Raw genomic sequence first — 260953 nt, forward strand, 5'->3', positions numbered from 1 at the left:
TCAACATTTTGGGCACAGTGGTGTAGCTAGCTGCTAGGGTGCCCGGTGTGGTGCGTGCCCCCTGCCTCACCTAGCTACCAGTGGCGTAGGAAGGTGTGTGTGGTGAGTGCAGGTTATTTTTTCAACAAAAGTGTTGTGAGCCCAATTTTTTATTTTATTTTAAAAGCACACATTGTTTTTGCCATTTGATCACCCCCCCTCAGTGTTGACACCCGGGCTGGCCTGCCCCCACCGCAGCCCCCTTCCTACGCCACTGTCTGGGCACAGCTGATGGAAGGAAGTGATCCCAGAACTTCCTGGGGAGAACCTAGTCTTCTGAGGGCAGCGATTGTATGGGTGTGGCTGATTGATCCAGAGGAGGAGGAGGAGGAGGAGGAAGGAGCCAAAGTGTTTAAGTATGCAGAGACTGAGCAGGCAGCCTTCCCTATGGGTAGATCTTTTGGGCTTGCAGGAGCCTATCGTTATTTTTAATGACGCGGCCTTGTTCTTCCTGGAAGCAGTTGAAAGCAGAATTAAAACAGTTGCTCCCCCACTTGGTGGAGTATAACACTATTTCATATTTTATATGTGTTTTCCTAAATAAATAATAATGCCCATCTCTGTAAGATATTATACGTTTACTCAGAACTAAATCTCAGGGTTGTATCCAGTGTAAGCCCTATTCAGCATACTTGCATAGGTGACTTAGTGGGCGGTGCTGTGGGTTAAACCACAGAGCCTCGGACTTGCCGATCAGAAGGTCGGCGGTTTGAATCCCCACGACGGGGTGAACTCCGGTTGCTCGGTCCCTGCTCCTGCCAGCTTAGCAGTTCGAAAGCAAAGCAAAGTGCAAGTAGATAGATAGGTACCGCTCCAGCGGGAAGGTAAACGGCGTTTCTGTGTGCTGCTCTGGTTCGCCAGAAGTGGCTTAGTCATGCTGGCCACGTGACCCGGAAGCTGTATGCTGGCTCCCTCGACCAATAAAGCGAGATGAGCGCCGCAACCCCAGAATCGGCCATGACTGGACCTAATGGTTAGGGGTCCCTTTACCTTTACCTTAGTCATGTTTATTCTTTTTTCTATGGGTCTACTCTGAGTAGGGCCACCCTTAGTCAACAAAAGTCTTGCTTCTTGCAGGTACTGGCCCTTTAAATTTGCAAAAACAAACCCTTCTTCCGTATTTGCTGTGCTTCAAAGTGCCTCTTGCTCATTTCTTCTACTGTCCCTTTGGTTAGTCATTTTCTGGTACCACAATTGGCCCTTCAGTAAACGACTTCCTACTTGCAGCCTGAGAAATTCCTCTTTTAACTTGTTCTCATTGCAACAATAAAACACAAATAAAAGTGTGTGTGCGTGTGCATTATTATCACAATTGCAATAATAGTTTTTAAAAGGTGGAATCACTCAGATCCCAAGCAAGAAACAGTTGTGGTCCTAGGAAATGACTGACCAAAGGGCCAGAAGCAGAGGAAAAAGCTCAAAAGTGCTTTCCAGTTCCTGCAGGGAGGCCATTGCTTTTCAGGAGAGAGAGAGAGAGGAAAATACCACCATTAATGGGGTCTGGGAAAATGCAGAGAACTACAAAGAAAGCTGGATTGCAATAGCTTGGCAGCAATGTTTCTTGGATTCTCCATAAATCTGAATAAACAAATGAAGCCCATTTCAGAGATAACAGATCATGAGAAAGAAACCTTATTTTGGGAAGTTACTGACCTAAGCGGTGACTGTGGTGGTAGGGGAGGGAACTACCATATTTTTTGATCTATAAGACTCACTTTTTCTCTCCTAAAAAGTAAGGGGAAATGTGTGTGCGTCTTATGGAGCGAATGCAGGCTGCGCAGCTATCCCAGAAGCCAGAACAGCAAGAGGGATTGCTGCTTTCACTGCGCAGCGATCCCTCTTGTTGTTCTGGCTTCTGAGATTCAGAATATTTTTTTTCTTGTTTTCTTCCTCCAAAAACTAGGTGCGTCTTATGGTCTGGTGCGTCTTATAGAGCGAAAAATACGGTATATCAATTCACAATTCTGCATCTCCTCTAGCCTCTAGCCTCCAGTGTTACGGCTGCAACATTGTCGCTGGCACCAGATCTGTAGACACGGGATGCGCCCACCCTGAAGTGATGACCTGTTCCCATTCACACCAGGGATTCAAGCACAGGTTTTGCATTAAGATGGAAAGCGGTGAGTGGATGCAAGGAGGATCCGTTCTGTCCAGGTTTCTCAATGGTGGGGGAGGAGGCTTTGCTGCTGCTGCTGCTGCTGCTGCTGCTGGGGTGGCCAGGTGGGCATGGAGGTTCTGCACATGGTCATGGAGGTTCTGCTATCTCTGAATACAGTGGTACCTTGAGTTACATACGCTTCAGGTTACAGACTCCACTAACCCAGAAATAGTACCTCGGGTTAAAAACTTTGCTTCAGGATGAGAACAGAAATCACGCAGCAGCAGTGCGGCAGCAGCGGTAGGCCCCATTAGGTAAAGTGGTGCTTCAGGTTAAGAACAGTTTCAGGTTAAGAACAGACCTCCAGAACGAATTAAGTTCTTAACCCGAGGTACCACTGCACCAGATAGCAATTACAGAGTACCATTGCACTCATGTGCTGCTTGCAGGCTTGCCACTGGGGCATCTGGTTGGCCACTGTAAGAACAGGATATGAGACTAGGTTGGCGTTTGACCTGATCCAGCAGACAGGCTCTCCATCAGGAGGTCCACTGTGAAGGTCAGGACCTCAGTGCCAATGGGTAGTCTACCAGACAGAATACCAAACAGTTGGGGGACACAACAGGGGAGTTGCCTTTTGTGCTCAGGTTGTGAGCTAGGTTGGCCGATGTGAGAGCAAATGATGATGGACTGCTACGAGCTGCATTTGTCTTGATCTGGCATGTTATTCTTATGGGAGGTCTACTGTGATAGCAGAACTTCCATACCCAGGGAAGTCTACATTTGGATAACTCAGTCAGTAGAGCAGGAGACTCTTAATCTCAGGGTTATGGGTTTGAGCCCCACACTGCGCTAAAGACTCTAGCATTGCAGAGAGTTGGGCTAGGTGACTCTTATGGTCCCTTCCAACTCTACAGCTCTATGATTCTATTAACATCAGGCAGTGGTAAACACTAGTGGCGCATTCTGCTGCACTCAGATCTTGCTTACAGGCTCCCCACTGGGGAATCTGGTTGGCCACTGTAAGAACAGGATGCTGGACCAGCTGGGCCCCCTGTAGCTTGATTCAACAGGGCTCTTCTGATTTTCTTGTGCCCTCTTTTATGTGCCCCCTCCTCACTCTCTCACTCCCTGCTTTACAGTGGTCCTGGGAATCCTGTTGACCAGTGGATGTGCTACATCCAGGCATTGCCAGCAACAAGAACTCCCAGGAATCCGAATCCACTGCTGTGACAGAGATCTTTGCAATGGAGCCCTGAGGACCACCCTTGCAGACTACTCCAGCCCATTCTGTTGCCTCCTGGTATACTGGATGCTTCTTCTTGCCTGCTTCCTATGAACGGATACCGGAATCCTTGAGGGAGGGGGTGCAAAGCAAGCACAATTTGGGGTGGGGGAATAAATTCTGTTCAGCCACACTGAAAGGCAAACTTACCGTATTTGCCCTTTCCAAAACAATGCAGGAACAGAAACACAGCTATTTTTTTGACAATTGCCAGCTATTTTTTTTTTAATTTTGCAATGCAGTTTACCAGCCAAGTCAAGAGCAACGGGAAAATGTATAGACTGGGATGAAGAATGTATGTGTGTGTGTGTGCATATGTTAGAGAAAATAATAGAAAAGAATGCATCCTATCAGGGAAACAGCTATTGTTCAAGATTTGCGCTCCTCCAGATACAAAAATGGCATTTAACAGGGTAAAGTGTGCATAATAGAATATGTATATCATAGAAAATAATGCACAAAGATGCATTACGTTAGGCAAAATTGCATTACAAAATGTGTATAGTAGGAGATGCATACTAAAATGCTGATAAATTTAGATGAGTACTTTAAAATCAATATAAAAAAATCACGAACTGATTTGGAAATGTGGAGAAATGAAGATGGAGAAAAAAGAGAAACTTAAGAGATATCAAAATGGGCAGATTCACTCATTCCTGAAAATTCCTCCTGAGGATTATTACTTATTTATTTCTCACATTTCCTCCCACCTTTTTCCTCTAAGGAGCTCAAGGTGTCCTGCGTGGTTCTCCCTCATCATTTATACCCCACAACAACCCTGTGAGGTAGGTTAGGCTCAGTGTGCTTCATAGCCAAGCGGGTCTCCCAGGTCTAAGTCTGATGCTTCAACCTCTACACTACATACTGGCTCATACTGTCTCCTAGCACAAACTCTTACCCACTAGGCCTGATGTTGTCCTAGGTTTGACAATTCCCCCATCCCTCCTCTGCTTTCCACTTTCCACTCTGTCATCAAGACTCTTCGGCATTGCAAAAACTTCCATTTTCCTTGCATTCCCGAGAGGTTCATTGGGATAAGGTGGCAAAGTATCTGCTCTCTGTGTTTATGCAAACACATATATCAATATATAGGTCAGTTTTAAAGGGGAGCTTTAAAGGGGCAGCGGTTCTCATTGCTTTTCCATTTGTTTTCCTCAAAATTGTTGATTCAAAATAAAAATAAAGAAGTTTTCGGAAGCTGGTTCCTGGATTTCATAATCCTTTAGTATTAGCTCCATCAAACATTGTTTCTTTCTCCATCCTAACATACTTCCCTTAGTTCCTGAAGTTCCTATTTATTCAAAACAATGAGATCTAGGATATTACAGTGATACCTTGGGTTACGTACGCTTCAGGTTACATACACTTCAGGTTACAGACTCCGCTAACCCAGAAATAGTACCTCGGGTTAAGAACTTTGCTTCAGGATGAGAACAGAAATCATACGGTGGCAGCGGGAGGCCCCATTAGCTAAAGTGGTGCTTCAGGTTAAGAACAGTTTCAGGTTAAGAACGGACCTCCAGAACGAATTAAGTACTTAACCTGAGATACCACTGTACTTTTCTTTTAAGGTAAGGGCCATAGCTTGGTGCTGGATGATCTGCTTTGCATGCAGAAGATTCTAGGTTCAATCCCCAATGGGTAATTGGTCTCTGAAACCTTGTATAGCTGCTGCCAGTCAGTGTGAACAGCAGCGTGAGCTGGATATGCTTCGGCAGCTTCCTGTTTAATTCAGCCCTCTTCCACCCACAGAGATGCAATTTCCAGAGTGGTTTAACAATGAATCATCCCTCTTCCTAGGGAACTGCTGGAATTCTGGCTCTGTCATAGGAATCTCCCAACAACGCTCAGCAATCCGTTCCCAGGATTCTTTGCGGGGGAGCCATGCCTGTTTAAAATGGCACGAAATTGCTTTAAATGTCTACTGCAAATGAGCCGTGGTCTGGAATCACTCCATAAGAAAGGAAGTGTGTGTGTTACCGGATGCAGAGCCTCTAATCCAGGGGTTCTCAAACTTTTTTGGGGGGCCCTGCCCCCTTTGGTTTCATAAACTCATTTCCAGGGGCCCGTATTGTATATAAAAAGAAACGTTATTCAGAATACAGTGGTGCCCCGCAAGACGAAATTAATTCGTTCTGCGAGTTTTTTCATTCTACGAGTTTTTTCGTCTTGCGAAGCACCAATGCGTATTGACGGTTTCCCATAGGAATGCATTGGCGGTTTTTTAAAAAAAGGCACAAGACGTTTCGTCTTGCGAAGCAAGCCCATAGGGAAATCCGTCTTGCGAAGCAACTCAGAAAATGGAAAACTCTTTCGTCTTGCGAGTTTTTCGTCTTCCGAGGCATTCGTCTTGCGGGGCACCACTGTATTGGTTTGCAGGACCTACTAATGAAGATAATGACACAATATTCAGAACAGTAACAATTAATTGCGCATTTATTCAAAACGCAGTTTAAACTATTTAGTTTTATTGATTCAGCAAAACAGATGGACTTGATCCAGTGACAGCAACTTTCCAAAGTCTGGTAGTCATTTACAACTCCAGTGCCCTTGGCCTCTTAGGGATGCCCTACATAATGGGGCAGTGTCACCCACTTTCGGAACCAGTGCTCTAAGATTCCACTGTCAAAATGCCCTAACAACTCTCCCTAGCCCAGGGGTTGTCAGCCTGGTCCCTACTGCCCACTAGTGGGCGCTTCAGGATTCTAAGTGGGGGAGAGGGGTTTCTACGGCACAAGCTGAATCCTCCTTCCATTGAGCACTGGTGGGCAGTAAGGAAATTTCACCATCAAGAAAGATGCATTAGTGGGCGGTAGGTATAAAAAGGTTGACTACCCCTGCCCTAGCAAAAAGCTGGTCACAATCCAGTTTTCTCTCTCCTTGCAATGCTTCTGGTTTGCCACAGGGTGGCGCTGCTGTTCATGCAATTGCTCAGCCAGTTCTGGATGGCTGTTTCTTGCTCCGGAGACACAAACGGGCCCGCGCGCGCGCGCGCACACACGGCCCTACTAAAAGTAATCCATCTTGCTATGTGTAAGAGGCTCACTGTACACTGAAGTGTGTCTGAACTCTTTAACCTTTGCCCACCATGTTATACTTTGCTAACCCAAGGTAGTGGATGGGCTCCATTGCACTCTGCAAACAGCTCTCTCTCTCCCCACCCCCAACTCCTCCCCACACTCAGACAGCGACACAATCTCTCCCTCTCTCTCCTGCTGGATTCTATTAGCACCCGGAGGTTGAAAATGCAACTTTGGAGTGTTTCAGAGTGAGCTGATTTATACCCGCAAAGCGGGAGCAATTCATTTCATACCTGAATTACACACAAACAGCGGAGGGGAGGAAAGATGACCGTGAAAAGGGTATTTGCCAATGCACTCATGACTGGAACGCAAGAGCCTCTGAGTGCGTGCAGACTGCCCACCTCGCTCTGTCTTCTCATATAAAGTCCACTGAAAAAGAACCCAGCCTCTTCATATGCTCGTGACTGAAATGCAAGGGGCCCTTTGAACATGTGCAGAGTGTCAAAGCTTTTATCTGTTTGCTGTTGATTTCCAGCAGTTTGTATAAAGTAGGCAACCTCCGGGGTGGTGGTGGTGGTAGTGCTGGTGGTGAAACCCCGCCCCCACTGTTTATTTATTTCTCCATATCCTTTGCCAACACGCTCATGACAGCAATGCAAGAGTCCCTCTAAGTGTGGACGATAATAAGGCGGTAAATCGATGGCTACTAGCCATGATGACTGTGCTCTGCCTCCATGGTCAGAGGCAGCAATGCTTCTTGAATACCGGAAAGCCGAGGAGGGGAGAAGGCTCTTGTGCTAGGAGCCTGCTTGTGGGTCCTCCATGGGGGGTATGTGGTCTGCAACTGTGAGAACAAGAGGCTGCGCTAGAGAGGCCATTGGCCACGTCCAGTAAGCTATTCTTATGTTCTTAGATATACAAATCACATCCATGGATCTGCCACACTGGTCCCTACTTGCAGGTTATAATCTTTCCTGTTGCATAATGGCGATGGCAACAATGGCACTTTTGCAGAGGAGGCAGAGAAGCATGGAGGTTTGTGTATGCAGCAGAAATCTTAAAGAATATGCTAGAAGTTTATTTTGCATTCTCAAGTGCAAGCTCCCCACCCCCCTTTTTTAACTTAAACTGTTCGGGCATCAAAAGATTTTGCAGAAAGCTTCAGTAGCTGAAGAGTTGCCTTTGTCTCAGTCTCTTGTGAGTCCAGGGCTTAAAATAATTCCAGTTTAAAGCACGTATTGACGTCTTGCCCAGACAGGCGAGAGCAAGCGAGCGAGCAAGCAGGAGTTTGGGAAACTTCTCTTCAAGATGCCGTTCTTTTCTTAGAGAGTTTTCTGTTTCATCAAGGAAGGTTCTGGATTTAGGTTGTTGTTTTTTTTAAAAGTAAAATCCCACCCTTCCATCAAAAAAGGCTCCCAGAGCAGTTTACAAATCACTGAAATGAAAAAGTAGAAACAAGCGAACAGGAAAAAACAGCCCTCTTTTGTAATCTAAAAAGACAGAAAATGAAAGGTTGGGGGGGGGGGGAGATTATTTAAACCAGTGGTGTCCAAACTTTTTTCAAAGAGGGCCAGATATGATGAAGTGAAGGGCCGTGGGGGCCGACCAAAGGCCTAACCAGAGTTAGTTTTTGAGCTTTTTAAAATGATTTTACCCCAAAGTTGTTGAGCTTCTTTTACGATTGAAGTTGTTGAGGTTTTTGTAGGATTTTACCCCAGGAAATAAACTGCCACAGGGGCCTGATTAAACTGAATGGGGGGCCAGATTAGGCCCCCAAAATGGACTTTGGACATGCCTGACTTAAATAAACTGCAAACGACGTCACTCCTGCCTTCTACTGCCTTCTGTCAATGGTCTATCTAGCTCAGTATTGTCTACATTGACCAGCCACAGCTCTCCAGGGTTTCAGACAGGGGACATTCCCAGTCTTACCTGGAGATTCCAGGGATTGAACCTGGGACCTTCTGCATAGAAAGTAGATGCTCTGTGGTCCTTCCTCTAAACTAAGATACCAGTCCTCATGGTTCTAGATAAATTAGCTCCCTTATATTCAGTCAGACCTGTTAGCTCTCCAGGATTTCGGGCAGGGGACCTTCCCAGCCCTACCATGCTAGGTTGTAGATGGAACCTAGGGCCTTCTGCACGCAGGGCAGATGCTTTTCCACTGAGCTTTGACCCTTCCCCATTTTTGCAAATAATTTTATTTATTTTAAAAAACACACTTTTCCCTACTGTGCGAGTTGGAGAACAGTTGCAAAATTCAGAGAAGGGTGAATTTTTGAAGGATATATGTGTTTCATTTTGCATATTGTTTTGGGAAAGGCAAATCAGGTTCACCTTGAAATGTATGATGAGACACCCTGCTCTTAGGCTGGAGCTCTACTGGCTGCTTGGATCCAACAGAACTTAGCAACTGCACCCTTCCTCATGACCTCCGCATGGCTGTTTCCCAAACTTTGGTAGCTTTGAGGTGCACATTTTTCTCAATTAAAATGATTGCACAATTTTTACACTCTCCCTCCTCAGCCCCCACAACCAACCTGTGAGGTAGCTTAGGCTGACAGGCCAAAGGTGAATTTTAGGGCTGAGTGGGGGAGCTGAACCCTGATGTCCCAGGTCCTAGTCCAACACACTAATCTTTGCATCACACTGGCTTTTACCAACCCAGCAGTTGTGTTATTATACCCCTGGATGTAAGTTGCTTCTCAGGGACAGAGTTGTGCTCTACTCCCTCTTCCTGCTAGTCAATTTACACCCCCCTTCAGGAACGTGCTAATGGCGTCACAAGCATATTTCTTCTTTTGCTTTTTCCTGTCGCCCTATTGCCTCATTTATCCAGCCTAGCATAGCCTGCTCAGAGTGTTTTGCTCTGCTGTTGTTTTAATGTTTTGACCCCCTTGGGCCACAGTTGCTGATTCTGCTGAGGATGGCTGGGCAGATGGGGAGGGAGGGGCGTGTGCACGCTTTTCCTGACAACACGCCTTTCTTCATGTTCTTCAGATGAAGGTCGTTGGATTGTCAGGACACGGGAAGAAGATGGGCAACTGAGTAGGCTTCCTTCCAGCTATGTAAAAATCAGAGGGTTGTATGCAACAAAGTTCCATGTGGGCTAAAAGTTATTCCTGTCCATTATTTTCAACAGGTCTCCTCTAAGTAGGTTTAACATTGGATGCAACCCAGAGATTTCTGCAACACCCACCCACACTGCTCCACATCTCTCCATGTAGGCAAGCACAAGGCGCTATTCAGGGACACATCCTGCTTGAGAAGGATGCAGAGTTAGAGAGTCCCGGGGGGCCAAAAAAAGAAGTTTGGAGGGCCGCTTCTAGTCTGTGGACCAGAGGTTCCCTGCCCCTGTCTTAAGCTCCCTTGTTATTTATTTCAATTGCAAATTACTTCCTTGAGCAATTTCACAATGCAATAAAAACCCAATTAAGACAATTCCATATTTAGAAACCATTAAACCGTGTGTGTGTGTGTGTGTGTGTGTGTTGGGCATCTGTCTGTCTTGGGGCTATCTTTGGGGGTGAAGTCAAACTGCTGGAAGGTTACAGCAGCTGCTGTGGCTGTGGAGACCCATTTGGGAGATACATGCATTCTTGCATCTGGGGCAGATGAAGGCATCCAGTTGTGCTGCTGCAGATGCACTATGGCACTTCTTCTCTCTGTGCTCCTCCTAGCAGTCATTCCTCCTCTGATCACTGCTGTGGATACACGACCTGACTGCCTGTCTCCAGGCACTGTGGTCACCTGCAAGGGATTTCCACACGGTGGGGTTGATGTTGTCAGCCTTCATGTCACATTTGCAGACATCTTTGTAGTGCAGAGTTAGCCTGCCAATGGGCCTGGTGCCTGAAGCCTGAAGCCAGCTATCCCATAGAGCACATCCTTTGTGATCTTCCATTCTGTGGGCATGCCCAAGCCAGCGTAGATGTCGCTGAGACAGTAATGTGAACATGCTGGGAATGTGGGCTTTGGAGAGCACATCTTTGTTTGAGGCTTTGCCCTGCCATGTGGTACCCAAAATCTTCCTGACACTGCACATGGAAGGCATTGAGGCATTGCCCCGGATAGCTGTAAGTTGCCTACGACTCACTTCCATAAAGCAGCATGCTCAACACGCAAGCGTGGTAGACCTTCATCTAGGTATTGGTCATTAGCATCACATTCTCCGATACCCTTTTGGAGAGGCGAGCCATTGCCAGAGCTGCCTTGCCAATACACTTGTCCAGCTCAGCATCAATGCAGAGCTTGCTGGTTATGACATGGATAGGCAACGTGAGGCCTGGGGGCTGGATGCAGCCCATTCGCCTTACCATGGACGGTCCGGGAATCAGTGCGTTTTTACATGAGTAGAATGTGTGCTTTTATTTAAAATGCATCTCTGGGTTATTTGTGGGGCCTGCCTGGTGTTTTTACATGTGTGCTTTTATTTAAAATGCATCTCTGGGTTATTTGTGGGGCATAGGAATTTGTTCATTCCCCCCCCCCACCCAAATATAGTCTGGCCCCCCATAAGGTCTGAGGGACAGTGGGCCGGCCCCCTGCTGAAAAAGTTTGCTATGGTATTCACAGTGAAGGCTTTGCAGTGAGGAACTCCCTTTTGTCTGTGATGGAAGTGCTGACCAAGGGCTCTATACTAACATAGCTAACAAGAAAGCGTGGCCAAACACTAACATCAAAAATCAAAGGGTAAATCAAAGCAGAACAGGATTACTGGAGGCACATACTTCAACAAGTTATTGCAGTGATTTCCCTTTTGGCAGAACATGACTAGGCATTTAGAGGAGATGATGAAACATTTGGTTTCCCAAACAATGGTAATTTTCTTGGATTGCTTGAGTAGGGTTGCCATATGTCCGGTTTTCCCTGCACACATCCTCTTTTCAGAGCGAGAATTTCTGTTCAAGCAGAATTTTTTTTTTGGGGGGGGGCAGATTTTTAACATTTGGCAGATTTTTTTTTAATTTGGTGGTCAATTTACTGTCATTGTTAGATACATTTCTTCTAGTGATGGATTACTAATTTATTTTTTTTCCTGAGTTTTTCTGAACTGAAAGATTACCCTGGTGAAAGTATGGCTGAGCTGATACTGAACCATTTCAGTGAATTTGAAAGAGATTATTCTTATTCCTAATTTATATGCCACCCATCTGACTGGGTTGCCCCAGCCACTCTGGGTGGCTCCAAAGAAAAAATAGTAAAAAGAGAACCATCATATGACGGTGTAGCCAACATGGCTGGAAAGTAGAATGGTGTTCAACAAAAAAAATCTGGAAAGAAACAAGTTTGCAAAATTTATTCCATGCGCTAGACATTCTCTAAATCTAATTGGACGAACTGCAGTTGACTCCTGCATGGATACAGTGATTTTTTTTTTGCCACAATAAATGAGACTGAGATGACATGTAACAATATACATGCCTTTGATGGAAGAAAGGCTGGATATAAACCAAATGGGGTTGGAGTTAAGATATTAAGCTTATGGTTGCCAATTGTTGTGGTGGTGCAGGTTTTGCCTGACATTCAATGAGTAAAGTTTTTTTTTATGGCCTTATCTCTGTGCCAGGAAGAAGAGGCTTCACTCAGGGCTGAAGTTGCTTTAATTCGGGCCTGGCTACAATCTTATGCTCGGTTTGTATATCCAGGCCCGGACCTGAATTGTTCCTTCCGCACACTGACCACCTTGCAAGTAAGGTAAAGGTAAAGGGACCCCTGACCATTAGGTCCAGCCGCGGATGACTCTGGGGTTGCGGCGATCATCTCACTTTATTGGCTAAGGGGGCCGGCGTACAGCTTCTGGGTCATGTGGCCAGCATGACAAAGCCACTTCTGGCGAACCAGAGCAGCGCATGGAAACGCCGTTTACCTTCCCGCCGGAGTGGTACCTATTTATTTACTTGCACTTTGACGTGCTTTCGAACTGCTAGGTTGGCAGGAGCAGGGACCGAGCAATGGGAGCTCACCCCGTCGTGGGGATTCGAACCGCCGACCTTCTGATCAGCAAGCCCTAGGCTCTGTGGTTTAACCCACAGCGCCACCCATGTCCCAACCTTGCAAGTAGGAAAGTGCTAATTAGGAGCCTCTGCTCCATTGTCCACAGTGTGGTTGACCCACAAGGTGGTGGCTGCTAAGTTATAGCCACCTCCTCCCTAAAGCTGATGCTCAATGCATCATTGGAATAAATCTCTCCAAGCCTTGCAGGTCTCTTTGGAGATGGATGATCACAAACATCCAGGCTCAGAAAACACAGCAGTTCTTCAGAGTGAATTGCTACCGTGAGCCTGGCATAAATAAATAAAAAGAGCTGAAGGAAGGTGGGAGATTTGTGGGTGGAAACACAGACGCGGCGATGCTTCTTAATGCTGGTTGTTCAAAGCCAAGGGAGGGTAGAGTGCTCTTACGCTCGAATTCTACTTGTGGGCTTCCCATAAGAAGCATCTGGGTGGCCACCATGAAAACAGGATGCAGCAGTAGATGGACCTTTGGCTCTCCCTGTGTTCTTTCTCCATCATCAGAGGCAAAATGTCTCTGAATGCCAATTTGCCTGGAATCACAATTAGGGAGTGTCATATGCACTCAAGATCTGCTTGTGGGCTTTGCTTTGGGGCACCTGTGAGAAGAGGATGCGGGAGGAGATGGGCCTTTGGCTGGGCTCTTCTTAAATTCTGGATGCTGCCTTTTGTAGCTTCCATTGCTAGGAAGCACAGCAGGGAGGAGTTGCTGTTGCACTCAGATCCTACTCATGGCTTCCAAAGAGGCATCTAGTTGGCCATTGGTGAGATCAGGATGCTGGAATAGACTGGTTATTGGCCTGATCCAGCAGGCCCCTTCTGATGTTCTTAGGCAGTATATAAGTGTGAGTGTGCTTGCACTACACACACACACACACACACACATGCGTGCACACACAGACACACAGGATCTTTGGCCTCGTGGTTTTCCTTGCTTCCTGTGAGTGAAGTCATCTTCAGGAAGTTACTTAGCAACCCTAGAAAAATGTTTTGAAAGTTCTAATTTTTCAGCACAGTCACCCCCAACCCACAAGTGCCCCCTCCTCACAAATGAAAGGGGGGAGCGAGAGAGAGAGGGAAGCTGGAGCAAGTTCCAGTAATCACCTTCTTGGCGAGCCAGAAGCTGGTGATCTCATGCACCAGATCATTATTTTATGTGAATTGGGCTTTTTAGCTGTAAAGAGACAGCAGTTCTCTCTCCTCCCCTCCCCATTCCCCTCTTTTTTTAGCGGCAATTTGCTTATGGCTCCGAAAGGATAATTAAATGCGGTCTCCACACAAATAACTATGGCAACAAACGGGTAATTAGATTGTTTCCAGCACTTTGTAACGGAGATGGCAAAAGGAGATGTTTTGGATCAGCGCAAATTGCAGCGCATAGTTGCCATAGCACCACCTCCAGTTGCACACAGGCATTGAACCAAATGACTGACTGTTGGAGAATTAATCCTTCTGAACCCTAAAGAAGGAGCTTAGCTTTCAGCCACTCAATGCTTGGGTGTGTGCTTCTGAAGTGTGAGTTGCGTGCCCCTTTTTAGATTTTTTTTTTAAAAATTGTTCTTTAAATTTGGGATACCTCCCAAAATTTCTAAATTGAGGGGGGTTGGACTAGATGACCCTCGGGATCCTTTCCAACTTTACAATTCTGTGATGATTCTGCATTATGAAGCCCTGTGTTCCCCTGTACACACCTAACTTACAGCTATATACATCTGCAAAAGACATTCTTATCAAATGAACCACAAATTAGAACAAACCTTTGAAACTGGTTTTTGGTTTTCTAGAGGATTTGCGAAGGTATTAAAGTGGGGCTTTTAAGGGGCATGTGATGTGGGTGGGTACATAATGCACAGGCCTCAGAGTGGACAGGCTTCAACTAGCTGGCTGGCTTATCCTCCTCTGGCTTATCCTTCCAGCCATGGTGTGATGCTGAAGCTACAGAAGGATGGACTTCTGCCTTGTTAGTTTTTCCAAGCTGGTTGGGCTTGGCAAGGACTTCTCTGAGACTGGGTTCCTTTTGGGCTTGGGGTGATGGTATTCCTTTGAGCAGGTGTGTAAACAGGCACCCTTCTAGTCATCTGTATTTTTATTGTCTGCAGCGGAGCCATGTCAGTGGTGAGACCCTGATATACTGTGTATCTGCTCTAATTTGTGGTGTTTATTCTGCAGCTTTCTATTGCCTTTATTGATGTATTATAGTGCTTTATTGCACCTTTGTAGTTGTGCTATTACACCCTTCTTTTGTATTGATATTCTGGTAATGGCTTTGTAGGGCCTTTGGGCCAAATAGTGGTGCATACACTACTTAACCATAGGAATGACTAGCTAAGCAGTTGCATCATTGATGTTTGCAGAAGATATTCTTAGCACTGGTGTTCAGAGGTATGTGTGCATGCATACATGTGTGGATACACACACACACATCCCTGAAAGAACTCTTTGTATGATCAGCATAAGTCTGCCTACCCCTCCATGCTGTGACTTCAGGTAAATCATCCAATCCCTCCATGCATGACAGTGATGTGTGAATGGCAAAATTAGGGGTTGTAAGAAAGCATGGTTTCCCTTTCCACCCTGTATTAATCACATGCAGCACTGTTTCCATTCTGCTGCAGTTTGACTTTAGCAAAAAGATCTATGTTATTCATCTTACTGTCCACTGTGATGAAATTTCTTAATATATGCAATTAAACCAGGTGCCACATAACACTCCCTCTGCATTAATAAAGAATTTATTTATTTTAGCCCACTTTTGGAACTCCCTGCCTATTGACCTCAGCTAGGTGCTTTCGCTATACTTTTTTCGGTGCCTGCTAAGAACATTTCTGATAAGGCAAAGCCTCTCCAGGTATGTAGAATGTGGACATGTGTTTTAAACTGCTTGTAAGCTTATAATTGGTTTTATTTTATTTTTTATTGGTATGTTTTGAATAATTGTATTTAACAGTTGGGTTGTTTTACTGGTACAGTGGTACCTCGGGTTACAGACGCTTCAGGTTACAGACTCCGCTAAGAACTTTGCTTCAGGATGAGAACAGGAATTGCGCAGCGGCAGTGGGAGGCCCCATTAGCTAAAGTGGTGCTTCAAATTAAGAACAGTTTCAGGTTAAGAACAGACCTCCGGAACAAATTAAGTTCTTAACCCGAGGTACCACTGTAATTTGATTATTTGTAACAAAACCTTAAACTGTTTTTACAAAATAGAATCAGTCAAATGGCATCTAAATCGTGTCAAACAAAGAAACAAACAAAGATGTTCTACCCCCTCCCCATTCACTAAAAAGCAAAGGGTGGGGGGATATTTTATTTTTATTTTATTTATTTATTGCATTGGCTCCAAGGAGCTCAAGGTGGCACACCCAGTTCTCTTCTGCTATAATCTCCACAACAACCCAGTGAGGTAGGATAGGCTGAGAGGTAGTAATGGGCCCCCAAAGTCACACCCAGTGAGCTTCACTGCTGAATAGGGGAATCGAATCTTGGTGTTCCAGGTCTCAGCCCAACTTCCAAACGAATACACCATACTGGCTCTCTTTCTAACCAATTATGCCTTGTTTGCAGACCCAAAGCAAAACCAGTTGTGAATCCTGATTGTATTCACTGGATTGATTTCTATTCCAGACATGGGGGCAACTAAGGGAACACCAGCGAGTTCTGGTTCTGTTTTCTATCTTGGTCAGAATTCTCTGACATTCAAACCTGTGATTCTGTGAGAGTTTCGGAAATGGCCATAGCACCCAGCTTCCTAACTTTGCTCACAGATTTCTGTGAATGTCCCTAGCATTCCTGGCTATGCAGACATGCTGGGAAGTTTGCTGAAATCACAGAAGCTGAAGTAGAGCAGCAGCAGTTGGTTCAGGGCCCTGCCGACACAGGGATTACCATGTGGCTACCAAGACCAGCATTCGAGGTTTCCGAAAGTTTTAAAATGGTGTGATGAGCTATGCAAAGTACAGAGGTACATGCAGAACTATTCAGCACACATGACTGAGGAAGCCATGACTGGTTAAAGTTGGCAGAAGAGTGTTCTCAGTGTGTAGTGTGGATGTGACCCAGGTACACACATCTAGCCCAGCAGAGGGGCGCAAGCTTGTCAGAGCAGCCACAGAAATGCCAGCCTTTTCTTTCTGCCGTGTTCCCCCAACTTTTTCACTGCTTTCTTTCCTTCCAAAGTTTTGGAAGTTCTTCAGCTGGTAACGCTTAATGCTGACTGCTTCCAATTCCACCGCCCTCCCCGCACTCCGTTCCTGCTGGCTGGAGGCGGGGGGAACCTTCCCAATGCCATACAATGGCAGACGGGCCTCTGAGCCACGTGGATTGCCCTTAATCAGAACCAGCCTCCGTCTCTCCAGCTCCCAGTGCTTCCTTGACCTCTCCCTGACCTCCCTGCTCTTCAAACTGGGTTCAAAGAGGCAGTATTGAACCCTGACTCTGTTTTGCTCTCTCCAGGACTTCAGCCCTCATTTGCTAAAACTGACAACCTGGGAAAGCGGTGATTAATTTATAGCGTTGGGGGCGGGGCAGTTCCCCACGCTGCAAAAGGACCACATCTTTGGAAGAAGCGCCTGTGTGTCCATACCCTCCAAGCGTCCTGATTTTTCAAGGACAGTCCCGGAGTTATGAAAGCCGTCCTGGCTTCTGATTTGATCTCAGAATGTCCCTATTTTCCCAACCAGTGGTGCTGCCACCAAGCATGGGGAGGAGGATGAGCTGGCGTTTATCCCTAAAGACGGCGGTAGCAGTGCCGGCTGCTGCAAAGGTGCATCCTGTTGGCTCTCCATGGCTGCCACTGCCAGCCTCCTCCCTTGGGCGACGAGGAGGAAAGGCTGTGGCTGCCAAGGTCACATGACTTTGAGGGGCAGGCTGCCCTGGGTGGGAAGAAAGGGGGAGCAGAGCGTAGGGAATTTTTGGTTTTCTCTTTTTTTAAAAAAATAATGCTTTGTGTATCTATGTCTAATCTTGCCCCTTTCTTTTTTTTATATATGCAAAATTTTTAAATTTACTCATTTCATTTAGATTCTTTGATAGATTTTACATACATATGTAATAATATTGCAGATAATTTCCCACTTTCTTAGCAAGCACAAGGCAGCACCAGACATTGTAGATGATTTAGCATGAATTACTTCTTCTTATCAACAGATCACAATGCATCAACACAAACTATAAGATTCCCCATGAGATATAAAGTTAGTTATGAGATAGAGGTTTACGCAGTTTGCTGCCTCTTATCCAAGCATCTCTCAATATCATCAAGAACTTGGACAGCTGCCTTTGGGATTTGGGTTCCAGGGCCAAATATATTGGAAACACCAGAGTCATACAGGAAGTCATAATCTTGGGGAGGGATGACGCCTCCACACATGACGAGAATGTCTGGGCGGCCAAGGGCATGCAACTCTTTGAGGAGTTCAGGAACAAGCGTTTTGTGGCCAGCAGCCAACGTGCTCACACCCACACAATGCACATCCGCATCTACCGACCGCTGGGCCACTTCATGGGGTGTCGACGGCATCTTCCAACTCAGGAATCTGTAAAATCATCCCAGTACAACATATTCTGATAGTTGCCTTTGGTGCGAACAGGAAATTGAAACAATAGGTAAACCCCCCTTTAAATCCATATCAACGAAAAGAAAAGAACTCACTTTGAAACTCACCTACAGGTGGTACCTAACACCAAGAAAACTAGCGCTAATATGCCCAGGAACCTCACCAAAATGCTGGAGAGGATGCACCTCCACAGGCACTTACCTCCACATGTGGTGGGAGTGTCCCAAAATCCAACTATTCTGGACAACAGCCACGCAAGAAATATGTAAAATAACTAAGCAAGTATTAGACATCACCCCAGAATTGGCCCTACTAAACATCTTCCAAGACAACAATGCTCATTTACACCACAAAGAACTCATAACCCACCTACTTTCAGCAGCCAGAAACACCATAACCAGACACTGGAGAGACCTCTCAGGAGTAAGCATGGACCAATGGTACCAAATAGTATGGGAAACAGCCCTACTAGAAAAATTAACCAATAAACTGAAACTGACATGGGGACAAACAGAAGAAGACGCCTTTACCCCGGTATGGCTCCCCTTTATCACATACACAGCCCAACAAGACAATGACAATAATCCACCAACAGTATACAAATCAATATGGCTAACCTGATCCAAAACACCCACCAACCCACTCACACACGAAAACAAAGATCACCACAGCCAATCACAAACAAACAACCACACCCTAGGCCAACCCCAACCTCTCTCACCACCAATGGAACACAAGTGAACAGCACAAGCAACGCTGACACCAAACCCTACATAATTAAACATAACAGAAACATTGCCACCCGACCCCACCCCCACCCATCTTCCCTCCCTCCCCCCCTTTCCCCCCTCCCCCTAATGTTTCAACAAATGAAATGGATTTGTAAAAATGTTACATGGGAAAAATATGAGAGACATTACACTTACTTCTGTAAAACAAGAAAATCTTTAATATATATTTTTTTAATTGGCTTTTAGTAGTGTAGCTCCAGCCCTCTGGAATCCATTCCCAGCTGGAATTAGACAGGTGCCTAGCATCATAATGTTTAGGTGTCTTTCTGAAGATGTTTTATTTAGCAAAACTCTCCCTAATGTGTGACCCAGTAATTCATCTGTAGGAATGGTTTTATTTATTTTTTGAATATATTACTTTTGTATTTTATATTTTTGAACACAGCTTTGAGGACCTCAGGCTTTTAAGCAATTTATAAATCTGTAAAATCAATTTTGAAAAATATTGCCCCTTTCTAAGATTTATTTACTGGTGCATGTTTTTCTTTTTGTACATTTACCACTGTATCACACTGTTGACTCATGTGAAGCTTGTGGTCTACTAAGATGCCCAAATCCTTTCCAGCTCCTGTAAGCAAGCCAGGTGTCCCCCATCTTATCTTTCTGCAACTGGTTCTTCCTCCCTAAGGGTAGAACCTGACATTTCTCCCTACTGAAATTCATTTTGCTAGTTTGGGCCCAGTTCTTCAATCTGTTATGGTAATCCTGAATCCATTTTATGTCTTCAGCGATATTGGCTCCTCCTCCTAGTTGGGTGCCATTTGCAAATCTGATGAATATACTGTACCTTCAATTCTTTCATTCAAGTTGTCCATAAGGATGCTGAGCAGCTACAGGCCCAGGACAGAACCTCGCAGCACTTCAATTCTCACTTCCCCCCAGAATGGTGAGGAACCATTAGTGAGCACTTCTTGGGTTTGGTCAGTCAACCTGCTACAAATTCACCTTACAGTTACCTCAATAAAGCCAACATTTTACCAGTTTCTCCACAAGAGGAGGCAGACTTTGTCAAAACGTTACTGAAATCAAGATACACTACATGCACAGCATTCCTTTGATCCACTGAGCTTGTAACTTTATGGGGGGGGGGGAGAAATGAGATTCACCCAGCTTAACTTGGCTTTGATAAAACCATGCAGAGTTTTAGTCATCATAGCATGCTTTTCTAAGTGCTCACAGACTGACCTTTAAGTGTTCTAGGACCTGTCCTGGTATCAATGTCAAGCTCACAGGTTGGTAGTTACCCAGGTATTCTCCCCTACCCTTTTGAAGATTCATTTAAAGTAGCTAGGTGTTCCCTTAGCACCTCTTTTTCTGTCTTGGGCTGCAGCTCCCTCCTTGCATTGTTTATTTTGTTAGCACCAGGTTGGGCACTACTTTCCTTTTGGTGAAGACAGAGGCAAAGTAGGTGTTCAGCAGTTCTGCCTTCTCTCTGCCACCCAATAGCATTTCTGCATCTTCTCCACAGAGGACTTACCACTTGCTTGTTCTTCCTCTTGCTTCTAACTTAGCCATTATTTTTAATCTCTCTTGCAAGCCTCAGCTTCTTCTGAGCTTTGGCCCTCCTGACCTTCTCCCTGCAACTGTTGGCTACTCTTGTATACTCCTCCTCTGTGATTCCCACTTTCTTCCATTTCTTGCACATGTCCTTCTTAAATCACATCTCATCTGTAAGCTCTTTATGCAACCACACCAGTTTCTTTAGAAGCTTCCCACTTGTTTTTCTGTTGGGATTGTCTGTCTTTGTTTATTCAGTATTTCACATTTAAGAAACTCCCACCCATCTTGGACTTCCTTCTCTTTGAGTATTTCTGACCATGGGTATTTCTGAGCCAGGGGCGTCTTACCCATAGAGGCTAGTGGCACGGGGTGCCAGGGCGCCAAGTTCTGGAGGGCGCCAAGGAAGAGGCAGAGGGTGGATGCAGCGCCTCCTGGCATCAGCTCGCCACCCTTGCCCGCCTCCGCCATGCCGCGCCGAAGCAGCGCTGCGCCTGGAGCCTGCGTCTGCCATGGTCACTGCGGCATGAAGTGTCCAGCTGAGCTGGGAAGCACTGCGTCCAGCCTCTGCCTCTTCCCTGCTGGAGGAGCTGCCCTCCAGCGGCTGCCCTGCCGGCAGTGCCGTCCTCCCTAAAAAACTCTGGGAAAGGGGGGGCGGCGCCGGAGGGAGCTTTGCACCACGGAGCCGTATATGCTTAAGACGGCCCTGATCACACTCAGTAGCTCCTTAAGCTTTTTGAAATTGGCACTCTTAAAGTCCAGAGTGCATGTCTCGCTACACTCAGCTTTCCCTTGACTCTGGCAGGGGAAAAACATTTCTCTATGGGCTTCCTCCATGCCATGCAGAATTTTATAAAGTGTTATCATGTCACCTCTTACAGTATGCACCTTTTCTCTACAACTTTTCCTCATAGGGGATTTGCTGCTAGATCATTTTGGGGTATTGTTTTTTGGGTTTTGTGTTGTGGAGGTATTTTGTCACTATTGGGAAAGTGGCAGTTTTCTGAGCATCATCAATTGTTTTCCTTCTGTGAAATAGGTACTTCGTAGTGTTTGTGGCGTGGGACATGGGTGGTGCTGTGGGTTAAACCACAGAGCCTAGGACTTGCTGATCGGAAGGTCAGTGGTTTGAATCCCTGCGACAGGGTGGGCTCCCGTTGCTCGGTCCCTGCTCCTGCCAACCAAGCAGTTCAAAAGCACGTCAAGTGCAAGTAGATAAATAGGTACTGCTCTGGTGGGAAGGTAAATGGCGTTTCCGTGCGCTGCTCTGGTTCGCCAGAAGCAGCTTAGTCATGCTGGCCACATGACCTGGAAGCTGTACGCCGACTCCCTCGGCCAAAAAAGCAAGATGAGTGCCGCAACCCCAGAGTCGGTCGCGACTGGACCTAATGGTCAGGGGTCCCTTTACCTTCTAGTGCTTGTGGCAGCTTCTGCAATTCCCAAATGTGTGCTCTTTCAGGCCCACATAAGCCCAAGATCCCTTCTATAAATCAGTTGCCCCTGCTCAACTTGGAACAGGCCAATGTGCCATAGCTGGAAGTATCTGAGGCCAGCAACAATAACCCTATTTCTTCTTCTGATTAATCAGTGGGTGGTGGGCCATGGGCGGCAGAACAAATATCCAAGGTTTGTGCAGCAAAGCTGTCACTGCTGATTGCATTGGGTTTATCTGAAGAAGAAGAAAGGAATGGTAGCTAGTTCCTTTGTGATTTCCTGGCTTTTCAATTCCATCTCAAGGCTAGCTTTCATTCCAAGAGCTACCAGGCTGCCTTTCTGCCAAGTGGGTCATGTGATTTTGTTTCATTGTGTTCCCCCCTGAAGCGATCAGGAATTTGGAAGGTGTGTTTTGCTGGAGGCTTCAGAAGGAGACCTCTTGCGAGGTCAGGGACAGCTCTCCACAAGATTTGAAAGAAAACCTTGTCCCTCCATCCTCCCACACACCTGCTCTAGCATCTCTCTTTCTCTTTTCTGATTAACTTGCTTTTTCCTAGAAACTGGTAGTGCTGATTTACCTCTCTCTGACCTCTTCCACACTCACCTTTGTTGTGCACTTTCTGGGAACAGGTCCGAGCTTTCCAATTTAGAGAGGTTTTTGTTCGTCCCGGTGCTCTCCCCGGAAAACCTGTGTTTTGCCTCTGAATCAAAGCAAGCAGTAATCTGTGGAAAACCTGGTTGCCAGTGGCTGCAATTCAGTGGTGAAACACAGGAGTGCCAGGACAAAAAAACACAAAACCCTGCTCAGGCATAGACCAGTGCCTAGAAGTGCAACACAAAATGAAGTGTGGATAAGCCCTTGCTCACTCCCTCAATCCATAAGAATATAAGGAGAACTTGATGGATCAGACCAACGGCCCATCTCCTAATATTCAGCTTCGTGGGGTGTCCACAGGTTCTAGGATGATGAGGGATGGAGAAAAATGTTTCTCTGTCTGCTTTCTCCATGCCATGCATAAATTTTATAATCTTCTGTTGTGTTGCCTCTTATTCACCTTTCCTCTAAACATTATTATTATTATTTATTAAATTTATATACTACTGATTATCATGAGGACCTAAGGGCAGTTGGCAACATAGAACACAAGAGCTGTAATACAATAATAGTAAAGACAACAAAGCAATAAATGAGAAAATAAATAAAGACAACCAAAGCAATAAATGAGAAAATAAATAAACAAACTGAGCCTCAATAGTTGACGCTGCAACCTTCCCTCATAGGGGAGTCTGAAGATTTATACGATCTGAAGAGAAACCATAGGGGAGTCCCTTCACCCCTAATCATCATTTGGGTTGTCCCTTTCTGACCTCTCACCCCCCCCAGGCACCCCACTCACGCCCTCTCCTTTCCCGTTTCCTCACCCTCCCGAGCTCCAGCTCTGGGGGTCGCTAGGCGCTGTGGGTCTCGTAATGACGAACCCCCCCCCCCAAATGTTTGTGACTGAAGAGATCCCCTGGTGCAGCCTGCCACCTCTTCTCTCATCACCCTCTCCTGTGCTGGATCTGTGTGAGACTGAAATCTGTTTTTTAATAGAAAAAAGAAATACCCACGATGGCAGCCATTTGCTTTAGGCCTTCATTTTTCACTCCCTGCAAGGTCACGGGCCTGTATTGTCTCTGTCTAATGGGATGCTATTAAGGCCTGGCCCGTAATGTGCAAGCCACATCACATTCTGCCATGTGAGATCAAACCCCGGGCAAGTTTCCAATTTCCTCCTGTCCGCCTGCAGTGATCTTATCAAAACCTGAGTGATCTCTCTATAAAGAAATCAAACTGGAAGGCGTTCTGTGGCCGGCTTTCCTTCGGGGCAGATGGATGGAGGAGCACTGGGTGGCTGCTAACGGCCTCCTCTGTCCTCCCCCACCCAGATTTCACTTTCCCACTGGGAAAGGTCAAAATGGTGATTGCCACAGGGGGTGCTGGAGAGGCCACTGCTCACTCAGAAACATATGCTGCTTTCCACCCCTGGCTCCTCCATCACACCTTTCCAAAGTTCCATCTCCTTTCAAGCGCCGGCAGAGCTTTCGCCGTTCAGCATCTCATTTCCTGGGGGAAAGCCCATGGTGGCCATTTTTACCATGGAAATGGGTCAACCTCACATCTGTTCATTGTGTGGTGAAGCCTGACCCTCCCTTAAAAGAAACAGCAACCCCAAAGAGGTTGTAAAAGATGCAGCCTCAGGACAGGAGTGTGGTATTAGTGGTTAGAGAGCGGGACCAGGATCTGAGAGATCAGGGTCCAAACTGACACCCATGGGGTGACCTTGGCCCAGTTACAATCTCTCAGCATAACCAGCCTCGCAGGGCTGGTGTAAGGACAACAGGGAGAGAGAACCACGTGTACCACCTTGGAAGAAAACGTATACTGTAAGAGTGTGTGTGTGTGTTGTAGCCAATGTTGTAGCTCTACTCAGTAGAGCCCACAGAAGCCAATAGTTACAGCTAACCTCTGTTCATTTTGCACTGAGCAGAACTTGGAAACAACCTTATATAGTGGTACCTTGGGTTACAGATGCTTCAGGTTACAGACTCCGCTAACCCAGAAATAGTACCTTGGTTTAAGAACTTTGCTTCAGGATGAGAATAGAAATCGTGCGGCGGCGGCAGCGGGAGGCCCCATTTTCTAAAGTGGTACCTCAGGCTAACAGTTTCAGGTTAAAAACAGACCTCCAGAACTAATTACATTCTTAACCTGAGGTACCACTGTAGCTCCATATGTGTGTGTCTGTGTAAGGCTGTCATCACACTCGGCATTTCGCGTGGCTGATAACAGACAGGCCCAGACAAGTTGCTTAACAGAGCAAGGGGAGTGTGCTGTGAAGTTCCACCACCCGCTCTAAAAGGGAGTGTGATTTGGTGTAGGAGGGGCTTAGGGTAAGCCGGAAGGGGAGGGATTTGGGCAAGCTGTAGTGGGTGAGGTGTAAAGGAAGTGGGGTTGATCAAGTGTTGGGGAAAGGATGGTTGGGAAAAGGGTAGGAGGGGTTTGGGCATGGAATGAGCTGGGGTGGCTGCTTCCAGTATTTGTTTTAGAACTGCACAGGAAAAGTTGCTGCAAAAGAGACGCTTCTGTAAAGGCATAGGGAAGTGTGGTGTAGTGGTTAGAGTGCCAGGCTTGGGTTATTTTGAGGGGAAGGTTGTGCATCTAGAGGCAGACATCTGTGTAGAAAGGCTGTAGTTCAAAGGGTAGAACAGATGCTTTGGATGTAGAAGGTGCCAGGTTCATTCCCCAGTGGTATCTCCCACAGGGCTGGGAGAGACCCTCTGTCTGAGACCCTGGGGAGCCACTGCCAGTCAGCGTGGACATTACTGAGCTAAATGGACCAGTGATTGATTCAGTAGAAGGCAAGTTCCCATGTCCCTATTTAATATCTGTCCTTTGTTCCAAACCATGAGGACTGGAGTCCTTCTTTATTTTGAGGGGAAGGGCTGTAGTTCAATAGTAGGGCACCTCCAGCACATGCAGAATGTGCCAGGTTCAAACCCTGGCAACATCTCCTGGCAGTGCTGGGAATGTCCCCTGCCTGAAACCCTGGAAATACACTGCCAATCAGTGTTGAAAATACTGAGCTAGATGGACCAATCGCCTGACTCGGTATATGTGTAGTCAGACCAATCGCCTGACTCAGTATAAGGCAGCTTTTTATGTGTAGAAAAATAGTACAGGAGACATTAAGCAAAGGTTGTCTTTGCTTTCTGGAGTTCGTACACTTCTTTCAACAGGATTTCTAAAGTATTAGAAACTACTGAATCGTCCTAAATCTCCTTCATTAACTGGGGGGGGGGGGGGGAGCTAGATGAGAGTTTCTTTTAGCTATCACTGGCTATTTTGCTGCTCTCATATCTACCGGGCAACATTTTTAACGTGGAAACAAAGCCTGATGTGAATTAAGTGTATCCGGTTTCTTTCATGTTGCCCTCTGGACAGTTGCAAATCTGGTTCTGATTTGGAGACTGCTTTGGTTGGAATAGAAGTTGTTTCGGGGGTCAATCCTGCCAGATCATTCACACAGATGATGTAATTTTCTGCACATTTTAACAAGTGCCGGCTGAAAATATCTCACACATTCCCCCCTCCCCCTGCCAATCATTCTCTATAAATTAATGAGAAAAGAAATTGTACTGAAAAATGATGGGTGTAAATCTTCTTGGACTATGGCATTGTTGCTGTAAGGACTAGTAAAATCACATGCAAACCCTATCCCTAACCCTCATCCACTTCAGTCTGTAGTACTGGCATTCTTACAGGTTCCATATAATCCTTTTCCTACTCTTCTAAGAAAGTAATTATTCAGTGTGACAGCATCTACACTTTGGAACTCTCTGCCTATTGATACGGGGCAGGCGCCTTCGCTGTACCATTTTCCATGCCTTCGAAAAACTTTTTGATTAGCAAAGCTGAACCACCCATGTCATTTTATTATGTACAGTTGATTTTCAGATCTCTTGGTTTTATTTATATTTTGATATAAATTTGAATAATTTTATTTAAAAAATCAAAATACAGATAACACCCACACAGAGTACTTGGTAAGACTCCCCTGCTCAGCGCCTCAGCGTCCTGCCACGCACCACCTGGCCCAGGGGGCCTGATGGGCTCTATAAAGGACTGCTGCTGCCGCCGCTGCTGCTGGGCAGAGAGGGCTCCGTTTTGTTTTGTTTTGTCTTTGTTTTTTTGTTTAAATTGCTGTTATTTTTTTTATAATATTTTTTATTAAGATTATTACATAAAAATAAAAAATAACAGAAAAATACAAAAGTGCAAAAATACAAAAATACGAAACAACAGAAAGAGCAACACAAAAAGAAAAAAAATAGAAAAACAGGTAAAAACAATTCAATTTCATAATATTCCTTGCATTTACTTATTTCCCAGACTTCCCCACGCCTCCCTTCACTGTATTCCAGTTCATATATTTGATCAGCAAATCCCTTCCCTCTGTCTTACCTAATTTTTAACTTGATCTTAATATCTTAGTGTATCTTAATCTCCTTAATATCTTAACAAATTAAAGCCTTTTAATTTTACACCTTTTAACCTTTAGATTTTCTGTATTCCTTCACCACTTTATTACTAATAACCTTTTACGTTCAATCCGATGACATTCTAACATTCATTAATCTTATAATATTTCTGTAGATAGTCTTTAAATTTCTTCCAATCTTCTTCCACTGTCTCTTCTCCCTGGTCTCTGATTCTGCCGGTCATTTCTGCCAGTTAAATTGCTGTTATTTTTTACCTATGTCATTTTAAACTGTGATATTAATGCTGTATTCTTAGTTTTTGATTTTGATTTATGTGGAAATTGTGTGTATTTTTTTTGATGTGGTTTATTTATTGTTTATGACTTTTGTAATTATGTAAATCTTGTTATGCTGTAAGCCACCTTGAGCATTGTTTTTTTAACTGTGGAAAGGCGGCATACAAATAAAAAATGATGATGATGATAATACGGTTGTGTCAAGTGCTGGTCTTACTCAGAGTAAAGTACAGTCATACCTCGAGTTGACTCTGCTTCGGGTTGAGCGTGTTCGAGTTGCGCTCCGTGGCTACCTGGAAGTAACGGAGCACGTTACTTCCGGGTTTCACCACTCGTGCATGTGCAGACACTCAAAATGACGTCATGCGCATGTGCGGAAGTGGCGAAACACGACCCGCACATGCACCGACGCGCCGTCGCATCTTGCGTTCTGTTTGGGATGCGAACGGGGCTCCGGAATGGATCCCCATTCGCATCCCGAGGTACCACTATAGATTTACTCTGAGTAAAAGTTAGTTGAATGCAACCTATTACTATTTTTAATAAATGTTTTATACTAATTTTCGTAAACCACTTAGAGATTTGTTTGATCAAGCAGTGTATACATCTTGCTAAATAATAATAATATACCATTTGCAGTGAATATTTTAGATCATTTTATGCAGAACACTTACATATTTATCTGTTGAATCAAGTGGCTTTATGTGTCTTGCTGAATAATAATAATAACAATAAAGCCAGAATGCATTGAGACAAGTGAGCTCTATGCGAATGGAAGAATCACTGGCGCAATGTCTGTGATGTATCATCGCCTGTGCTCTCTTGAGCACCAGGATCTCCCCTTGACAGTTCTCAGCAGCTCCCAGGCATATGCCTCCGTGTGAAATTTCAACATTTGGATTTGCATTTGGCTGCTCCTGCCAAAGTCTCCCAGTGGTTTGAGAATGGCTTGAAACTAAGCCACATATCACTCCATCCTTTTGCTCCCTCCCTCCCTTCCTCTCTGTATATGTATATATAATATAGTTGCTGCCTCCTACCGTCGACAGGAGCTGCAGGATGGATTCATTTTGACGTGTGGCTTTGAATCCTGCTAGCTCCCATCTTAGCCAGCTGTTCCAGGATCCCCACCACCACCACTCTGTACTCTGTTACTGAACCAAACTGGAGTGGAGACTGGGTGGGGGAGGAGGAAGAGGAGGTTAGGATGGCAACAGCCTCATTCGCTGGCTCTTGTGCTGTGCTCTTCTGAATGGTCCAGAGTCTCATATTTCAAAAAGCTGATGGAGAAAGACTCCAGCCAAAACTACTTCTCAAGGGCGGGCTGGAATGGGCCTCACTCGTCTCCAGGGATCATTATTCATGTTTTTATTGGAAGTACAGAAGGAAAAGGTTTCTCTCTTCTTCTTTTTTTGGATGGGGAAGGGGTGTTGGTGGAGAGCGATCAGGCGATTGGGATGGAGAGGGGAGTAGTTGGGCAGTGGAGGGCAAAGATGTCTGGGTAAGAAGGATGGGGAGAATTTGTTCCAAAGGGGGTGTTGGATAGGGATGGGCAAATCTGTACATTTCAGTTTCTCAGTTTCTCATTTTTCCAATCTTAAGTTTTGTTCTCCACTTTCCCACATCAGTTTTCCATTTTTGAAAAAAATTAAAAAGCCTCCTGAACATTCGCTGGTGTTTTAGTGCAAATTTCCCCTCATCTGCACATTTTTTGGTACTATATTGCTTAATATACAGATTTTGTTGCTGTTGCTGCAAAGCATGATCTTTATATTTTCCTAATAATACATTGTTGGGTGTCATTGCAGGACTAAGATGACCCTTAGGGTCCTTTCCAAGTATACAATTAAACGTCCAAGATTTTCACTAACATAGGCATTTGTTATGCATGCTTTGCCTTGGCATATGCATTTTTGTACACGTAGTTTTGGCATTGCAAAATTCAGGGAAGTGCAAATTCTGAAGGATGGCTGTTTTCAGTTTGTGTTGTGTTTTGGAAGGTGTAGATTTGGTAGACTCGTTTTTAAACACCAACTGAATAGAATGCATCACTCACCCCCAGCTTCAGGTGTGGCCTCAGAGTTGATTAGGGTTGCCATATTTCAAAAAGTGAAAATCCAGACACAAAAGTATTCAGAAGCATCACTATCTCTAACCGTGGAGGCAAAGCATAGCCGTCATGGCTCCCTCCTCCTCCATGAATTTGTTGAAGTTTCTTTTAAAGCCAACCAAATTAGTGGCCATCATTATCTCCTGTGGGAGCAAGTTCCATAGTTCAACTCTGCAGTGCATCAAATACTTGCCCTGAGTTTTTGAACATTCTGTTTCATTGGATGCCCACCAGTTCATGAGCTGCAAGACCCTTTTAAAACCATCTAAGTTGGTGGTCATTGCTGCCTCCTCCATAGTTTGTCATACATATAGGACAATATCTTCCACAATCTCTTCTTTCTGTTGTTCAGCTGCTGTTCCTTTTAAGGGAGAGTTGGGCTCCACATTCCCACTGCAGAGGAACTCCAGGCCATTTCCTCCATGAGCAGGGCTTGGATGGCACATTGGATCATGCAGACGCCAAGCAAAGGGGTAAGAGAGTCTTCTTGGAAACATAAGGGATTTCAGCAGATTTCCCCCCACCCCACCCACATTCTGTTTTCCCTGCCTGAAGCCGTTTTAGCTCACGCACGATGCTCTGTCACAACAATGCTACCATCTTGCACGGATGGGTGCCTAATTGCAGCTCAGGAATAAAAGAGAGAGAAAGATTGTGCAGAAGGACTCCCATTTGGGAGTTGGGATTTCAGGAGTAGGGATTCCTGAAGTGTTTTGGGGTTCACATCTGCCTGCAAAGTTACACTGGATCCCCAACAGTCCCTGGGCAGAACCTCAACTCTGTGAGGTCTTGGGAACCCACTGCCCCTCAGCCTAGCAGACCTCATAGGGTTGTTGTGAGGACAAAATAATTGAAACCATCCCATGCATTGCTGATAAGGCATGGTAAAAGACCATAGTAAAGAAGGATTTTGCGGCTGAAACTGGCCTGTCCTTCTGGCCTCAATACCCCTCACCCCTGACCCAATATATTTTTATTGGTATTTCTGCAAAGGATTGGGCAAATTCATGGAGGAGAAGGCTACCAATGGGTGCTGGCCACAATGGCTATGCTCTGCCTTCCAGCAGGTGAATGCCAACTGCTGGAAGCTGAAGGAGGGGAGAGCTGCTGCGGTGCTCAGGTCCTGCATGCTGGCTTCCCATTGGAGCATCTAGCTGGATGTTGGGAGGACAAGGCGCTGGACCAGAAGAGCTCTAGGATGCAGGCTGTTCTGATGTTCTGATGTCCAATATCAGCAAACTGGTACAGAAGCAGTGAAAAGGTAGAAGTAAACCGTGTAGAATGAATTCTTATACACATTTTGTTACAATCCAATCCAATTGACAACTGCATTGCTGAAAGACATAAAGGCATCAGTTTTATCTCCTTTGCTCGATATGTAATCCTTCAATAGATGAGCGTGAGTATCACTTAATTTATTTACGTAATGGACAAAGGGAAGCCAGGTGCTACCAAGTCAATCACATTTAATATGCCCTTATCTGTATTGTGTTAAATACTCAGGGAGAGCTGTATTCCAAACCTTTTCCATCCTTTGGATGGACACATAGGGAGCTACAGTTCCCAGAGTTCTCTTTGAAGAGGGATTTATCGTTGAATTAGTCTGGAAACTGTAGCTCTGGGAGGGGAATAGAGGGGGTCTCCTGACAATTCTCAGCAACTCTACACCAGCGGGTGCAGTGGTTAAGAGCGGTAGACTCGTAATCTGGTGAACTGGGTTCGCTTCCCTGCTCCTCCACATGCAGCTACTGGGTGACCTTGGGCTAGTAACACTTCTCTGAAGTCCCTCAGCCTCACTCACCTCACAGAGTGTTTGTTGTGGGGGAGGAAGGGAAAGAAGATTGTTAGCTGCTTTGAGACTCGTTAAGGGGAGTGAAAGGTGGGATATCAAGTCTAAAACTTCTCCTCCTTCTCCTCCAACTCCAACTCCCTCCTCCAACTCTCCTCCCAACTCTCTTTTAAATCAGAACCAGTGAAGCCGGTGAAGGTCCTGTGTGAGTGCCTGGAGGTGGTTGAAGGATGGATGGTGGCTAACAGATTGAGGTTGAATCCTGACAAGACAGAAGTACTGTTTTTGGGGGACAGGAGGCGGGCAGGTGTGGAGGATTCCCTGGTCCTGAATGGGGTAACTGTGCCCCTGAAGGAATCCAGGTGCGCAGCCTGGGAGTCATTTTGGACTCACAGCTGTCCATGGAGGCACAGGTCAAATCTGTATCCAGGGCAGCTGTTTACCAGCTCCGTCTGGTACGTAGGCTGAGACCCTATCTGCCTGCAGACTGCCTCGCAAGAGTAGTGCATGCTCTGGTTATCTCCCGCTTGGACTACTGCAATGCGCTCTACGTGGGGCTACCTTTGAAGGTGACCCGGAAACTACAACTAATCCAGATTGCGGCAGCTAAACTGGTGACTGGGAGCGGCCACTGAGACCATATAACACCGGTCTTGAAAGACCTACATTGGCTCCCAGTATGTTTCCGAGCACAATTCAAAGTGTTGGTGCTGACCTTTAAAGCCCTAAACGGCCTCGGTCCCGTACACCTCAAGGAGCGTCTCCACCCCCATCGTTCTGCCCGGACACTGAGGTCCAGCTCCGAGGGCCTTCTGGCGGTTCCCTCACTGCGAGAGGCCAAGTTACAGGGAACCAGGCAGAGGGCCTTCTTGGTAGTGGCGCCCACCCTGTGGAACACCCTCCCATCAGATGTCAAAGCGATAAACAACTACCTGACATTCAGAAGACATCTGAAGGCAGCCCTGTTCAGGGAAGTTTTTAATATGTGACATTTTAGTGTATTTTTCATCTTTGTTGGAAGCCGCCCAGAGTGGCTGGGGAAACCCAGCCAGATGGTCGGGGTACAAATAATAAATAATTATTATTATTATTATTATTATTATTATTATTATTATTATTATTAACAAATGACAGTCCAGAATCCATTGGGGGGAAACCAGGACTGTTTAAAGTGGTATAATATGGTATGACTATGGCAAGTAATAGGCACCTCTTCTTGATGCAGTGGAGGTGAGACTCTTGTCAGCCTGATGGCTGCATTCCTTTACGGGCAGCCGTCCATGGGCCGCATGCTAGTGGTGGGCGGGACCAGAGGAAAATCTGGGCGGAGCAACAAGTGTAAATGCTACTTTTGTATAGTAAGCTAGTTTCTGCACAATTTGACACACACCTCTCTCCATCCTCCATTCAGGCAAGCCAGAGGCTTGATCAGAGTTCAAGGAGACACAACCCAGACAGGCAGAAATGCTCAAGCTGAGTATGGAGCAGGGTATGGGAGGTTTGTGGCATGGAAAGGGGTTGTGGCCTGGGGAGAATCCCGAGTGTCAGGCAGCAAAGCTCAGCAGGGCTGCATTTGGCCCTCAGCCCTGATAATCTGCAGCCTTACATTTTTCCAAGGGGCAAAGTTGGTGGCTTTTAGCGCACCCTAAAGTGGGCAACTTCACCCTCCCTCCCTTCTTCCGCCCACCTCAGCTGACAGCTTCTGCCTGAGCTGTGTTCCACCTGCTTCCAGCTCATTGCATAGGAAGCCGCTATTGATCACCAGTGTGGTTGATGGTTAATTAAATTGGACAGCTCTGCCATTCGGTGGTGAAGAGGAGGAGGGAAGGACCCGCTCCTTTTGCGTACATGTGTGCACAGCCAGGTCCTGCTGAGTTGGGCGTAATCCTTGCCAAGAGGAACCACTGTGAACAAGGCTGGTTCCCTGCTGGAAACGGAGAGTTAGAATCAATCCCATCCTTCCCTCCCTTCGGTGGGGCAGGATGTTGTAAGCTCTGGCGGCGAGGAAGGCAGCCTCTGGCCTCCTGCCTGGACACATTACACGCTGAGATCCAAAGTCAAACTCAGAGTGCAATGCTCTTTCTCATCTGCTCCTCTCTTTCTTGCACATCCAGCTCTCCTCCCTCCCTCCCACCTCTCTTTCTACCCCACAAACTTATTGATTGATAAAAATATTTTATATGTACTGTTAATTCATAATAAATGAATGAATGAATGCCAGGTCTGGCATCTTCCAAGACAACAATGCCCATTTAGACCACAAAGAACTCATAACCCACCTACTTTCAGCAGCCAGAAACACCATAACCAGACGCTGGAGAGACCTGTCAGGAATAAGCATGGACCAATGGTACCAAATAGTATGGGAAACAGCCCTACTAGAAAAATTAACCAATAAACTGAAACTGACACGGGGACAAACAGAAGAAGACGCCTTTACCCCGGTATGGCTCCCCTTTATCCCATACACAGCCCAACAAGACAATGACAATAATCCACCAACAGCATACAAATCAATATGGCTAACCTGATCCAAAACACCCACCAGCCCACTCACACACGAAAACAAAGATCACCACAGCCAATCGCAAACAAACAACCACACCCTGGGCCAACCCCAACCTCTCTTACCACCAATGGAACACAAGTGAACAGCACAAGCAACGCTGACACCAAACCCTACATACATTAAGCATAACAGAAACATCGCCACCCGGCCCCCCACCCCCACCCATCTTCCCTCCCTCCACCCCCCTTTTTTCTCTCCCTCCCCCTAATGTCTCAACAAATGAAACGGATTTGTAAAAATGTTACATGGAAAAAATATGAGAGACATTACACTTATTTCTGTAAAACAAGAAAATCTTTAATAATAATAATAATAAACAACGGAAAACGGAAAACAAGTAAGAACTGTGCAAAGAGATTGAAATGGCAGAGCGTGCTGGCAGCGGGAGGTGGAGGTCAACCCCCACAGAGTCCCCTAGGGTTGGCACCCCTGCTATGCATTCATGGTGTAATGCTTCAAAGTGAGGAATTCCCTTCTGTCTGCGATAGAACCGCTGACTGAGGACTCAGAATGCTTGCTTGCTTTCCGCCTATCAGCCACCTTCAGCTTGGTTAACATCTTGAGTGTCTATGCTCTCAGTTTGTGCTCTGACATACAAACTAAGGGCCAGTTATATGAAGAACTAGGCCAGGCTGCCAGGAGAGTCACAGACTGTGAAGACCTATTTTTCTTGCTGAGAGATTTCAATGCCAGAGTTGGGAACGAACATCAACCATGGGACAATGTGCTCTCCCAAGTCCCAGGCTTTGTGCATTGCAGAGATGTCTGCAAACACGACATGAAGGCTGGCAGCAACAACCCCGCTGTGTGGGAATCCCTTGGAGACGACCGCAGTGCCTGGAGACACACAGTCAGGTTGTGTATCCATAGCGGCGACCAGAGAAGCAATGACAGCTGGGAGGAGCACAGAGAGAAGAAACACCATGGTGCACCTGTAACTTCATCAACCCCAGATGCAACAAAACATGTCTCTCCTGTATTGGTCTCTACAACCACATCAGGTGCTATAACCTGCCAGCAGTTTGACTTCACCTCCAAAGCCACACTCCTCCATTGTCTCCCAAGACAAATGGATGCCAACAACAAGTGGCAATCCAGGTGTCCCCCCCCCCCCGAAAAATAACTCCCTTCTCTACCCACTTTCTCCATGCTTTGCTTTTTTAAAAATAAACCTCTGTCATCACAGCATAGGACCAGCAGCAATTAGCCTTAAGAACCTGGGACCAATTTACTTATGGGATTACTTTACCCCATATTCACCCACTTTGATTAGTGGTGTGGCACTGTTATGGGTGCCACATAATGCCCATTATGGAAGAAATCAACCGTATAGTGTGGCAGCATGTACACTTTGATGCCAATTGACATCAAGCTGGTGCTTTCACTGTACACTATTTGGCACCTGCTAAAACACATTTTGGTTTATGCAAAGCTACCCAGATGTTTAGAAACTTGTTGCAAGTTCTGATTGGTTTTTGGTTTATTGTTATTTTAACTTTTTGAAAGTTTTAAATTATTGTTGTTAATTCTTCTTAGTGATAATTTTATGGTTTTATCGTTTTTGTGAACCCTTTTGAGAACCCTCATTGTTATTATTTTTTTTACAATCAAGCAGTGTATGAATTTTATGCAAGAAAGAAATTACGGTGTAGACTTCTGGTGGAAGCCAGATGGGCTTCTGTAACGTGAGGGACACACCTAACACTTAACCAAGGAGTGGGCTCATGACAAGACCATCTCCTTGAGCCATTCCTGTTCAGTGTGTCTGCACATTTGGTAAAGGTAAAGGTACCCCTGCCCGTACGGGCCTGTCTTGACAGACTCTAGGGTTGTGCACCCATCTCACTCAAGAGGCCGGGGGCCAGCGCTGTCCGCAGACACTTCCGGGTCACGTGGCCAGTGTGACAAGGCTGCATCTGGCGAGCCAGAGCCGCACACGGAAACGCTGTTTACCTTCCTGCCAGTAAGCGGTCCCTATTTATCTACTTGCACCCGGGGGTGCTTTCAAACTGCTAGGTTGGCAGGCGCTGGGACCGAGCAACGGGAGCGCACCCCGCTGCGGGGATTCGAACTGCCGACCTTTCGATCGGCAGCCCTCGGCGCTGAGGCTTTTACCCACAGCGCCACCATTTCCCAAAAGCCAGTTAGAGTGTGTTGTCTGCCAGTCTTTATCCCTCTCTGGATTATGAAATATAACCTGCCTTCATCTCCCCCACCACCACCCACACGCTGTGGCTGCCACTACAGCATACCTGTACTGGACTTCCTGTACTTTGCATCTGAGCACCAACTCACTTCGAAGCCAGACTGCTCTTTGCCCGCTGACAGTGCAATGCTGGACTTTCTCCTCCCAGTCACCCTCTCCCAGGGGAACCCTGGATGCTAATGCAATGCAAGACAGAGAAGAGCAGCTTTGCTATGGCTTGTTGAAACAGTTGTTTTTTTGGAGAGTGGGACACATAAAACCCATAAGGTCTCCAGTCCAGCTGGACTTTTACCTGGGACCAGGTACCCAGCTGGGACTAGGAAGAATGTAAGAAGAGCTCTGCTGGATCGGATCAAAGGCCCATCTTGTCCAATAACATCTGGAAGGTTGACACATAGAAATGCTCTGATACCTTATGCTTGGGGATTTAGGCTTGGAAAGGGGGTTCATTCCCTTAAAAGGAGGACTGAACAAATTAATGGAAGATAAGGCTTTTCTAACAACAACAACAACAACGATTTATTGATGTCCAAAATAGAACAATTAGAAAAAAAGAAAAAAAATTTAAAAAACAGTATCTCAGCTCGTCCCCTCTAGGGAAGCTATTGATGGCTATTAGCCATGAGGTTCTGCCTCCATGTTTGGAGGCAGCAGTGCTTCTGAAACCCCATTGCTGGAAACCAAACAGGAGGAGAGAGTATTCTTGTGCTTGAATACTGCTTGCACCCCGTTGGGGTGTTGGCTGGCCAGTGGGAAAAAAGGATGCTGCACTAGATGGGCCACTGGCCTGCTCCAGCTGGCTTTTATTATGTTCAGCTATCGGCAGTGGAGCCCCCAATGGTAGTTCTGCCACCCTCAGAAGTTTGTAGGGTGGTGATGGCCCAGGAGAGACATTCTTGTTAAGTATAATTGTTTAATTACCCTGAAATGGGGAATGCCTGTATGTATATTGCTGAAGGTTTCACACTGGAAAATTTCATTGGAATTGTACACTAAAAAAATAGCTCTCGGTCTGCTGGCAGAATTATAGCAAAGAGGCAGCCAGACTGACCACTCTTGGCAGGGAATTTCCTCAATCTGAGAGCAGCCATTGAAAAAGTCCTCTCTCCTGTCACCACCAACCATGCTTCTGATGTTGATGGGACCTCCACCACCTCTTCTTCTCCTTCTCCTCCTTCTCCTTCTCCTTCTCCTTCTCTTCATATAAGCCCTTTGAGCAGGACTACACTCTGCCATTGGCTTCGGTCCCAGACGCATTGTTTTGCGTCGGGGAGAAAACAACTGCCTTGCTCTTTTTATTTGTCTTCTTATATGTGGACAGCATTTTGTAGGGGTATTGTTTTAAATTATTTTGAAGAGCTGAGAAATAATATTGTTAGTGGTAGGAAAAGGCATTTCAGCAGCAGCAGCAGCACAGAAATCCCCATAAGAGCAAGCAGATTGTATTTAGTGAAACAAAGCAACAAAGATGTTGGAATTCATTTATATCTGCTTTTGTAGCTCTCCAAAAACTGAATTCTGGCAGGATCCCCAAAGCGACAGGGAGTTGTGTTTGTCTAACAGCCATGAACAGCACAGAGTGTATCCAAAACTTCCCTTTCACAAACTGGGTATTTAATAGGCCTGTTGAACTGATTCAATATTTGTGTTGATCCACTACCTGCCTTTTAACCAATTAATCTGGTAAACTTTGCATATCACCAGATTTATGATACAGGCCAGGGGGCCTTTTTGAGTTACCAAGAGCAAGAAATCACTTTGCAAATTAAATAAGCAGAACCTAATGCTAATTGTTGGATGAAAAGGTAATTTTAATGGTTTCTTTTTGTTGTTGTTGTTTCCAATCACAGTTAGCATACCAGATGAGAGAAAGATTGAGTAACAGAAAGAGGAAGGAGGTGTCAAAGAGCAAAAAAGAGTGGGAGGATGTGTGTGTGAGAGAGATTGCACCATGCAATCTATGTAAATAGGGTTGCCATATTTCAAAAAGTGAAAATCAAGTCAGAAAATGTGTCGAGCTTTTTTAAGTTTCTGCCCAGATCTCAGGGGGTGGGGGTGGGGGGTGGGAATGAAGCTACAGTGGTACCTCGGGTTAAGTACTTAATTCATTCCGGAGGTCTGTTCTTAACCTGAAGCACCACTTTAGCTAATGGGGCCTCCTGCTGCTGCCGCGCCACTGGAGCACGATTTCTGTTCTCATCCTGAAGCAAAGTTCTTAACATGAAGCACTATTTCTGGGTTAGCGGAGTCTGTAACCTGAAGCGTATGTAACCTGAAGCGTATGTAACCTGAGGTACCACTGTATTTTAAAGGGAAATTGCCAGTATTGTAGAGTTGTAAACGTCATCTAGGTTCAGGAATCACAGCTAGCACTTTTTATTCGTGGAAAAGCCTCATTGCACACCTGTCCTGCTAACACATGTTGTCTGTGCTCCCTCAGCAGCGAGTGGAAGAGACACTTAAAAAAATTAATTGTCCTTTAAATGTAATATAGATCATTCCTCCTAGTCTCTGTTGTCTGGTGCATAATTACTTTATGGTGCTATAAAATATATATTGCATTCCCTGGCAACACTTATAGCACAAAGCAAGGTTGCCAGTGTTTCTTGGGAGTCCGATGTGGAAGGATCATAGCTCAGTGGTAGAGCATCTGTTTTGCACACAAGAAGTCCCAGGTCCAGTCCCCAGCAGCATCTCCAAGCAGGGCTGGGAATGTCTCTTGCCTGCAACTGTCTAGAGCAGCTGCCAGCCAGACTAGACAATGCTGAGATAGATGGAACCCAATGGTCTGATTCAGTAGGTTGCAGCTTCCTTCTTAAATCAGAACCACAAGGATGGGAATCTTTCTTTCTTAGAGGAAGGGTGAAGCATCTGTTTTGCATAATAAAGCCCCAGGTTCAATACCCAAAGGCATCTGTGAGAGACTCCCCACCTTAAACCTTGGAGAGCCTCTGAAAGTCAGTGGGTAGACAACACAGAGATAGGTGGGCCAGTGGTCTGCTTCAATACAATGCCTCTTCCTATGTTCCTGTTTAAATCAAAACCACAACCTATTTATTTTTAGAGGGAGGTACATAGTTGGACAAATGGTCTGTATAAGACAGCTTGCACGATGAGCCCATGTAGCATTTCAAAACGAGGTGGTGGTGGTGGGGTAGAATAAAATAATACCTTGATGCAATGCAATTATTCAGCTAAATCTGTATTGAAATGTGCAAAGGGCTTTGGCTGTACAAGTGATGGTGAAGTCTCTGGCCGTGATTGACCGAGCTGCCCTCATGTGACAGAAATATTGTGAGCTGACATTAACAACAAGTGCAATCTTCCTAATTTAAACATATATATCAATATAAGCAATCCTTGTGTCCAAACAAATATCCTAACGGAATTGACAATTGTAAGATACATTTCATTTTACTATGGGTTTGAATGCCTGGGCAGCTCATATTAATATAGATATTTAATCATGATTGATGGATTGTCCTTATCCTTAATGTCAGCTGATAATATTTCTGCATTCAGATCATGGAGTAATGGAGGGCGGGTGTTTATCCTTCCAACCATAAGGAATTTTGAGTTCATCGCCCATTGGTTCAATGTCCCCACATCTCAGGAACATAAATTAAAAGTGCGCAAAGATATGCAGATATTGAGGATTTTCCCCAAACACAGAGAATCTGTATATGATTTCTGACCAGAAAGAGCCACAGGATGTGCCCACATCATATGACACCCCCCCCCGGAGGAATTATCAGCATTACGTCGCTGGCGTCTAACTGGCCAATTCTTTCCTATACAAAAAACCCTCTGCTCTTGGTGGTGATCTGGGATACTTTTTTCCTGTCATCTTATTGACCCTGGTTCTAATTGGAGCTCCAAAGACACTCAGCAGCGCCAGGCCCCCCAAGATGCATCTTCAGCAAAGAGAGTCATAAAGGCAGCCCTGGGATGGGAAAATCAATCCTTTAAAGTGGAAATCAATAGCTATAACTAATATTAATAGTGATTATCCTGTCTCTATTGCACTTTGCAGCTGGGAATGAATTGTTTTCAAGGATTTAGTGGTTGCTGAACTTTGCAATGCAACACAGAGCTGGAGATTTAGCACAGAGAGAAATCTCCTTCTGTCTGAAGCAGCATGGGGCACCAATTATAAGAATGTAAGAATAGTCTTCTGGATCAGGCCAAAGGGGACCCATCTAACTCAACATTCTGTTTTCACAGTGGCCAAACCAATTGCCCACTGAGAAGCCCACATGCAGGACCTGAGCGCAACAGCAGCTCTTCCTACATGTGATTCTCAGCAACTTCCCCAGGCATGGAGGTTCTGCTATTATGGTAGACCTTCATATGGGGAGCCCCGCTAGATTGGACTAAAGACCTATCTAGTCCAACCTCCTGTTCTCACAGTAGTGCCCTTATGTCCTCATGCCAAGGCCTTGCTCCCAAGCCCAACTGCAGTCTTGAAGAGCTGCCACCAAACTCTTCAGTACAGCCTGGCTTCCAGCAGCAATAATTCCAAACAAGGCTGAAGAAACAATCCTGACTTGCCCACCTTGCTTTGTATTTTGTCTGCTGCCAATCAGACTTTAAGGGACTGTGTTGATGAAAGGGAAGAGTGTGAGAGAAAGGGGAGGTATGAGATATCTTTATACGCCCCCTTGCCCAGATTGTCCGGAGCTTTGGGCTGGGTTGTCATCAATATGCTGATGAAACCCAGCTTTATCTGTTGATGGACGGCCGCCCTGACTTGGCCCCGGACACACTGACCAGATGCTTGGAAGCTGTGGCTGGATTGCTGCGTGGGAGCAGACAGAGGTCCTCTGGCTGGGTCGGGATGACATGGGGTTGGGGGGCCAACTCCCATCTCTTGCGGGGCCTCAATTAGTGCCAGCGCCTTCTGTCAAGAGCTTGGATGTAACCTTCGATGCCTCCCTTTCCATGGAGGTGCATGTTGCAGCCACAGCAAAGGTGGTATTTTTCCATCTCAGCTGTATTAAGCAGTTGGTCCTTACCTTTCTCGCCCTGATCTGGCCACAGTGATCCATGCGACGGTCATCTCCAGGCTTGACTACTGTAATTCACTCTACGTGGGGCTGCCCTTGAAGCTGACCCAGTAACTCCAGAGGGTGCAGAATGCCGCGGCGAGGCTCATTACAGGGTCCTCGCCCAGTTTTTCATCCAGTTTTTTGCCAGCTGCACTGGCTCCCGGTGGAGTACAGGGTCAGGTTTAAGGTGCTGGTTTTGACCTTTAAAGCCCTATGCAGCCTAGGACCCACATACCTACGGGACTGCCTATCTTGGTATGCCCTGCGGAGGACCTTAAGGTCCATAAATAACAACACTCTAGAGGTCCCGGCCCCAAGGAAGTCAGATTAGCCTAAACCAAGGCCAGGGCCTTTTCAACACTGGCTCCAGCACTCTGCTTCATGAGACCAGGGCCCTGTGGGATCTGATTTCTTTCCACAGGGCCTGCAAGACAGAGCTGTTCGCCTGGCCTTTGGTTTGGACTTAGTCTGACCCTTATGTTTCCCTTCCTTTGTGTGATCTATGGGCTACTTTTAAAATGAGGCTGCATTTTAAATTGCATTTTAACCTGTATTTTAAATTGTTTTGGTTTTTTGTCATCCCCCCATTATGTTTTTACTGTAATTTTTACTGGTGTTAGCTGCCCTGAGCCTGGCTCTGGCCGGGGAGGGCGGGGTATAAATACAATTTATTATTATTATTATTATTATTATTATTATTATTACTACTACTACAGGTAGCTGCCCCAGACTGTGTCAGACCATTGCATCTATCTAGCTTAATATTGTCTACACTGACGGGCAGTAGCTCTCCAAGGCTTTGGAGAAACAAGTTCGTAGATGCTACTGGGAACTGAACCTTCCACCTGCAAAATATGTGCTCTGCCACTGAGCTACATCCCTTCCTCTAAAAATAAAGTAAGTCTTCATGTTTTGGTTTAAATAGGAGCATAGGGAGCTGCCTTGATAAAAAAATCCCCAGACCACACAGCTCAGTATTGTCTGCACCAGGCTTCCTCAGCCTTGGCCCTCCAGATGAGACTACAGTTCCCATCACCCCTGACCACTGGTCCTGCTAGCTAGGGATCATGGGAGTTGTAGGCCAAAAAAATCTGGAGGGCCGAGGTTGAGGAAGCCTAGTCTACACTGAATGTAGGCTTTCCATTGTTTCAGACAGGGAGTCTCTCTCATGCCCAGCTGGAGATGCCATTGGGGATTGAACCTGGAACCTTCTGCATGCAAAACAGATGCTCCAGTGCTGAGCCAGGACCATTTCCCCTTGATCAAACAAGTAGATTGATCAGGCCAAAGGTTAAGAAAATGAAGGTATTTAATTTCCCTTTGCTTGTTTATTGTTTGAGAGTGAGTGACTGGCCCAAGGTCACCCAGTGAGTTTCATGGCTGTGGAGGGGATTCAAACTATGGTCTCTCCCAGATCCTAGTCTAACCACTACACAACACTGTCTTGTAACATGCATTCTTGTTGTATGATTGCATTTGAAAGCAAGCATACTGAATATTTTAAAAGAAGAGGCATGTAGGCATTAGCCAGTGAAATCTGAGTGAGACGGGGTCCAGATCTTGTAGCATGGCCACCTCACCACAGCAGTGCAGCACTGGACTTCAAGGCATCTCTCCCAGCCTGCCTTCAGCCAGCCAGCCAAGATGGTTCTTGCCTTTCCCTCCAGGTACTCCAAGCCTCATGCTAAAGACCCTGATTCTTCCTCTGAAAGCATGCCCAGTTACCCTGGCAGCCTTCCCCTCTGTGCCCTGTGGCCAGAGCCACCCTATTTGTTTCTTTAAATAGCTCTTCCTGTGTTTTGCCAGGTTAATGACTCAGGGTGGCTCCTCTGCCAGGGGTTTCCCCGATCACAGGAAAAAAACCTGGCTTGACCTGTATTGTAGCACTTTGCCAAATCTAGCATCTGCTCCCGTCAAACTTTATGAGGAATATAGGAAGCTGCCTTATACTGAATCAGATCCTTGATCTAGCCAGATCAGCTTTGTCCACACTGACTGGCAGCAGCTCTCCAGGGTTTCAAGCAGGGGTCACTCCAAGCCCTACCTGGACATGCCATTGAAGACTGAGCCCGGAGCTTTCTTTGCAGAATACAGGCACCCTTCCACTGAGCCACAGCTGTTCTGCACCTGAAGGAACCCAAGTTTAATGCCAGACAAATACAAATTTTATTGGGAAATTCTGGACTAGCAGATTGTAGAAGAGAGAATCAGAAACTTCTTCATGGGTCTGCCAGAGCTGGATATATATTTTTTCCCCTTCACCGGGACTCTGTGTCCAATAGAAAACGGTGCCCAAATGATGGTCTCTGGTGGCAACCAGTTGCTGCAATGTAAATGGCACGCTGCCTTCCAGTACCAGACAGATTGCTCTCAGGCTTTCTTCTGAAATGGAATATAGTTGCAATCGTCCATGGTGAGGGATTTTTTTCCATAGTGAGGGATTCAGAAGGAGAGAGAGCTGTTGGCCACAAGCCTCCCAGCAGAATACAAAGGGACCTTCTTTTAAGCCGTCTGGGCTGGAACTGAAATTGCACACACAGAAAGAAAGAGAGAACACTTTGCTAATCTGCTCACACCCCACCCCACCCCAGACTGGCCAGGTTTGCAGTGTTTATGGGGCTGAGTTCCAGGCTATTGTGGGCAGCCCTATGTCAAAACTAAGTTATGGGCAACCCTATGTCCCCCATGGTATTCTTGCGGAGAAGCTGGTAAAATGTGGACTGTTAGGCGGATTTGTAGCTGGTTGACTGACCAGACTCAAAGAGTGCTCACTAATGGTTCCTTGTCATTCTGAGAAAAAGTTGCAAGTGGGGTGCCACAGGGTTCTGTTGTGGGCCCGTAGTTGTTCAACATCTTTATGGACAGCTTTGATGAAGTAAATGAGGGGATGCTCATTAAATTTGCAGTTGACACCAAACTGGGACGGGTAGCCAATACCTCTGAAGACACAACTTCCAAGATTACCACAACAGGTAGGAAAACTGGGCCCAAACTAACAAAATGAATTTCAATAGGGGCAAATTTCAGGTTCTTCATTTAGGCAGGAATAACCAGTTGCACAAATATAAGATGGGGGACACCCAGCTTGACAGCAGGAACATGTGAAAAGGATCTGGAGGTCTTAGTGGACCACAAGCTTCACTTGAGTCAACAGTGTGATGCAGCAGCAAAAAAAAAGAGCTACAGTGGTACCTCAGGTTAAGTACTTAATTCGTTCCGGAGGTCCGTTCTTAACCTGAAACTGTTCTTAACCTGAAGCACCACTTTAGCTAATGGGGCCTCCTGCTGCTTCTACGCCGCCAGAGCACGATTTCGGTTCTCATCCTGAAGCAAAGTTCTTAACCTGAAGCGCTATTTCTGGGTTAGCAGAGAGTGTAACTTGAAGCATATGTAACCTGAAGCATATGTAACCCGAGGTACCACTGTAATGCTATTCTGGGCTGCATCAACAGAAGTATTGTGTCCAGATCAAGGGAAGTCATAGTACCACTCTATTGTGCCTTGGTCAGGCCACACCTGGAGCCTTGTGTCCAGATCTGGGTGCCACAATTCAAGAAGGATATTGACAAGCTGGAATATGTGCCCAGGAAGGTGACCAAGATGATCAAGGGTCTGGAAACCAAGCCTTATGAGGAACGGTTGAGGGAGCTGAGTGTATTTAGCCTGGAATGGAGGAGAGTGAGAGGAGTTATGATAGCAATTTCCAAATATCTAAAGTGCTGTCCCACGAAAGATGGAACAAGTTTGTTTTCTCCTGCTCTGGAGGGTAGGACCCAACCCAATGGTTTCGAGCTATAAGAAAGTAGATTCTGACTAAATATCAGGAAGAACTTTCTGATGGTAAGAGCTGTTTGACAGTGGAACAGACTCGCTCGGAAGGTGGTGGGTTCTCCATTCTTGGAGGTTTTTAAGCAGAGGCTGGATGGCCATCTGTCACGGATGCTTTAGTTGAGATTCCTGCGTTGCAGGGGGTTGGACTAGATGACCCACAGGGTCCCTTCCAACTCTAAAATTCTATGCGTCTATGAAAACTGTTCCTCAAATTTCTCAAAAGTGTGTTCTCTGCCTGTGAATAAAGCTCCAGGGTAAAAAAAAAGAGTGTCGTTCAGAATCTTTTAATGGTGGAAAAATTGTCCAGGCTGAGGGAATTGGAATAATAGAATCATAGGACTGTAGAGCTGGAAAGGGATCCTAGGGTCATCTAGGCCAACCCCCTGCAGTGCAGGAATTACAGCTAATTGTCCTAGATCTGCCACCTTTTTAGCAGAATTGTGGCACCCTTATTGGTTATTCAGGTGGTACCTGACTCTCCAAGTGCCGGAGGATTCTGGGCCTGTCTTGAATGTCGGATGTGGAACCCCCTGACCTTTTCCTCCTGGTCTAGGGAGTCCAGTGTGAGTCTCGCAGTGCTTGACTCCTCTTGACAGAAAGAGGCATAATTGGCTCACCGAGCCTTCCCTGAATGTATTACAAAACACAGTGTATTAAGAATTTCACAGAGGTAAACAAGTGCATCTAATTTTCTCTGTCAATGGTTGGCAGCAATGCATTTTCCCCAATGATTGCTAAAAGTCAAGGCTCTCCACACCCCTCCCTGACCTATGATCAGCGTGGGCGCTGTGGATTTTTTTTCCAGCCAGAGGCCAGCTTAATGGTTAACTTTGTTGCCCTCACTTTCTGATGTCTTGATATCTTTTGATTTTTACACAAACTTAGCCAAAGAAGCATGAATGCAGATGTTGATGTGTGTGTGAGAGAGAGGGGGAGGGACACACTGAGCAACTGGCCAGTAGGAAGGGCCAGGGAATAGGAATTAACTCTGGTCAATGCAAGGGACAGTTGGGGAATATTCTCAATGAGGACTTGAGACTTGATTGCCATTTTCCCAGGTCCAAAAGATAAGACTATGGTGCTGCTGCAAAGCCAGAGCCTATAAATACCTCTAATTAGACTGATAACACAAGCCCCACCCCCCTCCGACTTTACGCTGTAAATCTCCCTTGCCAATTAGGCTGAGAGGGCCATAAACGAGAATTTACGACCCAGCCACAAAGTAATCCCTGTCAGAAGCTTGGCTTGGTTGCCTTCCATGATAGAGTCACTTTTAAAAATTATTATCCTCATCACCATCTACACACCTTGTCCATCAGGAGGAGATTTAGGAAACGCTGCCAAAAGGAACTTGGCACACTTGGATTGGCTTGCAGCAGGATGTTGGAGGCAGTGGGGGAGATAAATCTGTGCATTAAGAACATTGACAACCCCTGCTGGATCAGACCAAAGGCCCGTCTAGTCATACGAAACATCAGAAATAACCACTGATCTTAGAATGGACAAGCATGAAGGAAGCAATTTCAGAGTGAGGTGGCAGAGTGAAACGGCTTACAAGTATTGAAGGCATTCAGTGCAATTTATTTGGATGTGAATAGAGGCAATAGTTTGCAGATGTAAAGTCACTCCAAGTTGGTTTATTTCATAGCCTACCACTGCTGTTCTAGAGGGTCCCTGTGCTTATTCTGCCTACATTATAACTCTAATTTGAATGGTCCCTATCTGCGTGTCTGGAATTTCACTTCCCTCTGACTCCACTGCACACAACTCCCCTTCCATTGCCATGCATGTGTATACACACTCTCACTCACACCATGTATATGGTAAAGTAAGACTCTAGATCAGCACAACTTGGGCTGAAATAACAAGTGTGTGATCATCTTAGGAGCCACAAGACTCTCTTGGTATTGTTGTCCTTGTTTTACTGTAAACAACAAGCAAGCAGAATTCTCCTCGGGACAGCCAATTCCAGTGGTGTAGCCAAGCATGCGCTGGGTGGTGGTAGCAGCGGCGAGGTGCAGACATCTTACTCATATGTAAGGATGTTGGAGAATTCTGATGAAAATGGAAACAGAAATGGAAATTATTGATGCTAACTTATTTGTCCCATGTTTGAAAAATCAATCCAGCAAATATGATTGGTAATTGACTTTATTTTCTCTCTCAGTTTGCAATGTGTTTCCTTTGCATTGAAATGAAAGGGGCAGAATACGGTAATGACAATGTAATTGATGCAACTTACTGGTACATATGGTGCGTTAATTGTATAACTGAAAGACAGAATTCCCTCATATGAACCTGCTCAGGTTTTTAGATCTTCGAGGGAGGCCCTTACAGGCACGCTTCGTGGGGTCATGAGAGAGGGTCTTTTCAGTGGTTGCTCCCGGACAACTTTAGGACTCCCTCCCTGGAGCAACCAGACTGGCTTGCTCCTTTTCATCCTTCTGCAGGCAGGTGAAGACTGTTTTATTGCTACCGACTTTTGGGAACTGATGAGGACGCGGGTGGCGCTGTGGGTAAAAGCCTCAGCGCCTAGGGCTTGCTGATCGAAAGGTCGGCGGTTCGAATCCCCGCGGCGGGGTGCACTCCCGTCGTTCGGTCCCAGCGCCTGCCAACCTAGCAGTTCGAAAGCACTCCCGGGTGCAAGTAGATAGATAGGGACCGCTTACTAGCGGGAAGGTAAACGGCGTTTCCGTGTGCGGCTCTGGCTCGCCAGAGCAGCTTCGTCACACTGGCCACATGACCTGGAAGTGTCTGCGGACAGCGCTGGCCCCCGGCCTCTAGAGTGAGATGAGCGCACAACCCTAGAGTCTGTCAAGACTGGCCCGTACGGGCAGGGGTACCTTTACCTTTACCTTTTGGGAACTGATAATTTTTGAAGGAAAGGGCTTTTAATGGTGCTGTGCTGTTTTACGACCCACATTTTAATAGATTTGCTTTTTATATTGTTTTAATTCTATGAGAGTTTAATTACTTTTAATGATTGCCTTTTATATGCTTTTAGCTTTTTGTATTGATTTGTGTAAGCTGCCTTGAGTCCCATTCTGGGGAGAAAGGTGGGGAATAAACCAACCAACCAACTTAATGTAATGGCAATGTAAATTATATAACTTACATAAGTTTTGTGATTTTGCCATAGCAGACAGCGAGGCCAACGATGCAGCTTTTGGTGGAAGATGAATTGTGGCAGAATGGAAACAGTGCTGCTTGTGTCACAAATGTGGTGGAATAGAAAACAACACCATCTTACATCGTAAGTAATAAAATCTCGCCAGAAATCCAAAGAGGAAAGTTTTAGGAATTCAATGATAAATGCAGATCTTGCTCTTAGTTTTGCCATTATCCTGCCTTTCCTTCTTCCAATGCCACACATGAATGAGAAGCATTTGGGAGATATGTGGAAGTACCACAACACTGAGGACCTTTACAAAGCACTGTTGTCAGCCCAGCCCGTCATCTGGAAGACACTGACTTCACCTTTTGACTTCCTCACCTCCTAAACTCCGCCCCCTGACCTGGCTGCCTTGGTAATATGATTTGTATAGATTGCTTGATTTCATCCTTGTATTCCCAGACAATTCATAATCTCCTGGGGAAGATGGGCAGATAATGGGCTTTCCCTGAGCAGACGTAGTCCCAAAGTGCAAGGGGAACTGGGATAAATTTACCCCTGAGAAAAATGTCACATTTCAAGTTGTTCTCTGTGAAGGACAACAGTAAATATTCTCCCAGCGTTCCCTAGATTTGGGAAATCTGGGAAATACTTGATATTCAGGAAATTGCCTTTGGCTTCCAAAGAATTTGTGGAGGGAGTAAAATATTGATAAGAGCTAACAGCAGGCATGCTGCAATTTATTAGTTTTGTAAGACAACTTTTTTCTCCTGAACTGAATTAACAACAATTAACAAGACACATGGGATCCACTTTCAGCTTGCCATTCTGCAGGTGCTACCCCCCCTTTTAAAAATGTGCATTCCTAGGTCTAATGACCACAAACCAGAAGGGAAATTCGGTGCTTTGTAACACAGCTCTCCCTGTTTGTTTACATGGGGAAATAACCAGCAAATTAACCACCCTCTTTCAACCTTCTCCAATAAGATTGTGTTTGTTTTTGCTGTCCTCTACTTCATCAAAGAAAAGGCTTCAAAAAAGCATTGTCATTTCTTCTCCAGTGTTTTCATGATTAGCTATTAGGACAAGCAGGCCTGCTTTGCAAGCTCTGAGCTGGCTCAATCAAATCTTAAGCACCCTTGCAAGCACTCCTCACCTCCAAGAAAGCATAAATAGGACAGGCTCAATGTTTTGCAAACATTTGGTGGGAAAGTAAGATAAATGTCATGTGTGTGTGTGTGTGTGTATTTGTAGGTCATGGGAAGAAGCCCATACCTATTTGCCATGTTCAGGTGCTGTTGGGTACAAATGTCCTCTTTGGAGGCACGGCACCCTCTGGAACAACTGGCACACCTGGAATATGTCAAGTGCCTCAACAGGCTCCTGACACTACAGGTGGAATAAGCCTGCAAAGTGCCTTCTTCTTGGTCATGGTTCACCTCCTAGCAGGAGAGGCAGGGGTGGAAGAGGGCACCATTCCTCCCTTGCAGTGAAACTTGACCCCACAGTAGCTCACAAGGCTTGAAAAGGTCTGGTGGAGTTGGGGAGGGGGAGCTTTCGAATGAGTGGCTTTTTATCTGCCATCCCTTAGGGAGCTTGAGCTCAGCAACCAATGAAATTATATCTGTTGTTTTAAGCAGCGGAGAAAACTTCCCCTGATCTTTATTGAGATTTATGGCTTCCCTCGAGCTTAATTGTCTCTGGGAGCTTTGGATGTTCTTAACGGGCAACATAAGTGGTGCTAAGAAGGATGGTGAAGGCTCAAAAGGACTGGCCCTCCCCCATCTCCTTCTTGCTTAATCTAAGAGCCTGGCTTTAAACTTGGTGCTTGAAAAACTCAGTCTGGCAACCAAGCCCTATGAGGAACATTTGAGGGACATGGAAGGTGAAGCAAGCTTGTTTTTTTGCTTCCCCAGAGGAGAGGACCCCAATGAACGGGTCCAAATGACAAGAAAGAAGATTTAAACTTAACATTAGAAACTTAACATTTCTGACAGTAAGAGCTACTGCAGGATAGTGGACTCTCTATGGAGGTTTTTAAGCAGAGATTGGATGGAGATCTGCCAGAGATCCTTTGACTGTAATTCCTGCATTGCGGGGGGGGGGGGGGGTTTGCACTAGATGACACTTGGGAATCCCACCCTACTCTACAATTCTAATTTTTTCCCCAATGAAAGTTGTTTGGAGACCCTTTGGACAATTAAAAGGTAATTACAGCTATACCTCGGGTTGAAGTTGCTTCAGGTTGAGTGCTTTCGGGTTGCACTCCGTGGCGACCTGGAAATAACAGAACATGTTACTTCCAGGTTTTGCCACTCACGCATGCGCAGACGGTCAAAATGACGTCACGCCCATGCGCGGAAGCGGCAAATCACGACCCGCGCACGTGCAGACGCGGGTTGCGTTCACTTCAGGATGCGAACGGGGCTCCGGAACGGATCCGGTTCGTATCCAGAGGTACCACTATAATATGTTTGATCAGCCCGTCCAACAACCAACCAACCAACCAATTATTCTGCAATGGTTTCCCAATGTTATGGCACCATTGACACCTGAAGGGGCACATTCATTCATTCAGTCAGTCAGTCAGTCAGTCAGTCTGTCAGTCAGCATTCATTCATTCATTCATTCACTCACTCACTCACTGTATTTATATTGCACCTTTGTTCTCCAAATTACTTAAGGTGACACAAGGTTCTCTGCCTACCCACAACCACCCTGTGAGGTAGGTTAGGCCAAGAGGCAGTGATTGGCTCAAGGTCATCCAGTGAGCTTCATGATCAGGTGGGGATTTGAACCCTGGTCTCCCAGTTCTTAGTACAACACTCAAACCACTACACAACACTGGCTATTCAACTATAGAGCAGCAAATGTGGGGTGACACTGCCTCCCACCTGGCCTCAAGCATTTGCAGTATAAGAAGTTCTCAGATTTCAGCAGGAAGGTATGGGGCATACCCCAGTTGCAAACAAAGCAGTCTGTCTGCTCTGAAACTTTTCCAGGCGCAATTAGTCTTTGGAAGAGGCATCACGTGTAACTGCCCTGATCCCATCACAAGCACAAATCATCATCATAAATGCGCAATAAAAAGGATGCCTGGAGGAGGTGCTATGGTCAATATCTCTCATTTCAGTTTCCCCATTGTTTAAAAAATGCTTTGGCTCTCACTGTGCCCGAGGTGCTAGAGAGGCAGAAGGTTTCCATCTGCCTCGGCCCTGAACTGCAATGACTCAGGCTCTGCTGGACGAAACAGCCTGGAGAAATATCTTCTCATCACCGTCGTTAAAGCAAATTGAATTTGTGCAGGAAAAAGCTACTAAATGCATTTTGCGGCAACCAGAGAAACAGACTCTTGTCTGCCCGGTTTTCCTTTGGGCTTGGAGGTGCGAAAGAAGGTTAGGGTCATGCTGGTCATTGCCTTACATTTCATTTGCATTCCCCCCCCTTTAATGCAAAATAAAAACCCCAAATATATATTAAGAACACAAACCTAGGAAGCCTATGAAAAATTCTCAGAGGCAGAAACACATCTTCTCATGTTGCAGAGGGCTGGACTAGATGACACTTGGGGTCCCATCCAGCTCTATTGTTGTATGATTCTATGACCTCAGAAGGTGGTGGACTCTCCTTCCTTGGAGGTTTTTAAATAGATATTGGATGACCATCTGCCAGAGACTCTTTAGCTGTGATTCCTGCATTGCAGGGAGTTGGACTGCACACTAGATGATCCTTGGGAGTCCCTTTTAACTCCATGATTCTATGATTCTCTCACCTTTAGCTCTGCCAACATTTCCCCCACTGGAGCATGTGGGAACATTCCTTCGCTGCCAAGTGCCAAAATAGCTCTTGAGCTCCTGCAGCGTCTTTGCGGAGGACCCAGCGTGAGGCAACATGTTGCCGCAATTAACAAGCAGCTGGCGTTGGCAGTGGTCCTTGGTTTGCAGCTGCACCTCTGAGCCTGTTTTCCAATGTTGTTTTGACAAGACAGGTTTTTTGGGGGTGGGGGGTGGGGGATGGCATCGGGGAATTTCGCTGCCCCTGGGATTGCCCCAACTTGCACAAAACAATTCGCTCTAGCATTCAGGAGGCCAGGTGCAATGAGGGTTTCATAATTAAATCAAGCACCTTGTATGCAGGCCTCTGGAATTTGCAGGTTTGCCTTGTGAGGAAAGACAGTTAGGACCCAAAAAAGCTTTACCATGAGGGGCTAGGCTGGGCCTGCATAGCTTATGGCCCACTGGGCCAAACCTGATTGCTCTGTCAAGTATTCTCTATCTCTATCCCTTTCCCTTCCTCCCCCACAACAAACACTCTGTGAGGTGAGTGAGGCTGAGAGACTTCAGAGAAGTGTGACTAGCCCAAGGTCACCCAGCAGCTGCATGTGGAGGAGCGGGGAAGCGAACCCGGTTCCCCAGATTAGGAGACTACCGCTCTTAACCACTACACCACACTGGCTCTCACACTGACCCAAATGGAACAACAGCCCTCCCCACTTGTGATTCCCAACAAAAGGAATTCAGAGACAGGCTGCTTCCAGTGATGGAGGGAGTGTATTTATTTATTTTATAACAGTTAAAGGTAAAGAAAAAGGATCCCTGGATGGTTAAGTCCAGTCAAAGGTGACTATGGGGTTGCGGCGCTCATCTCACTTTCAGGCTGAGGGAACCTGTGTTCATCCACAGACAGCTTTCTTGGTCGTGTGGCCAGCATGACTAAACTGCTTCTGGCAGAACATGACACCGTGACGGGTGCCAGAGCGCATGGAAACACTGTTTACCTTCCCACCACAGTGGCACCTATATATCTGCTAGCACAGGTGTGCTTTCGAATTGCTAGGTGGGCAGGAGCTGGGACAGAGCAACGGGAGCTCACCCCGTCGTGGGAATTTGAACTGCCGACCTTCTGATCGGTAAACTCAAGAGGCTCAGTGGTTTAGACCACAGCGCCACCCGTGTCACTAAATAACATTTATACACTGCTTGGTTGTAAAATAACAAGAAGAATCTCGAAATGGTTTACAAGGAGAATAAAACAATAACATTACCAGTAAAAATTGTTAAAAACAATGTTTTAAAACTTTTTTAAAAAAACCAACATCAATAAAGTAAAAACAGATTAAAACACACAGCACCATTCTACACATCTGGGTAGGTTTGCCTAAACAAAAATGTTTTTACAGGTGCTTGTAGGCACTGCCACGCTAAAATATTGTTTCTTTTTCAAATATGGAATGAGTATTATATGGCACCTGGAACAGTGCCAGTTCCACAGATCAATATCCTTCTGGAGTTGTGGTGCCCAGAACTGGACACAGGACTCCAGGTGGGATCTGACCAAGGCAGAATAGAGTTTTAATTTAGAAATTATAATGAGAGAGAGTGGTGGGGGGGGGAGAGAAGGAGGGGGATATAAAATATTTGGAAAACAGCAGCTTTGTATACTCTTGCTGAGATTGAATTTGTGGTTAAAATCTCCCCAATGCTTAGATATCCCAGTCAGTGGTGAATGAAAAGAATCTCCCACTCCCACAATCTCCCACTCCCACAGTTTCGTTTATTACAGATGTACCCAAATCAACATTGTGTGTGTGTGTGTGTGTGTGGCACAACCCCAAATGTACCCAAATCAACGTTGTGTGTGTGTGTGTGTCGCAACCCCAAATGTACCCAAATCAACATTGTGTGTGTGTGTGTGTGTGTGTGTGTGTGGCGCAACCCCAAATGTACCCAAATCAACGTGGGGGGGGGGGCGCAACCCCAAATGTACCCAAATCAACGTTGTGTGTGTGCGTGTGTGTCGCAACCCCAAATGTACCCAAATCAACGTTGTGTGTGTGTGTGTGTCAACGTTGTGTGTGTGTGTGTGTATGTCGCAACCCCAAATGTACCCAAATCAACGTTGTGTGTGTGTGTGTGTGTGTGTGTGTGTGGCGCAACCCCAAATGTACCCAAATCAACGTGTGGGGGGGGCAACCCCAAATGTACCCAAATCAACGTGTTTTGTGTGTGTGTGTGTGTGTGTGTGTGAACCCCAAATGTACCCAAATCAACGTTGTGTGTGTGTGTGTGTGTGTGTGTGTCGCAACCCCAAATGTACCCAAATCAACGTGTGGGGGGGGGGGCGCAACCCCAAATGTACCCAAATCAACGTTTTGTGTGTGTGTGTGTGTGTGTCGCAACCCCAGATGTACCGAAATAACGTTTTTTTTGTGTGTGTGTGTGTGTGTGTGTGTGTCGCAACCCCAAATGTACCCAAATCAACGTGTGGGGGGGGGCGCAACCCCAAATGTACCCAAATCAACGTTTTGTGTGTGTGTGTGTGTGTGTCGCAACCCCAGATGTACCGAAATAACGTTTTTTTTTTTTTGTGTGTGTGTGTGTGTCGCAACCCCAAATGTACCCAAATCAACGTTGTGTGTGTGTGTGTGTGTGTGTGTGTGTGTGTGGCGCAACCCCAAGCCAAGAAAATATGTTAGAAAATGGACTTCAAAAGTTCCCTCTCAGCTTCTTGTAACCCCCCGTAGCCTTTTCTCTTTCTTTCATAAAGAAAAGTGAGCACCATCTGGCAATCCAGGAGGTATTTAACCTTAACTCTGGTCTAATGTCACATTGGGATAACTTGATTCTCTTTTGCCTGAGATCACCTGCCTTTAAGGAAGGCTTTGTTACCGAGAGTCAACCAGCCGATGCGACATTAGACCTTTAAAGGGGCAGGGGAAAAGATGGAAGGAAAATGACTTTGCTCAAGTCTGCACACCCCCCCCCCCCCCGGTGCCCGTGCAGCATAGTGAGCCCTCCATTCCCAGCAACCAGAACCTTTATCTTGCATATTTACTCTGTAGGCGTTCTGATCTGCCGAGTGGGCTTGTGTCTTCTCTCTGCAAAGACCGACCACATCTTGTTGAGGACAGATTAAAAAGAAGGACTTATTTACACAGCACAAAGTTAAACTACGGAACTCCCTGCCACAGGAGGCGGTGATGGCCACCAACTTGGATGGCTCTGCAAGAGGACTGGACAAATTCATGGAGGAGGCGAGGGTTATGGGTAGCTACTAGCCATGATGGTGATGTCCTGCTTTCACAGTGGGAGGCAGCAACGCTTCTGAATGCTAATTGATAGAAGCCTCAATAAGGGAGAGGGTTCTTTTGCTCGAGTCTTGCTTGTGAGTTTGTCACATGCATCTAATTGGCCCTTGCGAGAACAGGATACAGTGGTACCTCGGGGTACAGACACTTCAGGTTACAGACGCTTCAGGTTACAGACGTTTCAGGTTACAGACTCAGCTAACCCAGAAATAGTACCTCAGGTTAAGAACTTTGCTTCAGGATGAGAGCAGAAATTGCACAGCAGTGGCGTGGTGACAGCGGGAGGCCACATTGGCTAAAGTGGTTCTTCAGGTTAAGAACAGTTTCAGGTTAAGAACGGACCTCCAGAACGAATTAAGTTCTTAACCCGAGGTACCACTGTTGAAATATACTCAGAGTCGCAAAGTGATTTCATGCTCTTTATTCAGCTCATAGTGGTGAGGAGGAATGAAAGTCCCCTCAAAGTATCTGCTTTATATACATTATTTACACAATAGGCTGCACATGATTGGCTAATTCTGGAATTCTACTGTAAGCCAATCAGGTTGTGGATTCACTTATATCTGGAGCATGATTGGTTGGTTCCTGCCAACCAATCATACTGCTGCATCGTCCTAGGACCAATCCGACTGCTGCATTCTGAATCCTATTGTTCTAGGACCAATCAGACTGCTGCGATTTGGATCCTATTGTTCTAGGACCAATCAGACTGCTGCAGTTTGGATCCTATTCAACTCAGTACATAACACCCCTCCCCTCTAAGTTCCAGTCCTGCCCGGGAGGTCGCATTCATAGTCCTCGAGGTACGCCGGCGGCCTACGTGTGCGTTGCGGCCTGTGGTGTTCCCTGGTCCGTGGTTCAGGTTCTGGCTCGTGTTCCAAGGATGCTGGCTGTGATGGGCCTGTTTGGTCTGGCGCAACCGGCTCGCTCAGTCGTGGTTCTGGTTCCGGTGTCCTTTCGGCCTCGCGGGTTCTCTCTGTATTTACTGATTCTGCCTCTCCTGCTGGCCCCTCCTGCTCTATGGGCCTCCCTGCCCCTCTGCTCCCTTGGGACTCCTCTGACCTTTCCTCCTCCTGGTTTTCTCCCGGGAATCGTCGGCGTATCTGGTCGCAGTGGCGGCGCCAGCATTGACCCCCATCCGTTAGCACCTCGTATGACACGGGGCCAGTGACCCTGGTGACTGTGGCGGGAACCCATGCTGGGCCTGCCCCAAAATTCTTTGCGTACACTGGGTCCTGGGCCTTGAAGGTCCGGGGGTTCCTGCCTTCCCCCACCACTACCTCATCCTGAGCTCTATCGGGGTGAAGGCGGTCCAATCTGATTGCAAGGCGCCGACCCATTAGTAGTTCAGCGGGGCTCCGGCCAGTCGTTGAGCTGGGGGTGCTGTGCTGTGCTAGGAGGAATGTGGCAAGGCGGTACTCCCAGTCCCCTTGCGTCATGCGGCGAAGGGTGTCCTTGGTGGTCCGCACCATGCGTTCTGCTTGGCCATTGGTGGCAGGGTGGAATGGCGCCGAACGGATGTGGCGGATGGCGTTCTGCGCTGTGAAGGTTTGGAATTCTTCTGACGTAAATGCAGTCCCGTTGTCTGAGACGAGAGTGTCAGGGAGCCCATGGGTTGCAAACAGCTTGCGTAGTACACGGATGGCTGCGGATGTAGAAGTGGACGGTACCAGTGCGACTTCCAGCCATTTGGTGTAGGAGTCCACCACTATGAAGAATGTTTTCCCCTGAAAGGGGCCGGCGAAGTCCACATGCAGGCGTGACCATGGTGCTCGGGCGGACTCCCAGGACTGTACTGGGGCCCTTGGGGGATCTGGGCGGGATTCTTGGCAGGCCTGGCAGTGTTTGACCCAGGCCTCTACCTCTCCGTCGATCCCCGGCCACCACACATAACTCCTGGCCAGGGCCTTCATTCTTACTACCCCTGGGTGTGTCTCGTGTAGGGCTGTGAGGACCCTTTTGCGGAGGGGCTGGGGAACCACGACCCTGCTTCCCCATAACAGGCACCCCTTGTGGGCTGACAGTTCATGTTTGCGGGTTGTGTAGCCAGCGAATTCTGGCCCGGGGCTGCTGCTGGGCCATCCCCTCCACACCCAGTCCAGGACCCGGGAGATGACCCTGTCTTTCTTGGAATGGTGTGCAACTTCTTGTGCCTGAATGGGGCGGTCGGGAAGCAGCTCCAGGCTCATAACCTCTTGTGCGGGTGCTGGGTCGGGGCCTGTTTCCGGTAGTGGTAGCCTGCTGAGGGCGTCTGCATGGCCCATTGCCTTCCCAGGTCGGTGAATCAGTGCATACTGGTAGCTGGCAAGGAAAATTGACCACCTGAGGACGCGAGGAGACAGCACTTGGGGGGTCTGCTTTTCGGGGGCGAACAAGCCAAGCAACGGTTTGTGGTCAGTCACCACGGTGAAGGGCCGCCCGTACAAGAAATCATGGAATTTTTTTACTCCCTTCACAATTGCCAGCCCCTCCTTGTCTATTTGTGAGTAGTTCCGCTCGGTTGCATTGAGTGTCTGGGAAAAGTATGCTACCGGTACCTCTCTTCCATCCGGGAGTTGGTGTCCCAGGACAGCGCCAATGCCATAGGGTGAGGCGTCGCATGCTAGCACCACCGGCAGCCTCTCGTCGAAGTGTGCCAAGACTGAGTTTGAGACAAGCAAGTCCTTGACTGCCTGGAATGCAGCCTCCTGGCGCTGGCCCCACATCCAAGGGGCCCGCTTGTCCAAAAGTCTGTGTAGGGGCTCCGCTACCGCCGCCTTGTGGGGAAGGAAGGAATGGTAAGAGTTCAATAGTCCCAAGAAGGCCTGAAGTTCAGTCTTGCTCTTGGGCGCTGGGGCATCACAAATGGCCCGTACCTTGTCCCCAGTCGGGTGGACCCCTTCTGCGTCCACCATAAATCCTAGAAAGTCCACCTGAGGCACTCCTAGTAGGCATTTTTCCCGCTTCACCTTGAGACCCGCCGTCTGGAAACGGTGCAGAACGGTGCGGAGGCGGTCCTCAAACTCCTCTGGTGTGGGCCCGGCAATCAACACATCATCGAAGAAGGGGGTGACGCCAGGAATCCCTTTAAGGAGCGAGTCCATTAGATTCTGGAATATGCCTGGTGCCACACTGACACCGAATTGCAGCCGCTTTACCCTGAAGGCTCCTCTGTGCGTCACAATCGTCTGTGCCTCTGCTGTGGCCTCATCTACTGGCAGCTGTTGATATGCTTGGGCTAAGTCCAGCTTGCCAAAAATTTTCGACCCAGCCAGGGTGGCAAGGACATGGCTGACCACTGGCACTGGGTATGCATGGGCCGTGAGGGCCTTGTTTATGGTACATTTGTAGTCTGCGCAGATGCGGACCGAACCATTGGGCTTGACGGGTGTGACGATTGGGGTTTCCCAGGGGGCATTAGGCACCGGCTCCAGCACTCCTTGCTCCACGAGCCGGTCCAATTCCTCGTCTATACGGGGTTTCAGGGCGAACGGGACCCGGCGGGCCTTGAGCCTGACCGGTCGTACTGCGGGGTCAAGCTGTAGCGCAATGGGGGGGCCCGTATACTGTCCCAATTTCCCATCGAAAACTCCTGGAAATTCCTTGCATATGGCGTCCACGTCCGCTTGTAAGGTAGTGTGGTTCACCCCGGTGATGGCTAGCCCCAGTGGTCCAAACCATGCCAATCCCAGTAAGCTAATGTAGGGGCCCTTGACCACCAGCAAGTCCAGTTGCCGCGTCCGCCCTCGGTATTGCACCCTGAAGGTCCCCACCCCCATTGTGGGGACCTTACGTTTCTGGAAGTCCCGGAGGGTGAATGGGGCCGGCCTGAGTTTGGGACCCCCAGTAGGACACAGTTTCCTTAAGGTCTTTGCCGAGATTATGGATAGAGTTGAACCCGTGTCAAGCTCCATGCGGCATGGGGCGCCCTCTATCTGTACCTCTACATAAATTTTCTCTACGTTGGGGTGGGGCAACTGGTATACCTGGAAGCCCGTGAGCTCCGTCGAGTTGCCTTGGTGCGTTGGGCCCCGGGACCTGGGGCTCTTGGATTGGTCATCTGATGCCTGGCGTCGGGTGGAGCGAGCTCGACACACCCGGGCGATGTGTCCCAATTTTCTGCACTGCCTGCACTCTGCGTTGCGGAAACGGCAGGTCTTCCTCTCGTGACTTTCCCCGCAGCTTGCGCAGTTCCCTCCTTCTCGTCGAGGCAGCTGTGGTATGTGGGCTGCTTGAGTGCGCTGCTGTACTCGGTGCACCTCCTCCCTGTCAGATCCTGAGTCGTCGGTGAGGTCTTCGTGGTGGACCCTCGGTTGGGGTGGCAGTCTCGGCCGTGCCTCTTGCGTCGACCTCTTGGCAGCTTCCGTTGCCAGGGCCTCCTCCAGAGCGACCTGGAACGTTAGGTCCTTCTTAGCGTAGAGGCGTCGTTGCAGCTTCTCATCCTCCAGGCCACCGACGAGGCGGTCCCGAAGCATGTTCTCCAGCTCTGAGAAGTTGCAGAACCGGGCGGCTTGGCGGAGAGAGGTCACAAACCCAGTTATGGTTTCCCCTGGGGCTTGCCGCTTTGCGTAGAAGGCATTTCGACGAGCCACCACTGAGGGCTGTGGCGAAAAGTGCCCCTTCAGCTGTTCCATTATTGTTTTGTATGGAACAGTAGCGACGTCTTCAGGCGCAAGGAGAGCCCGGGCGATTTCAAACGTCTCCTCTCCGCAGACGCTGAAGAATATCGCCCTCTTCTTGGCGTCTTCTTCATCAGTGACCCCTTTGGCTTCTAGGAGGAAGGTGAAACGGGAGGCGTACGCTTCCCAGTCTCCAGATGCTGGGTTGAACGGCGAGAAGCTGCTGTCGGTTGCCATTCTGAGTTCCTTGTGTCCCGGAGCTGAAGCCTGGATACACGGTGCGAGGCAGCGGTGCGGCAGGTGGCGGTGCTGCGGTGCTGTGTGTGGCAGTCAGCTCAGCGGGATCCCACCTTCGTCGCCAGTGAAATATACTCAGAGTCGCAAAGTGATTTCATGCTCTTTATTCAGCTCATAGTGGTGAGGAGGAATGAAAGTCCCCTCAAAGTATCTGCTTTATATACATTATTTACACAATAGGCTGCACATGATTGGCTAATTCTGGAATTCTACTGTAAGCCAATCAGGTTGTGGATTCACTTATATCTGGAGCATGATTGGTTGGTTCCTGCCAACCAATCATACTGCTGCATCGTCCTAGGACCAATCCGACTGCTGCATTCTGAATCCTATTGTTCTAGGACCAATCAGACTGCTGCGATTTGGATCCTATTGTTCTAGGACCAATCAGACTGCTGCAGTTTGGATCCTATTCAACTCAGTACATAACACCTGTACTGGGCTAGATGGGCCATTGGCCTGAGCCAGCAGAGCTCTTCTTATGGTCTGATGGTTGGCGTAAATAGAAAATAGGTATAAAAGGAGAATTCCCAGGATGCCAAGATCTAGGTTTGGGGCAAATACTCTTTGGTGAGAGAACCCCAACAGAGGTTTAAAATCACAAAGTGTGGAAACATATTCTGTTAGACCTTTGAAATATGCCCTTTGGAGTGAATTCCAAGAGTTCTCCTTTTCCCTTACCATAGAAAAAGACCACACATTTGCTGAGTTAAAAATGCTTTACTTAAAAACTCTTCCAAGGCCAGGTTCATGTGTTTTTTCCCCATACAACATTCAGAAAAATTGCATAGGCAGTTAAACTTGGTTTTGTTCCAAAGTGGTAAAAGTTCTGAAATTATTGGTAAAGGAATTCAAAAGTGGCTTGTGAGAGCCATGTAGTCTTAGCTGGAGCAACCAGCTTAGCCCTCCTAACATGCTGAGGTTCTCAGGTAGACTAAAAGTAGAAAAGAAAGGCTACCTATTTCCTCCCGAGGTAAGGAAAAATGGGCATAGTTAAGCCTGGCAGATCAGCTTATTCTGTGGTATTAACTCGCTCATGTATTACTTAGACCAGGCATAGGCAAACTCGGCCCTCCATATGTTTTGGACTGCAACTCCCATCATCCTTAGCTAACAGGACCAGTGGTCAGGGATGATGGGAACTGTGGTCCCAATACATCTGGGAGGCCGAGTTTGCCTATGCCTGACTTAGACTTAAGCAAGTTGGTTATATGAGGCTGGTTAACCCACACTTATGATTAGATGGGCTATGCGCATGTTCCAGGAAGCTCATCTTAATTTCTTAACGAGCCAACATTTATACTAAGGAGAGATGAGTTCTGATTTGAATCTGTGATTTCTATTCATTTATCACCCACCTTTTGGGATGTCTGGGAAGCAGCAGGGGTTATTCGGCAGAGGAGAATACTTTGCATATGCTCAGAGGCGTGTTTGCCTCATATGAAGATGGGAGAAAAAGCTCTTAGAGAAAGACATGCTTTGGGAGTTAAATGCCCAAGTATTAAACAGGTTTTTATTTTAAGCTGAGCTTTGGGATTTCTCTTCACCCATTGTTTCTCCAATTGTTCTACAACAAGGTGGCAAATGTCAGAGAGCCATCTAACGGTTTCTCTCTTTTCCTTCCTCCTTCTTGTTTCCACAGGTCTCCCTTAAGCCACCAGCTCAGTGTAAGAGAACATCAGTATGTGTGTGGGAGGGTGGGGGGGTAGTTTTCTGCAGAAGGAAAAGGTCAAGAAAGCCACTAAGGTGAGCTGTGCTCTCCAAACTGAAGCCAGATGTCTGCAGCAGCTCAGGGTCTCTACGCCACTTCAGAAAGCACAAGGACCACCTGGCAATAAAGAGCTACAGAAGAGAGGGATAGTAACTTACATTATATAATGCATAAATTTTAACCCACTCTTTTAAAAAACAGCTGCACTGGCTCCATAATAATCTGCCTGCTGATTCCAGCATCCTCTCCTCACAGTGGCCACCCAGTTGCCCCAAATGGGGAGCCCACAAGCAGGACCTGAGTGCAACAGTATTGTCCAATTGTTGTTCCCCATTGTCTGCTATTTAGAGGTAAACTGCCCCTGGGCATGGAGGTTCTGCTTTCACAATAGACCTCTGCAAAAAGAGCCCTACTGGATCAGACTAAAGGGGATCCATTTGGTCCAGCATCCTGTTCACACAGTGGCCAACCAGATCCCCCAACGGGAAGCCTGCAAGCAGGACCTGAGCACAAGGAGAGCACCTCACCTCTCCTGTAGCACCCAGCAACTGTTATTCAGAGGCATTGCTGCCTCCAGCCATGAAGGCAGAGCACAGCCATTGCGGCTAGCAGCCCTTGATAGTCCTCAACGTGAATTGGTTTAATCTGCTTTCTAAGCAGTCCAGGTTGGTGGCCACCATTGCCCTCTTCGGGAGTGAGTTCCACAGTTTGACTGTGCGCTGCTTGAAGAAGGACTTTCTTTTATCTGTCCTGAATCTTCCAACCTTCAGCTTCATTGGACGTCCATGAGTTCTAGTGTAATTATGACAGTGGAAGGAAAACTTATCCTCCGTCCTCTTTCCTTAGGTGGACAAGATGTGAGTTCTAGTGCCAGTGGATTCACACAAGGAACAAGATCCATCTCCTCCTTATAACTGGACTCTACAGCTGAAGATTCCTGCTCTGGGGGTGATGGGCTGGAGGCTTCTTCTCAGGAGTCTTGGCCTGCCCTTCTGGTCCACGTGCCCTCTATCACACAATCTGAACATCGCTGGCACAGGACCTCCTCCTCTGTTTTCATGTGCAAAGGAGAGCATCACTGATGGGAGTTGCAACTCAGTTTGACAGCAGTTGCTCAGAACAGCAGGTGGTGGTTTAATTTCAAGGTGCAAGAAGACTTAAGGGAGAAGCATTGGGTGGTAGCTGTGCCTTGCTTTTCAAGGAACTGTTTGCATGAGAGAGAGAGGGAGAGTAGAGACCCAAATGGCTTCATCTTTCAGCGCATCAGTGAAAAGAATCAGATTTGGGGAGGGGTGGGGAGCAGAGATATCAGCATCCATAGGAGAGAGGATACATTTTCCTGTAAGCCACGGGTGGTGTTACCTTTTTGTGGCTCAAGGGCTGCATTCCGTTCTAGGCAGCTTTCCAAGGGCTGCATGCCAGTGGTGGGCGGGGCTAGTGGCAAAAGTGGGCGGAGCAACAAATGTGAATTTTTCACTTTGGTGTAGTAGGCTGGTTTCTAACACATGTGCCCTGCTCTGTTCTCCATCCAAGTAACTAAGAGTCATACTCAGAGCTCAAGAACACACCTCGGCCAAGAAAAAAAAAAGCCCAGGAGGGGTAAGAACATAAGAACAGCTTGCTAGATCAGGCCAGTGGCTCATTTAGTGCAGGCAACATTGCGTTAGATACAGTGGTACCTCAGGTTACAGACACTTCAGGTTACATACGCTCCAGGTTACAGACTCTGCTAACCCAGAAATATTACCTCGGGTTAAGAACTTTCTTCAGGATGAGAACAGAAATCGCATGACGGCGGCACGGCAGCAGCGGGAGGCCCCATTAGCTAAAGTGGTGCTTCAGGTTAAGAACAGTTTCAGGTTAAGAACGGACCTCCGGAACAAATTAAGTACGTAACCAGAGGCACCACTGTACACCAGAAAGTGACTTCTTCTGTCCCTTTTTCATTCAGCTCTATGAGGACTAGAATCTTACTTTAATTTTAGGGGAAGGGCAGCAGCCATCATTGCATGGGTCCCAGGTTCAAAACCTAGCCCCATCAGATAGAGCTGTCCAATAATGTTAAGAGCTGCTGCCCGTTCGTGTTGGCAATGCTAGGCTAGATGGACACTTGGTACAAAGCAGCACCTCACATTCTTCTGTCGACATGCAGCCACCTAGAGGGGTGGGATCCTGCATTGTGGAGAGGGGAGGGTTGAACTTTATGACCTTTGGGGTTCCTTTTAACTCTACAGTCCTATGATTCCAAGTACAGCATGAATAAATTAAATATTCTTTGGGCTGGGATTCCGGCAGTTTTCCAGGAACGAGTTGCATCAGACTTCTGCTGCTGGCAAACAGCAACTCCCTTCTCCTGACGGCATGGCTGGCTGATGCCCTCTGGCTGGGTTGGCCTCCAACCCGAGTTCCTCCTGTCGCAACATCCGCTTAAAGAAAGCCCTCTTCAAGAAGCTTCTCCCAAGATCAGGTTGGCACATTGTACAAGGTTTCTGTAGCCAAGCTCAGGGGCATAGGAAGGGGGGGGGGTCTGCCCCAGGTGCCGTCATGGAGGGGGGTGGGGTGAAAAATTACCAAGGAACAATTACTGCCCTACTAGGGCGGTTCATAAAAAGCTTTTTCGAAAATGCCTGCTCCAAAGGTCTTATCTTACTACACTAGGGATTATATAGCTATATATGAAATTTCATGCATATTAGTTAATATCTTGACCCTCCTCCACGAAAATAGCTGTTTACTTGGCCATTTTCCTACGTGGTGAAGGCTGAAATTTCAATTCAGTGGAGCAGGGTCAAGATATTAACTGGCATGTTTTTTGTTTTGGTAAACTACTTTGAGGGTTTTTTTTTAAATAAATAAATATAAATAAAACAACACAAGCCAAAACACAATCCATCCTGCAGATTTAAGTATCCGTCCACAGTCACCTACTTGTTATCGGAGGCCCAGAATCTATATTCCTTTGTAAGAAAATATGAAATAAAGTAAAACCATATTTGCAGGCAAAAAATAAAATAAAAAATCAATGGGGGAGGGGAGTTGTTGACAAGAAATTTTCCATACCAGGTACCACCTGACCTTCCTAGGCCTCTGACCATGCTGTTGTCTAACAGCCCCACCTGTGTTTAGCAGGACGGGAAGAAATAGCTTATGAAGGAATCGGTTCTATCACCATGGATAAACCTCTCCAAGTAGCTCTCCTGGGTAACAGCTTGTTGAGGAAGGGGAGTTGAGTGATCTGAAGTGTTTACTTTCCAGAGCATTAGCGGCAGGCTTGGGAGAGCTGGATTGTGGGAGATCATTGTTCTTTTATCATCAAAATTAAGTGTAGGGGAGAAATTAAGAACATAAAAGCCTGCTGCGCCAGGTCAATGGCCCATCACCTGCTCTCATAGTGCTTTTTATAGCATGCCTGTGCAAGCAGGACCTGAGCACAACAACAACAGCCTCCCTTCCTCCTGTTGAGAGGCATACTGCTTCCAACAGTGGAAGTGGAACATAGGCATTGTGGATAATGACCACCAGTCTTCCAGCATTCAGTTTCATTCAGTTCCACCAGCATATTCAAACAGTTGAACGATGCCTCTGTATTGAGACCTCCACATCCAACCCCCATTTAATAACCTTCAGCAAAGGAGAGTTGAAACACAGCGAACGCTCCTTGGAGGTCTTCAAGCAGAGGTTGGCTGGTCATATGCCAGGGATTCTTTAGCTATGATTCTTGCATTGTGGGGGGTTGGACCAGATGATCCTTAGCATCCCTTTTCAGCCTATGTTTGGGGCTATATGAATACCTGTCACTCAGAGGCAATGGTGGTAGGGTGGTCACTTTCCTGTCCCCCTTGTGAATTTCCTGGAAGTGTCTGACTAGGAGAAGCAGAAGGCTGGACAAGAGTTAGACGCTTGGTCTGATCTAACATGTTCTCATGTTTTTGTTTTAAATCTGAATGCCATTTTATATTTATCCTACTTTTATATATAAAAAGGCACCCAACAGTCCAATAAGGACATTCATCCAAGCATTTAAAACCTCAATAAGAAAGCAATGCAAGCAAATGCTCCTTTAGGAAAGGTGGAACCATCCCGCTTAGTGGAGATCCAGCTGGCAGAGATCAAGACCCCCCCCCAAAAAAAAGATCTCTTCCAAGAGCAGCAACAGGGCTGGCTATAGTGTTTGCCTCTCATCCCAGCCTAGGGATTCAATTTCAGGGCATGGGCTTTGCAAACCCCCCTGTTAAATTTTAACTCCTTTCACATGGGCTGCCGTGAACTTTGCCTGACATCCAGAGGCATGCGACCCTGCCGTGTTTCATCAAGTTGCACTCCTGATCTCTGCAAACAGAGGATGGTGCCCATGGCCTCAGTGCAGTTCTCTTGTGAGTGGCTGGATATTGTGGTGTTCCATGGGTTTCCATAGTTAATATATGCTTCCTCCTCCGCCACCAATTTAAGTTGGAAGTAACTGCACAATTAGAGTAACCGAATTGTAGAGTTGGAAGGGACCCCAAGGGTCATGTAGCGCAGTGTTCCCCAACCTTGGGCCTCCAGCTGTTTTTGGACTACAACTCCCATCATCCCTCACTAGCAAGACCAGTGGTCAAGGATGATGGGAATTGTAGTCCAAAAACAGCTGGAGGCCCAAGGTTGGGGAACACTGATAGCGCAATACCTTGCAATGCAGGAATCTCAGCTAAAGAATTCCTGATAGATGGCCATCCAACCTCTGCTAAAAAACCTCCATGGAAGGACAGTCCACTACAAGGATGTCCATTCACTGTTGAACAGCTCTTATCCTCAGAAAGTAGTTCCTAACATTGAGTTGGATATTTGAAGATGGCTGCCATAATATCTTCTTTTCCAACATACCCAGTTCCCTCCACTGTTCCTCATAATGCTTGGTTTTCAGATTCTTGGTCATCTTGGTCATCCTCCTCTGCCCATGATCCAGCTTGTCAATAATCCTTCTTAACTGTGGTGCCCAGAATCGGACCAGGACTCCAGGTGTGGTCTGACCAAGGCAGAATAGAACTGTACTTTGACTTCCCTTTATCTGGACACTATATTTCTGTTGATGCACCCTAGAATGGCATAAGCTTTTTTTATGCTACATGACACAGCAATTAGGACAGAAAGGTTTGTGCTCCTAGGATAGCTCAGTCAGTAGAGCAGAAGACTCTTAATCTCAGGGTTGTGAGTTTGAGCCCCACATTGAGCAAAAAGATTCCTGCATTGCAAGGGGTTCGACTAGATGACCATCGTGGTTACTTCCAACTCTACAATTCTATGAAGAGTGGAAAGAGCAAGAAGTAACCACCCTCAGAAAGGGATAATGATATATAATGAAATGAAAAAGGTATTTAAATATACCTTTCTGAAGAAACCAGAGGCCTTTCTCTTGGGCATGGTCGGCCAATTGGTGTTAAAGAAAGATAGAACCTTTTTTTATGTATGCTACAACAGCAGCAAGAATACTCATCGCAAAGTATTGGAAGACACAAGAATTACCCACCCGGGAAGAATGGCAGATGAAACTGATGGACTACATGGAAATGGCGGAAATGACTGGCAGAATCCGAGACCAGGGAGAAGAGTCGATGGAAGAAAATTGGAAAAAAATTAAAGTATATTTACAGAAATATTGCAAAATTAATGAATGTTAGAAGAATATTGGAATGAAGCTACATGGTTTTAGCAGAAGTGTTATTAAGAACTATATGAATATTAAGTGTTAATGTGATAAAGTGGAAAATTTAAAGTTAAATTGTGTTAGGATAAATTATAGAACAAAAATTGAAGAAGAGGGAAAGGATTTGTTGAACCAGTTAAATTGGAACCAGAATACAAAAAAGGGAGGTGCGAGGAAGTCGAGGAAATAAGCTAATGAAAGATATAGATATAAAATTTGGATGTGTTTTTTTTATGTTGTATTGTTTTTGTTGTTGTTGATGTATTGTTTGTTGAATTCATGTATTGTTTTTCTTGACTGTTTTTTCTTTTTATAATTATAAAATATCTAATAAATATTATTTTAAACAGAAAGGGATAACTCTGCACAATGTGCCTCTGTATGAGTCAGTGTTCAGGGCATGCCTCCTGAGATGCTACATGACACAGCAATTAGAACCTCCTCTGAGGTAAAGGAATTCTGTAAAATCCCTTAATCAGGGTGATCTGAGTGGTGCCATCAATGGGGTGGAGATGTATGGCAAAATCCCACCCCCACGCAGGTCTTGACTGGCAGGGAGGCCTGGGCAGCAACTAATGCAGAGAAACTACATGCAACCACCTTCAATGGCAAGGAATTCTCTTGTCCCCTGCACAGCATTCAAGTGGAACAGAATTACCCAGCTGAAACTGTTTGGAACAAGGCAAGCCCAGAGCATAGGCAGCTTCCCTATACCAAGTCAGAGCCTTGGTCAGTCTGGTTTGGGATTAACTACACTGAATGGCAGCAGCTCTCCAGTGCTTCATACAGGGAATCTTTCCTAGCTCTACCTGGAGATGCTATTGAGGGTGGAACTTAGGAGTTTCTGAGCTGCAGACCTTCCCCATGCAGCTAAAACGGTTCCCTGTAAAGCCATGTATGATCAGTTTCAGACATCGGTTGATTCCTCCCCTCAACCCCCCACCCCCACCCCCAGGTGTAAAGAAAATATATCTTTTCCTGGTCAATTTCTATTTAAGGGTAAGAATAAGTTTATAAGGGCCCCTCATCCCTTCCCCACTCAAAAACCTCGTTGTCTTAAACCTTTTCTTTTTATTAAAAATATAAGTGTTAATGACATTGAAAATAAATTGTTTTGTTCAGAATTCTGAGAACCACAGACCTAATTAAGGCATTCTGAATAACATCTTCATATCTGAAGAAGTGTGCATACACACGAAAGATTATACCCAGAACAAACTTGGTTGGTCTCTAAGGTGCTACTGGACAATTTATTTATTTATTTCGACTGCATTCAGACCAACACGGCTACCTACCTGAATCTTGAATAACATTTGTGAGCCTTTAGTGCATTCATCCTGTCAGATAGTACTTAACATACTGTGCACTCCATGATAATCATTCAAAGTAATTATCCTTTGGGCTTGCAAAAGCAATTTTTTGCCAACCCAGAACTGCATGATTGAAAAGGACACTATGAGGCATAGTCCTATGAGAAGCATATTGTGGACATGATGGAATTGTTAGAAAGGCATTGCCATCCCACCTCAGAGGTTGTGAATGGGGGACAGTGGGGGGGGGGTCTTCTTGTTGTCTTGGGCCCAAGATGTGGTATAGTTGTTGAGTGTCAGGCTAAGACCTGGGACACCATGATTCAATTCCCCCAGTCAGCCATGAAGCTTTCACTGGGTCACCTTAGGCCAGTTGCTATATCCCTTGGCCTAACCTACTGTTGTGTGGAAAGCCATGGATAGCTTTGTTGTTGTTGTTTAGTCGTTTAGTTGTGTCCGACTCTTCATGACCCCCTGGACCAGAGCACGCCAGGCACTCCTGTCTTCCACTGCCTCCCGCAGTTTGGTCAAACTCATGCTGGTAGCTTCGAGAACACTATCCAACCATCTCGTCCCCTGTCGTCCCCTTTTCCTTGTGCCCTCCATCTTTCCCAACATCAGGGTCTTTTCCAGGGAGTCTTCTCTTCTCATGGATAGCTTTACTCTCCTCCAATCCTCTTTTCAAGACATCAATAGGCTTATCCACTCTTATCTTTTGCCCAGCTCTTTCCAGGAGTTGGTCCATGCCTTAAAGCTCTATGTCTGAGTGCTGCTTTTGTTTATGCTCCTTTGCCTGCTTTCCCTGCGAAAACCTGCTCTTTAAAACTGAAGCACAACAAATGGCAATTTAGGTTTTGTGTGGATTGCCCTTTGCTCCGATACAGCATTAAAGAGCAGGTTTTCGCTGTGTGAAGAAGCACTTCACGAATCTTCCAGCATTTAGCTTCATTAGATGTCTAGTGTTATGAAACTGAGAGAGACTTTTTTCTGTCCAATTTCTCCATTACATGCCTAATTTAATAAACTTCTATCATGTCACTTCTTAGACATAAGAACATGAGAAGAGTCCTGCTGGATCAAGCCAATGGGAACGAGTTGCAAAAATTAACTATGCTTTGCTTTTCAGGGACAAAAAGAAAAGAAAAAGAAAAAAGGAAAAGAAGAAATGGGTCTGGATCACATGCTGACAACGTAGGAAAAACAAATAGTCTCCACTGATTCTGGAATAAATGTTGTGTATACATAGCCTCCAATCAGGTGAAAAGGCCAACTCTGAAGCAATATTGGGGGGGGGGGATTTCCTAATAGCTGTTCGACCATGGAATGGACTCCCTCGGAAAGTGGTGGACCTTCCTTCTCTGGAGGTTTTTCACGTTTGGGATTCTTTAATTGTGATTCCTGCATTGCAGTTGGTCGGACTAGATTCTATTATCTGTGCCTCGGAATTTTCATAATAGTAATTTGCTCATAAGCAGGGGAAATGGCCGCAAAGGACAAGGAGGAATTTTGCAGGCCCACCAAGCAGCGCTGAGAGCAGCGAACAGATGCAACTCATCACACTAATCAGCTTTTCCTTCCCAGAGAGGTTGCTCTATTGAGAAAGAGATGTGGGGAGGGATCACTCTGGTCTCTCATGGCAACCCTGAGATGGGGATGAGAGAGTGGTGATGGGGGTTGGGGTTGGGAGAGAAACTGGGCTTTGATTTAATTTTTCCCCATGTGCCTTTCACAGGACTCGAATGAGCAAACAAAAGCCCCCTGGGAAAAGGGGTTGCTCATTTTTCTATTCCCCCTACCAACTCCTTTTCTTTCTCATTTTTTAAAAGAAGAGGGGAAAAATAGGGTTAGAGCAAGATGGATGGTCCTCCTGGCCAATAGGAGGAAGAGCTCAGCCATCCCGGCTGTTAGCCCATTAGAGGACATTGATGATGGATGGCCCTAAACGGGGATGATCACCAGCCTCGGAAAGATGCATTCTTTTGTCAGACTTAAATCTGCAGCCTGGATTTGTCCCCAAACTAAAGCTGGTTCTCCTCAGAGTAGGACAAATTCAAGGGCTGACTTAAATCCATTGATTTCAATGGGGCAGCTTTAAGTAGGGCTGGCATCAGGTTGCATTCAAGCAAGTTTTACTCAAAGTAGACCCATCGGGATTAACAGGCTGAAATTACTCCTGTTTGTGGATGTTTCAGTGTGTCCCTTCTGAACAGGACCAGCACTGAAAGCGACTCACTGGATGCAATGAATACTACTATATTTTTTATTTATATGCACTATTTGTATCATGCTTTTTATATTATTGTTTCTATTTTAAAGAAATAAGGCTTGCTTCCAACACATTTGTTGTTTAAACTGTTTTTTTATTATCTTATTATTATCTTATGTGTAAATTGCCTTGAGACAGTGGTTTGAAAGAGAATTAATAAATTAATTGTAGCAACAACAACAACAGCAACAACAACCCCTTGCATTCTAATTTTTTGTTTCTGGGGTAAGCTAGCTTCCCTTCCCCCACTCAACTATTCTAGATATTATTTATTTTGCTTCCTTTCATTTAATTTACATCCCACTGTCTTTTCCAAGGGGATCAAGAGGGCGTACGTTGTTTCCCCGCTCCTCTCATTTAATCCCCACAACAACCCTGTGATGTAGGTTAGGCTGAGAGGCAGGGACTGGCCCCCAAGGTCACAACCAGTGAGCTTCATGTGGCCCAGCTGCAGGGATTTGAACCCTGGTCTCTCTCAGGTCCTACGAGTCTGACACTCTACCCACTACACCACCCTGGATTTCCCAGTGCGTAGATGATGACCTCAACTGTCCTTGTAATAGGGAAGGACCTCATGACTGCCGTGTCAAGTGCTTGAGACGCCGCTGAAATTTGTGCAACGAAACAGCATACAGGCATGCACACTGTTGTTCAAGGCTGGATTTCCTCTTTCCTTTTATTGCATGTCACATTTTAAAAACTTACTAGTACTGCAATGTGTGTGTGTGCCTTTTGGGGGTCAATCCCACAGCACCTGCAGCACCTCTGAACAGATTCACCCATATGGCTCTGAAACAGTGTGCAGAGCCAAAGGGTTGGCCACTCCATTCCCCACTGAAAAGCTCCCCTTTGGATGAGGCTCCCTGATGAGCTGGGCACGCCTGGGTTTTTTTGGTGATGGGGGTGGGGTGGGGTCTCTATTCTCCTTCTCCCCCATCAACCCGCTGACCTGCCTTTGACCTGTGAGTGCTTCTGTAATGGCATTGACTTCTATCCATAATGTAGCAGGGGCAAGAAGGAAGAAAAATGGTGGTGTGTGTGTGTGGAAATTAAAGAGGGAGGGCGCTGCTGTGTCCCCTGCCAAAGGGGGATTTGAACAGGCCCACCATCCTTAACAACTTGGGACCCACAATATTGCTTTACCCCATACATGCCTGCTTGACCTCTTCAACTGGCAGAACTGGCACTACTGTTGCCACATAAAACCTGTTCCACATTTGTAAGAAATAAGTCTGCACTCTTTTCACTTCCCACAAGGCACCGCAAAGTGATTTGCAATCTAATTGCATACAGTATTTGTTTGGGGTTTTTTTTTGGGGGGGGCAGTTTTGGTACTACTTAACTATAACCACCTCTAGAGACGGTATGCAAGAAAATCAATATAAGATGAAAATAAAAAATGGGTTAAAATAATAAAGATTTGAATTAAGTTAAAATGCCTGCAGGGTGACCACACTGGGTCTAGTGGGGCTTCCTCCCAGGTAAGCACGCGTGGCATTGCAGCCTTAATTGTTAAAGCAGATTGGACCTACTCGTCTCCTACCTTATTATCTGGCATGTACTCATGATATCCTGCAGTGCCAGCTTATCACCATTCTATTTCCTCTCAGACAACAAGAGACTTTAAGTCTAGGGCCTACCCTACTTCTCACAAAATTGGGATTCCCAATCTACTGAGAGCCAGTGTGGTGCAGTGGTTAAGAGCGGTAGACTCGTATTCTGGTGAACTGGGTTCGCGTCTCCGCTCCACCACATGCAGCTGCTGGGTGACCTTGGGCTAGTCACACTTCTCTGAAGTCACTCAGCCCCACTCACCTCACAGAGTGTTGTTGTGGGGGAGGAAGGGAAAGGAGAATGTTAGCCGCTTTGAGACTCCTTCGGGTAGTGATAAAGCGGAATATCAAATCCAAACTCTTCTTCTACTGTGGCGATCACACAGGGTTCCCGGACGTTTCACCGTCTATTGATCCCTGTGCCACCACTTTATTTCTCGCTGCCACCACCCAGGCCCTACCTGGTACAATACTGAGTTCAGTCAGGGTTAAGTTAGAACATAACTTCTGATTATTTATTGCAGTTTAACAAGTGTGTGGTTTCATAAACCGTATCGGTCAATTACAATTACAATTGTGGGGTGCCTATCCAGACCTATAACTTCCACTACCTGCTCTCACTCACTAAACCACCTCTCAGATATTTACTTGTCTTCCTAGCTCCTAACTGTTCCTGACTCAGCTTATTTCGCTACACTAACTCAACCTACCCACAGACTCTAACCCAATTCACTCCCACTCCAACCAACCACCCAGCTCCCAATGAACTCCTCCTTCGTCCCTCCCAGAGCTGGTTTTATAGTCCCTCTGACTCCACCCCCCTGGGTCCTGACTGGGTAACCTGTTTAACTATTTCACCCCCAGCACTCTCATATGTTCACGTCACATCCACGAGCTCCATTTTCAAGTCCCCCCCCCCTCCCCAAAGTCATTAAGACTTTGGCCTTGATCAGTCCCTCCATCGTAAAAGACCCAATCTAAATTGAAAATCAAAACCATTTGGGACTGAGTAGAGGCTTGGAGCCACATCTAAACTTTTAAAATTCATCATTTCACCAGCTGAGACTTTGATAGCACAACCACCCTCCCCACTCCAAGAGAATCTCCAAAGCCAAATGATATTTTACATACAGTGTGAATGTGGTAAAAGATGTGGAGCGCACTCAGCTCACAGGAACAGGCAGATGGAGGTGGTGGAAGAGAAAATTCACTGCTCTCTTTAAATAGATGCAGGCTTTCGCAGCACCCAGACATGTTTTCCTGAAAACTGGGTGCGTTGTGATGAGACTTTGCCAGATTGCATCAAATCTGGTCATTAGAAAATCAGGAAACTCTCTTCTTTTGTTTTCCTTTGGTGTCCTCTGCTCTGGTGCACTATTGGGCCGGCAAGGATCTATCTCTTTCTCTCTTTCTCTCTCTTTCAGGAAGGTGATGGATGGTTGGCGAAGGACCCTGAGTGAGAGGCAGGGAAGGGAAGACCTCCCAGCCAGAGAAACCTGGAAAAGAAAGGGAGGTGCCAGGTGAGAGAGGACTCTGTGCTTTGATTTGTCTTTGTCTCTCAGTTTTCATTTTTGTTCAGATTAGTTTCTTTTATTTTCTTGTATCATGAAAAAGCTTTAATAAAACCTTATTTTTTAAAAAGAATGGAAATAAGCAAACAAGGAAAAGAGGCGTAGTGACGGTTTATTTGTTGGTTGCTTATTGCATTTATATCCTACTTTTTCCTCCTAGGAGGTTAAGGTGGCACACACGATTCTCCCCTTCCTCATTCAATCCCCACAAGAAAAAGTCTCAAAGTGGCTCCACAATATGAAATTAATTTATTTCATAAAATCTATGCACCGCTTGATCGTAAAAACAAAAAACCTCAAAGCAATATATAAACAAGATAATAAAATTGTCAGTAAGAAGAACCAACAACAATACTTTTCATTGCTATTCTTAGCAGTCTCCTCCTACTGATGGTTTTATTGTATACCTTTTGTATACCTTTATAATACTTCTGTTGTTTTTTTTAAAATTTGCTATACTGTTCAGAGATGCTTTATATTTTAAGTGGTATAAAAACGATCTTAAATGAGTAAATAAAACTTTTCTCTCTCCTCTCTGCTGGAAAGGATATGATTTCAGACACAGGTGTGTGTGCATATGTGTGTGCTTGGGGTTCCTGTTTAGGGGGAGGGGAAAATTAATATCCCATTTTTATTATTATTAATGGCAAGCGTATCTTGAGAGACTGTCTATTAAGCCTCAGAAAGTAGGTATCTCAGAAAACCTCCACCTGCACTGATGCTGAAATTCAATCCAAGTGCTGGACATTTGAATGGATGTAGAATTTCTCTTCCTGAGATTTGTGGCTTTTGCTGTTTCTTTTTAATGCAAGTTTCTCTCTCTTAAGATGGAGAAGGTGTGCATGAAAGTGTGTCCATGCATTAGGGGAGGGGGCAAGGTGTGGTGAAACTTCTGCAGCTCCTTGTCCGCCTCCCATTAGCAGCTTAGCTCACAGGTAGCCCAGGTGGTACCTACCCTGGGTTGCTCTTTTCTGAACGGATACAACCCTGATTTCCCATTTCCATTCTCTTTTGTGCTGGCCCTCGTCTCCTCTGCCTACTGTCTCTTGTCAGAGAAAGCAAGAGACCTGTTTCCAGGTAACCTTCCAGGGAGAGTCAATCAACATTTGTAAAATGAAAAAAGACAAGTAAGCGGCGACATGATAGAGGTTAATAAAGTTATCCCCAGCATAGAGAGAGTGGATAGAGAAAAGTTTTCCTCCCTTTCTCAAAACACCTAGAACTTGGAATATTCATGATGGATGAAAGAAAGCCTTCCATCATAGTTAAAACTATGGAACTCGCTCCCACAGGAGGCAGTGATGGCCACCAACCTGAATGGCTTTAAAAGAGGATTGGACCAACTCATGGAGAAGGAAAGGGCTACTGATGGCTGCTAGCTATGCTCTGTCTCCACTGCAAGTAGTACAGTGACAGTAATGTGAATGCCATTTGCTGGAAACTGCTGGAGGGGACAGTGCTCTTGTGCTCTGGTTTTGCTTGAGGGTTTCCCAGAGGCATCTGCACAGCCACTGTGAGAACAGGATACTGGACTAGATGGGCCTGATCCAACACAGCTCTTGTTATGTTCTTATGCAAGAGCTGCTCTGGTAATGGGGTGTGCGTGTGCGTGAGTGAGTGCATGAGTATGCATCACTGCCAACTTTTGAAAATGCAGCAGAGGACTTACTCCCTGCTCCCCCATCCTCTTCTGGAAATTCCTGCTCCTTGACCACAATGTTTGACCCAGCCAAGTAAAGGAAGTACATGACAGGATCTTGAGCATAACCAGACAGGATATTTTCAGATTCATTTTATGTTCTTGAACATATGCTAAAACAAACAAACAAAAAAATAATTAATCTGGCAACATTTTCAGGCTAAAGCAGGCTAAAGCTGCCATGACTATCTCCATGCATCCAGCATCTGCTTAGCTCACTGGTAAATGGTACTACAGCTCTCACAAGGCCTCTTCGTCCTGAACTATGTTTTGCAAGGCTCATCTTAATTTGATTGCAAAGGAGGTGACTTCCCCAGAGCTGGGCTTATTCTAGGTTTGGGGTTGTTGTTGTTTTTTTGCAGCTTATCCGAATGGCTGAGGAGGCTCGCAGTTAATCAAGATTTCAACATGGAACACTGGGAAGAAATTGTCATGACTCCCTGCAAAGAATTATGGGAAATCAGAAAGCTGGTGTAAACTATTTATCTCATTTATTTCAACCATTTGTATACTGTACTGCTTAGTTAAAGCAGACCAATTCCGCATTGCAAAGATGTCTGCAGACAAGAGGTCTGGCAACATCAACCTGTGGGGAATCCCTTGCAGACAAACGAAAGGGTCTGGAGCAGGGGTCAGCAACCTTTTTCAGCTGTGGGCCGATCCACAATCCCTCAGACCATGTGGGCCGGACTATATTTTTTTTGGGGGGTAGAACGAATTCCTATGCCCCACAAATAACCCAGAGATGCATTTTAAATAAAACCACACCTTCTACTCATGTAAAAACACACTGATTCCTAGACCGTTAACGAGCTGGAATGAGAAGGTGATTGGGCCGCATCCGGCCCCTGGGCCTTAGATTGCCTACCCCTGGTCTGGAGCATGGGTTGGCAAACTAAGGCCTGCAGGCTGAATCAGGCCCAATTGCCTTCTAGATCCGGCCCATGGATGGTCCGGGAATCACCGTGTGGATCACCAGTGGGTGGATCACCAGTGCGCACGTTCTTTCCCTCTCCCTCACACAGCGGTGCTTTTCTCCTCAGCAACGGAACAATCTTGTCCTATACCTGGCGCCGTTGACAGTGGGAGTCAGCTCACCCACCTGCCTGCCTCAGCCGGGTGGCACTGTGAAGGGGGTGTGTGACTCTGGCTGGTGGGTGCTGCTGCCTTTTCCTCCTGCTCCTCTTCCCTCTCCCTCAGTCTGCCCTTCCTTCTCCGCGCCCCTTTTCCACACCGCTTCCTCATGCGGCCTGCCTGCCTCCCTCCCTCCTTCATTCCTCCCATGGCATTCAGGTGGGTTGTTGAGGTGGCCGTGGCCGCCGCTTGCGGGTTGGCGGATGGCTCTGTCTTCTCCTCCACGTTGCCTCTCCATCCGTGGCTCCTCTGCCAGGGCTGCTGCTTCTGTCTCTGCCGGCCAACACAGCCTCCTACCCCACCATGGCGCCTGGCTGGCTGAAGAAGCCCATCTGCAACTATTGGTACGACAACTGGGACAGGTAAAGCGAAGCATCTTCAGGCCTCTTTGCGGGCGGGTGAAGATCATTAATTCCCCCCCCATATAGTTCAGCCCCCCACAAGGTCTGAAGGACAGTGGACCGGCCCCCTGCTGAAAATGTTTGCTGACCCCTGGTGCTCTGGCACTGGGGGGCAGAGAGTAGGTGGGGGCATGGCTGGTGCGCATCCTGAGGGCATGGCGCACTGCCTGCAGGGGCGGGGCACCCAGCATGGGCAGGGGGACAGCCGCTATAGCACCCCACCGGGATCGTGCTGCAGGGGGCGGTGCGTTCCCCCCGCACTCCTCTTCCTCCGCCAGTGCCCCTGGTCTGGAGGCAGACAGTCAGGTCATGCATCCACAGCAATGACCGGAGGAAAAATGACCACTGGGAGGAGCGCAAAGAGAAGAAGTGCCCTGGTGCATGTACAGCTGCACAACTGGATGCCTTCATCTGCCCCAGCTGTAACAGCTCTCCCACATCAGTCACTGCAGCCACAGCCGGTGCTGCAACCTTTCAACAACTTGACCTCACCCCCAAAGGCACACGCCTCCTTCGTCTCCCAAGACGGATGCCAGCGAAGTCAAAGCAGACTCTTAAGTGGTGTGCAAGTGACAGTAAGGCTAAAAATGGCTTAAAACTATAAAGTAAGAGTTCACTTAAAAAGTCTGCTGGAATAAGGTTTTCAGTGAGTTCTGCAGGGAGGGAGGGCTACCATCCTAAGCACATGGCTCCTGGTGGGTATACATGGTGTAGCTGAGCCGTGGAGAAGGGAACTAACTCCTCTCAAGATCTCCATGAAAAGGCAGGGTATCCTGGACCCAAAGGGCCTTGTAAATTAATACAGTAACCTTGAACCTGGCCCAGTAGCATTTTGGGTAGGACCTTTTTGAGAGCGGGAATGATGTGCTGGTCTGTCCTCATCAACAGTCCAGCTACAGAGTTTTGCACCAGCTGGATGAAAATATAATAAATAATGGCAAATTTAATCAAGTGAGAGGAAGGGAGCCTAGGGTATCTGCAGTAGTGTATTGGAAAAATTCAGAACCACGAGGTTCCTCCATGAGAGTTGCAGCCATGCCCCCTCGCAGCCACAGCCCCTTCTACAATTCTATAACTTCCTAAGGTTATACAATAAACTTATAACTATTCAATAAAATAATCCATTTATCCATTGGACTTGTTCTTGTTGCAAATGTATTTTGTAAATAAAGTTTATTAAACAGCTGCTGCTAAAAAAAGATAACGAGCAGTGAATGGGGAACTGGGATCTCTCTAGATATCGTTCAAGATGGTAATAACTTTATTTTTTAATGTTTTTAAATGGTGATGAAGGACATTGGCAAGTTTCTTTACACTGTTTCTGTAAACTGCAGGTAGAAGTACTAACCACAGAGAAATTCAAGCAAAATGCTTTTAATGGGGATACTCTATAGACTACTGATATGGTGCCCTCCAAAGGATTTGGACTACAATTCCCATCAGTTGGAACTGATGGGACTTGTAGTCCAGAGCATCTGGACGGCACCATATTAGTGAAGAGGGATCTATAGAAAAAACAATGCTAGATAACTTGTTTAGGGAAGTTTTTAACGACTGATGTTTTAATGTATTTTTAATCTTATGTTGGAAGCCACCCAGAGTGGCTGGGGAAACCCAGCCAGATAGGTGGGGTAGATTAATAATAATAATAATAATAATAATAATAATAATAATAATAGGATGCATTGCAAGCATCCATGCAAATCTCCATGGGTTGCCTTTCAGCTGGATCTACTATCTTCTGTGCCTGTACATGGACAAATAATTTGGCATGGTCCAATATCCCCTTAAAGTTATGTTTCTCTTGAAGTTCCATTGTACATAACTGGACTTGCACCCCATTCTCTTGAAGCAGAAGCACCTTGCATTTTCAGTGTGCCTGAATGCTTGGCCTTGGAATAGAAAAAACAACTCCTTGTAGGGGTTCTTCCTATGCATCTTCTCCAGAGGGACCCTGGGGCCAGGAGATGGCCTGGGCCAAAAGGCAGAAAGGTGCAGCAGATCCCCCCAGTGTGCCAGTGAGGGAGAAGATGTGATCCTGAAATTGTGCCTGGAAGTGGCTGCAGAGGCTTTTTGGGGGGACTGGGGTGTGGGCTTGAAGTTTCTGACCCACAACCAGAGAGGCTGAACCTGTGAGTTTAGCACGGAAATGGGCTGTTAAATTTGCTTGAACTGAGGACTGTGTGAAGATCCCATGAGCAAGGAAATCTGTGTAGCTGTGTGATTTACTTAAGAAGAAGAACTATTTTCTATTACTGGGGAATGATCAGGAGCACACCAAGTTAGTGGCTAAATATCTCTATTTGGTTTTTTGTGGTCGAAATACACTGCAGACGCCTGATCTCCCTGGAGACCTAGAGATGTGACGATAGACTGCTCTGCCTCCTTTCTTTTAGCAAATGTTTTGTGCCACTGGGGAAGTGGTAATTCTGCATTGAGTTGTTTTGGATGTATGTATGCGATGCCAATAAAAGGTCTGATATATATAGAAGATGAAGAACTGGGTGGAAAGCCCACACAGGCTATTGCAGAGGGCTCGTTTCTGTTCTTGGGACTGTGAACTGATTTGCAAAGAGATTCTTTTCTGCAAATTAGCAATGATCCTGGAATGTTGTTAATTCCTGTCCCCCCCCCCCCTTCGTGTTTTTGATGGTGGGAACTGGGAAATGCATTTCATTAGAATCACTCGGTAATCTTTGCTCATTGGAAAGCTGTCTTTGAAATATAGACAATTTTGGGGGGGGGCGGGAATATATTTTTATTGATACTTACCCAAAGATTTACAAAAGTTCATACTCAATACAAAGTATATTTTTATAATACACCAAGATAAAAGAAATAATTTTAAAATCTAATCTAAAAAAGAACAGGAGCAAAACAAAAAGGAAAAAAGGAAAAAGAAAATATAAGAAAAAAGAGAAAATAAAATGGAATAAGATAAAAACATGTTCCTCCATCCTTCACCTAAATATAGTATTAATCACTCATTAACATCTAACTAATCACTAATCACTCATTAACATCTAACATCTAAAGCACTGCAAATAACAAGGCCAGTGGAAGTGATGGTATTCCAGCTGAACTATTTAAAATTTTAAAAGATGCTGCTGTTAAGGTGCTACACTCAATATGCCAGCAAGTTTGGAAAACTCAGCAGTGGCCAGAAGATTGGAGAAGATCAGTCTACATCCCAATCCCAAAGAAGGGCAGTGCCAAAGAATGCTCCAACTACCGCACAATTGCATTCATTTCACACGCTAGCAAGGTTATGCTTAAAATTCTACAAGGAAGGCTCAAGCAGTATGTGGACCGAGAACTCCCAGAAGTGCAAGCTGGATTTAGAAGAGGCAGAGGAACCAGAGACCAAATTGCAAACATGCGCTGGATTATGGAGAAAGCTAGAGAGTTCCAGAAAGACATCTACTTCTGCTTCATTGACTATGCAAAAGCCTTTGACTGTGTCAACCACGGCAAACTATGGCAAGTTCTTAAAGAAATGGGAGTGCCTGATCACCTCATCTGTCTCCTGAGAAATCTCTATGTGGGACAAGAAGCTACAGTTAGAACTGGATATGGAACAACTGATTGGTTCAAAATTGGGAAAGGAGTACGACAAGGCTGTATTTTGTCTCCCTGCTTATTTAACTTATATGCAGAATTCATCATGCGAAAGGCTGGGCTGGATGAATCCCTAGCCGGAATTAAGATTGCCGGAAGAAATATCAACAACCTCAGATATGCAGATGGCACAACCTTGATGGCAGAAAGTGAGGAGGAATTAAAGAACCTTTTAATGAGGGTGAAAGAGGAGAGCGCAAAATATGGTCTGAAGCTCAACATCAAAAAAACGAAGATCATGGCCACTGGTCCCATCACCTCCTGGCAAATAGAAGGGGAAGAAATGGAGTCAGTGAGCGATTTTACTTTCTTGGGCTCCATGATCACTGCAGATGGTGACAGCAGCCACGAAATTAAAAGACGCCTGCTTCTTGGGAGAAGGGCAATGACAGGCCTAGACAGCATCTTGAGAAGTAGAGACATCACCTTGCCAACAAAGGTTCGTATAGTTAAAGCTATGGTTTTCCCGGTAGTGATGTATGGAAGTGAGAGCTGGACCATAAAGAAGGCTGATCGCCGAAGAATTGAGGCTTTTGAATTATGGTGCTGGAGGATCTCTTGAGAGTCCCATGGACTGCAAGTAGATCAAACCTCTCCATTCTGAAGGAAATCAGCCCTGAGTGCTCACTGGAAGGACCGATCATGAAGCTGAGGCTCCTCATGAGAAGAGAAGACTCCCTGGAGAAGACCCTGATGTTGGGAAAGATGGAGGGCACAAGGAGAAGGGGACGACAGAGGACGAGATGGTTGGATAGTGTTTTCGAGGTTACCAGCATGAGTTTGACCAAACTGCGGGAGGCAGTGGAGGACAGAGGTGCCTGGCGTTCTCTGGTCCATGGGGTCACGAAGAGTCGGACACGACTAAACGACTAAACAGCAACAACAATAACATCTAACTGTTCTATTTTCTATAAGCCAATCTTTTTCCATCTTTAAATCCAGATATTACACATTCATTTCATTTTCTCTTTCATGCAAAAAGTCCATAAATGTTTTTGAAATGTAGAATTGACTGCAGTGCATACCCAGAAGGAGAGAGGAGACCGGGAGGATTCCTGAGAAATGAGAAATTGCTTGGTTGGGTTAAACAGTGTCACTGTTTTTGATTATGTGTTTTAATGCCTTTTCTAACTCTTGTTGTTGTTTTATTGAGAGGTTTATCACACATCTGAGGTCAGATGTGATTTTCTAGGGTGGATATTGTTACGGGTTTGCAGGGGCCAACGATCCCCTAAAATTCCTGGGTGCCATCTTCCCCCCTTAATTTCTGAAATTACCAAATGTGCAGTTTGAAGTCAAGTCAGCCTGTTCAGGAGCTGAGCTTGAAGAGGTGCCATCCAAGAATAAAGATATCAGAATCATTACCCTGACAAAAGGTGATACATTCAGCATCAGACAAGAAAGGGGGAAGCTGCTAGGATTACAGGGGGGACATGATGTCACCACAGGAAAATGTGCCTTTTGCAGAAGGCATTTGAAATGGAGGTTGCCAGGGCGATGGGGGAGATGCTGAAAGGGGAGGAGTTATTTTTTGCAAAGACTGCTGGGAAGAAAATGGAGGAATAAGGCAATTCTCCATGTGGAAGAGGCAGCAAGCAAGACAGGCTGCTGGTTTGGACCTAAGCTAGCTGAAGCTATGAGAAGAGCCATGAGGGACAACCTTGGAGCCAGTGGCGTAGCGTGGGTTGTCAGCACCTGGGGCAAGGCAAGTAATTTGCGCCCCCTAACCCGTGGATTTGCGCCACCTAACCCTAACCCCCAGATGTTGCGCCCGGTGCGCCCGGCCCCCCCTGCACCCCCCACGCTACGCCACTGCTTGGAGCATAATGTTCTGCACCCCCTCCATTGAAGGCTAAATGTTGTTGTTGTTTCAATTTATATACTGCCCTTTACCAAAAGATCCCAGCGTGGTGCACAACATTAAAACATATAAATGATAAAAACGTAATAAAAAGCATACTGACAGACTAAACTAGTCATCATAGGTAGCACTTTGTCCTGGATCATAGGCAAGTCAATTGGAAAATGGTGGGTTTTTGTAAAGCTCAACAATTTTGGGGCTGTCCAGGTTTTTACTTTTTGAAAAATATCAAAACCCTATCATAATAACAGTCATCTCCTCTGCACTTTTACAGACTGTCAGGGAACTGCCATCAGTGTCCGAGGGAGAGAGCAAGCTCCAGAGGGAACCCAGAGAGTATCCCGGGAGTGGGAGAGGCAGCCCGTCTTCTGGGGAAGAGAATCAGCATAGCTCCAGTGGAGAAGGGGGGCAGATGGGGGAATTGGCGAGGCAGTCCCATGATTCCTTGCCGGGGACCAGCGGGGAGAGTAAGGGTCCTCCGCTGCCTACGCCCTCCTTGTGCAGAAGGCTTCCGTGCAAGGAGAGTAGGAAAAGACTAGGCGTCAAAGAGCTTCTTTGCTGGAAGAAGTTTAAGAAACGCCCACTGACGGATTCTGCCAGCGATTGAGACAGCCACAGGTGAGTGGCTGTCCGGACAGAAAAGGTTCACTTAGGCAACCCAGCCAGAGGTTGGGACAAGCTTACGCACGAGCAACCCCTAGAACCATTACACAGACCATAGATTATTTAATAGTCGCAAGCCTGTTAAAGAGGAATGTTTTTGTCTGGTGCCTGGCCCTAAAGACATGTAATGATGGCGCCAGGCGAGCCCTTCTGGGGAAAGCATTCCACAATTGGGGAGCCACTACAGAAAAGGCCTGTTATCTTGTTGCCACGCTCCAAACCTTTCTGGGATGGGGGACATAGAGAAGGGCCTCAGATGGTTTATATGTTTAAAATAAACCATATTTCTTAAGGGCGCTAGTCTCCACTGTGTCTTGATTTCCCAATGGAAACACAATCCCACATGGGCACCTAGAATCCTCTGGCTTCTATTGCTCAGCAGAGATTGGGTGTGGTGTGTAGACTCTCCTCCATTCACTCTGATTGGCTCTAGCCAGCACAAAGGGTGAGAAAAGTCTGTGGCTAAATATCTCCCCCTTCATGCTAAGTGGGTGGCTATATTGGAAACAGGGACCATGTTGCAGAAATAGTAGTGTGTCTTGGAACCCCAGCCCCTGACATCTATACCTCTATGTCCTCCTCACCAGCCCAAGTTCTCAGGAGGCTCAGTCTGTAGCATTGATGCTCCCATTGAAGAAAAGGTGATCTCAGTTCATTTCTCTCTCTCTCTCTCTGTGTGTGTGTGTGGTGACAGGCAGAACTTGTTTGTTTTTTTAATATAGTGATGAAGCGCAAGGAAGGTTATCTGAGGAATCGTGACTCACAAACCTTTCTGCCGTGTGACTCCAATATGTTGACAAGCAATTGCAGGAGAGAATGAATTTACTTTGGTTACTAGGAAGGCTGCAGGAGGCAGAACATAGATGCAGTGAGCTTTGGGAAGGAAGCCTTGGCAACCACATAGGGTTGTATACAATGCCAGCCATTCTCAGAGTAGACCCGATGAAGTCAATAGGCATGATTACCTCAGTGTCATTCCTTTCTGAGGAAGAACTGAGTGAAACTTAGTTGGATTCAAGCCCACTTTTCTACATAATGCTCAAATTTTGGAGGCAAAATGGTAGAATCATAGAAGCACATAATTGCAGGGGGGGGGAGTACTCCCAAGGCTCATCTAGTCCACCCCTTTGCAATGCAGGAATCATGGCTGAAGAATCTCCTACAGATAGCAATCCAACCTCTGTTTATAAACCCCGAAGAAAGGAGAGACCTCCATCTCCCAAGCTTGTAGAATCATAGAAAATAGAGTTGCAGAGTTGGAAGGCCCCCTGCAATGTTAAAGAATCCCTGACCAACAGCCACCCAACCACTGTTTCAAAACCTCCAAAGAATGAGAGCCCCTCACCTTCCATGGTAGTCCAACCCATTGTCAAATGGCTCTTGGTTTCAGAAAGTTATTCCTAATGTTTAGTTGGAAACTTTTTTCTTTTCATTTGAGTCCATTGTTTTGGGTCCTATCTTTTGAAGCAGCAGAAAACAAGATGGCTCCATCTTCCATGCTATAGCTTTTCAGATATTTGAAGACATCTATAATGCCACTTCTCAGTCTTTTCTTCACCAAGCTAAATATCCCCAACTCCCTCAACCACTCCCATTTACAGACCCTCCACCATCTCAGTCTGCACATGTTCCAGCTTGTCAACTTCCTTCTTAAATCGTGGCATCCAGAACTGGAAACATGACTCCAGGTGTGGTCTGACCAAGGCAGAATAGAGTGGTACTATGACTTCCCTTGATCTGGACACTAGACTTCTTGTTGATGCAGCCTAGAACAGCATCAGCTCTTTTTTTGCTGCTGCATCACACTGTTGACTCAAGTGAAGCTTGTGGTCCATTAAGACCAGATCCTTTTCATATGTTCCTGCTGTCAAGCTAGGTGTCCCCCATCTTATATTTGTGCAACTGGTTATTCCTGCCTAAGTGAAGAACCTGATATTTGTACTTATTGAATAGAGAGTCTGAAGGTCCTCCAGGTTGCCATTCCCAGGCCCAAATGGAGAGAATCATTTCCATGTGACTTGATTGGTAGATTTACTGTTAGAAGTGCTAGCAAAGTAATTAATTACACTCCAGGTACAAGATCTACTTACCGTCAAGTTAGAATGCTATTAATTATTATTAACTAGGATTTGTACAACACACACCTGGCATGCAAAGTGCTTCATGTGCTTTATTTCAATGATGTGATGCTCAACACCTGTGAGCCACAATAGTACCAGTGTTCAGAGTCAGGGAACAAAATATGGGAGTAGAGCAAGGGTAAACACAGACATGGCCCCCCTGTAGGCATTCAGGATCATATGGCTGTCTACCAAGACTGGAGTGACTTTCTGGATGTTGGTGGGCTCCCAGTTCCTGTCAGCCCCAGCAGCCATCATGACCAGTGATCAAGCATGTTAAGGAACAGGCGTTGTAAGTCCAGCAACATTCAGAAGACACCAGGCTGTAAAAGGCTAGAATGGACAGATCCTTGGTCAGATTTCCTTGCCTGTGGAAAGGGTTTAGGCTAGAGCTCTCCTGGACAGGCAGGGTTGCATTTAGGCAAATTTTAGACACAGAGCTTTATTATTGCTAATTTATCATTACTAAAAGGATTACTGTTATTTCATTTTAGAAGTGATCTTTATACTATAATTTTTAAATTGTCCTGACTGTTGAAGTTTTTACTATGAAATTGATTCGGTATCTTAAAGGAAGTGATTCATATTGTTGTTAGTTGGCTTCCATTTTTCTTGGGAGACAATGGAGGAGTGTGCCTTCAGAGGTAAAGTCAAGCTGTTAGAGAGTTACAGCGCCTGCTGTGGCTGTAGAGACCGATAAGGGAGAGACATGTTTAATTGCAGCTGGGGCAGATGAAGGTGTTTGGTTTCACTGCTTCAGGTGCACTATGGCGTTTCTTATCTCTGCACTCCTCCCAGCAGCCATTCCTCCACTGGTCACTGCTGTGGATACACAACCTGACTGTCTTTCTCCAGGTCCTGTGGCCATTCCCACATGGCAAGATTCATGTTGCCAGCCTTCATGTCTCATTTGCAGACATCTTTATAATGCAGAGTTGGTCTGCCAACAAGCCTAGTGCCTGAGGCCAGCTCCTTGTAAAGCTCCCTAATAAAAATAAAACAAAATTATTTCACAATTAAAGACAGTTTAAAACAGCCGTCAACCCATTAAAGCATTAAAACTGGTGCACTTTTCCCCACACCTCCAGATACACAACCAGCTTGTCTCATAATTCTTTGTGCAAGGGTTCCTCAGGCAGCACCTAGTTCAGGGCGATGTCTGGTCGGCTGGGGAGGCTGAACTGGGCCATAGCTGTTAACTTTTCCCCTTTTTTAAGGGAAAATCCTATTCGGAATAAGGGCATTTCCCTTAAAAAAAGGGAAACGTTGATAGCTATGAACTGGGTCCTTCAGTAGAAAGTGGGCAGGCCCTTGTCCTCCTCCTCTTTGAGCTTGAAGAGGCCCTTCAGGCCCCAAGTGTTGAGCATGGGACCTAGACTGTCAGCAAAGATGGACTTGTCCATCTCCCTTTTCCGAGTCCCAGCCTCCACACCTGCAACAAAAGCCAAGACTGTTCTCTGCGTTGTGACTAATCTTCCTGGTGGGAACCTGCATTCAGATGGTACCTCTCTTGCTATACTTAGTTCCAATTTTGTTTTAATGAGCTCTTTTAATGCCTCACATTGTTCAGCAAATTGTTGTTGTTGTACAGCAAATTCCTTCCTCAAACTCCCTTCTCCCTCTCACAGGGGAGGCGCCGTGTTATCTCCAGCCTGTTCAAATCTCAGTTCAGCTGTGTCTTTGTCTCCTGCTTTTTTTAATGGCTTGTAAGATCTCCGTTTTTGCTTTGTGAAGGGCCCATGGACATCTCCTTATCTCCTCTACTAATGTGAGAGCTAGTAGCAGGTCGGAAATTTCTCTCGCAGCCAGATTTTACAGACTGCTAGCCAGCTGTCCAGGATTAAGCAGCTACCTTCAGTAGCAAAACAATGTTAGCCAGCCTAGATGTCACTGGGTGTAAGTTGTCCACAACTTACTTCCATAAAGCAGCATGCTCAAAACACAAGCCTGGTAGGCCTCATCATGGTATGGACATTAGCATCACATTCTCCAATACCCTTTTAGAGAGGTGAGCCATTGCCGTAGCTGCCTTGCCAATACAATTGTCCAGCTCAGCATCAGTGAAAAGCTTGGTGGTTATGGTATAGCCCAGGTAGACAAAACCATCTATTACTTCAAGCAGGTGGTCACCAGTGTTGATGCATGGAGTGCTGGCAACATCCTGATCCAAGATGTTGGTCTTTGCCAGGCTGATCGTGAGGCCAAACTCCATACAGACTTGGGCAAAATGGCTAATGACTGTAGAGCTTCCTTGGAGTGCATTGTCAAGTCTGTGTCATCTGCAAACAACGTCTCTCAGATAAGGACCCATCACACTTTTGGCTTGGCATGGAGACATGCCAGGTTGAACAGACCTCTATTGCTCCTTGGATGGAAGCACATACCATTTTCAGTCAAAGTGAAGGCATAGGGTGAGCAACAGGAGAGAAGAATATGCCAAAGAGAGTTGGGGCAAGAACAAAGCCCTATTTCCCACCTCTTTTTATAGGGAAGGCATCTGAGGATGAGACTTCATACTGGATGGTGTAGCACTTGTTTTTGTGAAAGGACACAATCATATTGTGGAGCTAAGGCGGGCATCCTATCTTACTAAACAGTGTGAAGAGTCTTTTTTGGCTGATGAGGTCAAAAGCCTTGCCAGGTTTAAGAAGATGATGAACAACAGGCATCTCTGCTATCAGCATTTCTTCTGTAGGTGGTGCAGGGACAAAATCATGTTGACTGTTGACCTCTGAGCTCTAAAGCTGCATTGACAGCATAGACCCTATCAGTGAGTGACTGTAATCTGTTGAGAACTACATGAGCAAAGGCTTTCCCCACAGTATGCAGCAGGGAGATTCCACAGTAGTTGTTACAGCCATGGCTGTCACTTGTGGCCCCTTCCAACTCTTGTGGAGATGCGTCATGAGGGAGGAATTGAGGCCGGCTTTCAGCACTTCAGTTAGGATTCCATCCTGTCCTGGGGTTTTACCACATGCCTGAGAGTTGATGGCGTTCTTCAGCTCATCAAGGGAGGGAGGGACTTCTAGCTCTTCAAAGAGAGGCAGAGTCTGGATGCTGTCAACCGCTGTGTCAACGACCATGTTTTCCCATCAGTACAGTTCTTGATAGTGCTCTGTCCATCACTTCATCTGCTTGCTGTGGTCTGTGGTGATCTTTCCAGACCAGATTTTCAGAGGTGGTGTTTTTCTGAGTGTTGGTCCAAAAGCTTTCGTTATGCCTGTACAGTGGTACCTCGGGTTACAGACGCTTCAGGTTACAGACGCTTCAGGTTACAGACTCCGCTAACCCAGAAATAGTACTTCAGGTTAAGAACTTTGCTTAAGGATGAGAACAGAAATTGCATGGCGGAGGCGCGGTGGCAGTGGGAGGCCCCATTAGCTAAAGTGGTGCTTCAGGTTAAGAACAGTTTCAGGTTAAGAACGGACCTCCAGAACGAATTAAGTTCTTAACCCGAGGTACCACTGTATACATTTTGTGAGCAACGCAGGTGAGCAGTGAGTTGGATGCTCTGACACAGCTTTAGCAGGGCACCAGCTCCTGGGGGCCTACCATTTTGGGTCTTCTCAATATTTTTGGGGTTGGGGCCAGCTCTCTCCCAATGTCCCAAAAGCATGGAGGTGAAGAGCTCCAGCGGCCACTTCCTTCTCCTCCCCATGCTGCTGCACAGGGGAAGAACGGTTGAAGTAGCTTCCCACCAGTGGCAGCACCAGGAGAAGGCAATGAGCCGCTGGTCATTGAAGCTGCGCAGCCACCATGTTTGGCTCCACCCCCGGCTCCTTCTTATGTCCTGCCATCACACATGCAATGTCCCCCCCCCATTGCCCTTGTAAGCCAGCACCTCTGGCCAGTAGTCATTGACACATTGCCTGGCAATCTGCTGGGCACTAAATCCTTTACTTTCTCAGTGCAGCAAGTGTCTTTTCACAGGGTGTTTGCTTGTAGTTCACAAGAGTCTCATGCTTTGCAATGATAACAGGCTCCATGTCCTTCATGTCGGCCTCCAACCAGTCAAGGATCTGTTGTTCTCTTTTGCCAAAGAAGGACATAGCTGTGTTGAAGGCTGGCTCTTTGATGTGGTTCCCCCTTGTTTTGAGAATATCTCTGGAGCAGTTCAGTAGAGCTTGTTCAATGGAATCAGAGAAGTACTCACAAATTTCAGGTATGACTGTTCTGGCAGTGTTGATTTGAGGCCGCACTTTCTGCTTTGTGCTATGGGTCCCCTGTGGCTGGATAAGGATTTTGTTCATCACCAGAGTGTGATCTGTGTAGCAATCAACACTGTGGTAGCTCCATGCAACATGAACTAAGTTCAGTGCGAATTCCCTGGTTACAATCAAGTCTAGCTGATGCCAGTGACCTTGGATGTCTCCAGGAAATTCAGTGTTTTGTCTTGGTAGAGAAGATAATGTTCGTGCCGCAGAGGCTGTGATACAAGCACTGCTCAAGCAGCCTTTGTTCTTTCTCATGTTGCCAATACCAAAGTGACCAATGCAGTTGCACCATATTTGATGATCGCCCCCAACTCTGGCATTGAAACCTCCCAGCAGGAAGCCTGGGACCCTCCTGACAGCCTGGTCTAGTTCCTTGTAGAACTGGTCCTTGGTTTGTATGTTAGAGCACACAGTGGGAACATAGACACTCAAGATGTTAACCAGATTGGAGGTGGTTGAGAGGCAAAGGGAAAGCAAACATTGTCAGTTAGCAGTTCTATCAAATACAGCAGGAGGTTCCTCACTGAGAAGCTATGGATACATAGGTCTTCTGGATGCCCTCCTTGCCAGAAGAGGATGTGGTCCTTTCTCCAAGGCAGCCATTCAAAGTGAGTCTGGTCTCCTGTAAAGTGACAATGTCAATGTTGAGCGCTTTCAGCTCATGGTCAATGATGGCCATCTTCCATGAGTTGCTGACCTGCAGCATGGACAAGCTAGGGCACATGGTCCTGACACTCTAGCTTTCTAGGCACAAGAGGGTTTGTTTCTTTTCTTCTTTTACCTGGTGCAGTGGTTTGGTCCATACTGTAAGCTCTAAGCATTCATTGTAGCAGGTGGACGGTGGCGGATCAGCACCTTATTGACTGGGGGCTGCCTGGCTTAAGGTGGACGATAGCTGACCAGTGAGACATGATGATCTCTTCCACCAACGAAGGCAACCCGTAGTGCTCATACCTTATGCCATTCAGGTTGAGATTATAACTCGTAATTGCTGCCTCCCCCACCACAGATACTGCCCCTCCCCTAACACCCCATACACCCCCAAAAGTGGATCAGATACATATTAGTAGCAGCAGCAGCAGTAATAATAATAGTATTAATCTATTGATTAGATTTTGTAACCACACGGCAGGTTAAAAGAATCTAGAGTATCAAAAACAGAGTACAATGTATAGTGTTGAGTAGGTCCCCAAATACATCTCTTAGGTGTCATAGGCTTTTGAGTTGGCAATGTCTATCACTTTCCTCCTTTCAAAATGGGGCAAGCTAACCCTGCTGCATTCTGTTCTCTTTCTGCTGAGCAGAGCCATGGATGGTGTTTGAGTCCCAAAGTCATGCCCTGAGTGTACCAATGCTGACAGGCTCATTTTCTCCATGTCAGGAGTGGTTGCTGTTCTTTAAACTGTGGGGAGCTTTCTAGGTCATGTGTAATTCAGCCACAACCTGGGGTGTATGGGGGCAGGGGGAACACATCATGCTCCTTCTGGGGTAGTTTGTCCACCTGTGGACCCCACCCTGCACTCAGCTCTCACCTGTGGCTCCTAGAAGCTGTCAGCATGCCACAGCAGCCACACCCTGGGAAATGAATTCAACTGGCCAGCTAAGCCAGGTGAGGGGAGCCGATGGGTCTCAGAATCTGAGCTAGGGACCTGTTTACCCCCTGCATGCAAATACAGGGTCCAGTGGATCATGGAGCTGAGACTGATACTGTGTCTAATGATCAAGAAGATGGCTTCTGCATGTGCTGGAGAGGGAAGTGAGGGCAGAAGGAGCTCCTCAATCTGGGAAGGTTGGAGGTTTAACCTAGAAGGAAAATTCTGGCCTTAAACCTCTGCTTCCTTGTGGCTATATTCATTAGGGGCAAAGGCTTTGGGAGTAAACCCTGAAGAATAATCTCTATCCACTGCATTGTGGGACATTTTTGGGAGAGGAAAAGGCAAATGACTAAAACCTACACAAATCTGGAGCAGAGTCCCTAAAGTGGATGGCTGGCACCTTGTATGCCTCTGTCCGGCAACTCCTGCAGCCAAGTTGGTGCCAAATGTATTGCTCCACTTTACTTTGGATTGAGAGGGGAGTCTTGTCATCTGAGCAGCCCAGGACCTCCATGCGCACTGTGCAGGCTTACACCCCAGGGAGGTCACTTTGATGCTGAAAATGCAGCAACAATAATGCGAGAAGCAGCAGTTACAGCCACAGCAGGCACTGTAAGCTTCCAGCAGTTTGCCTTCACCCGGAAAGGCGCACTCCTTCATTGTCTCATGGGACGGGCAGATGCCAAACCAACCCTAATTCAGAACCATGAGGATTAGAACCTTACTTCATTTTTATTTTTTTAAAAATAATATTTATTAGAAGTTTTATAATTACAGAAAAAAAGTTTGAGAAAAAAGCAATAAAAAATTAACAAACAATACATGGAGAATAGAAAGAAAAAACAATACATCAAAACAACAATAAAAAACAAAAACATTTTAAAACACATCCAATTTCCATATCTTTATCTTTCATTTACTTATTTCCTCGACTTCCTCACACCTCCCTTTTTGTATTCTAGTTCAAATTAGCTAATTCAGCAAATCCTTTCCCTCTTTCTCAATTTTTTGTTCTATAATTTATCTTAACACAGTCTAACTTTAAATTTTCCACTTTAGCCCATTAACAATCAGTTTTTGCTTAATTCTTTAGAACATTTCTGCTAAAACCATATAATTTCATTCCAGTATTCTTCTAACATTCCTTAATTTTGCAGTATTTCTGTAAATATACTTTAAATTTTTTCCAATCTTCTTCCATCGACTCTTCTCCTTGGTCTCGGAAGAACCTTACTTCATTTTTAAGGCTTATCACTTGATGGTGGAGCCTGTGGACAACACAGAAAAGGTCCCAGGTCGAATTCCTGATGACATCTGCTGGTGGGGCTGAGGGAAGAGACAGTGGTGGAGCACTCCCCTCAGCACCTGGGCCAGGTGCACATGTGCCAGGGCATGCGCAGCACACCATGGACACCGGGCATGCCGCTGGAGTGACCCTGGTTCTCTGGCTGGCTGGCTTTGAGGGGCGCATTCATAGCACCCTGCAAACTTAGAGTTGCTTTGTGAGACTCGCAGGGTGGCACTGGGCTTGCAGGGAGCTGGGGTGTACATCTCGGGCACCCTCCAGCTGGAGGGCAGCTGGGAGGGAAATGGCGGTTCAGGCACCCTGCAAGCCCAGCCCCAAGCTGCTTTTGCAAGCAGCGCTGGGCTCTTCGGGCACCTGGGCTGCTGCAGCCTTCTCAGGCACCCTCTCAGCTGGAGGGTGGCTGAGAAGTAAGATGCCCCGTGACCCTCAAAACAACAACAACAACAACAAAAACCTGTGCCCGGGGCAGCCCCCAGCCCCCCCACTACACCTCTGGGAAAGACTCTCACCTTGAACCCTGGAGAGCCATTGTTACTAGTCAGTGAAGACAGTACTGAGGTGGTTGATCAATGATCTGTAGAAGGCAGCTTCCACTGTTTCTATCTATGGCAGCCGTTCATCCAGAACGATGAGGACTAGAATCTTAGGATAAGGGCCATATAGCTCTCAGTTGGTGGGCTTAAGCTTTGCATGCAGGGTGAGGCAGCATCCTATGTCCCTAGCAGGGGTGACAACTTGAATAAAATATTGAGGTGGGTGTGTGGCAGGTAAGCCCCGCCACGCATAATCGATCACAGGACATGGCAGGCAACACACCATTTGACTCGCAATGCCCACCAACTTTGGGGTCCCTTAAGCCCCCTCAAGTATTTTATGTGGGGGACGAAGGCAGCCTGGCTGTAGGAGTTGGTTCCTAAGGTCCCTAGGAAATCTCCCCCTCCGAAACTCCCCCTCCCTAAAATCCCAGCTGCGCGCGCCCTGAGACCCGGACAATGCCCCGTCGCTGCTAGACCTGTCGGCCGTCAGGTTACCCCTTGGCGGGGTCCCTTTTGCAATTTCAGCTGCGGGCGGTGGAAGGGGAGAAGCAGCAAAGCGAGTGAGCGAGTGAGAGAGACAGAAACAGAGCGGGGCACGCGCGGGCGCGCACACACACCCGAGTACTTTAGTTATATTGTTGGGTGAGTTTGCAACAACTCCCTCCGTCTCGGCTTCGCGCGGACCCCGTGGGAGCGGAATTTTGACTCGCCTCTCGCTGGGACTTTCTTGGCGGCGTTTTCCTATCCAGACCTAGAGACAGTCACATTCATCTTTTTTATTTTTCTTCCAAGTGTGGGGTGGAGTAGAGGAGGAGCAGGAAAGAGAGGGGCGAAAGGGGGGAGACCCCCCCCAATCAACAAATCAATCTCCAAACAGCCAACCTTTGCACAAGTAATTCTTGCGGAGAGGGGGCAAAAAAAAATCACTTAAATCTGCCTCCTAAAAAAAAACCCCAAACCCTTCTTCCGGCTTTGATTTTTTTTTTTGGTCCTGTGAGGTTTCTTCTTCTTTCTTTGCTCCCCTTCCTTTTTTAATTAAAAAGAAAAAAGAAATTCCTCCACCGATCGCTCTACCACAAATCGCGTTTGGCATGAGTTAAACCAGAAACGATGGACACCAAGCATTTTCTTCCATTGGGTGAGTTTTATTGGCTGATTTTCCTCGGCTTCTAATTTTTTTTTAAAAAAAAAGAGAAAGCGGGGCGGAGTGGTGGTGGTGGTGGGGAGCTGGAGAGGGGCCGCTTCGGGAAAAAAATGCAAAGCTATATTGTAATATCTCTATGTTGCCAGTGTTACACACACACACACACACACACACAGACGCAATATTGAGTGTCGTGGAAAGGGATCTGGGAAATGGGGTGTGTTGTGGGGGAGGTAAAATGTCTTTATTACGCAGCCGATCTTTTGATCACAGAGAAGGTCCGAGCTCTCCGCTCTCTCTCTAGGGGGGAGGGGAAAGGGGGTGGCCAGGAGCGAAAACCCCTTTGATAACATTTCAAAGAAGCGGCCTTGTCAATTTCACAAGGCTCCCTCGTCGTTTTCACTCTCCCGGTGCAAATCATGGGCAAATCAGGGCAGGCCACGGCGATCTGTTGTGTTGCTTTTGTGTTGCATTTGATTTTTCTTTTAAATGCTTTTTTTAAAAAGTGATCTCTGCAAATTTGCATGGAGCGCCTTGGGACAGTCCAAGGAAGAGCCCATGCATCCCCCCCCCAAAAAAAACCCCTACTATTAATTGCTGGGGGGAGGGAATGGGTTTGTTGTTGTTGTTTGAGGGGAAGACACCGTTTCTGGGATCGGGTCTGGCTGCGTTTCCTTTTTCGCCTTTGGAAGTTGGCAGTGGGTTGAGCGATTGAACGTGGGGCGGAGTGGAGGGGGAGGGAGAGAGATCCGAAAGAGGCTTTCAAAATCGAGAGGAAAAAGGCCTGATCTTGCAACTGTTGCAAAACTCCGGCGGTGATCCCACCACGGTGTGGGAAAGTTTCTCTTCAAAAGAAAAATAGCAGAAAAGTGATCCAGTTAACTTCCCAGTCCAGCTCAGCGTTTTGACTTTTGAGTTCTGAATAGAATAAGCAACTCCTTGTGATTTTAGGGGGCGGGCTTTTTAAGCAGGAAAAACTGTATTGGTTAACAGTTTCCACTTCTGGATTTTAGGGGGATTTGTAATTTTTTTTATCCCGCCCCCCCTTGGGGGGGGGGAGGCAGATCCTGAAACCTAGCATCTTTCTGGAACTGTAGCTTTAAAGAACACGCCTATTGCTCTTCCCTCACCCCCACAATACTTCTTCCCTCCTTTAATTTTTATTTCTCTTTAAATCTATTTTCAATGCATCTTCTCCCAAAAATCTCCCAAAAAGCGCAAAGCATTTGGCAGAACTATTTACAAAGTCTGTGAGGGTTACAGCCAGCCTGGATCTAGGAGCCTGGTCTTGACAGAAATATTGGATGATGAGGGGATTCCCCGACACCACTCCCACCCCCAGTCTTACACCTCCTCCTTCTCCTCCTTTCCTTTTCTTTCAAATTAATTTCCACCTGTGATTTTTTCTTCTTCCTTATTTATGACAAGAGTTTCAAGCACTTATCAGCCCTGTTCTGACTTGCTAGTCTTTGCCACTGTCTGGATTTCTCCCTCTCCCCCCCCCCTCCGGGTTGATGCTCACGGCTGAACATGATAAAAGTTCTGAGAAGCAGGTTCAGTGTGGCCTCTTTCTGTGGTTTGCCTCATGATGTGCTGCACTTGGAGATAGCTGGGGTGGGGGGCTGCATTTGCACCCATCTCTTAATAATCTCTTAACCACCAGGGTGGGTGCCACTGGAAAGGGCAAATTGATGGCCACTAGCCACAGTGCTATGCTCTGACTGACAGCAACACTTCTGAATACCAGTTGCTGTAAACTGCAGGAGGGGAGAGGGCTCCTGCTTTTGGGCTTTCCCTTCAGGTATCTGGTTGGCCATGGTAAGAACAGGATGCTGGACTAGATGGACCACTGACCTGAACCAGCATGGGTTTTTTTTTTAGTGTTGCCTTGGGTTTGATTCCTTCCATTCACAATAGTAAACTTTGTAGTGAACTAGTCCCAAAGTTTTGCATCCGTGACAAAGGTTGTCTTCATCATATCCCCCCATGATATGATCTTATTTTCATTCACTCTGCCCTGTTTCTTTGGTCCTTTGCATCTTTAATCGATTTGCAGTGTGCCCTGAGATGGTAAGAGTAAGAGATGATAATGCCTAATAAAGAACGAATAAAATGTGTGAACTGTGTGGATAAAACCCTCCTTCTACAGCCTCCAATGAAATTGCTTTCCTCTTGCATACAGAATGTCCCAGGTTCAGTCGCCAATTGCATCTCCAGGTAGGTTCTGAGAAGGTCCCCTGACTGAAAAGGCAGAGACCCATTTCTGCCGCTCAGTGCAGACAGCATTGAGCTCAGCGGACCAATGGGCGAACTCAATATGAGACAGCTTATTTATTTAGAAGCATGAGGACTGGGCTATTAGTTTGGAGGAAGGAGCATAACTCAGTGGCTGAGCACCTGCTTTGCATGCAGAATGTCCCAGGTTCAATCCTCACCTGCATTTCCAGGTGGGGCTGCAAATATCCCCTGCCTGAAACCCTGGAGTGCCGCTGTCAGTGTAGATTGTTTTGAGCTAGAAAATCCAGTAGTCTGATTCAGGATAAGGCAGCTCCCTACATTCCTGTTCAATTGAACCCTTTATCCAGAATGATGAGGACTAGAATAATTACTTTATTATTTTGGGAATTGTTGCTTTGCATGCAGAAGGGTCCCAGGTTCATTCTCTGACATCTCCAGGACAGGGTAGGCAGAGACCCTCTGCATGAACTCCTGGCGAGCTGCTACCATTCAGCTACCAGGGGTCTGACTCAGTAGAAAGTGGCTATGCTCACTGACAGTAGGGTTCACACACACATACGAGCCCCCAAATGATTCAGTTGGTTGGAGCTTTGTGCTGATCATGCGAAGGCAGTGGCGTAGCGTGGGGGGTGCAGGGGGGGCCGGCTGCACCGGGCGCAACATCTGCCGGTTAGGGTAAGGGGGCGCAAATCCACAGGTTAGGGGGCGCAAATCCACGGGTTAGGGGGCGCAAATTACTTGCCTTGCCCCGGGTGCTGACAACCCACGCTACGCCACTGTGCGAAGGTTGCAGGTTTGATTCCCGTATGGGACAGCTGCATGTTCCTGCATTCCAGGGGGGTGGACTGGATGACCCTCAGGTTCCATTCCCACTCTTCTATAATTCTGTGTTGAGATTTCTGCATTGCAAGGGGTTGACCTAGATGATACTCAGGGTCTCTTCCAACTTTGAGATTCTTTGATTCTATGAAACAGCAAGCACAATATTCTCCTTTAGGTACCTGCAAATTTTTAGAATCTGATGCAGAGGGCTTGAGTCTATGAAAACTTATGTCATAATAAATGCATTGGTCTTGAAGGCAGGGAGTGAGGAACAGGAGTCCTGGGAGGTGGAAGTGGCCCTCCAGCATGCTCTGCTTGGCCCTCAGGGCACCCCCTAAGCCACATTCTCTTCCTAGACCACACCCCTCTCTGGCCCTGCTCCTTAACAACTGCTTTTGTTTGGCTGCGATGTGTCCTTGATCTGTGATGATGCCTTTTGCTTTGCCTGGACAGAGGATGGAGGAGGCGTGTGAGTGTTGAAACGAGTCTACTGCACAAAGATAAAATTCACATCTGCTCCTCTGCTCACCTTTTCCTCTAGCCTTTCCCACAACCAGATCATGGCCTCTGGAAGGTTGCTCAGAAAGTTGTGGACACAAACTTAAAAACCTTACCATCCAAAGGCTGAAGACTGTGATCATTTCTCTGTCTGTATGGCCCCCTCAGACTGATTTCCCAACCACGCCCAATTACAGTGCTATCTTATGGCTTTTTTCTTTTCTTTTTTACTCCCAAGACTCCCAACTCCCAAGTTTTTGGAAGGCAACTGAGTCATGTGTTGTGGGTATGATAGAATAATTCTCTCTTTTGTGCTGCTACTGCGGTGTGTGTGTGTGTGTGTGTGTGTGTAGAAGAGGTGCCTCAAGATAACCCATGAAGAGCTCGAAAGGATGGCATCCGCTCTTCCTGGATTCTCGGTACTCCTCCACCCTGAAAGCGAGAGAGTGGTTAAGGCACAATGCAAAACCCCATCTAGACTTCATTCTTTTGACTTGCTGTGAGTCAGGGTTTGCCTTCAGCCAAGCCATTGGGCATGGATGTGCCTCAGGTTTGTGGCTTTGCCTCCACAGTCTGCTTCTGAATACCAGTTGCTGGAAGCAGCAGGACAGGAGAGTGTTCTTGTTCTCAGGTTCTGCTTGAAGGCTTTGCATTGGAGCATCTGGTTGGCCAACCTCAGAACAGGATGCTGGACTATGATGAGCCCTCTTTAGCCTGATCCAGCAGCCAGTCTCTTAAGGAGACCGGTTGTGATAGCAGAACCATGCCTAAGGGTTTCCTGTCCAGCTACTGGAAAGGATATGTTGTTGCACTCAGATCCTGATTGAGGGTTTCCCATTAGGGCATCCAGTTGGGTACTGTGAGAATAAGATGCTGGACTAGATGGACTTGATCCTGCAAGCTCTTCTTATCATCTTATGACTAGATGGGCCAATGGTTTGATCCTGAAGTTGATCACCTCTGCTTTACCAAGTGGCCTGAAAGTTGTCTATGGAGGGATGTGGACCTTGGGCTTTGCAAAATGAGAGGACTGTCCTTGTCCTCCTGAAAGCTGGTTTTGAACTAGGATGACTGGTGTGCGGTCATGCTTGCAAACGGGACAAAGGTCTGGTTTCTGCACCATCACCGCCCCGCTCCCCATTTCTGCGTAGGCAACCTTGCAATTTCATAATGAAATGTTAAAATATTGTTTTCACAGGGGAGAATTGCCCTTGGGACTATTTTGTTCAAAACTTAGCAATTGCTAAGAAGAACCAGAAGAAAAAGGAAAAAAAAAAAAAAAGATTAAATCCCCCTTTATATGTCAACAGCATAGGTTCAACATGTTTCTTCATGTTTGCTTTGCTCTTCAAAACCAGATAGTGCTGCCTAGCCCTGCAGTGCTGGGGCCTCCAGTATCTCAGAAGCCACCTTTTGTGCCTTTGCATGTGTGACTGCAAGTTAGCAGCCCCTCTCCACAGACACACACCTCCAAGCATTCTGAAAGGAACCGGGTTATATTGCCCCCCTCCCCCTAAAATGTTTACTGTGAGAACATCTCTGGCCAAACGTGTGGTCCAGGCCTTTCATAGATAAAAGTTTTCCTCTCTTTGTTGTAGTGCAAGATCTCATGGACACCCAGCAAAGCTGGATGTTGGAATATCCAAGGAGGGATAAAAAATATTTTATTTGTTTGTTAAAATTTATACACCACCACTCGAAAAATTGCACACCACTTTAAAAAAAAAGCAAAGCAAAACCTCAAAGCAGTTTTACAAAAAAAGTTAAAACAGTAAAATTATCAATATGAAAAGTTAACATCAATAATTTAAAACATTCCAAAAGTTAAAACAACTGATTAAAACTCATATCAACTTTGTAAACATCTGGGCAGACTTGTCTAAAGAAGAATGCTTTTATTAGGCACTGAAGAGAGCACAGTGGTACCTCGGGTTACATACGCTTCAGGTTACATACGCTTCAGGTTACAGACTCCGCTAACTTGGAAGTAGTACCTCTGGTTAAGAGCTTTGCTTCAGGATGAGAACAGAAATCGTGCGGCGGCAGCGGGAGGCCCCATTAGCTAAAGTGGTGCTTCAGGTTAAGAAGGGAACTCTGGAATGATGTACGTAACCAGAGGTCCCACTGTACAGTGAAGGAACTTGCTTGATCTCAATAGGCAGGGAGTCCTTTCGGGGGGGGGGGGGAGAGAATTGTCACCATCAGTCCTAAAGGAAATTCAGTCCAAAAGAAAGTCCTTCTTCATGCAGTGCAAACTATGAAATTTATTCCCACAGGAGGCAGAGATGACCACCAACTTTGATGGCTTTAAAAGAGGATTTAGAGTCAAATTCACAGAGGAGAGGGCTATCAGTGGCTACTGGCCACAATGGCTGTGCTCTGCCAGCAATTATTCTGAATGCCGGTTGCTGGAAACCACAGGAGGGGAAAGGGCTGCTCTTGTGCTCAGGTCCTGCTTGTGGGCTTCCTATAATGGGCATCTGGTTGGCCAATGCGAGAACAGGATGCTGGAGGAGGTGGGCCACTGGCCTGATCCAGCAGAGTGCTTCTTTACCATTTCAGACACCATGTGCAATTCCTAACATTCAGGGATGTTGGAGTGAATGGGTCCCAGAGTTTTGCATTGCTGGCTGGAAGCCCGGGGTAACCTTTCATACTTTTTATTCTTTAGCAAACTGCCTTTTATCAAGAGCTAAGAGGCAGTCCAGGATTTTAGGTATCCATTACTGTTGTTGTTCTTGGCAATGGGCAATGCCATTTCCATGCCAGGTCTTGGAGAGAGAAAATCCCAAATCAAAGCAGAATCAGCACATTGACATGGAGATGGGGATCTCTGCTCCATTGTGGTCAAACATCAAATTTCTGGGCTGCTACAGGATTCTGCTTTTTGTGTGTATATGTGTGAGGGACAGGGTGTTTTCTCTAATTATAACAACTACAGTGGTACCTCTGGATGCGAACGGGATCTGTTCTGGAGCCCCGTTCACATCCAGAAGCGAACACAACCCGGCGACTCGCCGCTTCTGCACATGCGCGTGACGTCATTTTGACCATCTGCACATGCGCGAGCAGCGAAACCCGGAAGTAACACGCCCCATTACTTCTGGGTTGCCGCAGCGCGCAACCCGAAAATACTGTATTTTTCGCTCTATAGGACACACCGGACCATAGGACACACCTTGTTTTAGAGGGGGAGAACAAGGGGGAAAAATTCTCCCCCTCTCTGCTCAGCGCCCCTTCAGCAAAGCGGCAGGAGAAATGGAACCCCTTCATTTCTCCTCCCGCTTAGTTGAAGGGGTGCTGCGCAGCTCTCCCTCTCTGCTCAAGCCAGGAGAGCAAGACTCTCCTGGCTTCAGCGAAAGGAACCTGAAGCCTGCGGAGCCCAGCGGGAACTCCCCTGAAGCCTCCAGCGGGCGGCTATCCCTGAAGCCTCCAGAGCAAGAGGGGTCGGTGCGTACTGACTCCTCTTGCTCTCCAGGCTTCAGTGAAAGCAACGTGAAGCCTCCAGAGCGCGGAGGGAGCGCTTTCTCTGCGCTTCGGAGGCTTCACGTTGCTATCGCTGAAGCCAAGGAGCCTGCATTCGCTCCATAGGACACACACACATTTCCCCTTAATTTTTGGAGGGGGAAAAGTGCGTCCTGTAGAGCGAAAAATACGGTACGTATCCCAAAGCTACTTCAACCCGAGGTATGATTGTACTACTACTATTACTACTACAATGCTTTCAAGTAAGGATGACATCAAGTATCTTTTGGGACTGATATGGGATCACTATCTCGAAGACGATGGCAAACGCCTTAGGGCAGTACCCAACTAGCGCATTCCACAGGTGCAAGCATTTCCTCTCTTTTTTTCTTTTAGCGCATGTATATCTCACCATTTCCTCCAAGGAGCTCAAGGTGGGCTACTTTATTTTCTTCCTCCTCACTTAATCCCCACACCAACCCTGTGAGGTAGGTCGGGCTGAGAGGCAGGGACTTGGACACACCTGGGGTGCTTCATGGCCAGATTGGAATGTTGGATCTTGTTGTCTCAGGTTCTCATTTAATCCCCACAACAACTGCATGTGGCAGGTCACCCTGAGAGGCAGGAACTGACTCCAAAGTTTCATGGCTGAGTCCTGGATTTGAACCCATGTCTCTTAGGTCCAGCAGTCTAACCACTACAGCATGCTGGCACTTTATGCAATATTACAGATACATTTTTTAAACATTGCTCAGCATATCAATAATATTTTTCTATTTTTAAAAGATACCCTTTTGTAAAAACTCTTCCGCCTTCCTCAGGAGAAGCTTGTGTTCTTTCTTTCCCTTCGTGTTCAAGGGACAGAAGGGGCTTGTGTGGGAACAGGGGTTGGGGGCCATAGAAGAAATGGTACCTTAAACATGATCAGAAATACTGAGTTGTACTCAAAAATAAATAGACAATTCCAAGATAAAATCATATGTAACAAAACCATAAGTCTCATGTTTTCATTTACACTGATCTCCTCTCCAATACCTTTACTTGATATTTCTTGCTGCTTTCTGCTTTCCTTATAGAATCTTTATAAAAAATTTAATCTCTTAAATCCTATACCAATCTTTAACAATTTCAATTGATCCCCTCACCTCCCTCCCCCGCAGCCCAGTACTTCCCTCCACCTGCGTGTGATCTTCTTTACCTACTATTATTTTTGTTACTGTTATTCACTTTATTTGTTATTCCATCCTTAATATATTATTATCCTTTCTCCTTGTGCCTTTTAAACTTTTGCATATTAATTTTTAAGCTCCAGCACAGTTGATTTTCATTCATGAGGAGGGGTGATGTGGAGCATCTGTGACCGTCTGGATGTTGCCCATCATCCATCATCACTGTTTGTTTGTTTTTTGTTTTTTTAAAAAAATAATATTTATTCAATTTTCCACAAATACAAAAGATAGAGTAAAAAAAAAAGACCAAATACAATAACGTAGAAAAAAGAAAAAGGGGAAAAAGTAAAAATTTAAAAATATATAGAAATACATAAAAATACATAAAAACACCCCCCTCCACCCCACCAACACAAAAAAGAACAAAAAACAAAAACATTTAAAAAGAAAACATTTCCATTTTTCAAATTCCATCTTTCAATAACTTATTTCCTCGGCCTCCTCCCACCTCCCTTTTTCTATTCCAGTTGTTAATCAAATCAGCAAATTCTTTCCATCTTTCACTGCTTACTCGCTTATTTGTCTTAGTCCATTTAAACCTTATTCTCCCATCGGCATCTTTTTTTCTTCGTTTAGCAGATTGGAGTTTTGGACAATTTTTTAGATGCCATCATCACTGTTTGGGGTTGCTGATGGTAGTTGGCCCACCAGCAACAGGAGAGTCACAGGTTCCCCTTCTTTTATTTATTTCATAAAATTTATACACCACTTGATTGTAACTCCCCCCCCCAAATGAACCAATAAGAAAAAATAAACAGCAATAATGTAAGGCGTTGAAAAATTCACATAAGAATAGACTATAAACCGATTAAAACTCACACCGACATTCTAAACATCTGGGGCAGCTTGTTTAAACGAAAATGTTTTTAGCAGGTGCTGAAAAAAGTACAGTGAAGGCGCCTGCCAAGTAGCAATGGGCAGGGAGCGCCAAAATGTTGGGGCTGCTAAACTAAAGGATTGAGTTCCTACAAATGTAGAACCAACAAAATTTGGGTGTCCTTTTAGGAACTGAAATGGATCAAATGCTGCTTCCTTCAAAGGAGAAACTTGGCTTGGTTTTTTGAGGGGGTGTGTCTTCAAGCCCAGCCCACTTAACTACTTTTATGTCAGCTGAGGAAAGTTTTCTTTTGTCCATCTTCCCTGTTCTGTTTAGAGGTCAGGTTTTATTTCTGGGGAGTCTTGAATTTGGACCTCCTGTGAACTATGGTGACCCACCCCCCCTGGCCTTCTTGGGGCTGCAGACGGTCACCCCGCCCCCCAAATGAAAGGGGCAGCCCTGATCTTGGGGGCCCATAAAGTGGGTAATAGCTTTCCCAGCTGTTTCTCTGGCTGTAAAAAAAAAAGTTTATGCTGTTTCCCTCCCCACAATGGTGCTGCTTTCTCAGAAGCTTTTATGGATGTGGGCGGGGGAGCGAGCAGGTTGATGGGGTGCAGGATGTGAAGAGAGGGAAAGAGCAAAATAACGGCCCCCTCCTACAGACTTCAAGGCATCTGCAGGGGTGTTTATCCAAGAGCCAGACTTGGGTTTGGGTGTGAAAGTCGGGTGACACATCATTGAGAAGAGGACCAGAATGGAGCCACATTCAAAGCAGGGCTAGATTGAAGCCGGCTTTGCAGGTCAAGTCCAAAGATGTAGATGCTAGTCCACATTATTTTTTCTTTTTTAAAAATTGAGTCTTCCGCCATGTACATGTTCTGTTCCTGCAGGAAATTCCAGGCTGGTTTCCTGACTTAGGGATGCTGAACAAATTTGGCTTTCTTGGCATTTCTTCCTCAAACAATAGGTGGAGTCAAATGTTGCTATCCTGCAAAATTTATACTCCTCCAGAGTTGTGATGCAGTTCTTTGGTTAGAAATAATGGAGAAAACTGTGCAGGTAGATATGTGTGTGTTAGGGAAAGTAGTCAAAAGAATGTATTATATTAGGGGAAATGGCCTGCATATTTATTTGTACTTATTTATTGAATTCATGTATCACCTTTCTCTCTCTCTCTGAGAAGCTCAACATGGTTCTCTGCACTCTTTGTTTAATCCCCACAACAACCTTGTGAGGTAGGCTAAGTTGGGAACTGGATAAATAAAGTAGATAGATAGTTTAAGAAGGAGATTGACAAACTGGAATGTGTGCAGAGGAAGGTGACCAAGATGATTAATGGTCTGGAACGGTTGAGGGAGCTGTGTATGTTTAGCCTGGAAAAGAGGAGACTGAGAGGAGATAGGATAGCCATATTCAAATATCTAAAAGGCTGTCACATGGAAGATGGAGCAAACTTCTTTTTTCTCCTGCTCCGGATGGTAGGACTCACCCAAACCAATGGATTCAAATGACAAGAATGGAGATTCCTTCTAAACCTTAGGAAGAACTTTATGACAGTAAGAACTCTTTTTATTAATATTTTTTAAATTAAACTTTCAATTTTACTTCCAAAAAAGCATTTTACAAATTTTAAAATATCCAATGACTTCCCCCTCTTTTATTTCAATGGGTCATTTTATATATCATACATCCCTGCATATTTTATGATAACCATTCAAATAAATTTTCCATTTTTACATCCATCAAAAATTATCTGTTGCATTTATCTTAATTCTGCCAGCTTTTTCAGCTGTATACAGTTATTTTCCATATATTCAATACATGTTTTCCAGTCTTCTTTAAATGTACGTTCTTCTTGCTCTCTTATTCTATGTGTTAAATCTGCAGGTTGTGCATATTCCTGACAGTAAGAACTCTTTGGCAGGGGAAGGCGGTGGACTTCCCTTCGCTGGAGGTTTTTAAATAGGGATTTGAAAGCCATCAGGTCAGAGCTTTTGTGGCTTTGATTCCTGCATTTCGAGGGGTTAGACTAAATGACTCTTCCAATTCTACAGTTATAAGATTCTGTAGACAGGCACATAAAACACTTTTGCTTTGCTGAAAAGGAAGATGAAATTATTTCAAAACATTAAGCCCCTTCCCGTTCTGCCTGGATTATCAAATTAAGGATATATATGTGTGTGTTATATGTATATGTGCTAAATATGTACATATACACACAAATTTTAGCTTTGGCAAAAAGGAAGAGACAATTATTTAAAAACAAAAGCCGTTCCCCAACTCTTCCAATGGGTGCTAAGCTTGGCCTCTCCCGCATTTGCTGTGAGCCTGCTTCCAGTCTGGCTCGCAGACGGTCAAACTGTCCCCCAGAGTTATAAAGCAATTGTCTGGCTTCGTAGCAGAATAAGCATGAAATGGTGCAGAAAGGAAGGAATGGAGCAAAAATTGGGGGAAGGCCAATTAGAGTGCAAGGAATGACATCTCTCTTTCTCTTCTGTTCTGCTGGAGAAAACTTTGGAGCTGGGCCAGGGTTTTGCATTCTTTCTGCCTTCTCTCTCCTCCGCCACCCCAAAAAGCACCACTGGATAAGGTGAATGTGTTGACACTTGCCATGTGGGCGAGGAGCTGAGAGCTGTTGACGCCTTTGCTTCCACCTTCCACGCAGAGCTACATTTCCTTAGTTCTCTTTTATCACCAGGGTTCGTTGTCTGTCTCTCTCTTTCAGTCAATCATTTGCGTTGCTTACCCTTTGCAACTTTATTTCCTCCTCCACAGGGCTGGACACTGGGATCTGGGGGATCGGCTTTGTGCAAGGGGTTGGGGGCAGAAAAGCAAGGCTGAAGTGGGGGCCCCCTTTGAGTGTTCTCTCTCTCTCTCTCTCTCTCTCTCTCTCTCTCTCTCTCTCATTGGTCATGTCAGTGCTGCATCCCAGCAGACTTTAGACTCTACCAGTTGCTGGAAACTGAAGGAGGGAAGAGTTGCTCTTGTGCTCGGATCCTGCTTGCAGGGTATTTGAGTGGCTACTGTGAGGACAAGATGCTGAGTAGATGGGCCCTCTTAGGCCTGATCCAGCAAACAGATGTGAAATGTGGAGACTGTAAAAATGAGAAAGCAAAGTGGACAGATTTTTGCATCCCTAATCCAGAACAGGTATCATCAACCTTTTCAGACCAAGGACCCACAATTTAATCAATTTCTTATTTTATTTTTTTACCATATATTTGCATGCTGCTGCTCTGGCCTACCTTGGACCAGGCCATGGCCCACTGGTGGGTCCTCCATCCCACTGTTTGAAGACCAGTGACTTAAGGGATGATTTGGCTTGGCCGATTTGATTGTAAGCAGGGTTCAAAATTAGCTGGGCACCAGGTTCATTTTGCGTCTGAAGATTCTCTATTTGAGAGCACCTCAAAAAGTCTGGGCACTTTTTTTGGTGACTGACTGAGAATCAAGGTTCTGCTCCCCCAAGGCCTGATGAACCCTCCAGAGGTGCCTATTGCAACTGCTGCCGCCAGAGCTGCTTCTCCTCCCTCTGGTTGCTCAGGCTGCACAGTGGAGTATATTCCACTGTGGGACATGGGGCAGCTGCCATGGCTCCAAATTGGCGTCCTCTGCTGGTGACATGGGCAGCACCCTGAAGAAGTCCCAAACTGGTGGCAGGCGGCATGTGGAGAGGCTGCCCTGAGCAGGGGGGTTAGTGCCTGGCTCTTTTTATAAGGATTTGAAAAAATGAAGAAGCATACTGACGTGGAAACATGTGGAACTGAATTTAAGACTGGAAGATTGAGAAGCAGAAATGGATTTTTGCATCCCTTGGCAAGAGTAACTTGGTGGGTTTGTATGTTGTGGTCAGGTGAAAAGTGATAATGTCTCTTATTTATCTCCATGATTTCCTAACCAATGATTTTCCCTGTGCTGTCAAAACTCTTCATTGTATGCTCCTCATGGGCAGAGAGCTCTTCCTCTTCTTCTTTTGCTCTGACGCAACCTGTACACAGATTGGAATTTGCAAAAAAAATATTATGCAGCTTTCCATGGGCAAAGCCTGTTCTTGCAAACTCTCATGTTTTTGCCATGCGCCGAACTTGCAAAATATACTGCCCACTTTCACAGGTGAGGGACTGAAGCCTGGAGATAGCAATGGGCAGTGGAGGGGCTTGACCTGAATCTATGGTGATAAAGTTCAACAGCTTCTTCTTCTTTCGGCTAGGGCATACCTTTCAACTTTTCCCTTTTTGTAAGGGAAATTCCCTTATTCCGAATAGGATTCCTCGCAAGAAAAGGGAAGAGTTGACAGCTATGGGCCAGGTGTGTGTGTGTGTGTGTGTGCGTGTGCATGTGTCAGCATTGCCAGATTAATTCTCAGAAAGGAAAAAGATTCTCTTTCAGGGTTCTGGATCCAGGGGATTTAGAATAAGTTTGGGCTTTTTAAAGGAGCTTGGTTACAAGCCTTTAGATTTTTCCAACTTCTTCCAGCAAGCACAAGGACTATCACCTTAACTTTTTCAAAATAAAACCCAAGGAGCTGATGGGGTGAGGGCATGGGAGGCACATTTCTCCTGGCCTTTCCACAGAACCAAAGTTGATGTCCTTCAACTTCCAAAAGCAGTATGAGCTCACCCTGTGGGCCCTCCCTATTGTTTGCAGATAAATGCCAGCTGTCTCCAAATACCAATTCTGAGGAAGGGGCCTGTTTTGAGAATGAGCCTGTGTCTTGTTAGGCCCAGCTATTATACGAGGTTTTCTCTCATTGAACTGCTGGAAGCCTATTCGAGGCGAGAAATTTAGAGCCGGCCTTTGGACAGTAAGTGCCAACCTAATGGGCCAATATATTAACATAACTATCTCCTTTCCAATGGAGCAAGAGCTATAAGATCCTCCAGCTGTTTCTATTTGCTATTTATTGGTATGCACTGAGAGATAGCTGGAGAGGGTTTATTGACTCACTATGTTTCACCTGCTTTTGGAGGAAAGTGACGTCCTGAATCCTAGCTCTCTGCTCATATACACAACAGGACTGAAGCTGCAAGCTTCAGTTGGTAGGCATAGGAACCAACTCCTAGGGGCTGTGGCAGCTTTGGCCCCCACAATAAAATATTTGAGGGGCCCTGGCCCCCACAAAGTTGATGGGCATTCCCATTCAAATGGTGTGTGTGCACTGCATCATGTGATCACATGCAGGGTGGAGCTTAGCTGGGCCCCCACAATATTTTATTCAAGTTGGCACCCCTGTTGGTAGGTGTCTGTTGACCTTATACTAGGGGAGGTTTAACCCCCATCTAGTGATGGAGGAGTCATTCCATTTTTCTTTTACATTTTTCATGATACGCTAACTACCGTATTTTTCGCTCTATAGGACACACGTTTTCCCCTCCAAAAATTAAGGGGAAATGTGTGTGTGTCCTATGGAGCAAATGCAGGCTCCTTGGCTTCAGCGATAGCAACGCGAAGCCTCTGAAGCGCAGAGGGAGCGCTCCCTCCATGCTCCGGAGGCTTTGCGTTGCTTTTGCTGAAGCCTGGAGAGCAAGAGGGGTTGGTGCGCACTAACCCCTCTCGCTCTCCAGGCTTCAGGGATATCCACCTGAAGCCTTCGGAGTGCAGCGCGAGTTCCCACTGGGCTCCGCAGGCTCCAGGTTCCTTTCGCTGAAGCCGAAAGGAAACCCGAAACCTGAGGAACGCAGCGGGAACTTGCACTACGCTCTGAAGGCTTGAGGGATAGCCGCTGCGCTCTGCAGGCTTTGGGTTCCTTTTGCTGAAGACTCTCCTGGCTTCAGCAGAGAGGGAGACCTGCACAGCGCCCCTTCAGCCAAGCGGGAGGAGAAATGGAAGGGGCTCTGTTTCTCCTGCCGCTTCGCTGAAGGGGTGCTGAGCAGAGAGCGGTAGATTTTTTTTTTCTTGTTCTCCCCCTCTAAAACAAGGTGTGTCCTATGGTCTGGTGCGTCCTATAGAGTGAAAAATACGGTAATTTGCTTATGGCAAACCAAAATGCAGCTATGCTTTCGAAAAATCACACTTCTCTGAATTTTGCTGTGGGGTTCTCAAAACCAACTGATACGTAGAAAATGCATATATTAGGAGGAATTTAAATAGATAAATAAATATTTCTCAGAAACCAGTTCCTGAGAAACCCACATCTATTTAAATAATGCATTTAAATAAGCTTATGTGTCATAGAATCATAGAATTGTAGAGTTGGTTGGAAGGTACCCCAGGGGTCATCTAGTCCAACCCCTTGCAATGCAGGAATCTCAGCAGGAGAATCTCTGACAGGTGGCCATTCAAACCCTGCTTAAAAACTTCCAGTGAAGGAGAGTCAAGCACTCTGTTGAACAATTCTTAGTGTCAGAAAGCTCTTCCTAATACTATTCCTAATACTATTAAATACTATTTACTATTTACCTAATACTATTTAATACTATTAGAATAAGGCTGCATTTTAAATTATATTATAACGTGTATTTTAAATTGGTTTATTATTTTATTTTATTTTTTAATTGTAATTTTACTGGTGTTAGCCGCCCTGAGTCCGGCTCTGGCCAGGGTGGGCGGGGTATAAATAAAAAATTATTATATTTATTTATTTATTTATTTGGAATCTCCTTTCAATGAATCATAGAACTATTCAGTAGAAAGGGACCCCAAGGGCCCCCTAGTCCAAGAATCCCTGACAGGTGGCCATCTGACCCCTGTTTAAAAGCCTCCAATGTAGGAGGAAGTAACGTCCCACTGTCAAACAGCTCTTGCTGTCAAAAAGTTCTTCCTAAGACCTAGTCAGGGTCCACTTGAACTTATGCTCCTCTGTTAAGTTCCATATTCAGCATCTTGGGATTGCAAAACAATATTTTATGATTTTATATGTGTTGGAAGCCACCCATGTGGGCTGGTTATGAATAATAAAATTTTTATTATTATTAACCCCATAAGATTTGCAATGATATTCAGATAAGGCATCTCTTTTGCTGTCCTCCCATCCACTGCCAAAAATCCTGCTGTCAGTGTATACAGTATGGTGAAGAATTCTAATATGGGAAGCTTATTATGGAGCCAATTGTTTAATTAAGATTGTTTTTGATTCTCTGGTTTGATTTGTCTGCTTTGGACAGATGCCTAATTCTGCTTTTGAATTACTGTGTTATCAACAGATTTATCTGTATAACTCAGCTTATGTGTGTGTTGTAAAAGGCTTTGCTTCTTCCAGCTTGGAAGTTGAAAAAATATCTTCTTCCCCATTTCACTTTACATGTTGACTGGTGTGCAAAGGGATTTTGGGGCCCTCAAGGTGCCAGGTTGCTCCCAAGATTGAGAGGCCCCAGCATGCGTCAGAGGTGCCAGGTTGCTCCCAAGATTGAGAGGCCCCAGCATGCGTCGCTAATGTGTGACGTCACACATGTCTCCTGACACGGCATAGGCCAGTGCAGACTTCCGTGATGTTGTAGTCTCTGGAGGAGAAAGAGCGCTGTGATGAAGCTGGGCACTGAAGCTGTGACATGCAATTACATGCACCCAACATGCACAGAGGGATGCAGGTGGCGTTGTGGGTTAAAGCACAGAGCCTAGGACTTGCCAATCAGAAGGTCGGCGGTTCGAATCACTGCGATGGGGTGAGCTCCCATTGCTCGGTCCCTGCTCCTGCCAACCTAGCAGTTCAAAAGCACGTTAAAGTGCAAGTAGATAAATAGGTACCGCTCTGGCGGGAAGGGAAACGGTGTTTCCGTGCCCTGCTCTGGTTTGCCAGAAGCGGCTTAGTCATGCTGGCCACATGACCCGGAAGCTGTACACCGGCTCCCTCGGCCAATAAAGCGAGATGAGCGCCGCAACCCCAGAGTCGGCTACGACTGGACCTAAGTGTCAGGGGTCCCCTTTACCTTTAACATACACAGAGCGCCCTCAACATTAAAGGGTTCTGGCCCCCTTCAAACAAATATTGAGGAGGCCAAAAGCACCTCGGTTCCCTAGATTTGGCACGCCTGCCATGTACTACTTATGCACACTGATGTGCCCTCATCACACGTGGCTCAGAGTTGGTGAGCCACAGGGCTTGTCTGGGGACTTCTAGGCAAACTCACTTTCAGGAAAAGGTTGCCTGCTTGCTGTTGCTTTCAAGGAGGAAACCAGTTCCTGAGAAACCCACATCTCTTGCCCATTTCTTTGCAGATTACTCATACTGCTCCCTTGCCAGCCATGCAGCAGAAAGTTTCTATTGCACTGGTGGTGAAATTAATCTTCACTTCTGAGATACTGTAGGTTGTGTAGACCGCAGTCTCTGGCAGGATGGTGTTTGCTCTTTTTGCATATAAGATTCATATGTGCTGCCGGCTGGGTGCTACCTACAGAGAAGGACTGTAGATCAGTGGTAGAGCACCTGCTTTGCATGCAGAAGGTTCCAAGTTCTTATTTGTTCAGAACCATGAAGACTAGGATCTTACAGCTTAGTAGCAGAGCGTCTGATTTGTATGCAGGAGGTCCCAGATTCAATCATCTAGCAGAGCTGGAAAGGTCCTCTGCCTGAAACCTTGGGGAGCTGCTGCCAGTCAGTACAGACCCAACTTTGTGTAAAACACCTTTCTTTATTCTGCCATCGAACCTCTCTTGGAGGCAGTACACTTCTGGACAGTGGGTGTGGAAATTGCTGGCGGGAAGAGTCACTGTTACATTTGGGTCCTGCTTGTGGGCTCCCCATTGCGGCATTTGGTTGGCCACTATGAAAGGAGGATGCTGGACTAGATAGGTCTTTGCAGTGGCGTAGCATGGGGGGTGCAGGGGGGCCGGCCACACCGGGCGCAACATCGGGGGAGGGGTGCTCGCGCGCACTTGCAGCTCTCTGCCCCCTGGTAAAATCCACGGGTTAAGGGGCGCAAATTACTTGCCTTGCCCCGGGTGCTGACAATCCACGTTACGCCACTGGGTCTTTGGTCTGATCCAGCAGCCAGACTCTCCATCTGGAGGTCTACTGTGAAAGCAGAGCTTTCATGCCCAGGGGTAGTCTGGCTTTGAATTTCAGTTGCTGGAAGTTGCAAGGTGGGAGTGTTGCTATTGCATCAGGTCCTGCTCAGGGGGTTCTCTTGGGGCATCTGGACAGCTACCCGGAAGCTTGGGGTGCCTTTTTTTTATCCCATCTGCATAATTTGATGGTTCAACCCGGTTGAGCTGCCCAGTCCTTGCGCAATGCAAACGCTTCTGATATCAGCATGGCTTTGATGGGCAGGATAAGTTTCTTCCCTCCAGCCTGTCTGTGTGCAGAGGCTTCCCCCTCCCTGATCCTTTGGCTGTGTGGAGTTCCTGGGAATGTCGCCTTCCCTTGCTCAATCCGCTTCTTAGCTGGAGCTGTGGGTTGGCTGACTTCTGGAGCACAGCTGTTCAGTTTTTGCTGGCATTATGCAGGGAGGGCTCTCCGTCCTATCCCCGCTGACTGTTTTCTTTTCTAAAAATCGTTCATGTTTTATTTTATTTACTTATTTATTTATTACAATTTATACACCACTTATTTAAGAAAAACCATTCAAAGCAGTTTACAAAGAATATAAAACAATAAAACTATCAGTAACAACAGACATTAACAAAGATGCATTATATCAGGCAAAAATGCTTTACAAAGAATGTGCATATTGGGAGAAATTGCTTTGCAAAAGTGTGTTTATTACACAAAATCATATTGAAAAACAGTGTCCTGAAAAGCATTGCCTGAATTTATTTATTTAATAAATGCAGGGCAGTCAGACCAGGATCGGTGTAATATGTTCAGAGTGTCTTGCCCCAGTGAACAACCTGGCAACTGAATTTTGCTTGAACTTCCTGAACCATCTTCAGAGGCAGCCCCACATATAGTGTGTTATAGCAAACTAACCTAGAGGTTACCAGAGCATTGACAACAGAAGTTAGGCTATCCCTGTCCAGATAGGGGCACAGCTGGGCCACCAGCCAAAGCTGATGGAAGGCACTCTGTGCCGCTGAGGCCACCTGAGCCTCAAATGTCAGCAATGGATCCTGGAGTACCCCCAAGCTGCATACCAGCTCCTTCAGAGGGAATGTAACCCCATCAAGAGCAGGCAGCCTCCCAACCATTTGGTCTAGGGAACTGCCCACTAAGAGTGCCTCCGTCTTACCTGGATTGAGCTCCAGTTTGTTGGCTCTCATCCAGTCCATTACCAAGTCAAGACGACTGTCCAGCACATCCACTGCCTCACCTGCAGGTGTAAAGGAAAGGCAGAGTTGTGTGTCATCAGCATATTGCTGACAACGTTCTCCAAACCTCTGGAAAACTGCACTCAGTGGTTTCATGTAGATGCTAAAGAGCATCTAAGGGATAAAATTAAACCCTGGGAAACAGTGTTCAAAATTCCCCATGTGCCAGGCACGTTCTGCAACTGGCATGGGTCCAACTGTGACCACATGGAGATCTCTGGATGCCAGGCTGGCAACTGACATCCCCATCTGCCTTGCTCCTCTAGCTTTCTTAAACAGGTGAGCAGAAGAGTTTACTATAACCACTATACCACACTGGCTTCCTAGATTACTTCTGCTATGGGGCAGCTAAATAAATTAAGTAGGTAAATAAATATGGGGAAAGCAAAATGGCACTTAGAAAAGGATCTGAAATATTTTCCTTGAAGCTTGAATTTGTTTTATTTTGGATTGTTTTATTTGACGTTTTAACATGTTGTAAACCACTTTGAGATTTTTTCTTTCAATTATACAGAAATTTAAATAATAATAAAAATAAAAATATCCATTGCCTAAATAATGGCACCTAGAAATTCTGTTGCGACAACAGAAACATAGGTTTAAAAGTGTCATTTCGTGACCAGCCTATATATCTGGGAAACCCTACACTAAGAGCCCTATGGAGCCAAAGCTCTCTAGAAACAACAACCCAAGTAGGACCAGAACCACTGCAAAGTAGTGCCACCCACTCCTAACTCTAACAGCCACTCCAGAAGGATCACTTGAACAATGATATTGAAAGCCTCTAAGAGGTCAAGGAGAATTAAGAGTGACACATCCCTCCTGTCTCTGTTTTGACAGAGGGCAACTTTTGCTCTGAAAAAAGGGTACAGTGAAGGCACCTGCCTGCTATCAATAGTCAGGGAGTTCCACTGAAGGTGCTGCCCCACTAAAATATCAAGTTCTCACAAAAGCAGATTGGATATTATGTGCCACATGTCACAGTGCCAGTTCAGGGGTTGGCTGGCCACTTGAAACAGGTTGGTGGCTCTTATCCAAGCTACAGCTGTGGGTTCAACACCTCTGATTTAAACCCCTCACAAAAGAATGGGTCAAGTCTTTCTACCCTTCTCTGGTAGAGACCATAACTTCCTGCTAATTTGTTCCTCTACTTTTTTCTCCTTCCTGCTTCCGATGAACTCCTTGATCCTTCCCATACATTGCAGGGACTTATCTGCTCATTAACAATTATCCTCCCTCTCTGAAAGGGATAATGACCATCTGTAAGTGCAGGGACCTCATTATAGCAGAGCTAATGAAGTCTTTAAGAGCACGGCCTCCGTGGGAGGGAGGGAGAGTGGGAAAAGGCGTCCTCTTGGACCACGTCCCATGGCTGCAGAGTTCCATGATCTAAACAGCAGAGCACAGGCAGATTCCAGTCCCTGTTTTGGGAGAGCAGAGGATGCCTTAAGCAGGATGTTCAGCTGGTCCTCCCCACCCCACCCAGTGAGTACCACTAGCTGCCATGATTTCAGAGAGTGAAATAGCTTTATTTAGGCAAGTAAAAGGCAACATGGTAGAAGTTTCGAAAAATATTCATGGCATGGAGAAAGCAGAGGGAGAAAAGTTTTCTCTCTCTTTCTTGTAACACTAGAACTCGTAGATGTCCAATATTGGTAGATTCCAGACAGATAAAAGGAAGTGCTTCTTCATGCAGAACTCCATCCCACAGGAGGCAGTGGGGACCACTAACCTAGATTGCTTTGAAAGAGGATTGGACAAATTCATGGTGGAGGAGAGGACTACTTGCCCTGATGGCTGTGCTCTTGTCTCCACAGCCATAAGCAGCGATGCCTCTGAATACCAGTTGCTGGAAAACTGCAGGAGGGGAAAGGACTCTTGTGGTCAAATCCTGCTTGCAGTTTTCCAGTAAGGGCATCTCTATGGGCACCTTGAGAACCGGACGCTAGACCAGAAGTGTCACTGTCCTGATCTAGCTGCCTCTTCTTATGTTCTTATGCTCTTAGGTTAGTGTGTGTAGTCAACAGGTGAGGTGGTGTGTAATATTCTGTGCTTGAAATAATAAAAAAGCAAAAATCTTCTGGGCCATGAAAAGCTAATTTCACAATGTATAGATGTTTTTCAGCCTGAGTACTGTGTTTCCTTCTGGGTAACCCACCAGGGGCCACATGGCAGTGGTGGGCAGGGACAGAGGCAACAGTAGGCAGAGCAATGGGTACCAGTTATTCAAATGTACTGTGGACCAGCATCATCAGAGCTCAAGAACACACTGCAGTCAAAACACTCAAGGAAGGTGTAAAGCTGTGAGGGGTGTGGTATAAAAACAGGGGTGTGGCCTGGTTATGCCTGGGGAGCTACATTCAGCTCTGGGCCTGAGATTGCCTACCCCAGGTGTACGTTACTGATACGTGAAAAGACATACTTTCCTATTTGCTATATTTGCCAACTGCTGTACCAACTGTAATCGGTTTGACAACTGCAGCCATTCTTGGACTGGGATACCTGGTCATGCATTGGTTACATAAAGACTGGATTACTGCAGTGTGCTGATTGTGGGGCTTCACTTGACCTGGAAGCTGCAAGTTAGGGCAGAATGCTGCAATAGGATTGCTGACAGGCCTTGGCAACATGCAACACTTGTGTTGAGAGATGGTTGCTGATTTCCTACTGAGTTCAATATGTATATAAAACCCTTAACAACTTGGGCCCAGTTTACCTGTGAGATTGCCTTACCCTGTATATGATCACATGACTGCTCCTATTGATGGAACTGGCACTGTTACAGGTGTCACATAATACCTGTTGCACGTTTATAAAGAATAAGTATTTTAGTGTGGCGGCACCTGCACTTTGGAACTCCCTGCCTATTGACACCAGACAGGCACAACGACTATGTTCTTTCCAATGTACCCTTCAACGTACGCTTTTCAGCACCTGCCTACTCAGATGTTTAGAAAGTTGATGTGAGTTTTGATCTGTTTTTAACCTATTGCCATTTTAGCTTTTCAAAAATACTGTTGTAATTTTTTATGTTTCATCTTTTTTGTAAACCGCTTTGAAGGTTTACAAAATTCTACAACCAAGTACAGTCACACCCATAGCTGTCAACCTTTCCTTTTTTTGCGGGAAATCCCCTTATTCCAGTGCTGCTTCCCGCTGCTATCTCGGATTGTTAGGTATCCCGTAGACTGTCCATGGGACTGCTGAAGCTGCTGATCCCTTATTTTCGAGGCTGCTGATCCCTTATTTTCAAATCTGAAAGTTGACAGCTATGGTCATACCTCGGACTGAAGTTGCTTCAGGTTGAGCGTTTTCAGGTTGCGCTCCACGGCGACCCAGAAGTAACAGAATGTGTTACTTCCAGGTTTTGCTGCTTGCACATGCGCAGACGGTCAAAATTACTTCACGCACATGCGCAGAAGCGACAAATCGCAACCTGTGCACATGCAGACGTGGGTTGCATTCGCTTCAGGATGCGAATTGGACTCCGGAACGGATCCCATTCGTATCCAGCGGTACCACTGTAAATAAATCAGGAAATAAACAAAGATTCATCAGTTGCAATTTTCGCACTACGGTGTCTCAATACTAGGAAGTCGCCTTCCACAGAATTAGGCCATCGGGCCATCTAGAGTGAATCATATTTTCAGCTCTTACCTGTGCCCACCCAGGCTCTTCCTTGTCACCCAGAGTTCTTGAAATCGTAGAATTGTAGAGCTGGAAGGCACCCCAAGGGTCGTCTCGTCCAACCTCACATAAACAGGAATCACAGCGATAGCGCTCTGAAAATGGATTGAACCATGGAGGGAAAGAGATTGGGAGGTGGAAACTGCTCTGCTCCAAAAGAAGGCTACATTGGCATTAAGCAGCCTGTAAGCAAATAATGAATGAAAAGGGGCTCACCAAACCCTACTTTTTGTGGTACTGTCTTTTCTTGGCGCTCCTTAGGCTGAAAGCATCATATGTTGTTTTTCCTTTGCAAAATCAATTGAGAGCTTTTCTGAAGTTCCGTCTCCCCATCCCTTGCTGCCACCGCCCCCTCCAGGGACCAGGAAATTAGGTCACAGCTCTTGCAGAAGAAAGGCAAAGATGGTGATAGGATACCTGTAATTAGTAAGGCACAACAGAGATTCCTGAAGGTGCCTGTTGCCTAAGCAGAGAGCAGGAACCTTGTTGATGACTCCATCTCTGGGAAGCCATAAATTCTTTGCCGCTGAGTACATTAGTGGAAAATGATTTGATGGTGTAGCGGCATATGAGTTCCTCTGCAGCAGGAGAAAATTAGCACACCTGCCAGTATTGCTCCTTTTGAAATTATACTATACTATACTATACTATACTATACTATACTATACTATACTATACTATACTGGCAGCCTCAGGATACTTGAGAGTTGGGAAAGATTCAGAAAAGTACAACCAAAATGATCAAGGGGTAGAGTGATCATGGTCTGGGGTGAACAAATACTGATGGGAGAATGTGTTCTGTTGTTGTATTTAAAGAAGCAAGTTTCCAGACCCTAAGGTTGTGAATATGGGTTTGAAAGCAGATAGGAAGCACTTGCTGCAGTATCAGATAAGTGACTTGCCCATTTGGAAATGTTTGGGATTTTTTAGTTTAGAGAACAGGCGAGGAAGAGGTGACATAACATTAAGTTTATAAAGTTCTGCATGGCAAGGAGAAAGTGGACAGAGAATAGCTTGTCTCCCTCTCATAACACTGGATCTGGTGGTCATCCAGTGAAGCTGAATGGTGGCAGATTCAGGACAGATAAAATAAAGTTCTCCTTCATGCGGCACAAACTGTGGAACTCACTCCTGCAAGAGGCAGTGAGGTCCACCAGTTTGGAAGGCTTGAGGACTGGAGAAATTCGTGGAGGACAAGACCATAGGTGGCTACCAGGCATGGCAGCTCTGCCCTGCCTCCATGGTCAGAGAAAGTAATGCTTCTGAATGCCATTTGCTGGAAACTGAGGGAGCAGAGAGGGCTCTTGTGCTCAGGTCCTGTTCCCTGGTTTCCCTCAAGCATCTGATTGACTGTGAGAACAGGAGGCAGGACTAGATGTGCCATTGGCCAGATCCAGCTGCCAGGTCCTTAAGTTTTTATATACTCTTCTGGAAACTGAAGCCGCATCTGAACTTTTGAGGCTCTCTTTCAGTGAGTCTCTTGCCTTCGGAGTTTCCCTACAGGTTTTCAAGAAGAAGAGCGCTGGTGGATCAGACCAATGGCCTCTCCAGTCCAGCATCTGGTTCTCACTGTGGCCACCCAGATGCTTATGAACATAAGAAAGAAAGAAAGAAAGAAAGAAAGAAAGAAAGAAAGACAGTTGAGATTCTCATTCAGTAGCCAAGTTCTTTGCATAATACCACATTAGGCATTCCTGCAGAACCGCAACATACACATTGTGCTGAATCGCTGCTGCTCTTACCAAGGTAGCACTGAGTCTCTTTCACCATTCCTGTCCAGGGTGAAGGGTCCTGGATGTGTGGCTGCATGTGAAAGAGATTTGCAGGTTTTGCTCCAGGTTAGGATCTCCCTGGGTGCCAGGCCAGAAAAAGGTGAGCTAAAGACATACAATGGTACCTCTGGTTGCGAAAAGGATCCGTTCAGGAGCCCTGTTCGCAAACCGAAAGGAACGCAACACACCTCAGCGCACGCGTGGGCCACGATTTGCTGCTTCTGCGCATGCACATGACATCATTTTGCACGTCTGCGCATGCGCAAGTGGCGAAACCCAGAAGTAACCCTTTCTGGTACTTTTGGGTCACCGCGGGACGCAACCTGAAAAGACGTAACCTGAAGCTAACATAACAAGAGGTATGACTGTACTGACATATCTGCCAGGGATTATTTAGCTGTGATATTTGCATTGCTGTGGGTTGGACTAGATTGCTTTTGGGTCCATTCCAACTCTTCAATTCTATGATTCTGTGATGAACCTCTAAGGAAACAGCAACTTTATCATCATCATCATCATCTTAAAAAATCAATTGTCGTGGAAAGGGGCAGGCAGAGTGGAAAGTATTTTAAATGACCTATAAATAGCCTGCAGTAGCAACTCTAGCCTTGCCACAACACATCAGAAATAGACAGCTTGTTGCTAAAGTCAGAGACATGCAATCTTAGTGGCATGGTTTGGGTGTGGACATAGGACTAAGAACTGGAGGGTGGTTGGGAATGGGAATCCCCAGGACAACCGGAATGATCACAAAGCTCTCTTGTCTGTTTATCAGGGCCTGAAAATATCTTTGCAGGCCTTAATTTTTTTTGTGGTGATGGAGAGGTGTCTTTCTGACTCCCACCCTGCTTTGTCAAAGCCATTCCTCAGATGAGCAAAGCAGTGTTTGTTACCATCATCAAAACAGTGGCTGACATAGCGGCAGACCTGAGGTTTATTTATTTGATTTGATTCTTACATTTATACCCCATCTTTTCCTTCAAGGTGCTCAAGGTGGCAGGTATGGTTCGTTCTCTGCTCCCCATTTAGTCCTCACAAGAACCCTGTAAGTGGGGTCAGGCTGGAATGCTGCCGGATCGTCGCAAAACCTGTGTATGGTTTGCAAATTTGCAAACATGACAAATAAGTGAACAGAATTCTCTCATGTTAACTATAATAATAACAACCCATAAATCCTGATTAAAATATACTTTACTAATTTTATCTTCCATGTTAATATTTTTTCTAGTTGTTTACTGCACTTATTACTGCAACGTGTTATACATAGGGCTGCCTCTGAAGGGTTTTGGAAACTTCAGCTAGTACAAAATTCGGTGGCCAGGTTGCTCACTGGGACAAGATGGTTTGAACATATTACACTGATCCTGGCCCAACTGCTCTGGCCACCAATTAGTTTTTTTGCCCGGTTCAAAGTGCTGGTTTGACCTATAAAGCCTTAAATGGCTCAGGACAGCAATACCTCAAGGACTGCCTTTCTCCAAATGAACCTACCCACACCCTGAAATCACCATCTGAGGCCCTTCTTTGTGTGCCTCCTTCACAAGAGGTCCAGAGGGTGGCAACATGAGAAAGGGCCTTTTCTGCAGTGGCTCCCTTTTGGTGGAGTCCTCTCCCCAAGGTGTTTTGCCTGGCACCTTCATTATACACCTTTAGGTGCCAGGCAAAAAAGTTCCCCTTTAACCAGGCCTTGGCTGATTGACACCCAATGCCCTTTTAAAATGTCTTGGGGGCTCTTTTTCTTTTGATTGTGTATTTCATGCTTTGTATGCTGTGTTTTTATGTTGTGAACTGCCCTGAGATCTACAGGTGTAGGTTGGTATACAAATTTAATAATAATAATAATAATAATAATAATAATAATAATAATAATGCTGCACCTTTTTCTCCAAAGAGCTCAAGGTGGTATACATGGTTCTGCCTATACTCATTTAATACCCACAAGAACCCTGTGAGGCAGGTTGCACTGAGAGGCAGCAACTGGCTGAAGATCACCCAGCGAGCTTCGTAGCTGAGTGGAGATTCAAACCCTGGTCTTTCCTAGGCCCAAATCCAACACTATTAACCTTCACACCACACTGCCCAGTGAGGTTTATGGATTTTAACCTGGGTCCCCCAGGCCTTAGACGGACTACAACGCCCGGCTTTAATTCATGGTTGGCTACAGGGCTCTCTCTACTGAAGTGGCGCTGTACGTCCTTGCCAGAGGTTATGGCCTTGCCATTGTCCACCCACCCAACCAGACACGTTCTGGGCTCCATTGACAAACAAGCTGTCACAGTTCACAAGGGAGTCACTTGTCTGGGAAGTTGCGCCGTTGCATTCCAAGGTGCTGAAGTGCTGAGGAACAAGCTGTCCAAAAACAGATAAATCTTTGAGCCCTGCTGATGTGTGTCACTGGGAGCAGAACTAGAGAGATGATGCTGGGGCGGAGAATATCTCAAAGGAGAGGAGGGCCCAGAGAGCCAGGATCCCAAGGGAAGAGGGCGGAGGAAAGGTCTTCCTAAATTTCCCCTTTGCAATGACTTTCTTTATGTCCTACCTTGAAAAATGGGTGCTTTTATTTGACCTTCAGACAAAGAATCCCTTTGTAAACATACACGCCAGGTTTTATTTTGAGTCCTCAAGTCTAAAAGGTGATGTAATGCTCATTTAAGTTTCCCCATTTATTTACTTATTTTTTTAAATAATACCAAGATAGAGATGTTGTTTGAATTTGGGGACATATAATTGTGGCACACGCGTATACACCAACTTTCGTTCTACTAGCACGGTGCCAAACTGGAAGTTTTGCTTTGCAGCGAATATTGACAGAGTCAGTGAAGTTAACATTTTTGTGTGTGAACAGGGCGGGTTCCTCCTCAGGCAAAACTTCTCAGGGATTTCCAAGGAAGCACCAGTTATTTATAATGCTGTTGTTGTCACTTTTATTTATATCCTGCCTGGACTCAAGACCTGGACTCAAGTCGGACTGCACAAAACAACACAGATAAAATACAAAAAAAAGCTAAAAATATAGAAAATATAATTTTTAAAAAGTAAGTTCTTACAGAATTAAAACAACATAAAAAACAAATCTATTAAAATGCAGATAATGAAAACAGTGCAGCACTGTTAAAAAGCTCTTTCCTTAAAAAGCAGTCAGTACACAAAGGACTGTCAGGACACAACAGCCCTGCCAAATGGCATGAAGCACTGGAGCGCGATTTTGGCAGGATTGGGACAAGTGGGGCAGGGAATAGGGAAGAAATTAGATTCAGTTTGAGTTTGATGGCGAATATATTGGAATTGCACTTTCTAAAAGAAAATGTGAACCAAACAGCTCGAGAACCAGAAAGCAGCTATCCTTCAAAATTTGGATGTTTCTGAATTTTGCAATGCTTGTTCTCCAGCGAATGTCTTTAAAATACATATCTATAGAAAAGTGTGCATAAAAGTGTATATATTCATGAGGTTTATGATCTCGCAAACAAATCTGGACGATCTCCTGTTCGTGGGAACGCAGAGTGTTTCATCCATCCTATGTCTCTTGCAAAATCCAGGCTGGTGTGTGGATTATGTTTTTCATAAAATTTATACACTGCTCAGTTAAAAAAAAGAACCCCCTCAAAGCACTTTATGAACTGAGTAAAAAAACCAAAACTCCAGAAAAGTATGCATTTGAAAACAACTACAGTAGTACCTCAGGTTACACTTCAGGTTACACACTCTGCTAACCCTGAAATAGTACCTCGGGTTAAGAACTTTGGTCAGGATGAGAACAGAAAGTGTGCTCCGGCAGCACGGCAGCAGTGGGAGGTCCCATTAGCTAAAGTGGTGCTTCAGGTTAAGAACAGTTTCAGGTTAAGAACGGACCTCCGGAACGAATTAAGTTCTTAACCCAAGGTACCACTGTATTTTAAATGTTACAAAAATATTTAACATCAGCATTAAACTAAAAACAAATAAAAACACATGTCAGCATTCTAACTGCGTATACGTATAAACAAAAATGGTTTTAGCAGTTATTGGAAAGAACACAGTCATAGTGCCTGTCTGATTTCAGTAGGCAGGGAGTTTTCACGTTAAAAGATTGTTTTCCCACATTATGTGACACCTATATTATGTGACACCTATAACTGCCAGTTCTGCAAATCAAAGTAGTTGAGCGGGCACATATGGGAGTAAGGCAATCTCACTGGTAAACTAGTCCCAAGTCATTAAGGGCTTTATTTACTAATGGCAACAATTTGAACTTGGCCCGGTAGCAAATTAGCAACCAGTGCAGATCTCTGAGCACAGCTGTTATATGCTGCCAGCGTCTTATTCCTATAAGCAATCGTGCTGCAGCATTCTGCACTAACTGCCGCTTCTGCACCAAGCACAAGGGAAGCCCCACAGAGAGCGCATTGCAGTAATCCAGCCTTGAAGTAACTAATATATGAACTACCAATGATGGAGAGAAGCCAGGGTTGGGTTTTTTTGCACCCAACTCTGTCCCCTCCCCTCCTTCTATTGAACATGTTTGGGCAGGAATACTAACTCTGGTTTCTCGGTTATGCATCTGCCAGTTTCCCAATTTCCTGCAACTCAACAAGGAAGTGTTTCTTGTGTGTGTGTGTGTGTGTGTGTGTGTGTGTGTGTTAGAGAGGACCACCCAGCATCAGGCTACTTCTTTTGTTCCAGTCTTTTCCGACCGTCTAAATAAAGAATATGTGCTGTAGGATTACTTCGTATTTTGGAGACGCTGCATCATTTTGGGAGGATGTTTTCTTTATTGCATTCCCCCGCCTGCAACTCCCTCCCCCCCCCAGAAAACCTTGCAATAAAAACAGACCAGCTTTTCGAAAAAGGAGTTAAAATCTGCTGAGTGGAGGCAAGAACGGAAAAGATCTCTTCTTCCTCCTCTCTCTCTCTCTTTCTTCATTTGTTGTGTGGATTAGCCAAGAATCCTTCTTGAATTCCTAAGTAGGGAGGATCCTGTGAGGGCAGACAGAGCACTCTTCCCAGTCTTCAGGAGTGTGTTCATTTGCAGCAGCTCAAGCCAAACAGTTGCTTAAGACATCTCGGGAGCAGCCTCTGCTATGAAGTGGGAAGGGCTGTAGCTCAGTGTCAGAGTACCTGCTTGGCATGCAGAAGGCCTCAGGTTCCATCCCTAGGTAGGGCTGGGAAAGAGTCCCCAGTAAAAAATTCTGGAGAGCCACTGCCAGTGAGTGCACTGAGCTAAATAGAGTTATGGCCTGACTTCCAACTAACGTGGCTTTCAAATTTAAGTCAGCCCTTTCTTCAAAACAATGAGGCCTAGAATCTTATTTTCTAGAAGTAGTTAAGCAGCAGAGCATCTGCTTTGCATGCAAATCTCAGGTTCGATCCCCAATGCAATGGTGATTGAACTAGGCTTTGTTTCACCCGGGTCAAAGACCCAGTTTGGCACACACCCCACGTACATTTGCTTATGCACACACACAGGCTGAAACCCTGTAGCTTTGGCTCTGCCCATGGCATCTCCTGCTAGGGCTGGAAAAGAGACCTGGAGAGCCACTACCAGTCAGTGTGGGCAGTATTGAGCTAGATAGACCAAAGGTTCGACTCTGGATAAGGCAGCTTCTGATGTGGACCATGGGATCACTTGAAATGCCCCACAGAATGCGGGGACTCCTGGGCTGTGTGCAGGAGCCTCTTGGGTTTACCACTGACTTGGCCCTCTTAAGTCATTTTCTCTCTTTTGGGACAAGCTCAGTGGAAAGTTTGTTTTGGCTGACTTTGGACCAGTATTTACATGGCCCAGCCAGCATTTACAAGGAAGATGGGAAATGGGCACAGTTCACACAGGGAATCATTTAGGGTGCAATGGGAAGCATCCACTTTGCCCTGTAGGCAAAGTTTTTCACCTTTTGAATAAAAAAATAAATAAGAAAAGCCTGCTAGATCACATTGGCCAACCAGATGCTAGTTGTAGGAAACCTGCAAGCAGGATTCAAGCACAAGAGCCTTCTTGCATTTTCCAGCAACTGGGATTCAGAAGCATTGCTGCCTCCAGCTGTGGAGGCAGAGCCTATCCATTGTGGATAGTAGCAGTGGAGGAGCATGACTCCATGCCGCCCAGGGTAGAGTGTGTGTGTGCGCCCGTGCATGTACCCACACAGGGGACGGGGCAAGCAGGCAGAGGACAAATGGAGCCCACACACCTGCCCAAGAGGCATGGTTGTTGTGCCTTTCTCAAACCACCGTCCTCAGATCTGAGCCTTGCAAGGCTGCTCGGGGCAGGCAGTGTGGGGACATGGCAACTATGGGTCTGAGCCACTCCCGGGCACTGGCAGGGCAGTCTTGGCAATGCAGGAGGCAGGTGGGATGTGTGGGCATCCTCCTGGCAACATCCGAGGGGCCCCGTGTCAATGGAGGCCAAGCAAACAGATGGGTCTCTTCTCAGAGCGCATTCTGCAGCAAGGCTGGTGGCGTGGACTCTAGATAAAGCTCTGATCTGGCTGCTGCCCTGCCCTGTCGCTTTTGGCAGAGGCCGGCTGGCCAGGGCAGAAGCAGCTGCCACTCAGAAGAGAACTAGGCAAGGCTAGCAAGGCTAGCTTCTGGCTAGTAGCCCTCTCATACACAAATTTGTCTAACCAGTGGTGCCTGATAGGAAATGGGCACAGCCAGTGCAGAGAATCATTCAGAGATGCAACAGGCAGCCTCTCCTTTGCCTCACGGGTTTGGGCTCATGGAAGATTTTAAGATTGGAATGCATGCCACAACATACTAGGAGTCCTCTTCTCCTGGTTTGGGGATGGCTGCTCTACCAGTTGGACTGCAGCCTGGGCAACTGTCCCCACCCACTCTCCATTGTGGTGCTGACACCTGCCCTGTGGCTTTTAAGCTGGGGGGGCATTGCTCTGCTTCCCTGCTCTCAAAGCAGAGCCAGTGAGAGCTCAGCTTACTTAACCTTGCAAGGGACTAATTAATTCATTGGCAAAGTGCTCCCAGGGCAAAAGCACTAATTAATTGGCATTATTTATTAATGCACCAGTTAGGCCTTTGACCTTCAGGGCTTCTGTTTCTGTTTCCCTATATGGCTGGCAAAAGCACTTTCACAACAGCCCCAGTTTCATGATGGCTGACTTTGCTGTGGCCACGGTCCATGGCGTGTTCAGCTTCAGCCTCACAACAGCCCTGTGAGGTAGGAAGTTGCCTTATCCCGAGTCAGACCCATTGGCCCTTCCTGTAAAATTCTAGTCCTCATTGTTCTGGATAAAGAGCTGGATTAAATAGGAACACTGTCAGCTGTCTTCTACTGAGTCAAATCATTGATCTGCTAGCTCAATGTTACCCACTCTAGCTGGCAGCAGCTCTCCTGAATTTCAGACAGGAGTGTTTTCCTCCAGCCTTACCTGGAGGTGCCACTGGGGACTAAACCTAGGACCTTCTGCATGCAAAACAGGTGCTTCACCACTGAGTCCCAGCCCCTGATCCTAAACATAAAGCAAGATTCTAGTCCTCATGCTTCTCAATAAAGAACTGCATTGAACTGGAACATAGGAAGCTGCCTTACATGAATCTGCCCATTGGTCCGTCCAGCTCAGTTCTGTCTACACTGACCGGCAGCAGTGGCTCCCCAGGGTCCCTTTGGTATCAAGGTGCTAAGGGTGGTTTCCCCATCTCTCCCTTGAAAAGCACATAGAGCTGAAGAAGGAGGCATTTGTGTGTTCCAAAGTTCAGATTAATTCAGTTCCAGGGTAAAAAAAGAGAAACCAGTATGGAAGTTTACGGAGCCTTTTTCACTTTTCACTGGGTCTCAGCCACGCTGGTTATCGACTGCAAAAGAAACTCTGGCGCTCCACTACACAGACTCTCCAAACATTGCCACAGCAAGGCATCTGGCTGCACAACTCTCATTTGAGGGTGCAGAGAAGTCGGGGGCTTGGATGAGACTGATGGTGCGCAGTGCTCCTCGGTATCCTTCAAGCTAACATCATGGAGTGTTTGCTTTTTTGTGCAGGAGGTCACAAGTTCATTACCCCCAGGTCGGACTGGGATATCTGGTACCCTGAAGAATTGTAGTAGAATCATAGAATTGTAGAGATGGAAGGGACCCTGAGGATCATCTAGTCCAGGCAGGGCCGTCTTACGCATAGGCGCTAGGAGTGAGTGGCACCTGGGTGCCAGGCTCTCAGGGGCACCAGCCCGAGAATCCAGGGCTCAAGAGTTGAGTCCGAGGAAGAGCCCGCCCATCGGTCGGAGCGCCACGGCGGGCTCTTCTGCGGGCAGCTCCTCGCCGCGAGATCAGGGGCGACTGAGCCAATGAGACACTGAGGTGCCCAGCCAGCTCTGCTCTCTGCGTGCCTGGGACTGGGCAACTGGGCATATGCTTAAGACAGCCCTGAGTCCATGCCTGCGAGTCTAGTCCAACCCTCTGTAATGCAGGAACATGCAGCTATGCCATGCAGGGATTGAACCTGCAACCTTGGCATTCTCAGCACTGCACTCTAACCAACTGAGCTATCCTAAGTTGCTACAGCCAGTCAGTGTAGACAGACAAATAGTCTAGGATTTGGTATGAGGAAGTTTCCTAATATAAGTAAATAGCTCAGATAAATTGTGATCCTTGCATTTCAGGGGATTGGACTAGATGAACTTTCAGGTGCCTTCCAACACTATGATTCTGTGATTTCATTGAATAATGTTTCACCATCTCTCCGAATCGCTGAGGGTGTGAGATATTGTAGATGTCGCACACCCAAGCCTGGGGTTTTCCTGAGCTTCTCTGGCAGATGGTTAGAAGCAATTGAGATTTGTTAATCTCCCCGCCCCCCCAATCATCTCTCCCACCCCCCACAAATCTGATCATGTAGTGGATTTGGCTCCAGTTGGTAGATGTCTCCCTTGTGGATGTCTGGTTGCCTCTTTCCTGAACCTCAGATGCTGATGAAGCTGCATTGACTTTCTATTTGCAAACAGCAAATCGCAAAGAAGTGGAGGGAGGGGTGCCCTTTTGAGCCTAGTGACCCAGGCTGAAAAAGGCTCATCCCAACTTCCTTCCTGCAGTGGATTCCTTCCTTCTGTTTTCACCACAAAGCTCTGGCTGCTTCCTTATGCTGAATCATGTGGGGGTGGGGGGAGTTGAGTCAAGAGGAGGGTGGGGTGGGGAGGAAGCTGGATGCTTCACATGGCCCCCTCCTTGTCACATGACCGCAATGTGGTGACTGGAATCCCTGGGAAATGCTGATTCGACATTGACATTTCAGGCTCAGCCTCAGCCTCTTTTCATCTCTCCAGTGACATAACAACATAAGAAGAGCCTTCTGGATCAGGCCACTGGCCCACCTAGTCCAGCATCCTCTTCTCGCAGTGGCCAACTGAATGACCCTGTGGGAAACCCACAAGCAGGATCCAAGCATAAGAGCCCTCTCCCCTCCTGGGTTTTCCTGCAACTGGTATTTAGAAGCGTTTGTGCCTTCAGCTGTGGCAGCAGAGCATCCAGGCTAGAAGCCTTCAGTAGCCCTCTCCTCTACAGTGGTACCTCGGGTTAAGTACTTAATTCGTTCTGGAGGTACGTTCTTAACCTGAAACTGTTCTTAACTTGAAGCACCACTTTAGCTTATGGGGCCTCCCGCTGCTGCCACGCTGCTGCTGCATGATTTCTATTCTCATCCTGAAGCAAAGTTCTTAACCCGAGGTACTACTTCTGGGTTAGTGGAGTCTGTAACCTGAAGCATATGTAACCTGAGGTACCACTGTATTTGTCTAATCCTCAATTAAAGCCATCCAAGTTGGTGGCCATCACTGCCTCCTGCAAAAGCAAGACCCATAATTTAACTCCGTGCTGTGCGATGACAGACTTCCTTTTATTCGTCCCGAGTCTTCCAAAATTCACCTTCACAGGATGTCCACCAGTTCTAGTGTTACGTGTGTGTGTGTGTGAGAGAGAGAGAGAGAGAAAGAGAGAGAGAGAGAGAAAGCTTTTCCCTATCTGCTTTCTCCATGTCTTGCATGATTTTATGAACTTCTATCGTGTTGTCTCTTGTTCGCCTTTTGTGTATGGAAGTAGGTGTTGAGCAGTTCTGCCATCTCTCTCACCCAATAGCATTTCTCCATCTTCTCCACACATACTACTTGCTTGCTCTTCCTTCGTACATAGCCAAAGAAAGCTTTTTTATATTTGACCTCTCTTGCAAGCCTGAGATCATTCTCCTTGCAACTGTTGGCTACTCCTGTATACTCTTCTTTTGTGATTTTCCATTTCTTATACAGTGGTACCTCAGGTTACAAACGCTTCAGGTAATGAGCTCTGCTAACCCGGAAGTAGTACCTCGGGTTACGAACTTTGCCCCAGGATGAGAACATAAATCGTGGCGTGCGGCGGCAGTGGGAGGCCCCATTAGCAAAAGCCCGCCTCAGGATAAGAACAGTTTCAGTTTAAGAACGGACCTCCGGAGCGAATTACGTTCAGAGTCAGAAGTACCATTGTACATGCCCTTAACTGCTTCTTATGAAGCCACTTCAGTGTTTCTTTAGATGCCTCCCACTTTTCTTTCTTGTTGCAGTTGTCTGCATTTGTCCTTTCAATATTTCTACTTTAAGAAACTCTCATCCACCTTGGCCTCCCTTCTCTTTGTGTTTTCTGACCGTGGGAGTTTGCCTAGTAGCTCCTTAAGCTTTTTGAAATTGGCCCTCTTAAAACCCAGATGCGGAAAGCCTGTTTTCATGACACTCCATTTCTTTTGTGTTGATCTAATGAGGCAGCTATTACAGTGCTTTAATTTTTCAACTGGCTTGAGCTTCTGGTGTTTCTCTGCCCCCCCTCTTCCAGAGCCCCCCTTCACCCTTCTTTTTCCAGCCAGTGCTACATTACAGTGGTACCTCGGGTTACAGACGCTTCAGGTTACAGACTCTGCTAACCCAGAAATAGTACCTCTGGTTAAGAACTTTACTTCAGGATGGGAACAGAAATTATGCAGCAGCGGCGCAGTGGTGGTGGGAGGCCCCATCAGCTAAAGTGGTGTCTCAGGTTAAGAACAGTTTCAGGTTAAGAACGAACCTCCAGAACGAATTAAGTTCTTAACCTGAGGTACCACTGTATTGCACCTCAGGGAGAAGAGGAGCTGTTTGCCTGACTATGCTTTGAGCACAGTGCTAACAGGCGAATGACCAGCAAGCAACGTCCAGAAAGATGACAGAGGAGGAATTTCTCTTCTCCTCTCTGTGAGTTTCAGTTTCCTCCTAACTAATCTTTGTGGTTAAGAGGAAGCAGCCCAGGTGGGCAATCCTGTGCCAATAAAGACCTGGAGATTTGGACATGGTGCCGGTATTTATTGCCCTGGTTGCTGAGTTGACATAGTGTCGATAGGGAGTAATCTTGGGGAGCAGCATTTTTGGAGAGAATTTGGCACCTCGAACATGTTGCTGAGGATTGCTAAGATCATAGAACTGCAGGGTTGGGAGGGACCCCAAGGGTCATCTAGTCCAACCTCTTGAAGTGCAGGAATCACAGATAAAGAATCCCTGACATATGGCCAGCCAACCTCTGCTTAAAAGCTTCTGACAAAGGAGATATAATTGTGTTTATATTACCTGTTTATGATTATAGGAAGCTACATTATACAGAGTCACATGATTGGTCTATCTAGCTCATATTGTCAGCACTGACTGGCAGCATCACTCCAGGGGATATTCTCAGTCATACCCAGAGATTCCAGGGATTGAACTTGGAACCTTCTGTGTGCAAAGCAGATGCGTCACTAATGAGCTAGGGCCCCTCCCAGAAGCAGAGGGAGAGGCTTTGTGCCATGACACTATTGGTCCATCTAGCTCAGTATTGTCAACACTGAGTGGAAACAGCTCTCCAGGGTTTCTGGCATGGGATCACTGGAGATGCCAGGTAGAAGCTGGGGCCTTCTGCCTGGGATGTGAATTCACCCAAAGAACTGAAAAAACCTGCCCTGTACTAAGTCAGGTCATTGCTTGTCTAACTCATTGTTGTCTACACTGACTGGCAGCAGCTCTCCTGGGTTTCACCTCACAGGGCTACTTGGAGACGTTGCCAGCAATTGAATCTGGGACCTTCCACATGCGAAGCAAATGCCCTGTTCTGTTTTGCTTCAAAATATTCTTCCTTTGCTCAGACCCCACCTGGAATAATGAGTCCAGTTCTGGGCACCACAATTTAAGAAGGATATTGACAAGTTGGAAGGTGTGCAGAGGAGGGCGACCGAGATGATTAAGGGTCTGGAAACCAAGCCTTATGAGGAACGGTTGAAGGAGTTGGATATGTTCACCTGCATAAGAAGAAACTGAGAGGGGATATGATAGTCATCTGAAGGGATTGCTGCTCCAGAAGTTAGGAACTAATCCAGCGAATTCAAACGACATGGAAGGAGATTCTTACTAAACCCTAGGAACAGTGTTCTGACAAAAGAGCTGTTTGAAAGTGGAACAGAGACTCCTTTGGAAGGTGGTGTGCACTGCATTTCATTGGAGGCTTTTAAGCAGATGTTGGATGGCCATATGCCTAGGATTTTTAGCTGCAATTCCTGCCTTGCAGGGGGTTGGAGAAGGGGGTCCCTTCCAACTCTACAGCTATATGATTCTATGAAAATGAAGGGGTGGGATCTTTCATATTTATATGTGCTGGGATTCCCATGCCCTCTCCCCATTCCATAACTGATCTGGTTATCAAGCAAGCTGCTCCCCATGCAGACCCACTTCAATGAATGTCCACAAGCAAGTCATGACAGTTGATTTCAATGGGTCTGCTCTGAGTAGGACTGAACATTGGCAATGATCCCATGTGCTGAACCATGTGTGTGGCACTCCCCCCCATCTCTTATTGATGCATAGTGTATGAGGAGGGGGAGCAATAGCATGGGGGTGGATAATTAAGGTTGGAACAGCTTGTACCAGGTGGTTCTCATTCATTACTAGATCTGGGTCAGCCACCAGAGAAGAGGAGAAGAGGAAATGGGGGACGGGGGGACAGGGAGGGGGTGTGGCACCCACAACACAAATAGAAAAACTAATAAAATAGGGGAGCTTGAGAAACATTTCGGGCTCGTGAAAGAGAAGCAGGCAGAAGGTTGCCAATCAGAACTGAGTTCATAATGTGTGTTTCCCCCCTCTGCTTTCTCTATTTGCACCCCTGGCTAGAAGTGGAACAATTTCATTGGCATTACAAGGCCCTTGTCACTTGGCGTTTCCTTCAAAGGGAGCTGTCTGCAAATTTCTAACCATATCTGGGCATGTTGTAGAGTTGGAAGGTACCTTCAGGGGTCATCTAGCCTAACCCACTGCAATGTAGCAATCTGTTTTCTGATTCTGGGCTAGAGGAGCAAGGGCAGCAGTTGCAGACCTCAGAAAACTCTGAGGTGGTTGTGAAAAGTACAGTGTACAGAACAATTCCTGCCACTCGCTAGAGGAGGAAGAGGAGGAAGTCTAAATAAGAGACTTCTTATTGAGAGGGATAGAGGCAACAATGGGCAGAGGTAACAGGACGTTGTGGGAGATGTGCTGTCTTCAGGGGCAAAAATTCACGATGTGAACAGAGAGGTTGCAAAAACTTACAAAGCCCGCTGACCTCAACCCCTTCAGAATTCATGGGGGGTACAAAAGATACTGTTAGACACAGCCTTTGTCATACAGCAAAGGACTATGAGACTCTGGGCAGGAAGCTGAAGGGCCTTGGGGCACTGTTGGTTTTTTATATCCCTCCTTCCTGCTGAAGGTCATGGCCCAGGAAGGAGGAAAATACTGGAAGTAAACCACTGGGTGTGCAGATGCTGTTTTCAGGAAAGGTTTGGCTTCCTGGGCCATAGTCTCTGCTTCCTTAAGGAAGGAATTCTGGTAAGAGATGGGCTGCATCTCACAGCGGTTAGCAAGAATGTGTTTGCTAAGAGTCTCATGAAGCTGATCAGGAGAGCTTTAAACTAGATCCTGAGGAGGAGGGAGACAACACTCCAGATGACAGCGGAACTCAGATTGCAGGGTTTTGGGGGGGGTAATAACTTCATTGATGCACAGGAAACTGAGGCACCAGAATGTGCTACATGGCTGGGAACTACAAGAAGGAAGCAGATGGAGGGCTTCAATAGTCTCTATACTAATGTATAGAGTATGAGAAACAAGCAAGAGGAATTGGAGCTCGTAATACAGGGTGGCAAATGCGACCTCATAGGCATTACTGAAACATGGTTGGGTGAGATTCATTATTGGAATGTAGGAATTGAGGAGCATAACCTGTTCAAAATGAATAGACCAAATAGGAAGAGAGGGTGAATAGCATTATATGTAAAGGATGTGTACACTTGTGAACTTGTGTGGTGTAATGGTTAGAGTATTGTACTAGGACCTGGGAGAGCAGTGTTTGAATCCTCATTCAGCAATGAAGCTCACTGGGTGACTTTGCGCCTAACCTACCTCACAGGGTGAAATGGGGAAGAGGAGAATCAGGTTCACCACCTTAAACTCATTGGAGGGAAAAAGTGGTATATAAATTTAATATATAACTATAAGAGAGCCATGACCTGGAGCATGGAAGGCAGATTGAAAGTATATGGGTAAAAATTGTTGGAGAGAGAAACAATAGCGACCTTACTCTCTGTGTCTTCTATAGACCACCAAGTGGATAATGCATTCCTAGAGCAGATTACAAAACATTCAAAAAGGAGAGATATTGAAAAGAGGTGTGGGAACTCCTAGCTACTTCAAATGAATTCAAATCTCCAGGGCCAGATGAGCTGCACCCAGGGGTACCAAAGGAGCTTGTGGATGTAATCTCAGTCTATAACCTTTGAGAATCCTTAGAGACCTCTTGGTAAGGTCATTGTGGACTGGAGGCAGGCAAGTTTTGTTCCTATCTTCAAAAGGGGGGGAGGAGGAAACAAGAAAGGAGATTCCGATGAAACATCAGGAAGGACTTTCAGATGGCAAGAGCTGTTCAACAGTGGAACAGACCTCCCACAAGAGGTGGTGGAACCTCCTTCATTGGAGGTTTTTAAGCAGAGGTTGGATAGCCATCTGTCATGGATGCTTTAGTTGAGATTCCTGCATTTCAGGGGGTTGGACTAGATGATCTGGATGTACAATGTGAAATCAGGATATGGATTTCCTTGAGCTCTGATCATGCCTCTTGCTTGCCTGGATGGGGGATGGAGAAAGCTATGTGAGCAAAAAGCACCCACATTTGCCTTTGGTCCCTGGCATGCGACCCCTGGTGAGCTGCCCAGGAGTGAATGCAGCCCTAGGACCAAGAAAATCCCCCCCCCAACCCTAAGATACATAGGTTTATAATACAAATTTCCATGTGCTTGGAAGAGTTTGCTTTCAAGCAGAATTTCCAAAGACCGTCTTTCCAAACCCAGCGTCGACTCTTCCTCATCAGATCTGTTTCCACCCAAGCTGCGTGGCATCAGCCGGCATTCTCCTTAGACCGTGAATAAATTGATGTTGGATTTTGTAGCGTACGCAGCAAGGAAAGGATAATCTCATGTGTGATGGAGATGATGGGAGCCAAGTCTTTCAAGGCTGCAAACCAACCGTGCTTTTGTGAACTGTGTCAGCCCTGTCTTCGCATCTAAACAAAACCCTGGATTGACTATGCTTTTAAGGCTCAAGGACGGATCTAATGGGGAACATGGGGAGCTTGATAGGAACCAGCCTGGAAATCTATAAATGGGAGGGTGGAAGTTAACTCATTAACCTAATTAGGAACATAGGAAGTTGCCTTGTATGACATCAGACCATTTGTCCATCTAGCTCAGTCTTGTCTGCATGGATTGGCAGGGTTTCAGAGGCAGAGCTGTGCCCTTAAAAATAAAGGTTCTAGTCCTCATCGTTGTAAATAAAAACATGATTTAAATAAGGAGCTGTCATGCTGAGTCAGGGCATTGGTCCATCTAGCTCCGTGTTATCTGGCAGCAGCTCTCCAAAGGTTCAGGCAGGGTTTTCTCTTAGGTCTATTGATGCAGTTTTTCATATGATATATCATTTTTTAAAAAGCTCTGCCTGATTACTGGAGAGCACTTTCGGGGGGGGGGTACAGTGGTTCTGCATACAGCTCCCAAAGGAATCTGAATGGCTGGGGGCAAAGCATGACATTTATGGACACCCCCTCCAAAGTAATTTACTGGGTGACAACTCTACTTCTCTGTTGATGCTCCTTTCCATGAGCATTAGCTTGATGCCAATTGAGCCCCCGACTTCTCTGCACCCTCAAATGAGAGTTGTGCAGCCAGATGCCTTGCTGTGGCGATGTTTGGAGAGTCTGTGTAGTGGAGCGCCGGAGTTTCTTTTGCAGTCGATAACCAGCGTGGCTGAGACCCAGTTCTGTCGTGAGCAATGAAGAAGACAGCCTTTCCTCCTCAGTTATTTTTAATGTGTTCAGCATTCATGGGCTCTTCTAAATAATGACAATAGGAGAGGAAGAGGCTGCTGTAAGAGAATAAGACAAGCCTGCTGGACCAAGCCAGTGGCCCATCTAGCCCAGTACACTGTTCTTACAGTGACTGTCCAGTTGGCCATTATAGGAAGCCCACAAGCCAGGATCAAAGCACAAGACCAGTCCCCAAACCTGTGGTTTTCAGTACCTGGAATTCAGAAGCCTTATTGCTCCTCCTACTCACCTTTTCTCTAAACTAAGCTGCTCTTAACTTTCTCCGGTGTTTGAAAAACAGCCCTGCCTGGAACCTGCCCCAGAGGAGCCTCCTTCTGCAAGAGCCCACCGCCATCTCAGGTCAAGGCAGGCGGCAACCTGGGAAAGAGACATCTTTAGTTGTGGTGCCTCAGTTACTGATTTGCTTTCCCAAGAAAGGCCTGCTTAGCTCCTTCCTTCTGGGATGTCTGTCACTGATAGCAGAGCCACTTAAGTAACATAGGCGGAATCCAGAGTAAAAAGCAACAGATAATGAATGACTGAGGGAAACAGAACAAAAACAGCATATAAAGTGAGGCAACAGGAACAGATAGGTTTTCTCTTTCTTAGGATAGGCCTCATCCACAGTAGAAACCGCAGGAGCCCACCACCATCTCAGGTAAGGCTGAATACTATCAGGGAAACAGTTTCTTCACTGGTGGTGTGTCAGTAAGATATTGCTCTCCCAAGAGAGGCCTGCTTGGCTGCTTCTTCACTTAAGACTTCTGGGGCTTATATCGGGATGGCCAATCCAGAGTCCTCTGGTTGCGTGCCAGCCTCTGGGACTGCTGCTGCATGTTGCGTGTGTGTTTGTGCATCTCTTCACAGCGTGAAGAAAGCACTAGATATGAATGGACAAATCTGTCAGGTTCACATCCTTATACTTCCAGTCTTTAAGTACTACTCTCAATATTTCTGCTGCAGTTTGCCATTTACCTCTCAAAAATTTGGCAATGTTTTGCCCACAGTGTTAGCAGAGCACCCTTTTCTCTAAACTCAAAGGTGCCGGACTCTGCATCCTTTTCCTCAAAGTGGCCTTGCTCCTTTCTGTTGCCCTTTTCAGATCTTTTCTCTAAGGTAAAGGTAAAGGGACCCCTGACCATCAGGTCCAGTCGTGACCGACTTTGGGGTTGCAGCGCACATCTCGCTTTATTGGCTGAGGGAGCCGGCGTACAGCTTCCGGGTCATGTAGCCAGCATGACTAAGCTGCTTCTGGCGAACCAGAGCAGTGCACGGAAACGCCGTTTACCTTCCCACCGGAGCGGTACCTATCTATCTACTTGCACTTTGATGTGCTTTCAAACTGCTAGATTGGCAGGAGCAGGGACTGAGGAACGGGAGCTCACCCCGTCGCGGGGATTCGAACCGCCAACCTTCTGATCGGCATGCCCTAGGCTCTGTGGTTTAACCCACAGCGCCACCTGTGCCCCTTTCCCTACTTCCTTGTTATTCCTTTTAGAGGTGTGGTGACTTTTCACAGCATGTAGTTATCCCGTATATTTGTAGAAAGGTGTTCTAGAATCCTAGAATTGTAGTTCTGTGTAGTCCATTCTCCTTCAGTTTTATTCTCAGTTCCTTTTCCTGAGCTTCCTCCTGGTTAGGACATCTCCTATACGTCCTATTAAATTTTTTCTCCATTAATGTCTCAACTTCAGCTGTGCATTGCTCTGTCATTTTTATGAGAGCTTTGCAGTATTTATGCAAGGGGGGGGGGATAAACTCTGTGGGCTGCTCTCGTGCGTTCAGGAGCCCCCCCTCCCCCACTTCCCATCCGTTTCCTCTTCTATCTCCTGTTTAATTTTTTATCTTCTTTTCCTCTCCTCCCCCACCCTAGATCGGGAAGGAAACTAGAAGCTTGGTTCTCTTGCCAGATGGCCTGAATGAAGTCTTTGCCTCTGTAATATTTCACCGGGAAGAAATTGCAGCCCATTAACTTGGATGGGTTTTGAAAGAGAATTGGAGAAGTTCGTGGGGTAAAAGGCTGTGTCGGTGGCTACTAGCCACAATGGCTGTGCTGTGTGTCCGTGGTCAGAGGCAGCGATTCTTCTGAATACCAGTTGCTGGAAACTGCAGGAAGGGGGAAGAAAGTGTTCTTGCATTCGAATCCTGCTATAGCAGGCTTCCCATAAACATCTGGCTGGCCACTGTGAGAATAGGATGCTGGATTAAATGGGCCTCTGGCCTGATCCAGGAGGGTCCTTCTTACGACTCCCATTGTAGTAAGCAGGTTTGAAGCCTAATTCTGTGGGTACAGGAGTGTATCCCATTGAGCTGAATTAGTTGCATTCCTACCAATGATTAGCACGATTCTATGAATGAGTTTTGTTCCTAACAATGTGTTGTTCCTTTATGCCTGTGACAGCAACGTCATACCAATTGGTCCTAGAAGTAGCCCACCCTGATTCCTGGAATTGCAAGTGGGAAGAATGTTATTGGTGCCCCAGATGTATCTGGTTGGCCGCTGGGAGGACAGGATTTTGGACTAGATGGGCCATTGGCCTGATCAAGCAGCGCTCTTATGTCCTTATTCCTCTTGGAAAGGGCTTTCCAGGTTTCAGCTTTCCCCACCTCTGTATTACTGTGACGTGAAATGGCACGTGCCAAAACTCCCTTTCTAACACTATTTTTAAAGGGAATATGTGGGTCAATTACCCTTTGTAGAATTAGGCGAGTAGGGTAAAAGACTGTGACTCTGTGGTTTGCAGGCAGAAAGTCTGGTGTCCAATCCATGGTATCTCCAGGTAAAACTGGGAATGTACTCCATCTGAAAACCCGAAGAGCTGCTGCCAGTCAGTGCCAGTAATACTGAGCTAAATAGTCCAATGATCTTGATGTGGCAGAGGGCAGCTACCAATGTTTCTAGTTAATTCTTTCCTCTGTTCAGAACTATGAGGACTGGAATCTTATTTGATTTCAAGGGGAAGGTCACTAGCTCAGTTATGGAGCACCTGCTTTGCATGCAGAAGGTTCCAGCTTTAATCCCCAGCAGCACCTCCAGGTAAATCTGGGAATGATTATCTGCCTGAAACCCTGGAGAGCCACTGCTGCTAGTCAGTATAGGCAATACTGAACTAAATAGACCCATGATCTGATTAAGCAGAAGGCTGCCTCCTAGATTCTATCCTTTTCCCAGATCAGTAGTTTCCAAAGTGGGAGGTACTCCCCACTTGAGGACAGTGGGATTACATAGGGGTAATCTAAGAGGCAAGGGGTAGGCAGGGGGTCTTGGGAAGTCCTGCTAAATGACTTCCAACCAGATATTGGGAAGGTGTTATACCTTCACCAGGCAGACCCATCATTTTACTGAACAGTGAAGGCATCAATAAATGTGGCATCTAAGACTCTTGCTAAATGACTATCAGACTTTGAAAAGCTGGTACCACTGGATCAAGTCCATCAGTTTTGTTGAATTCATTCAGCTAAATAGTTTAATTGGATTTTGAACACCTGTCCTATTTATTGATACTGTTTTGAATTTTGTTGTGTTACGATCTTAGTAGGTAGGTCCTGCAAATCTCTTTTCTGAATAATGTTTTTTGTAAGGTAAAGAGGGGCTGGGAATGAGTTTTTGGAGTCAAGGGAGGGGGGCACGGTCCAAACAAGTTTTTTTGGGGGGGGGCCTGCTCTAGATGGAGACATGGTCTTGCAGTTCTTTCTCCACCAAGAAACTGTTCCTGATAACATCGTGCATCCATACAATGTTCTTCCCAGTGCAAGCCCAAACCCTTTCCAGATCTTTCAAGTTTCACATTTACCTCTATGTTCCCCCCGAAGGCACAGGGCAGAAAACAACCTTTCAGAAACAAGTCACAACTAGTGAAATGGCAAGTTTAGAAGATATCACATTACACTGTATTTTGCTTCTTCCTTTTCTGTTGTTCATCTAAGGAGAAGGGGAGATTAATCACCTATTCAGCAAACCTCAGTTGAGATTGACTGGCTCCTCTATGTAAGAGCAATTATCGGGGGGGGGGGGGAGAGAAAGCAGGAAAAAGCTTCTCAAAAATATATGTAGAACACCAGAACTGCGTTGGTGCAAGGATTTTAAAAGGAAATTAAATCTTATTTGGGGGGCAAGCGGTGATCACTTTCTGGGAGACAATATGGGTGAGGGGAAGAAGTTGTTATAATCGATCCTTGCAGAGTATTTATGCAAAGCAGGTCCTGAGTTACAGGCCTTCCAAGGAACATAAAGTAAGATTCTAATCCTCTGAAGAAGGGGCTGAATTAAATAGGACCGTAGGAAGCTGCCTTCTCTGGGGTCCATCTAGCTCAGCAGGGCCGGCCCTCCCCTGAGGCAGACTGAGGCAGCCACCTTGGGCGGCGGAATCCCGCGGGGCAACTGCTTCCAGAGAGATCTTGCGGAACTCTCATGTGACCCTGGGAAGCGAGGCTTGTGGAGTGGAGAGGCACCTTTTCATTTTGCCTCAGGGATGAGGCGCTCCTGTAGCTCAGCACTGTCTACACTGGCTGGCAGCAGCAGCTCTCCACAGTTTTAAGTAGGGGGCTGTTGCCAGCAACTGAGCCTGGACTCTTCTGCGTGCAAGGCAGATGCTCTGCTGCTGAGTTGCAGGCCTTTCTTGGTGTGAATGTGCTCCTGAATGCACTAGCCCTCACAAGTGTGTTGCCTGTGTGCCTGTAGCTTCAGGTAAGCACAGTGGAGCCATCCACCTCAAGAAACATTATCTCGTTCTTTTTGTCCTCGCCTATCAATATCCCATGAGCGTATTAAACATTTAAACCCAAATGAACTCTGCTGTTGTTGAGGTATGGGTGCCTGCACGTAGAGGGGGGGTGGGTGACGAGCTCAGTTTCAGTTTAAGTATATGCCCCCCTTTATAATGCAGCTGTGTCAATTGGAAAAATGACACTGGTATTTAAAATGCTGTTCCGTAGTCCTCTTTAATTAAGGAAACGGCATAATACCAATCTGCTCTCATTAATGAATTTTTAACAGTCAAAAGGAGCCATGAGTGACATCCAGTAAGTTGTGGACTTGTTGGTGTGTTTTGGGCGGCATTTGAACGATTTAGACTCCGTTAGATGTCAGAATGAAAAAAAACCTGTCTTTAGGGGCACTTTCTTTTATTTTTTATCTATCTTTTACTTTGTTTTGCAAGATTCATATGCAACTCTGTTGCACTGAAACCTCTAAGCTATTTACAAGTCTAAAAATATGAAAGAAAAAAAATGATGTCAACTCATGTCAATGATAAGAGCAATCCCCTATTGAGAACAGCATGCTGGACTGGATGGGTCCCCTTTGGTCTGATCCAGCAGCCAAGCTCCCTTATGTTCATTGGAGGACCTGGTCTTATATCAAGTCAGGCTATTGGGTCCATCTACTTAGAACCTCTCCATTAGCAGGACGTCTACCCAAGATTTCTAGCATGTGCATATAAAATTGTAAGAAGAGCCTGCTGGATCAGACCAGTTCACCATCTAGCCCAGCATCCTGTTCTCACGGGTGCCTGTTGAGGAGAACCTGAACACAACAGTAGCGCTCTCCCTGATTAAATATTCAATTCACAAAAACATCAATTTGCAGTTAGAGCATTAAGAATGTGAGAAGAGCATGCTGGATCAGGCCAAGGGCCCATCTAGTCCCAACAGCCTGTTCCCCCAGTGGCCAACCAGATGCCCCCAATGGAAAGTGCCTAGGCAGGATCCAAGCACAAGAGCCCTTTCCTCTCCTGTGCCTTCCAGCGACTGGCATTCAGAAGCATTGCCACCTCCAACCGTGCAGCCAGAGCATAGCCATCAAGGCTAGCAGCCATCAACAGCCTTCCCCTCCTCTCCATGAATTTGTCTAAACCTCTTTTGAAGGATCCTGCAGGAGTGAGTTCCATAGTTTAACTCTGCAGTGCATGAAGAAGGACTTCCTTTTATCTGTCCTGAATCTTCTGACATTCAAGTTTCTCCAGATGTTCATAGGTTATAGTGCTATCAGAAAGGGAGAAGAACTTTTCTCTGTTAAGATCTTGGACCACATGTTTGGCCAGAGAGGTTCTCAGAGTAAACGTGTTAGCTGGGGTGGCCACAAAACCTGGACCCACTGCTCACCTTAGACCTCCACGTGACCTTAGACCCCTAACCCTCTTTTAAAGCTGTTCCCATTGCTATGCCCCATGGCAGCCAGTTCTGCTGTTTAACAATATGCTGTGTGAAGAAGGACTTCCTTTTCTCCACCCTGAATCTCCCTGCTGTCCAGCTTCGTTTGAAATCCTTTGTGAAGCTGGTGGAGCTCAAGGAGAGAAAAGGGGGCCTAAACTGAGCTCTGTGCAAGGCAGTGAGTGGTAGGAAGCTGCTAACTTGGCAACTAAGCCGGAGATACAATTACTCGAGCTGAAGTAATTATGTCGACGTATCCTGCGGTAACCCTATCTCCCAACTAGGGCTTAGTGGCAGACGGGGCCAGCAGGAACGGCGCGTCGGAGAGCCTTAACGAAATGGCACATGGAGCACTCGCAGACCGTGGGATTCGGAGCTGCTCCTAGAATCGTAGAATTGTAAAGTTGGAAGGACCCCCAAGGGCCAGCTAGTCCAGCCCCCTGCAATGCAGCAATCACAGCTAAGGAATCCCTGGCAGGTGGCCATCCAACCTCTGTTTAAGAACCCCCAACAAAGGATTTCCTACCACCTTCCCAGGGAGTCTGTTCCACGGTCACTTCCTTACTGTCAGAAAGTTCTGGCTGTGTTCTACTGCTGGAGGCAGTGTGCATCTGAGCACCAGTTGCTAGGAATCCCAGGTGGCGAGAATGCTGCTGAGCTCAGGTCCTGCTTGGAGACTTCCCATTGGGGCATCTGGTTGGCCACTGTGAGGGCAGGATCCTAGCCTTGATGGACCACTGGGCAACTACTGGTGCTTTCAGGCAAGTGGGCATGCTCTTAACTATGGCCATGGCAAGATCTCATCTCATTGTTAATAATAATTTATTTATTGCATTTACATCATGCCTTTCCTGCAAGGAGCTCCAACATTTACACCACCCTGTCTTGGACGGATGCTGTTTGCCTTGGCTGCTCAGCTGTTCCATGTTAGAGGCTGTGCCAATCAATGGGCGCTTTTCTACCCCCACTCCCCACCTGCTTTTTCTCAGAGCAAATAAATGTGATTAACTGGCTAATTAGGATATCTTTTCTGCTTGGGCCCCACCTCCCTTTCCTCCTTCCTTAGAGAGGAGGGTGGCTGTCTGCAAATAGCTAGCTCAGAACCATCTCTCCTAATAGGGCTGTCACAACAGACCCTAGATGCATCCAACACAGCTGTGTTGCAATTTCCTAGCAGGCATGCTCTGTGGGGAATGAAGATAAGTAGCAATGCCCAGTTGTAGGAATCCCCTGTTCTTTTTCTTTCAAATGATGTACGGGATAAATAATTTTGTCAGGTCAAACTTAGGAGTGTAGGAACCTGCAAGATCGCATTATGTGCCCATTCAGCCACATCAATCAGCTGAACTGTCACTGTTCAAGGTACCATCACATCAGACCCATTCCGCATTTTTTAGAACTCGAATATTTTAGCACAACTGTACCTATACACTGTGGAACTCCCCTCCTAGTGACATCAGTAGTATTTGAAATTCCCTGGGTGCCAGGCACGTGTTGGGACTGCGAATGGTCCACTTGTGACCAGATGGAGATGCCCTGTTGTTGGCTTGGCGGCTGACATCTCCACCACCTGTCTGTTGTGGAGAATGTCAAGAGTCTTCACATGCGCCATGCTCCTTGCTGTTTCTCACCTCCCTCCTTGGGGAAGGGATGCGCAAGCACTCATTCTCCCCCTTCCACTCCCTCTTAACTCCATAGCAGCACAAGGGCATATCTCTCTGCACTTGAATCCTTGCTTGTGAGTCACACATGCAGCCCCCTCTCCAGGGTGCACAGGAAGGAAGCTGCCCATGCTTCAACAACAAAGCTCACCTCCCCAGGTAGCCATGTGGAGGGTCACGCAGCAGGACTCCTTTCCCAGCCAGAGCGAATATGTGCCTGGTGTGAGAGGAGAGACAGTGGCCTTGCCCCCCACCCCCCATTGCCAGAGCTGCCACCAGTTTCCCAGGGGCAGCTGTGGGTGAGCCCGGTTCCTGCACATGTGGCCAGGGCACGGTTGGTTGTGGCTGCACACAGCAAGCAGCAGGAGGGGACAATGTGCAAGTGTTTAAAGGCTGGTGGAGGTGATGCCTCCAGAACTGGGAAGGCGAGTCAGCTGAAGATTGAGGCAAGCGCAGGCAGCAGCAGGAGGAGGTGGTGGCACACAGTTCAGAGTTGTTTCCAGGTGCATTGGAGGAACGACGCCAGGAGGGGAGCTTCCTGGCTTCTGCTGCAGGTTTGGCTCAGTTTCCCCTCCCTCTGGCTTATTTAATTCTAGGCAGTGCTGGATTAAACCCTGTGGAGGCCCTTAGACAGTCGAAACCGTGGGGGCTTCCCTCATGCGCATGCTCTAGTGGGAAAACATTGAACTAAGAAAGTTTGATAGCAATTTTCTTTCAATATCAAATCAATATTATATTGATCTTTTGCCTTGGAGCCCCAAAAGGCATGGCCTATTCTACCTATTTGGTAATTTGACACTGATTTTTTTTCATGTGGGTGCCACCCCACACACCCTTTCCCTTCCTCCTGGAGGAAGAGCTGCCTCTTCCCAATTCTCTGAGGCCTTCTCTCCCTCCTTCCTCTTGCCCAGCCACTCCCAGCTGGCCTGAAAACTTGGCTGCGGCTGCAGGGAGTGACGGGGTGGGTGGGCATGGCATCCCCAAGGAAGGAGAGTGGGAGCCATGCGGGCACATGGGGGGACACATCCCAGACCTGGGACCTCGCCAGTGAGGGGGCAGTTGGGGTGGGCAAGGCCAGGGAAGTGGCTGTGCAGTGGTGACAGCAAGGCAGGTGCACAGCAGTGGCTCCTCTCCCTCTCCCAGAGCAAGAAAGGCAATGAAGTAAGTTTCTCGCAGACACTTCTCTCCTTCTCAGTCCCATGAGCAGAGAAGTCCTTGCAGCTTTCCCTGTAGCTAAAGAACTGGGCAGCCTGCTTCGGACCCATTGACTCTGAAGGAAACTCTGCCGAGTTTCAGCTGGATTGGCTCAGTGTGCACAGGATGGCTTGTCAGCAGCATGCTTCCTTCCAGCTTTGTGTGTGTGGCCCCGTTCCCCCAGACCACACTTGGCTGCAAGAGGGGGACCTGGGTGCAGATGACGCGGGTGGGAAGCATTTCACAAAGCAGCTCGGAGGCTTTTGTGAGCAAGTCAGGTGTCATCTTTGTCTGTTTTAGCCTTGGGTTAGGCTCAGTAGTCGTCGTCTCATTTTCATATTTGGATTTGTGGGTGGCAAGTGATGAAAATTCCATCTTGTATGGGTATGTGAAAAATAAAACATATTTTCCCCCTCATCACCATCATCATCCATAGTTAATACTATGTGTGTGTTTTTCCTTCTTGCATACTGGGACAAGTGAATTGTTGCAATAGTAAGCTACAGTCAAGCAATGTAGCTGAGATAATAGAATCGTAGAATTGTAGCGTTGGAAGGGACCCTGAGGGTCATCTGGTGAATGATTCACCTACTATTGTAGATATTCTGCTGTGGCTACCGTAACCCAGGTTTAAGGTGCCATTTGGCTCCTAGCTTATATAGCTTGAGTTTCTAACATCTAACTGGACAACAGGGAGACGACTTTTTTTTAATGGCCTGCCAAAAACATTCTAAAAACATCAATGCAAGTTTAAATCTGTTTTTAGTCTTCTGTTATTTGGAAATCGTAATTCTTTTTGGTAACTTTTATTGTTTTATCTGTTTTGCAAACTGCTTTGAGGTTGTTGTTTTTACAACTGGCATGCAGCGATAGACTGCCTCTGGGCATAGGGGTACCATTCTCAGCTATCACAATTGAATCAGACCAAAAGCCCATGGTGCACACAAGAAAGCTTTGGTTATTAAGCCCAGTGTGCTGCTGAGCCTAGGTCAGGGGGAAAGCCAGGATCACACCTATTAACTAGCACCACATGGGGGGCTGTGAAATGCATCTCTTAATCCTCTCCTGTTCTTTTCCTAGCCTCCCCAGCGCCCTCAGATCCATCAGCCCTTCTGCAACGCCGCTGGCAAGCCTTGGCTCAGCAAACAGTCCGTCAGGAGAGTGAGTTATCCTCACCCTGTGCCCTCCTTGCCATTATGTCTGGAAATATTAACACCACAAATCATGCCACCACGTGGCTTTTTTTGTACTTAGTGTATAAGCCGTTTCTGACGTTCCCAAGAGAGAGAAAGGCAATCTTCTTCCTTCACAAGAGATCCTGCCCTGTGGCTTAGGGGTGGAGTCAGGCCCAGAGTTAGTCCAAATCAGAGCAGATTGATTGAAAACAAAGGACATGACCAACTTCAATCTGCTGATTCCAGTGGGTCTACTTTGAGCATTTCTTACCTGGTTGTCAACCTTTAGGCTGCTTGGCTAGCTCTGAGATGCAGAGAGTTCCCCATACAGAAGACAGAGGTGTTTGTTTGGGGTGGGGGATTAAGGGGGGGGGGAGACTCTGACAATTTTGACTTTTCTTCATTTTGCATTTTTCTGTTTTCCATATTTCCTTATCATTTTTTTTTAAAAAATCCTCATGAAAATCCACAGCGATTTAGTGCAAATGTTTCTTAATAGATCCATGTTTATGTGCCATTTTGCCTTAAATACACCTCATTGCAAACCAGTTTCCCCCTAACATAATGTGATTTTTGCATGCTATTTTCCAATAAATATATACATTTTAATGCACCACAGTATGTGGATATTGCATGTTTCTTGACTGGAGAAATGCATTGCAAAATTCAGAGGCGAGTGTAGTTCTGAAGGAAGGCTGGGCTTGGTTTTGCAAATTCTTTCCAAAAGCACCTTTAAAGACTTCTGGAAAGAGAATTGCAGATGAATGAAGCACCAGCAAAAGCCAGTGTGGCAAAAGAACCTGTAGGTCCCTGAGTTTTCATCCTTCTGAGCTTGAACTTTTTTTGAAAGCAGGATACCACTGAGCTTTGGTTCCATTTGCTGGGCCTGAAATGAGACAATGGTTTCCGATTTTCACATAGGGATTAATTAATTCAGCCACCCGGAGATGATTCTTTTCATCTCCAAATTGGTGGTGTGGTAAATGGGTGCTGGGCTTAGTTTTCATGATTTTAAGCTCTAATTGAATTGTCGCAGAGGGTACACTTTTTGCATTTTGTTGCCCTCTAACCACACCTTCCACAAACCCTATGTACCAATCAACTTGGGCTAACCCTCCTGCATCCAGCAAACTGGTTGATGAAAACTATTGCTGTCATAAAGTCAGTCATAAGCTCCTGCAATAACTATTTTGTAGTCCAAACAATAATGCAAATTTCTGTTTCTATAGTTGCTAGCTAGCAGCCTGGACACCAGATATATTTATTTATTATTCTGACACACATACACTCTCTCTCCCTCTTTTTCTCCCTCTCCCCCCCTTTTGTGTGTGTATGTGTTTTAAGCAAGGAGCAATAGAAACTGGAAGGGGGTGGGCGTGCTGAGATTCCTGCACTTAAGGGGGTTGGACTAGATGACCCTTGGGGTCCCTTCCAAATCTCATAGAGTCTATGATTCTATGAAATCATGGAGAGCTGATGCCAGTCAGTGTAGACAATACTGAGGAGGTGAAATTGAGTTAGAGGAGTATTGAACCAGAAAATATTTGGAGAATGGAGAATATTTAAGGATTATATAAGATCATAGTGTACCAATCACACCATATCAGCAGAACTTGAGTGATACTTGTAAACACAACAAATACCGTTTGTGGAGTAGACGGGAACAATATTAAAGAATATAAAACGGTGCAGAAAAAACAATGACAGTATAAACAGTACAATGAGAATAATTGGAAGACTTGTTTTGTTAGAACTCTTTTTTATTTAAGTGTTTAATTAATTATTAATTAGGAAGAGGTTGTTTTATGTACATAAATTTGCTTTTTCTTCTTTCTTTTTTCTGTATTTTCTTGTTTTTTTATTAATTTTCTTTTTGTAGTATAAGATTGTAAATTCTTTGTGTTGTTGTTGTTTAGTCGTTCAGTCGTGTCCGACTCTTCGTGACCCCATGGACCAGAGCACGCCAGGCACTTCTGTCTTCCACTGCCACCCGCAGTTTGGTCAGATTCATGTTTGTAGCTTCGAGAACACTGTCTAACCATCTCGTCCTCTGTTGTCCCCTTCTCCTTGTGCCCTCCATCTTTCCCAACATCAGGGTCTTTTCCAGTGAGTCTTCTCTTCTCATGAGGTGGCCAAAGTATTGGAGCCTCAGCTTCAGGATCTGTCCTTCCAGTGAGCACTCAGGGCTGATTTCCTTAAGAATGGATGCGTTTGATCTTCTTGCAGTCCATGGGACTCTCAAGAGTCTCCTCCAGCACCATAATTCAAAAGCGTCAATTCTTCGGCGATCAGCTTTCTTTATGGTCCAGCTCTCACTTCCATACATCACTACTGGGAAAACCATGGCTTTTACTATACGGACCTTTGTTGGCAAAAATTCTTTGTAAAAGTATGTAATTTAAATTAGTAAAGATTATTTAAAAAAAGAAAGAAAAGAAATTGGGAGTGGTGGTGGTCGACCTTGTCGTTCACCTCAGGCAACAAAAAGTTTTGGACCAGCTTTGCATCTGAGTTCTGAGAAGCCAACAGTACTGGTGATCAGGGACATGAAGAAAAGGGGTAACCATGGGAACAAACGATGCACAGGCTGATGTTCTGAGGTAAAACACAATTTCTTCATTTTTTGAAAAGCTATTGCACAGAAGAATGCCTCTTGAATCCTCCTCAGGAAAGGTTGTTGTTGTGTGTGTTTTGTATACTTGCAGAGCAAAGTATGCGTACATACTCCTCTCTAGGGTTCCTGAGGTAATTTAGAAATATTTCAAATAAGTGAAAAATAAAAACCAGCAAATGTGGATAAATAGATAGTTAAAGAAAAAATTAAGTAGGCCACAGCCTATTCAACAAAAAGGAGCATGGGAACAAGGTAAATGACCTTATATCCTGAAATGTGAAAACTTCTTACTGAAGAAAAGTCCATCTAGCATCTAGCACAGTAATGTTGACAGTGACAGGGGTATATTGCCCTTCCTTAACTGGAGATGTAGCTGGGGATTGAAGCCCCATCCTCCGCATTAAAGACAGTGGTTCTGCCACTAAGCCACTGCCCTTCCCCTAAAAATAAAGTGAGATTCTAGTCCTCATTGCTTTAGCAAGGGGCTGGATTGAACCTGGAAACTTCCGTACACCAAACAGATGCTCAAATGCTGAGCTAATTTCTCTCTCCTGCCCCAGATCTCTCTGATCTGATATTCCTTCTCCTTTGTCTGTTAGGAAGAGCTTTGCTGCGTTCAGCCATAAACACATTAGAATGAGGCTAATGGATCAGGCCAATGGACTATCTAGGCCAGTCTCCTGTGCTCACAGTGGCCACCCAGAAGCCCATTATGGGAAACCCACAAGCAGGATTTAAACTCAATGGCAACTCCCCCCCCCCCCCCCGACATGGTTTCCAGCAACTGGTATTGAAAAGCAACCACGGAGGCAATGCATAGTCGTTGTGGCTAGTAGCCATTGATACCCCCTCCCCTATGAATTTGTCCAATCCTCTTTTAAAGCTGTCCAAGATGGTGGCCATGACTGTCTCCTGTGGAAAGGAGTTCCATAGTTTACAATGCAGGAAGAAGGAACTTTTTATCTTGTCTCAAATCATCCGACATTCAGCTTCATATGATGTCCACAAATTCCAGTCTTATGAGGCTGGGGCATTTTCCTCCATCCATTTTCCCCATGCCATGCATCATTTTATAACCTTTAGCCCTTGCTTTGCAGTACGAAGGTTATAGCCTAAGCAGTTCCTGCCCTCCACCGTCCCATCAGGCTTTTGCCATCTCTTTCTAGAGGACACAAAAGCCTTGGGACACGCAGGCCTCAGTTGGTTAGGCTCCAGCCCTGCCACAGCCTTGTTGCTGTGGGAACTGCAATGAGGTCGTTTAGCTGAATAATGCACACAGAACTTGTGATTATGGGTGGTGATGAGGTGACCGTAGCAGATCATAACGGCGAAAAAGAGAATGGAGACTTCCAGGGTTGGTTGGTTTGTTTGTTTTTCTCAGGTAGTTTCACTATTGTTTTTAAAAGGCAGAACTTGCAGCTTTGCTAGACTTCTGGCAGAATTTTAGAGCTGGAAGGCACCCTGAGGAATCACAGCTAATCACTGTTGCTCAACATTTGCCAGGTTTTCACTTATGGACAATGTTTAATTAAATATTCTTTATAAATTCCCCATTCTTTTTTATACCTTTGGCTGTCTCCTAATTGTCTCTTGTCAGTTTTGCTAATTCGAGATATTCAAACAATTTCTCCTGCCATTCCTCTTTTGATGGTATCATTTCGCCTTCCCATTTTTTGGCGACTGGTATTCTCGCTGCTTTTGCAGCATATAAGAATATTATTCTTTTTTCCTTAGGCAGGAAAAAATGGCGGAGAAGGAGATTTTAAGTAAACTCTAGGAAGAACTTTCTGATGGCAAGAGCTGTTCAACAGCAGAATGAACAACCTAGGAAGGTGGTGGACTCTCCTTCACTGGAGATTTTTAAGCAGAGGTTGGATGGCCACCTGTCAGGGATGCTTTAGCTGGGATTTCTGCATTGTAAGTGGTTGAGCTAGATGATCCTTGGGTTCCTTTGTTTCTTTCTGGTTGGCCACAGTGATAACAGGGTGCTGGACTAGATGACTAGATAAGCCCCCCTTTGGCCTATTCTACAAGGCCTCTTCTTATATTCTTAAGTGATTGCATGTCTATACACTCACGACAAATTTACCTTTGAATCGGTACTTGATCTACCCACTTGGGGAAGACGGCTGCCTCTGGTACAAAGGACATTCAGTATCCTTCTGCCTTCCATGTGTTCTACTGGTCTTCCCTGGTTGAACTGGCCTCTGGCTCTCATTTTGCCTGATTTCCAAGCCATTCCCAGCTTCCTCAGCAGCGAACAGAGCTCCACTCCTGTCTTCCCATGGCACTACATCTGGAAGATGCTACTTCCCTGGGCAAAGATGGAGGGCATGTCTCCCTCTTGGTGCCACCTCCACCCTCTGGGAGCGATTAGCACGGTAGCGAAAGGAAGACCCCCCCTTCCCCTATATGATTTTGTGTAAGGTTGGCCCTTCAGTCAGAACTCTGATGATGATAGACTTTGACTTTAATTTTAGGGGAAGGGTGTAAACATAGGATCATAGGAAGAGCCTGCTGGATCAGGCCAGTGGCCCATCTAGTCCAACATCTTGCTCTCACAGTTGCCACTCAGATGCCCATGATGGGAAGCCCACCAGCAGGACTTGAGCACAAAAGAACTCTCACCTCCTGCAGTTTCCAGCAACTAGGATTTCTCAGAAGTGTGACTGCCTTTGGCTGTGGATTTTAATGGAACACCTAGCATTTTGTTGATTAAATCTACCATTGCCACCTGGAGGCTTCAGGATGAGACAGTGGCTCTGTGTTCAAGCAAATGAACCTAGGAGTTAAATTGTTTTCCTTGATGCGTGAGAGCAGTACACCCTGTCCTGCCAAGGGGAGCAGAGTCCAGCCGTTCTTGTGAGTTTGCTTCCTTCCCTTGACGATCCCAGGAAGTCCAAAGTTCACACACACAGTGGACACCCTTGCAGGATTTCCAACAATCTGTCATTCTCTTCCTTGCCTGGAAGGTGAGAAGGGTGTTGCCACTGTTGCAAAGTTTTCAGGTGCTTCCTTCTGAATGTCCTGTGCAGGATTGGGGACTGCCTCTGCTCCAGATAAACAGGATCTTTCCTATAAATGTTTGGCTTCTTTTTTCTTTTTTCCACTAAAGTGCAAATTCCTATTCCTTGTGAAGGAAAATCAAGAATCTTATGAAGTCACTGGGCACCAAACATTAAAAGTACACGTTTCTCTCCAAAGAATCATGGGAACTATAGTCTAAGGATGCTGGGAACTGTAGCCATGTGAGGGCTGAACTATAATTCTCAGGATTCTTTAGGGGAAGCCATGTGCTTTCAAGGTACAGCCGATGTTCTTTGGAGCTGCTCATAGCTGATCTGTGATATGTTAACTCTTCTCAAGAAGAGGTTGGCCCACAGTCATTTTGGTGCACGATGGAGAAAAACCCACATTGCACCTCCTACTCGGAAACAATTCTTTCAGTCAGAGTTGCTCCCACATAAGTGTCCTTGGTAGGGATGGAGAGGGTGTTTTGGCCCGAGGGCCGCATTCTCTTTGTGGAAACTTTCTGGGGGCCAAACTGCGGAACTCACTCCCCAAGGAGGCAGTGATGGGCCACCAACTTTAAAAGAGGATTGAACAAATTGGTGGAGGAGAAGGCTAACAATAAGTACTAGGTCAGAGTCAGTAACGCTTCTGAATGCTAGTTGCTGGAAACCACGAGGGGAGATGGCCTTGTGCTTGTGGGCTTCCCATGTGGTTGGCCACTGAGAACAGGATGCTGGACAAGATGGGGCCACTTTGTCCTAGTCATCCAGGGCTCGTCCTTTGTTCTTATGTACAACACTTGCAGTATTGAGGCCTAAGTGCCCTTCCTGGACCAGCAACTTCGTGTTGTGCTGCTTGGCTCTTGGGATGCCATGAACAAAATCAGGCTATGCATATGTGTGTGTGTGTGTGTGTGAGAGAGAGAGAGAGAGAGAGAGAGAGGAGGAGGAGGAAGAAGAGGGAGAACACGTTTGACGTGAACCCGATACCAAGGGTTGATGCAGGAGGAAGCGATCATGGTATCAGGGAAATAAAACCCATCGAGGGATAATAGGATCCAGCTGGGGAAGGAGTGTCTTTTACCAGTTGTGACAGGTGATGTCTTTTCCCTAACTGGATGTTTGGTTTCATGTGGCTCAACTGAAGACTCCAGCGCTAGTTGGTGGAGGTCCACCATGGTGCTCTGTGGTCTCTTTCCACAGCTGATGACGTTGCCTCTGGGATGTCTTTCAAAGCCATTTTAAGTGGAAGATGAAAAGTCCCATTTTAATAGCTATGTAGGGATCTTGACTGGTAAAGCTACTGGGAATCAAGGAGGGGAAAGAGGTTAGTATCCCACTATCCACCAGAGAGATCTCCTAGGGCAGAGGTTCCACAAAACTTGTTACAGGTCTTTGAATGCCAAGATTCAAGATAACCACTGAGGAAATCAGATATGTGGTCCTGGAAGTCATCTTCCTAAGAATTTTGTTTCCAGAACTCCTTTTGCTGAGAATCCTCTTTCCAGAATTCCCCTAGAACCTGAAATTTTGTACACATTTCTTGGCTTCAGAACTGCATCCTAAAACTTGGAAAGGTGTGAATTTCTCTCCCTGCCCCCCACCTTTGCCCAGGTAGATTCACAGGAGAATGAAGGAGTGTATTAGGATGAATAGATTTGCAGACAGGTGTGCATAAGTTACTACACCGTTAAATACTTCTGAAACCTGCAGGCATATGTACCATTTGTCATTCAGAGTTCAGCTGTGGAGAAGAGGGCATTTTTGTTGGGGAAAAACAGGAAAAAATTGCTGCACTCTGGAAACATGTGATTGAGGTTTGGCATCAGATGCTAAATTTGGATTAAGTGCTGGCCATTGACAACGATGGCTGAGGGGCTGATGATTCCAGTGTTGTAGTGCATTGTTAAACTTTGGAACTCTCTCCCACAGGAGGCGGTGGTAGCCGCGAAACAATACGGGTTTAAAATAGGATAAGAAAGTGAGGCAGGTGGCGGCAGGGGCTATTGATGATACTAGATGATCTGACTCAATATAACACAGCTTCTGATATTAATAATAACATGTTCCTATTTCATAGAATCATAGAATTGTCGAGTTGGAGGGGACCCCAAGGATCATCTAGTCTAACCCCCTGCAATGCAGAAATATGGAGATCGAACCTACCACCTTAGCATTATCAGCACTACACTCTAACCAACTGAGCTGTTCATGTTCTCCCTTTATTCAGAACCACAAGGACTAGAATCTTGACCTATGCTTAGGTGAAGCTTCACAGCTCAATGGTAGAGCACCTGCTTTGGATGCAGAAGGTCCTGGGTTCAATCCCCAGCATTTGCAGGTAGGGCTGGGAATGCCCCCTGCTTGAAAACCCAGAGAGCTTCTGCCAGTGCTGGCAATACTGAGGTAGATGGATCTGATTCATCAGAAGGGCAGCTTCCTACAAGCCTATTCAATTTGTCCTATTCTTCAGAACCACAAGGACTAGAATCTTTATGCTTAGGGGAAGGGTTGTAATTTGAGTATGTCTCTCCCACGCTTGCTGCCCGTCCAGGGATCACTGTGGCTTAATATCCAAAGTGTCCATTTGCTCAGAGGGTAGGAAAAGAAAGTTATTGAGACATAGGAGAAGAGAAAATAAAATTACAGTCTAATCCTGTAGATGACTCAAGGGTTTTTTGTTTTCTTTTTTAATGTGGATGACTCAGTGTCTCCTCAGCTAAAAGAGCTTGGTGTACTATGAAAAATAGACATTCTCTTTGTTTTTCTTTCTCATTAGCTGCACATATCTCTGTATACCAGGGAGCAAGTTGCAAACAATGGATGTTCTTTTAGCCGTCTTGTCACTGTTGCTTGTACAGAACCACTGAAGAACTTCTTCTTCTTCTTCTTCTTCTTCTTCTTCTTGGGTGATCACTCGTTGCTGAGTAAGATTGTCTTCCATAAACACAGTTTTCACAATGAGGCCGGAAGTGACTGTGGAGGCCAATTCTGGATCCACACATCCTTCCACAGTGGGGACATTGGTTTTCAGGTAGGAGTTGATCACAGTGTGGATTTGCCAAGTGTGCCTTCCTCTTAGCACGTCCTCCTAATTGCATCCTGAATTCGAGTGTCTTCAAAGCCCATGACACCTTTGGTAAAGGCTGTTCTCCAATTGCAGCGCCCGCAGGCAAGTGTTTCCTAATTGTTGGTGTTTATACTATACCACAGAGTCTAAACCACAGGTCTAAACCACAGAGCCTAGGCCTTGCCAATCGGAAGGTTGGCAGTTCGAATCCCCGCAACGGGGTGAGCTCCTGTTGCTCGGTCCCTGCTCCTGCCCACCTAGCAGTTCAGAAGCACGTCAAGTGCAAGTAGATAAATAGGTACCACTCTGGCGGGAAGGTAAACATTGTTTCCGTGCGCTGCTCTGGTTCACCAGAAGCGGCTTAGTCATCCTGGCCACATGACCTGGAAGCTGTCTGCGGACAAACACCAGCTCCCTCGGCCTATAGAGCGAGATGAGCGTGCAATCCCAGAGTCATCTGCAACTGGACCTAACAGCCAGGGGTACATTTATCTTTACCTTTATACTACATTTTTAAAAATTTGCCTTGAGAGAGTCTTTAAACCTCTTTTGTTGACCACATCACATTTGATGATGGTCAGCTTCCATGGACTTGGCACCCTCTGGAAAGGAATCTTTCCTTCCAGGTCTTCTCCAGGAGTCCTTAACAAGAGAACTTTATTGTTTCATGTGTTAAAAACCTTTTATAAAATTGATTAAAACAAACAAACAAACAAACCACACCCACATAAGACGAGTCTGTTGGGTCAGACCAGCAGCCCATCTAGTGCAGCAGCATCCTCTCACAGTGGAGAACCAGATGCCTCAAGCAAACCACAAGCAGGACTTGAGCACAAGAGCAGTGCTTGCCCCACTCCGTGCTTTCCAGCAACTACTATTCAGAAGCATTTCTGCCTCGGAACTGGGAAGGCAGAGCATAGCCATTGGGGCTAGTAGTCACCTTAGCTCTCTCCTCCATGAACTTGTCCAAATCCTTTCTCAAAGCCATCCAGGTTGGTAGCCATCCTTGCCTCGAGTGAGTTCCATAGTTTAGCTCTGCGTTGCAGAGCAGGGCTCTCCTTTACTTTTAAAGGTAAAGGGACCCCTGACCATTAGGTCCAGTCGTGACCGACTCTGGGGTTGCGGCGCTCATCTCGCTTTATTGGCCGAGGGAACCAGCGTACAGCTTCCGGGTCATGTGGCCAGCATGACTGAGCCGCTTCTGGCGAAACAGAGCAGCACACGGAAACGCCGTTTACCTTCCCTCCGGAGCGGTACCTATTTATCTACTTGCACTTTGACGTGCTTTTGAACTGCTAGGTTGACAGGAGCAGGGACCGAGCAACGGGAGCTCACCCCGTCGCGGGGATTTGAACCGCCGACCTTCTGATTGGCAAGTCCTAGGCTCTGTGGTTTAACCCACAGCGCCACCCGCATCCCCTCCTTTACTTTTACCATGCTTTTATTGGGGATGAATTGTGCCCCATCCCTTGAAACACAGGCATGTGGGGTCGGAAGGGGGGATACTGACATTTAAACCTGCACAGTCAAGTCCCACCCCCCTGCCACTCTTATGCAGCACTGCAGCTCTGACCCAAATTGGGCTTTTGGTGATAGAATGCCCATTGTCTATTTGGTCCATTAGCGACTGTTGGAAGGGGGGGGGGCACACACACAGGAGGACAAAGGACTTCTGTGTTTTTTTTCCTGCACACCAAGATCCTCCGCCGAGGAGACACTGAGTCATTGGCATTAAAAGCCAGACTTCTTATGTACGCTGTTGGGGTCTGAACTGGCAGTGGCTGAACAGGGATAAATGGATGGAGATGTCAACCTGGTGTGTGGCAAGAGAGAACATTTATATCCTAGGGATTGTTAGGAAAGGAATTGGAAATGAAACTCCTGCTATCCTTATGCCATTACACACATCTACGGTGTGACCACACTTAGATTACTGTGCACAGTTACGGTCGGCTTGCCTCAAAAAGGATATTGTAGAGTTGGAACAGCTTCAGAGAAGGGCCACCCATATGTACCAATCTTGGTGTGTATTTTATGGTTGGTGTAAACTGAATAGCAGGTAAATTGCTTTTAAGCCTACATAGAAGTAAAACACATAAAACAGATACGCTCCTTGGAATACTGTGTCCAATTCTGGGCACCACAATTTAAGAAGGATATTGACAAGCTGGAACTTGTGCAGAGGAGGAGGGTGGCCAAGATGATGAAGGGTCTGGAAACCAAGCCTTATGAGGAATGGTTGAAGGAGCTGGGTATGCTTAGCCTAGAAAAGAGGAGACTGAGCGGAGATATGATAGCCATCTTCAAATATCTAAAGGGTTGTTGTATGGAAGATGGCGCGAGATTGTTTTCCCCTGATCCGGAGAGAAGGACTCAAATTAATGGCTTCAAGTTATAAGAAAGGAGATTCTTTCTGACAGTAAGAGCTGTTTGACAGTGGAATTGGACTCCCATCGGGAGGTTGTGGGCTCTCCTTCATTGGAAGTTTTTAAGCAGAGGTTGGATGGCCACCTGTCAGGGATGTTTTAATTGAGATTCCTTCTCAGGGGGTTGGACTGGATGACCCACAGGGTCCCTTCCAGCTGTACGATTCTGTGATTCTATGATTGTTTATGTAGCAAATAACATTAACTGCCAAGCCAACTGATTTTAAAGCTATTCAAAATAAAAACTCATTAAAACTAGAACAGACTGTGGAGCACAAGGATGAACAGCCTTGTTATCATCTTCATCCCGGGAATTGCAAGTGGGGAGAGTTGTGGTTGCCCTCAGGTCCTGCTTCTGGGCTTTCCATTGAAGCATCTGGTTGGCCACTGTGAAAACTGGGTGCTGGACCAGGTGATCCAGCAACCAGGCTTTTCTCATGTTCTTGGAAGTACAAGGTGGCTGGAGATTTTGGGTCCCTTTCACCCCTTATTGAACCATGCCCTGGCAATTCACCTGCCATCACTGCTCAGCTGGATTTGGCACAGTGGGTCACAAGAGGTGCCAGCCCGTCCTCCCTCCCTCATGGAATAAGAACAAAAGAACATAATAAGAGCCAAATAGATTAGGCTAACAGCACACCTAGTGCAGCATACTAGCCCCACAGTGGCCAACCAGATGCAAGCAGGACCTGAGCACAACAGCAGCTGTACCCTCTAAGTTTGCTTGCACAAGTGAGAAAAGTGTGGGGGGGGGGGAGTACTGGAGGGGACAGGTGAGGGAGAAAAGGTGGCGCCCATTGCATTAATAATGGAATCCCTGACATCCAGATTAGATTAGTAAAAGCGAGAGAGCATGGACTATTCTCATCTTTTACCCAGCATGCAACTTTAATGGCAAGATAATGAGGCAGAGTATTTATTTGTAAAAGATCTGGAGATATCACAGCTCAGTGGAGTCTCTGAAGAGTGATAAAGTTGCAGGGCGCTCGCCTGCCACCATGACACCAGTCAGCTGAAACCTAAGATCTCCCTTTCACTGTTTCTGGGTGGCTTTCTCTGCTCCCCCAAAATGTGTAGCCAGAGTTTCACCGCAGCAAACTTTTTGTTCAGCCAAAGACATTCCACGTGAATGGCAGCCTCTTTCATTCTGCATTCTTTCAATGCCAGCGCAGCAAAAACTTGATTCGAGTAGAACGTGAATGGAATACAACATACTCATCACAAATAGTGGTAAATAAATGGAGAGTGTTAGCTTTCTAGCTTGGGGGGGGTACTTAAAAAAAGAAATAAAAAGTCACAATGCACAAGAGAACTACAAATTGATTTAGCACTGCCTCTTATGAAAGTTCTCCTGCATTGCAGGGTTTTTTTTTTTTTACTAAATGACCCTTAGGGTCCCTTGCAACTTTACAATTCTATTATTATTATGATTTTGGAAGGTGATGGCCTTTCTTTGGAGATTTTTAAAAGAGAGGTTGGATGTCCATCTGTCAGGGATTCTTTTTCTGTGCTTCTTGCATTGCAGGGGGCTGGACTAGATGACTCTTGGGGTCCCAACCCTACAATTCTTTAATTCTATGGCTCATTGAATTCCTGTTGAACAGATAAGGGTTAGCAAATGCTTCAGCTGCCAAAAAGATCCCTACCTGCTGGGTGCTGCCATTAATACCCACCCCACCCCCCGTTATTAATTGCAAGCTCTTTCTTTGGAGTGTTGGAGTGTTTTATCCCAGCAATAAGGCTATCCCAAGCAAGTGTCCTCCTCACGTGACATGATTCAGCTTGCCTTGCGGTCTCGCTGGCAGATGAATCTCTATTGGGTGATATTTTTTTCTCTCCAAGCTGCTGATGACGGTGTGACGACCTTGATGAGATAATGCGTTGTTATTTTTGAACCATCAAAAGATTAGCGCTATTGGGCTCTAGCAAGCAGGCTTATCGGGTGGGGTTTATCCCAGCTCAGAGCCTTGGCTCAAAAGGTGTGTTTATGCTCTGGGCACAGGACATTCTAGGAAAATAACGCGAAGGATGAGGTTGTGCCTGATACGTTTTGAGGCAAATGTGATTAGACAGCAGATAAGATGAGCCACTCCAGAGATGGGCCCTTGTCATAGCCTTTTCCTTGACACGGTGGCATTGATGAGGGCTTCCTCAGCACAAAGTCACTCTCCTCTCCTGTGGTTCCCAGCAGCTGGTAAACAGAAGCATTACTGCCTCCAACCACGGAGGCAGAGCATAGCCATCAGGGCTAATAGCCATTAATTACAGTCATACCTCTGGTTAAATTCGCTTCGAGTTGAGCGCGTTCGAGTTGTGCTCCTCGGCAACCCGGAAGTAACAGAGTGCGTTACTTCCTGGTTTTGCCACTTGCGCATGCGCAGGCGCTCAAAATGACATCACGCGCATGCGCAGAAGTGGCGAAAAGCGACACGCGCATGCGCGCAGACGTGCCATCGCTAGTTACGTTTACCTCTAGATGCGAACGGGTCTCCGGAATGGATCCTGTTCATATCTGGAGGTACCACTATAGTTCCATCTTTTTAATGCCATTCAGGTTGGTGGCCATCAGTGCCTCTGGTGGGAGTGAGTTCCATGGTTAACTTTGGGACTTTCTTTCATCCTTCCTGAATCTTCCAATATTCGGCTGCATCCTCTTTTAAAGCAACCCAAGTTAGTGGCCAAATTCCGTTCAAGGAACAGAACTTCTCTGCCCCCTCCCTTCTTCATGCCCCCGCCCCCCAAATCTGCTCTGGGAGTTTGGAGGAACCCATGTATCTGGTTGGCTTTGGTGAGAAGAGGATGCTGGAGCAGACGAGCCATTGGCTTGATCCAGCAGGGCTCCTCTTATGTTCCTTGGGGTGCAACGAATGCATGGGATGGTTATCTTAGGTCCAATCAACCTTTTCTCCAATTCCCTCCAATTCCCTTGGATGTGAGTAGCTAGCGAGGGAAGAGACGAGGGGAGGGAGTGTGCTTTGCCCATATTGGCCTCCCATTTCCCCTTTTCATGCCCTGTCATCTCCTCCCGCCTGGCTGGCAGCTGTTGTCTGGGAACGGTGGCTGGCATCTGACCCAGGAAATGCAGCCTTGGACAGCAGCCAAGTCGTCCACTTGATTCAAATACAGCTGGAACTGATCTGATTGAGAGAACGAATTGAGGCGGAGAGCGCCTGTTATCTAAGGCAGGATGGGGGTTCCTCTGCCTACTCCCTTCCTCCACTAGGCTTGTAGCCACTCTCCGAACTTCATTTATTTTGATTTATTAGGGAAAGCCTCTTCCCTGGGGGCTGTTAATTACAGTCTGCTGCATATGGGGTCTGGATTGTGCAAGATGGAGCGATAGTTCTGCTCCACCATTGGCTGCCAGGATCCATGCCCAGGGTGCCCAAGGCTAGACCAGGGTGCCCAGCGCTGATTATCAACATACAGTAAGTGTGCTAACCCTAACAGCTTGCTGGATACCTGAATTCAAAAGGCACTGAGACATGTTCTTATGTCTTAAAAGAAGAGCTGTAGTTCAGTGGTTTGAGCATGGGTTTGTAAGAAGAATGTCCCAGCTTCAGTCTCCATTTGTAGGGCTGGGGAAAGACCTGTGCTGGAATCTCTGGACAAATCATTCCTTTGTTAAGAATCATGAGGTCTGGAATCTTACTTGATATTTTAGGGGAAGGACTGCAACTCAGTCGTAGAAGAAGGCTGCTCACCGGGTCAAGATGTTTTGAGCAAGTGCTGGTTTTGACCTGCAAATCCTTAAATGGTTCAGGACCGCAATCCCTCAAGGATCACCTCTCTCCATCTGAACCAACCCAGACATTGTGACCATTTTCTGAGGCCCTTCTTCACGGGCCTCCTCCGAGAGGTCCGGTGGGTGGCAACACAAGAAAGGGCCTTTTCTGCAGTAGCTCCCTGTTTGTGGAATGCACTCCCCAGGGAGGCTCGCCGGGCCCCTTTGCTACGTGTCCTTAGGTGCCAGGCAAAAAGGTTCCTCTTCAATAGGCTGATTAACATCCTATATGCTTTTTAATGTGCTTGTGGGCGGAGGGATTATTGTTTTGCTTTTTGCTTTTCTTGTTTTATCATGTATGTTGTGTTTTTATCTTGTATATATGGGATCATCAGACAAAGGGCAGCCTACAAATTTAATAAAAAATAATAATAGTTATAACACCTGCCTTGCATGTAGAAGGTCTCAGGTTCGGTTCCCAGTGGCATATCCAGGTAGGAGAAAGCTCTGCCTGAGACATTTGAGAGCTGTTGCCTGTCGAAGTAGACAGTGCTGAGCTAGATGGACCCCATTGTCTGACCATGTATAATGCTGCTTCCTTTGTAAGCATTAGGTCTCAAGTGGGTGGGCTGTAACTCAGTGGTGGAGCTTCAGCCCATTCTTCAGAATGATGAGGATTAGAAACATACTCTTATGTTAAGGGATATTGCTCAGCAGTAGAGCACATGCTTTGCATTCAGAGGATCCTAGGTTCAGTCTTTGGCAATATCCAAGAAGGAAGCCTTATGAGGAACAGTTAAGAGTTGAGGATGTTCAGCCTGGAGCAGAGGAGACTGAAAGGTGATATAATAGCCGTATTCAATTATCCGAAGGGCTGTCATGTAGAAGATGGAACAAGGTTGTTTTCTGCTGCTCCAGAAGAGAGGACCCAAAGCAAAGGATTCGAATTCCAAGAAAGGAGATTCCAACTAACATCAGGAAGAACTTTCTGTTCAACAGTGGAGCAGACTTTTTGGAAGGCCATCTGTCAGGGACGCTTTGTTATGTTGGCAGCTCTTATCTTCATGCACTTCCTTCTTATCGTAATATTGAGTGCCTTTTCCTCCCATGCTTTGCCTGTGCCAAAAAAAACCAAACTCTGTCACATACACACACAAAAGAGGCATGTTTTATTATATAGACATCAGCTGCCAAAACCGTTTCCCCTTTTCCATCACTCAGATGACAGCTTGCTTCTCACTGCCTCAGCTTCAAACTTCCCACCGCTTTCCAGGTCCTGTGTTGCTTTGCTCATTCACTGTTTTGTGCAAGCCATTGTTTACTGTGAAATCCAACGCAGCGAACTGTGGCTTGCGCTTGGCCTCCGAGCAAGAATTAGAAACTATGGTTTGACCCAACCAAATCTGATTTGACTCTTTGCACCTGCATGCCAGGTACAGGCCTGGCCACTGGGGCTGCACTGTGCCCCTGGCTGCCTATACAGGGAGGAGCCCAGCCAGCTGATGCAGATTTTGGTGGGCAAATCTCTCTATCTCTCTACCCGCCCCCGACACTAGCCCCAATCAGCAAGGGTCTAGTGATGTGGCGGTGAGCCCAGGCCGGGCTCCAGAGCTCAGAGACCCCCAGTGGTAGGCTGGGTGGGACAAGGATCCCTGGGGGGGCACCTAACTTGAGACCCTTAAAATTGTGCACTTGGTGCTCTGGCCTCTTCATGCTACTTCCCTGCACAGATATGCAGCACCCCCTGTCCTCAGTTAACCCACACCGGCTCTGACCAAGGCAGAATAGAGTAGTACTATTATTTTTCTTGATCAGGACATGATAGTTTTGTTGATTTAGCCTAGAATAGTACTAGGATTTTGTTTGCTGCTGCTGCTTCATCACCATGTTGACTCATGTTCAGCTTGTGGTCTACTAAGACCCCAAGACCCTTTTCATATGTGCTATTGGCAAGTCAGGGGTCCCCCTGTATTACAAATGCATTACATTTGTCCATCTCATTCTTCCTGCCTAGCATTCCTAGCATTTGTTCCTATGCAATTTCATTTTGTTAGTTTGGGCCCAGTTCTCCAGTCTGTTAAAGTCATATTGAGTCCCAATTAATTTAAAGTAGCTAGGTTGGGCACTGCTTTCCTTTTGGGTGAAAACAGAGACAAAGTAGGTGTTGAGTAGTTCCATCTTCTCTCTGTCACCCAATAGCATTTCTCTGTCTTCTCCATGCAGAGGACCCACTACTTGCTTGTTCTTCCTCCTGCTTCAAACATAGCCAAAGAAACCTTTTTTATTCTTTTTAATCTCTCTTGCAAGTCTGAATTGGCCCTCCTGACCTTCTCCCTGCAACTACTGTTGGCTACTCGTGTATGTTGTTGTTGTTTAGTTGTTTAGTCGTGTCCGACTCTTTGTAAGCCCCTGGACCAGAGCACTCCAGGCACTCCTGTCTTCCACTGCCTCCCGCAGTTTGGTCAGACTCATGTTTGTAGCTTCAAGAACACTGTCCAACCATCCTGTCCTCTGTCGTCCCCTTCTCCTTGTGCCCTCCATCTTTCCCAACATCAGGGTCTTTTCCAGGGAGTCTTCTCTTCTCATGAGGTGGCCAAAGTATTGGAGCCTCAGCTTCAGGATCTGCCCTTCCATTGAGCACTCAGGGCTGATTTTCTTCAGAATGGAGAGGTTTGATCTTCTTGCAGTCCATGGGACTCTCAAGAGTCTCCTCCAACAGCATAATTCAAAAGCACCAATTCCTCGGTAATCAGCCTTCTTTATGGTCCAGCTCTCACTTCCATACATCACTATACTTGTGTATACTCTTCCTTATTTATTGCATTCGCATCCCACTCTCCCCCACAAAGTTGCTGAAAGTGGCGTACATGGTTTTATCCCCCCTCATTCAATCTCTGCAACAGGCCTTTGAGGTAGATCAAGCTAAGAGGCAATGACTGTCCTCAAAGTCACCCAGTGAGCTTCATTGCTGAGTGGGAATTTCATCCCTGGCCTCCCAGGTCCTAGTCTGACCACTTACACCATACTGGCTCTCTATAAAACTTAAAATAAAATATTACTTACTTCTCCTTGCAGAAAATAGTGTGGCTTACAACATATACTTGTAAACAGGACATAATTTATTCACACACACACACACACACAAACACACACACTGCATCCATCAATAAAAAAATGGCTTCAAGCTGCATATTTCCTGGGGCTGCAACAAAAATGTTGGGCAATTCTAACACCTAGTAGGTAGAGAAGGATTTGCAATGAAAGGGGGAGGGGGGTGTCTCAGAGCAACCCCTGCATTTATTACCTGACTTGCGATGGGAGAGATGGTGGCATAAAAGGCTTGTGCTTCTGACTCTTGGACAACTAGTGTAGCTGTTGAGACTTGCCCTCCCAACTGGGATGGAGCTGTGTGTGAGAGAATCGAGACACTTGGAGAAACAGGTTCAGCAACACTCAGATCTTAGGGCTAGAATGAATTTTGCAGTGTGTGTGTATGTGGATGGGAAGCCTGGCCAGACCTGAAGAGAAGTGACGCAACCTCCTTGAGGCCCCGGATTCCTCCAGCTGGTGCCAAGACCTGAGATTCCGGTTCCAGGGCCTTGCTGCACTGCTCTTCCTGGGGGAGAGGGTGTGGGTGGAGAAGAGTTCTTCTCCATCATGACACTAGAAGTAGGGGGCCTACCATGAAGCTGAATGTTGGAAGATTCGGGACAGCAAAAAGGAAGGGCTTCTTCATGCAGTTCGTAGTTAAACTATGGAACTCCCCTCCTGCAGGAGCTGGCAGTGGTCACCAATCTAGATGGCTTTGAATGAATTAGACAAATTCAAGGAGGAGAGGGCTGTTGGTGGCTGCTAGCCATGTTGGCTATGCTCTGCCTAAACAGTGAGAGGAAGCAATGCTTCTGCATAATACCTGTTGCTGGAAGCCATGGAAGGAGACAGTGTCCTTCTATTGTTTTGGGGCGCTCTGCTTCTGCTTGCAGGGTTCCCATAGGCAATCTGGTTATGAGAACAGCATGCTGTTCTACATGTCCCCCTTTGGCCTGATCCTGCAGACTCTTACGTTTTTTATGACCAGCCAGTAGAACCACCCATCTTATTATTTTGGGGTGCAAGCATAGCAAAGTGCATGCTTTAGCCTGCTTGGCATGGAAGGAAGAGAGGCAGTGCTGCACAGTGGTTAGAGAGCCGTGGAGTTCTTGTGGTTTTGCTGCTCTCTAAACCCCTTTGCACCCACAGGGTGTCCCAGGCTTCCACTTCCCTTTGTCCGCTATCCTGCTTAGGCGGAAATATTTCAGCTATGTCTGTGGCATGCCAGGAATGGCTTAGAATCACAATGGGGCTGAGTCTCTCCATGTGGTCTGCTTGGGGATCTGGCATTCTTTGGGAAATTTGAAGCAGATTCAGTGGCATGAAAAGAGAGAGAGGTGCAGGATCCTTTTCATTGCTGCAATGGAAGTGGGGCTGAAGTTCTAGCCCTAGTCAGACATTTCTCTTCATGCAACTGAGAACATAGGAAGGGCTTGCCGGATCAGGCCAATGGCTCATCTGCCCCAGCATCCTGTTCTCTCAGCGCCCAACCAAATGCCCTAATGGGAAAACCTACTGATCTGATAACATAAAAAGAGCACTGCAGAACCAGGTCAATTCCCCATGAAGCCCAGCCAGATGCACTGAGATTTCTAGGCCTCATGCTTATTTTGTCACTTTGGTCAGAACCATGAGGACTAGACCCTTACTTGACTTTTAAGGACTATTGTTTAGCCTTCTTCACCCCAGGGGCAATTCTCCCTGCCTGAAATCCTCAAAGGGCCTCTGCCAGTCAGTGTAGACCAGTGATGGCCAAACTTGGCCCTCCAGCTGTTTTGGGACTACAGTTCCCATCATCCCTGACACTGATCCTGTTAGCTAGGGATGATGGGATTTGTAGTTCCAAAACAGCTGGAGGGCCAAGTTTGGCCATCACTGCTGTAGACAATACACGGTATAAGGCTGCTTCCTACACTCATGTGCATATTAGAAGAAATTAACAGAGTCCCATAGCATTTAAGCTCTTGTCTCACCCACGTTTATAGACAATGAGTTACATTATGCCTGCATTGCAAGGGGTTGGACTAGATGACCCTTGGGATCCCTTCCAACTCTACAAATATATAATTTGATTGCTGATTTTACATTTTTACCAGTGGTTATCTGATTGTAGCATTCTCTTACTGCTTTGTGAGCATTCTGTATAACTGTTAGAAACATCATAATGGTGTTTTTTGGCTCCCCTGATCTGGGACCTGGTTTTCGGAACGTCCCTTCTGATTAGCACACGAACCAGCCCTCTTTCAGCCTCAATGTGTTGTTCCAGGACAGCTTTGAAATGGTAAAAGTCACTTTTCACTGGCAAACACCATGAAAGGGCACCTCTGTTATGGCTTTATTAAGAACAGCTTTTCTGAGTTAAGCAAGAGAAGTTGCACACAGTGCTTCAAAGGAGCTGGCTGAACCTTGAGTCTGCGCTTTTTTAATGCATGGAAGGAAGAAGACAATGCAGAAGCTTTGGTTGGGCTTTTCCCAAAGCTGTGGCTGTTTACGGGCTTTGGTGGAAGCCAGTTGCCAAGAGGGAAATGATTTGGGCAGCTCTGCAAGGAGAAGAGAGACAGTGGATTGCTTCTGAGGAAATGTCTCTGCAAAGTTCTAATCGGGGCGCTCGGCTCTGTCCAGAGCACTGTAGATTTGCTTATTGTTGTTATACTTTGTGCACATTTATCTCTAGGCCTTGCGAAGGGCTGCAGCCCAGCAGTAAAACATCTCCTTTGCATGCAGAAGACCCCCAGGTTCCTATTTATTCAGAACCATGAGGTCTAGGATCTTGTCTTATTTTCAGTGGAAGAGCCATAGCTCTGTGGTTAAGAGCATCTGCTCAGCAGGCAGAAGCTCCCAGGTTTTATCCTCTGTCTCTCTAGGTTAGGGTGGGGAAAGGCTCCCTGCCCAGAGCTCTGGTGAACTGCTGCCAGTCTGTGTAGACAATATGGAGCTAGATAAATGATCGATTTAGTATAAGAAAGCTTCCTGTGCTTCTGTTTAACTCTGCCTGTTCCTCAGAATGATGAGGACTAGAATATTGCATTATGTTTAGGAGAAGGGATGCAGGTCAGTGGGAGAGCACATTTTGCATTCAGGAGGTCCCATGTTCAATTGTTGGCAGCATCCCAGTAAGCCCCTTTCACATGTGGACCAATGGCCTGTATAGGTGTGATGCAACGAGATGATTGCAGCCCTTTATCAAAGGTTCTTGCATCTTGGATCAGGGATTCCAGTAAGTAGTTTTGTTTTGTTTTGTTTTTGCAGACATGTGTGTGCGTGCGTGTGTATCCAATGGCAGCTTTGGCGTTTTGGGTGAGTGAAATAAATCATGTGCATGATGTATGAACAACGCCTTTGCTCACTTTCCAAGGTGGTTCTACTCTGGGAAAGAGAAAAGGACCCAGGGAATGAAAGGAAGCAAGTCAGCAAAGGAGTTTCCTGCACATAAGAACCCTATAAATCACCCACCAGTCCTGCGAGAGCAGCAGCTGTGGATCACATAGTGCCCCCAGCAAATTAATATTATCCCAGTCATTTCCTTCCCCACCCCAGTCTCTGCCACCATGTCTTTTAAAAGCACAGGCATCTCTTGTAAGTGTGAAGATGAGCTTGACTCTGGTACAAGAAACAAGCTTCTAATGTCACCATCAATTTGCTATGTTGAGACTTTAGGGCAGATATCCAGGGGCCCCTTGGCAGAAGGAGCAGCAGGGCTGATTGCTACTGCCTTTTGGAGCAAGTGTAATGATATATCTTACCATTTGAAGAAAGGGACATAGGGAAGATGTAAGACTACAGTTGTAAGACGAGAGTTGGGGACGGTTCAGAGAAGGGCAACCAGCATGCTAAAGGGGAAGGGGTGACTCTTTTATGAGGAAAGTGTGCAGCATTCGAGGCTTTCTAGAAAAGGCAAGTAGGAGGGGATATAGATGCTTATAAAGTTATGCATGGCATGGAGAAAGAGGAGAAAGAAAAGTGTCCCCTCCCCCCATAACACTAGAACTCGAGGGTCTTCCATGAAGTTGAGCGTTCGAAGATTCAGGGCAATGAATAAGGAGGACACAGCACATAGTTAAACCATGGAACTCTCTCCCACTGGAGGCAGTGATGGCCACCAACATGTATTGCCTTACAAAAGGACTGGACAAATTCGTGAAAGAGAGGGCTAACCATGACTACTAGCTGTGATGGTTGTGCTCTGCCTCTACAGCCAGAGGCATTGATGCTTCTGAATACCAGTTGCTGGAAACTGCAGAAGGGAAGATGGTCCAGTTTCTCAAAACCCCAAGTGGAGGAGAGTTGCTGTTTCACCCAGGTCTTGCTTGTGGACTTCCCTTGGGGGCAGGGATCAGGTCAGCCACTGTGAGAACAGGAAGCTGGACTAGACAGGCCTGTTCTTATCCTCAGAACTCCGTTCTCTCTCTCTCTCTCTCTCTCTCTCTCTCTCTCTCCCACACACACTCTCAGTTGCTGCAGCAAAAAATAAAATAAAATAAAAATGTTGCATCACCCAGGTTGTATTTTTTAACCAAAATGGACAGTAAATTGCATGTCTGGTTGAGATCTCTGAACCCAGTGACTCTGTGCAACAGACGGAGATGGCTGGATAGGCTGCCATTGCACAACCACGGACCGAAGGTTGTTATTGTTTGTTTTTAATTATACCTGCCACCCAAATAGTGTGAAATCACCTGTTCAGCCTCATGGGCAGATGGCAGATTGCCTGCACACTTTGGCAGACTGCCACTTTTGGTCACCGGATGTCTATACACATGCAGCTTGGGGAATTGTGAAAAGGCAATGGGCATGAGCGGGAGGATGGATGCATTTGGAAACTGAGGCTTCTTCTGGGTGGCTTCAGGGAGATTACCAGCCCCAATGAAAGTCTCTGATGGCCACACCACATTGGCTCTTGGAGGTTTCAGCTGTTAGTGTAGTGGCAAATTCGGAAGTGCAGAGTCTGTCTCTTCATGATAGTTGTAGCCATGCACCCTTCTAAGATTTTAAGACCTTTTAAGATTATACAAATAATCTTACACTCTATTATTATTATTATTAATAATAATAATGATAAGAAGAAGGGATGCATCCCAACGATCCGTGCAAATCTCCACGTGTTGCCTTTTAAGTAGATCTACTACTGATTTTAGAATGAAATGGCTTTAGAATGCTGTATTATTTTACTGTTGTTAGCAGCTCTGAGCTTCGGCTGGGAAGGGCTGGATATAAATAAAAATTATTATTATTATTATTATTATTATTATTATTATTTTCTGCACACACAAACATGGACAAATTATTTGGAGTGCTTCAATATTTTTTACAGATTTCCTTGAAGTTCCATTGTATATTTATATCTCTGATGCAGCCTTTATCAGCCTTGGGTCCACAGATGCTCTTGAACGGCAACTTCCATCATCCCTGACCGTTGGCCATGCTGGCTAGGAATGATGGGAATGGTAGTCCAATATCTAGGTATCACAGGTTGAGAAAGGCTGAGAAAGAGACCTCTACACCATGCTGTGCCCACCTAACATCAGCTGCAAAACCTCTTTTTGGCTAGGAGTGCCCAGTCCTTCCAGTTTGCCACTGTGCTGCCCTGAACAAAGCAGGGGTGTGGAATGGGTGCGTTTTGTGGGGAGGGGGCAATCAGAATCTCTGCACAATGGAAAGAGTTAACTTGGGGCTGTGTTGGGCTGGGAGTTGAAGGAAGTTGGGGTCAGGGAATGTGACCCTGGAAAATGTGTGTGAGTATGTGTGCGTGTGTGCACGTGTTGCCTCAGGACCACCAAGCGCGACTCATTGATGGAAGAACTTTTTGCTTGTTCCCAATTAGGCTCTGAGCCAGTTAAGGAATGTAGACCCAAAAAAGATGGGTGTTGAAACAAACCATCTTTCGTTTCCATGGGGGGGGGGGGAGTTCACAATCTAACTAGGCCTCGAAACATTTCCAAAACCACTTCCCTTCTGCAAAATTGTTTCAGATGCAAGCTGGGGGCTGGGGAAAGGGAGGGAAGAAGAGGCAAAATAGACAATTCAATTGGAGGAGTGGAAAAAAACCATAAAGTTTGTTGCATTGCATTGTATAAATCCCAAGATAGGTTGTTGCATGCATGTAATCCTAAAGATCTGTGTACCTCCCATAAGACAAGTCTTAATATGATGATGCTATATGATGACGCTAGGTTCCCAGCAGAAACATGGAACCTCCAGCTGTTTATGGACTACAGTTCTCATAATTTCCCATCACACTTGAAACTATGGACGTCCAATGAAAGTTTAAAAGAAGAAGAAGGAGTGTGGTGGAGTCTCCTTCTTTGGAGGTCTTTAAGCAGAGGCTTGACAACCATATGTCAGGAGTGCTCTGATGGTGTTTCCTGCTTGGCAGGGGGTTGGACTCGATGGCCCTTGTGGTCTCTTCCAACTCTATGATTCTATGATTCTAAGTCCTTCTTCATGCAAAACATGGTTAAACTATGGAACTCGCTTCCACAGGAGGCAGTGGCAGCCACTGACTTGGATGGCTTTAAAAGAGGATTGAGAATATTCATGTAGAAAGCTATTGGTGGCCACTAGCAATGATGGTCATGCTCTGCCTCCATGGTCAGAGGCAGTAACACTTAATTCTAGTTGCTGGAAACTGCAGGAGGGGAGAGAGCTCTTGTGCTTGGGTCCTGCTTGTAGGCTTCCCATAATGGGCAACTTTTTGGCCACTGTGTGAAGAGAAGGCTGGATGAGATGCGCCCCCCTTTGGCCTGATCCGGCAGGTTCTACGCTCTTGTTAGGGAGGCTGAGCTCTCTTGTGTGAGCAGGAGGAGTGAAATCCAGCCATGTATCTTTAAAAGGAACTCCCCTGTCCTGTACACAGAGGGAGCCAAGCTCTGCTCCCAGCCATTTGGCAGACACATATCTTCTTTCCCTTATCAGGCTGGGCCTCTTCCTGTGGCACTTAGACAGGCAGTTCTCAGGCTGTTTCCCCCTCACCCCACCCCAGCTACTGCCATGCCCCCCTCCCCCAAGATACCCATCTGTAACATGTCAATATCAGCTAGGCAAAGCCTGCTTGCCCACTGGTGGGCGGAATGCACGCCCCTCTGCTCTAGCTGAACAACTTCTGTTGAGAAGATAGCATTAGCTCTGTGACAGAGCAATGGTATGCCCAGTCTCTGGGCAAATAACTTTTACGGATCTCCCTCCCACAGGAGGCAGTGATGGTCACCAACCCAAAGGAGAATAAGGCTATCAATGGCTACTCATATTTGGAAGCAGTAATGCTTCTGAATTCCAGTTGCTGGGAACTGAACGATGGGAGAGTGCTCCTGTGCTCAGGTCCTGCTTTGGGTTTCCCATTGAGGTATCTGGTCTGCCACTGTGAGAACAGGAGGCTGGACTAGATGGGCACTGACCTGATCTAGCAGGCTCTTCTTATATTTCTTAACTTCTGTGCTCGCATCAGATGTGGTGCCCACTTTCATGTTGGTTCCAGGTTAGGAATGGGGGGTGGGGAAGAAGGTTTGATTTGGTTTTCATTTAAAGATTGGCCTTCCCAGTTTGTGCTTTCCAAAACAGTATGTGAGCTGAAAAACCCAGCGATTCACACTTCTCTGAATTTTGCAATGCCGTTTTGCAGCCAACATGCATTACAAAGAGGGAGAGAAAGAGGGAAGGAGGACAGCATAGGCCTAGAGGACAGAGTGTGTCTATCCACTTCCATTTTGCAGTTGCATATTTTTGCCTGTCTCTTGGGTGTTTTTAATTTGTTTATGTGGGGTTTTTGTTTTGCTAAGGCTGTCAGTATCTGCCTGAATAGGGCGAGTGATAAATTTAACATCACAAATGTCAGGAAAGAGAACCAATTCTCTTTGTTCTTCTCCTTATATTTTCTTACTGCTCTTAAGAAACACACATCAACAGCCCAAAACACCTCCAACTCACTTCTCTGCTTTTCAGCCAAAGCTCCCCTCCCTACACGTACTCCATTACATCATTTCCAACTTGCCTAGAGCCCATTAAACTGCAGTTGAATGTAATTAAAAGGCCGTAACGATCCCGGACAACCTGTCGGCCCGCCTGTCGTGACAGGTTTTCCTTGTTCATTTGTATCAGCCCCCAAGGATGAAGTGTGATACTGGCTTCTCATGGTTGCAGAGCCCTCCTGGAAGAAAAACCAATACGGGTCGGGCTTGAGCCATCCCAATGCATGCTGGGAGTCAGGTAGAAATACAGTCACCACTGAAAACCTGATAGGCTGCTTGTTGCAACTACGGAAACCCCAGATTCTCCACTGCAGGCTAGACATCCAACGAAGCTGAATGTTGGAAAATTCATGCAGCGTATAGTTTAACTGTGGAACTCTCTCCCACAGGAGGCATTGATGGGCACCAACCTAAATGGTGTTGAAAGGTTGGAGTAATAAATGAAGGAAAAGGCTACCGATGGCTTCTAGCCCTAATGGCTGTGTCCTGCAGGGTCAGAGGCGGCCATGCTTCTGAATACCAGTTGCTGGCAACCACAGGAGGGGAGAGGGCTCTTGGGCTCAGGTCCTGCTTTTGGGCTTCCCATTGGGACATCTGGTTGACCACTGTGAGAACAGGATGATGGACTAGATCAGCCATTGGCCTGATCTTAGTCTTTAGACACTAAGCCCTCAATTATGGATTGAAAAAATTCATGGAGGATCTGGCCACATTCACACCATATGTGAAAGAGGTGTGTGGCATAGGACTGCATTCTCCTGCCTGGGCTCTGAGACCATTGGGAGACACCCTTCTCTCAGTCCTGTCACCCTCACAAGCACACTTGCTGGGGACATAGAAGTTGGGAGAGGGCCTTCTCAGTGGCAGCTCCAAGACTCTGGAAACTTCCTTGCAGGGGAGGAACCTGGACTTCCTCCTCCCTCGTTGTTCTTCTGCCAGCAGGTGAATACTGTTTTATTCTGACAGGCCTTGGGGAAGTAGGGTTTGTACCTTTCCATTTGTGTTTTCCAGTGGTAATGTTGCCACTGCTTTGCACAACACAGTCATGTTTGGGCGACTTTGGAACAGGATCCGAAGTCTGGAGTATGTTGATTTTTAAAACCCTTAAATATCTGTAGAGGTGAGAATGCAGTGGCAATGAGACCCATTTTTTGAGGTTTGTATGTGAAAGTGTTTTGAGCTCCTGGGAAATGCCTTAATACCTGAGGAAGTCTGCTAATTTCTCCTTACATCAAAAGAGATGGGGAGGACAGAAGAAACTGTGTGTAAATATATGTCTGATAATCTGAGCCAAATGCTCTTTAGCCCCTCTAATGTTTTCTTTGCTCATGTTATCCTAAGTCCGTCATGTTGGATTGCATGTGTGTCATTCCCAAATTTTTAGTAGCTGAAGTATATTCCACACACCCCCCACCAATGAAAAGTCGCAATGAAAAGTATTTCTCCCGTGTTTTTGTCCTAACCATTCTCCATCAGTTAGTGGGGAAAGAACTTTTGTTTAAAAATGATCAAGGGGAAGAGAAAATTTCAGTGCAGGGTTTTTGATGTGCTTTATTTTTGAGGGCTATTTCAGAGTATTTGCTCTTTCATTCAACACATCACCATCTCACCAAATACCTGCACTCTGCAGCCTCCCTGACTTTCTACACTTCCAACAAAGCCCAGGGGGAAGACACCACAAGGCTACCTCCTCCCATAGGTGTCCCCCCCAAAAAAAACACACCAGGAAGGGCAGGCACCTGGGGATGCCGTGGAGTGTGCCGGAGTTATGTTTAAGGGAAGGAAAAAGCCATCTCACTCATGGTCTGCATTCTCCAGTGGTGGGGGGATGCATGTTCCACCCATGGCCATCTCATAGTGGTGACATGCCCTGGGAATGTGGCAGAAAAAACGAAGTCTCTTTTCCAAGGGAAACATAGTTTTGAGAAATTTAAAGAACAGATTTCAGCACAGCACTCATTAGAACTGCAGGCTTCGCTCCAACAGCTGAGGAAAGATTTACCTTTTCAGATGACGAAAGGACACCTTTCTGAAAGGACTGACCTATCTCAAAACAGTGTCTGCATGAATTACTGTACTTAGTATGACTTAGAGGAGGCAGGCACAGTGTAGTGACTCATGCAGAGACTTGGCCAACAACTTCCTCTAAGCAGGTGGCTGCTCATCAGTGTCTTTCCATAAAGAGCATGCAAATGATCCAATTATATCCCATTTGGCCACAGGTTGGAAGAAGGCAGAAACAGACCAGGGAATCATGCAGAGATGTGGCAGGGAACCACCTTTGAGGTGGGTGGATGAATTTAGCTTCCAAGATCTTATTTAATTTCTTTCTGCCTCCTGGCACATAGAAGTTACTGAGTTAGAAGAATGAGGGTATTGTCTGGACCTTGCCAGGTGAGGAGGATGGATCCCTTCTGAAGTGTAGGTGGGTTCAGGCATGACCCAAGATGGAGATTCAGCTCAAAAAGGATTTATTGGAACATCAGGAACAAGAACAAGAATGACAAACTGGGGCACTTGGTCCAGTATATATACCACAAGCTGGCCCAGGCAAAACACACACACCGCCTGTGATAGGTCACCTTAATGCTATAATAAACAAATCAGAACACTGGCCCTATCTCAGCAGGGATTGGCTGCCTGCCAGCTACTAACAATGTCATTGGAGGGTTTTAGAATTCCCTCCCTCTTTTATTATTCAGATGAAACTCCTGAGCTCTAGGCGGCCTGTAGGCCTAGGCCTGAATTGCATGCATACAGTCTGGTTTTGCCTTCCACCCACTGCAATCACTCAGCAAATTTTGAATAGATTTAGCTCAGATTTTTAAGCATAATGGAAATATACCAAAGTTTAGAAATGCATAAAGATCACTTAACGTGGAAGGAAATAGATGCAATTTACAGGGAGAATGATATGCTCTGCTAATGTGTTTCTCTGGTGTCAAAACCAGTAAACTCATAGTTGCTTTTAAAAGCATTTTGGAGAGTTGCAGAGGTTTCACTGACAGGTTTGATCGTAGAATTTTATAAAATTGTGTATGGAATAGAGAAAGTGGATAGTTTCCCACCCCGCCTCTCGTGAGGCTATAAATCCTGGGCATCCGATGAAGCTGAATGTTGGTAAATTCAGGACAGAAAGTCCTTTATTCATGCGGTGCATAAACTATGGAACTTTCTCCTGCAGTAGGCAGTGATTATCACCACCCTAGACGGCTTTGAAAGAGGACTGGACAAATTCATGGAGGGCTAAGGCTATCAATGGCTATTAGCCACAATTGCTATGCTCTTCCTCCAGAGTCAGAAGCAAAAATGCTTCTAAATACCAGTTTCTGGAAACTTCAGGAAGGGAGAGTGTTCTTGTGCTCAGGTCCAAATGGCAGGTTTCCCAGAATGGGCACCTGGTTGGCCGATGTGAGAACAGGATGCTGGACTAAATGGGCAATGGGTCTGATCTAGCAGGCCCTCCTTACGATCATGTGTAGCTTCAATTCAAGGTGGTTTAGCCAATGGTCTGTGTTGGTCTGAGGCAGCATCCTTGGTTCCTAACCTGTGATCATTCCGAGGGCTAAGGGATTCGCTTCCCAAACTCTGGTGCCCCAGAGCGTCTTTTTACAGAGGAGGTGCATGCTGGTGGTTCTTTTTAATTCTTTTCAAGCTTCACAAAGTGGCAGCATCTACATCTTTTAAATAAATGATTTCCCATGTCATGTCCTGTCAAGCCTGGATTGGCAGCATAATGTACCCTTGGGGAAGACTGACAACCTCTCTTGCCCAGCCCCCCCACCCCACCCCCTGGAATAAAACCCTGCATGTGCTTCTGTTTTTATTTTTGGTAAGCTGCCCTTGAAATTTACTCGCTTGAAGGGCGGGTTCAACATTTCAATAAATCAACAAATAAATAATGTATGCATATGCTTGTCACATTCATTTAAAAAACAACAACTTTGGGTGTACATTGGTGGGTACATGGAAAGCATGGGTGTGGAGTCTTTTTCAGCCCAAGGGAGTGTTCCCTAAACAGCCGCTGCCTGTCAGTGTAGAGAATGCTAAGGTAGATGGACCAGTGGTCTGGCTTGGGCTATAGCAGCTTCCTGTGTTCCTGTTCAATTTGGCCTCCTATTCAGAACCACAAGGACTAGAATCTGACTTGATTTACAGGGGGCTGCAGAGCATCAGCTTTGCATGCCGAAGGTCCCAGGTTCAGTCCTCAGTGGCATCTCCAGGTAGGTAGGGCTGGGAACCGCTGCCAGCCTGGATAGCTCAGTTGGTTAGAGAGTGGTGCTGAGAATGCCAAGGCTGCAGGTTCAATCCCCTTAAGGGACAGCTGCATATCCCTGCATCACAGGAGGGTAGGACTAGATATTGTCTCTTCCAATTCTATGATTCTGTCTGAAACCCCGTAGAGCTGCTGGTGCAAGTCAGCATAGACAATACTGAGCAAGATGTTCTGGTGGTCTGACTCAGTGTAAGGTAGCTTCCTTTGTTCCTGTTTAATTCAAGCCTTTGTTCAGGATTATGAGGACTAGAATCTTACTTTGTTTTTAGGAGAAGGGCCATAGCAAACTGGGTAGAGCACTTGCTATGCTTCTTGTAACTCATTGGGTTAAATGAAATAAATAAATTTAGGTGGAAGTGTGTGTGTATTTTTTTATTTTGTAAACTGCTTTGAGGTGGTACGTAGTTTTTTTGAAGTAAATAAATACACAAATAAATCTAATCACTTAATTTCTTGCTTGTCTGTTAGTGCTTTCAGTATTTTCCCCAGAAAGGGGTGTGTGGTGTGTTTGTGAATGAATGAAACACAGTAGTGTAGAGTTTGACAGGACCCTGCGAGTCATCTATTGCAACTCCCTGCAGTGAAATAATAGCTGTATACTTTCTTCTTTTGTAGAGAGAGAGATTTGGCCTATTTAGTACGGATATGCAATACATCCCCTGGTCTCTTTTTCAACTGACAGTGTATATTTTTTCCTTTTTCTCTTCACAGATTTCTCCAGCCCAGTCAATTCCACCTCCTTAAGCTCTCCGAACAGCAGAGGAGGGCCTATGACTGCACCTTCTCTCCATCCGTCGATGAGCACTGGCATTGGTGGGGCTTTGGGGTCCCCTGGCCAGCTCCACTCACCCATCAGCACCCTCAACTCACCCATCAACGGCATGGGGCCACCGTTCTCAGTCATCAGCTCCCCAATGGGGGCTCACCCCATGTCTGGACCCTCCACCCCTGGCCTTGCGTATGGAACCAGCAGCCCTCAGGTGAGTCACCTGGTGGTGGGGACTCTGGGAAGCAGGTGGCAGCCAATGTGATGGTGGGGATAGGTAGATTCAGGACAACAGAAGGGAAGCAAGGGCTCTGCCTGAGTGGCAGAGCACCATCCTATGTTCCACTTAGTTCAGTCCTTTATTCAGAGCCATGAGGACCAGAATCTTACTTGTATTTTTATTCAGAGCCACGAGGATCATAATCTTACTTGTATTTTTAAGGAAAGTTCCACAGCTTAGTGGCAGAGTACCTGCTTTGTATTCTGAAGACTCCAGGTTCAATCCCTGCTGTCTCCTGGTAGAACTGAGGAATGCCCACTTCCAGAAACCCTGGAGAGCCGCTGCCTGTCAGTGTCAACCATACTGAGATAGCTAGCTGTATTCCTAAGCAAACATAACATGTAGGAATTTGCCACGGTGGTGGCTGGTAACAAGACGTCTCTCCCGTGTTGGTCTCTGCAGCCACATCAGGTGTGTAACCTTCCAGCAATTTAACTTCACTCAAAGGGCGCACTTCTCCATTGTCTCCCGAGACAGTTGGGTACCAACCAGACAGATTCATGAAGGTCAAGTCTTGTCAGTGGCTAAAAGTCATGCTGGCTGTATACTCGCTTCAATATCAGAGGTGCTAATGCTTCTGAATACAAGAAGAGTCCTGCTGGATCAGGCCAGTGGCCCATCTAGTCCACCCTCCTGCTCTCACAGTGGCCAACCAGATGCCTGCATGGGAAGTCTGCAAGCATAGGCACCAACTATAAGGGGCCCAGGTCCCTTCTCCCCATCCTTTAAAATATTATGGAGAATGTTGGGAACAATCATTTGCAGAGGAGGCCGAATGTGGAGCTGAGTGTGGTGCAGCTTCCGTGGCTGGTGGCTCCTCCTCTCCATGCCACATCTGCTGCTGCCACGTTCAGCCCCCTGGCTCACCACTGCGTCATGCACATGTCATGTGTGTGTCATCGCCGCCACTGCCCCCTCCAATCTTCTGCTCAAGTTGGTGCCTCAATCTGCAAGCAATGCCTGAGCCCTACAGCAACTCTCCTGCGGTTTGCAGCAAGTGGTGTCCAGAAGCATTGCTGCCTCCAACTGTGGAGGCAGATCACAGCCATCATGGCTGCTAGCTATCAGTAGTCCCCCCCCCTCCTCCATGTATTTGTCCATCCTCTGTTAAAGCCGTCCAAGTGGTTGGTCATTGCTGCCTCCTGCGGCAGCAAGTTTTTCAGTTTAGCTCCAGTTTTCTCTGGCTGGATGTCAGAGTGTCTTTCAAGCCCAGGCTCTTATTTCCTCCTGTGCAGCAGCAGCAGCAGCAGCAGCAGCAGCAGCAGCAGCAGTTTGTTTTCCTTCTTGAGAGAGAGAGACTGGGTGGCCGGGTGTGTGTGTGTCTGTGTGTGTGTGTGTGTGTGTGTGAGAGAGAGAGAGAGAGAGAGAGAGAGGATGGAAGATTACATCAAAAAAAGCCTTCCCACGACAAGGAGATAAGCCCTGTGGATAAAAATAGTACAAGCTTGACGAAGACTGACACCTGTTGCTGGCTTGGCTTGGCTTGGCTTGGCTTGGCTGGCTCTGCATTGCACATGCATGCAGTGGGGATGGGGGACAGGGGCAGAGGGGGGCAAGGAAAGAAGGGCTGATCAGGAAATTTGCCACCACCTGCTGGTCACTGTTGTTGTGTTATTTATTCCAGCTCCCCTCCAGGAGATTATCTATCTACCTACCTACCTATCTATCTATCTATCTATCTATCTATCATCTATCATCTATCTAACTGGGGTTCAGAAAGAGTTGGAAAACTCCTCCAAGAGACAGCCTGCTCATCTCTGGTTGGATCTTGTGATGCTCAGCCACCTGGATGTGCTCAGACCTCCTTTGAAGGGCTGTAGCTCAGTAGTGGAGCATCTGCTCCTCGTCCAGAAGGTCCCAGATTCAATCCCTGGCAGCATCTCCAGGAAGGCCCCTTGCCTGAAACCCTGGACAGCTGCTGCCAGTCAGTGTAGACAATACTGAGCTAGATGGACCAGTAATATTGACTCCATTTATGGCAGCTTCTTACCTTCCTATTTAAACCAGCTCCTTATTTAGAAGCATGAGGACTTGAATCTTGATGTGTTTTTAGAGGGGAGTGCCAAAAGAATCTGCTTTGCATTCAGAAGGTCCCAGCTTTGATCCCCAACAGCATTTCCAGGTAAGGCTAGGAGAGAAAAATCCCTGCAAGAAACCCTGGAGAGCCGCTGCTGCCAACCAGTGTGAGTAACACTGAGCTAGGTGGATGGACTGAAGGGTCTGATTTGGTAGAAGGCAGCTCCTTCTCTGCCCCCCTTTCCACCCGTCTTCCTGACTTTCACTCCACATCTCCCGGAGGAGAGCTGCCTTGCGCTTCTGTCTATTTTTAGAGGTGGTCATGCGATGCAGAAGACCGGAAATAAACAGAAGGGGGGGGGGAGAGAGATAGAGGGGGAGGAAAAAGAGCTTGTCAGAGGATGCTCTCATGGAGAGCCCCTCCAGTTCCTGCTGGCTCAGAAGGAGGAGCTCTCATTTACTCATGGCCCGTCTTAAGTGGTTTTCCTGGAGGAGATGCTTAAGATGCTCACGCCCTAATGACTCCTGCAATCTGTCTCTCTCCTTCCAGCATCTTTCCTTTCCTTTGTAATGCTGTTAAGAGGTTTTGTTTATGGGGGAAAGGGAGGCATTTCAGGCCCAGAGGATCTGCTTTGTGTGCAAAATGTCCCAGGTCTCGTGCACCTATCTCACTTCAACACAGGCTTAGGAGCACATGGATTTAATTTTTTTGTAGGAAGGACTTAGCGAACCTACAAATGTCTTGGGTTCTGTGTTCCAGTTAACTCAGCCCAGTCTTTTGAGGACTAGAATCTTCATTTAATTTTATGGGAATAAGGACTTAGCTTAGTGGCTGAGCAGCTGGTTTGCATGCAGGGGGCTCCAGGTTCTATTCCTGGCATCCTCAGGTAACACTGGGGAAGGAAGACTCCCCTATCTGAGAGCTGCTGCCAGCCAGTGTAGACAGTGCTGAGCCAGATGGACCATTGCAATGGTCTGACTAGATAGAAGGCAGCTTCCTAGGTTCCTATTTATTGCAGCCCAGTCTTCAGAATTATGAGGACTAGAATCTTTTATTGTTACAGAAAGGACGTAGCTTAGTGATATCTGTGTCACAGACACACAAAAAGGAAGATAGAAGAGGAAAGGAAGAAGATACGATGCCATCTGTGCGAAGAAGAAACTTGCATCCTTTGCTTCCCCTCTGCACCTCCCCTCCAGAATCCTGCTCAGCACTGCCCCCCCCTGCCCCATGAAGCTAGGGAGTTAATGAAGTGTGTGCCCCCACCTTCAAGCAGAGGTGGCACTGATGGAAGGTGTTGAGCATCAGATGGCAGGTGCCACTTACAATCAGGTTATGCTCTGTCAGCGCTGAAGACCTAGCAGAGCAGAAGGACAGTTGGAGGATGTCTGGTTGTGGGCTGAGTCAAAGCCATCAGGGTTTGCTTCCTTCCTCCCTGTCTCCTCCCTCTCTCCACAAGGCTGTCTTTTGCAATGCCCACAGTGGCATCTTTCAGGGACCCTGCTTTGTTTGGCATAAGGGGCTTGTGAAAATGGCCAGTGCTGCAAGCCTCTCTCCCTCTCTTCCTCCCTCTTTAAGAAAAGAGGGGCTGACCAGATGCCTCAATGGCAGGACCCAAGTACAAGAGCCTTCTCCCCTCCTAGGTTTCCAGCAACAGGGATTCAGAAGCATGTGTGCCTCTGACTATGGAGGAAGAGCATAGCCATCAGGGCTAATAGCCATTGATATCCTTCTCCTCCATGAATCTCCACCACTGCCTGCACCGTTGTGCGGCGGAGTTCCATAGTTTAACTCTGCACAATGTGAAGAGGTTTCTTTGATCTATCGTGTATCTCCCAACTTTCAGCTACATTACACGAGCTGAAAAAGCAAGAAATCCCATCTACTTTCTCCATGTCACACATAATTTTATAAAATTCTATCATGCCACCTCTTACTTGCCTTTTCTGTAAACTGAAAAGTCCCAGCTGCTTCAGCCTTTCCTCATAGGAGAGCCATTTTGCTTGCCATTCCCTGAACCTTTCCCAATTCTACTACAATATCTCTGGCCCTGCCTGCCGCTGTCATGCGACCCCTAGGAAGTTTCCCACAAGGGATCACGGACACCCCCTTTACAAGCAGCTTCAGGCTGGTGAGTGAGCGCGTTGCCTTAACTTCAGCTTGGATTTGGACTCCTGGTTCCTTCTGAGGCTGTGATGTGCAGAGCAGGTGGCGGCTGCTGCTCCTCTCTTTTAATATTTAGCCCCCTCCCATTTCTGTTGCTGTTGCTCCTGGACTGCCAGGCTGTTCTGGGCTCAGCCTGTGGAGATTGCCTGTCATCCCTTAGGCCATTCTGACAAGGACTTGGCGGGGGCCCGGGCCAAGGGAGGTGGCTGATGCTTGGATGCATTTAACTTTGTGGATATCTTTCCTCTTAAAGGCAACAGTAGGGAATTTCTTAGACAAGTGTTTGTCCTTTGGTGTGTGTGTATAAAAAATATGTTGAAAGCTTCCTTAAACTGCATCAGACTATGGGTCCATCTAGGTTCTGTATTGTCTGCTCTGACATGTGGTGGCTATCCAGGAATTCAGAGGGCCTTCCCACTGACTGTCTTGGCTTCCTCTTTACCCACGCACAACCTCTCCAGCCGGGAGAGGCTGCGCGCGGCTTTGGCAGAAGCCAAGACCCCTCTCACTCTCCAGGCTTCAGCGACAGCCTGCATTTGCTCCATAGAATGCACACACATTTCCCCTTCATTTTTGGAGGGGAAATAGTGCATCCTATAGAGCCAAAAATACGGTAAATAAGGAGTGTTCTTATGCTGAGTCAGGCCACTGGTCCATCTAGTACAGGGGTCGGCAACTTAAGGCTCATGGGCCACAAGCGGCCCACGGGGGTTGTTTAACTGGCCCACGAGCCGCCACCGAACTGAGCCACCCACTTGGCGAGTCCCCACGCGCTGCGTTAAACCAGCCCGGTGAAGGGATTCGCTTCCGCAGCGCCAGAAAATGTGTCTGTGCATGCGCAGATGCCGAAAATCACATCTGCACAGACGTTGGAAATCACACACGTGCACGATCCGGCCCACAGAGGGATCTCTGCTGGAGTAAACCTTGCCAGCCACGATCTAGTAGCTTAGTATTTCCTGCATGGACTGGCAGCAATGGCTCTCCAGGGGTGCAGGCAAGGGACCTTCCCAGCCCAAACTGGGCATGCCAGGGATTGAACCAGGAGCTATCTGCAAACATCTACTTAAGAAATTAAGTAGAGCCTGGCTGCTGGATCAGGCCAGTGGTCTATCTGGTCCAGCATCCTGCTCTCACAGTGGCCCACCAGGTGCCCCAGCTGGGGGAAGCCTGCAAGCAGGACTGGCTCCCTCCTTGTCGTCCTCCACCAGCAGGTGAATGTTGTTGTTTTTTGGGAGGTTTTTGGAACTGACTTTTTTTTAAAAAAAGGAAAGGGCTTTTAATAGTTCTGTGCTGTTTCTATTAGTTGTATTTAATAGATCCTTTTAAATATGGTTTTAACTCTGTTACGGCTTAATTATTTTCTAATTATTAACTTTTAGCTTTTTGTATTTCATTTTTGTTGTTTTAATTTGTGAAAGCCACCTGGTCTGGAGAAAAGACAGGATATTGATACTATTGATAACAACAACAGTTGTATTCTGATCCACAACCAATGATAAATCCCCCTCATAACTTTTAAAATCAAAATCACCCAGCGCAGGGACAAAAGTTAAGATCTACCTGTGAAGAGAGGAGTTTGCATTCTTTTTTTCTGTTTTTATTTTTGTTTAGATTAGTTAGGTTATTGTATTGTCATGTATTAGATTATATGAAAAGCCTTAATAAAAATCTTACTAAAAATAATAATAATTTTAAAAAATCACCCAGCACACACACAAAAAATAGGGGGTGATGTTCAGGTAAATTTACTCCAAACATTACTAACTTTTATTAGGACATAGAAAAGAAAGTACTTCTTTGCACAGCGCATGTTTAAACTATGGAACTTGCTCGCATAGGAGGCACCAGCTTGGATGGCTTTAAAAGATGCTTTAAAAGATTAGACAAACTCACAGAGGAGAGGGCTAATCAGGGCTACTAGCCAGGATGCTATGCTCTGCTGCTGCAGTTGGAGACAGCAATGCTTCTGAATATCATTTTCTGGGAGCCACAGGAGGGTTGAGGGTTTTTGGGCTTGGGTTCTGCTTGCTATAGTTTCTCTGGTTGACCACTGTGAGAACAGGATGCTGAAGTACATGGGCCATTGGTCTGATCTAGCAGGGCATCTTCTTATGTTCTTAGTCATGCTCAGAGGCTCTATTCTCAGTCAAAACCTCCCACACACTTTTTTGGGAAGGAAGGTTGGATCTGGCTTGATCGCTTGCAAAAAGCAGAGTGAAGAAATCCATCCGCTGTCCCTCATCAGATGCTCTTTGGAGCGCTTGAGCACAGAAGAGGAAGGACTTCTTGGCGCCAGGGTGGGAGAGGGGAAGACCCCAGGACGTGTTGTGGTTTTGGGGCCAGCCACTGAAAGAGGAACCTTGGGAGGTTCCCGTTCCTGGGAGCTGAGTTGCCCGTGGCTTGAGGTTTCTTGCTGACACATGCGGAGCATCGCCTTTGCTGTGTACAGCCTGGGTGGACAGGTGATGGGAAAAAAGTGGTTGGGCACTCAGACTCTGAAGCCATGATGCACAAAGTCCCCAAGTGAAAGCTTCTGAACAGTTTCGGTTTTTCATTCACTGCCAGGCAGTGTTGCCCAGTGGTCAGGGAACTGTGGTCCAACCACACTTGGAGGCCACCAACCTTTCTATCCCTGCTGCTCCAGAAGGGAGGACCCAAACCAATGGATTCAAATTGTGAGGAAGGAATTTCCAACTAAAACCTTAGAAAGAACTTTCTGCAAGTAAGAGCTGCTTGATAATGGTATGGACTCCCTTGGAAGGTGGTGGACTCACCTTCGTTGGAGGATTTTAAACAAAGATTGGGTGGCTTTTTTTTTTTCAAGGATCCGTTAGCTGTGATTCCTGCATTGCAAAGGGTTGGATTTGATGACCCTTACAACTCTGGAATTATATGATCCTATACTGGTTGTTGTCAGGATAAAATGGAGAGGGGCAACTCCATGCTTTGAGCTCCTTTGAGGAATGGTGAAATAGAAATGAAGTAAAATAATAATAACAATTAAACAGAAAAGGTCCACGTGAATACTAGCTGAATCTTTTTCTTCCACGCTGAGATAAATAACATACTTGTGACTTTAGCAAGGCTAACCCCTACTCCTTGCTCTTCCTCTGAGCTGGTGATCACCAGCCAGTTTGCAAAGAAGCAACTGGGTTTCCCTTCCCCCATGGAAAGGGAAAAAAAACACGCCCACATATTCCTTGCCAAAATAAAGAGAGGAAACAAGGCAGCCAACTTGCAACAGGAAATTTTTTTTGCACCAGGCGGGTTCAGTCCTCAGGCGGAGACAGGACTGGGTGGAGAGAGAAACAGAAAGTGCTGATCTCAGAAGTTTAGAAAGGGGGGAAGCCCAGTTTGGCTGGGATGGCTTCCAGAAAAGCCACACATCTTCTTTTGGGGCACCACTGCAGGATCTCAATGTGTGACTCCGCAGTGGGGGCAGATAGATATTTGATATACGTGTATGCCAAATTCGGCAGAGATTTTATTGGCTTTGTGATAAAGGCGAACCTATGCAATCCACACTTTCCTAAACAAAACCTAAGAATGTAAGAAGAGTCCTGCTGGATGAGCCCAAAGGGAGCTCATCTAGTCCAGCATCCTGTTCTCACAGTGGCCAACCAGATGCCTCATATGGGAAACCCACAAGCAGGACCTGAGAACAAAGAACCCTTCCCCCCTTCTGGGGTTTCCAGCAACTGGAGACTCTCCTGCTGCTGCTGCAGCTGTTGAAGGGGGCTGTCATCTTCCCCCATCCAGAGACTCCTCCTGTTGCTGCTGTGGTTGTTGGGGGGCTGCTGTCTTCCCCACTTGGAGGATTGCTGCTGCTGTGGCTGCTACAGAAGCAAAGAGGACTGCAGAGAGTACTGCAGGGGCCAGGACCCTGGGCAGGCAGGAGAAATGGGAACAGCTGCTGCCCCAGCTGGGCGTGGTCCAACTGCTGGGGCAGCATTATAAAGTCTGCCGGCCCTGAATTCCATCTACCTGGCCCTGCAATGCCAGGTCAATGGTTCACAAGACGACTGCCATCCATGACTTGATCGTGGATGGAGGACTTGACCTGGCATGTGTAACAGAGACTTGGTTGGATGAAGCAGATGGGCCTTGCCGCTGCTTGTCTACCAGGTTTCTCTTATGCACAGCAACCTAGGTCATGTGGGCGGAGAGGAGGGGTTGCAGCGATTTTTAGGAAGTCATTAGCTTGCACCAGGCATCCTATTGGGAAGACCCAGATTTATAAGTGCATGTTCTGGACGTTGGGCAGTACAGGATTCCTTTTGGTGTACCGACCTCCCAGCTGCACCAAGGATTCCCTGCCCAAGCTGCTTCAGGTCGTGGTGGATGTTCTCCTAGAGACACCTAGTTTGGTTGTCCTAGGGGATTTTAATATCCACGCCGACACGACCTTACAAGGGGCCACTTGGGACTTCATGGAAAGCATGGCCTCCATGGGGCTGTCCCTGAATAAGTTTGGCCCAACACATAGTCGCGGATATGCTTTAGACTTGGTGTTCACCTCTATGGATGTTGGTGATCCAACACTAAGCAAAAGCGAAACAAAAGAAGTCCCATGGTCCGATCACTTCCTGGTGCAACTGGACTTCTCCACAACCCTTCCCCTCTGCAGGGAGGTGGGACCAATTCTGATGCTCTACCAACTGAGCTATCCCCAGAGGTCGAGAATTAGCAGGCAGTGTAAGCTGCAGTGAGCTAGATCAACTCTCAGTTTGACTCAGGATAATGCAGCTTCTTGCATTCCTGTTTGAATCAGCCCTTTATTCAGAACTAGTTTGGAGTATTGTACGTATTAGAACATTTGGATAGATGTGGTTTCAGATCTGTCTTCAGCATAGAGTACATTCTGAGAGTGACCTAGGGGCTCCAGGTTTCTTAGTCTTTTTAAATGTCAAGGTTGTGCTCTCACAGCTGTTATCCTGGGATTGCAGTTCAAAAGCACGTCAAAGTGCAAGTAGATAAATAGGTACCGCTCCAGCGGGAAGGTAAACGGCGTTTCTGTGCACTGCTCTGGTTTGCCAGAAGCAGCTTAGTCATGCTGGCCACATGACCCGGAAGCTGTACGCTGGCTCCCTCGGCCAATAAAGTGAGATGAGCAATGCAACCACAGTCGGTCATGACTGGACCTAATGGTCAGGGGTCTCTTTACATTTACCTTACACATATGGTATGCCTTTGTGCTACACAGTTACTTGAAGAGCACTCCGCTGTTCTGAAGCCTACATGTCCCTATGCATAGTTCTCTCGCTTGATGCCTCCTGTTTCCTTCTTTTCTCTTCCAGCTCAATTCTCCAATGAACCCTGTCAGCAGCACAGAAGATATCAAGCCTCCGTTGGGAATCAACGGGGTCCTCAAAGTTCCAGTGCACCCATCATCTGCCATGGCCTCCTTCACCAAGCACATATGTGCCATTTGTGGAGACAGATCTTCAGGTAGCGCCAATGTTTTCAAACACCCTCCAGGGGGAGGCAGGATATGTGGGGCAGCAATGAGTGTTAGCTTGGGAGTTGCTCTATGCTAAGAAAGATCAGAAATAATTTACACCAAATTAGGGATTAATTTGTACTTACTTGTTTCACAAAATTTATACACTGCTTGATTGCAGTATGCAAAAAGATGAAACGATAAAATTGTCCCTAAGTACAGTGGTGCCCCGCAAGACGAATGCCTCGCAAGACGGAAAATCCGCTAGACGAAAGGGTTTTCCGTTTTTCAATTCGCTTCGCAGGACGAATTTCCCTATGGGCTTGCTTCGCAAGACGAAAATGTCTTGCGAGTTTTGAGATTTTTTTCACTCCCCACCCCCTTTTTCTAAGCCGCTAAACCGCTAATAGCCTTTTAGCAGCTAATCCGCTAATCCCTTAAGCCTTTAATAGCCGCTAAACCGCTAATAGCGCTAATCCGCTAATCCGCTAATAGGGTTGCTTTGCAAGACGAAAAAACCGCTAGACGAAGAGACTCGCGGAACGAATTAATTTCGTCTTGCGGGGCACCACTGTAGAATTGATAATCATTTAAGAAATTTGAAAGGTTGAAATAACAATTATAAATAAATAATTATAAATAAATAATATATAAATTATAAATAACAAACTAAAATGGGATTTTAGCAAGCCCCGAAAAGAGTACTGTGAAGGCCCCTGCCTTCACTCAAGAGGCAAAGGGTTAAAAGTTTAGGTGCTGTCACACACACAAAAATCCATTTCTTACAACGTGGAATACGTGATCTTGTAGGTAAACTGGCCCAAAATTCTTAAGGGCTTTTTAAACACTAATTATATCACCTTAGCTTATCTTTCTTCCCCGCCTCTGGATAAATTTGAAACAAGCCAAGCTTCTAGTCTTGCCTTGGTAATGGACTGGGTGAGAGCCAACAAACGGAAGCTCAATCCTGATAAGACAGAGGCACTGCTAGGGGGCGGTTTCCTGGACCGGATGGCTGGGTGGTTGCCTGCTCTTAATGGGGTTACTCCCTTTGAAGGAGCGGGCATGTAGCTTGTGGGTACTGCTGGATCTTTTGCTGTCGCTTGAGGCTCAAGTAGCCTAAGTGGTACAGAATGCCTTCCATCAGCTTCAGCTGGTGGCCCAGCTGTGGCCATATGCTATGTTAACCTCCAGGTTAGACTAATGCAATGTGTTATACACGGGGCTGCCTCTGAAAATGGTTTGGAAACTTCAGCTAGTGCAGAATTCAGTCGCCAGGTTGCTCACCGGGGCAAGATGGCTTGAACATATAATGCCAATCCTGGCTGACTGCAATGGCGGCCAATTAGTTTCTGGGCCCAATTCAAAGTACTGGGTTTGACCTATAAATCCTTAAATGGCTCAACACTTCAAGGACTGCCTCTCCCCATATGAACCAACCCAGACTCTGTAATCACTACTACTTTGTGTGTCTCCTCCATGAGAGGTCTGGGGGGTCGCAGCCTGAGAACCGGCCTTTTCTGTGGTGTCTCCCCATTTGTAGGATGCTCCCCCAGGGAGGCTCGCCTTCGTTGCCTATATTTAGGCACCAGGCAAAAACATTCTCCCAGGCCTTTGGATAATTAAACAATCTATGGCCTTTTAACCTGTGGGGGGCTATTGTTTTTGCTTGTTGCTATGTTATGTATTTCTGTGTTTTTATACTGTAAAGCATCCTGTGATCCTCGGTTGAAGGGTGGTATATAAATTTAGTAGATAAAAATATTCTCTAACCTTCCTGCAATCAATGACCTGAATCCTATACCCCTCCTGAGCCTGGAAAAGCCCATAGAGCTAAAAGAGAAAATGGGATAGAGCGGCACTCTTCCAACTTCCTGCTTCAGCTCTATGAGTTTTTTAACTATGCGCACAACCTCATGACCAAGTTAGCCTCATTATCACCGTATTGTTGCTCTTTCTCTGTCCCCGCATCCAGGTAAACATTACGGGGTGTACAGTTGTGAGGGCTGCAAAGGCTTCTTCAAGAGGACAGTGAGGAAGGACCTGACGTACACCTGCCGGGACAATAAGGACTGCTTAATCGACAAGCGGCAGCGGAACCGGTGTCAGTACTGCCGGTACCAAAAGTGTCTTGCGATGGGCATGAAGCGGGAAGGTAAGGCGAGAAGGCGGCTCAGGACTTTGTGAGATCCAAAATTAGGTGGCAGGGTTCTGGGCTGAACCGCTTACGGCAATGCTAGAACCCAGAGGAACCCAAATATCCAGAGATGCGTGACATGCGAAAGGAATCACTTCTTCATGCAGTGTGTAGTTAAAACTATGGTGTTTGCTCCTACAATATGCAGTGAGGACTAGCGACATTTGGATGGCTTTAAAAGAGGATTTGATGAATTCATGTTGGATAAGGTGACCAGTGGCCACTAGCCATGGTGGCAATGCTTTACCTCCACAGTTGAAAGCACTAATACTTCTGAATACCAATGGCTGGAAAACACACTGCAGGGAGAGGGTTGTTGTAATACAAGACACTTGGCTTGGTGGGCATTTGATATGGAAGGGGTCTTAGGTTCTCATGTGTTTGTAAGTTGGAGTGTGGTTGTCATTTAAAAAAAATAAATGGTATCCCATATATTAATCTTGGATGGCTTTAAATGTGGATCTAATTATCCTGGAGGGCTTTAAAAGAGGATTGGACAAATTCATGCAGGGGAATACTATAGCAGGCTACTAGCCGTGATTGTCCATGGTTTGAGGCAGCAATACTTCTGAATCCCAGTTGCTGGAAGCCACAGGGTGGCAGAAAGCTCTTGTATTTGCGTCCTGCTTGCGGGTGGGTTGCCCATCAGGGCATCTGGTTGGTGACTGTGAGGTCTTATGTTCTTAATCCCCCTGCTATGAAATACTATATTAGGGAGAAAGGTTAGAAAAATCTCCGCGGCAGAATGGGGTTGCAACTTGGGAGTTTTTCTGTAACTTACCAGTGTCTCATTTTCCATTGGCTTAAGCTACCCTGCAAGGTAGTTTCAGTGGTCAAGTGAGCCAGGACCAGTGTTAGGAGAAACTCAGATATATAAGCTAATCACCGCGTGGAATCTTAAACCTAGGATATGATCGCCATGGAATGTATAGATGCCATTTTTCTTGAATAGGGCTTCTCTTCTTTTTCTTCCTACTCCTACCACTACTACTACCATTACCAATATTCCTAATACAGTGGTGCCTCGCAAGACGAAATTAATCCGTTCCTCTAGTCTCTTCGTCTAGCGGTTTTTTCGTCTTGCGAAGCAACCCTATTAGCGGATTAGCGCTATTAGCGGTTTAGCGGCTATTAGCGGCTATTAGCGGCTTAAGGGATTAGCGGATTAGCTGCTAAAAGGCTATTAGCGGTTTAGCAGCTTAGAAAAAGGGGGTGGGGAGCGAAAAAAAATCTCAATACTTGCAAGACATTTTCGTCTTGCGAGGGAGGAGGGAAATTCTTCCTGCGAAGCGCATTGAAAAACGGAAAACCCTTTCGTCTAGCGGGTTTTCCGTCTTGCGAGGCATTCGTCTTGCGGGGCACCACTGTATTACTTTCATTTCTATTGTTACTTCCATTTCTATACTGCTTTACATTTTAAAGGAAAAAATTCTCAAAGCGGTTTAAAACACGGATAAAACAATCCAGAATAAAACTAACCCAAGCTTCAATGAAAATATTTCAGATCCTTCTCTAAGTGACATTTTTGCTTTCCCCGTATTTAGGTCTGCTTAATTTATATAGCTGCCCCATAGCAGAAGTACTCTAGGAAGCCTGTGTGGTGTATTGGTTAGAGTGTTGGACCAAGACCTGGCAGATCAGGGTTCAAATCCCCACTCAGTTATGAAACTCACTGGGTGATCTGAGGCCAATTGCAACCTCTTAACCTACCTAACATGGTTGTTGTAGGGATTAACTGAGGAGTGAGTGAGCCTTGTACTTTTTAGAGAAAAAAGTGAGATGTAAATGCAATAAATAAGCTCTTGCGCTTACCCACTTAAGAAAGCTGGAGGGGTCAGCCAGATGGAGACATCAGTCACCAACCCGGCATCCAGAGATCTGCCCATGGCCATGATTGGATCCATGCCAGTTGCAAATGTGCCTGGCACCTGGGGAATTTCTAACACTGGCCAGAACCATGTCCATCTTAGGCTTGGGATGTGAAGGACAGAGCAGGTTAGGGTACCAGTGCAGAGCTTTGGGTGTGTGTGTGTGTGATGCTCTCAGCATCGCTTCACTCCTCCGCCCCCCGGCCTTAGCTAAATACAGGCACTCAAAGAACTCTTTCCCCACCTTCCTGCACATCCTGTGTTTCTGCCCTGCCTGCAAGAGGCAAGCTCTCCCGAGCATCCTTCTCTGCATTGCCCTAAGCACCAAGCGAAGCTGTCGTGCTTGATCTGTGGAGTTATTCAAGGACTTGCACGTGCAGCTGCTCGAAATGTCAAACTCTTCTCTCAGGAAGGTGATGGACAGAAGGGTGTTTGGAAGGAAGTGTGGAGGGCCCCAGAAAACAAAACAATAATATATATGATGGGAGGGTGATGTCAGGTCTTAGGTGGCAAGTCAAATGTGGAACAAGGTTGGCTGTAAGCAGAGCCTTGCCTGGGCCAGACTTAAGAGCCTGCCTAACACAGCATCCTTTTCCCTTCAATTGCCAATCAGAATGCAAGAAGCTGCTTTGTATCGAACCCGATCATTGGTTCATCTAGAACAGTGCTGCCTACACTGACTGGCAGTGGCTCTCCTGGATTTCAGGCAGGGAGTCTCTTTCCCATGCCTACCTGGAGATGCTGCTGGGAATTGATTCTGGGACCATCTGCATGCAAAGCAGATGTTCTTAACCACTGAGCCATGATGCTTCCATTCTATGTCTGCAAAGGCTTTATGATTGGTTTTCAGAGGTTCCATCGGGTGGAGAACATCAGGCCTGAGGACCAGACATGGCCTTGTGGCCCTCTCTTTTCTGGCCCTTGGGACTCTCCAAGCCACACACCCTCAATGGCCTTCTGCTGCCCCCTTCTGGTGTGCCTTTGGTGGCTGAAATGTGTCCTTGTGCCAGGAGTATGCCCATTGTTTGCCTGGAAGGAGAAAGATGTACCGTATTTGTCGCTCTATAAGACGCACCCGACCATAAGACGCGCCTAGTTTTTAGAGGAGGGAAACAAGAAAAAATATTCTCAATCTGCGCGGCGCCTCTCCAGCAAAGTGGGAGGAGAAACAGAAGGGGCTCTGTTTCTCCTCCTGCTTCGCTGAAGGGGCGCTGCGCAGCTTTCCCTCTCTGCGCAGCGCCTTTCCAGCGAAGTGAAGTCAGAACAGCAAGAGGGATCACTGCGCAGCGAAAGCAGCGATCCAACTTTCTGTTCTGGTTTCGCCGCGCGAAGCCTCTTCAGGGCAGGGGGAGTGTTCCTCCTGTTGCCCTGAAGAGGCTTCGCACGGCTATCCCAGAAGTCAGAACAGCAAGAGGGATCACTACTTTCGCTGCGCAGAGATCCCTCTTGCTGTTCTGGCTTCTGGGATAGCTGTGCAGCCTGCATTCGCTCCATAAGATGCACACACATTTCCCCTTACTTTTTAGGAGGGAAAAAGTGCATCTTATAGAGCAAAAAATACGGTATGTAAAGTGTTGGGGTGGCGAGGGATAGAAACATTTGGCTTTTGCATTGCCATAATGTAGAGTTAACGTCAGAGCTGCAGGTGAAAAAGTGAGGAAAAGATGCTGATGTTTATAAAATTATGCATAGCATGGAGCAAGCTTTTTCCCCCTCTCTCGTAACATTGGAATTTGTGGGTGTCCAAAGAAAGTGAGTGTTTGAAGATTCCAGGGAAATAAATGAACGTACTTGGTTAAACTCCGGAACTGCCGCAGGAGGCATTGATGGCTACCAACTTGGATGGCTTTAAAAGAGGCTTAGATTAGATGGGGCATTGGCCTGATCCAGTAGGCCCTTCTTGTGTTTTCATGTGCCACTGCTAGCAGGGGTTGTCATGTGGAGCAAAAACAGGATTTATGTTTTGGCTTGTTCTTAAGCCTGTGGGGTAAATGCTTAATTTTTCCCTCCCCCCACCCCAATAGTGATGCTTCAGTCTGTGTGGGAGACATGCGGTTGCTCAGTAAGTATGTTCAGAGTGGGGAAGCGGGTGTTTGTGAGTGAAGTGCAGTCTGCTTATGCTCAGAAGCACTGTCTTTATTCAGCTGTTGCTGTTGTTTTTGTCTAAGGAAGTTGTGTTCTGGAATTCGCTGACAGATAAATGAGTGCAGGCATTCAAGCTTCAAAGATGTTGGTAAACAAGCCTAGGATCATTTGATGAAGGGCAGTACTGTATGTGGATTTCTTAAATAAACAAGTAAATGAAAATGCCACTGCATCCTGAAAATTGTATACCTGCAATTGCAAAATACATGTACACTTCTGATATTCTTAATGCTGCAGTCATGTATTTACTTAAGAGCAAATCCTATCACATGAAGCAGTTGCTTACTTTGCAGAAAGCACACACAGGGTTATGGCATGAACATTTCGCAGAGAAATGTAGAAATGCATGCAGTCTGGAGCAAAAGAAGCAGAGTGAGCTGGTGGGCAGATTCATCCCGATGTGAGAAACTCGGATGGCTTTGCCCCACAGTCCTGAAATCGTCCCGTTTCCCTGGGTTTTTTTTTACAGATTGGTTGCACAGAACTAGAATTACGGTAGCCACTTTCCCCCGTTTATCCTGGAATGACTCTCTCTTGGATTTGTGCTCTTGGAAGGAGGCGGTTGCACAATGACCCATCCCTGAGTCGTCTTGCCATTGTTGCTCACTGGCCTTTAGCAAATGAGTTGGATGCAGGCACAGGGCTGTCCGTGGCAGGCAGGCTGGTCTCAGAGGCAGCTGGTCTGGCATCTTGGGTGGAGAGAGGGAGGGAAGAGAAAGGAGCTAAGTGAGCTGACAGCAACCCATGCCAATCTGGTGCCTTCCAGGCACTCTGGACTGTAACTCCCATCAGCTTCAGCCATCTCAACAGTACAACATGAGGGCCATGGTGAACAATTGTGCGTCCATTGTCCACAGCATTATATGACGCCGCTCGCTCTGGCTAGTGGGTTGTGTAGTCCATAATATCCAGTAGGGTGCCGTGTTGGGGAGAGACCCATTGCTGGGCCAGAAAAATATGGTTTTCTGTTACACACACACACATGTATATGGGGCACTGCTGTGTGAAGTGCTTTCCCTCCTCTGTTCAGTCTAGGTGCTTCCTTGCACGCCTGCCTGCCCACTGCTTATCATGCTGCTACCTTTTGGTGACAATGTGAACTGCAGAGCATGACGACATCCTTCCATTTTTATGTATATAGGGAGATAGATCAATATAGATTTAATGTCTGCATTGTTTCATTCCTTCTACTCCTCCACTCATGACACACTCTTGTGCATTTTTCATATATAACACATCCTCTTATATGTTTGCGATGCATGCCGTCTGACTCAGAAGGAAAGCCTTGTGGAGTGGGGATTTTCTCCCTGAAATAAAATATACACAGAATTTCTAGTTTTAAGGAGGAGGGTCCGGGGCTCAGAGCTCATTACAGGCACGTGCTTGGCATATTGCAGGATCTGCCTGAGATTCCTCATATGGTGGGGGATGGGGATAGTACAATTTTTTTATTATTGTATTTATTTTATTTATTTATAACATGCAACCCCCACTGTTTAACCAAAAAAGGCTCCCGGGGTGACTTGCCAAGCTCAGTTTTAAGCATCCAATTTAAAAAGACACAGCATGCAAAGAAAAATGGAATGGGAGGGAAGAGGAAAATGCAAGCTGAAGTTCAAACTCTTAAAGTTGCAGTTCTTTAAAGTCACATCTGAAGTCTATGGTGATTCTGGCTGTCTTTTCACGCGCACACACACACACACACACACACACACACACACAGAGACCAGATCCCTAGAAGCAAAGCAGGTGACAACATGTAGGATAGGAGGACAACTTGCCACACATTTTGTTTATTTATTGCACCTACATCCCAGTTTTTCCTTCAGTGAGCTTAAGGTGACCTACATGGTTCTGCCCTTCCTCATATAATCCCCACAACAGCCCTGCGAAGTAGGTCAGGCTGAGAGACAGGGACTAGACCAAGGCCACTCAATGAGCTGATGAGATTAGCAGTGGGGTCTCCCAGGCCCCAGTCAGATGCTCTAACCAGTACACCACACTTGTAGAAGAAGAAGAAGAAGAGTTTGGATTTGATATCCCGCCTTTCACTCCCTTTAAGGAGTCTCAAAGCGGCTAACATTCTCCTTTCCCTTCCTCCCCCACAACAAACACTCTGTGAGGTGAGTGGGGCTGAGAGACTTCAAAGAAGTGTGACTAGCCCAAGGTCACCCAGCAGCTGCATGTGGAGGAGCGGAGACGCGAACCCGGTTCCCCAGATTACGAGGCTACCGTTCTTAACCACTACACCACACTTGTACCTTTAATAATGATGACTACCACTCAGTTTTTAAGCATTTCTGTTGGTAAAACATACTGAGGCAAAGATTGTCATTAGTGCATATGTTTGATCTTTTGCAACTGGTTGATCTCAGGACCCCCCAAACCCCACGGAGGGAGTTCCTGTCAACTCCTTGAGCTTTTGTAGAAAGGGCGTGTGTCCTGATTCTGCCCAGCAAAGATTCTGGAAGAGGGAATGATACCATAGCAAAGAGGCCTCTGGACCTCAAGCACCATGACCAGGCAGTGTCTACCTACCTTCTCTGAGCTCAATAAGATTATTTGCAGTACATAGCAGCCTTCTCTTTGACACCATTGGAAAGTGGCTTGTCTGTTCTAGAAAGCTGTCCATAGGGACAGAGAATTCAGAGGGAAAATAACAGAGGCTTCTAAACAGCCACACTCCTGGGCTGAGTAAAAACTCATTCTAGGCATTGTATTTTTATGTTGTGAACCGCCCTGTGAATTTTGAATGAAGGGCGGCACACAAATTAAACAAACAAATAAAATAAACCCTTTGCAAGCTGGATAAACATTGTCAGACCCTGACCCCTGTTTTTCTTTTCTTTTCTGTTTTTAATGGATCATTTTTGACAGGTGAAGTGCCATGCTTTGTGGATGGCGCTTTCGGAAAATAATAATAATCCAGAATAATACTTTGGATAGTTATAATGTCAAACAGCAGCAGCAAGAGCAGGATCATTTACTACCGCGATGTTTCATTTCAAAATTTTTACTCTATTACAGGGATGGAGCACCATCCATCCCGGCCCACAAGACTCCCTGGAAGGCAGGAAGAACAAGGTATTATTCCCATTTCAATATTTCTAGACCAGCTGTTAAGCAGCAAAAGAGAATGTTTATATATCTGGAGGTGTAAAAATGAAACAAGCCCAGAACTAAACCAGTTCTTTCTTCCTGGTTCCGCCAGGCCAGATTCTCCCCCCCACCCCATGGAACTTTTCCCCTTTCCAGTTTTGGAAGCCTGATTAGCTTCAGATGCATAGAATTGTAGTGTTGGAAGGGACCTCCAGGGTCATCTAGTCCAACCCCCTGCAATGCAGGAATCTCAACTAAAGCATACACAACAGTTGGCCACCCAGCCTCTGCTTAAAAACTGCTACCACCTCCTGCAGGAGACCATTCCACTGTCAAACAGCTCTTACTGCTTAGTCAGAATCTTCTTTCTTGCAACTTGAATCCATTGGTTGGGTTCTCCCTTCTGGAGCATTAGAAAACAATCTCCATCCTCCATGTGACAGCCCTTTTAGATATTTGAAGATGGCTATTGTATAACCTCTCGGATACAATTTTTGTTTTGTTTTGTTTGTTTAAAGTAAATGAATTCAGATTAAATGCCTCCCAATTGGACCAAGGAATCCTGACCTCCCAGAGGTGGCCCAGAGGGAATCTGGAATTGTAGAGTTTAACTGATAAGTACAGAGTATTAGGGTGAGAGGCAGGGTACATGGGAATCCCTTCAAAGAGGAGATGTGCCCTCTGATTTTGGAGGAAGGGTTATTAAAAAAGGTAAAGGGACCCCTGACCATTAGGTCCAGTCGTGGCCGACTCTGGGGTTGCGGTGCTCATCTCACTTTATTGGCCGAGGGAGCCGGTGTACAGCTTCCGGGTCATATGGCCAGCATGACTAAGCCGCTTCTGGCGAACCAGAGCAGCGCACGGAAATGCCGTTTACCTTCCCGCCGGAGCAGTACCTATTTATCTATTTGCACTTTGACGTGCTTTCAAACTGCTAGGTTGGCAGGAGCAGGGACCGAGCAATAGGAGCTCACCCCGTCACATGGATTTGAACCACCGACCTTCTGATCGGCAAGTCAAGGGTTATTTACTTGTTCATAATTTAAAAAAAAAATCCGTAACACTCTTAAGCCAAAAAAAATTTAACAGTGGCTTACAAATCACTATAGACGAACAAAGCAGACCCCCAGCACCAGGACTGCGATCTGAAAAGATATGGCACAAAAGGAAAACATATGGAGTGGGTGGAGGAAATAAGCAAGCTCTGTCACAAGTCCTTTACCCCTCTTTTCCTGCATTATTTCACTGTGCATTTGCGGCGTTGAAAAGAAATTGCAAAGCAACGCGTGCATATTTTTGTCCCATCATGCAAGCATACCCAAAATAACTTTGTAGGGTAACCTTACCGCTTGGTGGTACATCCCTGTCATTTTATTTTATTTTTATATTTTTGCTGCTTATGAGTGCCGCCTTACTTAAAGGGCTATGTACAGATCATACGCATTGCCTGGAGGGTGCTGATGTAGTGCCATCAAGGTGCCTTCGTGAAGCTTCGAACTACTGTTGTCCCCAACTATTGGTGGCAATGATAAGTAGCCGCTGATTGCTGTATCCTCCATGAATTTGCCTTTCAGCGCCATCCGGATTGGATGGCCATCCTTTATGCTATATGGTAGCAGACACCATAGTTTATAATTCTGTGCTGCATGAAGAAAGACCTTCCTTTTCTCTGTCTTGAGTCTTCCAGCATTCAGCCTCACTGGATGCCTAGGAGTTATGGGAGAGGGAGAATAAAAAAAAATTCTCTCTGGCCACTTTCTTGACACCAAGGATTCTTTGGACTGCTGTCACCCCTGACTTTGGAGGTAACGATGGGTGGATATAATGGGTGGTGGTAGTTATATGATGGAAAGGTGCCTCTGAAAGAAAGCCCTCTGGTGGAAGGGCTCTGGCAATCGGAAATTCTGGAAGCATTTTTCTATACGTAGAAGCCAAGCTTTGGTTGGGAAGGAGTGACAGACAGGAGTCAGGAACATCTGGGGGCAGTGCCATTGCAGAGAGAACATTGAGGGGTGAAAGGCAAGTTTCTTTTGTAACTCTGAAGGGTCAATGCTGTTCTTCCATACCTCCCCACTTTCCAGGTTTTGCACGCAGCATTTGAAGAAAAAAGAAGCGGATTGCTTACTTATTTCCTAAAATTTATACTTCTTTGATTGCAGCAGCAGCAACAACAACAATCCTCAACATGGTTCACAAGAAGAATAAAACAATCAAATGATTAGTGGGGGAGAGAATTGAATAGTTCAAAAAAATAAAACTAGCAATAGACTAAAACACAGCCAGATATCTGGACGCACCTGTCTAAATCAGAATGTTTTTAGCAGGTGCTGGAAAGAATACAGTGAAGGCACCTGCCTGAGGTCAAGAATCAGGGAGATTCAAAGTGTATTGGTTCTGCCACACTAAAATATCAAGTTCTTAAAGATGCAGAATGTGTATTCTGCGGTGCCTGTTAGTGCAAGTTCCACCAGTTGCATTGTTCCAGTCTGGTGTCCTAAGACCTATCTAAAATTTTATTTATTTACTGAATTTATAACCCACCTTTTCCTCCAAGGAGCTCCGGGGTGGTGCACCTGGTTCTTCCCCTTTCCTCAATTAATCCTCACAACAACCCTGTGAGGTAGGAGAGGCGGAGAGGCAGTAAATGGCCCAACGTCACTCAGTGAGTATTTTGGCCAAGCGGGGATTTGAACCCTGGTCTCTCTCAGGTCCTAGCCTGACACTGTAACCACTGTACCACCCTGGTTCTCCAATTTGCATATGGTAGAAAGGAAGAATCAAATATTGATAAAATGCATATGGTGTTAAGCAAGTGGGCAAATATTGGCATAATTTCCTTTGAAGGTCTGGGGGCGTGGAAGGGACTACCTAGAGTGGGTTTCCCCAGTGTGGTGCCTTCAATATACTGTTGGGACCTCAACCCCCATCACCCTTCACATGTTGAGCATGAGGGGAGTGCAACAACATATGAAAGGCATCATGTTGGAGAACATTTTCCTAGAGCTTAGGCCTCATGGTCTTAACAAGCTGGAGGACTTCCCGAACACATCTCACTTCTGTCAGCGATTGTGCTGCAATTGGTGCAGAATGCTCCAGTGCAATTGCTAGTAGCAATTGCTGACAGGAGTGAGACCCTGTCAGCATATAACACCTGTTTTCAGAGATCTGCACTGGTTGTCGATTTGCTACTGGGCCAACTTCAAGGTGTTACTTTTAGTAGATGAAGTCCGTGGCAACTTGGGATCAGTATAACTGCAAGATCGCAGAACTGGCACTGTTACAGGTGTCAAATGAGACCCATTCCACATTTGTAATAACTCCATATTTTAGTGTGGCGGCAGTTATACTCTGGAACTCCCTGCCTCTTGACTCCACCAGCCAGGCAACCTTTGTTGTATTCAGGGCCTGCTAAAAACATTTTCTTTTAGGCAAGCCTACCTAGATAATTGAAAAATTGATGCCAGTTTTAATCTATTCTTAGTTTATTGTTGTTTTAATTCTTCAAAAGTCTTAAAATGCTATAGTGGTTGACCGTTTTATTGTTTTGTAAACCGCTTTGAGGGATTTTTGATTTTTGATAAATTTTATGACATAAATAAATAATAAAGGAACAAACAAATGCTTTTCTTGCTGGACTCCACCCACTGATCCATTTTCCTCCATATTTTTTCCTTCTTTTCTGCCTTTGTTGGCTCCACCCCCCTCCCCGCAGCTGTCCAAGAGGAGAGGCAGCGTGGGAAGGACCGCAATGAGAATGAGGTTGAATCCACGAGCAGCGCTAATGAGGACATGCCTGTGGAGAAGATTCTAGAAGCCGAACTTGCCGTTGAGCCAAAGACAGAGACATACATTGAGGCGAACATGGGCTTGAACCCCAATTCGGTAAGGAGAAGCACACCCCCCATTGCTCTTTCCTTCTAGGCAAACTTTTTAAAAATGCAGTTAAGTCACCTTAAATCTGGTGTGGGGAATCTTTGGCCCTCCAGATGCTCATAGAATTGTAGAGTTGGTAGGGACCCAAAGGGTCATGTGTTCCAACCCTCCTGCAATGGACCAATCACTGTTGATCTACAGCTCCCATCAGGCCCCAGCAAGCATGGCTGATGGCTAGGGATGATGGGAGTTGTGCTTCTGGAATATCTGGAGGGCCACAAATGCTCCGACAGATACCAAGACTAGAAGATGGCTCCACCAGCATCCGTTGTTCATGATATATACAAAGCCAGACTAAGAACATAAGCAGAGACTGCTGGATCAGGCAAAAGGGGGCCCATCTAGTCCAGCATCTTGTTCGCGCAGTGGCCAGCCAGATGCCTGTGAGAAACCAGCAAGCAGGATTTGAGTGCAAGAACAGCTCTTGCTACTGTGGAGGCAGAGCACAGCCAACAGGGCCAGAAGCCATTGAGAGCCCTACCAGCCTCCATGGTCACCAGATACCTCAAACATCCCATTTGCAGCCCTTGTGAACCTTGATGAGTTGGGGTTCCTAATCCCCTGGAAAGTCTCTGAATGAAAAGAGAGCCCACACAGCTCATGTTTCCTTGAAAGGAGATGAGGAAAGCCGGTCTTTGGTTACCCCCAGCACCTGGGAGGCAGCAGTTATCAAGATTAAAAATACTTAGGGGAGGGGATGTAATGAGCATCACTGCAAGCTTGTGGAGAGGGGTCTGGGGAGGCAAAATAAATAGCTGCTTCTGGTCCCAGCCTGCTTTTAGCAAATTGAATATGGCTTCCTGCATAATTCAGCATGCGTGGTCACAGTCTACGAAGATGCAGGCAGCATCTGTAAGTGGAGGTAGGAGACTCCTTGAAAAGGTACCTAGAAGCGCCTCCTGTTGCAGATCAGTGCTTGTGCACGAGGAAGATCAAATGCCTGGGAGGGGGAGAAATATCTCTTCCTTCCACCACCACCACCAGGATTACCACAACTGGTGGGGGGGAATGGGGAGGGTTTTGAGGAGCAAAGAATGGAACACATGAATATAGTTATATGACATATGTTACCTAACAACCCCCACCAGCTCCCAAAACAGGTATCAGGTTGTCCATTGATATGAATGATTCTTCCAGCTTACCAATGCCAGGATGCTGCTGTTTTTTGAACGGCCGCTGACAAATATTTAATTATCACTTTGCTTTTATTGCTTTTATTGTCTTTATTTTATTTATTGCACTTACATCCCAACTTTCCCCACAAGGAGCTCAAGGTGAGATGTACACATTTCTCCCCATTTAATCCCCGCAACAGCCCTGTGAGGTGGGTTAGGCTGAGAGGCAGCAGCTGCCACCGAGGTCACACAGTGTGAGCTTCACAGCCAAAGGGGGGTTTGAACTTCACCAAGCTATCAAATGTCCAGCATATAATGTCCCCGGGGGCAGTACAAAACAAACTGTTTTGTACTGTTTGTTTTTAATCCACCACAGATGGTCATTTCCAGGAAAGAAATAGATATAGTCCAAGCCACAATGTTTAGGACAGCCATTTCCATTTTGCATTGGAAAGTTTAAGAGGGAGAAAACTGATTTATTTATTTTTTATGTAAGGTGGCAAAGTGGGCATATGGAGTGTCCTTGAACTTCTTGAAGGTCTTTGCCCACCTTCGCATCTGACCACAGTGCAGGTCATGCAAACCTCTCCATTCAGTTTGTGCCGCCTGTTGCTTGTGGGCCTTCCTGGACACCCTGCCCGTCCTCACCAGGAGATCCCGAGCCTTGGATTCCTTCGGTTTATACATAGCCCCAGATGGGATCCTGGCTACTGAAAGATGATTCTTGTAACAGAAACCACCCCCCCCCCCTTTGGCAGGCATTTGCAAAGGAGAGTTTTGGGTCACTGCATTCCTTCTGGGTGTGGCCCCAGAGTTCCTTTTCCAGAGGGATCATTAGCCAGGGGTGTCCTTTCACCTTGTCTGCATCATTCCCGCTTCATGGAAGGGGGTGGGGAGGAGAAAGGCTGTAGCCAAGTGGCAGAGCACTTGCTTGGCATGCAGAAGGCCCCTATTTCAATCTCTGGCATCTCCAGGTAGGGCTGGAAGGAAAAACCCTGTACTTTAAACCCTGGAGAGCTTCTGCCAGTTAACAATACTGAGCTAGACGGTTTGGGGTTTCAGGCAGGCCCAGCTCTGATTGAAGATGCCAGGGACTGAACCTAGGAACATAAGAAGCTTCCTTGTACCAAATCAGAAAATGGTCCATCTAGCAGAGTGTTGCCAACACTGACCGGCAGCAGCTGTCAACCAAGGGAGCTCTTGAGAGTTTCTGATAGGGAAATATTCCTTGCCCTAATCAGAGATGCCAGCAGGTATCAAGCTTGACACTTTCTGCACGCAAGGCAGATGCTCTAACCACTGAGCTGCAGCCCTTACCACAGTCTGCCCTTCTTTTCCATTCCTTTGTCCCACTCTTGACGCCTCACAGTTTCTCTGTTCTTTGCAGCCCAATGACCCGGTCACCAACATCTGCCAAGCGGCAGACAAGCAACTTTTTACATTGGTGGAATGGGCCAAAAGGATCCCACACTTCTCAGAACTGCCGCTAGATGACCAAGTGATCTTGCTCAGGGCTGGTGAGTACAAGGCACCCTCGATGGGGGGGGGGGGTGGTCAGAAGAAGCAGGGCAACCTATTGCTTTAAATAAATGGTTCTGAAAGTGGGCAATAGAGCCCCCTCGCGGGATGCTAAGAGGCAAGTGGGTGGCAGGGGTGGGGGGTGTTGTGATGATTTAAGACCCCCGCTAATTGACTTTCAACCATGTGGAAGAATTGAAGCCTGTTTCAGATTATGTAAAGAAATACTACAGGTGTTATGAATTCGTGAGCAGGATTTGAATTATGAGCAATAGAAGGAATTAGAGATTATTGTATTGTTGGTATAAGAGAGAGAATATAGGGTGCAGCAAGGGGGAGAAATTTTAAAAAGCACCATGGAAAACGGGGTGGGAATTCAACAAAAAGAAAGAAAAAAATATTATGCATCGGAGTGCATGTGTGATTTTTTTTCGAAATTTAATAAAATGTAACTGTTTTAAAAATGACTTTCAACCAGATATTGGGGAGGTGGTATCCCATTATCAGTATCAGGCTCACCTTTCACATTAAGACTTTACCACCAATGGTGAAGGAGTTACTAAATGTGGCATCTAAGACTTTTGCTAAATGACTGTCAGACTTTGAAAAGCTGGTACCACTGGATCAAGTCAGTCAGTTTTGTTGCATTCATTCAGCTAAATAGTTTTAATTGGGTTTTGAACAAATTTGCAACTGGTTAATACTGTTTTGAATTTTTTTGTGTTATAATCCTGCCAACTGCTCTTCTGAATAATGCTTTTTGCAGGGTAAAGTTTTTGCAGGGAAATGAGTTTCTGGATCCAAGGTACAAGTGGCCTGAAAAAGTTTGGGAACCACTGCTCTAAAGCCACCAGTGTTGTGTCTTGCAGGTCATTTGTAAGATTCATGGTGCATTTTCTGCCTTTGTTTTCTAAGAAAATTCCATCCTGCCTGCAGCTCAAGTACCTCAAGGTGGCTAATGCATCAACATGTTTGCTTCCTTATTGCCCCATCCTTCAGCAAAAGGTGCCAGGGTGGATTACAGCATTTAAAACAATATTTTTTAAAAAATACAGAGAAAATTATTTATAAAAGTTAAAGACAGGCTCCAGCAGATTGAGCAGATGAGACCAATAGTGAGTCCAACAGTCAAGAAGGTGGTTTCTGCATGTGCTCTAGAGGGAAGTGAGTGGCAGATGGGGCTTCCCAACCTGGGAAGGGAGCCCATGTAGGAGAGAAGGAAAACTCTGATCCTAAACCTCCACTGCCTTGTGGAGCACTTTCAGGAAATGTAAACCCCTACACAAATCTGGAGTGGAGTCCCTAAGGCAGTTGTATTGCACCTTGTATGCCTCCTTTGGGCAACTCCTGCAGCCAAGTTGGTGCCAAATGTATTGCTCTGCTTTCCTTTGAACCACATCAGTGAGAGTGCGGTCATGTCATGTGGGCAGCCCAGGACCTCCATACACACTGCCCAGGCTTGTGCCCCGGAGAGGCCACTTTGGTGCTGCTAATGCAGCAGTTTGGCTTCACCCCTGGAGGCACAACTCCCTTGTCTCTTGACCCAACACTACCATGCTGACATCTCATAAAATATCAGCAGTATGTATGCAATGAAACACTATTTAAAAACATTACTAATAAAATATTATTAGGTCTGGCTAATCAGGCTCCTGGCCAAGAATCCCGGGAACTGTAGTTTGTGAAGGTTGCTGAGTTGTTAAAAGACCCCCTTCACTTCCCAGAGCTACAGTTCCCAGAGTTCCCTGCAAAGAGGGATGGGTTGTTAAGCCGCTCTGGGAATTGTAGCTCCAGGAGGAAGAACAGGGACAAACTGCATCTCCCAGAATTATTTCGGGGGGAAGCCATGACTGTTTGAAGCAGTATCATAATGCTTTAAAAGATATCAATATTTAAAATATATTTAAAAGAATCAGTTGTAGAGGGCCAACTACATTGCATTGCAGGATTTACAGCTAAAGAATTTCTGAGAGATTGCCAGCATGTGCTTTGAAAGCGTCCCAAGTTATCCTTGGAGCACCATTCCATCTGTTTGGGTCTACTCTCAGTAGGGCTAACATTGCATACGATCCAGTGTTGTGTAACATGCATCTCTATACAGCGGACGCTTAGGTTGCAAATGTGATCCATGCGGGATAAACGTTTGCAACCCGCAGCGGCGCATCTGTGCACTTGCAGGTTGCGATTCGGCGCTTCTGCACATGTGCAAAGCACGATTTAGCGCTTCTGCACATGCACAACCGCCGAAACCTGGAAGGAACCCGTTCTGGTACTTCCGGGTTTCGTCAGTCCGTAACCTGAAAAAACGCAACCTGAAGTGTCTGTAACCCGAGGTATGACTGTATACACAGAGCAGCAGGACAAACACAGTTCAGGGAGTTCGGTCTATTTAGCATGGGGAAGAGGAGAATGAGAGGAGATATGATAGCCGTCTTCAAATATCTAAAGGGCTGTCACATGGAAGACGGAGCAAGCTTGTTTTCAGCTTCTCCAAAGGGCAGAACTCGAACCAATGGATTCAAATTGCAAGAAAGGAGATTCCGACTAAACACCAGGAAGATCTTTCTGACAGTAAGAGCTGTTAGACTCTGGAACGAACTCCCTCGGAAGATGGTGGGCTCTCCTTCATTGGTGGTTTTTAAGCAGAGTCTGGGTGGTCATCTGCCCTGAATGCTTTAGTTGAAATTCTTGCATTGCAGGGAAATGGACTACATGACCCTTGGGATCATTTCCAACCCTATGAGTCTGATTTTTTTTGGTCCAGAATCCCTTGCAACACAGAGACCCCCTAACCTTCAGTGGCCACCCAGCTTGTCGAGAAGGGAAGCATTTCATTACGGACTTGCTTGATCACCAGAGTGGGAGTGGGGGTGGTATACCACTGGAGGCAAAATGCTGACTTGGCGAGCTGGCGTGAGCTCATCGGTTGCACCCAAGTGGAACCTGCCAGTGTCTTTATCAGGAAAGGCCTCAGCTGGGCTTCCGGAGGCGGCGCGACCGGTAATGGCTGCCTTCTCCGAGTAAGGAGAAGGGAGCTCCGCTGTAAACGGGTCGTCCGCTACGGCGAAGCGGAGACCCATTCAGGAAAACCACAGGTGGCAGAAGCCTGTGGTCTCGGGACCCGGCGGGCGCCAGAAGCAGCCCCCAAAACGTTGAAGGGACCCCGTAAGGGGCTCCGGATCGCGGAGGGGGTAGCGGCGCTGTGGGTCGTTGCGCAAACAGCGAAGTGAAGCCGCGTTGCTGTTGCCGGTCAGCGCTGTCCTTTCTTCCTGCAACTTTTCTGAATTTTGGAAACTACAACCCGTGAGTAAATTTGGACATTGAAAACTTTTTGAAACTTTTGTCAACTTTCTGAAACTTTTTGAGAACTTTCTGAAACTTTTAAAACTTTTTTAAAAAAGTTGAAATTTGGCTGAAAACGGAGTGAGGATAAGCAGGAAGCCCATCTCCCGCTATACTGAACTTTAAGCAAAGAGCAGGAGGAGTGGAGACAAAAAGTTATGCGTTAATTAAATGCTGGCACCCTGTTAAAGCAGTTTTCTGAGTGAAAGACTTTGAGCTATTGACTTTTGCTGGTCATATTGGGAGTGCATTGATACTCTTCTTCTGTGGAACCAGTGGATTACAAAATAAATAAGAATCTCTGGTGCTGGAGCTGCCTGGAAGAGCACCAGTTTGCAACTTTGGATACATTGAATTCAGGTTTTGAAACATTCTGAGTTGGAACTGGATACTTTGAAACTGTTGCAGTCAAGGCACTGTAAGAAACATTGTTTTGCTTTAAGTTTTACTCTGCTAAAAATAATACATTGTGGAGGCGATGGACATGGATTTAAATTTACAAGTTTAACTTGGATTTGATCTTTTCCCTGAAGACGTACTAAGCTCCCTCTAGAGGATTTTGGATTTACAGCAGTGACTTTGTCCTACTTTCCCTTTCCCGGCCTCTGTTTGACTATTGTATCTGGGACTCTGCTTTCTCATGGGAACAACTTGGATTGACCTTGGATTACAGATAACTTTGGAATGAGTGGCGCAAGGAGAAGAGGAAGGACTAAACAAACAACTCTAACTTTATCTGCAGCCTCACAGCGTAGATCTTCTGTGCCGGCCTTGCCTTCCACTTTGCCTCCAGACATAGAGGCGGCCTCCCTAATACAGGCAGGGGAGGGAGAGACAGAGGAGCTGCACCTGGGAGATATGGCTTCAGGGACAAGTAGCTCTGTCTTGGAGAAAATTTTGGAGAAACTGGAGGCTTTGGACAAGAAGGCTGATTTGCATACAGCTAAAATTGAACAGAACACAGAAAGCTTGAATAAGCTGACTGGACAAGTTGCACGGAATGCCCAATCTATTGGAGAATTAAAGGAGGCTGTAGGTGAAAATCGTAAACTGGCTGAAGATACTAGTCAAAGACTGGAAGAACTTGAGAAAGAAGTAAGACCACTCAGCAAACAAGTTGGAGAACATCAGATTTACTTTTCGATGACAGAACTGCGAAACAGGGAGACCAACTTGAGGATACGGTCAATACCAGAGGTGGAAGAAGATAATTTTATTGAATTTCTAACTAAGGAATTTACCAAGTTTTGGAAGTTAGAGGAAAAAGACTTCAAAATCGTATCTGCTTTCAGGCTTGGCAGAGTCAGAAGGACAGAGAAGCCCAGAGATTGTTTGATAACACTGAGATCAAAGGAGGAAAGGGACAAGATTTTGGGCCTGCACTACGAAAAGTCACTAGACATTTTGGGCAAGAGAATTGAAATCTACAAGGACATTCCTAAGCAGTTGCTGGACCTTAGATCTAACTACACGGAATTGGCAAGACTGTTGAGAAGCAACGCAATTATCTTCAGGTGGGAGTTTCCACAAGGATTATCCTTTACCTACAGAGGGAGAAAGATCAAAATCAAAACAGTGGAAGATAGAGACAAGTTTTTGGGAGCACACGGAGAAGACCTCCACAAAGGACTTGGATTGCCAGCGCCAGAACTTCCAGGGGAGCCCGCCCCCTCGGATCCTCAAGGACCGGAGAACAAGGTACCACCCCAGAAAGAATAACCAGACCTATCCAGGATGTCTCTGCAGCTTTTGAGCTGGAACATAAATGGCTGTAACAGTCCCGAAAAAAGGTCTAAAATTTTTCATATTTTAAAAAAGGAACAATTGGACATTATATGCTTACAAGAAACACATGTGATTAGGCTCCATAGAAAGGTGTTAATAAATAAAAGGCTTGGTCAAGAATTTATATCATCGGATACAGTTAAAAAGAGAGGTGTGGTGATCTATGCAAAAGAGAGCCTTTCACCAAAATTTCTCTTTAAAGATGAAAGTGGAAGAATCCTCGCAATAGAAGTACAGTATCAAGGAGAAAAAATTTTGATATTAGGAATTTATGCTCCAAATGAAGGAAAATCGGATTTTTATAAGAAGTTGCACGAGACCATGCTGGATTATCTGGATTACAACAACGTCATCATGATGGGGGACATGAACGGGGTAGTATCAACAAATATGGATAAGTCACAGAACCAGAACATTACTAAAGAGGGAAGACTACCTAAGACCTTTTTTGAAATGACTGACAATATGGACTGGGTTGACATCTGGAGAGTTAGAAACCCCTTGGGAAGAGAAGGAACATTCTTTTCTGAAGCTCAACTGACTTGGACACGAATCGACCAAATATGGATAACTAGAAGTCTGGCACCTAAGGTGAGGAAGGTGAAAATCTGCCCTAAAACATGCTCCGACCATAATGCCTTGAGAATGGATATGACATTGATCCCAACCGGCTCCTTTAGATGGAAGATGAATGATGGCCTGTTTAGAGACCAAAGAATTGTAAAGAAGGCCCAAAAAACTTTAAAGGACTATTTTGAGATTAACTTGAACACTACGGTGGAAAAAAGAACTATCTGGGATGCAAGTAAAGCTGTGATGAGAGGGTTCTTGATTCAACAGAATTCTTTAAAGAAAAGACTGCAAAATGAAAAGAAAGATAAAATTCTGGAAAGTATCAAAGAGTTGGAGAAGAAGTTAAGATCTAACCCGAAGTCCCAACCGATTCTGAGAGAAATTAAACTTTATCAGGCACAATATTCCAAACTGATAAATCAGGAAATAGAATGGAAGATTAAAACAATGAAACAAAAAACTTTTGAATCGGCAAATAAATGTGGGAAACTGCTAGCCTGGCAGCTGAAAAGGAGACAAAGATTAAATACAGTAACAAACTTAGAGGTTGAAGGAAGGAACATTCAGAACCCGGGAGAGATTAGAAAGTGCTTCCAGAGGTATTTTAAAAAGCTATACACTCAAGGGCCACAAGATGAAACAGAGATTACACAATTTTTGGAGAGAAATGGATTAGCAAAGCTGTCAGAAGAAAATAGAACAATTTTGAATGGCAAAATAACACGACAAGAGATTGAACAGGCCATCCAGAGTCTGAAACAGGGCAAATCACCAGGGCCAGATGGACTGACCTCTAACTACTATAAGACATTGAAGGATTATTTGATACAACCTTTGTTGGAGGTCAGTAATGAAATAATGGAGGGGAAGAAGGCGCCTGAATCGTGGAAAGAAGCATTTATCACATTGATTCCAAAGTCAGAAACTGAAAAGACACAACTCAAGAACTACCGTCCCATCTCCCTTTTAAATGTGGATTACAAAATATTTGCAGATGTTTTGGCACGAAGATTTAAGAAAGTTTTAAGTGAGATAATCCATAAAGACCAGGCAGGCTTTCTCCCGGGCAGACATATGTTTACTAACACAAGGAACATCATAGACATATTGGAACTTTTACAAACAAACATAAACACTAAAGCAGTTTTAATTTTTATAGACGCGGAGAAAGCCTTCGACAACATATCTTGGAAATTTATGAAGGGGAATTTAAAAGAAATGGGAGTGGGACGGGGGTTTGAGAACGGGATTGAGGCAATATATTCAGAACAAAAGGCTAAACTGATAGTTAACAATGTGGTTACAGAAGAGTTTAAAATTGAAAAAGGTACACGACAAGGCTGCCCGATTTCCCCATTACTGTTTATTTCGGTTCTGGAAGTGCTCCTGAACATGATTAGGGGGGACAGGTTGGTGGAAGGGATTCAGGTCGGAGCGAAACAATATAAACTTAAAGCTTTTGCAGATGACCTAGTTCTGACATTACAGGAGCCGGAGTCTAGTTTGAAAAGAGTACTACAACTGATTCAAAACTTTGGTCGAGTGGCAGGATTTAAGTTAAACAAGCAAAAAACTAAAGTTTTGGGGAAAAACTTGACAGATACTGAGTTGGAACAGCTTCAGAAAGAGACAGAACTAAATGTGGTTAAAAAAGTTAAATACCTAGGGGTAAACATAACAGCAAAAAATCTGAGTTTATTTAAAGATAATTATGAAAAATGTTGGTCAGAGATTAAGAGAGACTTGGATAGTTGGTCAAGACTAAAACTTTCTTTGTTGGGCCGAATAGCTGCCATCAAGATGAATGTATTGCCAAAAATGTTATTTTTGTTTCAGACACTGCAGATTGTAGACAAGACAGAGTGCTTCCGGAAGTGGCAGAAAGATATTTCTAAATTTGTCTGGCAGGGCAAAAAGCCCAGAATCAAATTTAAAATATTAACAGATGCGAAAGAAAGAGGGGGCTTTGCCCTGCCAGATTTAAAGTTGTATTATGAAGCTGCAGCTTTCTGCTGGTTAAAAGATTGGTTACTTCTTGAAGATACGGATGTCTTGGATTTGGAAGGTTTTAATAACGCGTTTGGATGGCATGCATATTTATGGTATGATAAAGCTAAGATAAATAAGGCCTTCAAGAACCATATTGTCAGAAAATCAGTTTTTAATGTCTGGACAAAATATAAAGACTTACTGGAGAATAAAACTCCGAGGTGGCTGTCACCCCTGGAGGCTAAGGCTCGGAAAAGAGCCAATATGGAGGCCAACTGGCCAAAATATTGGGAGATAATAGAAAAGGATGGTGACAACTGGAAATTGCAGAGTTTAGAAAAGATGAGAGACAAAGTGCGAGACTGGTTACAATATGCTCAGATTAAAGAAGTGTTTAAAAATGACAAAAAGCTAGGATTCCAAGTGGAAAAGTCAAAGTTAGAAACTGAACTGTTAGAACCTAAGACTAAGGTACTTTCAAGAATGTATAACTTGCTGCTGAAATGGAACACACATGACGAAATGGTAAAATCAACAATGATAAAATGGGCGCAGGACATTGGGTATAATATTATGTTTGAAGATTGGGAAAGGTTGTGGACCTCTGGGCTGAACTTCACTGCATGTAATGCGTTGAAGGAAAATGTGATGAAAATGATGTATAGATGGTACATGACCCCTGTTAAACTGGCTAAAATATACCATTCGTCTGATAGCAAATGTTGGAAATGTAAGGAAAATGAAGGAACATTTTTTCACCTCTGGTGGACCTGCCCTAGAGTGAAGGCCTTTTGGGAGAAGATATATAATGAATTAAAAAAGGTGTTTAAATACACCTTTACTAAGAAACCAGAGGCCTTTCTCCTGGGTATTGTAGGCCAGAGTGTGTTAAAAAAGGACAGAACATTCTTTATGTACGCAACAACAGCAGCAAGAATATTAATTGCCAAGAATTGGAAAACTCAGGAGCTACCCACTGTGGAAGAATGGCAGATGCAACTGATGGACTATATGCAATTAGCCGAGATGACCGGCAGAATTCGAGACCAGGGAGAAGAAAGGATGGAAGAAGACTGGAGGGAATTTAAGATTTATTTACAAAAATATTGTAATTTGGCTGAGTGTTGAATTGGATGCCAGTGCAGATAATTGTCTACCATTAAATTAGATTTAAGGCTGAATTATATGTCAAACCAAATTAAGATTATTAATTAAGATGAGTTAAATGATAATTTGTTTGAAATAAATTTAATAATGATGTAAGTGTATGCGGGAGGTGTGGGGGAGTCCCATGTAATAATTGAGAGATGTTAAATGGACAATGATAAGTTGTGCTTATCTAATATATGCTTTATTTGAAAACTTCAATAAATATATATTAAAAAAAAAAAAAAAGGAAAGGCCTCAGCTGACCCCCTCAAAGTCTTTCAAACAAATGGCTTTATGTATTATTGAGTGGCCTGCAGAGAGCACCTGCCCATGAAATATTGAAGTGTTAAAACCTAGCTAAAAGAGGTGGCTGGTGTCACGTGAGCCTCTAGCACGAACGGATTTCAGTATGGCTCATGGCTTCAGGGGGCACCCCCTGTGCTAGCTGCACGGAGGGCAAAGCCCTGATCTAGGCCACATTCACGCCATATGTTTGAAGCACTAAGATACATGTAATTTGCAACTTACGCTGATTTAACTTGTGTGCATTCAGCTTTACTCACCTGGCAAAAAAGAAAAAAATATTAATAGAAAGGGGGCACCCGATGTGTTTTGATTATACAGTGGAACCTCGGGTTGCAGACATAATCCGTGACGGAGGCACGTCCACAACCCACAGCGTTCGCATCCTGAAGCGCTGCATCTGCGCAGGCGCGATTTGGCGCTTCTACACATGCACGAAGCATGATTTAGCACTTCTGTGCATGTGCGAGCGGCGAAACCCGGAAGTAACCTGTTCCAGTACTTCTGGGTTTCCCATGGTCCGCAACCTGAAAACACATAACCTGAAGCGTCCGTAACATGAGGTACGACTGTATGTGATTTTGGTGTTACATGCCTGTCCCACTTTCAGCAGGTGGATAGGGCTCTGTTAATAACTCTCAGTACTCTTAAGAAACTGCAGCTTCCAGAACTTTTTTGGGGAAGCCATTTAAAGTAGTATCAAAGTTCTTTAAATGTATGGTGATGATGTGGCCTTAAATGGGACAATGGGACAATAACTAGTGAGGTTTTGAGAGATGATTATTCTTCCTGGTCAGCATCTATTTGTTTTCTAGAAATCAGTAGGATAGCATTAACTCATCCATAAGAATCAAGAGAAGTTTTGCTAAAATTTTAATTGTTTAAAATTCTCCTGTAAAACCATCCCATCCTGGAGCTATATTGCAGGTGTTGGGAATATTTTACCCTCCATATATCTCAATGCCCATCATCATTCCTGGTCACACTTGCTGGGCCTAATGGGATTTGTAGTTCAGCAAAAGTTCCACACACCTGTCGTAATGGGTTGCATTTAATGTTTGTCATAGTCAGAGCAGATCCACTGAAATTCATAGACAAGGCTACCTTGGGTCCATGGATTTCAGCGGTCTGCTCTGATTAGGACTAACGCTTGGATACAGCCTCATAGTTTTTAAGTTGTCTGGTGGACTCTCCTTCTTCTTTTTAAGCAGAGGTTGGATGGCCACCTGTTAGGAATTCTTTATTTGGGATTCCTGCACTACAGCAGGTTGGACCCTTCGGGATCCCTTCCAACTCTGCAATTCTTTTATTCCAAGCATCACCACTTTAGTCAGATTGTTTCTCTAAAAAGGGGCCGAAAGGTTTTTGGACAAAGTTTTATCTCGTGATCTGTTCTAGTAGACTTCACAGCCTCCTCTCCATTTATTTCACTGCAGGTTGGAATGAGTTGCTCATTGCCTCCTTCTCACACCGGTCCATAGCTGTGAAAGATGGGATCCTCCTTGCCACAGGTCTCCACGTCCATCGGAACAGTGCTCACAGTGCAGGCGTTGGTGCCATCTTTGACAGGTGAGAGAAAACTGTTTGGAGATCAGGAAGGGTGAGGATTCGGGGCCATGGGGGGTGGGGAAGGTGAATAAGGGATCACAGCTTCAGTTTTGATTACTTCACTCTTCTTCTTTTCTCTACCCACCCCCAAATTGAACCAATTGCTCTTCAAACCAAAACCAAGCTAGGGTTGCTGGCTTGTATCCAGATTAGTGTTAAGTCCTGTGTTCTGTTAGAGCAAGGATTTCTGCTAGTGCAATGGAAATTCTAAGTCTGTTCTGGGGTTCTCCCAACCTCCCAGAGCAGAACTGGGTGGGGGGTGTGCATGCAGGCAGAGGAGAGGGAATTGGGTGGAGGGTGCATGCAGGGAGAAGAGTGGGAGGGAAAGTTCTGTTGTGCAAGTGCCAGTCTTAACTGAACAAGGTTGTTGGATGCTGTGCTGTGTTTAAGATGAATATTCTTTTAAGAGAAATTGTATGCCACTTCCTCAACAGGAAGCCTCTAAGCGGTTTGCAAAAGGACAGAATTTGAAGGATTTGTAAACCACCACCATTTGAAAATGTTATACAAAGAAAGGAAACATTGGGTCCGTCTTTAAAACTAGCATGAACAATAGCCAACAATGTAACCCTGAAGATGCCTGGCTGACTGGGGAAAATAAACTCGCAAGGAGGCACCTGAAAGAACATATTGTTGGCCCCATCCTAATTTCCAAGGGGAACATTTTCCAAAGTGATGCCACACTGAAAGCTCTGCCCTGAGTGCTCTCTGAATTCAGGGTGTGTGGCACCCATAAGAGGGTCTCCTGCTTGATGGCCTAACTGTTTGAGCAGGATGATCTGAGTAAACAGCAGGCTTGAAAATACAAGCGTTTCAAGTCATGCCATTGACCGCTGAAAGGGAGAATCTGAAGAGACTAGTCAAAGGAAGTCTGAGCTAGACTTGGCTTAAAATGCCAAAATTTCAAGGGGGTTGCTGAAAGCAAATAGATGAACACATGCTCAGAAGTCTTTAAAGTGACTGTATTATTATTATTATTATTATTTATTATTTGCAGAGTATTGACAGAACTCGTATCAAAAATGAGAGATATGCAGATGGATAAAACAGAACTGGGGTGTCTCCGAGCCATTGTCCTCTTCAACCCTGGTAGGTTCGGTTGTCCTTGCAGGATAGGGGACCCCTTTTCAATTGAGGTTTCCACTCTGAGTTAGAGGGAGGCTTCGTTTTCATGGGCCACAGGCCGCCCGACTTATCTCAGGGTTGAGGGGTGGGGGAACCCAGAGCAGGGCCTCTGAGGCCAGATCTAAGTGAACAGACTAGTTCCTAGGAGAGAGCAAGAAGGAATACCCTGGGAGCATGTGCCACAAACCACTGGGGATGCTGACCCCCAAGGAGGAGTGATGGCCCAAGCAAGGAGAGTCAGCGCAGTGTAGTGGTTAGAGTATTGGACTAGATCCTGGGAGACCAGGGTTTGAATCCCCACTCAGCCATGAAGCTTCCTGGGTGACCTTGGGCCAGTCATGCACTCTCAGCCTACCCTAAATCATAGGGTTGTTGTGTGTTTAACATGAGGAGGAGGAGATCTATGTATGCCACCTTGGGCTTCTTAGAGGAAAGATGGGATATAAATGTAATAACATTACAAAAATAATAATAAAAAGGAGTAGCTAGCTATTCCTGGTTCCGCAGGCAGAGGCCACAGTCATGGTCATCACCTCGGAAGGAGATGAAAGGGTGAGTTCAGGGCTACGGATTGTGTTCCTGGAGCTGGGCCAAATATCCAGGTTGCCATAGCAAGGTTCCAGAGCAAGCAGCTGAGTTTTACAGCAGGGTGAGGTGGTTGTTGATTGGCGGGGGGAATCCGCCTGCTGAGTGCTGCCCTGACCAGCGAAAGGGCTGGTGCCTTCTGCTGCAGACTGTGGCTCCTTTGCAATCATGGGGGTTTCCAGCTGTGCAGATTGCTCCTCTGGGCTCTCCTGAGCCCCCAAGGAATCTGTGGACCAGCCATGAGAGTTCTGGTATCAGAAGTCTCCCCTCAGGGCTCCAGGAACAGGGAGGCTGCTCTGGAGGGGAACCAAATCTGAGTTTAAGAATGCTGATATGGTTCCTCTCTTGACTGCAGTCTGGGCACACTGCTTGCTCACTCCTCAGCAAAGGCAGTTGAATAAAGGAGAGACAAGATATATTGGTGACACTTTATTGAGGGGGAAACCAGGGTTTCTTTCCAGCACCTCTCAGGTGGGCACCATTGCCATTATAAGAGAACAAAGGAGGCGTTCATGGTGAGTTCCGTCACCTCTTTTTCTGGAAAAACAGCTCTGCGGAAAAATAACAAAAAGTACTGTATCATTTCAGGAGAAAGGAACAGAGAGGTTTTGTCTTTCTTAGTTCAGTCCTTGTACCTGACAAGGAGACATTCAACCAAACATACAGAGGAAAAACTCCCTCAGAACTACGCAGCCAATCAGGGTACACTGTGCCCAGCCTGGTTGCTAAGCAACACCGCCTTGCATCCCCATTAGCTATGATAATTATGATTATAATTTTTATAATTTGAATACTGCCTGTCATCTAAAGACCATAGGGCGGTTCACAACATAGCTGATTTTAACATGAGCAAAGTTAAGGCTTCAGTTGCAAACTGAATGATCCCTGCTGTTGCACTTCCACCAGTGTTGAGCAGGCCAAGTCAAGAAATGTTGACTTGCTGAGGGGAAAATGTTGGTGTTACAACCATCTTTGGAATGTCACTAACATGTTGCTCCTCAGACCCTCTTAAGCCTCCTGTGGCACAATAGGTCCGTATGATGGGCTGTTAATCAGAAGGTTGGTGGTTCAAGCCCACCCAGGGGTGGCTGTGAGCAGTATTCCTGCAGGGGGTTGGTTGGATTAGATGATCCTTAGGGGTCCCTCCTGACTCCACGATTCTTTGATTCCTGTGGGGCACTTCCTTTCAAGACCAGAACACTCACTGGGTTAATCAGACTCCCAAACCTGTATGTATTCATAGTAATTGGATTTGCAAAGTTATGAAATCCACTGAGTGGAGTGGTACTGCAGGAAATATGCTTTAGGAATAACTTAATCCTCTCAAGCCTGTTTCTGCTTTCCTCCTCCCACTCCCCCTACACAACCTCGAGTTTCAGATTACGACTCTATCCCTGAAATGGATGGTATATGTACTTTCCAAAGCCTGTTAAGAACCGAATTGGTCTTCAGAGCTGAATTCACCTGCTGATTACAAAAAGAAAGTGTCTCCCTTGAAACATGTGTGCCTCTAGTCCTCAGGAAAGCCTTTCCCCAGCTTTAAAATATCCCCTCACTCCTTAAGATGTGCATGCCTCCAGTCCTCAAGATATGCCTTTCCTCAGCTTTAAAATGTGTGTGCTTCTAGCCCTCTGCCTTTGCCCAGATTTCAAGGCCTTTCATCTGTCCCACTGCAGACTCAAAAGGGCTTTCCAATCCTGCTGAAGTCGAGGCCCTGCGCGAGAAAGTGTATGCGTCACTTGAGGCCTACTGTAAACAGAAATACCCTGACCAGCCCGGGAGGTGAGTCTTTGAATCTGTGCCTGTCTGAAATCCTGAAGAGCAAATACCACTCAGTGTGGACAATAGATGGACCGGTGATATGATTCCGTATAAGGCAGATCCCTAGGTTCCTATTTAATTCAGCCTGTTCTTCACAATCATTAGGGCTAGTACCTTAGTTTATGTTCAGGGGAAGGGTGATAGCTCAATGGGAAAATGCTTTGCATTTGGATAGTTTCAGGTTCAGTCATTGGTAGTATTTCCAGGTAGGGTTGCGAAAGACTCCCTGCCTGAAACCCTGGAGATCCACTGCTGCCAGTCAGTGTGGACAATATTGAGCTAGATAGGTCAGCATAAGACACATTCCTCTGGCACAGCAGTAGACATGTGGTCCTAGGAAGCTTTCCTCTTCCAAACTGAAATCCGCCTCCCATCCTTGGGCTTCCTTTATCCCTGCTGTCCTCCGAGTCAGCTCTTTCATGGTTAAAATGCTCCTTGAACATCCATCATCTGGTTTAGTTTAAAAGCGAAACTTTCTAGGTTTTCCTCTGGGGGAGGAAGAGAGTGGCAGGGTTTGATTTGTATTTTCCTGGCTTCCATCTCGGAGGTGTACTTTGCCAACTCAGCATTTGGAGGGGAGGTGGGCGGGGGGGGGGGGGCGGAATGCAAGCACAAATTCAGGCCTCCCCTCCACTGTTTTCTCTCCCCCCCCCCCCAATTAGTGACTTTGGTTATGACACACATTGGAAGCCCCAGATTTTGCAAGCGGGGGCTACCAATGGAAAAGAAGTGGGGGGGGGGGCTCCCATAAATATTTGTTATGTGGAGCTGGTGGTCACAAGTTCAATCCCTTAAGTCAGAATGACATCCCCTCCAACATTTCTCCGATGAAAATAGGGAAGTCCTATTCCATAAAAATAATAATATTTTTTATACCCCACCCATCTGACTGGATTGCCCCAGCCACTTTGGGTGGCTTCCAACACATATAAAAACATAATAAAACATTAAGCATTAAAATAAACCTCCAGGTGTCTTCTAAAGGTTGCATAGTTACTTACCTCCTTGACATGCGGGCCCCCCATGCCCTCCAACATTTCTCCAATGAAAATAGGAGTGCCCTAAGGAAAAAGAGGACATTCCGGAATCAAACCGGGATGTCTTCTGTAAATCCAGGACTGTCCCTGGGAAACAGGGGCACTTGGAGTGTCTGGAACCATAAGAACTAGAATTTTACTTTATTTTCAGGGGAAGGGGCTGTAGCTCAGGGGTAGAGAATCTGCTTCGCATGCAGAAGATCCCAGCTGGGAAGACCCTGGGCCAGAAGCCCTTGACAGCCACTGCCAGGCAGTGTCAACATTCACATGGCTGTGTTGCTGTGGTTGCCTCTTCCCATGCCCTTAATTGCCATCTGTCTTTCTATTACGTTTCTAGGTTCGCCAAGCTTTTGCTCCGCCTCCCTGCCCTCCGGTCCATTGGCCTCAAATGCCTGGAGCACCTCTTCTTCTTCAAGCTAATAGGGGACACTCCCATCGACACCTTCCTGATGGAGATGCTGGAGGCTCCCCACCAAATGACTTAAAGAAAGCAGACGGGGTTGGTCCCATTTCTTCTCCTGCCCGGCGGGCTCGCCGATGCCACCACCACCACGCCTCCCCTTCTACTGCCAACGTGTGCCCCCGTTTCTTCCTGGCATGTGCGAGAGGCAGCCTACCATCTTCCTTCTGTGACACCGTTGACTCAGCCCTTCAGCCGTTTCTCACGCTCTCTCTGTGCATCTCGGGGATCTGACAATAGCCGTTTGCTGTCCCTCTCACAGGTGCAGAGGCAAAAATGGCTGTTGTTGATTTTTTTGAATGTGCGAAAATGCACCCCGCCACCACCGCTGTTCACTTTCCTCCTCGTCCACCACCACTGTTTCCACAGGCCTAGGTGGATTTCATAGCAAGCTGTAAATCTGAGCCCACCCCCTGCCTCGCACAAACTTATCTGCCTCACGTGTGTGGTTTTGGTTGTCAGCTCCCCCAACACACAAACACACACACACTTGTTGCCGTGTGTGGGAATTTAATTTGCTTCGTTGCAGACGGACATTTTGGAGAATGGAAGCCTTTGCAGGGGTTGGGGTCCCTTCCAACCCCACAAATCCTATTATTTGTTGTTTTACCTGCCTCCAAGCTGCAACGAAAGAAAGCAAAAAATTGCTCTCTTAGCATCTCAAAAGGGAAATGGGGTCCAGGTTTTCTAGCACTGGGCTGGGTGGGCTTTGCACCAGTGACTCAGGTGGGAAGACATGTTCTAAGAATTAAGGAACAGGGTGCCCACCTTGTGCAAGTGCTCAGCCCAGCGGTTTGTAAGCAGCACCAGAACCAAGGTCACAAGAACTTTCTCATAAAACCCCACTTCTCATCACCACACCTTTCCGGTGTCCTAATTCAGAAGGGGTGATACTTTCAGTTCTTAAGACCTCCAGGTGTCAAAAACTCTTGTCAGGTTGCTGCAAATTTGGTGGATATTTTTTTTTTAAGAGAGCAAGTTTCTAGTCCTTACAGTTTCAAATCCAATTGCCTGTCTGCGGATCCTGAGCTACCTTTTGCCCGACCTTGTTCTGAAGCCATCTGTAAATTGTGTGGGAAGGGTTATGGATTTGGGCTGTAAAGCACAGGTCATTCTTGTTCTGCGCATGGCGTGTGTGTGTGTGTGGCCATTTTCTTTGCTTTTCGTCCAAAGATGACTTTCTCTTGGTAACTGAGTGAGCCGCTCAAACTGCAAAACCAGCCGAAATGCACAAAGGCTGCTTTAAAGCTGTGGCAGTCAATGCTGCAAGTCCTCTAAGCACTTTCCCCTTGTCTGTTTTCAGTGGGATTCCCCCACCCAACTCCCTTAAAAAGCAACACACACCTCTGTTAATATCAGCACTCTCTGTTGCCACTTTTTAAAACTGGCCTTGATAACCCAGCAGTGTTCAAGTGCATCAAGCTGTCCCTGGCTGGCAGTCAGGCAGACACTGAACCCTAGGTGGGCAATTTTAATAACAACACCAAGTCCTTAGGGTTTCAAACACCTGCTTGGAATCGCGTCTCAGGGAATGGGATGCTGGACTAGATTTCCAGCAATTTTGTAGGGGGAAGTGGCAATTATTAGCAAGTTTGGTCCAGGCCAAGAGTGAAGTGTGTAGATGGCTCAGACCCAGGAGGTTCCCTGAGATGCTTATTTGCATATATATACGCCTTGCATGTTCTATAAATATTCTGCAACACTCAGCAGGCCCTGTTGCCAGTTTAAGCTGGCCCTTAAATAGATGCCTTCTGATATCACTGCATCCTGATTATTCTTTTCCTCTTCTTCACCAAATCCTTTCTCTCCCTGCTTTCCTTTACGCCCTTGGCACCCTTTCTCCCATCCATCCTTCCATGCTCCCAGGAGTCTGCCCTAGGATTTCAGAAGACCTATTTGCAAAACCACCACTCCCCCCCCACCAGCCGAAAAATGTGGCTGATTGCAGCAGGCAAGATGGGAGGGGAGAGGATCATTGGAAATGCCACCTCAACCAATTTCCCCTCTGGAAACCCTTTGCCAACAAAACACTCATTCCAGAGGGTATCAAATAGAAAAGAAATGTGTTCCTTGGACAACATCATTCAGTTCCCTTGAGGTCTTGGTAGCTGACTGCCTTCCTTTCCTGCTCTGTCTTGAGAGCTCAGTCATTGAGCCAGAGCAACATCCTTTATCACCTGCCCTCTGATTTGCTTTGCGGCAGCTGAATTTCAGGGTCTGAAGAATCCAATGTCCAAACTCTTTGAGAGCAAAATAAGAAAAAGAGGCACACTTTATTTGGAGTTCTAAGCCTCCAACATACATTTGAGAGTTTTATTTTGGCTCAGGGTATTTGCGAGAAATCTTTCCACTGCATCCGGTTTGGTCTTTGCTATTCACTGGAGTGTATTAGGGTCTGCCTTCCCTGATCCAGCTCTGTTTGTGAGTACCAACGATGAATATTGTGCCAGAATGATGTGGCTTTGTGCATACCCTTCCAGTTTTAAAAGCACTGGGAGCCATAGGGCAGTTTCTGAGTCTTCAAGCAATCTGCACCAGAAGGCCACTTGCATCTTACAGTTTGGGGCCAGCACCTGCATTTTCAATCATGGCAGGGGTCAAGCCCAAAGCCCTGCAGAGGTTGACCCCTGCAGCCTTGAATCAATGGACTTTAGTGTGCTTGTTCACACATTACCTGCATTCAGCATACAAGCTGTATGGGTGTCCCTGTGTGAAAGAGTGCGTAGTTTGTTGGTCTGTTCAGCTCAACTGCTGCATAAACATACTGTACACTCACTGAACTCTGCATGTGAATAATGTTACCAGTATATTGCTCTGTATGCAGAGCTGTATCCAACCAGTGAGTTCTGTCAGCACCAGGGTTTCTGCTCAGGCAACAAGACTTCACCCCCACTCTCCCCAGAGGCGCTTCAGGAGGTAGGGGGGACCCCCTAAAACAGATTGAGTGGTACAAAGGGGGGGGGGAAGAGTGGGGAAAGCGCCATTACACAGGTGAAAATTCTTGCACCAATGGGACAGGTTACTCAGCGCAACTTTGGAAACAGCCCAGAGATTGTGCACTTGTAGAACATTATGTGCAGACATCCCTGATGACTCCTTTGTTTGCATTTGCCTTCACTGTTTGGGGCTTTTATGAGGTTCTCCTAGCATAATAACGGGACCCTACAGGTGGCCCACCTTTCTCACCTGTGTCATTTCGTATTAGCTAGGGATTTTGCCACATGTCAAAGTCATCTGTAAGGAGTCAGAAATCATTGCCAGTGAGGTAATGCTTGGTTTCTAAAGGAAAATGTTATAATGGAAGACCATAATAAAGAGCCTTTGGAGACATTAATCAGATGGCATCCACTGATGCCCAGGTCAACACTGTACTTTTCACTCCCAGCTGAATGGGGAAGGGTGAGGTTCACTTATCCAGAAGCATCCATCTTTAAAGTAGACCGTGCCTTCCTTGAAGTGATAGGCTATTGGTGTGAAATGGACGGTTCCAAGCAACAGAGGGAACGGTTTCATTAAGCATCACTGTGTCCCATAGACTTCTGGAGTATTGGACTTGCAGGAGACAGCCAGGGGTTGTCTTCTCTAGCTAAGTTCTACCCAGCATAGGCCCATTATTTTCAGTGGGTCAGCCCTGCGTTGGCCTGTGATTGCATACAGCCCTGCCCTCCTAGAGCAGTGGTTCCTAAACTGGGGGGGGGGGGGGGGCGGTGTCTGCCTCCTGGGTTCCATTAACTCATCCCCAGTGAGTAAAGCATTATTCAGAATAGCGGTTTGCACAACTCACTAAGTAAGGTAATAAAAGACTAAAATTCAAAACAATAGCAATTAGTTGCAGATTTATTAAATATATATGCAAAAGTGAATATATGCTCTGATCTAATCTGGCATCTCAATTACACACACACACACAGCAAAGAATATTGCATGAGAAATATTTTCTACACATTCTTACTAATGAAAACTTTCAGGGTGAAGGAGATTTATACCATAAAATATTTATATATAAGGACTTACCAAACATGCGCAAACCTTCACCTGCTACAGGTAAACTGATTTATAAGAAAAGAAATAGCTATTGCCAATAACTGTGACAACTCAAAATCATAAATACAAACAAAACACGACCAAAGGAAATAGCTTTGAAAGCTATAAGAGCAGAAAGTTTTAAATGCGAAGTGAAGAAGGGGTTTCATGCCCTTGGCTCTTGGCATCCTAGGGAATCTCACAGCAAACGAGGGCGGGGGCAGCACCAGCCACGTTTGGAACTGCTGATCCAGAGCATGTGAAAAAAAGCAAAGCCTTCTACACGTTTCTTCTGACAAAAAGCTCCATGCTGTGAAAGGTAGTGGATCTCCCCTTCATTGGAGATTTTTAAACAAGAGGTTGGATGGCCACTTGTCTGGGGTTATTTAAGATGGGGTTCCTGCATAATGGGGGGTTGAAGGAGTTGACTCTTGGGCAGGCTTCCTCAGCCTTGGCCCGCCAGATGTATTTGGCCGACAACTCCCTAGCTAGCAGGACCAGTGGTCAGGGATGCTGGGAATTGTAGTCTCAAAACATCTGTAGGGCCGAGGTTGAGGAAGCCTGCTTTGCAAATTCTGTGTGACCTGTTACGGGACATGCTCCTGCTTAATAAAGCCCCTTTCCTCATTCCGTCTGCTGGGATCCTTCACTTTGCAGTTCCGGGGGGGAGCCCAAAGTTGCCCTGAACTTATTCTGGTATAGCCACAAACGGAGGGGCTAATATTTCCCTCTGGCTGTGTTCGGTCAGGGCACCTGAGGACACCCCATTTCCCCAGGACAGGTGGACAGGCTGGTGACGTCCCCATGTCTAGAACAAGATTGCATGAATCCTTTTTTTTTTTTGTTAAGTTGATACATGTGTGTGTTTATGCACGTGTGTTGTGTAGATATATACACTGTATAAATACCCCCCCCCCATTCAAATATACATATGTTATACCCACTTCTTAGTGTTACCAATGTGTCCTCAGATCTCTCTCTTTTTTTTTTTATGAAACTTTCTTGTATTTTCTTCAAGTTTTTAAAGAAAATTTGCTTTGTGGGAGCAAGTGGGATTTTATGTGGGAACCCCCCCTCCTCCCATCCTTCCCTGCCCCGTTCCTGCTGCCACACAACTTGGTGGTCACTAATACTGGATCTTTGAAAAGGGAAGAAAAACATTGCATCTATTTTAAGATGCTTTCTTTTTTTTTAAAGAGGGGGGAGGTCACTAGGGGAGGTCAGCAGCAGCAGCAGCGGCAGGTGTGTTGAACAATAGCTCAATAAGTTCCCATCAGTTAGGGACAATGATGCCTTCGCTAAGGAGTGCATAACTTTTTTTTTAAAGAAAGAAAAGTTTAGAAAGGATTACAGGGAAAAACACAAAAAACATGAAAATGTTGAAAAAGAGTGAGAGAAGGTGAGCGGAATATCTAAAGCGTCAATAAAGCTAAATATCTATTTTTGTACAGATGTAACTTTATCCCTTGCATATTCCTAGATTATTTGGGGGATTTGTTTTCTTTTTCTGGGGAGCGGGGTGGGGGTGGGGGGAGGAGGCGGTGTGTGTTTCTCTCTCTCTCTGCTTTTATAGAATTTGTTCTACGCCTCTTGATTGAACCAGCCACCAACACAGCCCTGTATGGAGGAAAGAGAAAGGGCCTCGTTGAAACGGGCTCCGTCCAAAATCTCTTATCCCTCCCACGCCCAATTTGGAACAAGTGAATTTTGATATAAGAAAAATTCTCTAACCCTCCCTGCACCTTGCTACTCTGGGGGGGCGGGGGGAAGCAAAATACAAAACATGGCCTTTCGTTGCAACCCCTCCAACCCTCTCCCCATCCTCTCCCCCACTCCAACAGCATTATCCTGCAGGTCTGCTCTACTGTGAAATCACTACCGTGTATTATTGTTCACTAAAAAAAATAAAATGAATTTTTAAAAAAATCTGCTGGAAATGCCAGTATTTTGAACAAATGTATTAGAAATGTTTAAGAAAAAGTAAAAGAAAATATATGACCATTTAAAAATATAATACTGTTCGCTTTCTCTTTATTCTGCAGTGAGTATTTGTGTGGTCTCTTTGCTGCCTCACTTTCCACTGTAGTTTGCCTTTTGGCTCCTGGGCTTCTCTGAGTGCATTTCAGTTCCATTTCAGAATGACATTCCATTGAAGAATAGCTCTGGTTCCTGCATTGGACTAGATGATCCTTGGGGCATAGCTGCCAACTTTTCCTTTTTCTTGCGAGGAATCCTATTCGGAATAAGGGAATTTCCCTTTAAAAAAAAGGCAAATATTGACAGCTATGCCTTGGGGGCTTTGCCAGCTCTACAATTCTATGTATTCAAGCCTAAGAGCATTGGAGTTTCCTGTGCAAAATGCCACCTTGTTTTGCTGTTTTGCTCCTGGGCTGCTCAGATCACATTTCAGTTACATTTTATTGCCTTTATAGCTCACGTTTTTCTCCAAGGAGCTCCACCTCCCAATTTAATCCCCACAACAACCCTGTGAGGTAGGTTAAGCAGAGAGAAACATTGGTAATCTCCCAAGGTCACGCAGTGAGCTTCAGGGCCATGTGTGTGGGGTGGGATTTGAACCCTGGTCTCTCCCAGGTCCTAATCTGGCACTCTAACCACTGTGCCACACTATTTCCTGGCAAGGCACAACAGAGGCCCAGTGACATTCTTTGTGGCTGGGGCAGAAAATGCAGCAGGGTGAAAGTTCAGAAGTCCTGTGAAGGAGCTGAGTGCCCCTTCTCTGTCTGTGGCACAGTGACCATCCTGGAACTGTCTCCTAGTTATTTTGGCATGCTGAGGATAGGACAGAATGTTATTTTAATTTCATCTGCTCTTCTGGTGTCAGGTTTTTGTGTTCCCCAAGCAAGAACATTGCGACACCATGGGCGGGATGGCGGTAAGAAATGCTGTTGCCAAGAGTGATGCCATGTATTGCAAACTGGAGCAGGGAAAACTTCTCTGCACATTTTTTCATGAACAACACGTTTAAAATGAACGAACAAACAAAAAAACACCCCCTGCTACTAGTTATAAGCAGCAGACAAATGAAACAGATAATAACGTGTAGCATTTATAGAGGAAGTCTTCGTCCCTGTCTCTTAACACTACAGCTCGTGAGCGTACAATGAAATTGACAGATAAACGAAAGCCATTCACACAGCAAATAGTTTATAATAGCCCAGAGGAGACAGAGATGAAATATGATAGCCATCTTCAAATATCTAAAGTGCTGTCACATGGAAGATGGAGCAAGCTTGTTTTCTTCTGCTCCAGAGGCTAGGAACCAAACCAATGGCATATAATAATAATAATAATAATAATAATAATAATAATAATAATAATAATTTGTTTAAACTCTGCCCATCTGGCTGGGTTGCCCCAGCTACTCTGGGCGGCTTCCAACACGCATAAAAATAAAATATCAAACATTAAGTTACAAGAAAGGAGATTCCAACTAAACATCAGGAAGAACTTTCTGACACTAAGAGCTGACAGTGGAAAGATAAATAAAATAAAATAATAAAATAAAATAAATCCTTCCAGTAGAGACCAACTAAGTTAGTTATTGTTATGAGCTTTCGTGTGCATGCACACTTCTTCACTGAAACAGAAGTCACCAGACGCTTATATATGCAGTGGTACGTCAGGTTAAGAACTTAATTCGTTCCAGAGGTCTGTTCTTAACCTGAAACTGTTCTTAACCTGAGGTACCACTTTAGCTAATGGGGCCTCCCGCTGCCGCCGCACGATTTCTGTTCTCATCCTGAAGCAAAGTTCTTAACCTGAGGTACTATTTCTGGGTTAGCAGAGTCTGTAACCTGAAGCGTTTGTAACCCGAGGTACCACTGTAGTGAGAGGGTGGCGGGGGTACTACTCAGGGTGGTGGGAATGGGTGATTGGCTGATAGGTGTGGTAAACCTGTTGACGACTGTTAACAACTGCAATTGGTCTTACCAATTGGTCGTCGACAGGTTTACCACACCTATCAGCCAATCACCCATTCCCACCACCCTTCTGAGTAATACCCCTCCCCAGCCTCTCACTATATATAAGGTCTGGTGACTTCTGTTTCAGTGTATCTGAAGAAGTGTGCATGCACACAAAAGCTCATAGCAATAACAAACTTAGTTGGTTTCTAAGGTGCTACTGGAAGGATTTATTTTATTGTTTTATTTTATTTTATTTTGTTTCGACTACGGCGGACCAACATGGCTACCTACCTGTAACTAGAACAGTGGAAAGATGATAGACTCTCCTTCCTTGGAGGTTTTAAAGCAGAGGTTGGATGACCAATTTTAATACAGGCATGATATAGTTGAGATTCCTGTGTTGCAGGGGGTTGGACTAGATGACCCTCAGAGGTCCTTTCCAATGTTATGATTCTATGACCCATCTAGTCCAGCATTCTCTTCTCATAGTAGCTAACTGGATACTCGTTATGGGAGACCCACAAGCAGGATTAGGGCACAAGAAGAGGGCATGCTGAATTTTTCATTTCGAATTCCCAAAGCGATGGGTGTTAAAAGGTTGAAGCTTAACTCGGAAAATCAAAATATATTTTGATTAAATTAATATAATTTATTTTTCCTTGGTAAATAGGTACATAAAAGATATTGACTTCTTAACATTTTTTGTGGAAATTCCAATAATTTTAGTCTTATTAATATTTTTTGTGTAGAAAAAAATGCATGGAAAAGTGCATAAAAAATTAAACCACAAAACTTAACAAGCTTTTTAACACCCTCAGTTGCAAGTGTAAACAATTTTTGTCTGCTTTGAATTTGGCTGCCCTGCCATAGCTGTCAACTTACAGATTTGAAAATAAGGGACCAGCAGCCTTGAAAATAAGGGATCAGGAACCAAAATAAAGGATTTTAGTCAACCAGCTGAAATACAAAGTTAAAAGGGATCAGATAATTTGAGAGAGCAGCGCCGGTTTTTAGCCCTTCGTTTCCAGAGGTTGCTGCTCAAGACACCAGCTGATGAAACACTGCAATTAAATAACTACAACCAGCAACCACTTTTCGCGCAAAACGAAGTCCAAGCTACGAAGATGCTGCTGCAGTTCTGTATCTTTTCTCTCGTGCTCCATCTGCAGCTCTCAGTTCCATCAGGCGGGATGGGAGGAAGGGGGGGGGGGAATAGCGCCTGAAGTAAACCCGCAGATCAGACCATCTATGCTAGTCTACCACTATAAATCTATGGGAGAAGCGCTTGTGGTCTTTCCCTTGTAGCCATTGGAATACCTGCCTGTGCCTCTGCCTCCTCCTCCTCTCTATGAACTGCTTTCTCTATGGTTGCCCTCTCCTCTCAAGGCTCCTCAGCAATTCATAGGCCGCGCCAGGCTGCTCATCTCATCCGAGTCCTTTGGCGGCGCAGCCACAGTACAGCCTAGCGGGAGTGGCGGCGGCGGCCACGGGCAAAGGGGAGGCCCCAGGCAGAGACGCTCAGTTCGGCGGCCGTGAGGAGGAAGGGCCTGAGGCTCCTGCCAGTCCCGGTGGGGAAGGGCTCCTGGGGGCCAAGGCTGGTGAGAGGAGGCCAGAGGGGGCGGGCCAGGCAGCCAAGCAACACAATTGGAGCCTCCCTCCTCCCGGGCCGGCAGGGAGGGAGGGAGAGGAGCTGCTTCCTTTGAAACCCAGGAAATTTAAGGGACATCATCAATAAGGGACAGCAGCGGGATATGGCGCTGGGATAAGGGAGTTTCCCGGCAAATAAGGGACAGTTGACAGCTATGTGCCTTGAAGATTTTTTGGTTGCAAAAAAGGAAACTCACATTAACTCCAGGTGCCCTAAGGATATGAAGAAGAAATTTTCTTTCATTAAAAGTCAGAGAGACAAGACCTGGTTCTGTTGAACCATCAGATTGGCTTGAGCATAGCAGGCAAGTCAAAAAGCAAAAGTGGCAAGAAGATAAGAGAAGGCTTGCTGAATATAAGCAGAGAAGAAAGCAGGATGCTTCAATACCACCGTTTGAAATAGTTTTCTCTGCTGATGAAAATGAAGAACAAATAGCTGATGCCCAAGATGGAAATGATGGAAGTTATGAAGCGACATTAAGAAAACCAAGTATGTCTTCCACTTCTAATAAAAACACGTGCAACACATTAGAAATACATAACGTCGCTATGCACAGCACCAGATATAATATTGGATGGGTGAGAAATATGAGGGCTACATCAGAGACCAAGAAGCAAGTCTCTAAACTTAATTTCAGTAGGGTTCTGCAATTAGGCAGGAAGAACCAGCGACACAAATATAAGATGGGGAACACCTGACTTGCTAGTATTACATGTGAAAGGGATCAAGGGGTCTTAGACCACAAGCTTCACGTGAGTCAACAGTGTGATGCAGCAAAAAAAGAGTTAGTGCTATTCTAAGCTGCATCAACAGAAGTTTAGTGCCCCCCCGAGTTCACCCCCCCCCAAAGAGAAGTCATAGTACCACTCTATTCTGCCTCTAGACGGTGGAGTTACACAAAACAAATGAAACGAGAAGTAATTGACTAGAAATATTATCTTATAGAAATAAACCAAATAATAAAAATCAAAAAGTTTAAGGACAAAATTAGAAAAACCTAGAATTGAACAAAGCCTTAACGGGATGCCAGCTACAAACCTCGTTTCACTGAACCATTCAGTTTCCTCAGAAGGAAATAGAGAAATCATAAGCCTTAAATGACCAAATTCAAAGAAAGGGGGTAAAACTCCCAAAATTTCTGAAGTATTATAATCCTAGCTCAACCTAGGTGAAACAAAGCGCAGTAATAAAGGATTGAGGACTCAAAGGTACAGTTTCTAAAACTGAGTTTACAAAAAAGGTTTGAAAACCTAAATGGCAAGTTTCAGACACAGCCCAGCTTGAAGAAAGCCAAGCACAGTAATAAAGAGTTGAGGACCCAGCTGTGAAAATTTTAGTATTGCCTTTACAAGAAGGTTTAAAAAACCTAAATGACACAAATTCAAAGAAAGGAATACAAGGTACCGTATTTTTCGCTCTATAGGACACACTTTTCCCCCTCCAAAAATTAAGGGGAAATGTGTGTGCGTCCTATGGAGCAAATGCAGGCTCCTTGGCTTCAGCGATAGCAACGCGAAGCCTCCAAAGTGCAGAGGGAGTGCTCCCTCCGCGCTCCGGAGGCTTCGCGTTGCTTTCGCTGAAGCCTTCGGAGTGCAGCGCGAGTTCCCACTGCACTCCGCAGGCTTCGGGTTCAGCACAAGGAGAATTGGAACAGAGGGGGAGAATTCCCCCCCCTTGTTCTCCCCTTCTAAAACAAGGTGCATCCTATGGTCAGGTGCGTCCTATAGAGCGAAAAATACGGTAAGCTGTTTTAGATTTTAAACAAACTCAAAAACAGGGCTGAAACGCTCCCCTGAGTTTGCAAAAAAGGTTTGAAAACCTAAATGGCAAGTTTTAGACACGCCCTTCTGATAGGAAATGCTCTGTGGTGGAGCGGGTTAGGGTTAGCGCGGGCAGGAGACACCCAAAAAATGGGGGGTTGAGGAGGGTCAGTTGTGGGAGGAGTGAGAAATTTCCCTGTTTTTGTCCAAGGAATGTTGGAGGGTCTGGGTCTGGAAACCAAGCCTTATGAGGAACAGTTGAGGGAATTGGGTATATTTATCCTAGAGAATCAGAGACTGAGGGAGATCTGATAGCTATCTTCAAATTTCTCAAGGCCTGTTGCATGGAAGATGGAGGAAGACTGTATTCTCCTGCTCTGGAGGACTCAAACCAATGGATCCAAGTTACAAGGGAGATTCCAAGTAAACTGCAGGAAGACGATGGTAAGAGCAGTCCGACAGTGGAATAGACACCCATGAGAGGTGGCAGACTCTCCTTCCTTGAAGGTTTTTAAGCAGAGGTTGGACAGCCATCTGTCACAGATGCTTTTGTTGAGATTCCTGCATTGCAGGGGCTTGGACCCACAGGATCGCTTCGAATTCCACAATTACATGACTTTTTGAATTCCCAGACACTGCAACCTTTCTTCAAGATCAGGATTGGGATCGTAAATTGTCTCTCTGTGTGGGTTGTGTATGTGTGCAACAACTCTGCACCAGCTGCTATTTGACTCAATAGGAAATCTCCCACAATGTTTTTAGTATCAGGAGGACTTGGATGTTTGCCTCCCAAACATTAGTAGTTTATTAGGCCACCAGGAAACTTACTTCCGATTGATATATTGCACTGCCATCTGGTGGTCGGTTTTGAGAACAGCAGCTTAAGGTAAGGGCGATGACTTGTCAAAACGCTGAAACTACCGTTTGCCTATTTATATTTTTTAAGAGTCAAAATTAGTGCTTGTGCACGAAGAGGAAGAGGAGTGAGATGCTGCCCTTTTGAAAACAATCTGTTTCTCTGCCCCCTCTTTTTAAGATCTATTCCTCTTTTTGACCGAGTGGCAATATTGATCTAAATAGTTAAATATCAGGTAAAACGAAATACCAGCTAAAGCATTTGCTACCACCTTCCTGCTTTGCCTTGCTATTGCTTTCCTCTGAAGAGAGAGGAGAGATGCAAGACCATCCCACTGGTGACCTCTGGGTGAGGTGGGGAGGTTAAAAGTTGGAGAAATAATTTGTTTATCTGCTAATTAGTGGGTGGGAGCATTCTTTGCCTATTATTTGAGTATTTTTGTTGTTGTTTGTTGTTTATTTCATCTTTACATAAGTGTTATGTTAGACAATATATTGATGTATGATCCTACCCCCGCCCCCATGGTATTATGTATTTTTGTGTGTGTATTACTTTTATGTCGCTTGGAGACCTTTGGATGGCAAGTGACTAATAAGTTTAATAAATGTACAAAAATGGAATTGTAGGTCACCCTTGGTATATAGATCAATCAACATCAACCAGCGTTCAAGAAGGACACTGACAAACTGGAACGTGTCCAGAGGAGGGCAACCAAAATGGTCAAAGGCCTGGAAACGATGCCTTATGACGAACGGCTAAGGGAGCTGGGCATGTTTAGCCTGGAGAAGAGGAGGTTAAGGGGTGATATGATAGCCATGTTCAAATATATGAAGGGATGTCACATGGAGGAGGGAGAAAGGTTGTTTTCTGCTGCTCCAGAGAAGCGGACACGGAGCAATGGATCCAAACTACAAGAAAGAAGATTCCACCTAAACATTAGGAAGAACTTCCTGACAGTAAGAGCTGTTCGACAGTGGAATTTGCTGCCAAGGAGTGTGGTGGAGTCTCCTTCTTTGGAGGTCTTTAAGCAGAGGCTTGACAACCATATGTCAGGAGTGCTCTGATGGTGTTTCCTGCTTGGCAGGGGGTTGGACTCGATGGCCCTTGTGGTCTCTTCCAACTCTATGATTCTATGATTCTATGATTTAACTGCAAATATTTCATTGGGTTATATTTCAGTATAACTGTCATTGGGTCTTGTCTTAGAATGGCTGGACTTTCCTTCCTTCCTCAGAAAGAATCGCCTGCATGATCCCAAATAATCTGGGGAGACTGTACAGATTGGGACAGGGTCACAATCCCTGGGGAAAGGGGAGATGAATATTCAGTAAATAAATAAAATAAACACCATAGCAAACCACATCCCCCCAACTGGGTGCTTTCCAGATGAGGCAGATTTCCAGCTGCCATCATCCTTTAACAGAGGATAAGGCCCTCAGTGCACTAGCAGAGCTTCATGCTCTGGCACTGGGGGGCGGAGAGCAGGCAGGGGCGGGGTGGCACACTTCTTGGGGGCATGGCGTGTGTCCTGGGGGCGTGGCATGCCGCTTGCGGGGCGTGGTGCCCAGCGTGGGCGGGCAGGTAGCCATGATGGCACCCCACCGGAATCGCGCTGCCGGGGGCGGTGCACTCCCCCCGCACCCCTCTTCCTCTGCCAACGCCCCAATGGCTACTAGTCACAATGTCTAGGTTCTTCTTCCACTGTGGGGGCAGGATACCCCTGAATGATGGCTGCCAGGAATTACAAGTGGGGAGAGTATTGCTGTAGGGCTCACATCCTCCTTGAGGGTTTCCCGTTGGGAAGGTTGAAACTTGCTGCATTGTTGGATGAACCCTGAGAAAAGAGAGAAATCTGTTCAAAACAGATATGAAAATAATGTGTGCCACCCCCAATCTCTGACTGGTGCGAGATTCCACAGGTTCTAGGCATTTACCCAGAGTTCGGTTTCCTTGGAACAAGTGGCAGTGCACTGTGGTGCCTTTGGGATATATGGTTTATTTGCACCTATGTACAACCTGAGCCCACGATGGAGGGGTCCACAGCATTAACACCCCAGAAGGTCTTGCTTCTCCAATATTCACAGCCTTAGAGACAAGCAGAAATCAAGTATGGCTCCCATTTCCAGCTTCTGCCTGCTTCTAGCCCAGGTCACATGCATATCACATGCATAGCTTTGCCCTGGTTATTGTCCTTCTCACTACCAGCCAGGTGAGGGAAGGGGCACCACCCATTTGCGTAGTATGGGTTGGGCCTGAGTGATGTATCAATACAATGGTACCTCGGGATGCGAATGGGATCTGTTCTGGAGCCCCGTTCGCATCCTGAAGCGAACACAACCCGCATCTGCGTGTCTGCGTGTGCGTGGGTCACATTTTGCTGCTTCCGCACATGCATGTGAAGTCATTTTGACCGTTTGCACATGCATGTGTAACAAAACCCGTGCTCCGTTACTTCCAGGTCGCCGCGGAGCACAACCCGAAAATTCTTAACTTGAAGCACATTTATCCCGAGGTATGACTGTACATCACCCAGGATTGGTTTGAGGGCCAGAGTGCAATGGTGCCTTCACTTGGTGGTATATTGTGGGTGAAACAGCCACTCCTGAGTCAGGACACAGCAGAGGCAGTTTCACCTGCAATATACTTCCGGGTAGGTGCCTTCACACCCTGGCCCTCAGTCCAAGGGAGGAATGATTCGTGAGGTGCCGAGGCCGATGGAGCTCGTTTGAGCTCGTTTGTCCCTCGGTGCGCTGGGCTCTGGCGACAAAAGGACCCCCTCTGCTGCCAAGTGACTGGCACACTGAGGGCCAAATAAGCTCCATTGGGCCCAGGCCCACAAGGTGCTGAGGTGAAACTGCCGCCACTCCCGCTAATGGAGCTGAGGTGGTTTCACCCCAACGCCTTGCAGGGCCTGGTCTGATGGAGCTTATTCCTCCCTCCTCTTTCCAACACCACAATGTATCACTATATTGTGATACCTGGCATCGTGAGGTGGAAAAGCTGGCATTTGGAATTCGAGGCAGTAGTTATTCCAGGTTGAGCAACTACCCACCCCCAACTTTCTTCCCACTGAGATTGTTTCCCTCAGCTTGACTGTGAGGCACTTCTGAGGGGAACTGGCCCTTTCCTTTGCTCCTTCTTTCCTCAGCAGTCCCCACTCTGTCTTCCTGCCCACAGCCATGGCTGCAGTGCCACTCCAGGCCTCTAGAGGGCCCTGTCCTTGCCCTCCCCCTGCCACCCTTCAGAGGCAGCCATGCAGCTGGGCTGAGACACCAGGCAGGCAGAGCAATGGCTCCCTCAGCTGGTGGGGCAGAGAGACAGGCAGGCAGCGGAAGATGACAGTGGCAGGCAGGGCAGGACTGGGGTGGCAGAGCCTCCTTGCTTTGATTGCCACCACCTCCCCTGTCTCTGCCCCAGAAAGAGCAAGTGGCAGAGAGGAAGAGGCTGTGGCTGAGCTCGCGCCTCTTCCCTCGGCTTCCCTGATTCTGCTCTGTTTCTCCCAGCGGCACTCGGGGAAGATGACCAGGGTCGAGGCAGTGGGGCTGTGTACCTGGGGGCCATGTCTCCCCTTCCCCTGCCATGCTATGCCTCTGCAACCCATACTTTGGGGCCGTGATGCCCCCCTGTCTGGCAAATTCAGCAATGGGTTCCTTCATTAGATTTTAATCCTTTCCAGAGGTAGGAATTAGAAGTGACTCAGGCCTCATACAACCTATCCCAGGGGTCAACAAACTTTTTCAGCAGGGGACCAGCCCACTGTCCCTCAGACCTTGTGGGGGCCGGACTATATTTTTTGGCGGAAATGAATGAATTCCTATGCCCCACAAATAACCCAGAGATGCATTTTAAATAAAATCACACATTCTTCTGTTGTAAAAACACCAGGCAGGGCCCACAAATAACCCAGGGATGCATTTTAAATAAAAGGACACATTCTACTCATGTAAAAACATGCTTATTTCTGGACTGTCCGTGGGCCAGATTTAGAAGGCGATTGGGCCGGATCCGGCCCCCGGGCCTTAGTTTGCTTACCCATGGCCTATCCTCACCCTCAAACCCTCAACTATAGTTAAACGGAGGATTGCCTGCTACTAAGCACTTTGACGAACGGGGCACGAAGTGGGGAAACTGTCCAGCTCTATTAATGGTTTGGAGGAGGAGAAGGAATGAGGGCAGCACAAAGGCCCCATCCATTTGCAAAAAGGGAGACTGAATTCTTTCTCCATATCCCCCACCCCCCAAGCACCTTGACATCACTTTCAGACCCACAGCTGTCCAAGGTTGGCTCTGGATTCCCAGTGTAAACATGTGCAGCTGCTTTAAAACTCACTTACTTTCTTTTTTTAGAAAGGGAAGACAGATGAAAATAAGGGTCCACTTAGTTAACATACAAGGCAAGAGAACAGATGCTTATTTGTGCATTTGTTTTATTTTTAAAAATTTTCTACTGCCCTTCATTTGTAGATCTCAGGGTGGTTCACAACATAAAAATCCTAGATGCTTTGAAACTCCCCCCTATTGCATATGCTGAATATGCTGAAGTAGACAGTATCTCGTAAAAGATTAAAGATGTCAAAGCAGGAGTTCATTTCAAACTGGGAACCTTTAAGGAATTATCTAAAGAATAATTACTGCAATTTGAATTCGGTAGCAGCCTTTGAGTAATCTCTGTGAATAATTTAAAAGAGGAAAAACAGGAATATATAGGTATGAATATTATTATCTTATTAGTAATGTATAGATGAAGCAATAGGTTTATTAGAATGGAAAAAATTGGGAAAGGACCGGAAGTCAAATGTTTGTATCAAATGTATTGTAGGAAGACCTATATCCTTTTGTTGGATTTTATTTTGAAAAAAATAGATTTATGTAAAATAAGGAAGATATGTCTTTGATGTACAGATGCAAGTATGGATAATAAAACATAATAAAAAAGGAAAAAAAACTCCCTCCTATTGGCTGTACTCTTTTGGTGCCTCCTGAAAACGTGTTTCGTTTAGGAAGCCTATCCAGACATGTAGAATGTTTTGACATGTATTTTAACCCCCCCCCTTTTTTTAGCTTATTGTTGATTTTTTTAAAAAAGTTGTTTTTTAACTATGCTTCCTGATAATTTCCTTGCTTTATTCTTTTGCAAACTGTTATGAGGTCTTTTGTTTTTTACAGTCAAGAGGTATATAAACTTTAAGGTTTGTTTGGTTTTTTAATACTAATAATGATAATATAAAATGCAGATAGGGAATCGGGTGCTTGAAATGCAAGGTTTTTACAATGATATGCCACCCGACCACTAGATGGAGGCATTGCACTGCAAAACATTTTTGCAGCCCATTCTTCCCTTCCCCCACTTTAATCGCATGGTGCCTCTCTTCAGTAAAGGCTGTTGGTCTGGAAAGTCGTCTAGGACCCTCCCCTCCCTCGTCTCCGCCCGCCCCCAAATGTCTTTCTCCTCCAAGGGTTCTGCATGTTTTACCCTCTGGAATGTTTGCTTTTGTTCCAATTCCACGGATGTTCGAAACGTTTTCCAATCCGAACAGTGTCCAAGAAGTTATTTATCCACCTCTCCCTAGCCCTCCTGTCATTTTTTAAACAAGCTAAACAGAATGTGATGTCCTCTCTCCCCCTCCACCCGGCTCCCCCGCAAAAAAATAAATAAATAAAATAAAATAAATCCCATTGCACACATATCGTATTGGCAGTCAAGAAGTTTTAAATGTCATAGGAGTATGAAGGGCGGCTGAAGAACAGCTGGCGGAGACATCAGAGGTCTTCCAGAGCATGACCACACCATTTCTCCAATAGCTGGAGTGCCCTTTTCTTTTCTGAATGAAAACCGGGTTTGCAGGGTGAGGGTGGGCAATGGGAATGTGCTACCCTGTCTACCCCCAAGCTCATGTTTAATATAGAAGGAGAAAACACCCATCTCCCCTGCCAAGAGCCCCAGATCTCCGTACTTATCCCGAGTGGGAAAGGGCCTGTACAGAACTAGGGGTGGCTCAGCCTAATCTTGGTTCCTGTGTTTCTCACTTTCCCAGACTTAAGGCTCATCCACACTGTCTCAAAATCTGGCTTGTGGTGCTTCTGAAAACCATGGGAAGAGAGAGTGCTTTTGTGTTCAGATCCTGCTTGTGGGTTTGCCACTGTGAGAACAGGATGCTAGGCTAGAGGGCTAACTGGTACGATCCAGAAGGCTTAATGGGCCATGGGCCTGACCCAGCAGACTCTTCTTAATGATGATGTTGATGATGATGATTTTGTTATTTCCACCCCTCCCACCTGGCTGGGTTGCCCCAGCCAATCTGGGCGGCTTCCGGCACATATAAAAACAGTAAAATGTCAACTGCTAAAAACCTCCCTGAACAGTGCTGCCTTCAAATGTCTTCTAAAACTCAAATATCGGGTAGTTGTTGATCTGTTTGACATCTGAAGGGTGGGCGCCACTACCAAGAAGGCCCTCTGCCTGGTTCCCTGTAACTTTGCTTCTCACAGTGAGGGAACTGCCAGAAGGCCCTCGGAGCTGGACCTCAGTGTCCGGGCAGAACGATGGGGGTGGAGAGACTCCTTTAGGCATACTGGGCCAAGGCTATTTAGGGCTTTGAAAGTCAGCACCAACACTTTGAATTGTGCTTGGAAACATACTGGGAATTAGTGTAGATCCTTTAGGACCAATGTAATACGGTCCTCAGACATGGGTGGTGCTGTGGGTTAAACCACAGAGCCTAGGGCTTGCTGATCAGAAGGTTGGCGGTTCAAATCCCTGCGATGGGGTGAGCTCCCGTTGCTCGGTCCCTGCTCCTGCCAGCCTAGCAGTTCGAAAGCACAGCAAAGTGCAAGTAGATAAATAGGTACTGCTCCAGCAGGAAGGAAAACGGTGTTTCCGTGCACTGCTCTGGTTCGCCAGAAGCGGCTTAGTCACGCTGGCCACATGACCCAGAAGCTGTACGCCGGCTCCCTCGGCCAATAAAGCGAGATGAGTGCTGCAACCCCAGACTGGCCACGACTGGACCTAATGGTCAGGGTCCCTTTACCTTTTCAATATGGTCCTGGCAGCCGCTCCCAGTCACTAGTCTGGCAGCTGCATTCTGGATTAAATTCTTATGAATTTATGATGAATTTAAATTCTTATGAATTTATGGTGAATTTAAATTCTTATGAATTTATGATATCTTATGATGAGGTGCTCCATTGGCTTGATCCAGCAGAGCTCTTGTTACATTCTTAGATCTGTGGTCCTACTTGTAGGTTTCCCTTAGGGGCAACTGCTTGGCCAGTGTGATAAAAGGAGACTGGACTACATGGGCCCCCAGCAGAGGTGTATCCAGGAGGGCAGGATGCACAGGGCACCATACTGCAGGCGCGGCACTTACCGCAGGGCCTTCAGAGCGCTCAAGCCACACATCTCTCCTGGGAGTGACGAGGCGGCTCAGGCACCTGCAGGCTCCACGCTGCCTGAAACGGCAATGTGGGGCTTGTATCTGCCCGCTGCCTCCCCCTCAGCTGCCCCAGGTGCCCAAGTGGCTAGTTACGCCTCTGCCCCCTTGGTCCAATCCAGCAAGCTCTCCCAGAGTTCTTATGCACTTTGGACATGCTGGTTGATGCTGATGATGGGATATGGAGCCGAACAACATCTGGAAGGCCACCGGTATAGCTCTCATTAAAACATCGTTCTTAATACCCCACTGTTTGAGGTCCACAGCTTGCTGGAACGTGGTCAGTCTTGACTGCAAGGTCCAGAAAATGAAACAACTAGGAGATGTTCCTGGAGGATCCAGGAATCTCCTTCTCCACCTCAGAGCTGCCCTCCCTAGTGCATCCAACCAGATGTTAGTGTCATCAGCCAGCGGCCAGCGACCCATTCCAGAGCCTGCCTCTGCCTGACAGCCCAGCTGTTTCTAGAATTCTCTGTGCCTGGGGGCTGAACTTCCAAACCCTGCAGAACTCATTCCATTCCACTCAGCCGATATTTCAAAGCGTGCAAATTAGGTTTGTGCATGAAACCGGGAAAGAGGGCCAAATGGAGTCTGAAATAGGATGAGATTTACGATGTTTGGGTTCCACGAATCACACGGGCAATGCTTGCTGAGAGGTCAACCTTGTATGCAATCCCTTCCCATCAATTACATGTTTGGCCGGCTGTCCTGGGAGCTCAGTGTGTACACCCCCCTCCTCCCATTTACAGCTGCAGTGCACTAGGAAAATGTGCTTGCTGCAGTTATGTTTTATTTATTTATTTATTGCTAGGCATTCAAGGTGGCATGTGTGGTTCTCTTTCTCTCTGTGTTTACCTTCACAACAACCCTGTGAAGTAGGCTAGGCCAAAAAATAGAGACTGGCCTCAAAGGTCACACCCAGCAAGCTTCATGACTGAGCAGGGCTTTGAATCCAGACCCTTGTTCTGAAAGGGTTTCCACCACCCCTTCTCAGGAATGAAAATAAAATTGCTGTCTTTTTTAGCTGGGAGAGAGAAGGGGGGGGGGGAGAGGAAGCAGAGCCCAAACTTGAGCTGACTGACCTCCCTGTGCCCCGGTGTGGGAGTGACTGAAACGGCACAGGTCATAAAATTTGCAGACAGAAAAGCCTGCATCTTATGCACATTTACTCAGGAGTAAGCCTCATGGAATGCTTACATCTGCGTAAGCATGGATCAGATCTGTCTGCAAATAAGATTATCATTCCCTTGCTGCATTTGGAGACCACGTCTGCGAAAGCAAGAAAGAAAGCAACCCACATCTGGGTTCCTCTTCCATGCCTTGATTCACATGTGCTAGAAACCAACTCTTTAAAAATACACCCCGCCCCCATCAACCCTTCATACTTTCCCACTGACATCATCTGGCAGGACAGGAATCTACCACTAACTGGTAAACCCTCAAAGGCATAATTGCAGTTGTTTTAAGAAAGTGGGAGGAATTCAGCTCTCCCCCCCCCCTTTCAAATCTCCCTTCTGATTCCTGCTTGGTTTCCAGATGTTTCCTGCAACAGCTATTGTCATGGGGACAGAACAGAGAAGGGAGGAAGAGGACCACTACTGCAATGCATGCTGGGAAGGATGGCATGCTAGTGGTGAACTTGCATCCATCCTCACTCAGTGGTATGTTTGCTGGTGGGGTGTCCAGTGCTAATTGGGGGGGACGGGACACTAGGTTTAAAAGGCAAGCAGAACCTCTCAGTAACAAAACTCTCCATCCTCCTGTTAAAGGCAGTAAGAGGCACATTACAGATCCGCCATCGATTGGGCTGGCTTTGCCACGCGCCAAAATAAATGGTGTCATTTTCTCTCCTATTATGAGAAGCTGTAAAAAGCCCATTTTGGGAGGCCCCTGTGCATGCATGCCTGTGGAATGACCGATGGCGTTGAGGGTTTCTGCAGGAAAGATGACTGGTGTTGGGAGTAAATCTTGCGGAACGGTTCCTGAGATCAGGGGAAAGGAGCACTTGTACTTATTTTTATTAATAAGTAAAGTGATTATCGGACCTGGGTAATGGCCCGTTTTGTCTTCCCGGTGACAAATCAGGGCTACTTAGCAGGCCTTGAGATTGCATTGGCTTCAATGTGGTACTAGGGGCTTCAGTTCCAGGCAAACAAGTGAATTCATTTCTACTCAGTGTAAGAATTTAGAAGAGCCCTGCTATATCCATCTGCTGGCACATCTGGTCCAGCATCCTCTTCTCACAGTGGCTGATGAGATGCCGAAATGATACCCACAAGCAGAACCAGAGCAGAAGAGCAACACAGCCCTCCTCTAGTTTCCAGCAACTGCAGTGCTGGTGCCAGGCTACTTTGCACCCTAGGCAAGGATAGCTAGTTGCATCCCCACCACACGCATGGTTTTCCATGCTAGATTCCAGAGCGGGTACTGGCAAATGGATGCCAAAGATAAGGGAAGAACTGATTTCACGGCAGTACAGGGGCAGTTCGGAGTCATGACTTGCAAAATGGCCCTGCCATGTTTCAGATACTCATGGAGGGAGAGGGTGCCCCGTCAGCCTGCTTGTTATACAGTGGTACCTCTGGTTGCGAACAGGATCCATTCAGGAGCCCCGTTCGCAACATGAGCAGAACAAAACCCGCCTCTGCGTGTCTGCGTGTGCACGTGTCACAAATCGCTGCTTCTGCACATGTGCATGATGTCATTTTGAGCGTCTGCGCATGCGCAAGTGGCGAAACCCGGAAGTAACCCTTTCCGGTACTTCTGGGTTGCCGTGGGACGCAACCTGAAAACGCTCAACCAGAAACAAACGTAACATGAGGTATGACTGTACAGTGGTATCTCAGGTTACAGACGCTACAGGTTACAGACGCTTCAGGGTACAGACTCAGAAATAGTACCTTGGGTTAAGAACTTTGCTTCAGGATGAGAACAGAAATTGTGCTCCGGCGGCACGGTGGCAGCAGGAGGCCCCATTAGCTAAAGTGGTGCTTCAGGTTAAGTACAGTTTCAGGTTAAGAACAGACCTCCGGAACAAATTAAGTATGTAACCAGAGGTACCACTGTACTTAGATGACATCCTCCTACACACGAGACATTTGTCCAAGAGCAAGCGTTCTGTGACTCCAACCACAAGCAGCCATACGTGGTCCTCTGGAAAACAAATGAGCTGGTATACCAGATCCAGCCGGGCCCCAGGCACAAGCCCCAAATCATTCATGTGGGTAGCTTCCCCAACCATCAGTGGAATCCAGGTCCTAGGGGCCTAGGAGAAAAGTGTTGCAGGTCACACCTGGACAAAGTGGCTCCACCGCTGTAGCAAAAGTGGCCAAGGACGGCCCAGCAGAGCTAGAGGAGGGTGGCTCCATTACACAGTTTGCTGGGAGATCCCAGAGGAACAGGAATGCACTTCAGAGACTCAGTCTCTGAATTTGCTGCAGACGGAGATCTCTGTGAAACCCTAGTTGGCCTAAGGATTGCACTGTCCCTGTTAGGAAGCACTGATACCTCTGACGTGGAGGCAGAGCACAGGCATCCTCACTAGTATGACACTTACCATATTGGCCTGGATATAAGCTTCACTCCCCCCCAAAATTCCGACCGTGAAAAGTTAAAGTGTGGCTTAAATTTGCGACCTCACACGAACTGGCTTTTATGATATCGCTGCTGAAACACACATACGGTAAAACAGCGGGTGTGAGTGCCTGCAGAATTTTAAGGGAGCGGCTTATATTCGGGTATTGTCTTTCTCTCCCCCCCCCCCCCCCCAGTTTTAAAGGTGCGGCTTATATTCGAGCCAATATGGTAGCCAAAAGGCTGAGAAGCGACATCATCCTAGCTAGTAGCCATTGATAGCTTTTTCCTCCATGAATTTGCCTAATCTTCTTTTAAAACTTTTTAAAGTTGGTGACCATCACACATGATGGGAGAGTGGTGCTCTTCTGGATTTCCCATTAGGGCATCTGATTTCAGGAGTGGCACCTCTTGCATTCTGTTCTGCCCAGTTCACTATGTCAGATTTAAGTGGCGCCCCCTAGACTCAGCTCCCAGTATGACAGAACTGGACACACTGCCTAAATCCACCTTGGCTGGTTGGCATTGTAAGAACAGGAGGCTGGACTAGGCAGGCTCCCTGCTGAAACCCACAATAATGGCAAAAGAAGGAGTATGTATCTGACCTTGAGGAGCTTTTAATGTTAATTGCAGCCATAAGTCAGCCAGCAAAAGGAGTGGAGTTGGAAAAGCAAAGTTAACGAAGGAGGAAATGGAACAACTGCATCTCCCTCGGTTATCATTAAACCAGTTGTTATTACTGCTCTCCTCTTGTTACTCAGGTAGCCACTAGGTGGCAGCGCAGCAAGCCCCTTCATGCAGGGGTTTATGTGAAGGGAGTGATGCTGTATGTGTAACTCCCAAACTGTATACTGGGGTGTTCTGCCCTCGCACCGGGAACCTGCCTGTGGCCCAGGAGAAATCAATCCATTAAATGTCAAGATGTTTTGCCAAAGGGGAAGTTCTCATATCCACCTCCCATTCCACTTTATGCAAAAACCCAGGAGCCAAAGGACTTCTCTGCACACACAAGCACACTGCAAGGAATTTCAGAACTTTCAGAAATTAGCTGTGATCCCTGCATTGCAGGGAGTTGGACTAGATGAGCCATTGGCCCTTAGGTAAAGGTAAAGGGACCCCTGACTGTTAGGTCCAGTCATGGACGACTCTGGGGTTGCGGCGCTCATCTCGCTTTATTGGCTGAGGAAGCTGGCGTACAGCTTCCGGGTCATGTGGTCAGCATGACAGAGCCGCTTCTGCCGATCCAGAGCAGCGCATGGAAACGCTGTTTACCTTTCCGCTGGAGTGGTACCTATTTATCTACTTGCACTTTGACATGCTTTCGAACTGCTAGTTTGGCAGGAGCAGGGACCGAGCAACGAGAGCTCACCCCGTTGCAGGGATTTGAACCGCTGACCTTCTGATCGGCAAGCCCTAGGCTCTGGTTTAGACAACTCTGCAATTCTTTGTTTCTCCCATCTCGCTGAAATGCATTGGGCTGCCTTCAGCTTGCAGTATTTTAGGGCTTTGAAAAAAAGTGAGGAAGAGGACACACCATAGAGGTGCATAAAATCATGCATGGTGGAGAGAAGGTGGATAGTGAAAAGTTTTCTTCCCTCTTTGCTGTTCAGTGGGCTCTGGTGTGGGAGACCAGGGCCCTGGCTCTGGATTTTTTACCTCATGAAAGATGACAACCTAATGAACACAGACTGGTAGCAGCTCTTCAGGGTATTAAGCAAGGGGTCTCTTCCAGCCCCCACTGGGAATAGAACCTGGGACCTTTTGCATGCAAAGCCAGATGCTCTTAACCACTGAGTTATGGCCCTTCCTGAAAGAAGCACAGATTAAGAACATCAAACTAGAAATGTAAATCCTCCTGCATCTCTCACTGCTAGAACCCTGTCACTGTTTCCCTTCTTGTGTTCTGAGTAGAGCAATGTGAGGAGCCTGCTAAAACCATCTTTCTCCGCCTAATGGTCCTGGTAACTTCTGTATCAACCTGTCAAACCATAACCCTGCCTGACGCACATCTGGCTGACTTCCTTACATAAGAACATAACAAATGCCTGCAAGGTCAGGCCAAAAGGGGCCCGTCTAGTGCAGAATCCTGTTCTCACAGTGGCCAACCAGATGCCTCAACCTAGCTCAGGACCTGAGTGCAGCAGCAACTCTCCATGGTATTCCCCACAGGCGGGTATCTTAGGGGTAGGCTGCCCCTGAGCATGGAGATCTGCTGCCATAGTAGGGCCTCCACATGGACAGCCTTGCTGGATCAGGTCAAAGGGGACCCATGTAGTCCAGCATTCTCCTCTCCTGCCATTTCCAGCAACTGCATTGCTGCCTCTGACCGAGCAGGCGGAACATGGACATCATGGCTAGTAGCCATTGATAGCCCTTATACTCTCCACGAACATGCCCAATCCTCTTGTAGAGCCATCCAAATTGGTGGCCACCACTATCTCCTGTGTCAGGGAGTTCCACAGTCTAACTCTGTATTGCATGAAGGAGGGCTCTCTTTTCTCTGCCCTAAATATTGCAGCATTTAGCTTCCTTGGATGTCCCCCATTTCTAGTTTCATGAGTGAGAGAGAGAAAAAACTTCTCTCTATCCACTTTCTCCATGCCATGCATAATTTTATAAACTTCCTAGGAAGAAGGAGAGAGAAGGAGAGGGAGAGGGAGGGAGAACAGCAGCACAACTGCCTCTGTAGAAATTTGACTCACAGATGGTCCAAAGACCAGCTGTGGCTTCACAGGACAGTCAATTTCTGGGACAAGCAGCAGGTCAGTAACTCCTTCCAGCTTTTTCTCCCGATTGCCTCTCTACAACCCTCGGAGGCATTCCAGAATCTCCACCCTCGGAGCGACGTGGCAGCCAATGCGATGAGGTCATCTGCAGAACGTATATAAAAAGTTTTCTGAAGTTTTCTCTCGCAGTCCCCATCGCCATGTTGTGCAATGGAGAAGGACTGCATTTCAAAACAAAGAAGCAAACAAACAGGTCCCTAGGGTCTCATTTCGCTGGTCAGGCTGGTTTTTTAAAAAATATTATTATTTTAAAGTATCTAGGCAGAATATTGCAACTTATCACCTTTTATTGGAAAGATGCCCCCCTCCCCCCCAGTGAAAGTGACTTCATATCAATTAGGGATGAAGGAGAAAAATGATCTGGTATACAATTTAATGTGAATCTACATAATTCGCACTTCCTGAACCTTCTGAATACCAGTTGCCTGAAGTCATAAGACGGGAGAGCGGTGCTGCTGAGCTTGGGCCCTACTCCTTGGCATCTGCTTACAGGGGCATAGTGTGGAGGTGCTTGGGGGGGGGGTCATCACCTTGGATACACAATTTTTGACTGGGTGCAAACCAGGTGCCCCCATGCAGATGACTTGAATGGCACCGCCTTTTGCTCCTCTTCACCTGCCAAGGGCTGTGTCAGCTGGCCAGGCTCCCCCCGTGTAGGCAGGCAGATGGTTCACTGTGGTCCCCATTTGCTCTGGTGGTCATGGAGATGCTCTGGCAGCATCAGCAGTGAGGGCTGGGTTGGCATCCCCCCACCTGGTGCTCCCTCCCCCGCCCAGAGCACTGACAACCAACACTTCTGGGCTATAAGACCCCCTTCAGCCAGACTCCTAGAATCATGGAATTGTAGAGTTGGAAGGGACCCCAAGAGTCATCTAGTCCAACCCACTGCAAGGCAGGAATCACAGCATCCATGACACATGGCCATCCAACCTCAGCAAAAAAAAGCTCCAAGGAAGGAGAGTCTACCACCTCCTGAAAAGAGACTGTTCTCCTGACAAACAGCTCTTGCTGAAAGTTCTTCCTGATAGGTTCTTATGGAACCTCCCGATTCCAGTCTAGTCTATCTAGCTTTCTTGGGGTATTTGGCCACTGTGAGAACAGGATGCTGGACTATGTGGGCTATTGGCCTGATCCAGCAGGGATCTCCTTATGTTGTTCATCCATTGTCAGACTCAGTATGAATACCTCTGGACACCACTTGTGAGGATTTGCAGTTGGAGAGAGTCTTGCTGTCACTCTTGGATCCTGCTTGCTGGCTTTCCATTCGGATCTGGCTGGGCACTGTGAGAATGGGATGCTGAATTGATGGGCTTTTGGCTGATCCAGCAGACAGGCTCTTATGTTCTGGATGCAGTATACCTCTGAATACCAATTGCTGGCAGCGGCAGACTGTGGGCTCTCAGATTTCAGCGGCGCCCTGTGGGATGCTAAAACTCAGACCACTCCATTCTACAGCATTGTTGTGGCTCCCCCTGCAGCACAGCTGAAGTGGTCACACTACCCTAAAAGCACCTCTGTTGGTGAGCATCTTTGATGGACAGAGTTGCTGCTGCACTCAGGTCCTGCTTGGGGGGTTTCTCATCAAGGCATCTGCGAGTTGGTCTTCACTGCAGGCAGCAAATCAATCAGTGGTTGTGAGGCAAGAGTCAACCCTCCTGAGTCCTAAAGTCTTAACTTTGTAGGGGTTTGCATTCTGAGATTGAAACGTGACTGGAATTTATCTCACACCAAGTGGGAAGTGACGATAGGCTAGTCTTGAGGTTTGAGGTCAAGAATCCAGTCTCTGGCAGATTGTCCTGGATCGGGATACCATGGGATGTCATTTTAATTTTTAATTATTCAGTGAATTTATGTTCCAGCTTTCTCCCCAGGAAGATTGAGGTCGCACGCATGGTTCTCATCCTCCTCATTCAGTCCCCACAAAAACCCTGTGAGGTAAGTTAGTCTGGGAGGCAGTGACCGGCCCCCAAGGTCACCCAGTGAGCTTCATGGCTAAGGGGTGATTTGAACCCTAGTCCCCCAGGTCCTAGTCCAGCACTCTAACCACTGTGCCACACTGGCTTAGGCACAGAGGCATCTTGCACAAGACCATTCAGTTCCTAGCCAAGAGTGAGTGTGATATCAAGAGATCAGGGATAGATAACTGGTTTCTCTCCATTTCTCATTTTATGCAAGGTGTGGAGAAAACAGAGGTGTTTTTCTCCCTCTTATAAGACTGGACCTCCAATGAAGCTGAATGTTGAAAGATAGAAGGAAGGAGGAAAGAAAGTGCTTTGCACAATGCAGAATTAAACTGTGAAACTCGCTCCCATGAGAGACTAGGGAAGGTCACTGAAATATACTCGGAGTCGAGAGTGGATTTCATGTTCTTTATTCAGCTCATAGTGGTGAGGAGGAATGGAAGTTCCCCCACAATATCTGCTCCATATACATTATTTACGCAATGGGCCCCACGTGATTGGCTAATTCCGGGATTCTCCTGTAGACCAATCAGGTTGTGGATTCACCTCCACCTGGAGCTGGATTGGGTGGCTCCTGCCGACCAATCATACTGCTGCATTTTGGATCCTATTGTTCTAGGACCAATCAGACCACTGCATTCTGGATCCTATTCAACTCAGTACATAACAGTCACCAACTTAGACAACTTTAAGAGAGGATTGGAGAAATTCATGGAGGATAAGGCCATTGAGGGCTTCTAGCCAGGGTGGCTTTGTTCTGCCTCCACCGTCTGAGGCAGCAATGCTTCTGAATGCCAGTTGCTGTGAGCTGCAAATGGGAGAGAACTCTTGCACTTAGGTTCTGCTTGCAGCTTTCCCAGAGGCTTCTGGTTAGCCATTGAGAACATAAGAAAAGCACTGCTGGATCAGGCCAATGCCCCATCTAACACAGCATCCTGTTCTCATAGTGGCTGGGTACCAAGACATACAGGATGCATCCCTCTGCTGAATCTTGGGTCTCTTGGTTGGATTATTTGAAGAAAGGACAACTGTAAAAGATCAAACGTTCACCTCTGCTGCAAACATCTCATTGGAAATTGCAAAATACCTGACATCGCAGAAAAGGAGCCCAAGGCCCTCGGAAGCACAGCTGCAGCTCTCGAGCAGAGACAGCTGACTTAGCATTTCTTGCTCAGCTGGCAGAAGGGCTGGTGGCTCAGAGGAAGGCTGTACTGAAACAGACACGCCCTTTGCTTTCTCGGGAGTTTCCTTCGCTTGGAGAATGAAGCTCTTGGGTGACCTTGGGCCGGCTGCTGCCTCTCAGCCTAGCCCTACCTCACAGGGTCATTGTGGGAATTAAATGATGAGGGGGAGAAGCTCCTTGGAGGAAATAAGATGGAATAGAAATGCAATAAATAAATGCAAAGAAATAGTCCGTCTGTAGCATCCCTTCCATCTGGCTGCCTCCATGCAGGGAGCGAGAAGCAGGGTTCATTTCCACCAGCTTTGCCAAAAGACCAGTTCCGTCAGGGGCCTCCTACCCCATGAACCGTTTCTATGCCAGTTGGTTGTTATGAGAACTACTCTTCTGGAATCAGCACCTGAGACTGTTTTTTTCCTTCTTCCTCCCTTCCTCCTTTCTTCCTTGTGTGCTGTGTCATTTAAATTGTAAGCCTGCAAGGGCTCATTCCATCGGTTCTGCTGAAAGACCATCTCTGTCAGGCACCTCCTGCCCCTAAACTGTTTCTATATCAACTGGTTATTATAAGAACTACTATGCGGGTGGCGCTGTGGTCTAAACCACAGAGCCTAGGGCTTGTCGATCAGAAGGTCGTTGGTTTGAATCCTCGCGATGGGGTGAGCTCCTGTTGCTCAGTCCCTGCTCTGCCAACCTAGCAGTTCAAAAGCATGTCAAAGTGCAAGTAGATAAATAGGTACCACTCCGGCGTGAAGGTAAATGGTGTTTCCGTGCGCTATTCTGGTTCGCCAGAAGCGGCTTAGTCATGCTGGCCACATGACCCAGAAGCTGTACGCCGGCTCCCTCGGCCAATAAAGCGAGATGAGCGCCACAATCCCAGAGTCGGCCACTACTGGACCTAATGGTCAGGGGTCCCTTTACCTTTACTGAAGAATAGGTGTCTGAGTTTGCTTTATACCTCTTCCCTCCCTGTCCCTTCTTCTTTGTGTGTGGTGTCTTTCGGAATGTAAGTCTGCAGGCAAGCACTGTCTCATTTTAGTTTATCTCAGGTAAAATGCTCCCCGTAGCCTTTCCGGCTGTAGAGTGTGTTGCAAAATGCTCTCAGACAAATGAAATAAGCATTGGTCACTGCACTTGCCTCTTGTAAATTTCATTTACGTTTCCTGTTGTTCCGTGGCAGGGTGATGTTTGAAGGCTAGATAATAAGGCCATTAATTCTTGTCACTCACGGTGCTAGTTATTTCATGGAACATGACAGGGAAACGTTGATTCCTCCACTGGAGTAATTACTGTACCACTTCAAAGGCATTGCCCTGAGAGAGGAGCAGCCACAGAGCAGATGGAGGACATCGTGTCCAAGAGGACTGAGATGCACCTTTCATTCCCAATGGCCAAAGGTGGCAGCCTCTGGACTAATATCTTCTCCATTGCTAAGATGGGCATATGGCCTGAGTACCTACTTTGCACACAGAAGGTCCCATGTGCAAACCCCAATGGCATCTCCAGGTAGGGCTGTGGAAGTCTCTCTGTCTGTAATCCTAGATAGCCAGTGAATGCAGACAATTCTGAACTTAGATGGGCTTGGGGTAAGGTAAGGCATCTCTCCATGTTCCAATGTTCATCTGCCAGCCTGACTGGGACTGATGGGTGTTAGGGTCCCTCAATAGCTCAGTTGGTTAGAGTGTGATGCTGATAATGCCAAGGTTGCAGGTTTGATCCCTGTATGGGGCAGGTGCATATTCCTGCACTGCAGGAAGAAGAAGAAGAAGACTTTTATTATTTATACCCTGCCCATCTGGCTGGGTTTCCCTAGCCACTCTGGACAGCTTACAGAATATATAAAACATAATAAAACTTCCCAATACGGGGAATATAACAACAGCGTTATTAGTAAAAGCAATTGAAACTTAAAAAAAAAACAACAACAATAAACTAAAAGCACATAAGCATTCTAAATATCCAGATAAAAATGTTTTTTTTTAGCAGCCACCAAAAAGACTACAGCGAAGGCACCTGCCTGATGTCATTAGGCAGGGAGTTCCAGAGTGTAAGCACCACCGTACTAAAATAAAGATGTCATACAACTATGGAATGGGCATTGTGGGGCACCTGTAACAGGATCAGTTCCACAATACTTCATCCTCCATTCTCCTCCTTCCTTTTCTCCTCCTGATGCCCTCAGTAATTGCAGGCGGTCATTATGTTCCTATGTTAAATTGAGGTTGAAGAGGTTCACTCAAATGCGGATGCCTGAAAATTCTCCCCTTACCTTAGTTGGCCAGCTAAGGCTCTCTCCGCCACACTCCTCCTCTGACTGGCAAGGACTCAGGTTACAAATCCATGTCCCCATCCTGTTTGTCTATCTCCTAATCCTCACTTAATGGGCTGATTCTCCCAGAATAAGCACTGCTTTATTATAGCTGTCAGGTGAGGGCTCCATTAGGAATGTCAGCAGAACTGATACTGGTAAGATGGTAAAACATCACAGTCTGATGCCAAGGTTTCCTGGTGTGAAGTGTCCTTACTTCCAAGTAGCACAACTTTAGAAGTGTACTGGTGGGTTAGTCTTTCAGCCATTTGGGTCCCTTCCACTGTATTCTGGGGACAGAGCAAGGGATGGTAAGTAGGCGTGAAAATGACTGATGTCAGGAATTCAAACAGCTAGACCACAACCTTCACATGAGCCAACAGTGTGATGCAGCATCAAAAAAAGGCTAATGCAATTCTAGGCTGCACCAACAGAAGTCTAGTGTCCAGATCAAGGGAAGTCATAGTATTGGCCTTGGTCAGACCACACCTGGAGTACTGTGTCCAATGATAGGCACCCTGGTTTAAGGAGATTGAGAAGCTGGAATGATGATCAAGGTTCTGAAAACCAAGCCTTATGGTTAGAGGGCGTTGGGGATGTTTTAACCTGAATATGTGAAGACACAGGGCTCATCCAAACTTCCTTTTGCACAGGTCTTCACTTTAAAGCTCTGTGACTAGATGGTTACTCCCCCCCCCCCCCACTCCTGGTGCTTTCCTCAAGAAAACCAGAAAACCAGAGCAAACAGAAAGCCTGATTGCTGTTTGCTCAGATTCAATAGTAAAACATGGTTTTTCCCAGGGAAAACGCCAGGACGGGGGTGGGACCACTCAGATAGTCAAAAACGGAGCTTTTAAGTGTGGAACTGTGCCTGGAAAATGCAACACAAAAGGAAGTCTGGATGAGCCTTAAGGCATGATAGGATAGCAATCTTTTAATATCTGAAAGGCTGTTATATGGGAGATGGAGCAATCTTGTTTTCTGCTGCTCCAGAAGGTAGGAACTGAGCCAATGGATTCAAATGACAAGGAAGGAGATTCTGACCAAACTTAAAGAATAACTTTCTGATGGCAGGAGGTGTTTGACAGTAGAACAGACTCCCTCGGAAGGTGTTGGACTCTCCTGTGTTGTAAGTTTTGAAACAGAGATTGGATGACCAGCAGTCAGGGATTCTTCAGCTGAGATTACTGTATTGCAGGATGTTGGGAACAGATGACCTGGGGGCGGGGTCCCTTCCAACTCTATGATTCTACGATTTTATGGCCCCAGGATGCCTTGACCCCATCAAAAGCTTAATAAATGGACTGGATTAGTCAATGGCTGTGATGAGGAACAAGTTTTATTATTATTCTTTCTTTTTTAAGCTGGTGGGTCATCCCTGATTGGATCAGGGCCACTCTGAAGCACCAGACCAGGCCCTGGGTTGGGTCGATGTGTGTGCATGTGTGTGCATGCACAGCCCTGCATTGTAAATCTATCTCCATTGTGCTCAGTTCAGCCCAGGACACTATAGAAGATGCTATAGGGCAGGTTTGCAGATGGTGATTCTGGCATTGCAGGTCCCTTCTAACCCTGCAATTCATTACAACCACCATACAGCCACATTTTGCCACATCCCAATCAAAGGATCCCCCACCTGTAAATGCTCCCATGAGAACTCATCCATATTGAAATTCTGCCTGCATTTTCGAAGAGGATTTACTCTTTGCCCCATGGGACATCCTGGAGACGTCTATGTAATTCTTCCCTTATGTTCATTTTTTGGAGGAGGGGGATCTGTGCATAGAAATAAAAGTCTGAATTTGGCTTTGAAGAGGCTTTAATGAGCAGGGAAATTCAGGTCTCTAGGCATCCCCTTTTAATGCCTGCAGAATACTAATATTGACAGGAAAGAGCAAGGCTGTAGAATGGCGAAGCGAGAAGTCTCCATCTGTGCTCAGTCTGGGGGAAGAACTCTAGCTCAGTTGTACCACTCTTTCATTGCAGGTTTTGGGGAATCAAGTCTCAGGAGGTTGATAGCTTAAAGAGGAGTGAGATTGTCAATCTGCACAGGCCACAGGCATTGGTGGGAATGTGTGGAATTGCAGTGATTAAGGTGCTTCTGCAGAACGGTGGAAGTGGAAGCCCTTGGTGGATATAATGAGTAGCCTTTCAGATACTGTCGGACTACAAGTCCCACCATTCCTGACTATTGGCCATGTTGATAGGGGATGATGGAAATTAATAACATAAGAAGAGCCTGGCTGCTGAATCCTGGTCCAACAGTGACCAAACAGATGTTCCAGTGTGAAGCCCACATGCAGGACCTGAGAGCAACAGCACTCTACACACCTGCAATTCCTATCAACTAGTTTTCTGACAGTGGGGGTAGAACATAGGTATTGTGGCCAGTAGCTGCTGATATCCTTCTCACCCAACAACATCTGGAGGGCATCACATTGGTTCTTCCTGGTGTACCCCACCTAAGACAAACGGGACACTTAAGCATCAGTTTTATGAATTTTGCTTCGTAACAGAATGTGGACATGCGTTGGAACAGACTTAGAAAGAAAGTTAGGGGAGAGACTTTTCCAGGTTTACTTGGAGATGCCATTGGGGACTGAAACTTCGGACCTTCTGCATCAATGATGATCTCATATGCTAAGGTCTACCAAAGAGTCTTTGCTCCAGGGACAACATGAGGAAAGTTGAGGAGCCCAAGAAGTGCTTCAACAAAGACGAGTGAGGAAAGGCATTTAGAAGATTAAGGACAGAAAAAAGAAAGTCCTTCACATGGCACATAGTTAAACTATGGAACTCCCTCCCACAGGAGGAGGTGATCCCCACCAACTTGGATGCCTTTAAAAGAGGATTGGACACATACATCAAGGACAAGTCTGTCAATGGCTACTAGCCACGATGGCTATGTTCTGCCTTCACAGTTGGAGACAGCAGGGCTTTTCTTCCAGCTGGAACTCACAATAACTCATTTCCAGGTCCTCTCAGGTGGGTGCCATTGCCATTATAAGAGAACAAGGGAGGCATTCATGGTGAGTTCTGGCACCTCTTTTTCTAGAAAAATAGCACTGGGAGGCAGTAATGCTTTTGACTGCCAGTTGCTGGAAACCACAGGAGGGAAGACCTGCTTGTGGGTTTCTCAGAGGCAACGGTTCAGTCACTGTGAGAACAAGATGCTGGGCTTGATGGACCGTTGGCCTGATCCAGCAGGGCTCTTCTTATGCTCTCCCTCCACTCTCAAAGGCAGTATGCCTCTGGATAATACTAGTTGCTATGAATCAGAGGTGGGGAGATTTGCTGTTGCACTCAAGTCCTGCTTGCAGGTTTCCCACTGGTGCAGCTGGCTGAGAAAAGAATGCTGGACTTATGTTCTTAGAGCAATGGTCCTGCTTGCTGGTTTCCCTTTAGGGATCTGGCTGGCCACTGTGAGAACAGGATGCTGGACTAGATTGGCCTGATCAAGCAGCAGGCTTTTGTCATGTTCTTACTCTCTAAAATCTTTATGGGCATCTATCAAGTGTCTAAATAGGGCCATGGGTCCAGCCATGAGAATACCACGCCCTCAGCCTTAGAAAGCAAGAGACACCAGATGTTTTCCTCAGCAGTTTCTGGGTTTGCGACGTCTATGTCGCTTCCCTTCTGTTCTTTGGGCACCACTCCATCTTTGTTCAGGGATGGTGTGGGCTCCCCTTTGTCGTCTCCATGCATTTGAGAAGCATTGCAATTATATTCATTAAAAAATGAAACAAAAAATGTGACCCCCAAGGTGCTTGGTCAAATGCCACCTGGTATGACAACATCTGGGCAGCTGTGCTATGCAACTGCCAGCTCTGTGCTCCTTGTCCAAGAAAACCCGAAAAGCATTTTTACAAACTGATTTTTACACACTTCTGCCAACCATGACCTCAACTCGACTTCCTAGACTGCTGGTGAGTTGAGGCTAGGCGGATTTTATCTGGACTTTTTTTTTTAATCTCAATACTACACAATGCAATGCTTCTGGCTCCAAGGAGGAATCCCAGATTCTGAATAGAATTAGGGGTTGCATCCAATGCTGTAGCTGACTTATCGAAACAAAGCAGACGGCTAATTTAAGTCCATTCATTTCAGTGGGTGTACTCTGAGTAGAACCTAATTGGAGACAACACTATGATACTTATAGCACAAATTCACCACTGAGCTACGGCCTTTCCCTCCAAAAATGAAGATTCCAGACCTCATGGTTTTTCATTAAAGGCTGGTGTAGAAAGCTGGCAGATACCATGACAGAGGATTGTTCTATCTAGCTTAGTGGGTTGCAGCCATTAGTCGAAACTGATAGACAGGATGAAGTTAGCTGCATTGGTTTCTTTGAGTCTACTCTGAGTAGGCAAAGGTATGTCTAAGGCACCTCTGAGCTACACCCAGCACACACTGCTTCAGGCTAGTCTGAAAAAATGGGGGATGGTGGGGAAGGACGGATCCTGATGGCTCAAGAGGGACAAGTCCCTGGATGACCTCATCACTGCAACATCTGGAAGTGTTTAGCAAAACTGGAGCTGTGATTACATAGGCTGCCCCTGAAGTCACACACACGCGCACACACACGCACAAACAAAAGAATCCCAGGGTTTTTAATGCCTTTTCTCTCATTTATTTGTGATTGCAAGCTCAGGGTTTGCGAGTGAGAGAGCAGGAACTTTTGCAAACAATTCAAGGGTGCGATTCCAGACTTTGCAAGGACGAACAGGGTCACCCTTGTGGTCATGCATCAGGTTCATGTTCACCTGCCCCCCCCCGAACTTCCCTGAAAGCAATGTCCAAAGGTGAAGAACATAAGACACCAGCCCTTCTGGATCAGGCCAATGGCCTATCTAGTCCAGCCTCCTCTTCTCACAGTGGCCAACCAGGTGCCCCAATGGGAAGCCCGCAAGCAGGACCTGAGGACAACTGCAAAGCTCTCATCTCCTGTGGTTTCTGGAACTGGCATTCAGAGGCATATGGAGATACCGTACAACATAACCATTGTGCCTTGTAGCATTCTGGGAACTGTAGCTTGTTCAGGGTGCTGAGAGTCGTTAGGCGATCTCTATTCCGTTCATAGAGCTGCAATTCCCAAAATTCCTTCTGAAGAGGGATTAATTAGAATCATATGATTGTAGAGCCAGGGGGACCCCAAGGGTCATCTAGCCCAACCCCCCTGAGAACTCTGTTGGCGGAACAGGGGCTTCCTAAGAACTCTCAGGAGCCTCAACAAGCTCCTGTTTAAAATGGTGTCATAGTGCTTTAAATATATGCTGCCGATGTGGCCTCAGAATTAGGAGGAGGAGGTGCCATTAATAAGGGGCTGGATACCCAGGGCAATCCTCAGACCAAGGGAAGCACAGAGCGTTGGGAAGGACAGCAAAGATTCCCCTGGCAGGAAAGGCGAACCCTGGACAAAATTGGAGTGCTTTAATGGTGGGACAGGACAGCACTATCTGACGCGGATTTTCCATCCTCTCTGCTGCGCCCCCAACCTGATCCCAATTAGATAAACGCCTGCCAGCAGTCACTTATGACTCATTCGCAAAAAAGAGGGGGGGGGGATGTAAGTACAGAGGCTGGAGAAAGCTGCACATTTTCAGGACAGAAAGAGCCCACAGCTGTTGTTTCAAGAAGGCCGGGGTGCCTTTGCTGAGGTCACTTTGCAACCAGCAGTAGCTCCTGAATTTAATACATTCTGGAAAGGGTAAAAAAAAATATCTCATTTTTTATATATTTTTGCTTCTTGGTGGGATCCTTGGAATATTCTGCATATTATTTTTTTTAAAAAAAAAAAGAGGGGGGAAAAACACACATCTAAATTGGCAGCAAAGTTTCCGTATGAAACAGTTTTTCCAGCATCCCAGTAGCGAAAATGTGTGGTTAGGGATAACTAGCTTAGGCTTTTAAAAAAACGTGTCATGTGTTTTCTCCAGATCAGCAGAATCCTTGGCCGCATTTTACCACTTACGGGACTGAAATGAAAAGGAACCAGGAAGCAGACTTGTGTGTGTGTGTGTGTGTGTGTGTGTGTGTGTGTGTACGTATGTCTGCCTCCATCTTCTGGGCTAGAATTTTGAGCCCAGGTTAGTATACCCCTCCCCTTAAATGTTATGGGGAAGGGGCATAACTCAGAGTCAGAGCACATGTATTTGGTTTATAGATTTGGAAGGGACTACCAACCCTCTGCAGTGTAGGAATCTCTCTCTCTCTCTCTCTCTCTCTCTCTCACACACACACACACACACACACACAGAGAGAGTGCTGGTTGGCCACTGTGAGAACAGGATGCTGGACCAGATGGGCCATTGGCCTGATCCAGCAGGGCTCTTCTTAATGTTCTCTCCTCTCCGCCCCAACCAGCACGGCCGATATTCGAGGCTGATGGGAGTTGTAGCTGAGCAACATCTAGAAGTCATCACAGGTTCCCCAACTGTGCCCTACATGTGAGCCTCAAAAAGCAGCAGCAGCAGCAGCAGAGTCCTTCACACTCCCAGGAGGAGCAAGAGGTTGTCCTGACGCCTCTTCCTGTCTCCTCCCCTCCACCCTTGGACAGGCTGCCACAGCCAAGCCATAGAAGGAGAAGGAGATAGAGGGGAAAGTTGAGCAGTGCTCATCAACTCTTCTGGAGAGCTTCCCAAGAAACTGGGAGGCTCCAAAGCCAGACTGACCTTTCGCTAGTGTGGCCTGTTCCTCTCGATCCTCTCCCACACATTCTTTTCTTCCCCTTTTCCATGATGGGTGAGGTGTCTGCACAGAGACGTTTGACTTTTGTCCGACTAGGATGTAGCTTCCTCTGTTGCGCTGCCCACTTTTGTCTCTGGGCCCACCTATGCGGCCCCTGAAAGGTTCAGGACAGATGTTCTATCACTGAGCTATGGTCCTTCCTCATACAAAATGAAGCACCACTGGTCCCTCTAGCTTAGTGTTGTCTACCCTTACTGGTTGCAGTGGCTCTCCAGGATTTCATGCCCTGCACTATTTCTCCGATGAAAATAGGGATGTGCTGTTCCATTATCAGGTTGTGGGTGGCGCTGTGGGTTAACCCACAGAGCCTAGGACTTCCTGATCAGAAGGTTGGCGGTTCAAATCCCCGCGACGGGGTGAGCTCCCGTTGCTCGGTCCCTGCTCCTGCCAACCTAGCAGTTCAAAAGCACGTCAAAGTGCAAGTAGATAAATAGGTACCGCTCCGGCGGCATTTCCGTGTGCTGCTTTGATTCGCCAGAAGCGGCTTAGTCATGCTGGCCACATGACCCGGAAGCTGTACTCCAGCTCCCTTGGCCAATAAAGTGAGATGAGCGCCGCAACCCCAGAGTCGGCTACGTCTGGACCTAATGGTCAGGGGTCCCTTTACCATTATTACATTATCATCATCATCAATAATCATCATAATTTTTATTCTTTATGCTGTGCTCGCCTGAGTGGGTTGCCCCAGGCACTCTGGGCAGCTTCTAACATATATAAAAACACAATAAAACATTAAACATTTTAAAAACTTCCTATACAGGGCTGCTTTCAAATGTGTTCTAAAGGTTGTATGGTTCCTTATCACCTTGTCTCGTAGGTCACATAACTCCAAACCCTTCAATATTTATCCGATGAAAACAGGGAAAGTGGGACATTCCAGATCAAATCAGAAACCAGGACGACTTCTGTAAATCCAGGACTGTTCCTGGGAAATAGAAACACTTGTAGGGTCTGGGATTTCAGGCAGAAGTCTCTCCCAGCCCTTTCTGGAGAAGCTAGCGGGGATTGAACCTGTGGCCTTCTGCTTACAAGGCAGATGCTCTTCCACTGAGATACGGCTCGTCTGGGACAGAATGATCCTTTATTTCCAGAAGGCATGAAAGTTTCCCAGCAGGGAAATTTAAGAGGTGGCGGTCTTTTATAATGGAAGCAGCACAGTTTGGCACAGGTCGGTATTTCTCTTCTCGTAGCCTCGAGTGCCAACAATCCCATTGTAGTGGAAGGAATCTCCACCTCCTCACATGCAGGAGCTGCTGAAATCGCTTCCTGCCTCATTCACTCTTCACATCAGCCTATAACTCTCTGAGGTTCATTTCCAGACAGGGTAGTCATCCTGTCCCAGAGAGGATGACGAGACCCGGGTCTTTACGGCAGAGATTGCTCAGGAAGCCTAAGGAGAGGAACGCGGCCCCAAATATTCAAAGCTTAAATCATAGCCCACAAACATAGCTTCGTTTTTTTATGGCAGAAGCCATTCCTGTAGTTACTCTTTCCCACCCACCCCCATTTATTGAAATACGATCAGCATTCTTTTTCTTGCACCAAAGTGGTTTTCTCAATTTCTGACTCAATCTTAGTCCTGTTCTGTGATTACTTACTTTATTTTTAGAATCACATAATTGTAGTGTTGGAAAGGACCCCCAAAGGTCATCTACCTAACTCCTTGAAAACCTCCAATGAAAGGGACTCCACCACCTTCCTTTAAAGCACAAGAAGGACTGATTTTCTTTAAAATTCAGCAGAAACAAATCCACTACTAGCTCACTGCTAAACCAAGGCCAGGAGCATGGGTGCAGTCAGGATTTTTTGTGGGGAGGACAGGACTTGGTTGGAGGGGGGCAGGACATTTGTTGGGGGGGCCAGAACCTATGTGATTGGTCAGTTAGTTAAGTATTTCTATTGTTTTACTTGATCTAAAGGGGGGGCAGCGTCCCCCCGTCCCCCTTGACTATGCCCATGGTCAGGAGGCACTTTTCACCCCAATCAGTGGCGGAGCTTCATGCTCCAGCATTGGGGGGGGGGGGGCGAAGAGCAGGTGGGAGCGGGGCTGACGCGTGTCCTGAGGCGCGGGTGGGAGGGCAGCCACGATGGCACCCTACCAGGATCACACTGCCAGGGGCAGTATGCTCCCCCCGCACTCCTCTTCCTCTACCAGTGACCCCAATGGCTTTTTCCCCTTCTGGGCAACCTTCCAGGGGTCGTAATCCAGCTAGAGGCAAAAGCGGCTGGAGCAGGATTTGTTTGTTTTGCTTTTGTACCATAGAATCATAGAATTGTAGAGCTGGAAGGAACCCCTAGGGGTCATCAAGTCCAACCCTCAGCAATGCAGGAGTCACAGCTAAAGCATCCCTGGCAGATGGCCACCCAACCTCTGTTGAAAAACCTCCAAGGAAGGAGAGTCCACCACCTTCCCAGGTAGCCCATTCCACTGTCGATCAGCTCTTACACTCAGAAAGTTATTTCTAATGAATAATAATAATAATATCATTGGGGATGAAATGAAGGTCTCTGGTTGCCCTGCACTGCAGGGCGTTGGACTAGATGGCCCTAGGGATCCCTTCCAACTCCATTCCATGATTCTATGATACTTCCTACTTCTAATAAGAAACACATGAGGCCTCTGGGAGCAACATGTACCTGCAGGATGAGGCAGGAACGAGTGTCTTGCGTATATTCAGTCTGGGAAGAGAAGCGAATGAGCTCCATTGCCAGAGCTGCACTAAGTACTGTTGCATTTCAACTGAAGGGCTGGGGCTTTCCTGTAACCGCCTTGCCTAGCTCTTAGGACAAGGATAGCCAGAGTTGGGGGTGAGCTGAGCTGGAATCAGACTGGAAGCTGGAAACACAGAGTCCTGCTTGCTCTGTGCTGGATCGAAAGCTGTTACTAATGAAGAAGCAAGATCTGTTGGGGGTGTTAATGCTGTGAGACACATACACACACCCTTATGCTCAGGTTATATAGATGTGTAAAAATGAAATCATCTATCCTGAAAACACTACAGCCTCCATTCCAGAAGCATCTTCCTCGCTGAAAAGACAGCTTCCTGCAATTCAGAGACCCACCACATGGGACAGCTGTGTCTGATCCAGCAGTTCCCAGCCACATGTATGTATGTATGTATGTATGTATGTATGTATGCATGTATGTACAGTGGTACCTTGGGTTAAGTACTTAATCCGTTCCAGAGGTCCATACTTAACCTGAAACTGTTCTTAACCTGAAGCACCACTTTAACTAATGGGGCCTCCTGCTGCTGCGCCGCCGGCGGAGCACGATTTCTGTTCTCATCCTGAAGCAAAGTTCTTAACCTGAAGCACTATTTCTGGGTTAGCGGAGTCTGTAACCTGAAGTGGATGTAACCCGAGGTATGTATGCATAGATGTATGTATGTATGTATGCATAGACATAACTATTTTCAGACTGTAGAGCCGAAAAGTACAGAAAGGGCTACTAAAATAAATAAAGGTGGACTGGGAACTTTTAAATTTAGACAAAAGATGAGGTTGGCAGGTTGGGTTGGGGGGGGGCTGAATCCAGGGGCAAATGTGTATATAAGTATGCATAGAGTGGCGAAAGAATCGAGAATGAGCAGAATGAAACATTCCGCCCCCCCCCCCCCCTTTCAGGCAGAAAGTCCCAGGTTCATCTCCAGATAACTCTGGGGAAGCTGCTGCCAGTCAGTGCAGACAATCTGGAGCTAGATGGGCCCCGTAGACTGAATCAATATAAAGCAACTTCCTGTGTACTGGTTCTATTGGCTCAGGGGCAGAGTGGTCTGACCAAGTGTTAGTCAGCTCCTTAGGTTCCTATTTAATTCATTATCTTTTAGAATGATGATCTAGAACAGGTATAGGCAAACTCCGGCCCTCCAGATGTTTGGGACTACAATTCCCATCATCCCTGACCACTGGTCCTGTTAGCTAGGGATGATGGGAATTGTAGTCCCAAACATCTGGAGGGCCAGAGTTTGCCTATACCTGATCTAGAACCTTACTTTATGTTTAGGGGAAGGGGTGGCTTAATGGGTAGAGCACATGTTTTCCATGCAGAAGGCCCCACATTCAACCCCCAGTGGTATCTCCATGTAAGGCTGGGAGAGGCTCCCTGCCTGAAACCCTATAGAGCTGCTGCCAGTCAGTGTAGACAATGCTGAGCTATATGGACCAGGGGTCTGACTCTGTGCAAGGCAGCTACCTGTTTTCCTATTTATTTCCTGTTTTTCCTATAGGATTCAGAGGAGGTGGGAGGGGAGAGGTGAGGTTCTGAGTTGAGGAGAGAGGAGGAGAATGCGGTGTAGGGTTGGAGAATCTTCCTTCTCCCAAATGCATGAGCCACATTCTCAAAGTGGCTCCATGCTGTATGCCATCCCTAGCAGGCAGGGAGAGAGAAAACAATCTTTGTGTGCAGAGGGAAGGACGAGGGGAGCAGGCAGGCGGCGGGGGGGGGGGGGTGAGGCCGGGGCCTAAAGCGACCCAACAAAAGTTTGAGGCAATGTGAGCAGCCTCCATCTGTTTCCACTCAGGCCTATCCTTGGAGGCAGAGTGATGTAACTCTCCCTAACCCCACCGTTCCTCTGGCACAGCCGAGCCCCTCACAACTCCAACTGCAGGCTCCTTCTGCTAATAAGCAGGGACGGGGGGGGGGGGCAGACCTGTTTCATTCTCTTCCTAACGGGCCAGACTTTCACCTTGAGGTCCTCCCCATACCCTCGCCTTGACTCTTTTCACACCGCAAGGAGTGCAGATGTTAATGAGCAGGCAGCTGGCAATGCAATACCTGGCGATGGGGAAACGGAGGAAGGCCTGGTTGGAGGGGGGTATTGTCCCCAACCCATTCCGCCAGGCCCCTTTCCAGAAACGACTCTCCCCCCCCCCCCCCCGTTCCTTAGAAAAGCAACCTGATCTCCATACAAGAAATCCTTAGGAAACCGTGTTCCGGCTGTGATGGAGTTAAATTTA

General features: G+C 46.4%; 2 protein-coding genes and 2 long non-coding RNA genes across 14 annotated transcripts in view; 3 read left to right on the forward strand and 1 right to left on the reverse strand.

Annotated features, from left to right (window-relative positions):
* Nucleotides 1-37820, forward strand: part of LOC310669681 (uncharacterized protein) — a 38887-nt gene extending 1067 nt beyond the window's left edge. The window contains exons 2-4 of one of the 2 annotated variants that reach the window (XR_014507259.1): nucleotides 2019-2159; nucleotides 3280-3965; nucleotides 37800-37820. Coding sequence is in view for 1 of the 2 variants with exons in the window: in XM_083424148.1 (XP_083280274.1) it covers nucleotides 2019-2159; nucleotides 3280-3476 (338 nt within the window). In the remaining variant the exon portion in view is untranslated. Of the gene's footprint in view, nucleotides 1-2018; nucleotides 2160-3279; nucleotides 4549-37799 lie in introns of those variants that run through there. The other variant, XM_083424148.1, reaches the window with a different exon arrangement.
* Nucleotides 37821-63740: 25920 nt separating this feature from the next.
* Nucleotides 63741-79526, forward strand: LOC310669711. The gene is made up of 3 exons (XR_014507296.1): nucleotides 63741-63876; nucleotides 73646-73741; nucleotides 75854-79526. It is a non-coding gene; the product is annotated as an uncharacterized lncRNA (long non-coding RNA).
* Nucleotides 79527-93456: 13930 nt separating this feature from the next.
* RXRA (retinoid X receptor alpha) lies at nucleotides 93457-223836 on the forward strand. 9 transcript variants are annotated; one of them, XM_083423789.1, is made up of 13 exons: nucleotides 93494-94077; nucleotides 145209-145289; nucleotides 166488-166535; nucleotides 176187-176455; nucleotides 186005-186155; nucleotides 188123-188302; nucleotides 195385-195441; nucleotides 199169-199338; nucleotides 201892-202021; nucleotides 212600-212732; nucleotides 213769-213860; nucleotides 216158-216263; nucleotides 217677-223836. In XM_083423789.1, exons 1-13 carry the CDS (start codon nucleotides 94050-94052, stop codon nucleotides 217822-217824), a joined length of 1593 nt encoding a protein of 530 aa, XP_083279915.1. In that variant the 5' UTR covers nucleotides 93494-94049; the 3' UTR covers nucleotides 217825-223836. The 9 variants fall into 9 exon arrangements, 8 of the variants coding, with proteins under 8 accessions (XP_083279920.1, XP_083279922.1, XP_083279915.1 ...); XR_014507229.1 differs by lacking the exon at nucleotides 213769-213860 and having other exon boundaries at nucleotides 93492-94077; XM_083423790.1 differs by lacking the exon at nucleotides 166488-166535.
* A 6707-nt stretch (nucleotides 223837-230543) lies between these two features.
* On the reverse strand, nucleotides 230544-232356 carry LOC310669155. 2 transcript variants are annotated; one of them, XR_014507048.1, is made up of 3 exons: nucleotides 231731-232356; nucleotides 231163-231313; nucleotides 230544-230690 (listed from the first exon to the last, which is right to left on the reverse strand). It is a non-coding gene; the product is annotated as an uncharacterized lncRNA (long non-coding RNA). The 2 variants fall into 2 exon arrangements; XR_014507049.1 differs by having other exon boundaries at nucleotides 231788-231841.
* Nucleotides 232357-260953: the final 28597 nt, after the last annotated feature.

Source organism: Podarcis tiliguerta (genome assembly GCF_965153285.1).
Source record: "Podarcis tiliguerta genome assembly, chromosome: Z".
Taxonomy (NCBI): Eukaryota; Metazoa; Chordata; class Lepidosauria; order Squamata; family Lacertidae; genus Podarcis; species Podarcis tiliguerta.

Excerpts from the sequence above, each read along its gene's own strand:
- RXRA (XM_083423789.1), top strand. The coding sequence starts at position 94,050 with ATGGACACCAAGCATTTTCTTCCATTGG. Across the intron at positions 176,456-186,004 it reads ATGGAACCAGCAGCCCTCAG|CTCAATTCTCCAATGAACCC; the intron begins GTGAGTCACCTG and ends TTTCTCTTCCAG. Across the intron at positions 199,339-201,891 it reads TGGGCTTGAACCCCAATTCG|CCCAATGACCCGGTCACCAA; the intron begins GTAAGGAGAAGC and ends TGTTCTTTGCAG.